We start from the raw sequence: 239,841 nt of genomic DNA, 5'->3' as shown, positions 1-239,841 counted from the left end.
CGCATTTTAGGAAGATGGACCCGTCCTACGCTAGAAGAACATTAGAGGTTGCGCTTCACTTTTCACTCTATCCATTCATCTCAGTGTACCTCTCGTGGTGGAAGAAGAGTGAGGAGAAAGAGTCTGACGTTGGAAGACCATGCCTATTATCCACCTTTATTTCTTGTATTTTTTATTTGTTGGTACCTTATATTTTTTATGATGTGATGGTTGTGTGAGTGGGAATATTCACAGTTTATTCATAATACCGGCCTGCTCCGCCAACCATATTAAGAATCTAATCAAGCATTATAAGGGCAGTGATGAAGGCAAGATAACATCAGGAAACATCTTGCAAGTGCCCACGATATGCGTTAGGCATTATTGGCTGTCTCGAAGGGGCCAGGCGAATGACGTTCCTCCTCTTCGTTTCCCGAACACAAGAGCGATGATTTTTGGACATCTCTTTCCCTTTTCCCAGTTATCCAGTGACCTGTTGACGCACGATAAGAATTAGGTCTAAGGAAACTCTTTGGAATCCTCCTACTCGTGTCTTGCTCCCACACCACCGGTTTCACTCGCCAGGGAATGACTGTCACCGCGGTGCTGTGAATGGATGGAGTTGGCAGAGCGGCTTATCTGCCGAACTCCCGAGTACTTCCCTCGTTTCTGATCATAAGCTGGATGGAGTACATCAACACGTTACACCTAAGAATGCTAGAGAAAGAGGAATACATGTGTAGTATTTCCTAGTATAAGCTTCCAAACTTATGGTGCAGAGAACTCATGGAAACAATCCAATCATCATCCATAAGGCAACAAACTTTGCGCGGTAGGACGGACGAGCTAGTTCGTTCTATAGAACACCCATCACACGACGCATTTGCCAGGACATCATCAGCCATCCGAATCTGTCGAGTTCGTCGCCCACCCACAACCATGGCTATAGGTTACACGGTTCGATTAGAGCAGCAGCTACTTGAGCGTTGCTTGCGGACAACCTAACTATCCTTCCCATGCAGTGGAGAGCAGCTGCTCTCAAGGCCGACCATGGATGGCGATGCCGACAATAAAACCAAGAAACCAATGCCGGTATGCCATAATAAAGCATATCCTTTTTGTCCAACACCTGCCAGCCTCATATGGATTGCTGAACTCCAATAACATCTGCCGATTGGTTTCTCCCAACTCGTGCCATCGCCATACGATCCCACAAACGGGCGCCAATTCACCATGGAGCAGTTGTGAGAGTAGGTATGTCGGTTCACCTCGTGGAGAATTCGTCGACGGTTCGATCGGACCGAATCAGATCGATCTATCGAGGATTGTGTTCAGACCTGTCGTCTCTGGATTTATGCCCCAACATGCTGCCACCTCATCCTCCTACGGTTGCCGATAGCTGGACTCCGAGTTGACCATTTTGGGATGTCCAACTGCCCGCTAATTTCGCAGAGACATAGTCAATCTAAATTTGGCGACAATACAATAGTCGCAGATGAGGCAGCTGAGATCGTCGTCAAAGTATTATACACAATTCCGTCGTTTCCCTATCGACCTAACAAATGATGTGAACATTGAATTCTGTAGATAATAATTACAGCCCGAAGAACGAAAGATATATAGCATGAGTTAGTTAATCCTTCTTTTTTTCCCTAATCGGAACAGAAGATACCTACCATTTGAGGTAAGCTTAATTGGTAACACTCTTATGACCCTTTTGATTAGAGTTCCAAGAAGATAATTTTTTGTTTCTTTTATGCCGGTAATAGTCAGACAATTGATATTAGAATAATTTAAATCAAATCCTGTCTTCGAACGTAATAAAACCACCAATAATTGCTTCTTCGTGCTCGTGATGCACGACGAGAAGGATAAACACGGGAATAAATGTGATCTCTGATCACTGAGAATAATGTTGTAATCCCACGATCGAGACAAAAATCATGTGTCTCAAACCAAGTCGGAGCGAAATGAGAACGGGCGCATGCCGCAAGTTATTATTCTCGGATGTGAGGAAACCCGGGAACTTATTCGCCCGGTCGAGCACGACGTGGACGACTTGCCGCTCTTTTGTTTTAGCCCGCATGGAACATAACACCGACGTGACAGGGTGGGTCGGCTTCTCCACACGTGTATTCTATCACACGGGGAACGTAATATGGCCTAACTTCTGTCCTTAATTAATCATTAGACAATAAAATAGTAACGTTTGCTAAAACTTGTTGTGATGATAAAATGTTAGTCACATTAAAATTTCACCATTATCCACAGGTAGGCCACCTGCGGGACAAGAATGACAGTTGATCTAAAGCTTGATGAATATATAGTTAGGTTACCTAACTTGGGTTTGAAATAGATAATTTTTGCGTCGTCATAAAATTTCAGTTTCCCTTCTCATAAAAAACAAAATTGACTTGACAATGCGACAGCTTTTTGAAAAACGGAGCATATATTCTCTCCATTATTATTAACAGACGCTTCGCTTACCATCGGATGCTAGTGGAGTGATGCCCATCGATGATGGGTGGGCCTCCTCGCTATTTCAAATATCTATGATGGTGTTAGCAGAAGCCTTTAGGGGAGAAAAAAGATCCGATTGGCCGTCAAACTGGTCCCATAATTTTCTGTGTCTTTCCCTTCTTCTCATTGCGACCCGCTCGACGTGCATCGATTCGATTCCCCTGACATCGATCAAGTGTCGTCAGAGCTGTTTCCTTTAGCTGGAGATGGCCTTCGTTCATTGTATTTCCAACAGTAAGGTGCACTGTGGTTTTCTATTTGGGCCGCAAAGTCCAATGGTCCTTTGCTACAACAAATGGCATATGAAACGATATGTGCGGTATATCAATCTGTCTTACGCATATCATTTAATACGATTTATATATATCACCTTAAAATACTATTGGTTTATGTATGTATATACATATAAGACAAGGAAATGATGGTGGGCTCATGCGGTACAGCTCCTTATAAATGGCAGGGAGGAGGAAGAGGAGCAGGAGCAGGAGCAGGAGGTCACGGCATCCGACGACCCACGCCAAAAAAAACAAAACAGAAAACGAGCGGTTAGGAACAGAGAAAGCAGAGGATCCCTTCGCTCCTTCCCTTCCCCTCCACTCCTCGCTCTCCTTAGACCTCGCCTCTCCTCTCCTTCAGGGAGAGATCGAGGGGAACTGCTCAGTCGCTCCGCCATTTGTTCTGTTTCTCTTCCTCAGATCCATATCCCAAGAGTCTGAAGAGAGATATGGGGATTTACAAGCTCATCAAGAGCGATGACGGCGTGGCGGCCGCTCCATCAGCCGAGCCCAACAAGGTCGTCGTCGACGACGTGCTGTTGTCTCAGCACAGGGACATCGAGGCCGGCGGGAAGCACAGCCATGGAGCCCCGCCAGAAAAGGAGGCCTCCGCTTCCGGGAAACGCGGGCAGCGCCTCGTATCGCTTGACGTCTTCCGAGGACTCACCGTCGCGGTAAGTTAGCCGCTCGCTCCGCATTGTTTGGTCTCGTCACTATTTCTTAACGCCTATTTAATCTTTACGTTAATTCCGAATCCTCCTTCCATTTATTGCTCATCAATTAGGTCAAAAAATAACAATTATTGCACGATTCGATTCGGATTCTCAGCTATTTTTCTCCATAAATTTTATTGCGGTTTTCCTGATTGAGTACGTCCCTCCCGCTTCCGTTCTATTTACTAGATTTTATGACACTCATCCTATCAATGCCTAGAATTCTTTCTGTCTCTACAGAGTAATCCCTAAGAATATTTGTGCTTCTCTACTTCCCTTCCGCATTTAGTTTTCCTCACTGTTACTCGGTGCCATTGTTTTCATGGGTACCATAAAATATGGCAACTAATAATTCATGTCATGTCACTTCTCATCGAATCGAATTCCACTCGTGGATAGCATTACATCCCTGGGAATTGTATTCTCCTCCTTTTTCGGCCTCGCGCTCATTGTCCATCAAACCAGGGATATGGGAATTGGGCGCACACAAGAGGAAACTTGTACGTGTTAAAATGCCCGCTCCCTTCTCTTGCGTGGCTTTGAATCCATTGCTTCCTTTCCGCGTCCATGATCCACAAGTGTCGGCTCCCAACCTATTCGGCTTCCAGCTTCGTTGAAGCAACGAGGAGGAGGAGGAGGAGGCGAGAAGTTTCTTGTGTCGTCTCCTATCGTGTTGTTTTGATCTGCCGACACACATCTTGCGTTGTTCCAAGTGGTGTCAATCGGAGGTTTGATCGGAGCCGATCGATCTCTGCGTCTCAGCCGTTGCCCCCATATACGGCGTGGGTCCCACCATAATCTTAGGACACGAACGCGACCCGGTTGATCCATGGTCCCCGTCCGTTTAGGTCGCCTCTCAATTCTGGCCACCTAATGGAGATAACATAAATCATTTCCATTCATCCTTCAATTTACATTCATTGCATGCACTTTAATCTATGCTGTAAGTAGTTAAACTATACATGTCCGTATGTACTTCATAGCGACCTCGAAGAGCCAACCAAGCTCGAATATGACTCGTGTGGACGAATCCATTGGATGTAGACTTGGTCATGTGGTCTAATGTTGTTCTTGCTTTCTCGAATGATTGAAACACTAACTGGGAAGGTGGAAGTCATGCTATTTTTTATAACATAGAACAGTAGCAGTGACGGCATCATACTCAGAAGGCAGAAGCGGCGTGTCTGAGAGTTCATTTCTTTCGGAAGGTAACTACTGACCGCTGCAGCAAGCTTCAAATTCTGGGGCAGACCTCGATTGGATGCGCGGTCATGTCATAGAGGTTGGCACGCAAGTCATCAGTGCCGACCATTGGAAAGGAATCTCGCCAGCACCATATGTCCACTCCAACTAAGAATCGACAGCATCAGAGCTGCCCTTCTCCTGCTCTGGTTTGCTTCCCGACGCCCACCTTCAGTAAATAATCTGTACGTATAGCAGTTGCAGTGCTATATGTTACAGAACTTTCCTTCCATGTACTGTTTCCCACAGTCAACCTGTTCAGGTATCTGGATGCGTGGAGTGCTTGGCACGCTTGTATCATGTTCTGGTTACGGTCGGTGCTTTCCCTACCTAAATCCTCTCGTTCCATAGGACGTATGAGTTCTGGTGTAGAGTTTCGGTAAGGCAGAGGACCACTAGGGCAAGATCCTTTTGTCTGCAGAGGTGGGTAAAGTATATGGCTGCTGCAGACCTGATCTCAACCTTTTCTTCTTCTGGGCGGTGGCTGTGCCCATTAAAAAGTGGAAGCTCCATAAAACAATCACTCTTCGATACCTGGATCAGGATTTGGCTTAAGGGCTCCTGTACCTCCCATCCCTGAACTTTCCGCCGCGTGATCTGATGGATGTTATTGCCTTTACTGTCGTTGCACCGCCAAAACAAAATCCTGGTCCCGAAAATGAATACGAGTTCGTCAGAATTGCTTTTTGAGAAGCCTTTCTGAGAGAGTGGTCCCTGGTCCTTCGGTGAGTTTGAAGCCTCAGTTTGGTGCATTAATTGAGATTTTGACATTTTTCAGGTTTTCTATATTTAAAATAATTAGAAAGCTAGAGAAATAGCGAAAACATTCTCATGCATTGTAGACCTTAAAACACAACCAAATAACTATCAATTAAAAATGAAGTCTATGATACCTATTTTTAGGATTTCTGTGGGGCAATATAAAGTTCATAGACATGAAACTATTTCCTAATCCTACAAACCATGAAAATTAACATGTACTTCGAGCCTTTGATCTTTGTTTCAAGTGGCACTTGATAAAAATCAACATGATGTTGGACAGTGTCCCTTGACCTTTTTTTAGCTGAAGGTGTTCCGTTAATAGCAGAAATTTTGGCTGAAATGATACTATCTATGAACAATGCGGAATGAGCCTCATATAGGGAATACTCCCATTTACTTTTTTATGTCTTATGATATTGTTTCCTGTTTTTCTCTTTTGATGGAAATTGCGATATAATTCTTAGTCACATATTTACTGCAGCTGATGATATTCGTAGACGAAGCTGGATCATTTTTTCCTGCGATCAATCATTCTCCTTGGGATGGTGTGGCCCTTGCTGATTTTGTCATGCCATTTTTCTTGTTTATAGTTGGAGTTGCACTTGCACTTACATACAAGGTAAGCTAATTGCTTGACCAAATGCTTAATCCTATACTGGAAATTCTACATTTTAGTGGATTAAGTAATTTAATTTGGTAGTTAGAAAAGAATGTTAATGGATTATAGTTACAGCATGCATCTTGAGTACAAGAAAGATGCAATTTACACTTAGCTTTGTGCTCAGAGAGTCACAAACCAAGCCGTAGCAACTTGGAAAGCATTACTTCGAGCACTGAAGCTCTTTGTTGTAGGTCTCGTTGTTCAAGGTATACAGCCCTTCCCCTTTACTACTTCAAAATACACTAATATTTCTGTGAACTTATTTGAGGAAATTTGGTTCCTTTTTTGTTTTTGTCACCTTATTGTGTATTTGGTTACTTCCTAAATTCTTATTATTTTCTTAGGTGGCTATTTCCATGGTCTTCACAATTTAACTTATGGAGTTGATATTTTGAGTATGAGATGGATGGGCGTACTACAGGTAGGAGATGCACCCTGATGCTCACAAATAATGTGTTTTACACAGTGCCATTAAGCTTTATGATGATTTGTACACAATCATTGTAGTTTCAATTTTGCTGTCAAAATTAAGCAGTTACGTCGATTTCATCCCAAAAAGCCTTTTTTCTTTTTAAATGGATGAATTTAAGCACATTGTAATAATTTGTATTAGAGATGAACATTTGTTGTGCTCATTAAAATCTTCTTCAGACTCAGCTAGATTGGAGCCACCTATTTGATTTCTCTAAACAAGTGAAATCTAAACAAACAGTGTGAGATGAAATCTCTCTGAACAAGAATTCTCTGTAATCTTTAGAAGCTCCAATTAAACTCCTTAAGAGCCCACAGCCATTGGTCTAATATAAACCTTATAGAGTATATACAAGATATCTGCTGATAAGATGCTAATGATCATATCCACTACGTTGCAAATAGTGAAATTTGTGTTGTCCACTAATTATTAGGCAATCGTTTTATGAATTACTCTTGTCTTTTGTAGAGGTTATCTATTCAACTAAATAATCTTCCTTGCAGAGGATAGCGATGGCCTATCTGTTAGTTGCAATATGCGAAATCTGGCTTAAAAGTGACGATGTTGTTGATTCTGGATATTCCTTGGTCAGGCGATACCGATTGCAATTGTAAGTATGTCAAGTGTGTTTGATCAATCTTTCAAAGTTACTCTCCAGTCAAGCATCATGGTGACTGTATCAACAAAAGTGTTTCAGAAAGCTAAAAGGCTTAAATAAACAAATGAAAAAGAAAGGAACAGATACAGAGAGAGATTATTGGAGAGTCGAACAAAATAGGTAGAGAAGCATTAAAGAAAGCTAGGTAGCTAGACCAGTCTATGATTGTCGCATGTATTAATGATGCTGTAATTCGATTCAATGAAAATTCCTTGTTTCATGTAGGCTGGTGGGTTTGATTCTTACGATCATGTACATGGTTCTTCTCTATGGTTCGTATGTTCCTGATTGGGAGTACCAGATTCCAGGGCCAGGCTCCACGCCAAAGACCTTATCAGTAAGTTGCACACAGTGTTAGATCAATGCCTAGACTTTGTCATTTTGTACCTTGTGATCTCTTCCAATGATGAGTTTCTCCCAGTATATATTCCATTAACATTAATATTTATATTCATAAACTCTAGGTGAAATGCGGAGTGAGAGGTGACACAGGACCTGCCTGCAATGCTGTGGGAATGACTGACCGCCAAATTTTTGGCATCCGACATCTACATAGACGTCCTGTTTATGAAAGGACAAAGGTTTCACATACGCTGCATCTACTTCAGTTGATCAATCCGTGAGGTTTCCCCTCCATAACTTTTTGTTACTCTTTCTTCAGCAATGCAGCATAAACTCACCAGCTAGTGGCCCACTACCACCTGATGCTCCTTCATGGTGCCAAGCTCCTTTTGATCCTGAAGGATTACTTAGGTCAGCTTTTCTTTTGTCTTTCTTGCTGCCAATCTGCAGTTTTGTCTTCGTCTTCTTTTGATGTCATGGCAACTAAAGCAAACAAGTTGATGCTGCAGTTCTGTGATGGCAATCGTGACTTGCTTGATCGGTTTGCAATTCGGACATGTTATCATACATTTTAAGGTGCTGATAGTTGATATTTGTACACTATCTTTGGATCAAGAAATTTTTTGTTGCGGTGAATACTTATCACTGTTGAAACACTGCAGGATCACAAGGACAGAATCGTTCAATGGTTGATTCCTTCCTTTTGTCTGTTGGCCTTGGCCTTCTCATTGGACTTCTTCGGTATCCTCCGGATTACCTTCCTTAACTTCATTTTGGTTGTGATGTGTACAATCAACTAAACTCATCTTTGTTTCAGGAATGCGTATGAACAAGGCTCTGTACACATTAAGTTATACGTGTGCCACTGCTGGAGCTGCTGGGATGCTCTTTACTGGAGTATATGTGCTGGTTGGATATCCAAAACTTTTTTTCTTCTTTCCGAGCACTAATGTTCTCTGCTTGTATCTGAAACGCTGCTTAATCTTTACCATTTTTGATGTCTACAGGTTGATGTCGGTGGCTATAGGAGGCCAACCTCGGCTATGGAATGGTTGGGGATGCATGCGCTTATGATATACATTCTAATTGGCTGCAACGTCTTCCCAGTTCTTATCCAGGGATTCTACTGGAGGGAGCCTCAGAACAATCTTGTGAGTAACCTACTCCGGTAAACTCTTCCCTTCATGCCAGCTTCTGCTTCCCATACGTGCATGCTATAACCACACAAGCAATTGTTTCCATGGTCTATGAACAGTTGAAGGTCATTGGCATTTCCTAGACCTCCTCAATAATTGACGAAGGAATCAGATTGCTGCTACATTCTGTTGAGGATCGTAGTCTGGCTTCTAACCCTCGTCTTCACCAAAGTAAAGCTATCTCGAGCGTCTAATGCTTGGGAGACAAGACTCTAGATGTTGTAGGCTCTGCTGTGATGAACACAGAGGTCCATCCAACAGTGCCCTTTTCTGAGCCTATTATGTGGTGCTTGATAACTCGAGTTGCAGACTACCAAGTTTTGTCATGTAGTACTACCAGTTCTGGCGCTGACCAATTTCATGCAGTGCATGCTGTATACCCAGTAACACCAGATGTTTACTATTGATAGAGATCTACGTGGACGAAATTATTTATGTTACTTGGAGACCAAAATTATCCATGAAATTTTAGCACTTGATGGCAGCAGAATGGTACCACCAGAATAAAAGTTGCATGCTACTGAACAAAAGGAGGGGCAAGTAGGGGAATTAAATAGGGGAAATTAACTCAGTAGACGAATCATCTGGAGCAACAAAGATCAACAGCTGCTTGTTTTTTTCTTTTCTTTTAAACAGAAAACAATTTAATTGAATCAGCGAAAATATCCAGAGTCCCAAATACTCCGGACTTGAACTGGAGAGAACCCCGAGAGAAAGACTTATCTTGAGTAAATATATTCATATTTCTACTAATGTGACAAAAAATTATCATGACCCTTGACATGTCCTTGAGGATCTATTACAAGGACCAAGGAGGATGATGGTTAATATGGTTGATGATTTCTATCTAGCTAGCACATCGGATCGGACGATCACCTTCGTCCAACTAAGGTTTATAAACCTTTAAGCCTGTTAAGCCTGTTAACTAATATCTTAGCTAAAAGTTTATAAACCATATTATACAATACAATCGGCTGATAATCATTGGTGTTAGAACATTTGAGATTTTTTTTAAAAAAAAAATAAAAAATATTATCCCAACTTAAAGAAAAACTAGCTTGATAATGAAATTTGTTAAAAGCTTCAATAATGCTATCCTTGATGATGTCCCAATAAGCTCAAAAGAATTCCATAGTGTTGAACCCGTCACACCCCAAACTCTTGCCGAGACCTAGGGACTAAAAATCTCATCCATGGAAAGTTTTTGGACAAATCCCAATAGACATCATTAGATAAACAGAGAGGAGCATGCAAGTGCTTAGTATCCCAATGGACAAATCCCACCCCTAGAAGTAGCATTATCTCCCAATCGATTCATGTACCAGTCAACAAAACAATTAGATATTTCATCCCCATTCTCTACCTTAAAACCATCATCTCTGGTAAAAAAAGTTGATGTGATTTCTGTAAAAAAATCTAGGGGCAACATCATATGTGCAATGGAACAACATAAAATAAAAATCTTAAATTTTCTAAAAGGTATTTATCGTTCTACAAAGATTTATGTACAAAGACTCATAAAACTGAATATCACATGTGAAATAATTATATTACGTAGAGAGATTATATATCCCTGAATTCTTATATATCTATGAGAGAGAATGAAGGAGATCAAGTATCCTCCTCTCTAGCGATGATCCATATAGTAATAGCTACAAAGATGTTCCTCGAATCGCTATCCAAATCTCTACACTTGCTATCTGAGGAGGAGAATGAGAAAAGAGAATAGAAGATAGCAGTAAAAAAATGTTTAACGTATGGTCCTTTGATTTTCTCCTATAATTAATAAACTCATGAAAAAATTTAGTGTTTAGGTCTCTTTTCATAATCCATTAGGTTTTAGCCTTATTTCGTCATTTATGATGTAGTTGACAATTGAGAGCTAAGACTTTATTATGGAGATAAATTAAGTTAGTTTCCTCCCCCTTATTTAAACACTTTCAATCGGTTTTGTCCTCAAGCTTCTCAATCTCATAACTTATTTCTCTACGCTTCTGCTTAAGACTCTCTTTATACCTCCTCCATCTTATAGTGGAGGCACTCAAACCATTGAGAATATTGTAAACATGGTCTCTATGTTCCTATTCAAATCCAAAAATTTTGCTTTTTTTCTCCTTCTCAACCCTACAAGGAATCTGAACAACTTGGGTAAAACTATAGACATCCAACCAGCTATCATTCATAAAGATCCAATCAAATTTGACAGAAATTGTTACACCATGTAAACCTAAGACCATGAAAGTTGACTTCAATTAACCCAAAAGAAGAGATAAAATTCCTAAAATCCATAATAAAAAGAGAGTAAAAGAAAGGTTTAAACCCCCCCCCCCAGCTTTATCATCATGTGAGGAGATTATATTCATGTCTCCACACAGAATTCATGGCACATTATTAAACTCATAAGAAGCAAGTAAATTCCAATGATTCCTACGATAAAAGAAGGAAAAAAACAGTACTTGCATAAAATTATCGTAAGAATCCAAGAGAACTTACCTGTGTTGTTGAATACTATGCTAATACATTTGTGTTTACTAACCATCTTTGCCTGAAGTCGCTCCTCATCCCATATCATTAGAATCCTTGGCGTAATAAGTGCATAGCAAAGTAAACATAACTAAGTTATACTCTTTTATGAGATATTTAAGATGGGCTACGCAATTTTTCTTGGCCGCACATTTGCAATTCCAAAACAAAAAATTCATTCTTCTTTGACCTATGTTTAAATGAGATTACGAGAGGGTTGATACTTCCTAGAGGGAGTTTTTTTCTAGCTTTCCTTCCTTGACTTCGGGATCATGAATTTGGGTTTCAGCTCTTTAGCTTCATTTGTCACTCTTCGGAAGACTTTAGCTGTCTTTTTTTTATCAATACTAGGAAGGGGATGATGATGATCCTCATCACTAGCTTGGAATTAGTGTCCTCTTGTCTTTTCCATATGCTTCGCTGCTTGGAACCAAAAGTTGTCAGCACCAAGGTTTCTTTCCTTGCTCCATCACTGGGTCAGGATGATGATCCTCATCTCACTCTCCTCGTTTTTTATCTAGAGAGTTGTCTTACTTAGGGATATTCTTCTCGAGCAAGAAAAAATATATTTATTAATTATATCAAGAATGTAGTTTGTCTATATAAATACATGATAATAAAGATAATAAAAAATTGACTTTTGTCAATCCTACCTAATCATGTCATGCACTTTCCTGTCATATATAAATAAGAATTAAATAGAGAAATACTACATCTCGAATGTGATGTGGTAGATTGCATTACATGGGATCACCTGCTCTATCTAATCAACCATCACCGGCTTCTTGCCAAGCCATGCAATTTTTCACTTGCAAGGTACTGAAATCATGAAATTAGTACATATGGTGCCACAAACATTGAAGATTATATGGTAACCAATTTCATAACTATATCTACATCACGAGGACCCGAGTTCTAACCCTTTCACTAATTAATTCATCAGAAGTTTCAAAGCTAAACAGCTAAACTACTCTAGCACTGTAACATTTGCAGCAGGAACCACAGTGACAATGCTCCCACACATTTGTTTACTCTGTTAAAAATTCTCCTGGCAGGGCAGCAAAAATATCCATGTACATATACGATCACATAAAATCACACCATAAGTGTGTTAACGTTCAAGAAAATCGATGAATGCCAATTATTTTTACTAGCAATCACGGAGTGCGATTAGTTGGTCCACGACACTGGGGTCAGCAAGTGTACTGGTATCTCCGAGCTCGTCCAGCTGCCCGGATGCAATTTTTCGTAGAATCCTTCTCATGATCTTTCCACTTCTCGTCTTTGGCAGTCCGGGTGCCCAGTGAATTTTGTCAGGGGCAGCAAATGCACCAATCTGACAGGAAATCCTTTTTGGTTAGTGAATCAACAAAGGAGCTCATTCATGCTTGTGTTAGAGACAATGATCCTAAGTGAAATAAAAAAAATAGTTGTTACCGAGGTGATAAGGTGATACTGTGCATCCATATTCTGAATGTGAAAAAGTGAATAAAGCAATTCTATTGTTGTTCATTAACAGTATGATATATAGGCACAATCTTCTACGAAGTTGTTAGTTGGTGGTAATCAAATAGTTATTGGCCACTTGTATTTTGAGCTCAAGTACATTTTAGATTATCGAAACTATACCTGTAGTTGTACTTTTCTATCAGATCAGTTTTCTTGATTGGTAAGATACAAAGATCTACAAGAAGAGTGCACCTGGTTTCTAACTGCCAAAACAAGGCTTTTCCGGAGCTCTTCACTGTATGGAATGCCCTCCACCAAAGTGACAAAAGCATAAATGCCCTGCCCTTTGATCTGATAACAAGAATGGTTAATGAATCAGAGGATGACATATGAATGATGCTTAATGCTTTCTTTGTTGCAGCCACCACAAAGAAGGTATTATCATACCTCATGTTCAACACCAACTACGGCAGCTTCTGCACACTGGGGATGCGAGACCAGAGCAGATTCTACCTCTGCAGTGCCAATACGGTGTCCACTGAAAAAGAATTCAAACATTATAATCCATCAAGGTCATAAAATACAGCAATAGCGAAATTGTCGAGAAATGCTGTGGCTTGATGAAAATCTGTCTAATTGTAGTGAATATGCTAAGCATGTGTGTACCTCACATTGATGACATCATCAACTCTTCCAGTGAGCCAAAAGTAACCATCCTTGTCTCTACCATAATAATATAATAATGGAACATTATAATAATCAAAACCAAGATTTTTTTCCAAATTAAACTATGCAGAGATCAGCATTCATTAAACATATATTGGTGGAGATGAAAGAGGAGCTTTCGATCAACTGACAGTCTGGGGAAAGTTACCTTCTGCATCCATCGCCAGAAAAATAATAACCAGCAAATGGTTTAAAATATGTGGTTTCATATCTTTCATGGTCACCGTAAAGCGTACGGAATGCACCAGGCCATGACTTCTTGATGCAAAGATATCCACTGCATTCACCTTCTATCTCATTCCCTTTCTCATCAACTATGACTGGCTGCAATAGTATCTCAAACAGTATTGGAAAATTAAAAAAAATATATTTCACATTTAAAACCCTTATTTCCATATGTGAATTACATTAGTACATACCTCGATTCCGAAGAAAGGAAAGGTAGCAGAACCGGGCTTCTGGGGCCAAGCACCAGGTAAAGGCGTAATCTGTACACAAACCATAGAAGTTAAGCCATCGGACTTCGACTGAAGGAAAACAATTAAGTTGTGATTTAAATAAAAATTCACAGAAAAGCATACACATATTACATCAAAACAGCTACTGGCCACCAACAAATACAAGGACAGGAACATTCACTTACCATGAAGCCACCTGTCTCTGTTTGCCACCAGGTATCTGATATAGGGCATCGTGAATCCCCAACAACATTGTAAAACCACCTAGTTTGATGAATATAATACATTTAAGAAATCTTTTAAGCTACAAAAGCAAGACACAGAAAGGTAGTCCAAGGAGTTGGGGCCGAACCTCCATGCACTAGGATTAATTGGCTCGCCTACACTACCAAGAACACGCAGAGACTTCCGGTGGTAGCGAGTGACATACTGCATGAAAGCACGTGCCAGTGGGATCAATAAAAATACATACTCGGATAGTTAAATGGTTGAGGAAATATGTATAAAGAGAGTAAGTATGCTATTCCGCACAAGAAAATTACTTGTACACAATTCTTGTTAGTAGGGTAAATATACCAAAAGAAAGAACATTTACCTTTTTGCTCCAAACAGGAAAACAAATAAATATACAGAAGGTATAGCTATCTCTGTCATTTTCGTAGAATAGGTTATTCTGTTGGAAATGACAAATAACTTGAAAAACATATCCCTTTGACCAGTCAGAACAAGTTCCAAAAAGATAAGGTTATTTGGCAAGTTATTACAGGTTATTCTTATTACAACACGTATTCCACAATCAAACGGCCCCCCTATTGCCTAATAATGGACAGAGACACAAAAGTGTGACTTAAGGGAGCAAATTCAACAAGATGGAGTTTCTTGAATGCAATTTACAATATAAATGCTGGTGAAGTCATGCAAGAATGTTATAAGGAAACACATGCACAGTAGATGGCATGGTTTGTGGTCGAGGAACTTCACAAGAAATTATAAGACGAGAGGAGGGAGGTAACTTATGCAGGAACTTCCAGGGTATTAATGAAATGCTCAAGAACCTACTTTAGTTTATCGGGCATGTAATAAGACACACATTTAGGATACCATTGGACAGACATAGCATTCACTGGAACAGGTGAATGTCGAAACTAAGCAGCTATTAAAGTCTGAAGCAAAATGGACGTAAAAAAGTTGAATATGAAACAAACCAAAAAGTGCAATCATGATAGATGAAGTACACCCCAAGGTTATTACCTCATCACTCTCACGCATTAGCGAACGCACCAGGGTTGGGGCTGTGTAAAATATTGTCACCTTGTACTTATCAACAATGTCCCAACAACGTCCAGAATCGGGATAGTTTGGGGCCTGCAGATATTATTCACAAGGTATTAACAATATCAGAATACCTCATTAACATGAAAAAATAAAAACAGTATTGAGAGCCAAACATCTAGTAAAAGATAAGAAAAAAGGTGAACAAGGTTCTAAATTTGCAAACAGCCGATGAGCTGAATCTAAAATTTTAGGAATCAAAACTGAGGACATTGCATTCAGAAAGGACATCTATTCAACTTCTTTGTCGTTCAAAAGAGGAAAGGACTATTGCAGATAGTTACCCCTTCAAATATCACAACAGTGGCACCATTCAAGAGAGGGCCATATGTAACATAGCTGTGCCCTGTTATCCAACCACAGTCAGCAGTGCACCTGAGTCAGAAGGATAAGAGATAAGAAAGCGTTGCAGAACATATTGCCAAAATTACATTAATAAACATGCTCTGGAACAACCCGTGAACACAAACACCAGCATACCAGTATATATCTGATGGCTTATAGTCGAATGCATACTTGAATGTTGCCGCAGAATACACCATATATCCCCCAGTTGTGTGTAGAACACCCTGCATACGAAAGCATAAATAACCCACATTCAGCATTAAAAAAAAAAAGGCTGAAAACAATTAAGATAAGAAAGCTCTGTAACCTTTGGTTTTCCGGTGCTACCACTCGTGTACAAGAGAAATAGTGGATCTTCTGCATCAACCCATTCCACAGAGCACTTTATTGGAAATTGTGGGACAACATCCTGAATATTGCAATATGGAAGTGAAAAATGGTGTTTCATGTACTAATTGCAAATCAGAGAATGTAATCAAGACGCCAGTTTTGTGCTAAGCATTCAACGGTAACACATTTCATCAAATAACTCAAAGTTCATCTGAATTATGCTGATACTAAGCAACCTATCGGACTGACCTGCCACCATACATCTCTTCCTTCCTGCCACTTGCTGTCTTCTCTCTTCATGGCCGACTTGTTTTCAAAAGTCAAACAGAGGCCTGGTCAACCCAAAAGAAAAAGACACGAGTGTGATCAGTAAAAGGAGAAAAGAAGATCACTCAAAGGTGAATAATGCAAAGTATAGAGAACAAAAGCCGACAACAAAAGAGAATTCAGCTCGAACAGATAAAAAATCTTTCTATCATGTTGCACACAGAACATCGAGATTCCTTATCATAACAGCTTGACGAGACTAGATACACTTAGTTTAATCCCATGGCAATTCCAAAGGACATGTAATAATGTCATTCTCCATCTTTCTTTAAAACTTTGCATTTGATACTCCTTGTATACATCTTAGCCAAAATAGATAAATCAATTTGGTAGTAAATTAAATGGATTATTAAAAAACCCCGAATATGGATGTAAATCAACAAGGATGAGAAAAAACTGTCTATATTCAGAGGCAGACAATTCAATGACCTGCCATGATATACATGTATTACTCCATGACATATTAAAATTACACATTTAAAAAAACTAACATACCTACGGAGACTCCATTTTTGACAGATTCAATTAGAGCACTGTCAACTATCTCTTTGAGGCGAATTGCTTTGGAACCTCTCCTCACAGCATTGCAGGTAATTACAACTTTGGGTTTGCAGTCAATAATCCTTTGTGCAAGGGCCTCCGCAGAGAAGCCAGCGAACACAACCTTAACAGAGTCTCCAGCATGTCACTTTACCAACACAGATCTCAACTCCATTGCTCCGAAGGAAAAATCCATCAGCTTACCGAGTGGACTGCACCAATTCGCGCACATGCTAGCATTGCAATTGGCAACTCCACTAGCATAGGGAGGTAAATTACCACGGCATCTCCTTTCCGAACACCAACATGTTTTAAATAATTGGCAAGCTATCACAGCATACACAGATGATCAATTAAACCCATGGTTCTTTCAATCAAATTTGGAATGGTTCACAGCGTACCTGGCAAACCTTCTCCAAAAGCTCTGCATAGGTCAGCTGCCCATCATCACCTGGTTCATTGCCTTCCCAGTAGATAGCAACTTTTCCACCATTCCCTGCCTCAATGTTCCGATCCAAAGCATTATAACTTATGTTCGTACTGCCTCCTTTGAACCACTGCGATCAGCAACGACAATACCACATGAGGTCTAGTGCAGACGATCATTTCAAATCGGCCAAGCTTAAACATCACACGCTTACCTCGAACTTTACAGTCCCCTTCCTCACATCAATGTTCTCGCTGTAGACCTCCGGATCCCACTTGTTATTCCAATAGAACTGCGAAGCAATCTCCGACCAGAACCCCGCAGGATCCTCTATCGAGCTCTCGTACATTTTTCGGTACTAATAGTTCATGAAATCAATGCAGAGATCATAAGCATGCAGATTAATTGGAGTAGAAAAGATTTGCCAAAATAGAAGATATCATAATCTCTTTGTTCTAAAAAAAAAAGAATATTTTCTTACGGAAGGAAAAAATCTTCATAAAAAAACAGGATCTTTAAGCCAATAACCACCCTTTTCCTCGCGACAGCCCGGATCGAGGGCTTTAAAGGGACGGGACGCACCTGTTCGGGGGAGGAGACGAGGGCCTGGCGGGAGAAGTCGTGGGAGGGGAAGACGAGGTCGTTCTCCTCGGAGGCGAGGGACTCGCCGAGGATGACAGCGTTGAGATGGGAGATCCGTCCGGCGCCGGACGGCAGCTGGGCCATCGACTCCACGTGCCGGAGGCGGTCAAAGGACGCCACGTGCGTAGATGCCGCCTCCGCCTCTGCCTGACGTGCCGTCATCGCGGAACGAAACGGTCACGTCGACCCGCCGCCTCGGCGGAGACCAAGAGACGTACACGGGAAGAGTGAGGAGGAAGGCCCCGACGGAAGGAAGCAATGCCAAGGAGATGCGATGTCCATTCGAAGCAAGAATTATTTATTGCAATCGTGATGCACCATTCCGCAATACAATTCAAATATTGGTAACATTCATTTACCTATTTATCTATGAGATTTACTGGATGGGAGGGGTAGATCAGACAAGACAAAGATTGGGTTGGTAGTTGACTTCACATTGGATCACACCACTTGGTTGGCACCGCAAGAACCGGAAAGTCAAAGAGGATTTAGGTGACGGTCATGGCACGGACTTGAATCATCGTTGGGTAGTGGTAGGAATAATGTGGACATCTTGGATTCCGGTGTCGAACGTTTGGGTAAGCGACGAGCGTCGTAGCGAGGATTTGCTGATGCGAAAGGGAAATTTGCCGTATACTATCTATGTCTGGTATTCATTGATGATTGGTTGGTTGTTTGTTATTTGGGTATATTTCGCGTTGACAGAGGAACTAAAGTTCAAATCTTTCATTTGACTATGTCAAATTTTGTTTTGCGTATGTGAGCCCGAATTTAAGCGTACGGATCGGATGTGTGCATGCTATCTTTCTACTTACCTATTGGCGTTAGGTGGATCCCGAAACCTTCGACTACTCACCACGCAGAATGCCATCATACGAATCCTTATTTTCAAGTGATTGTGTATGGTGTTCTATAGCTGACAAGAAAATAGTTAGTATAATCATGTGATGCCCGAAGTGGTGGGGTTATTGAAGTCTTTGTCACTGGGATCGTTGAAGCTGGTGACATCCAATCATGACATGGACAACGTACAAACACTACATCCAAACATGGCAGAGGAATATGGGCCTTCATTGGGCCGTAAAGAAGGACGTGTTGATTTGGGCCTATTCGAGAACAATGTCTTGAATTCTTACGTCCATAAATCCCGATAGGACGTGACATGCAATCCGACCGTGTCTTGGAGTAAGAACACCAACACATTTTGGGGCTGATTGCATCAGAATCGAGATAAATTTCTTAGGAAGTATTACCATCGATGTTGGTTCAATGGTGCATGGCATGGCATGGATGATCGGGTAAAGCCAGCCTACTGACGAATCTTTGCACAGAAAAAGTTCTGTACAATGTCAGAGATGCACAAAAATCTCCTGCAGGTGCAGGTCATGGCCACACTGGACTCAGTATTCTCTTGCCTCTTGGCAAGGTTGTAAGGCCACTTGGAAGCAATGATAGGATGGCAATTGGATCCGAAAGAGAACCACTAAATATTAGTCACCATCAGGTCTGAGCTGATACTTTTTGTCCTATACGTGCAACCTGTCTGTTGTCTCATTAGCCAGGAAAAAGGTTCGTGTCTGAAGCTACTTATGTAAGTCCATTAGCTCATGTCTTCTACTGTATGGTCGGTCGATTAAGCTGTTGCAGGGGCTGTCAGGAGATCACATCCTTCCTAAACCATGCCATTGACATTTTATGTCTCTTTATCGAGACAGAATAATGTCATTCCCACGTTGATAGAGTCGAAAATAGTACATGAAAGAATAAAGAACGGGCAGTTTATCAAAAGAAAGCCTTTAAGAATGAGTTTTTAATGCATCTGTATTTGATTTTTATCCAGAAGACATTCCTTCTCGAGGTTGAATCTTATCTTCTTACCACCTACGAATGGATTCACAATACATGTTTTAATCATATACGTATAACCATCAGAAAAGTTTTCTTAAGAACAAGAAGGAATCGTGTTATATTGCCCACATTCAATCAACAGTAGTATAATAAGGAAATTTTCTATTCTTCTCACGTAGATCATAGCATTGAGCTGTGCTGGTGCTTTCCCATGTTTCCTTAGTTTTATGGCCATCACATAATTACACCCACTCTTTCTATATAAATGAAGAACAATTAGTGGAATCGAGTGAATATTATTGATCATCCAAGTCCGTAATTATGTCAATTTATAAGCAATCCGAGTCTTACTCCTTACCTGAAACAGTCTGTGAAGGGGAGTCGGCCGGGAATTGACCCGTCGACGGAGTCACGGCCAGAAAAAGTCGCTGAAAGCAATAGCGGATTGCACCCATCGAGGAAGCTTTCGTTACTCTGTCGTATTCGAAACGATACCTTTTATATCTCCTTTCTATTACGCACCAAAAGACAAAAAAGAAAAGCAATCCCATTTCCGATGAACCATGTAACATACGCAAATTATACCTCGAAATGTGTTATATGAAATAGAGTGACTCGATGTTGCATGTTATTCTCTATAATATTATAGTTATATTTAACATCTCGATTTATATATATATTTTTTTTAAATTATATTTGTTATTTCTATATTTATTATAAAAATAAAATATTTAATTATATTTATTTTCACATCATTAATTTTACTGATGAAAATATTATAGGATTTATCACTAGAATGACTCTAACTTGATTTATCATCAAGTATTGTGTACGTGTGATATTTTCTCATGTATGAAAAAAGAAATAATTTATTTTTATAAATATAAAAAATTAAATATAAATGTTAAAAATATAAAAAAATAAATAAATAAATATAAATGTTAAAAATATAAAAGATAATTAGTTGCTGGAGATCATATCTAATTAGCTCGGTTCCGAATCCATGCGTGCACGACGTTCGTGTTGCAGTTACGGTGCGTCACTCTCCTCTGCGTGGGCTATCCTCGGCCAGTCGCGGAGGTCTTCGGGTGGCAGAATTCGCGGCTTGCATGTCGCGGTGTGAGTGAACGCGAAGCGCGCCCCGCCCTCGAGCCTCGCTCTCTCGTCTTCTCTTTGGCCTCCTCTCCCACCACCTGCTCGCCTCACGCAAAAAAGTCCACTTCTTTTTTCTGATTCTGATGGATTCCCGCGGCCCCGCGACTCAATCATTCTGTCCCGACGCCGAGAGCAACCGATGTGTTCGATCCCATAATCTAATCTCAAGTTGATGGGCTTTTTAATCAATCAATATACGCAGTGGAATCCAACACGCATCTTGGGAAGCTGGTCAACCGGTCCTTCTTCTCCTCTATATCTTCCTCCCATCCGTGCCCTCCCAACCACGGACTCAGCCGAAACCTCCTTCAGGCTCCCAGAAACCCTGTAACGCAACTTCAGGTTGGCAGTCCCTGCACAGCGTCTCCTTTTCGTCTGCGCATTTTCCATCATCAGGTGAGTCCCTTGTGAGCCTCTGTACCCTTGCGCTTGATTTCTCTGGATACCTTGTGATTTATAGCGAGATTTGGTTTTGGAAGTTGCTGTATGCCGATAAATTTCTCTGCTTTTTTTTGGAGATTACGTCTCGGAAAGCTAGAATTTTGCTCGCTATGATAAATGTTTCCGACTCAAAATTTCATGTGCCTATAGAAGGAATGGTATTCTGGCAAGGTTTACTTGTATGTCGTATTTCTAGTTATCGGAATCAAGGAAAGCTCCTCCTGGCTACCACTTCGATCTGTTAGAGCGATATACCATGGGGCAAGCAGGGCATCTCCATCGTGTAATGATGCGTGTGATTTGAGTTGATGGAAGCAGTGGTACATGTCTCGAATCTGGTCTCGTTTCCTTTTCGCACCATGTGTTATCGTTTGGCTCTAAAGTCCCTCTCTCGCTTTGATTGCAGAAGGTGTCTCTTAAGAAATCAGGTGTTGGGACTGTTCTTGCTGGATCTTACCCGTGGGTTCATTCGTTAAGCAGAAGACCCCCCTTTAGTTGGCAGGTGATGCCTTTTGCCCCTTATCTGTTCGTGTAATTTCCCGTATGGAGAGGATGGATTTCAGGGAAGCAGAGGTTTTCTTTGAGGATATTGTAAAGGTTTCATCATTACTTTTATGTTACAAAAGATTGAATTTTAAAAAATTAATATACCATTATCCTCATCTAGGAAACATGTGTTTGCAATATAGAGAACAATCTTGCCACTTTCATTGTGATGAATTGCACGATTCATCAAATTTACACATTGGAGGAGTCAGTTTAATTTTATCTCGGACTGAGGGATGCTTTGTTTCATATTACAAGATTGTACAGCGACATATATGTTGGCCTCTTCATCCACTTTCCTACATATTTTCCCTTCCTTTCAATAGCTCGTTGAGGAACATAAAAAACCGATACAGTAAGCTTCCACCAAAAACAAGTTACTTTTGCAGGTTACCTATTGAATCCATATGTTGACATTTTTTTGCAGGTTATGTGTGTTTTTGAGTACAAGTGTAGAAAATTCTGTCATCTCAAGAAAAATGGGAGCAGAAATTTCTCTTGAAGAAAGAGCCAGGCACAACCATCAATGCACGAGAAGCCTCCCATTTCTATGTTCTGAGAAAATGGAGGAATTTGAGAAAAGTCCCAAATCTTCAAGTGACCTCAATGTCAGCTTTGGCTACCAGTGCAGTGCCTATCAAAGCAGTCTTTGTTCTTCTGAAGTTAATTATAAGTTTGAACTCTCTTCTGGTGTTAATATCCAAGAATCTAACATCAACAAGATGCGGAATAGTTCTTTCTCTTGTTTGTCTGGTGCTGCGCTCAGTGCAAATCATACCTTGGCAAACACAAATATATGCAATGGTGTCATTGGAGAGGAGATTTTACCTGAGCTAGATTCACCGCAGTCTTTCAAAAGGGTGTTATCTTCTGCATCTCTTTCAAGGCTGGACTTGCATTCACCATCTTCTCCCTCTGACAGTGGCACACTTGAAGGGGTTCGATCATCGAGCTTTTTAAATGCTATGGATGTACAAATGGCTGGTGGAGCAGCCGGGGAAGACCGCGTACAAGCAGTATGTTCTGAAGAGAATGGATGGCTCTTCTGTGGAGTATATGATGGTTTTAATGGACGGGATGCTGCTGATTTTTTAGCTGGAACACTTTATGAAAACATAGGCTATAACCTATTCCTGTTGGAGTGCAAGATTAATCAACAAAATAATGAGAAAAATGTTCAACATCCATCCGGAGGACGCACCACTAAAAGTGAGCTGTCTTTGGCCATCGAGAGCTTAAACAACAAGTTGAAGCCAAACTTGTCACTGAATTCTACAGAAGAATGCTCAACTGAGTCATTTCGGCTTGGTGTCCTGAATTGCCTTACTAGCGCCTTAGTCCAAGCTGAAAATGATTTCATGTATAGGGTTGAGCAAGAAATGGATGATCGCCCTGATCTAGTTTCTGTTGGCTCTTGTGTCCTAACGGTGCTTCTTCATGGGATGGTCTTGTATGCTATGAATCTAGGAGACAGTAGAGCTGTGTTGGCTACAAGTAGTCTCATTAAAGATGATCCACCTCGAGCTATTCAATTAACTGAAACTCATACACTTGATAATGAGGAGGAATATAGAAGAATTTTAGCTGATCATCCTGATGATCCTTCTCCCGTAACTGGCGGAAGAGTGAAAGGAAAGCTGAAGCTTACTCGTGCATTTGGTGTTGGTTATTTGAAAAAGGTAATTTGGTATTGTTAGCAATTTTTTTGTCAGTTTAGAATTTTGGCCAAACAGATGTATCGGTGTAAATCCTTTTTATGTCTTGTGCAGAGAAATTTAAATGATGCTCTCATGGGAATTCTTCGTGTTCGTGACTTGCGTAGCCCACCATATGTTTATACTCATCCATTCACCACAAGCCACGAGGTTTCGGAGAATGACTTGTTTGTTGTTTTGGGAAGTGATGGATTGTTTGATTTCTACACAAACGATGAAGTTGTGCAACTGGTTCATCAGTTTATAGAGGATCATCCATTTGATGATCCAGCAAAGCATTTGATTGAGCAGCTTTTGCTAAGAGCTGCAGAAAATGCAGGTATTTCACAGTTTATAATGTTCTTTAATTAATGATTCATGTACATATTCATGATATACTAACATATGTTGCAAATCAATAATTATATATACATTATTGTATAATTGATTTGATATCGAACTGAAGAGAACATGCAGCAACAGACACGAGTTTCGATACATGTGCATCAAATTTATGATTTACAGTTTTGTTATTCAACCTAACTTTATAATTTTAAAATTTTAAGCCTAATCATATGGTTTGCAAGCTTCATTATGATGTTAAATTTTAGATTTCCTCTGTCACTAGAAAAATTAGTTTAAGGTACGGGCTTATGTAACTCTGTTATTATTTGTTTTTTCTTTTTCGTCCTTTTCGACCAGCCATATAATCACCTCCTTTGGATAAACCACAACAAAAGCTGCAGCAAGTAATAAAATAATCTTTCAGATTTTCTTTCTAATAAACATGGATTCCTTTCATGTATAATTTTCTTATTTAGGTTTATATTATTATTTCATGTAATTTAGTAACTTCTTTTGGCAAACAGGTCTTACGACTGAAGAACTGATGAACATTCCTCTTGGGAGGAGGAGAAAGTATCATGACGATGTTACTGTCATCGTGATCATTCTAGGTAATAAGCAAAGAACTTCAAAGGCATCCACAGCAATTTAGATGAGCATTTTAGCATGTTAGTGTACGTTACTATTATCCTCGAGACAGTTTGACGGAGAAGCTTTAGCTGATGAATAAATGTTGTCGTTGCGTCTATATCAAGATGTCTGGCGATTAGTGCCCTGTTGCCCTGTTAAATGGTCTCATGCTCGATACATGTTACAAGTATCGCAAGTATTGCTTTGTTTTCCAAGACAAGTTATCCATTGGTATTTAGTCTTTGTTAGTCCATATGTTGATGTAGCGATTGCTCCAGCCAGTGTTTAGTCAAGTGTTACTTGAAAGATTTTGTCTTGATTGTGATGCTGCCAAGGTAAGGGTTGGATAGGAAAGGCAAGTACTCATGGAACGGTTGATGATGATGATGGTAATGTGTGAGTGGCAATCCATAAACAACACTTTCTGGTGCTCAAGCTTAAACCTTCAATAGAAAATCCACAATGGCATGCTCACAACCTGAAACGAAAAATCCAATGAAAACAACTGAGATAGGTAGATCCATGGAGCGGTGGCCACTTTTACACTCTCGCGAGTCTAATGGTTGTTGGCTTCACGATGATATCATTAGAAAAGTGCTGCACGACCTTTCAAGTTGCCCATATATGCGCCACATCGTTGTTGCTACAAAGGCACACAGACAAGCTTTGAGATAAAGGAATCCAGCAAACATTAAATGACAACAGGTACACACTGCCTTTGGGTTAATCATGGACTAGCGCAAGTAGATAATTTAGAACAAGCGTTAGTCTGACATTCTTTTGAAGAAAATAACACCAGATTTGTGTTCGGGTGCTCCATGTTACATAAATGACAGAATTTGCTTCACCATCCAAAATGCGGAAACAACTGCATGAAAGGTAGGAGAACTTTTCCGGAAGCAAATCTCCTCTACGAAGCTTGATTTTCATCAGCAGCTGCTTCAAATGTCTCTCCAGGCACCAGTTCAGGGACATCATCCTCATCATCATCCTGCTTTGCAGCGGGACCTGTACCCGGTGCCTGTTTCTGCAAGTGCTCTGCAAGCCTCTTCAGGTTCTCTAAGTTATCGGGCCCTGAAGAAATTAGAATATTATCATAATGTCATAACATAACAATCTGAGAAAAATGAAATCTTTTGTAAGTGTGAGATAGCAAGTGCAGCAATTTAGACAAGCTGTTCGCCAGTCCCATACAAACAAATGCAAACAAAGTGGAAATAACCACACAAAATAGTTAGTGAACGAGGAAATTTTGCCAGCATTAGCATTCAGCATTTTGAAAAGTAATAAACATAGTAAACATGAAATCAAAACAATGCAGCAAGATCAGACACAAACAGTTCAGCAAGGTCCCTATTTATCAAAGATATATAACTTGAAGCCATGATGCATGTGCATTTGCAAATTAGTAGACTAGCAGAGATGCATAGGTTGTGGTGGAAACCGAACATAAAGTCCAACCCTTTGAAGAAAGAACGGCAAAAACGGGCTGGTGGGAGTAATAGTACCGAGTTGGTTAATGATCCCAGGTAGCAGATCTTGAAGTTCTGTCACCAGAAAATGCCATGTGTAAGTTGTACCCAAGAATTTCAGAAGAAAACATTTCAACAAAAAATAATAATAAATAAATAAAATAAAATTCTGTTAACTATCTGTTAACATAAACCAAAATCAGACTATTACGAGAGATATTTATGTACTTTTTGTCTGAGGAGAGCCACTAACAACCCATGTATTGGCTGCAATAGAAGCTTGCACTGAAAAAGAAATAAAGTAGGAAAAAATCATTAGGTCCTTATCAAATAATTCAGTGTTTTTTTAATGCATACAATGTTCATTACCCTTAGGGTTAACAAACTGAATAACAAGATCATCCTTAAAAATGTTGACTTCTTCTATAGCAGGAATGGCATTTACGCCTATTCTTTTCAATGTGCTCTGTAGCCTCTTATCGTCTGTTGTTGTAGTCTTGTGAACTGCCTTCTTCTTCCTAGTCAAAATGCAGGTAAAAAGAAGACATTTACAGCGTTCTCTAATCAGCCTCTAAAAATAATATTGCAAATTGCAGAGTAAAGAGTTTCAGCCTCCTAACTATACAAAAGTAACTAGTGAAGGTGTTATCATTCCAAAGAAGGTGCCAAAACAATTAAAACCTGCGCATACTGCCCTTTCCACCAGTGCGAACAGCACCGGCCATCTTCATGAGCTTCTCCACATTCATCTGCAAGAAAAAAACATCATATGATGATGGAACTAGAAGGTGATATTGTCAAGCCCTGGTGAAAAGACATATTCCAACTAAAGCTTTCAGCTCTCAAAGCCAGCAAACAAAACCAAGTCCCTTTCGCTGACTGCCTATGATGACCACTAGTATAGGATCAGGACGATCTTTACCAGGAATGAAAAGCCCGAGTAGCAAAAGCAACAATAAGGACTTTCAGATAGGGATTAAACATGACAAGGTGAATGATTGAGAAGTGGTCATCGAGCAGCTATATGAGTTTTTTATTACATTAGTATTTATAGCATCTCCATTTGCTTCAATTTTTTTTCAGAGAAAAAATAACAATGATAACGATCTCTGCTGCTGACTTTTAATTATTATTATACATCACAAAGCTTAAAAATCTTAAGGTATACATATACGCAGCAAGAAGATTAATTTGGTTGACTACAAAGCACTCTACACACTCGAGGGGCGCCTTTTGCCTACGCCTGTGAGATACTAGCCCTTAATGCACCAGCTCAGATAAAATGGATCGTTAAAGAAGCCCGAACCATCTAACATTCAGCATCTCGAACAGAGGTAGGACACATCTATGCATCAAAAAACGACCAAATAAAGATCAACATGCATTCCCCATTCATAAGATGGCATCAAAAGTACTAGCCCTAAGAGAGAGGCTCTGGAAACAAATTCCACAGGCAAGAATGAGATGAGATCAGAATTCAGACACCAAACCTTTTCCAGATGGCTAAATAACCTGCAACATCTAGTGAAACAGCTAAAACCCTGAACCCTAATAAATGAGGAATCAGTCAACCCTTCGAAGCAGTCGTTAACTTAGCGGGACGGGGACATTTGAAGGTGAGATGACAGGAATCACCTTTGCAACGGAGGGAGGGCAAGACGCGAAGGAAGAAGAGGAGGTGGTGTCGCCGGTGGACGCCGACGCCGCAACTGCGCTACAGGAGAAGGGTAGGGCGGACGGAGCATAAATGCTTCGTCACTCGACCAGATTACTGAGGTGCCCCGGTCCTTGATTGGAATTACGAAATTGGTCGATTAATTCATCCAAACCCGACCCGATATATATATATATACATATATATATATATATATATATATATATATATGTATATATATATATACATATATATATATATATACATATATATATATATACATATATATATATATATACATATATATATATATATACATATATATATATATATACATATATATATATATATACATATATATACATATATATACATATATATATATATACATATATATATATATATACATATATATATATATACATATATATATATATATACATATATATATATATATATATATATATATATATATATATATATATAATATTCCTCATCTTATTTATATTCCAGTTAAAAAGGGAGGGAAAACACTTGCGTTGATATAAATCGGTGCCTTCAACATTTATTGGTGACGGGTGATACGTCCAATTGACATATATAACCACATTTCCCTGTGCTTATATAAAAAAATAGTCTTTTATCCTGGGCCGGGTCGAGAAACATCTTTTGCAGACCGGCCCGGTCAAGGTCGGTGCCGTCGCATGGAAACACCTTGGGCCGAGGCGTGGCGCATTCAAATTCTGTAGGTCTTCCAGGTAGTTCATGAGGCCATGCTTCGTCTTGGGGACAGAGCGGGAAATGGCGCTACGGAAAGGTTTCCCTCTTCCCTTCCTCTATTTCTTTTCTCTCCGACGCCGAAGGTTTTTTCCTCTAATTTACTCCACGTTTTTTCTTCTTTTCTTGATCGCTTTATCTCTATCTCTGTTGGTTGTGGTTTATGGATCTCTGTAAATCTATATTGGTTTTGATATGTGAGAAGCCGATGATGACGAACACTGTTGGCGCGCGCGATCTTGGATCAGTCGCCTTTGGTGATGGTGAACTCATGATTCTTATGATTATATATGGCCCTCAACATAGATCTTAAATCAATTGTATCTTCTCTTCGATGTTTCGTTTTCTGGTCGTTATAAGGCGATGGTGGGGCAGCTTGGATGGTCGGCATGGGAACCGCAGCAGCCATGTTTAACTCTTTGGATGGGATTCGGTGGAAGAGAGAAGAAAAAACCAGATCGCTTCTCCTCCGCTGATAAGAGAGGAGAAGATGCAACATCACTTCTCCTCCGCTGAGAAAACGGAGAAATGCAAGATCGTTTGTCCCCGTGATGAACAAGTAGCGAATCTGAACCTTCCCTATTTATTATTATTGTTATTAGATCTAGAGTTATGGCACTTATGTTGGAGTTCAGTCTGCGTCCACTTCCAGCAGCTGCCTTTCTCCAAGCCTAATTTTGGCACCCATGTTGGAGTTTAGTCTATTTGCTCAAGTGATTGTTTAAGGTAGCATTTTGCCCGGGAGCATCAAAAACCCTTCTGTTTTTGCATTTTGTTGAAATAAAGCTTGGGCATGAACCTGGGAGTATCAATTAATGTTGTAGAATTGTTTTTATTTTTCCAAGCTTATTAAGGATTTAATAGGTTTAGACCAGGATTATCCTATCTAAAGTATCCATTTGCTCCAAAGGTTGTTCTATTCATTAGGAGCTGAATCAGATTTATAGGAATCCCTTTTGTTACTCCACTCAATAGTTTAAGTGTAATACTCTGTTAGCAATGGTCGACATGAACCATGTTGATTTAGTTATTATTGCCTAAAACATGTGATGTTTGAAATGGAAGAAATATGTAAGCAATCACCTTTTGTGTCTTCACTCTTAGGCAACAGAGTCTTGATTCTGTAGAAGTATAAAAATTGTGTTGGCTCTGGATGCTGTCACACTGTTTGTTGTCACCCTTAGACTAGCAGAGTCTTTTAGTTTTTCTGCATATATATGATTTTTGCTTGATTCTTAACAAATTTTCTGCATTGATTTCAATTTTTTTTTTAACTCACCACTGCTCCTTATCATGTTGAATTTCTCCATACAAACGATTATTTTAGGCAGCATTTGAATCTGGGAGTGTTAATTGGTCGTTAAGAAGTTAATCCAGCATATTGTGGTAGGGAGGAATTATAAGCCAATCAAAGTTATTAATGATGATAGTTTTAGTTGAAATAATATGCCAAAGTATGGTTGTATTTTTAGCATGTTTAGAAAACACTTCATGTATAATTAGAAGTTTCCTTTGAATCTTGTTGGTGTATACATTCATCGTATTGGAAATTTTTGCTGGCTGTACAGTAGATTGTTGCAATGGTGTGCAACATGTTCAAAAGATTTACTTCCGGTGTCAATTGTAGATCTCTTGCACATAGGATTTGGCATTTCCATGGATAGTATCCAGAGATGTTTTTGTTTGAATAATTATTAATGACATGATTAATGTTTATGTTTATGTATATATCTAATCAGGTGCATATATGGGAATCAACATGTTTGCAAGATGTCACGTTCTTTATTACTGTCGGAGCGATCTCGTCTTAAATTTGCTTTATTGTTTTTACACATGGTGTGTCCTTTGAAATTGTCAATGCGATGATAATGGGTGATACCATGCTTCATGTGTTTGATCCATGTCTGTCCCTCACATTAGGTCTTTGCAAAGATGTTTTGGCAACTAAGACAAAACATGTGTTATCAAAATGTGTCAACACATTTTGATATTGGTTAAGTTTACTTTTTCGTTCCTCCAGTGTATGTATGTCATCACAATTTTTCAGGAAATAGAGCTTTATTCATGATTAAAGTCTAATTATCTTGTGTTGGCCATGCATGCACTTCATCTTTTTTCTAAACAAGTCACTGGCCTCTTTTCAAGTTTAATTCCTGGCACTCATGTCAGACTACTGGCTCTAAAAAGATTAATATATGCATTTGTTGGATCTAGGAGCGTTAATTACTGGGTTAGATATTTGTCTATCATAGAGGTTGCGAGGGATTTGTCAATCGAAGTAACTTGATGAGGATGATTTTGCTTGAGACAATCCATCAGGAAGTGAGGTATTGTTAGTATGTTTACTATGAATTTCTGTCTTCATAAGTTTCTCAATGTTATAGGTATATGTATTCGGTATATATGAAATATTTGCTGGTTGTACATGCTTCTGCAATCAATTTATTCTCTTGCTGAGCAAGATTTTGACGTTTATATGGATAATCTCTTTAAAAGTCATTTGTTTGTATAGTGATACAAGATTAGTGTGAACAGATGCAGAATTTAGTTAAAATAATTATTTTCTTGCTGTTCATTTTCTATGGATAACCTCTAGAAATGTTATTCGTTTATATGTTCATATATAGGATTAGTGGAAGAACATGCACATGTCTAATTTCGATACTTGGCTTCTTTTTCTTTTTATCGCCTCTCTGTTGTAGTTCTAAGAAGAATATGCACTTCATGTTCTGTGGGTAATATTCTCTTGTAGTAATTTCTACAAAGGTTGTTTGTTCGAAGGATCACGTTGGATTGGTGTAAATGTTCTTAATTTAGATATCTAGCAGCTTGCTTTTTCTTTTTTCCCTTCACTTTTGGGGGCAGTTTGTTTGTATATGATGTCTATCAAGGTTTTTACGTACACAATTTTGTCTAAAATATAAGAACTCTTGATCTTAAATTGCACAAGGATGACTTTATGGTAGCAAATTGTTTGGGATTTATATACAGATCTTAAATTGATTGCTTTATGATGAACTGTTAGTAGGGTTTCTTGCTATCTCAAACTTAGTCATTATCATCAGACACGGCATGCCTTTTATATCAAATAATGCAGTGTTAATTGTTGATTCTTGTTTACAGATGTTTCGGCTCATTAGTACCTCAATTCAAACTTCTTTTTCAGCTTTGGTGCATTTTGCATGAACAACACCTATGCGTATTGTGTGATAATATTGGCTCCATATGCTAGCATGAGTTGACGTTTGATATTAGTCTAAATTTAAACAACATTTTAATGAGAATGTGCTGTCACAATGCAGCTTGCATGCTACTTTAGGCCTTAATTTGAAACTTGGCTATAACCATAATTTCGCATGGGATATTACTTGCGTTGGGGAAGCCCAGTCTTTTTGTCAGATTTAACCCCTGTGAAATCATTAGTGCTAGTACGGCTGCCATTGTTTAAAATAATTTTAATTATCTTAATTTAGATAACTAGCAACTTGCTTTTTCAAGGACAAGAGATGGGATTTTGGATTGCCCATCGTGCAACGTAGGGCTGCGAGCCCGCCTCCGCCATCACATCAAGCAGTGTAGGGCTGCAATGCCGACACATCTTGGAGCCTGAAGTATCATTGATTGGTTGTGGTTCACCGCGCCACGTTGGGCTCACATATGTACATCTCTGGCTGTGGTTTTCCGTAGCGAGATGCGAATGACAAGTGCTTTCGAGGGAACAAGACAAATTCTGATGAATCATTAGTACTGATAGGGATAAAAGTGGCCGGATGACGTGCCATGACGACATCCCCCAGGAAAGCAATAACGCTAACTAGACCCACGTTGACAACTCCCACTGTCGTGCGACGACCTCCGACCTCGCACAGTTGACCACGGCAAAGCAGGACAACGACCTGCCCCCGCCCATGCCCTGCTGCAAGCTGCCCCGCCACGCGACCCCAGCGGCCGCGTCAGACGCCATCAGAGGCACCATCTCACTCCAGCAGGTGGCCACGTCAGGTAAACGCTAAACCTATCTATAAATACCCCCGAACTCTCAAGAGAAAGGGGGGGAACTCACTCAGACACAAAACACTCGGAGGCTCTTCTTCTGCCTCATCCACAATCCCCTCCACATCTTTCTCTAACTTGATCGTCGGAGGGGTCGGGCCGAGCTCCCGGCTCGACCTGTGTGCAGGTGCGAGACGGTGTCGCCTCTTCCCGAAGCTGCGGCGGAGCTGCCTCCCGACCCGAGCCGCCGACCCGAACCGCCGACCCGACCTGCCGAACCGACCTCCCGACCCGAACCATCGAGCTCGACCGCCGGGAGACCTCGAGGAGCGCCCCCACGGAGATCACCGCCTTCCGGACCCGAACCAAGCCGCGACGGCCCCGACGCCACGGCTTAAACAGGTGCAGACCGCATCAGAATGGCGCTAGAAGGAGGGCCCGGAATAACGGTACATAAGTCTTCTCCCTGGTTGCTCCACTGCAGTCGACCTGCACCAGCAGCAGCGACTTCTGGGGCTGGTCTCGGCCACTCTGCCTCATGCGCAGCCAACACGCTGCTGCCTCGGCCCCATGCGCGGCAGCAGCCACGCTGCCTCGGCCCCTCGGCCCCGTGCGCAGCCAACACGCTGCCTCGGCCCCGTGCGCAGCAACACGCTGCTACCTCGGCCTCGGCCCCCCGGCCCCGTGCGCAGCAACACGCTGCAGCCAACACGCTGCTGCCTCGGCCCCATGCGCGGCAGCAGCCACGCTGCCTCGGCCCCTCGGCCCCGTGCGCAGCAACACGCTGCAGCCAACACGCTGCTACCTCGGCCTCGGCCCCCCGGCCCCGTGCGCAGCAACACGCTGCAGCCAACACGCTGCACGCTGCCTCGGCTCCTCGGCCCCATGCGCGGCAGCAGCCACGCTGCCTCGGCCACTCGGCCTCATGCGCAGCCAACATGCTGCTACCTCGGCCTCGGCCCCCCGGCCCCGTGCGCAGCAACACGCTGCAGCCAACACGCTGCACGCTGCCTCGGCTCCTCGGCCCCGTGCGCAGCAACACGCTGCAGCCAACACGCTGCACGCTGCCTCGGCTCCTCGGCCCCATGCGCGGCAGCAGCCACGCCGCCTCGGCCCCTCGGCCTCGTGCGCAGCCAGCAAGCAGCCTCGCTGTCTCGGCCTCATGCGCAGCCAGCACGCTGCCTTACTGTCTTGCTGCCTCGGCTCCTCGGCCTCGTGCGCAGCCAGCAAGCAGCCTCGCTGCCTCGGCCACTCGGCCTCGTGCGCAGCCAGCAAGCAACCCGCTGCCTCAGCACCTCCGCCACATCCTGCCGAGCCCCCCCTTAGAGCAGCCTGCCCGCCTGAGCGGCGTCACTCGGCCGCGGCCTGCCTGCGCCGAGCTTCTCGACCATGCACTACCGAGCTCCTCTCAGGGCGGCCTATCCGCCTGCGTCGCGTCACTCGGCCGCATGGCCCTCGCGACCACGCCTGCGCGGTCAGCCCGACGCACGTCGTGCTACTCGGCCGCATGGCCCTTGCGACCACACCTGTGCGGTCAGCCCGACGCACGTCGTGCTACTCGGCCGCATGGCCCTTGCGACCACACCTGCGCGGTCAGCCCGACGCACGTCGTGCTACTCGGCCGCATGGCCCTCGCGACCACACCTGCGCGGTCTGCCCGCCTGCGTCGTGCTCCTCGGCTCTTCGGCTTTACGCCACCCGAGACCACACCTGCGCGGCCCCAGCCCGCCTGCGCCGTGTTCCTTGGCCCCATGTTCCCGAGACAGACCTGCGCGGCCTGCCCGCCTATGTCGTGCTCCTTGGCCCCATGTTCCTGAGACACACCGGCGCGGTCGGCCCTCTTGCGCCGAGCTCCTCGGCCATAGACGGCCGAGCCCACCTCAACGCGGCTTGCCCGCCTGCGTCATACTCCTCGGCAACATGTTGCCCGAGACCACCTCTGATCGGCTTGCCCGACGAAGTTGTGCTCTTCGGCTGCGTGTCGATCGAGACACGCCCATGCGGCCTGCCTGCCTGTCGTGCTCCTCGGTTCATAGCCCGAGTCGCTCCAGTTCGACCACCGACTTGCGACTCCTCGGCTTAGCTCATAGCCCGAGTCGCTCCAGTTCGACCTCCGACTTGCGACTCGTCGGCTCGGCCCGTCACCCGAGACACGCCTACGCAGCATGCTCGCTTGATCGTGCTCCTCGCCCGCACGTTGTCCAAGACCATGACCTCTACTCGGCTTCCCGATTGAGATGTGCTCATCGGTCGCACGTCGCCCATAACACAAGACACGCCTACGCGGCCAGCCCGCCTGCGTCGTGCTCCTCGGCTCTTCGGCTTTACGCCACCCGGGACCACGCCTGCGCGGCCAGTCCGCCCGCGTCATGCTCCTCGGCTCTTCAGCTTTACGCCACCCGAGACCACGCCTGCGCGGCCAGCCAGCCCGCCTGCGTTGTGCTCCTCGGCTCTTCGGCTCTACGCCATCCCGAGACCACACCTGCGCGGTTGCTCCGCCTGCGTTGTGCTCTTCGGCTCTTCGGCTCTACGCCATCCCGAGACCACGCCTGCGCGGCCAGCCAGCCCGCCCGCGTCGTGCTCCTCGGCTCTTCTGCTTTACGCCACCCGTGACACGCCTGCGTGGCCTACCCGCCTGCGTTGTGCTCCTCGGCCCCTCGGCTCCATTCTCCCCGAAACTGCGTTTGTACGGCCAGCCCACCTGAAGACAGAAGCCATGCATCGGACTCCCCTTGCGTGACAACCGACGCATAGCTCCTTTCGGGGGGGGCATATGATAGGGATAAAAGTGGCCGGATGACGCGCCATGACGACATCCCCCCAGGAAAGCAATAACGCTAACTAGACCCACGCTGACAACTCCCACTGTCGTGCGACGACCTCCGACCTCGCACAGTTGACCACGGCAAAGCAGGACAACGACCTGCCCCCGCCCATGCCCTGCTGCAAGCTGCCCCGCCACGCGACCCCAGCGGCCGCGTCAGACGCCATCAGAGGCACCATCTCACTCCAGCAGGTGGCCACGTCAGGTAAACGCTAAACCTATCTATAAATACCCCCGAACTCTCAAGAGAAAGGGGGGGAACTCACTCAGACACAAAACACTCAGAGGCTCTTCTTCTGCCTCATCCACAATCCCCTCCACATCTTTCTCTAACTTGATCGTCGGAGGGGTCGGGCCGAGCTCCCGGCCCGACCTGTGTGCAGGTGCGAGACGGTGTCGCCTCTTCCCGAAGCTGCGGCGGAGCTGCCTCCCGACCCGAGCCGCCGACCCGAACCGCCGACCCGACCTGCCGAACCGACCTCCCAACCCGAACCACCGAGCTCGGCCGCCGGGAGACCTCGAGGAGCGCCCCCACGGAGATCACCGCCTTCCGGACCCGAACCAAGCCGCGACGGCCCCGACGCCACGGCTTAAACAGGTGCAGACCGCATCAAGTACTATTCTGATACATCCACAAAACGACTGAGCCCAATTACTTGACAATTCAAACAATTGCATCAAATTTGTAAGTTATCGATTCGATCAAGATCCTGCGCTCTAAATTTCATAAGATATGATTTGATCCAGCGTCAATAGCAGGGCGATGTACTAATCGTGTTAGGGGCTTGCAGTAGATCGAGTTCAATTGTGATGGGCTACTAAGAATCTAAGAGCACATGTCGGGTCAGGTCCAACCTCATCTGGCGTGCGAGATGAGTCAGGTCAGCTTTGTCAGGGCATGGCTGATCCATGGCTGCCTGTTCGAGCCCCGATTGTATCCTCGACGAGCGAAATGCTTGACCCGAATGGAGAACCCGATTCGCCATAGAATAACTCCACCCCACAACGCAATCGATCGTCCAAAACATGTCCAGGCAAATTCCGCCTGCCAGATTTGCGTTGAGATTCGCGTTCGGGGTCGTCTGCTGCTGACGCTGTTTCCATGTCCTGCATCAGTCGCGATGTCGGTGGCCGAGCGGCTCGATGTATATATAACTCAGAAGGCCGGTCCCTTTCGGGTCCGATCGGTCGTCCATTAGGCGCGCCCAAAACTTCCAAGGTAGCACCTCAACAAAGTCCAGACGAGCGGGAATTAAGGCTCCATCATTCTTTCAATTCCTCCGTTGCTTCGTTCTTTCCTTGCATCAATCCCCTCTCGTTGCTGTCATCCTTGATGCGGTCTGCACTTGTTTAAGCCGTGGCGTCGGGGTCGTCGCGGCTTGGTTCGGGTCCGGAAGGCGGTGATCTCCGTGGGGGCGTTCCTCGGGGTCTCCCGGCGGTCGAGCACGGTGGTTCGGGTCGGGAGGTCGGGTCGGTAGTTCGGGTCGGTGGGTCGGGTCGGGAGGAAGCTCCGTCGCAGCGCCTGGAAGAGTCGACCGTCTGGTACCTGCACAAAGGTCGGGCCGAGGCGCTCGGCCCGACCCCTCCGACGGCTAAGTTAGCGATGTGGAGGGGGTTTTGGAGGAAGAGGTGCCTCCATACAAGTATGGAGTGTGAGTGTGTCCTCTGGCCCCCCTCTCTTTAGCATGCGAGGGTATTTATAGGGGAGTATTCTGCAGTATGTACCTCGGTCAGCGTGTTGGACCTGGCTTTTGCAGGATATTAATGTGCCTTGGTCAGTGTGTTGGACTTGGCTTTTGCAGGACATTAATGTGCCTCGGTCAGCGTTCTGATCAGTTTGACCAAGTGCTGAGGCGTGATGGGACAGGTGACGTCAGCCCGTCTTGTCGCCATTATTTCCCTCATCATATTCCCCCCCCTGAAAGGAGCTATGCGTCGGTTGTCACGCAAGGGGAGTCCGATGCATGGCTCTTGTCTTCAGGTGGGCTGGCCGTGCGGTCGCAATTTTGGGGAGAATGGAGCCGAGGAGCATAAGGCTGTTGGACAGGTTGGGCCGACAAGTCGCAAGTCGGAGATCGAACTGGAGCGACTTGGGCTATGAATTGAGCCGGCGAGTCGCAAGTCGAAGATCGAGCTAGAGCGACTCGGGCTATGGTTTGGGTCGGCGAGTCGCAAGTCGGAGATCGAACTGGAGCGAGCAGACCGCGTAGGCGTGTCTCGGGTTATGGGCCGAGGCGGCGAGTTGCAAGTCGAAGATCGAACTGGAGCGACTCGGGTTATGGTTTGAGCCGGCGAATCGCAAGTCGAAGATCGAACTGGAGCGACTCGTAACATGACTGGATCGCCGAGCCGCGAGTCGGGAAATGAACTGGAGCGGCTCGGGATAGCTTTTGGACTGGCGAGTCGTAAGTCGTGAAGCGAACTGGAGCGACTCGTAATGACTGGATCGCCGAGTCGAGGGTCGGGAACTGGACTGGAGCGATTCGTAATGACTGGCTCGACGAGTCGAGGGTCGGGAACTGGACTGGAGCGATTCGTAATGACTGGCTCGACGAGTCGAGGGTCGGGAACTGGACTGGAGCAGCTCGGGATAGCTTTTGGACTGGCGAGTCGCAAGTCGTGAAGCGAATTGGAGCGACTCGTAACATGACTGGATCGCCGAGCCGCGAGTCGAGAAATGAACTGGAGCGGCTCGGGATAGCTTTTGGACTAGCGAGTCGTAAGTCGTGAAGCGAACTGGAGCGACTCGTAATGACTGGATCGCCGAGCCGCGAGTCGGGAAATGAACTGGAGCGGCTCGGGATATGCACCAAGGAGCACGACGCAGACGGGGAGGCAGCGCGGGTGTCTTGGGTTATGGGCGACGTGCGACCGATGAGCTCATCTCAATCGGGAAGCCGAGCAGAGGTCATGATCTTGGACAACGTGCGGGCGAGGAGCACGATCAAGCGGGCATACCGCGCAGGTCTGTCTCGGGAACATGGGGCCAAGGAACACGGCGCAGGCGGGCTGGGGCCGCGTAGGTGTGGTCTCGGGTGGCGTAAAGTCGAAGAGCCGAGGAGCACGACGCAGGCGGGCAGGCCGCGCGGGTGTCTTGGGTCATTGGCAACGTGCGACTGATGAGCACATCTCAATCGGGAAGCCGAACAGAGGTCGTGGTCTCGGTTGGCGTGCGGTCGAGGAGGACGACCAAGCGGGCGGACCGCATAGGCGTGTCTCGGGTTATGGGCCGGGCCGACGAGTCGCGAGTCGGTGGTCGAACTGGAGCGACTCGGGCTGTGAGCCAAGCCGGCGAGGAGCACGACAGGCGGGCAGGCCGTGTGGGCGTGTCTCGGTCGACACACAGCTGAGGAGCACAACTCCGTCGGGCAAGCCGATCAGAGGTGGTCTCAGGCAACACGTTGCCGAGGGGTATGACGCGGGCGAGCAGGCCGCGCTGAGGTGAACTCGGCGGTGTATGGCCGAGAAGCTCGGCGCAGCCCGCTGCGCCGTCAGCCGAGCTGTTGACACAGGCTGGCCGTGCATGGGGCCGAGTCAGCAAGCTGCGTCGTCAGCAAGCTGTTGATGCGGGCTGGCCGCGCAAGGGGCTGAGGCAGCAAGCTGCGCCGTCAGCCGAGCAAGCTGAGGCAGGCGACCGCGCGTGGGGCCGAGGAGTCGAGACGCGCGGGCAAGCCGCTCTGAGGGGGGCTTGGCGGTGTATGGCCGAGGGGCTCAGCGCAAGAGGGCCGACCGCGCCGGTGTGTCTCGGGAACATGGGGCCAAGGAGCACGACGCAGGCGGGCGGACCGCGCAGGTCTGTCTCGGGAACATGGTGCCAAGGAGCACGACGCAGGCGGGCAGACCATGCAGGTCTGTCTCGGGAACATGGGGCCAAGGAACACGGCGCAGGCGGGCTGGGGCCGCGCAGGTGTGGTCTCGGGTGGCGTAAAGTCGAAGAGCCGAGGAGCACGACGCAGGCGGGCAGACCGCGCAGGCGTGGTCGCGAGGGCCATGCGACCGAGTAGCACGACGTGCGTCGGGCTGACCGTGCAGGTGTGGTCGCAAGGGCCATGCGGCCGAGTAGCACGACGTGCGTCGGGCTGACCGCGCAGGCGTGGTCGCGAGGGCCATGCGACCGAGTGACGCGACGCAGGCGGATAGGCCGCCCTGAGAGGAGCTCGGTAGTGCATGGTCGAGAAGCTCGGCGCAGGCAGGCCGCTCTAAGGGGGGGCTCGGCAAGATGTGGCCGAGGTAGCAGCGTGTTGGCTGCGCATGAGGCCGAGTGGCCGAGGCAGCGTGTTGCTTGCTGGCTGCGCACGAGGCCGAGTGGCCGAGGCAGCGTGTTGGCTGCGCATGAGGTCGAGGTAGCAGCGTGTTGGCTGCGCATGAGGCCGAGTGGCCGAGGCAGCGAGGCTGCTTGCTCGCTGCGCACGAGGCCGAGTGGCCGAGGCAGCGAGGCTGCTTGCTGGCTGCGCGTGAGGCCGAGGAGCCGAGGCAGCGAGGTAGCAAGGCAGCGTGCTACTTGCTGCGCATGAGGCTGAGGAGCCGAGGCAGCGTGTTGCTTGCTGGCTGCGCACGAGGCCGAGTGGCCGAGGCAGCGAGGCTGCTTGCTGGCTGCGCGTGAGGCCGAGGAGCCGAGGCAGCGAGGTAGCAAGGCAGCGTGCTACTTGCTGCGCATGAGGCTGAGGAGCCGAGGCAGCCTGCAGCGTGTTGGCTGCAGCGTGTTGCTGCGCACGGGGCCGAGGTAGCAGCGTGTTGGCTGCGCATGAGGCCGAGTGGCCGAGGCAGCGAGGCTGCTTGCTGGCTGCGCACGAGGCCGAGTGGCCGAGGCAGCGAGGCTGCTTGCTGGCTGCGCGTGAGGCCGAGGAGCCGAGGCAGCGAGGTAGCAAGGCAGCGTGCTACTTGCTGCGCATGAGGCTGAGGAGCCGAGGCAGCCTGCAGCGTGTTGGCTGCAGCGTGTTGCTGCGCACGGGGCCGAGGTAGCAGCATGTTGGCTGCGCATGAGGCCGAGTGGCCGAGGCAGCGAGGCTGCTTGCTGGCTGCGCACGAGGCCGAGTGGCCGAGGCAGCGAGGCTGCTTGCTGGCTGTGCGTGAGGCCGAGGAGCCGAGGCAGCGAGGTAGCAAGGCAGCGTGCTACTTGCTGCGCATGAGGCTGAGGAGCCGAGGCAGCCTGCAGCGTGTTGGCTGCAGCGTGTTGCTGCGCACGGGGCCGAGGTAGCAGCGTGTTGGCTGCGCATGAGGCCGAGTGGCCGAGGCAGCGAGGCTGCTTGCTGGCTGCGCACGAGGCCGAGTGGCCGAGGCAGCGAGGCTGCTTGCTGGCTGCGCACGAGGCCGAGTGGCCGAGGCAGCGTGTTGGCTGCGCATGAGGTCGAGGTAGCAGCGTGTTGGCTGCGCATGAGGCCGAGTGGGCGAGGCTGCTTGCTCGCTGCGCACGAGGCCGAGTGGCCGAGGCAGCGAGGCTGCTTGCTGGCTGCGCACGAGGCCGAGGAGCCGAGGCAGCGAGGCAGCAAGGCAGTAAGGCAGCGAGGCTGCACCGTCAGCCGAGCGGCTGACGCGGGCTGGCCGCGCACGGGGCCGAGGAGCCGAGACCAGCCCCAGAAGTCACTGCTGCTGGTGCAGGTCGGCTGCAGTGGAACAACCAGGGAGAAGGCTTATGTACCGTTATTCCGGGCCCTCCTTCTAGCGCCATTCTGATGCGGTTTGCACTTGTTTAAGCCGTGGCGTCGGGGTCGTCGCGGCTTGGTTCGGGTCCGGAAGGCGGTGATCTCCGTGGGGGCGTTCCTCGGGGTCTCCCGGCGGTCGAGCACGGTGGTTCGGGTCGGGAGGTCGGGTCGGTAGTTCGGGTCGGTGGGTCGGGTCGGGAGGAAGCTCCGTCGCAGCGCCTGGAAGAGTCGACCGTCTGGTACCTGCACAAAGGTCGGGCCGAGGCGCTCGGCCCGACCCCTCCGACGGCTAAGTTAGCGATGTGGAGGGGGTTTTGGAGGAAGAGATGCCTTCATACAAGTGTGGAGTGTGAGTGTGTCCTCTGGCCCCCCTCTCTTTAGCATGCGAGGGTATTTATAGGGGAGTATTTTGCAGTATGTACCTCGGTCAGCGTGTTGGACCTGGCTTTTGCAAGATATTAATGTGCCTTGGTCAGTGTGTTGGACTTGGCTTTTGCAGGACATTAACGTGCCTCGGTCAGCGTTCTGATCAGTTGGACTTGGCTTTTGCAGGACGCGGGCGGTTTGGCCGCGCGTGAGGCGCGCGGGTTGGCCGCGCGTGAGGCGCGCGTGGGACCGAGGTGCCGAGGCGCGCGGGCTGGTCGCGCGCGTGGGACCGAGGAGCCGAGGCGCGCGGGATGGCCGCGCGCGTGGGGCCTAGTGGCCGAGACGCTCGGCGCGGTCGGGCTGGCCGCGCGCATGAGACGCGGGCGGTTTGGCCGCGCGTGAGGCGCGCGTGGGACCGAGGGGCCCAGGCGCGCGGGCTGGTCGCGCGCGTGGGACCGAGGGGCCCACGCGAGGTCGAGGCGCGCGCGTGGGACCGAGGTGCCGAGGCGCGCGGGCTGGTCGCGCGCGTGGGACCGAGGAGCCGAGGTGCGCGGGATGGCCGCGCGCGCGGGGCCGAGTTGCCGAGACGCTCGGCGCGGTCGGACTGGCCGCGCGCGTGGGACGCGGGCGGTTTGGCCGCGCGTGAGGCGCGCGGGTTGGCCGCGCGTGGGACCGAGGTGCCGAGGCGCGCGGGCTGGTCGCACGCGTGGGACCGAGGAGCCGAGGCGCGCGGGATGGCCGCGCGCGTGGGGCCTAGTGGCCGAGACGCTCGGCGCGGTCGGGCTGGCCGCGCGCATGAGACGCTGGCGGTTTGGCCGCGCGTGAGGCGCGCGGGTTGGCCGCGCGTGAGGCGCGCGTGGGACCGAGGGGCCCAGGCGCGCGGGCTGGTCGCGCGCGTGGGACCGAGGAGCCGAGGCGCGCGGGATGGCCGCGCGCGTGGGGCCTAGTGGCCGAGACGGTGTCGCGGCTTGGTTCGGGTCCGGAAGGCGGTGATCTCCGTGGGGGCGCTCCTCGAGGTCTCCCGACGGCCGAGCTCGGTGGTTCGGGTCGGGAGGTCGGGTCGGCGGTTCGGGTCGGCGGCTCGGGTCGGGAGGCAGCTCCGCCGCAGCTTCGGGAAGAGGCGACACCGTCTCGCACCTGCACACAGGTCGGGCCGGGAGCTCGGCCCGACCCCTCCGACGATCAAGTTAGAGGAGGATGTGGAGGGTGTTGGGGATGAGGCAGAAGAAGAGCCTATGAGTGTTTTGTGTCTGAGTGAGTTCCTCTCCCCCCTTCTCTTGAGAGCTCGGGGGTATTTATAGATAGGTTTAGCGTTTACCTGACGTGGCCACCTGCTGGAGTGAGATGGTGCCTCTGATGGCCTCTGACGCGGCCGCTGGGGTCGCGTGGCGGGGCAGCTTGCAGCAGGGTATGGGCGGGGGCAGGTCGTTGTCCTGCTTTGCCGTGGTCAACTGTGCGAGGTCGGAGGTCGTCGCACGACAGTGGGAGTTGTCAGCGTTATTGCTTTCCTGGGGGGATGTCGTCATGGCGCGTCATCCGGCCACTTTTATCCCTATCACCGATGATTCTTGGCGTTCTTTATGCTTCTTTTATTCATTTCTCTCATGGAATGCAGTGAGCGCAACAGCGATCGTGGACCGAAGCGGGAATCCCAACCCTCTCGTTTGGGCTTCGTTCACCTTCAACCCCTCGGGGACCCGCCTGCGATCCGACCGGGTCTACACCGTCGGCCGGAGGCACCGCAATTGCGATCTTGCGCACTAAATTACATAAGATATATCGGGTCGGATCCAACCACGTCTAGGGACATGACGTGACACAGTGCAACTTCGAAGCTTCGTCAGGGTATTTGGCTAATCCATGGCTGCCTGTTCGAGATCCAATTTTATTCGAGGAACCAAACGTTTGACCCGAACGGAGAACCCGATTTGCTGTAATCTGACTCGACCCAAACATCTCCCGGTAGATTTCGCCCGCGTGATTTGCGTTGAGACTAGCTCGAACCATCTGTTGTTGGCGCTGTTTCGATGTCCTGCATTGGTCCCGATGTCGGTGGCGAAGTCGGCTCGACGTTATATAGAATTCATAAGGCCGGTTCCATTCGGGTTCGATCACTCGTCCTCAAGAAATAACTAGACGAGCGGGAATTAAGGTGCCATCATCCTTCCAATTCCTCCATTACTTCGTTCTTTTCTTGCATCAATCCCCTTTCGTTGCTCCCATCATTACATTGAATCCTTCTTTTCTTGGCATTTCTAGTGTTTTTCTTGAGTCAGGGAATTAGGGTTCCATCATTCTTTCAATTCCTTGTCTGCTTCATCGGTTTCTTGTGTCAATCTCCTTCCCTTGCTACCATCCTCGCATTGATTCTTTCTTTTCTTGTAATTTCTAGTGATTTTCTTGTTTCTTTAATCGGTGTCCGTTGCTGTTTCAGTCCTCTTTGATTTTTATTTGTTATTCCGATGATTCTTGGTGTTCTTTATGCTTCTTTGATTCATTTCTCTCATGGAATGCAATGAGCGCAACAGCGATCATGGAGCGACGCGGGAATCCCAACCCTCTAGTTTGGGCTTCGTTCACCTTCGACCCCTCGGGGAACCCGCCGGCGATCTCATGTGCCTGCGATCCGACCGGGTCTACACCGTCGGCCGGGGGCGCCGCTATTGCGATCTTGTCCTCCTCCAACGCTGCATCAGCAACCGTCATTGCCAGATATTTCTGGATGGATCCGATCGTAAACTCCGTTTGATCGATGGCTTCCTTTTTCCCCGTCGTTCCCATATCTGCGAGATCAGTCGAGGCTTTCAAGCCGGAAGGCAGTGCTCGAACGCTAGGGTTTCTCTCAATGGCGTCTTCGTTAATGGTCGCAGGGTCCAGCAAGGCGCGGTAGCAGAATTGTCTGTCGGAGATGAGATATTGTTTTCTTGCAGAAGTGGATCGAGCAATAGTTGTAGAATTAAGCGTGGGTTTGCCGTGGATAAGGTCTTTTTCTCTGAGGTTAAGATTGTTCGTGTGAATCGTTCACTCTCCACGTTGGAACACAGTCCTTTGGCCCCAAGATCATTCATTCTGCAGAGCCAGCTGAAAAGTATACTTGCCAGCTCCGATCCAATATCCTACCTGAGGAATTTTCTTGATTTGCAACAAGAAAAACATGTAACACTTCCATTGGCGTTGGAAATTGGATCCCCTGCTTCTCCGGACTCTGAGGGATGCTGTAAGACAGATGGTTTGCGGATTAATGTTGCTCAAAAGGTGGTCAGTTCCAATCCGAATGTTCTGAGTGATGAGCACAGAAAGTCCTCCGTAAATGCAGTTGAAATCATGGAAGTCGATAATTGTGAACTCCATCCAGATGATGATGGGGTAGTCAGTTATTCAGATGGCAGCACATTCTTTCTGAACCGTCTCAAGCCCACTGGTCCTGGCACATCTGTTCACTGTGATGGAGTCACTCTGCCTGAGCTTTTTCATCCAGTGAAAACACTGCTTCGAGTTTTTATTGCAACATTTACATGTGATGTTTCTTGGTGTGTTATATCTCTCAGCCATTCACAAATATTTTAATATGATCTCGCAATTCTATCATATGATTTCTTTTGTCTCTTGTGCTGATATTTAACAAAAATGAAAGTTTGACAGGTTTTTGTCATGTTGTCGATTACCAAACCACCTGCCAATAACAATTGCATGCCACGACAGTGTAAGATGTTGGAGTGCTTGCCATGATAGTAGGACTTCTGCACCATATATTAATTATCCAAACCTATTGTTGATGTATGTATCTTTCTATGATTACGCTTAGTTAAGTTCATTGCATTTTTTATGAGAAGTATATGTTATTTAGTAGCTCAAATTGATTTTCATGTTTATTGCCTTTTGTTTGCAGTTATCCCCCTTTTCCAGATGTAATAGCCTTTGGAAAAGATCGAAAGAAAAAAGGTGTTGCATGTCATCATCCAAAGCTTATTGTCCTGCAGAGGGATGAAAGTCTTCGAGTTATAGTTACTTCAGCAAATCTAGTTCCAAAACAGGTAAGTATAGATATATTCATGTTTGCTCACTGTCTACTAAAATAAGCATTGCTCTCTGTACATTGTATTATTTGGTTTCATCTTCCCATTCTCACTCATTTTCTATAGGGTACTAGCAAACGTGGTTGCATTGTACTCTTCAATGTGCATGTCAATCATCCACTTGTCCCAGTTCATGTTAATTGACAATAGTGTCTTGTTCTTCCTTCTAGACGGTTGATAAGGTTTAAATTCTAGTGAAGCTTCCTCTGGTAATCACGTTCCGTTTGACTTTGTTGTAAATAGATAGTTATGATCACATTGGTTGGCATTTGTAAATGCATGCCCTAGTACACCATATGAAAGGCAATCTGTAGTGTGCATATGCTATCTTTCTACTTTGGATTTCCTTAAAGGTTCATTGAAAATGGTTTTCCCTTTTTCCCCACTTTTGGCATGCCATTCACCAAACTATGCAGCTTCTTCAGATGTCTTCTCCAGACAACATTGCCCTTTAATTCTTTTTAATATATCTGGTTCTGTATCTAGCTCCTTTATTTCAATGTTGACTAGGAATTTCTTCCTCTAGTTTATTATTGGAATTTGTACTTTTTAATCAGACAAATATTGTTCATCAGTTAAGATCTCCGATTATCATAACTGTGCTATCGTACTTAGAATACCTGCAATCTTGTCCAACTCTAGATGTTTAACCATTTCAGTTATGATGAATTATTTGTATTTTTCCTGTTATCACTATTTGCTGCATTCTTATTTGAACATAGGTGTTTTCTTGACAGTGGGACTATTCAATGAACATTGTTTGGTGACTTATTTGTTTTTTTTCCATTATGATTTCACTATATTCTTATTTGTAAGTAGGTTTTTTCTTGACAGTGGGACTATGTGACGAACACTGTTTGGTGGCAAGATTTTCCTCGTAGAAGTACTCTAGATTATTCAGCTTTTTTTGGATCAATTGAAGATTTAAAATCTGACTTTGCTGCTCAGTTAGCTGGGTTTGTGGCATCACTTATTGTTGACGTGCCCAGCCAAGCGCACTGGGTCAATGAGTTGGCTAAGTATAACTTTGGACAAGCTGCTTGCCACCTTGTTGCTTCATTGCCTGGAGTCCATACACAGAGCTCTTATTATCTTGCGGCTGATTATTGCTTATCAGTGAGTAATTGTAGTACATCCTGATGTAAATTCAATGTCTGGTGAGCTGCAACTTGTTGGAGCATCTTAAAATAACTTTTCAGATATGGATAGTGTTATCTACATTTCATACATCTCAGATATGGCTGTTCAAAGGAAACGTAAGATAGCAATAAAGGATCATTTACCATTTGAAAGTATGAGAAAGAACTTAGATGATAAAGCATTTGGGAAAGTATGAGAGAGAGCTTAGGTGATAAAGCATTTGGAGCAGCCTTTTTGTTTATTTTACAAGGGTGATAAAAGGTATTCCATGAGGTTCATGACAATTTTGGAAGACAGATTCTTAAAATTGCCTGCCATAACTGAGATACTTACACGATACTTCTTAGATAGGTTGAGGTACTTTCTCAAAGTATCTGTTATTAGAAGAAATTAGTAATATTTTTGGATACTTTTAGAATACATTGGAATACTTTTTGGAGAACTTGATTTTAGGCAAAATGGATGTACGATTGGACAACTGTTTAATGTCATTTCTATTGATAATATATTTATGATTAATGATTAAACTAATGAGCCTACACCACTTATCAGAAGTCCTTGTTATTTTACATTTCTTTAAATTCTGTTTGTTGAAATAATTTTTTTCAGTTTGCATGCTAGTTAAGTACCATCGAAGTATATGTTGCTATGTGATTTAAGTATCTTTTCATGCTATATTTTATACTTTTCTTGAATCAAAATTGAATATGTTGGCATGTTCACATTGTTTTATATCTGATCTGATATCCATGTCCATGCATAACAAATAAGTATTAAAGGGTTTAACAAAATGGCTTTAGGTACATTTTTGATATGTAGTTAATATATTTATGCATGTGTTTTACCATGGTAAAAGATTTTTTTTCTTATAAATGAAACGAAGTATCATTTATATGTGTTCAGAAACTGATATCCAAGGTCATTTACATCAGACTATCAGAATAATGTTTTCTGTCTCAATGCATATATCAGTATTAAATTAATACACTTTATGTTTGATGATCACCTCAAGTTGATAGAGTTTGTGTATTTCTTTCTGTCTTTTAAACTAACTAGAATATGCAACATTTGGTTAAATGGGAATTAAAGGTGTTGATGTTAGCTTTCTTGTATCTATTCCTTGGAAAAATATATTAAGTTCAAAAGATGAAATAATTTTGACAATCTTATTGGACTGAAGGAGTGTAATTTCCTCCTCCATTGATTCCCTTGTTCAGGCAAATTATGTTTTCTTATGGATGCTTATACTTTATGGTTTCTTTTATATACAATGACTCCCCATGTATAAAGCCAGTATGCAAGCAGAGCATGTGATTTATCAGTATCTATTCCTTTCTCCTATGTGTTGAGCCTTACAATCCATTTCAGATCACATGAATTTGTCACGAGTGCTTTCTTCAATATGTTTTCCTCCTCTTTACTACATCATCATTCTTAGAATAGTGCTTCTTGAGTTTGATTTGTTCATGCAAGACTTCAATCCAAAATTTACTTCCTATTGCATTTGAAATTTTGATATGCTGTGTCTCAGTTATCTAGTAATCACTTTTTTTTTCCTAACAACCATTGAAATTAGCCTTTGTTGCAGGCTAAACAGATCATGCAATGTAAGACTTCTTCTGGGCATTTTTTTGGTTCAGTTCAAGCGACTGTAGTTGGTTTAAGCCATCGATTTCATGCTTCCCCTGACCCAAATGGTGGTCGATTAAGAGTTCTAGCTTCACTTTTAGGAAAGTGTCGAGAGAACACTAGTGGAATGGTAGAAGTTCTCCTGAAAAGAGCTACAAACATACCAGCAGATACTAACGCTGTGAGTGTGGTTGTTACTGCAGATTTGGATAAATTTTCTGTAGGAGGTAAGCACTTTCAATCTTTTTTACAATCTGGGTAACTTTTCTACTTGGTCATGCAACAAATGTTTACAGAGTCTGAAAAGCATATCCGACTCCAGATGTCACTGTTAGTGTCTGATAGAATTGAAGTGTCTTGTGTATATCAAGCAATCTTCTTGCAATTGATTTATGCCTGCATTTTGAGATCAAACATGTTCTGTCACATCTTCAAGATATAATTACTGACTTCATCTTTACTGCCCCAATAACTCCAAGATTCAACTGTTACCAATTCATTCAACAGATTCTGTGCAACTTGGTTTTCTGCCTAGAGATGTTGCAAAATGGTTGTCTCCTCTCAGTGACATTGGGTTTTTTAGTTTTTCGGCCTTCATCTATGCAAAGGAAGCCCTTGCAGCTGCATTTGGTGGAAGCAGCACTAGAGTACAGCTGTTAGTTTCTGTCTCAAAGGCAAGTTAGTTTAACATTATTTTAGGCATGTCAACATTGATAAGATGCTCTTTGAAACTGAACTGTTTTCATCCTTAATGTGCTTTGACGAAATTCTAGATACCTTCTCTGACTACTACTGTTGTCATGTGATGCAGGGGCCAACATTTTCTGAAATACCAAGATTGATCTGTCCTGAGCATTATGTGTCTTTGTGCTCACTTGTTGCTTCTGTGCAGAGGTGTCTTGGACTTTGGCGTTTAAGAGAGGTACTGATAGTACCTTGAAGCCTTTCATCCTAAATCTATGTGATATCTAGTTCATAGTGTTTGAGTTATGCATAATTGTAGCAAGGAAAGAAAATTAAGTTGCTGCAATGTTGATTTCTGGAAAAATCTTAGTTTTAATAGTTAATTAGGAGGGAATGCATGAGTTGCAATTTTAGAAATGATGTGAACGGAAGAGAACCAGTTAAATTTAGAAAATATCAGATACGAAAACTGTGGACTGATAGATTTTATTTTTAAAATGTTGGATCTAGATGACTATTTGTAGTTTAAAACTATATTGAAATACATGCAGTAGTTATGGAGAAATTAATTATTCAATCTTTCTTTTATATAATATGTTGGTAATAGGAGGAATGGGACAAAGTTATGAAAAAAAAAGTTTATATGGATAGTGGACATTGTAGTATTTTTTGGTGGTTGTTTCTGTTCAAGAGGTTCGTGGTACTGATCTTCATAGGTAGGGGTGGGTAGGAAGGTAGACAAGTTTTCTTTATTCCTCCTTGGCAACCATTTCAGAAGCCCTGGGAGTGGCATGTGCCCCGCATCTCAGGTTTCCTCTGGCCTTGATCACTATATTGAAGACCTACAGCTGTTGGGTAGATAATTGATGATTGTTAAAATTCAGCAGGTCATGAATAGTAGATCTATCTGAAGTTTATCCTAACATTTGTAGATTTTCAGTCTCCAGCTGATTGCTAGTTGATTATCTCTGCCCTTACAGATGATAGGCAATTAACACCACCGTTGGCAGACTATTGTTGATTGACTCTTTTTTTGCAAACTGAGATGATCAACAAACCGCTAGGTTGATTATCAGTAGTTAATAAACCTGGGCACTGTCCAAGTGGTCGCCACAGCCTGCTGCCGTTTGGCTGCATGCAGCCACATTCTACTTTGGATGACTCTAAATTCTCCATTTAGGAATTTTGAATGGAAGTGACCTTTAAGTTGACTTGCATATGGTCTTTTGTCAAAACTAATGGTTTTACTTTTCTTATTTTATTAAAGTATACAATCATCATATACAGTCACCATGAGCAGAATTATCATGTGTGTTTTACACCCGTACTTCTTCCTTAGGCTTGGGTAGAATAGCAGAGCAAATACATTTATTAGTAATATGACAAATGTGTTTTGTGTTATTGATGTTTGCTGACCAATGACCACATGCTCTTAGATGTTATTGGAGAAGTTGCAGTGGTTGAATTAACCAGTGTGGAAAGTTAGTATTGGAGAAAATGGTTTTCAATTAAGTGTTGTCAACTTGCATGCATGTTGAACAAATGAATCTCTAGTTGAAATAATAGCTGATTGATCAGCCTTCTCTTTGCAAGTATATATGTTGTTGCACCGGCAAACACAATTGACAACACTTATCTTTTATGCTGAGACAAGATTCATGTTGACAAGGATTTTTCCTCTTTTCTGTTCCCATCTGCTGCAAATTTTTTGTAGTTATCCATGAACTTTCTATCAGTTGGATTCTCACCAGCTTTTGGAGCTCTTTGACATTTCTCCTTTTTCTGGACAATTTATGAGAGTATATGGTGTGATCAGATAAGCAATGTAACTCTTATATTTGTTTTGCTTCACTGTAGGTCTTGTCGCGACACAAGTGGCCTGAATCACTAGAGGTTGATTTTGTGTATGGTGAGATCAGATAAGCAATGTAACTCTTCTTTGCTCAAGTAAATAATAAACAGTGCCTCATCTTACTAGTGTGTTTTTGTAATGTAAAGGTTCATCCTCCATTGGAACTTCAGTCAATTTGCAATTTTTTTCTGCTTTCTCAGCTGCAGCTGGGAAAAAGTCGTGTCAGTATCCTGATTCTAACGAGTCTGACCCAGCGGTAATGTACCCTTAGTTCTTCTGTTGTGATCTGGTTCTTGTTGTTCTGCGACCACTTATAAGCAGTTTTTTCAGTGGGGTTGCTGGACTTCTGCTGATGAGCTAAATAGACCATCAATTAAGATCTTATTCCCCACCATTGAACGAGTGAAAAATGGACGGCGTGGCATTTGGGATTCTAGGCACTTACTTTCTCTGTCAGAGGTAAAAGTCTTTTTCTTTATCTATTTGTCTGCCAAAGTACATGTTGATTTTCTTCAAGGAACTCAATTTGCTGCCAAATAGTTGTTGACATGATGAATTTCTAGGTAACTATGTTTTTCTTGCTAGGGCTTCAGAAATGTCGTCCTCTCATGTTATGGTCATGAAAGAAGAGCCACTTATTCTAGAAATAGTTAATAATGCTACGTTTCTCAAGATAACCTGATCTGTTACGCAGAGAACCTGGCAAAGGTTGACAACTACTGGTGTATTTCATGATGCCATTCCTTATCCATGTGAAAGGCTAGGATACCCAATGCATGTCAAGGTATCTTTTCCACATCATGAGTTGACTTCTGATTTCTGTAGTGTTACATTATCTGTGAGCCTGTGATTGAGGTATTTTTTATTAGGTAGCTCAGAGACGTTTCCAATCTGGAAATGGTATGTTCTCATTTGGTTGGATATATATTGGGTCACACAATTTCAGTCCTGCTGCTTGGGGAAACACATTGCTTTCTTCGTCAGAATCAAAGGCTCCAAAACTGCATATTTGTAACTATGAGCTTGGTATCGTCTTGATTGTGCCCCCGCCAGATCTTTCGGATACAGATGGTAGAAACAGATTTAATCTTGATGATTTCGTTCTGCCATTTGTTATGCCTGCACCAGAGTACCAAGATGGTGATAGACCAGCTACAGCACAGGCCATGCGAGAGGCCTGTGTTGAAGTCACTTCATCAAAGTTATTCTTGTCAGAAGATGCAACGGAAGAACTGAACGAGGATATCCTAGATGAAGAAGTAACTTTTGAGGAATCTGACTTTTCCATCCAGGAGAGTGAAGAAGAGAAAATTTATGCTGAGATGCTTTGGGGTCAAGTGGACTCCGCTGGAATCTCTTTGTGAAGTAATGCAGTTTCTAAATGTAGAGATCTGTGCAACTTATTCTGATATACATAGACAAAAAAACACACATATACTGTATGTTTGTCTATATATATATATATATATATACAAAAATACATATACTGTGTGTATATATATGTATATATTTGTATATGTGTATATACATAGACAAAAACATATATATATGTGTGTATATGTGTATATGTGTACATATATGTATATTCGTGTGTTTATATATATATATATATATATATATATATATTTGTGTATATATATATATATATATATATATATTTGTGTATATATATATATATATATATATATTTGTGTATATATATATATATATATATATGTGTATATATATATATATATATATATTTGTGTATATATATATATATATATATATATATATATATATATATGTATATATGTGTGTATATGTATATATTTGTACGTGTATATATTTATATATGTACATATATGTAGTTTTAATTCATATAGACCATGCTCATTATTTAGTCTATATATATAAATATTTTTTTTTTTAATCTCATATTTTAATCTGTGTTTTGAGTGACGCAGGATGCTTCGATCAGGATGAGATAATTAAAGTAGGAAAAATCATGTTGGGTCGGAGGAACATGTCAGAAGATTGGATGTCGGGCCGATGAATTGGTCGACGTATCGATAGAAGGTTTCGAGTCGTGGATTCGGGTATCGGGCCAAGAAGAGCGGAAATTACGCCAAGGATATCGGAGTTACGGAGTCAATTGGTCGATTGGGCAATAGGTCGCAAGAGAGGACGATGCGTCGAAGAATCGGACGAAGCCTCGAGAGACCAATGACATGTCGAAAAACTTAATTAATGCTTAGTATTAATTGTCTAGATCGAAGTTTGTTTAGCAAGGCATGAAGCAAAATGAAGTCCCGGAGTTAAGGACGCGATCACGTTGGGAGCTCGAGAGTTCGTCGGAAGTTCTAAAGGAACCAACCGAGAAGTCTCGGAGCTTGCCAAAGAAACTCGTTAAAACTCACCAAGAAGATCGTCGTGAAGTCCAGGAGTTTACCGGGGAGTCCACCGGAACATTGCCGAGAGATCGTTGGAAGTTCGTCGGAAGCTCGTTGGAAGAATAGACTTACGGACTTTGTTTAGCTTAGAATATGTCTTAGGAATCGTAGTTAGCACGGGCTTGGATTAGGCTAACCCAATAAGGGTTGTCTCCTAAACCCGTGAAAAGGAGAAGAGGGGTGTAAGGAGTTGGTCTTCGCCTACTGAAGGAAGACTTTCAGTGGACGACGGTGACCTCGTCGGAGGAGGAAGCCAAAAGTGGATGTAGGTCAAGATTGACCGAACCACTCTAAATCTTGGTTTGCATTTACATTCTGCGCTTTATCTTATCTGCATACTGCCTCCTTTTGATCTTAAGTTAAAGTTCTTTACGAAACAACTTTTACGTCGGAATCGGTTTTCAATGTACGAGAGATTTAACGAAGTTGACGTTTTTATCCATCGCACTAATTCACCCTAATCCTAACAATTGGTATTAGAGTCACGATTTTCTAATTTGGTTTAACACCGAAATAGAAATGGCTCTTTTCAGCTTTTAAGAGGATCACTCTCACATTCGTCCTCCGTTTTTCAATGAGACGGGCTATACTTATTGGAAAACTCGAATGATAGTTTTCTTGCTTTCGATTGATTTGAATTTATGGCACACAGTCGAAATCGGATTTGAAATGTCTTTTCTTCCAATGAACCATTGGAATGATTCGGAGAAGAAGACGTTTTCTCTAAATGCAAAGGCTATGAATGTCTTATTTTGTGTCTTAGACAAAAATAAATTTAATCGGATTTCTTTGTGCGAAACGGCTTTTGATATTTGATGCACTCTCTAAATGCAAAGGCTATGAATGTCTTATTTTGTGTCTTAGACAAAAATAAATTTAATCGGATTTCTTTGTGCGAAACGGCTTTTGATATTTGATGCACTCTTGAAATCACACAGGTACAAGTAGTGTAAAAGATTCTAAAAGGAACTTTTTAATGCACGATTTTGAACTTTTTTAATGCTCTTGACAAATGATTTTCGGATTTTGAACTCGTAAACAAGATTTTGTGTTCTCTTAATAAGAGGAAAATTTTGAACAATTTTCCTCTCGAAAAACTTATCGGGTCCTTGATGACCTATGAAATGATGTGCAATGCACGTAAAGAACTTAAGAACCACCTTCCAAAGACATGAAGGATTTGGGACATAGAACATTTGAAGACCACTCGAGCATAAGCTCAAGTGATGGTGAACTTAAACTCACAAAGAAACTTAAAAAGTTCATGAAACAAAAATTAAAGAACAAAAAGAACGGAACTACTTGCTTTGAACACAAGAAAAAGAACACAAATTGGGATGAATCGAACTCCTCTGAAGACGAGGAGAAAATCAGCAAAGGCGAGATGGCAAACTATGCCTTAACGGCATTCGACGATGAGGTAATCGAAATCCCCCGAATTTACTTCGAAATTACATGATGCTTTTCATGATGTATTTTTTTTGTAATTTAGTTTTGAATTAATTTTTTTGAAAATTAAATGTTTAAAAATAAAAATACAAAAATATGATCATGCTCGTAAGTTTGAAAATGATAATGAAAATTATATATTTTATGTTAATGTAATAAAATGTTAAATATAAATCTAATGATTGTACACTTAATAAGATTAATCTTATGTATGTTCTTTAGAAGCAAAAATGAGATTAATGAGTTTGATGATTTGAATTTAAAATGAGTTTTATCAAAATCATGATATTGATTTCTTGAAATAACATTAGATTACCTTTGATGATCATTTTGATTATTTTGATTCATAGAATTTTGGATTTATGACTTGGTCTTACATTTGTTTATAACCTTGTACCTTTGAATTATTCCCTTCTCATTTCAATTTTTCAATTTATGCATATTATATGTCAAACATTTGGAATCATGCATATCTAAAAAATGTTGATTTGATAAATTGAATGAGTTAAAAATGAATAATAATTTTTCTCTTGAATATAACTTGTGATATTTTTTATATAAATCATCATCTTGATTTCTCGATATTCGATACATGAAATTTTTCTATGAATCAAGATTCTTTCATGATATGATTCTTCTTGGTACTCGACATCTTGATAAATGATTTGAATTTTATTATGTAAAATTCCTTGCATTCATGAAATGTGTATCTCATCACCAAAATTCTCTTGATATTTTGAATGTGATGAAATGAAATTATGCATGAAATCCAAATGAGAAGTTAATGATCATGCATGATAAGATGTAATGAATTTTGACATTTAGATACCATCATTTGAATAGCTATGATCATATTGCCAAAATGATATATCATGAATGCTTGAATATCATGTATGATATGCTCATAATATTGATTGATTTTTCGATATCGTGCATGAAAAATAAAATGTAAGGTTTTAAAATTGTGCATGTCTTAATTTGAAAATATAATGATGCACAAATAAGATTAATACTTACCTTTGTCATGATTTAGATATTGACGTAAAAGTCTTCTCTTCTTTTTGCCAATGACAAAGGGGGAGAAAGAACTGCTAATGTGCACATCTCAAAACAAAAATTACTAACTTGCGCATTGCAAAGAAAGCAAAAATAGCACTTCTCAAAACAAAAATTACTAACTTGCTATATTGAATGAACATCACCAAAATTACTATCTTGCCTATCTCAAGAAACAAAATATGATAAAGGGGGAGAAAGAGTTGCTTTCTTGAACTTCTCTAATTTGTTAGCTAGCATGATGTAGAACTTATTATCTTGAACATTATAAAGAAATGCTATCTTGGAAAGAAAAGCAAATATGCTAACTTGCACTTGCTAACTTACTACCTTGCATATCTACAACTTGATAGCTTGAATGTTTTAAGCATGACGTAACACTTGCCAAATTTTCTAACTTACAAATTGCATGATGATAAAACTTCATGTTTTTCATGCAACGATTTGAATTTATGTTTAAACACATGAGAATTGTACTTCTCCTTTTTGTTGATGATAAAACTCGATATTATGTTTTTCATGCAATGAGTTGAACTTATATTCCAAACACATGAATAATTGGACTTCTCTTTTTTGTTGACGACAAAGGGGGGAAAGTATGTTGATTTCATGCATGATTTGATCATGACATATTTACTTAGATTTTTAAATCCAAGAGTTTCTATCAATAAAGCATATTGATAGGGGGAGTTTGGTTAAACTCCGAGAGTTAAGTTTAACTCTGTCATTAATTGGTTGTCATCATCAAAAAGGGGGAGATTGTTGAATCTCGTATTTTGATGATGAAACCAATTGATAATTGTGTTAATGTTTTAATCTGTGTTTTGAGTGACGCAGGATGCTTCGATCAGGATGAGACAATTAAAGCAGGAAAATTCATGTTGGGCCAGAGGAACATGTCAGAAGATTGGACGTCGGGCCGATGGATCGGTCGACGTATCGACAGAAGGCTTCGGGCTATGGATTCGGGCATCGGGCCAAGAAGAATGGAAATTATGCCAAGGATATCGAAGTTGCAGAGTCAACTGGCCGATTGGGCAATAGGCCGCAAGAGAGGACGATGCGCCGAAGAATCGGACGAAGCGTCGAGAGACCAATGACATGTCGGACAACTTGATTAATGCTTAGTATTAATTGTCTAGATCGAAGTTTGTTTTACATGTGCAAGATTAACTACGATAGCAAGGCATGAAGTAAAATGAAGTCCCGGAGTCAAGGACGCGATCACGTTGGGAGTTCGAGAGTTCGTCGGAAGTCCGAACGTTCGTCGGAAGTTCTGGAGGAACCAACCGAGAAGTCTCGGAGCTTGCCAGAGAAGCTCATCGGAACTCGCCAAGAAGATCATCGTGAAGTCCAGGAGCTTGCCGAGAGTCCGTCGGAACATTGCCGAGAGATCGTCGGAAGTTCGTCGGAAGATCACCGGAAGCTCGTCGAAAGAATAGACTTACGGACTTTGTTTAGCTTAGAATATGTCTTAGGAATCGTAGTTAGCACGTAATTGGGCTTGGATTGGGCCAACATAATTACGGGCCAACTAGACCCATGTAAGAACTATGTTGGGCCTAATAAGAAGCCCAAACAATGCCCCAAGAAACTTCATCGTCATGGCATAGTCTTCGAGACTGTGTTAGGCGATGGTACCACCAGTCTAGGCGATGGTATCGCTAGTCTAGGCGATGGTACCACCCAGCACTGGCCCCCAAGCGGTGGTACCGCCAAACCTAGGCGGTGGTACCGCCCAAGGCAGTGTCAGCGTCAAACTGACACTGGGCGATGGTACCGCCCATGCTTGGGGAACCCGGGATGAGATGTTTTTAGGCTCCAAGTTTGAATCAACTTGAAGCCTATAAATATCCCCTCTCATCCCTGGTTAAAGCACACAAACACAGAGAGCAAAAAAGGAAAGAAACATTGTAGAAATCACTTTAGAAATTCCCTCCTCCATTCTAAGTTTAGAATTCTGTAAGAGGAGTGTGAGTGCTTGTTAGTGTTGTCTCCTAAACCCCTATTAAAATGAGAAGAGAGGTGTAAGAAGGAATTAGTCTTCGCCTATTGAAGGAAGACCTCTAGTGGACGATGGTGACCTCGTCGAAGGAGGAAGCCAAAAGTGGATGTAGATCGAGATTGATCGAACCACTCTAAATCTCGATTTGCATTTACATTCTGCTCTTTATCTTATCTGCAAACTGCATTCATTGCTTTACACCAACTATACTTCTGTTTTGATCTTAAGTTAAAGTTCTTTACGAAACTTGTATATGTGTGTGTGTTTGTATACATATATATACGTTTGATCTTAAGTTAAAGATCATCTCAGTTTGCAAAAAAAAAGTCCATCAATAGTCTGCCAACAGTGGTGTTAATTGCCTATCATCCGTGAGGGCAGAGATAATCAACTAGCAATCAGCTGGAGACTGAAAATCTACCAATATTATGATGAACTTCAGATAGATCTACTAGTCATGACCTGCTGAATTTTAACAATCATCAATTATCTACCCAAAAAGCTGTTGACACCAATCTAGTGATCAAGGTCAGAAGGAAGCGAGATGGGGGGCACTTGCCACTCCCGGGGCCTCTGAAATGGCCAAAACATACCACAAACCTCTTGAACAGAAACAACCACCAAAACATACTACAATGTCCACTATCAGTATAAATTTTTTTGTTCATAACTTTGTCCTGTTCCTCCTATCAACAACATTATTATATAAAAGAAAAAGTTGAATAATTCATTTCTCCAAAACTACTGCACGTATTCCAAAATGGTTGTAATCTTCAAATAGTCATCGAGATCTAACATCTTAAAAATAAAATCTATTAGTCCACAGTTTTCATATCTGATATTTTCTAAATTTAATTGGTTCTCTTCCATTTACATCATTTCTAAAATTGCAACACATCCGTTCCCTCCTAATAAACTAAGATTTTTCCAGAAATCATCATTGCAGCAACTTATTTTTCTTTCCTTGCTACATATACTATGAACCAGATATCACATAGATTTAAGATGAAAGGCTTAAAGGTCCTATCCGTACCTCTCTTAAATGCCAAAGTCCAAGACATCTCAGCACAGAAGCAACAAGCGAGCACAAAGAGATGGGATGCACAGGATCGATCAATCTTGGTATTTCAGAAATGTTGACTCCTGTATCACATGACATACGTAGCAGTCAGAGAAAGTAGCTAGAATCACGTCAAAGCGGATTATGGATGAAAACTGTTCCAGTTTCAAAGAGCATCTTATCAATGTTGACATGCCTAAAATTATGTTAAACTAACTTGCCTCTGAGATGGAAACTAACAGTTGTACTCTAGTGCTGCTTCCACCAAATGCAGCTGCAAGGGTTTCCTTCACATTGATGAAGTCTTGCATTAACAAAATTTCAATGTGAAGTCGTGGATTGAAGTAAGCACCATTCTCAGAATGATGATCATGTAGTAAAGAGGAGGAAAGCATACTGGAGAAAGCATTCATGACAAATTCATGTGATCTGATATGGATTGTAAAGGCTCAACACATAGAAGAAAGGAATGGATGCTGACAAATCATATACTCTGCTTGCATACTGGCTTATACATGGGGAGTCATTGTATATGCAAGGAACCACAAAGTATAAGCATCCATAAGAAAACATAATTTGTCTGAACAAGGGAATCAATGAAAGAGGAAATTACAATCCTTCACTCCAATAAGATTGTCAAAATTATTTCATTTTTTCAGCTTAATATATTTTGCCAAGGAATAGATACAAGAAAGCTAACGTCAACACCGTTTCTTCCCATTTAACCAAATGTTGCATATTCTAGTTAGTTTAAAAGACAGAAATACACAAACTCTAACAACTTGAGGTGATCATATGCATTGAGACAGAAAACAATATTCTGATAGTCTGATGTATACGACCTTGAATATCAGTTTCTGACCACATATCAATCATACTTCCTTTCAAAAGAATGTCAACATTCACACTTTGTCCCATTTATAAGAAAAAAATTCTTTTACAAAGGTAAAGCACTTGCATAAATATATTAACTCCATATCAGAATTGTACCTAGAGCCATTTTGTTAAACCTTTTAAGACTCATTTGTGATGCATAGACATGGGTATCAGATCAGATATAAAAACAATGTGAACATGCCAATATATTCAATTTTGAATCAAGAAAAGTATAAAATATACCATGGAAGTAAAAGATACTTCAAACACATAGCAACATATACTTCAATGGTACTTAACTAGCATGCAAACCGAAAAAATTTATTTCAACAAACAGAATTTAGAGAAATGTAAAATAACAAGGACTTCTGATAATTGATGTTAATGATTATCAATAGAAATGACATTAAACAGTTGTCCAATCATATATCCATCTTGCCTAAAATCAAGTTCTCCAAAAAGTATCGCAATGTATTCTAAAAGTATCCAACAATATTACTAATTTCTTCCAAAAACAGATACTCTGAGAAAGTGCCTCTACCTATCTAAGAAGTATCAAGTATCTCAGTTATGGCAAGCAATTTTAAGAATCTGTATTTCATAATTGTCATGAACCTCATGGAATACCTTTTATCACCCTTGTAAAATTAACAAAAAGGCTCCTCCAAATGCTTTATCACCTACGTTCACTCTCATACTTTCCCAAATGCTTTATCACCTAAGTTCTTTCTCATACTTTCAAATGATATATAATCCTTTATTGCTATCTTACATTTCCTTTTAACATCGTTTACATTACCTGATATGAAATGTAGATAATGCTGGTCATATCTGAAAAGTTATTTTAAGATACTCCACCAAGTTGCAGTTCACCAGACACTGAATTTACATCAGGATGTAAGACAATTACTCACTGATAAGCAATAATCAGCCTCAAGATTATTAGAGTTCTGTGTATGGAATCCAGGCAATCAAGCAACAGGTGGCAAGCAGCTTGTCCAAAGTCATACTTAGCCAACTCATTAATCCAGTGCGCCCTTGGCTGGGCACATCAACAATAAGTGATGCCACAAACCCAGCTAACTGAGAGGCAAAATTAGATTTTAGATCTTCAATTGATCCCAAAAAAAGCTGAATAATCTGGTGTAGTTCTATGAGGAAAATCTTGCGACCAAACAGTGTTCGTTACATAGTCCCACTGTCAAGAAAAAACCTACATTCGTATAAGAATACAGTGAATAGTGATAACGAGAAAATACAAATAATTCATCATAACTGAAATGGTTAAACATCTAGAGTTGGACAAGATTGCAGGTATTTGAAGTACGAAAGCACAGTTATGATAATCGGAGCTCTTAACTGATGAAGAATATTTGTCTAATTAAAAAGTACAAATTCCAATAATAAACTAGAGGAAGAAATTCCTAGTCAACATTGAAATTAAAGGAGCTAGATACAAAACCAGATATATTAAAAAGAGAAGTGATATGTGGATTCAAAGTATAATGAGACTAAAAAGAATTAAAGGTTGGGGTCAACTAGAGAAGACTTCTGCGGAAGCTGCATAGTATGGTGAACGGCAAGCTAAAAGTGGGGGAAAAGGGAAAACCATTTTCAATGAACCTTTAAGGAAATCCAAAGTAGAAAGATAGCATATGTAACCGACAGATTGCCTTTCATGTGGTGTACTAGGGCAAGCATTTACAAATGCCAACCAATGTGATCATAATTATCTAGTTGCAACAAAGTCAAAAGGAACATGATTACCAGATAAAGCTTCACTAGAATTTGAACCTTACCAATCGTCCGGAAGGAAGTACAAGACACTATTGTCAATGAACACAAACTGGGACAAGAGGATGATTGACATGCAAATTGAAGAGTGCAATGTGTATGTCTATGAAGATGAGAAAACAGGATATAAATTACTTGAGTTCACCTATTCTGCAACCATGTTTGCTAATACCTTACAAAAAATGAGTAAAAAATGGGAAGAAGAGGGAACCAAAGAAGACAATGTACAGAGAGCAATGCTTATATTAGTAGATGGTGAGCAAACATGAATATATCTATACTTACATGTTTTTGAACTAGATTTGCTGAAGTAACTGTAACCCAAAGACTTTCATCCGTCTGCAAGACAATAAGCTTTGGATGATAACATGCAACACCTTTTCTGTTTCGATCTTTTCCAAAGGCTATTACATCTGGGAAAGGGGGATAACTGCAAACAAAAAGAAATAAACATGAAAACCAATTCGAGCTACTAAATAGATATATACTTTTCATCATAAATGAAATGAACTTAACTAAGCATAGTCATAGAAAGATACATACACCAACAATAGGTTTGGATAATTAAAAAATGGTGCTGGAGTCCTCCTGTCATGGCAAGCACTCCAACATCTTTCTCATATTTTCAAATGGTAAATGATCCTTTATTGCTATCTTACATTTCCTTTGAGCATCCTCTACATTACCTGATAGAATTGCGAGATCATATTAAAATATTTGTGAATGGCTGAGAGATATAACACACCAAGAAACATCACATGTAAATGTTGCAATAAAAACTCGAAGCAGTGTTTTCACTGGATGAAAAAGCTCAGGCAGAGTGACTCCATCACAGTGAACAGATGTGCCAGGACCAATGGGCTTGAGACGGTTCAGAAAGAATGTGCTGCCATCTGAATAACTGACTACCCCGTCATCATCTGGATGGAGTTCACAATTATGAACTTCCATGATTTCAACTGCATTTATGGAGGAGTTTTTGTGCTCAGCACTCAGAACATTTGCATTAGAACTAACCACCTTTAGTGTAATATTAATCCGCCAATCATCTGTCTTACAGCATCCCTCAGAATCCGGAGAAGCAGGGGATCCAATTTCCAAGGCTAATGGAAGTGTTACATGTTTTTCTTGTTGCAAATCAAGAAAATTCCTCAGGTAGGATACTGGATCGGAGCTGGCAAGTATACTTCTCAGCTAGTTCACCAGAATGAAATGATCTTGGGGCCAAAGGACCGTGCTCCAACGTGGAGAGTGAATGATTCTCACGAACAGCCTTGACCCCAGAGAAAAAGACCCTATTCACGGGAAACCCACGCTTAATTCTACAACTATGACTTGATCCACTTATGCAAGAAAACAACATCTCATCCCCGACTGACAATTCTGCTACCGGGCCTTGCTGGACCCTGCGACCATTAATTTAGACGCCATTGAGAAAAACCCTAGCGTTCGAGCACTGCCTTACGGCTTGAAAGCCTCGCCTGATCTCGCGGATATGGGAACGACGGGGAAAAAGGAAGCCATCGATCAAACGGAGTTTACGATCGGATCCATCAAGAAATATCTGGCAATGACGGTTGCTGATGCAGCGGTGGAGGAGGACGAGATCGCAATGGCGGCGCCGCCGGCCGACGGTGTAGACCCGGTCGGATCGCAGGCAGATGAGATCGCCGGCGGATGAGATCGCTGGCGGGTTCCCCGAGGGGTCGAAGGTGAACGAAGCCCAAACTAGAAGATTGGGATTCGTGCTACGCTCCACAATCGCTGTTGCGCTCATTGCATTCCATGAGAGAAATGAATCAAAGAAGCATAAAGAACGCCAAGAATCATCAGAATAACGAACAGGAATCAAAGAGGACTGAAACAGCAACGGACACCGATTAAAGAAACAAGAAAATCACCAGAAACTACAAGAAAAGAAAGAATCAATGCGAGGATGGTAGGAAGGCGAGGGGATTGACACGAGAAACCGATGAAGCAGACAAGGAATTGAAAGAATGATGGAACCCTAATTCCCCAAATCAAGAAAGGCACTAGAAATTCCAAGAAAAGAAATATTCAATGTGAGGATGACAGCAACGAGAGGGGATTGATGCATGAAAAGAACGAAGCAATGGAGGAATTGAAAGAATGATGGAGCCTTAATTCCCGCTCGTCTGGTCTTTGTTGAGGTGCTATCTTGGAAGTTTTGGGCGCGCCTAATGGACGACCAATCGGACCCGAAAGGGACCGGCCTTCTGAGTTATATATACATCGAGCCGCTCGACCACCGACATCGCGACTGTTGCAGGACATGGAAACAGCGTCAGCAGCAGACGCCCCCGAGCCCGAATCTCAACGCAAATCTGGCAGGCGGAATCTTCCTGGACATGTTTTGGACGATCGATTGCGTTGTCGGGTGGAGTTATTCTATGGCGAGTCGGGTTCTCCATTCGGGTCAAGCATTTCGCTCCTCGAGGATACAATCGGGGCTCGAACAGGCAACCATGGATCAGCCATGCCCTGACAAAGCTGACCTGACTCATCTCGCACGCCAGATGAGGTTGGACCTGACCCGACATGTGCTCTTGGACTCTTAGTAGCTCATCACAATCGAACTCGATCTACTGCAAGTCCCTAACACGATTAGTGCATCGCCCTGCTATTAACTCGATCTACTGTCGGAATCGTGTGTAAACATCAACGGAAGAAACATTTTTCACCATCACGGAGCCAAACTAACTTACAAATTTGATGCAATTGTTTGTATTGTCAAGTAATTGGGCTCAATCGTTTTGTGGATATATCAGATTAGTACTAATGATTTATCAGAATTTGCCTTGTTCCCTCAAAGTCACTTGTCGCTCGCATCTCGCTGCGGAAAACCACAGCCAGAGATGTAATATGTGAGCCCACAGTGGCAAGGCGAACCGCGACCAATCAATGATACTTCAGGCTCCAAGCTGTGTTGTCATTGCAGCCCTACACTTGATGATGTGATGGAGGAGGCGAGCTCGCAGCCATACGTTGCAGGATGGGCTATCCAAAATCTCATCTCTTCTCCTCCTCCGCTCGATCACCCACTGCGTCCACGCACCACAAACTTCCCTCCTCTTATCTTCCCCTTCTTATAAGCTCCCCTGTTTCACTTCTGCTGCTGCCGCTTCCCATCCTCTCACCGGCATGGCCTCGGCGACGCTCACGGCGGCCAATGCCTGTCTTCAGGTTCTCCTTTCCTACTGCTCTCACTTAAAAGAATTCAAATTGCAGATTAGTTCCAGCTTCTGAGAGCTCTTACATGTTGCATCTGTGGCGGCAGGGCAAGGGATTCTCGGACTTCTCGGGACTAAGGAGTGCTTCCTCTTCGATTCCCTTGAGAAGGATCAACTCCTCCGATGACTTCCTTTCCGTCGTCGCTTTTAGAACCTCAGCGGTGAGCTATTTTTCTCTTGCACTTCCTCGTATGTTTCCTGCACGGCTTAACTACTACTTCTTAGTGTTCAACATATCGTCCAGTGAATTCAATTTGAAGTGACGATTGCCATGGTGGATAGTAAAATCGTCAGTATCACCGATTGTTCTAATGAGTTTCTACCTCACTGTATATCTCATGTAAGAAGATGCAACCTTTAGGGAATGCTGTGTTAAGGTATCGAACATAGGTGGGGGGCGTAAGAGCGATGCTTCACGTACAGAACTGTAGGTCCCAATTAGAGGATGTGGGGCATGTCACCCGGGCACGACCGGGTTTGGAGTTGGAGAATTTGCACTACTTGGGACCCGAATCCGAAATCGAGTCAGTACAAGAAAGCATTGCTCAGACAAGTAGTATATATATAATATATAATAATTATGGCGTACGATTGTATCTTAGTGTTAATTTATGCAGTGTTATAGGATATGTCGATGATTGTAGGATATGGAATAATTTATTAGTAATTGCCACATAATTTATACATTTGGTCCAAATCTTTGGCTACTTCAGTCGTTTAATTTGTTCTTCTTTCCCGGCGGGAAGCCTGACGAAATGATTATGGGTTTCTCTGGTGGTGGTGGTGGTGGTGGCGGCGCCGCAGGTGGGCAGCAGCGGAGGGTACCGGAAGGGCGCGGCGGAGGCGAAGGTAAAGGTGGCCATCAACGGGTTCGGCCGCATCGGGCGCAACTTCCTGCGGTGCTGGCACGGGCGCAAGGACTCGCCCCTGGACGTGGTGGCCATCAACGACACCGGAGGCGTCAAGCAGGCCTCCCACCTCCTCAAGTACGACTCCACCCTCGGCATCTTCGAAGCCAACGTCAAGCCCGAGGGTGACTCCGCCATCTCGGTCGACGGCAAGGTCATCAAGGTCGTCTCCAACCGCAACCCCGCCAACCTTCCGTGGGGGTATGTTCACGTCCCTTCCTCTCACTGCGTGCATGCTCATTCGTAGATGGTTGCAGTCAGTCAATACTGTTGGCGTTGTCTCTGTCTCTCCTGTGTGTGCAGTGAGTTAGGAATAGATTTGGTGATCGAAGGGACGGGGGTGTTCGTGGACAGGGAGGGAGCAGGGAAGCACATCCAGGCCGGCGCCAAGAAGGTGCTCATCACCGCCCCGGGCAAAGGTGACATCCCCACCTACGTGGTGGGCGTCAACGAGGATGCGTACAACCCCGATGAGCCCATCATCAGCAACGCCTCCTGCACCACCAACTGCCTCGCCCCCTTCGTCAAGATCCTCGACCAGAAGTTTGGTGAGCCTTTCATCTTTGCTCTGCTAGCCTGCTATTACGAGATGTCATGACCTCTGTTTACAGTTGCATCATGTCTTTGTTTACAGTTGGATCCGAGGTTGAAACTATAAGAGGTCTTTTTAGTTTCTTCGAGTAGTATAATAATGACAGAAAACTTCCATTAATTCATTTCTATCATGAAAGGTGTCCTGTTCGTGTTTAAAGCATAGCCTGCTTTTGCTGCTTCTAAGAAACCTGCTCGTCATTCCGCTACATACCTTTCTTTATGATGAGATGCAACCTGTGGTCCAAGAATTAGAAGCTCTGTAGTTATATTTCTACCGATTTGTTCCTTTAGAGAGGTTATGTGCTTTTGAATCCATTGGATGTATGCTTCTTGAAGATATTGCGTATTTGTGTCTTCTGCATTGCTCTGCACCTTCTGCTGTCACACTCACATTCCCACAAAAGATGATACAGGGGATGGACACAAGAAATTTGAACTCTTCAAATTTTGAGTGTACAGAGGAACTTCTCAAAACATTCTTTCGGGAGCATTAAATTCATTGCATCACATGAAACCATAAATCCCATATTAGATTAACTGATGAACTACAATTACTTAATGTCACTACTGTTTTTGGGGCCCCTTTTCTTTGGGCAGGTGAGCTACTGTTTCCTCTGAAGACACTCCTAAATTTTCTGTATAGATTAGGAATGGATTTCTTAGTTGTGATGTTAGGAAAGGATGGAGATAGGTCTGCTCACTAGGGGATAAATGAAATGGCTCATTTCCAGTGGGCAATGGTCTCATCAGTTAAAGACAATATGACAAAAAAAGACATTGTGATATCTCCATAACGAATCTTAAAGCTGTCAAAGACAAACACAATCAAGCATCTTGCAGAACATGTTCTGATTACTTACTACATTTCTGTTGTTATCAAGTTAAACTTGACCCTTTGCAGCTCGCTGAACATTGGAATGGAGAAGAGATGTCAAATAACTATGTTTATAGCTTATAAAACTTTGTTCTATTCTGCATGAGCATCAGGTAAGCTTCCATTAATGTCACTACACCAAGCATAGGACGATGCTAGTTGTACAAGACTCATGGTTCATATTTCTTGTCTATCAGAAATGTCATATAGGAAATTCTTCATGCCCTCTAAGCTCTTAATAGAAGAAGATAGGTAATCGTCACTCGACGAATTCATGCAGTAGTGCATTTGAGATTGACAGATACAGTATTGATCGACTCTCATGGTCTACTCATGCTTGTGCTAATTATATTGGGCTTCGTGTTTTGTGATCTTCATAGGGTATATTATGTGGTTTCAAATGTGTGATTCATGATTGCTGTTTTGAGTTTTCATGATGATATATAATAGCTAACTTATGAGATGTGCTATCGTTAGCTTTTCTTGTTGCATGGGAACGTAACATGGTTTCTGCCATCCAAACCCATGACAGGAATCATCAAGGGAACCATGACCACCACTCACTCCTACACCGGGGACCAAAGGCTGCTTGATGCGAGCCACCGCGACCTCCGTCGTGCGCGAGCCGCTGCGCTCAACATAGTCCCCACCTCCACCGGCGCCGCGAAGGCCGTCGCCCTGGTTCTCCCCTCCCTCAAGGGCAAACTCAACGGAATCGCCCTCCGTGTGCCCACCCCTAACGTCTCGGTCGTCGACCTTGTTGTGCAAGTATCCAAGAAGACCTTCGCCGAGGAGGTCAATGCCGCGTTCCGAGATGCTGCCGACAAAGAACTGAAGGGCATCCTCTCCGTCTGCGACGAGCCTCTTGTCTCCGTGGACTTCCGCTGCAGCGATGTGTCGTCGACCGTCGATTCGTCGCTGACCATGGTGATGGGCGACGACATGGTCAAGGTGATTGCTTGGTATGACAACGAGTGGGGCTACTCGCAGAGGGTTGTAGATTTGGCTGACATCGTAGCCAACCAGTGGAAATGATCGGGGCGCATGAGAATGGACGATTAAGTTGCCAGCTTTTTGCTTCTACTAGATTTCCTGCTTTCCCAAACACTGTGATGAGAAAGAAATCCATCTCTTTTCGTTCTTTCAGTATATTATCCTTGTACAACTCCACCTCCGCTCTCAGTAATCTGTATCACATAAACTCATCACCCATCATGGAACTGTAATGGGCTATCTCGGCTTTGAAAGTCCATGTCATGTTCTATGTGCTGCATTCAGTTTTATCTTTTATAGCTTGTTTCTCAGTCTCTTACAGGATCGATTTCGAAGTAGACTTTCTTCGATTACCAAAAGGAACCTAATGATTCTCTACAAAAACTTCCTCCTAAAATGTCCTCTATATATACATTTGGGGGTATAGATGCCATGATTCGACATCGATAAGTATAGAGTTCAATGTTGATGTTAGATGATTGCTTTTGATTTGATTAGGGAGATTATCCTACATGCAGCCGATCCCATCATAATCATCTTTGTCGTCAAATGCATGCATCCACAGGTTTACCAGATCGTGTGGAATGAACCAAACGAATACAGACTTGCTTGATGCTACCAGCATTTTCTGACACAAGGCCACATATCACCTAACATTGAGCGAAGTCAGAAGCAGGAACCTAACATTCCTCTGAATCAGATAGCAGTTTGAGATAGGTCAAAGCCAACCATGTAGTTAATGGGTGGACGAGCTGACTTGATCCTTTCTTACTGGCAACAATGGTCAGGCATTGCGGCATCACAAAGACTCAAAGTGAGGCAAAATTTTCAGCCTGTCTGACTTCCCAGCTCCTTGGGTCTCACTAGTGTTCTCTTCTGACTCTTTCCACTGGTCTTCTGCCTAGTTTCAGAGCTGCGGCTCTTGCCGCTACATTGCCTCTCCTCTGGAAACACTCCGTTCCTGGTCCATCATAAAGATTCACGAATCTCGACGATTAGCATTACCTAGCAATTCAAAGGTCAACGTTCAAGCTTCCTTGTGTTTCTCCTGCTCTGTCATACCATATATACAAATCACTATCAATTTCTGAAAGGTAGCAGTAGGCATGCAGTCTTATAGGACTTTTCACAGGTATTGGCTGGATTTCTCACAGGAATGGAACAATAAATGGCCTTCCTTTACTGCTTCAACGTTGCCAAGATTACGACACCTTGCGACTCAAATCTGTTCAGAACGCGTCATGTACAAATGGTTTGCATCTGGAAAAACATGGGGTCTCAGATTGCAGTCAGTGCCGTGGTTTCTATGTTGGTTAACAAACTGTACAAGTAAGAGAGATGTAATAATCAGTTCTACAAACTTTCTGCATCAGATGGTGCACTGATTCAGAAACGTCTTCTTTCTACCGTAACCTCAATCAGAGGGATCATAAACTGGTGAAAGTTGACTCCTATCCATCTCCGGGTAAAACTAGAATTCATAGCAAAAGGAAACATATCACATTCAGCGAAATAATTTGCTGTTGACTATGCACTGCATAACTCCATTTCTGTTTGCATCCGGCACCGGGAACCCACCCCACTGTACACCATTGACACCTCTGCATCACTGGAATTTATTGTAGGAGCCACCATGGACCATCTCGTCCTACACATACATCCACCCTCCTCAGGTCCTGTCTACAATGGTGACCTCGGAGGTGGTCCTTGGCATCAGCCTTTCATGAAGGCAGCCTATTTATTGCAGTCTAATCGACAGCACGTCTGCGCATCTTTCCAACTGTTGTGGGCTGTGGCGGTCCTCTCCGCTCTCTCAGACGTCCGTCCAACTCCTCCAACGCTGCAGCTTCCGCCCCTGGCTATCGTCCAAATGACCCTCTATAGGTAGCACGTCTCTACCGGGACGAGTTTGCATGCCATCATATTTTAATCCAGTGACCAGTCTCCATCAGTGTTTTCTCCCTTGCTCACTGGCCTTGTATGAAGTTTACCACTGCCTTCCATTCTCCTCTTGTGATGATATGACGAAGTTTCACAAGATTAAGGGTCAATGAGAAGTACTCGTGTATAGGAATTACAATTTGCAGGATGGAACACGGGATAGGACGTAGTTTGGTCCCGACTGTGATGCATTTATTCTCTGGAGAAAAAGTAAATGTCCATGAGAAAGAACACATCGATGAGGCCAGAAGTCCGGCTGATTGAACGCTCAGAAACTCAAGGACATATGACTTCTGCTGCATGATAATTATTCATGAGGGAGACGGGTGTGTTTGATACGTATGCACACTGTTCTCACTACAGCCACGTAATAGAAAAAAAGAGTACGAAAAGGCTCTATCACATGCATGCATTGAATCCCATAGCAATCAAAAACAGCCCGCCCATCTTTTTGTTTCTTTTTCTCTCTCTTCTTTAGCGAAAGATGGAAACGATGAGCAGAAAAGAATATTTATGTCATGGATTTTCTCAACCTAGTCCCCCTCTCACTACAGTTGATGTCATCTTCCACATTCCCATGCACCGTCCATGGCTTCGTATTAAACCCCAGTTGGTGTCACACTGCATCAACCAACTGCTAAGAGTAGATAGACTCCAGGAAACATAGATATTCCCTCTCTCTCTCTTGTTAGAAGATTTTCCATCACATAAAGTCTAGTTTGGGTGCTGCAAGAACTTTTAAAAGAGCCCTGTAATGCCCGTAAAGGAAGCTGCCTTGAAGAGACGAAACAGAGCAAGCTTGCCTCCCCAAACAAGTGTCTGCTCTTAAAATAATAGGAGAAAGGACGTCCCACGCACCAAGGCAAGTAAACACTCACAGACTTTGGGAGGGGAAGAAAAGGTGGACCTTTTTCTATTGACAAGGTTGTGAGATTCGAGGGAGACCTCTTGCATTAGTTTTTGGAGGCTTCTTGGTAGCGGATAGCGGTACCCAACTGTAGCGAAGGGGAGGCGATAAAGAAACCCAGCAGCACTCCGGCCTAAGCTTCAATGGCCAGAAACCTGAGGCAAAGCTACAGGACATAGAGCTGGACAGGTCAACTGATATCCACGTTCAAACAACCTCAGCCGAACCCCCGTGGACCCCCACCACCATGCTTGAACACCACAGGAAGCCAAGGGTTTCGATGAGCATTCAGTACCCCCACCCACTGAGTGCAGGAAAACCTGTTCATCTGTCTTCTTCTCAAGGCGTTTTCCATTCCCCATGCAACTTAGGGCTCCATTCACTCGCTCAGCGTGGGTCAATTACCACCACCTGTTAAGCCAAGGAAACGGCCAGAAGAGTGTCGGACGAAAGCAAAGTGCTGCTTTAATATATTGTCACGAGGACACCGAGATATGGGTGACAACCATATATGCCTTTTCCCTTCATCTTCTCCACCGAACCCAAGACCGAGAGGACGAAGAGTTGGTGGGCTTAATGGGATGGAGTGGGTTTTAGCTTTCACCACTTCACATGCCATGGGGCATTACTCTAGTGGAAAATGACATAATGCATGCATATGGTTGGGCGAAAGAAACATGTATCGGTAGTCTAAAGCAAGGCATGTGAGAGCTTTGCCGGTGGCATCTGATGCCATAAATGTGATGCACATCACTTTTCCTTTTGTCCTGCTCCATAGCCTTCAAGCTTAGCCGAGAAAAAAAAAATTAGAAGGAACAAAGAAGAGACGAGCAAAAGAAAAAGAAAATGTTCCAAGCCATGGAAGGTTTCCACAGACGCTTTATTATCTCTCTGCTCTGCACCCTCTGCGGCCACTTTGATACAGTGTTTCAAAAATGGTTCTGTAGGGCGATTGCCTGCAACTTTACGTCGAACTTTTCTCAGTGCTCAGAACAAGGTTGAATGATACAGTCCAAAACTATCCAATATCGGCACCACTGCATACAACTTCTGAGGCGCTGATTGAACCCCATGTAGTACTAATTGCCAACACGATTCAGGACCTCTGTACGTCGGTAAACGTAGACGAGGACAATCGACCTGTGAGTTCAAGCATGTACGAAATTTTCACGTCCAGTACATGGTATTAATTGTGCTTGGAAGAAGGCAATCGCACATGGCGCGTGAAGAACAACCAGCCCAAGTTGCGTACCCCATCATGTCACATGCATCTCCCGCGGTTGCTTTTATTTCCGCTGCTTCATGCACCAGTAGCTACTAATGGTAACTGTTCATGTCGACCACTGCTTCTCATCCGGATGAATAGAGATCGTTCCCAGGGTTAGACGATGAACAGTGTGGTCTCGCAGTAAAACTCCGGGGGGTAGGAGATCAAGGTGAATCGATCCTACAACTCGGATGCAGGAGACGAACTCGTACCCACATGCTGCACAGTTAAATACTTCGAATATGGTGTCTCTACGATGGTATATTCATATATATGTAATCATCTAGCTTTGACCAGATTCATCGCAATCAAATGCGCTTCCCGATGAATATGTATGAAGCGTTAGCAACGAGCGGAAACGTCATTGAAGCTCCTGCAGATGTCGCAGGCATCAAACCTCGGGGCTCATTCTGGATTTGTAAGTCAAATATATCTATGTATGTATAATATTATATATATCCTATAGAATGACTCAAGATTACCATGGAGAATTCATGAGACCTCTTCCACCAAACAAACAATCCGATCACCAAATTCATGAGATCCTCCCTCCACCAAATGCCCCCACCCGAAACCTAAAAGCAAAAGAGGAAGTGATAATGGCACCACGGTGCGGAAATAATGGATGGCATGAGATAAAAGGAAGTCTCCCCATGAAACACCACCCAACACCTTCTTCCTTGGTTGTCTCAAACAAAATTAGTGGCGGAGTGCAGTGCATCCCATCTGTCGGCCTGCACGGCTTAGCCATGACACTAAGCATCCATTAACTCCTGACCAAATCACATGAGGCGGCATCATATAATACAACCAGAATACTGCCACTTTTGGTGTTTCCCCCCATGTCATTATTCTCTGCTATAAAGCCTATATAATAATGGAGCATATCCTGAACCCACCATCCATTACTTGTCTATAGTACACAGTCCGTGACGGGCCCCACGAGATCTTTCCCTTTCCCTTGTGTGCCCTGCCTCACCCCCGTGGCCCTCTTTATTAGGGTCATCTAAACGACAATAATAATTATCGACATATAATAATCATGCTGCAGTCTTCAAATAATTCTCCATACAAACACCGTAATCGGATACCCAACAGCTGGAGAGGCTAAAAGAATCCTCCTACAGCAAAGAAAGGGTTCGCTCGGAAGAGATCCCTTCAAATCCCAAATTTGAAGGCAGAGACACAAATGCATCGTGAGCTAATTTTGTGATAAGAAAACCACAGAACATAAATGCTTTAAATCTAGAAAATCTTTAGCAAGAAATAAATGTGCAGGTCTTACAAAGAGAAGTCCATACATAACAGGACTCATAAAAGGGACAGAAACGGACGGCCGAGATTTTCACGACATCGCGATCTGAAGGCACGCGTTCTTAGCGGAACCACACGCTGGACACGCGTCAATCATTGATTCGCAGATCTTGCATAAGCAAAGGTGCCTGCAGGGGAGCAGCAGAACGCACACGTCCCTTTCGCCGCACGACCTGCACGCCGCCCTCGGCCGCCGGCGGACCTCCTCCGCCTCCGTCGCCGGCGACGAAGCGTGCCTCCTATCCGCCACCGCCGAACGGCATGACTGGGCATCGTCGTCGGTGTCGCCGTAGCCCTCCTTGACCTGGGCGGCCGCGGCGTTGTGGAGGAGGACCTGCTCGAGATTAGCCCGCAGGCTGGCGGCGACGGACTCGTTGTTTTTGGCAACACCGAACCACAGCTCTGTCTCCGCGGTCAGCTGGCGCACCGTCTCCTCCAGCTCCGCGTTCAACCGCCGCGCATTCTCCAGCTCCGCCTCCTTCTCCCTCAGCCTCTTCGCCACCCGCTGCTCCACGCACCATAGCAGCGCCTTACAATGCCTATTCCGCACCTCCTCCAGCCCACTCCGCAGTCGTTCCCTCTTCAAACGGATATAGATATTGATGATTTTGGCACCGTAAAAGACAAAGAACAAACAAAAGTACTTGCAGAGACGGAAAATAAGAGGATAAGATAGTCGTAATACCTGAAGGCGGATGAGTTCATCGATCTCGGCATTCTGGTAAGAGAGATGGGAGACGAGATCTTGGGTGAGAGGGGACGCGGGCCGACCGCTGGTGGAGGTACCGCCGGAATCGAGCAGGCGGGTCTGATGACAGCCGGGGGCGGATAAGGCGGCAGCAACAGCCCTCTCCGGGACAGCTGTTACCGTCGCGAGGTTAGGGTAGCAGAACGGCGGCAAGACGGACTCGAGGTTAGATTGCAGCACCACCGCGGGCGGCTCTTCCCGCGCCCGCTTCCTCGTCCCGGAGGCAAAGCATGTAAGCTCGCTCTGGGGATCACTGAACACGGTGGCATTGTTAACGCCACCGAGGTGGGTGCTGTACCGGCCCAACATATCGTGATGTTCCAGCAGCATCTGGAGGTCTTCCATTACATTGTTCCCGGCCCTGCATATATATTGAAGCAAGGAACCAAGGTAAGTAATAGTACGGAGAAAAGAAACTGAAACCGAAACGCTTGGAATTATATGATCGACGCAATTACGTAATAAGCCTTCCTAAACTGAGCAGAGGTACACAGGATGCAGGATATGGAATCCCATGCGACAAGGAATGAATCGCTCGATAGCAAGTAAAAGTGGGAAGGCAAGGTTGGCTCACCGGCCGCGGAAATCCGGGGAGAAAGCAAAATTGGAGGGATACTGCGCTTGCACGGCCATGATCTTTTCTGTACGTGGTCGATCCAAATCAGGCTCCCACCACCACCACTAGGTTATGCCTCGCCGCTGCTATAAGCTGTAGATAGCGGAGGAGGAGGACAGATTCATTCGCGAGCGAGAGAGAGAGAGAGCGAGAGAGAGAGAGAAGGGGGGGAGGGTGAAGGAAAAGTATGAGATGGGAGATGGACGAAATGGCGTAAGGAAGGCGTGGTGGTGCACTATTTATACACTCACGAGACGAGAGAAAACGGGCAGAGTAATTGTTTACTGATAAACCATGTAAAGAAAATGAGGTTACGAGTTACTATTTTGATTATGAATTTTCCTCGGAGTTTGGGTACTGACAGTCGCACGTTGCGGACATCAATGAAGACGCCGGAGAGAGGCGGTCAAGCCAACAGCGAAGAGACGATGCACAGGAGATACGGAGTTGGGGGGTCGCCCTATCTCCCACACCTTTCAGCCATTGCTTTTTCCGTATCCGGTCGATTAGAACGATGAATCCTATCCTTGCCGCCGAGAAGAAAAGGCGGATTGTTAGGAGAGGGATCGCAGTCCATTATTATAATTCATGCTGCCCGTTTTTGTCAGCTTCGTGCAGGTAATACTGGGCATCTATTTTTCAGCTTTGTCTGCCGGAGAGAAGTGCCTGAATGGATGGGAATTCCCAGACGAGCTGTGTCGTTTTCTACTGAAGTTGATTGGCGTTCTGTCTCATTACAAATGTAAAAGACAGATTGTAATATAGAATACATGTTTGTTTGGATCGCTGGGACAAGTAAATCCGTGGATGCTTTCCATCGCAAGTTATCACAAGTCACAGGGACGATCATTTTAATTACCGGATTATGCGGAATAATCGAGAGTTTAAATCACAAAATCATATTACACATATTAAATGGAGAGTTTTAAGCTCTCCATTTAAGACAAAGATCATGATTTTTTATGTGATTGAGTTCGTTGATGAAACAAAATAATCAAGATTTAGAAAGCGTTTAATTATTGATTCGGTGCACGAAATCCACAGGCTATCGGATTGGATGCCTTCTGTAACCTTTCGTACTGAAATTTGTCTGTAATCGGATCCACACACCAATTCTAAATTTTCATACGTGTCTGTTCGATCAATATATTAGGTTTATTTTTTGAATAAAAATAAAAAAAAAGTATAAAATATGATGTCAGCAGAACAGAGGGTCTGACTTGATGCAGTGTATGAAGAAATTCAAATCAAATCAAATAAATTATCATTTGGGAACTTAACCAAAAGAAGCCAAATCAAGCGAACGTAAGATATTATGATTTGGTCTGATTTATATAGTAGAAGAATAAAGTCGAAAGGTTGTGTTTTGATAAAAAAAAGGAAAGAAAAAAATGGAACGCAGGTTGTCGCAGGACAGCAATTACAGAGTTCCCGCAAACTCAGTCGGTACGGGCAAAAGCTAATTGAAGTCCGTGCAGGAACCCAACCGAGCCACGTCCACATCACGTCGCCGGCGGGGACGTGTCCGTGCCTTGGCCACCACGGAAGCGTGGCGGTGCTGGGGGTCCGCCATCCCCAGTAAGTGGTGGTCTCAAGGAAGGAAGGAAGGATGGATGGATGGAGGATGATGATGATGCGGTGGTCGCTGCACTGATCGCTCGCCCTTTTAATGCTCCCCTCTCTTTTCCTTTTTCTTTTCTCTCTCTCTCTCTCTCTCTCTCGTTGACACCGCTGAATAGTCTTGTAATGATGATTCGTATGCTTCTGCTACCCACTGACCACCATTTGTACGGACGCCAAGACCAGGAAATGCAGCAGAGAAAGCTACAAAGTTGTGTCCAGAGAGAGAGAGAGAGAGAGAGAGAGGGGCATCTGCCATCACTGTTCTTGAGCTCCTGCTCTGTTTGTGTCTGCTGCTGTACATAGTTTATCTGTCCATGAATAGTATTAACCATTGCCATCGATTCATCTGCGGGCATACCAAGTGGGTGCTTTTGTTCTTACGTTAGAACTGCATCTGGAACGGCAACTCCGGCAGAGAGCCGTGAGGAAGGAAGGTGGGTACTGTTCCCGAGTCCTTTCACCTGTTTCCCTTTGCTTTAACTGCACACCTGCTCTCCTCGGGACTCGTAAAATTCCGTGCCTCCAGCAGCATCAGCCCTTCTTTTTTTTTTCTTCGTCTTCTTCGGCTTGCATGCAGTAAAAGACTTTGGAAAGGAGGGATAAAAGAAAGTATTCATTCATGTGCATGCATGCATGCATAGGATGAAAAAGCACAGTGGACCAGGATTCATCAAACGCAATGGAGACCTGTCCTTCACGCTGTATATGCTCAACGAAGAAGCCTCAGCCACGACAATGCAGTGCAACGCAATGCAAATGAAGGATCATGAAGTTTCACCGAATTGTCATGTTCTCCCTCGCCAGTTTCTGGTGACACAGCATCAATACTTTTCTTCCGGGAGACAACCTCTCACGTCTCGCCGGTGAACCCAGCAATGGATTGGAAGGGAGGGCTCGGTTTGGGTTGGCGTGGCTTAGCGAGCAATGGCTTTTGTCGCCACCGCCCACGTTGCATTCTATTAGAAATCTACTTGTCTCCTTTCCCCTAGTGTATTCTTTCGCTATCGCTCCATCACATGCGAGGCATGGTCTCCAAGGCGTCACATGTACGTCCATGCCGGAGCCAACCAAAGAGGACAACGTATCTCTTCACCTCACCTGTCTCTTTCCGGTCTTACATATCATCTAATCCAATCTACTTGACACTGCTCATCCTTGCCAACTCCGCAAGCCTTCCTCCTTCAACCAACTCTACTACGTGGGAGTTGAACCTTTGTGGTCTGACACTGGCCCTTTCCCCGACCTAACACCGAACGAGAAACACGATGATGCATAGACCTAATGGATGAAGGAAAGAACAAGCAGGTGATATATCATTTAACTCTTTGGAGATTAGGATGCCACGAGCTCCCCTCATCCACACGGCCTTGTATTCGATGGGACGGTCAGTGACATCAACGGGAATGGGAATCTGGAGCCAAGTATATGTCAGCTTCCATGGTCCGATGCCTTGAGTGAAGGGGCAATGGAGGATGGACTTGGGTAGAAGAAGCATAGTTGTTCAAGCAATTAAGAAGGATTAATTGTGATGGATCCCGTAACATCTTCCTAGGGGAAGAGTATATATAACCTTAATACTCGTGATAATGGTAGCCTGATCTACTGCTAATCACAACTTATTGCAAGGAAATATATTTATTCTTCTCGGCCATTGACTATAATTTTCTTTAGATATAAAACATCTTTTAACAATGCATGCTAGCTTAAACTATGATCGAGCACGTTGATGACGATTCGATTGAGATGTTTTGTACGATTGTATAATCCACTGACGTGGGGCCCATAAGGTGGGTTTGGGGTCAATTAGCAATGAAATAGAAAGGGGTGGGATGCAATGAACAAATATAGCCTTCAATGGGGCTGCAATCTTATAGCGAGTGATCGCAGCCTCCATGTGAAATATCTGCGAAGCAGAGGATAAGGAGAGAGAGAAGATTGATGAGCGCAGGGGCCACATAAATTGAAGGGGATTGATGACCTGCTTCACCACGCGAAATCGTACATATCCATCTAATGTCTCTCACTGAGTGGTGCTTTTGCCTCCAAATGTCATCAAGATCTCTCAATCCGGCACTTGCCATGCTGTTCCTGCTCTCGATTGAGTTTGACTTCCTTTCCAGGCAAGACAAGAAAGGTATACAAAGTATAGTGACTTCAGAATCAGGCAATATAAATCTACCCTACAATAATGAAAGTGCCATAATGGACTATCAATATAACAAACAATAAACAAAGGTACCGATTCCTTGGTAACCCAAGAGTCAATCAATCTGTCATCTCGTCCAGCCTCATCACAACCACTGGATTGATTCATCGAGCGAGCAGACCAAATAAATATCGAAATACGCGATGAAGATAAATAATGATATGCGGTTTCCTATTCTTGGATAATCAAATCTTGGGTAGAAAATTGACTTCAAACTATGTGGTTGGTCATTGCTGGTTATATGGTATATGCGTCACGTTGAATTATAATCTACGCTAAGATCCAATCGGAAACACTGTCCAAAATTAGGCCTAACTTGCCGACCAGACTAAGAACTGCATCTGGAAATAAAATTCAACCTTCAATTTATACTATCTATAATTTAGTCAAATATGCATACTATCGATCTTACGTTATATAAGAACAAAAACAAGATTGTCGTAATAGAATTAGCTGCTGGATCGGAATCTTATCATGCATGACTGTACTTCTTCTTGGAATTGATTGTGTATCTTATTCACTTTATTTTAAATCTGTGCTTATTCTTTGTCTTATTTCGTCGTCAAATTAGCTATGATGATAGCTTTTATGACATCCTTTTGACTAAAATAAGCTAATTTTATCTTAAATCGAATCCTGGTGGCATTTTCTATATAGCGGTTAAATTTCTCTGATGATCTTTTGAGTTGATACGATAATTATGTTATTTACTTGCATATACATATCTGGAAGGAATAGTCTATTGCAACAAAGGGAAAATTTCTTTCTTGTCATGATTAAAGAGATCATTAGATGAAGGAAAATTATGCCCTACTTCAGAATGGAAATTCCTACCTGGAAAGATCAAATTTTGATTCCAATCTCAAGTGGAATTATAATAAGGTTCGATTGTTCCGTCCGTAGTACCACATATTTGTTGTCTCGGTTGGAATTATCATACACTCATATATATATATATATATATATATATATATATATATATATATATAAAACCAGGTCAGGTCATTGTGTGGTAACTTTAGAAATCTTCATGCGGACTTGTCCCTCTCAAGCCATTCTGCGTTAGCTGTTCACATGAAGACCGGGCAAAGCAGTGGCCGCCTGTGGTTGGCTTTTGGGTAGTGGATTGATGGCTTCCTTCCATGTATTGGTTTGCCCAAAAGGTGACATCCCCAGAGAGAGAGAGAGAGAGAGAGAGAGAGAGAGAGGTTTGCTTTAAATTTATGTATCGCACCACCCATCACGTCACGTAGGGCCGGACATGACCGCCTCCTCTCTCTGTCTCGCTCTCTATACAAACACAGAGACGGCATGGGAGAACAGAAAGGGATGGCCATGGCTGTCTGCTTTGTCCTGTGGTGGTGACGGAGTTCTCCCCCGGCATGCACTTGCAGTGGTCCTCTCTCTCTTCCAACTTTGATCAAAAGTGACAACATCTCCGTCGGTTTCCTCGTGGATTCCGTCCTTGGGAAACCCATCGAGAGGGCTCCTTTACCATCCGGACTTTTCCTTTCGACCTGATGTGTATACCCTGCGGCCTTGCTCGGAACGGACCCTTGGGTGGCCACAGACGCCGAGTCCAAGACGTAGAAATAATCCATGGTAGATAAATGTCTTTGTTCTCTCGTGATGTACACATCAAAGAAACTAATGCTAGCAAAGATGTTGGATGCGTTGACAACTCCACATTGGCTTCCACGGCACGCATGTCATTGACCTTCTCGCTTGCTGTATGTATATCTCCAAACGTCAGCAGGGAATTAGCAGAAAGATTAGGGTTAGGAGTAACTGATAGGGAAAAGAACAAAGACTCATGCAACCTTCGTTTTTGACTGAAACAAAAAACAATCCATCTCCATCGTCCTGCCTTGAAACGGTAGTAGACTTCTTTGGTGGACTTGACTAATGATTTTTCAGCAAGTTGATGATAACATCATGGATTAGTTGTCTGCTCCAACCACAGCTCATGGCATTCAAACCCTGCGTCTTCCTCGCCGTTGATCGTGCCACTTTCCATACCAATTTGGCAGCCCATAGGAAATAATGACAAACCTCATCTGTAATCTCCACCGAGGAAGAAGAGTACAAGCGTGCAAGAATGCTTGATTCCGTTTATATTGCTTCCACCATATCCATAATGAATCCGACCATGAGAACAGCAAAAGGATAAAGAGGAACACGCAGCGTCCCTTCCTCCCTCCCTGGGTCTAAAATGGATGACTTAGAATTAGCATGCTTAATCTCGCTAGATCTTTCAGATCCAACATGCGAATCCATCATGTCACACCAGGAGGATGGGCCATCGTGGTTCGCAATCACCGCACGTCAATCGGCACGATCGCCATCCTTGTCTTGATCAGCTTTGGACCAAAGCACGAGAGTAGGTTTGGACCTGCGAAGGCTATCGGTTTCCTTCTTAACTTATTGTGGTCTCTCGAGATATATTGTATGAAAATAATACACATAGCCTCCGCATCGGTTTGGTTTTCCGATTGAGGTGTAATGTTGTTTTCAGTTCACAAACTTTGACCACTGTAGTGGGCTGCATCGACTTCCGAATGAGACCATTGAGAATATGGTTCTAATCAATGAAGGAAATTTCGTAAATCCTTCTCGGCTGGCCTTCATCAACAATGTTATGATTGTTAACACGAATAATATGTGGTATGATTTCCAGCCGCCTGCCTGCCACAATCATATAACACTATTCTTGTTGCTCGTCATCAATACAGCAAATATGTCGAAAGATATGCAGGTAATGGCCTCCTGTTATTTCATCTTGGTGCATGCTTCTCTAGCATAGGGTTGGTTGCCACGGTGCAATCGTAGTCTTCTCGACCAAAATACGATTCTTCTTATCATGTTTGCAAGTATATCTCCTTCATGACGTAATGCATATTTTTTTCTTTCAAATAATTTAAAATATTGCATAAACATAAATAAATTAATATGCATGCTAAAAGAGTATGCACAAGTCGCATGGCTGTTATATTCCCCTCCTGTATATACGTGCACGACGCATGCAACGCCATCGTAAATGTGCAGGATATGCGCCGTGAACATATGCGACATCACCTAAGCCAACCCCTTCCTATTGATCTTAACACTGTTTGGTAGAACATCGACCATCGAGAGGAACCCTAGATGTTAAAAACAAGACAAGCAACGAGAAGGGAACATAACGAAGCCATCAGTGCAAGAAGTCATTAGGTAATCGCCAAACAAAAGATACAAGATCGAGGATTGATGAAACGATGAATCGTAAGAAGGGAGGCGGCGACCACGACCTTAATGGATCGGGACAACGAATGACGGCAAATCGTAGATAATTCCAATGGCAAGGTGCCTCGCAAGAACAGTATACAATGATCTAACACGCTGCCTAATCCATTATGTCACGTATCTTATTAGTCATAACGACGTCTGGGATTTGCTAAGCAAAGATCCTCGTCTGAGAAGATTAATTCAAGCTTCTCGCTTACTAAGTTTGGTAGAATGAATCGGTGGTTGAGGTAAGAACGGGTTGCATCTTAATCAAATGACGAACGCATCCTCATCAAACAAATATTTTGAGGATTGCATCAGTGAGAAGGAACTAAACTAAGCCTTACAACAAAAGTCACGAGAAGGAACTGGGCCCTACAACAGAGGTCACACGAGGCTAAAGAACAAGTAAAAGAAGAGGAACGGAATAGTCAACACCGCCGCCTTTGTTGTATTTTGCTGTATGTAATGGCAGTTCTGGTGGTTCACCTAAATGTCGTCTTCCAATCCTTCTCGTCTCGTTCTGCAATTTTTCAGGTTGTGTACAAGAAGGAAAAAGAAAGGAGACAAACCATGCTGGGAATTCCTCGAGTTTTACTATGATGGAGGGGAAGTGTTTTTTAGGCTCGAAAAGAACGGAAGAAAGGAAAAGCATATAAAGACACTTCCATCCCTTTCTCCACCCAACCCCACATCACTCGCAACATTTCACATTTCCGTCGCTTTCCACAGCAAACGTCTCTGCCTCACAACTGGCCACCACACCAAATTCAAGGAGCCATCAATTACTCGTGAGAAAGAAAGAACAAGAGAGAACGATGTGCATATATATATATATATATATATATATATATATATATATATATATATATATATGATTTATCTTCCATGGAAGTTAGCTGGAAGAGGGGAAGTTCATCCTTCTCCCATCCGAATCTTCTTTGAATGAATGATACGTATCTGTTTCTTTATCGCTCGATTAATCTAGTCTCATCTCGATGGATATGTATAAAGATCGACCTTTCATCAGTGCACATAAAATAATAGAGTGGAAGAGCTTTTGTGGTGGCGGGCATCACAAGGAGTACTCTTGGTCGAATCTTATGACTTGCAGAAACAAGCACAAACGTGGAATGATGCTCCATGACTTTCTATTATTGTTTTTGATCGTAGCCTGAATAGGTCAGCCCCATTATTCTGACTGCCATTTCATATGATGACTTGCACAGGTCGCCCCTACTGTTTAATGGATCGATGGGCATGTGTTTGTCACATCTTGGCGTTTTGAATGCTAAACAAGACGTGATGCATCAACTAGTGATTCTTGCAGGAGGCAAAGCAGAACCAAACAAGTATTAGTCGAACAGAAACAGGTGGCCATGTTTGCCATCCTTTCAGCCTCCGGTCCTTCCACACCAAATCCAACACAATCGTGATGGATTCTAGAATTCATATCATATAGCATACGTGTCATGGATCGATCTTTTAGATTCCACCTCCACATCATGGATCGCAGAATGAAATCAGATCAAAAATTCCATCCATAAAGCTTCAGACACACAAGTCAACGACCGGGCCGAGGGATTCCCACCACCACCTCCGCTTTTCAGCTCTCCTCCGCCTTTGGCAGCAGAGGATGTATCCTTCTTTTCCTTTTCCCTTCCGACCATTATGACGCTTTGGATGGATGACTACAAAAGATTTGTTCGCTTCGGATGCTTCTGATGGCTAATGGTGGTCGTATAATCTGGTTGAGTTGGACACACCACCAACGGAAAGCATTATTATCAGTGCTCCTAATCGTGCTTTGTGGATTAGAGACCAGCGGTCAGCACATCTCCAGTGATTGTTCACATCATGTTCGTAGCTTAAGTTGCACTAGGCATAAAGCCGATCTCCCACAAACCGACAGCGATGACAGAATCGCAGTGTTGAGGAAGAATGGGCCCAAAAGATTACGCCCAAAGAAATCAAATGAAGGTGGTGGAGAGGTATCTTTTTTGACTTGGACTCGTGGTTCCTTCGAAAGGAACGGATCCAAGGAGTTGGTGGCAAGCAAAGCTTTTGGTTTCACAAATCTAATGTCATCTTCATTGTAGTCTCTGCATCTCTCAACCAAGTTTAGATATGGCCTCTGCATGTGCTGCTTATACGACGAGGTTAACTACGGGCCACCACTGTGATGATTAACGCGTGGTGTTCCGCACTTGCTGTGGTGGTCGGAAAGAGCGCGAAACACGGAGCTTCTTTGTGTGGAGGTCAAAAACAGACGATGGGAGAAGGACATCAGTAAAAAGTGGTGGTCATTGTGATTCCCCATCGCGTGGTTTTCAGTAGGCACTGATGACCGAGTGCACTCCTACTTCCCATGATCATGCCGTGTGGGTGGCGGCGCATGGTAACTACGAATGCGTGATGCCGTGGTGTGTTGAATGAAGTCAACATGCTTACACTTATTAGCAGGATGGGCTGTAACGCCACAGCCATGTAGAAACATCACATGCTGTACATATGTAAAGCAATTACCGACCGTACAAGCTTATAGCCAAGATGAAGCTACACATAAGCAGTCTTCTCACAGTGAATTATGTATACAGATGATATACGTACGTGCATCTACAGGGATCGAAGACCCTCTACTCTACATACAATAGCCAGCCGATGCTTCTTTCAAAGGACTCACATCCGGCCTTTATCGAACAAATGCACCTCGGCCTTATCTGATCCAAGCATGGATCCATAGGCCCAGAAAAAAGTCCAAGCCCAGGCCTGCGAAGAATCTCTCTCTCTCTCTCTCTCTGCAACTATAGATTGAAGTGGGCCATGGAATTGTGAGGTCAAGCATTCGTAAACATTGCATAAATATCCAGACAAAAATGATGATAAAGCGTTGGATTCAGAGGACAGTGTTTCATGTCTTTTGTCGCCGATGCATGACCTTTGCAGTGACAATGATCCGTCGGGACAGGCTTTTGCCCGTTTCGTCGCGACTCGGTGATCCATTACTCGAGAATTTTTAGGGACACAATAGCGTGTAGCGAGGAAATCGGATTTGTCGTGGCGACATTGCTCGAAGGTTTTCCGTGTTGAACGGGATTCTGGAGTGATGTTGAGAGGATTCGTCTTCATTTGTTGTGTTGGGATTTTTGGTCCAAGTGAATTAAATATGAAGAAAACTTATAGCCGTTCATATATAAATAAATAAAATTAATATAAGAATAATAAAATGATTGACACTTCAACATCATATGATCAATATAATCGACATCATATGATCGATATCTTGATGTCATGAAATCGATTACTTCCAACACCTTGGTTGCTGGTTGCATCATACCCTCTAAATTTAAGATGATATGATTACTTTTGAAACTAAATAAAATATTTAAATATTTGACATTAATTTATTTCTTAACTTTTATTCTCAATTAAGCTTTGATATCTACTAACGAATATCAAACACAGAAATAATTTTCGGAAGAGCTCTATTGAATATGCTTTTGACATAGTTCATGTAAGGTTCTACCGATCCAAATCGAATAGATTTGATAATTTCGGTCTCTAAGTTGAGACAAATACATAATAAAACTTTGATTGATTTCGAATTAACATCTCATTTGAATAAAAAAATTTTATAAAAAAAATATAATTACTGGCATCTCATTGTTATATTTAATAAATAAAATAAAATTGATATCACAATAATATGGTTGCCACCACATCACGTGAGTAACTTGTCATTGTTACTTTCGACACTTTAGTTGCTGGTGGCATTATACTTTTTTAGATTTAATATGGTATTTTTGATAAAGAATACGTATAAATATGTGACATTAAGTCATTTCTTAACTTCTTAGACTTTTTCACCTTTGATACATTCAATATTAGAAGCTTTGATATCCAACCAATACCTTACACTCAAAACTAATTTTCATAAGGGCTCTATCATATGTGCTTTTGACATAATTCTTGTAAGATTAACACATTCGAATCGAGTATATTCGATATTTTCCGTCTCTAAAGTTGAGATAAACTTAGAATAAAATTTTGTTTGATTCCGAATTAACATCAATTGAATAAATAATTTTTTTTTATAATAGTACAATTCTTACTCTTATAATTATTCTAAATACATCAGGTCAAAGGCTAGACGAATGAATCATTCGATAGAACTTGCGCTCAAAAATCAAAGTTTGAACATCTCATGTCTCTCGTCTCTCCATTAATGCACTATTGACTTCGTTCGAGAGCTTATCTCTTACTATTCTAATTTTTCTTTGTCTTGACATCCTTTACTATAGTAGATACATATCAAGACCTTTCATTTATCCACTTTTTATAGTAAAGTATGTTAAGAATACAAATTTATATATTGTGTCTCATCCTCATCTATAAAATTAAGTTTCTAGGTGCAACGTATTAAATGATATTAGAGCACAAGTCACGTATAAATATATAAATATATATAATATAAAAGAGGCTCTAATTAAAAGTAATGACATTGATGTATAACATTTCATAATACGTTTCTCCCGAGTATCTTCTTTTTCATGAGGACCCATGATTTGATGTCCATACGAGCAAGAAAATTATTTAGGTCGACTTCATTCTGACTCGACAACACCATTAGAGCTGAATATGCATTTTAAAGTGACTCAAAAAAGAAAAGATTTGATTCTTAATTCATCTCCGTGGAAGGTGAGAACCATGGAGGATCGATCTCCTTACACGACACCAATGAGTGCAAGCATGCAAGTCCACCTCCTTCACCACGTGTGTTTCTTCACCTAATCCTTCGAAAGCCAACCAATGTGATCAAACCCCCTTTGCGAGAGTTTGATCCTTCCAACGCATCTTCTTCCTCAGAAGGTATGACATCTCACCAACCATTGACTAGTGAGAGGGCCGTCGCTTTTGCGTCATGAAAGTGCCCATCGTTTACTGATCGTAGATTACGCTCTAATGTCGCCACAGCAGGACACCGGTAGCAGCAACATCATCATATAGACGTCAAAGACAATTAAGGCTCAGTTGTAATGGAAATTTCCTATAGTATCATCCGCCGTGTGCAGCTCTCGCAAACGAGGTATCAATACACAGATAGAAACTAAAATGCAGTATTCCATTAATTTTAGATCACTCTCTATCTACCGACTTTTCAGGCATATGTGTTTTGGTGCGGTAGCCATTTACTCTGCAGTCAACTCGAGCATCGAAGCAGGTAGCCATTCAACATGTCGAATGGAATGTCACACACACACGCATTTTGATGGGACAACTTTGGTCATCTCTTGCTACAACCCCAAGAGAACATAATTTCCCTGCGTAGGGAACCGAACGACGCGAATGGTGTCTCTCAAAGTACATGATATGTTTTGTGAGCACACTCCATTGCTTCCTCTCTTTGTTTTCGTGGACAAGCAAACTAGTCAAAGTTGATCGATATGGACTAATCGAAGGTGTCCTTTTCTATCCTATGACTATATAATAATAATACGAAACAAATGGTTTATCCATAATGAGCGACGACGGCGACGATGACGATGATGATGATGATGGTGGAAAGGTCTTTGTCAACGAAATAAAATTAATGCTACCACGTCTGATTCAATAAAAAAACTGAAGCTAAGTTTGAAGGGATTACCTCCGAAATTAATGATTGTATACATCTAAAAGGTTGCTTGTCTAACCTTCCATTTACTTTCTCCTTGAAGCAGGTAAGGGACTTGGCGATGGCTTTCATCTTTGACTTGTTAGAGTAAAGAAAGTAATCGAATCTAGCGATTATTCTTAGTTGATAGTGATTCCTTCAGGCTTCGAGATCAGTATTTAAAGAGTAGTATTACATCCTTTTATTTTTGAAATATTATTGTTCTTTTAGTTGGCTTATTAGCTTTGGCAGATTACATTAGAAAATATTTCTTTTGCAAAAATAATCGCAAGTGTTCAATTTAGAAGTCACACATGCTTAGATTTTTTTCTATATATTTTAATGCTACAAATGCGTAGGTGGAGAGATTAAAGTGACTTTCTTCAAGTTTAGTTTATTGTATGATTGTTCCGATGCTTGTCCCAAAGGTATTTCCAACATAAAACTTAGAGTGGTCAACGAGTTATAATCGACCTTTGGATCCTCTCATAAATCATCCTGTCCACATATCGGTCCACAGCCTTTCTTTTCTATGGACCTACCGATCCCGACCTTAAAAAACCCGAATTAATGACATGAGACTTGCACAAAACGATTACTTCTTTTGTATGTAAGCTCGTGGTCATGATTCTTCCGTTCCAACACAACCCGAATACGTGCAAAACGAAGCAAGAAGAGAGGAGAGAAAGAGCAGCGTCCTAATATATTTTTTCATTATTTTTATATAATTTTTTTATTATTTTGGATTAGATCGCCGAGATGATATACATTCCAATACGATATTGATTAGATATCGATTCAATTCAAAAACTTAAAATTTTAGATTATAGATCTAAGCTAATATATATAAATTACTCTTTTAATTCTTTAAGGCATATTTCATATTTTGACTACGTCATGATTCACGTCACGATCCATCTCTGGCATTAGCACAAACACGGGTTCTCGGGACATGGACCGGATGCCACGTCGGATACACCCCTACAAATTCAACGTAAGAGCCACCTTCACCTTGCATGAAGCTGAAGCTCGTACGGGGAGGCGTCTCCTCGGCAAGCCCCGTTTCGAAAAACTTGGGACGACGTTGCATGGCGTCGTCCCGTGCATACCGGAAGACAGCTACACGAAGGTACATACTTGTCACTCGAGGGTTTGACCGTCATGCCAAATTCGCATACGATCAACTCTCGGGCACCAGTATAAAAGCTCTTGACCAGCATCTAGCTAGGAGAGAAAAAAAGAGAGAGACAAGAGACAAATCACTGACTTAATCTATGAGGGGCCTAAGTTGGGAATCCCCCGACCCAGGTCTGTGCTCAGGGATGCGACCACTCCCAAACCAACTCAATCTCGCGCGCTGGAGATGCAACCACCCCGACTTTTGGTCTAGCTCGGTCTCGGAACCGCCTCCGATCGACTGAGAGACACGCTCAAGAGCATTGACAACATCGGACATCGACCCATAGTCCTCGATCACGACACATGAATTCACTAAAACATACCAATTATCCTTTTAGGTATATATATATATATATAATATACATATGTATATATATACATGTATATATATATATATGTATATATATGTATATATGTATATATATATGTATATATACATGTATATATATATATATGTATATATATATATGTATATATATATATATATATATGTATATATATATATATATATGTATATATATATATATGTATATATATATGTATATGTATATATATATATATATATATATATATATATATATATATATATATGTATATATATATGTATATGTATATATGTATATATATATATATATGTATATATGTATATATATATATATATGTATATATATATATATATATATATATATATATATATATGTATATATATATATATATATATATATGTATATATATATATATATATATATATATATGTATATATATATATATGTATATATATATATATATATATATATATATATATATATATATATATGTATGTATATATATATATATATGTATATATATATATATATATATATATATGTATATATATATATATGTATATATATATATATATATATATATATATGTATATATATATATGTATATATATATATATATATGTATATATATATATATGTATATATATGTATATATATATATATGTATATATATATATATATATATATATATATATATATATATATATATATATATATATATATATATATATATATATATATATATATATATATATATATATATATATATATATATATATATATATATATATATATATATATATATATATATATATATATATATATATATATATATATATATATATATATATATATATATATATATATATATATATATATATATATATATATATATATATATCGAGTGGGCGCTCGTCAGATCAGTGAAGGTCAGTGTTAGGAGGCTATCGACATCAGCAAGGACGCGACGAACAAAAGGCCGAGTGCATGCATTACCGATCAAACAGTGTTGGAGAGAAGTTCTGTCGATACAAGTGAGGGTTTCCTCCTCGTGAAAACTCAACATCGCATTGACTTATGGTGCTGAGAAAGCAACGCGTGTTGTGCATGATCTTCCCGCACCTTCCACGACTTGCAGAAACGAGCAGTCTTGCTTGCTCGATTCATCAATTAGATGCGGGTAAGATTTCTCTTTTGAGAACGGCAGTCTAATCCGGTAAAAGTTGACTAAGAGAACTTCAAGTGTCTCACGTACGCTGCAAGAACATGAGATGAGTCAAGAAGAAGACAACCCAAGTGCTATTGCGCTGACTGAAACAAGAATCGGGGTGGTCCGATTCACACATAAGAACGTGTTACAACCTCTCTCGTGATGATGTGCGTGTGGGATCATCGTGGAATTGTCGTCGAAGAAGTGACCCAAAGCTCCACAGTTCCAAGTCTCTTATCTCACGTTTTGGTTCATAGCACATAGATTATGGATAGAGTCCGAGGTTGTTTTCCCTCCAACATCGCAACAGGTCATCACACAGGAGACATGAACATAGATGAACGTGATCATAAGAGAATCGTGATTGGACATTCTGTTCGATATGTGTGGCTTTCACATCACAAGCCGCCCCTCCAATGATTTTGTATTTATCCCTCTAGCAATCAATATATATATCCAAATAACAATTATATTAGATATTTTGTAACTTTAATTGACATCAGTATCATTTTGAAATTCTTTAAAATGTTAAAATTAATATTTAAAATATTATAGAAAATTTAATTTTCTGAAATATTTTCAACTCGACTTCAATATAATTTTTTTTATATATTTTCAACTCAACTTCAATTTATCTTGATTTTTGGAGGGACGTATAATATTACTCCAAATTTTGTAATGATATTTTCGTTAAACCTTCTGAGAAATTATTTCTTTCTTTCTTTGTTTTGTTAAGCAAATACATGATGGTTTTTTTGGGCTTACCAATTCGTATTTCATTATACAATAATAGTACACTAAGTTATTGAATTTGGTAAACACTTTGCAAGTTTCTTAATGTATGTATGGCATCAAATGTAGCATGGATTAGTTATAAACTTTAATACATAATAACTTTAAAACACTAGTTTTGCACAACAAATTATAATCGACTCTGATGATCACATGAAATATGTATTATAAGATATTCATAAATATATTAAACAAATATATATGATAATTGACTAATAATACTTTATGGATATAAGTATGGAACAACTAAGAAAAAATATATGCAAGAAGTTTATGTGATTGAGATGAGAATATTGAAATAGATGCGTGAAGTTATCAAGAAAGATATGAAAAAAATATTTTTATTTGTGACGAACTAGGTATCACTTCGATAGAGAAAAAAATTATTTAAGATGATATAGACATATACAAAAGAGACTTCCGGATGAGACAGTCAAAGTGGATGAAATAATTAATAGAAACTATTAATTATTTTAGTGACATTATGGTAGGTAGAGAAAGACCTTAAATTTTTTTTAATAGAAACTATAAATAAATTTAATTAGATAGATAATTTTTTATAGATCTTAATGATGATAACGGATGTCGATCTCAAATAATTAAGAATTACTATTATATTATTATTATTATGGTAATAAAAATGTCAAGTGATCTAAAACTAAAAGTGAGTCAATTTGAAGACGTGGAGGAAGTTAACCACATACGAGCCAACACGTAGAAACACAAGTGATGTGGAAATTGAGTTGTCTCACGATTACTATACGAGAAGATAGGAGAATGCGATGATTGAAATATGAGAGAAATACTTTAGTTTAGTCTATCCATCTAAGAGGAGACAAGTGTTAGGCCATAGTCCAAAGGTGCAGAAAATAATATATTCTGAATCAACCGATGTTGTCCGATAGATTCGAGTAGGCCTTCGCAGGGGATCCAATCGTCCAATCCTCTTCCATCGTGCTCGCATGGATACACACATTCGAGCATGAGTTGTGAGTCACTATGAGCGGCTGCGGATCAAAGCATCGATCACATCACGCGCAATTGCAAGCCACCGGACCACCACCCCAGCTGTTATCCCACAAGCACCGCAGTAATCGTAATCCCATTTTATCGCCTCCAATCCCCGTTGGCTCGCCTACCCGACGTACATGCTAGATTGGTGGGCCCTATCAACCTCACGAAGGATAAGAGATCGACATCGAGGCTAATGCCACCTAAGACATTCCTCATGTTTGGTAAGCGGTCCACGAACCGAACCACACTCCTTTTTCCAATTAAGACTGGAAAGCGCGATTGATCGATCATACAGTCAGTAACAGTGACCTAGCCATCGAGCCGTTCCGTAGCGTAAAGCACCCCATTAATATCGCTGACATCGTAAGACGGTATGAATTATCTTCGAGCAACATACGATCCGATCGTGCGGTCTAAAACCATCATGATTCCACGCGAAGCAAATAGCGGCTGTCTCGACCGCGAGGAAGTAAGCCTGAACCGGTCGTCGGTCAGCACCCTCCAACTTTGATCCTTGACACATCGAGGAATAACAAATCGAACGCTACATTTCGATACCCGCATGTTTCCGTCCGCACCCCCACCCAGCTGCGGGACCCGTTACCGGGGGCCCATTGCCTTCTTCCCTCCTCTCCGATCACCTCTCCGCACTGCACGTGGGTGGGTCGCGCGGTCGTCCTGTAAAATCGTTGCTCTTTGAAATTTTATTTTATATTTTAAACGTATTTTAGAGTTTTATAAATAATAGATAAAAACTATAATTTAAATGTGCTAATATTTTTTTTATATTTATTTAAAGAATATATATTTTTATATAAATAAATGTAATCTTATAAAAAAATTTCATATGACCCAAATATATAATATAATTTTAGATAAAATCATATGATAATTTTATAATTTTGAAAATTATGAGAGCATCTTGTAAATTATGAAATATATTATAATATTTAAATTAGATATAATTTTATTTTATAAACAAATATTAAAGATTAAATTATATTTAAAATATATTTTGAGCACACAATTCATATCTCAACTATGTTCTTATCGCACTCTGTGACCCGTCTGATGGTTGTAGCAGGCGAGTGGCGAAGATAAGCTTGCACCGGGAAAGGTCATATCGCTATGGGTCCCAACTATCGTGGTTTGTTTCGACGGATGGGGTTCACATGGAGCTGAGAATTACATCGGAAAGGGAACGGTGGAACATACACACACACACACACACACCCCATCGAGGATGATTGCCGTCACCAACCGCCGACTCTCTCTCTCTCCGCTTTCCCAACCATAGAGGCGTAAAAGCTCCGTCGCTTACTCTTTCCAATCTACAGCTATTTATTTACAGAAAAAAGTGGGATGAGCAGCCATTCCCTCCTTCCTTCCCGTAACTATAAACCCAAGGCGGGAGGATAAACCATGATTTAGCTGCTCCTCCACTTCTTCCCCGCCCTCTTCTTGTCTGTTCTCTGTAAATTTGAACGCCATACTTCGTTTGTGTAATCCGTCAGTGGGATTCTTCTATTTTTGGTTTTTGTCGAAGTCGGATTGGAGATTTTGGGGCTCGCAGATCTCTGATCGGGGATGAAGAAGATGGGCCCGACCGAAGAGGGGAGAGGGGGCGAAAGCCCGACGGATGCGATCGAGGTGGAGAGTACCGGCGGCCGCATCTCCTTTAGTGGCCCCTTGAGCGGGCCTCTCAACAAGAGGGGGGAGAAGAGCGGCGCCCGGGTTAGCTTCCCGGGCTCGCCTTCGTCTGTGGGGTCGGTTAAGGGGAAGGAGCAGGAGGAGGAGGACGACGATGACACGTACGTGGAGATCACCCTGGACGTGCGCGACGACACGGTGGCGGTGCACAGCGTGAAGGCGGCGGGGGCCGGCGGGGACGCCGCCGGGGACCCGGAGGTGGCGGCGCTCGCGCGGGAGCTGGAGAGGCGGTCGGCGTTCGGGGCGTCGGTGATGCGCACGGCGTCGTGGAGGTTCCGGCAGGTGTCACAGGAGCTGCGGCGGCTGGCGTCGTTCGGGCGGCGTCCCGGGGCGGGGAAGTTCGACCGGAGCAGGTCCGCCGCCGCGCAAGCCCTCAAGGGCCTCAAGTTCATCAGCAAGGCCGACGGCGCCGCCGGATGGGCTGCCGTCGAGCGCCGCTTCGATGAGCTCGCCGTCGATGGCACCCTCGACCGCTCAAAGTTCGCTCAGTGCATCGGTCCGTTCCCCTATCACTCCGATCGTTTCCCCTCTTCAACCGCCTTCACATCTATTTCCGTTTATTGTTTCCTTTCTTTTCCTCCAAAGCAAAAATCGTATTGTTTTCTATGCTTTTACAATCTAAAAAAATTGTAAGTTGGGATCGATAGGAATGAAAGAGTCGAAGGAGTTCGCAGGCGAGCTGTTCGATGCGTTGGCGAGGAGGAGACAGATCAAAGGGGATACTATCACAAAGGCGGAGTTGCGAGAGTTTTGGGATCAGATATCCGAACAGAGCTTCGATTCCAGGCTCCAAACCTTCTTCGATATGTAACGATTCAAACTAGTCCTCAGTTCTATAGAGATTACAAACAGAATAAATCATGCCATCATTGATTTGGCGTCCAATGCACAGGGTGGATAAGAACGCGGATGGAAGAATCACGGAAGAGGAAGTCAGAGAGGTGATTCAGCTAAAGTCCCTGTAGCCTTCTGATGAAGACAAGCAGATTGCGTATCACTTATTACTTAATTCTGGCACCATTATACTATTGAATTATAATAGTTTTTAGTCTTAGCATATACGTGGTTGGCAAACAGATCATCTCGCTGAGCGCTTCAGCCAACAATCTCTCCAAGATTCAAGATCAGGCGGAGGAGTATGCGGCGCTCATCATGGAGGAACTGGACCCCGACAGTCTTGGCTACATTGAGGTAAAGGATTCGGGCGGGGCACCGGAGAAATGCTCGGGTAGATTGGGTTATGTTGGCTCGATGATCTGGGGAACAAACTGACGGTGATCATGGCCTCAGATATACAACCTGGAGATGCTCCTGCTGGAGGCGCCCGGCTACTCGGCGCAGCTCGGCACCACCAACAGCCGAAACCTGAGTCAGATGCTGAGCCAGAAGCTGAGGCCGACCCGTGAGCCAAACCCGCTGGTCCGGTGGTACCACGAGGGGCGCTACTTCCTGGAGGACCACTGGAAGCGGGTGTGGGTGATGGTGCTGTGGCTGTGCGTCTGCGCCGGCCTCTTCGCGTGGAAGTTCGTCCAGTACCGGCGGCGCGCGGTGTTTCATGTCATGGGTTATTGCGTCTGCGTCGCCAAGGGCGGCGCGGAGACCCTTAAGTTCAACATGGCCCTCATCCTCCTCCCGGTCTGCCGCAACACCATCACCTGGCTCCGCACCAAGACCAAGCTCGGCAAGGTCCTGCCCTTCGACGACAACCTCAATTTCCACAAGGTACGACGACGACCCCCCTCGGAATTGCTCTACGGCCTCTTGTGCTCCTGAATGCAAAATGAATAGGACTGGGATTCGTGTCGTTGGCTGCGTGATGCAGGTGATCGCGGTGGGCGTGGCGATCGGTGTCGGGCTTCATGCGATCTCGCACTTGACGTGCGACTTCCCACGCCTCCTGCACGCGACGGACCAAGAGTACGATCCCATGAAGCACTTCTTCGGGGACACCCGGCCCAACAACTACTGGTGGTTCGTGAAGGGCACGGAGGGGTGGACGGGGGTGGTGATGGTGGTCCTTATGGCCATCGCCTTCACTCTCGCCACCCCGTGGTTCCGCCGCAACCGGCTCAACCTGCCCTGGCCCTTGAAACGCCTCACCGGGTTCAACGCCTTCTGGTACTCTCACCACCTGTTCGTCATCGTCTACGTTCTCCTCATCATCCACGGCACCTTCCTCTACCTCTCGAAGAAATGGTACAAGAAGACGGTTCGTGATCCACTGACACGCTCAGAGTTCAGCTTCCTCGAGCGACGATCCACTGACACTGTCTCTCTATGTTAATACGTTTGCAGACATGGATGTATTTGGCGATTCCGCTCATCCTCTACGCTAGCGAACGGTTGATCAGAGCGCTCCGATCGAGCGTGAGGGCGGTCAAGATATTGAAAGTGGCGGTGTACCCTGGCAACGTCCTGACTCTTCAAATGTCGAAGCCACAGGGCTTCAAGTACCGAAGCGGTCAATACATATTTGTCAATTGCGCAGCGGTCTCCCCGTTCCAGTGGTAAACACCGCACACTAAATTTTCCATACCGTACCTGTCAAATTTAACAGCGACTTCTTTCGTATGAGCTTAATCAAGTCTGTTGTTTGATTGTTTGTTTTTTCCAAACGACAACAGGCACCCATTCTCCATCACGTCAGCCCCGCAGGACGACTACATCAGTGTTCACATACGGACCCTGGGGGACTGGACCAGGCAGCTCAAAGCTGTTTTCTCTGAGGTATACTGTGCTGCCTTTTGTCTGCGCTATGCCGGTAGAGTTTTAGTAGACATGGCAGGATTAAGCGCTTTATTTAGTGATCTGCGAGCGAATGTTTCGCGAACTAGGTATTCTATTTGTTCTTTCTTTTGGGGGGCGCGAAGATGAAGTGGGTTTGGATTTGGTGTTTGTAGGTGTGTCAACCACCAACAAGTGGCCAAAGCGGTCTTCTTAGATCAGACTACGACAGCAACAACAACCTCATGTAAGTTACTTGCTCGCCTCTTCTGGCTCTCTTTTTGCCACCATGAACTGTGCTTGTCGTCCTTTAGCCTGGTCTATTGTAGGTAGCAGTAACTAATTGATCCTTAACGTTGTTCAGTATCCCAAACTATTACTGTAATAATCATTACAATGATGCTTGTAATGATAATCACAGAAACTAGCACATGGTACTCGTGCTACCACATGTACCAAAAGTCGTTATCTGTCAGCCTCGCATCGCGAACCTAAGAGGGGCCTCCTGCGATGAGAAAATTACTGGAAGAAGCTCTTATACGGAGCATTATTCTGCGTTGCTGTCCATGTTTGATGTTTTTTCATATTATGTTGTCATCCATTGTATGTTGATTAATTTACTAAAATTTCAAAGTGGGTTCTCATGAATTATTAGACCCATTTACGAATTGTTACATCCGTTTAATATGCTTGAGAAAAAGATATTAGGAGGTACCTAACGAATAATTGGATATGCAGCTTTCCAAAGGTGCTGATTGATGGGCCGTATGGAGCACCAGCCCAAGAGTACAAGAAGTACGACGTCGTACTGCTGGTGGGGCTGGGAATCGGCGCCACCCCTTTCATCAGCATCGTCAAGGACATCGTCAACAACATGAAGCAATGGGACCCCGAAGAGTCGTCCGACGGCGACGACGTTCGCGACGCGTCGGAGGGCGGCGGCGGCGGCGGCCACAGTAGCAACCACCGGAGGACGGTGACGTCGTCGACGTCGTCGTTCAAGACGAGGAGGGCCTACTTCTACTGGGTGACGCGGGAGCAGGGATCGTTCGAGTGGTTCCGGGGGGTGATGAACGAGGTGGCGGAGACGGACAAGAAGGGGGTGATCGAGCTGCACAACTTCTGCACCAGCGTGTACGAGGAGGGCGACGCCCGGTCCGCCCTTATCGTGATGCTACAGTCCCTCAACCACGCCAAGCACGGGGTGGACATCGTGTCGGGCACTCGGGTCAAGTCCCACTTCGCCCGCCCCAACTGGCGCAACGTCTACAAACGCATCGCCCTCAACCACCGCGATCAACGAATCGGTACGCTTCCTTCTCGACCTCCACCGCATGGAAACCCACAACATTGCTTTAAATTAATTCCTCCCGGCTTTCATCCTCCACGCGCTTACACATTTTTTTAATCCTCAAGTACACAAACGGTAACGCAATCACCACAATTTGAGACTATTAACCATCCAAAAAGAACAGATCCTGACAAGAGTCGAAGGTTTTGGTCTTGTATTTTAAGTTTTTAGACGAATCGAGTCTAATAGTTAATTCCATTGAGGTGAATTGACGATTCCTTCACATGGTACACCACAGATATAGTATCATGCAAGTCCTAATACGTTTCTGATATTTGCAGTTAGGTGGTACTCAACGATTTCTCCACCAACTCTCATCTCCATAAAATAAGCCTAATAAAACAAGGAACTTATTCCATTTTCTACTCCCAATTATGACTATGCCATGTGGACCAAATCACGTAATAATGGTCCTATGGTTGCATCTTGTGTAATATAAAGCTAGAATCCTGATAAACATACACATTAGTGCCTACCTGTGTTATTGTCCAAGTGGCTCACGCGCATGTACATTTTTTTCTGCTGCTTCTCGTTATAAAATATCTGGTAGAGAGAATCTTGTCCTGGGGTCAACCAGATATCCTAGTCATATTGGTTTATTGCCACTAATAATACCTGTTCTCATCTTTAAACAGGTGTATTCTACTGTGGAGCCCCGACCCTGACGAAGGAGCTGCGCCAGCTAGCCACGGATTTCTCAAGGAAGACCAGCACCAAGTTCGACTTCCACAAGGAGAACTTTTGAAACCATTCGATGCCATCACACAGTCACTTTCTCCTCCTTGTATAGATATTTACCTGTTGGTTTCTCCTTTAACATCTGAGGGCAGTGGCTGCGTAGTTGAACACAACCGCAGACACTGGAGAGTATGTAGGGTAGGATAGTATTTGCCAGCCCCATTGGGTCTACTTTCTTGTTGTTTCCATTATTTTTTTAAATTATTTTGGCCCCTGTTGTATTACTAGCTATTGTTGTGTTGTATAACAAGACATGTCCTACGCTTTTTTTTCAATCTCTAATAATGGGAGATATTCTAAGTTGTTGTTCGATGATACGGAAAATAATTCACGCGCACAGCAGAAGTAAGCAGGAGAAAGGAAAATTTGGCTGGCAAAAGATACTTTTGGACAATGTGTTCACAGTTTCAATCGGTATTCAAAGGCTAAAGGTGACTGACTACATAACGGTGAATTGTATCTATTCATCTCCTTCAAAGAACGGAAAGAGATGTGCACATTCAAAGAAAATCCAATGGGTGCTTCAAGGGAACATGGCAATTGTCTATGGCCCATTGAAAGAATGCAACATGTGAAGGAACAATATTCCCCAACTTTTCCACAGACTCGAAGGAGCACTACATGTCAAAGAATGGCTTAGTTAACGCCTTACTGGCTATAATCTATTAATCTAAAGGAAGTTGACGTCATGATTGGGCTGTATGTGATCACCCGACTTCACGCGTTAGGTTGAGCACGATGTACTACTCAACTCAGTCAATAATTTAAACTGACTCGCTAAGGCAACTAGGTTATAGTACTGTTCTACTTTGGCATGACAAAACCTAGTTTAACTCTGTTTACATAGTTTTCAAAATCATAACCTTATCCAGCATCAACTTATGAAATGACAAGATTCACCTTAAGCTCAGTTCAGTGGTTTCCTAACTGAAGCTGGAACCAACGACAATGACAGGCCCACCGGGTGCCGAGAAATAATAACTTATGTCGAGGTCAAAGCGCAAACCAGTGACCATCAAGTGGCTCTAAAAATACAACGGAGTTAGGAAGCATATTATGACCTGCTCCACATGTAGTAGTGCATCCTAACCTGGAGCCAGATCATGCACTCAATCTGCGTCATACAAGACCTACAGCGATACTGCTCCACGACGGTGACAGCCCCAATGGACCAAGCACCGCGTGAATAAGAGCACTAAGAGCAGACAATGAAATCGTTATAAAAAGATCACGGCTGATGCTAACACGCACTGCCCGTAGCAACAATTGCAGAACGCAAAAAGTAACCATGATCACCAGGATGTATCAGGTCATATAACTATGCTTTTTTAATCATTTTTTGATGTTGAATCCTAGGATTTGTTATCATGGATGGATGGATATGAAGCAGGTAAGATATGGCCCGACATCTTTGTCAAGCAAAAGAAAATTAATTTACCTGAATCTTGAACTCCAGTAAATTGATGTCAAGCTGCTTTCCATAAAGCTTCAAATCATCTCTTGGAGATAAGTGGAGGGCCAAAACCTACGTGAATAATGGATTGCTTTAGACCAAATAACAAAGGGGGTAAATTAACTAACTCCAGGCTCACCTTCCTGGGTAATCTCCAAGTGGACCAGGTGCCTTGTAGCAACAAAGAAAAGTAGAATTAGTGAATATTGTTATTTTTTAAAGAAGAACAGCAATCTAAGGGAGAAGTCCACAATCAAAATTTGAAAACATCATTTGTGGTGAGGAAACATTCTGCCCATTTTGGAAGCCATGTAGTTTCTAGGAACCGCTCACCCAATGTGGCGAACACATGAGATTGGAATCTGCACCAAGATCACCAACCCTTGTGGATACTACTTTTTGAATGCCCCACTGTTAGACATCAAGCTGCAATGAGAAGCGCAGGCATAACTGCTTAGCATGTTCGATGAAATAGACTGTAAAAACTCATTCCTAATCTACTCCAAGTTCTGGTGGACATTAGGACCAGCTTGTATAAGCATAAACATTACATAAACTAACGATTCCATAATTCATATTCAGCTCCTCTCAAAGTGGCATGTAGCTGAAATTTTAACCTTTGGACTTAGTGGCTGACCAAAGCTTGAGTTGAAATAATGTTATGTTTTTATATAATTAAGAACAGAACAAAAGAAATAGAAAGTTTGGTTCATCTAATGAACAATATTGATGCCTCTTACACCAATAGCTGTTCCTTTCTAATAAAGGGACTCCATGGAGGTGAATCCCTTCAGATGAAGAAGCCCCATAAAGGAAGTATATTGTTGGGCACACCAATGAATAACTACAAATAGCCTATTAAGCCACTGGTGTGAAAAATAATTTTTTCTTTATGAATCTACAATCTTTATGCTGTTTTTCTTCATTCTGTACTAATTTTGGTTTACAAATAAGGTTGAATTGAAGATATTATTACTTCACATGTTAGACAAGCATTCTGAAGATAAAATTTTCCCGTAATCATCTCCAAAGATAATTTTCTAGAATCATTTTGTCTAACACTTCTAATAATTTTATTTTTCTTCTCTAATTCTTAAAAATCGATATTGATTTTCGTTGTTTTTATTGTTCATAAATTCTGCATAACAGATACAATACATTTATAATAGAAAATACAGCATTTATAGAATAGAAAAGTTTAACCACAACAAGTAGTACAATAGCTTATTTTATCTTCACACTTGAGAAGTTGCTCGATTAGATTGTGGCACTTTTTGTATGTTTTTGTTGCTTCAGAGCTTCCAACATCTAGAAAAATCTTGACTTTTCAAATATGGAGATCAGTCTGATCTGACAAATTTGAAGTTTGAATATTAGACTTTGAAGTGCATCATTTGTCTTCATCTTTAAGGATAAACTATACTTGGACACGGACATAAGAATCAGATTATGACATGATATGCATCCAAGCTTTCAGCATATGGATTACAGCACATTAAGGACATTTGTCTTCAGTGGACCAAGAGGGCCAAAATGAAAATTTGAAAAATAAGAAAGAAACAAAATTTCTATAGATTACAGCACATTAAAATCAATGTCAGGGGAGTCAAGATTTCAGCGTATGGATCCATAGGGGACCTTGAAGGGTGAAGAGAAGTCACTCATTTGATAATAGAAGATATATAACCAAAGATTTAAAAAATTGTCCAACTCAGGAATATATACATGCACTCATATATATACAGATATATAGACATCAATGCAAAATGCCATATAATTATAGTTTCTTCCACACCATGATGCAAAAAAAATTCTTTTCTGATACTGAGTTGACTGTGATCATGGAAGATCATATAGTTGGACTGGGTATCCCACAAACCAGCTTATATGCATGTTCTATCATCCGACAAATCAGTTAAATAGCCTAAGATGCCTTTAACACCAAAATTTGAATTCCAAGAAGAGGTAAAAGGGTTTATTTATTGGCCTCAGACACCAGACGATTCGTAATGTCTAAGATGTTCCAGTGATGAACCACTTTGACTTGTAGAAGTATGACACGTACCTTGTTGAGTGTTGTAATCCCTTGGCCAACTCGAAGCAATCAGGCAAGTTTTAAATCAAGAAGAAAGAGCAAAATGTAACCAATGAATAATTTTGACATTCGAGAAATAGTTGTGAAACAGAACTATTAGTTGGATTAACGATGCAAAATAGTATCCACCATTAGTTGGACACTTTACAACTAATGCAACTAATATCTGATATAGTGCCTCCATATTGCACAAGTTAAGCTTTCAATATTAACGATTCTCTTAAACTTGCTCTTTCCTCTTTAAGAAGTTCTTCCTTCTCCTAAGTATATAGATGGGTTTGTACTGTTTAATTTTTACATATATGAAAACACATTGGATATTCAAAATAACAAAGGCACTTTAGGCCATGCTCTCTGTTTCTCTTTGGATTAAAAATTAAGGGCACCTTGACAGATCCAAGTGTTAAGAGAAAATGAATGAGTTTAGCCCTTTGCATCAGCTAATTAATTTTCCAACACCATGTATCCTATTAAAATCAGACTGCACAGTCGATCAATCAATGACGTAAGTTCCCTTTTGTCCCCGAACACGTCCTCGATAGACTGATTACAAATGTAAGAATCCGAAGATTCATATGAATCAGGATGACGATCTCACTCTACAATGACCTCGATATAGCCAGCAACACTCGATCGTACATTCTCGCCTTCCGCTCAATATCCTATAAAGCAACTAGTGTATCGAGTCTTTATATTTCAGTTTTCTCTTCAAGAACCAAACTCATGTCCGATGATCTTACGAAATAGAGATCATGACATTGTTCAACTAGTTGCATACTGACAATATGTAGTTTTGATTGAGATTACAGACGCATGGAAACAGAAAAAAAATGATAGGCAATACACAATTTTTTTCTAAGATACAAGAAGCCAAACCGTAGTATACCTCCATAAAAGATTCGGTCACGGGAATCCATGGCAAGAATCGGAAGTAGGAAGCCTTACAGCATCGACGGCATCGAAGATCACTCTGAGTAGGGGGAAGATCGTAAAATCTGATCGGAGAGATGGAACGAAACGATCAAATGTTCGTAGCGAGATAGGTCGGATTACCTGCTTCGATCGCGGAGCAGCGGAGGGCATACGGCTACAGAACGGCGAAAGAAGGGGCGAAGCGCCATGGATTCCTTTACTCGCAAGCCTCGACCGCGAGATTCAACTTTCGAATTCGATCGGTCTGTCTATTTATATAGCACCTGCCGCCTCGCCTTGAGATTCGTTTACATTGCGTTTGACACAGGCCCGAGAGATACAATCTGTCGGCCCATTGGTCCAAATTCGAAAAGAGTAGCCCATTCGTTGGGATAGAAATTTTATTTTGGGCACAGACAAGACCTCAAGATTAGAAATCTTCAAGCAACTGTATCTCCATCATGATGACGCAAACACAAAAGAAGCCACGTTCCTCTTCAGCTCCTGTTCTACGTGAACAAAAACTCACACCAAATCAATCAGAACACAAAGAAATCCTAAATACTTTCAGCTAACATTTCTCTACTATTTAGCTGGAGATACAATTGCAAAGCATCCTTCACAGTAATGACTAGCTTGCAAGGGAAGACGAAATCAGATTGGAAAAAAAAAAGGCTCAATAAAAGCATGAAAACTGCCCTTGATGGCTCAATTAATTGATAACTTTTGTTCTTAAGTCCAGACACTGAATATTATGAGCTCTGGATGATTGCAGAAAATGTGAAAATGAAAATAAAATTAATTCATTTTCTTCTTCTTCTTGGTTTTTCAGTAGCCTCATTGGATGATGACTGCACAGAATTGATCCCTCCTCCGTCGGAGCTCTTAGCCGATACAGGTTGGTTAAATTCTTCGGCAAACCCAGATGAGTACTTCTTTATCCTCAAGGATATGAGAATACTGGAAGCAATTCCAAGCAACGGAAAAATGTATGAGTAGACCTGAGACTTAGAGCCAGTTGTTGAGGCTACAGCAGCACCAGCAAGGCTGCCAAGAGATGTGTTCTGGAGGATCATGGGCAAACAACCGGTAACAGTAGGAAGAAGGAAGTCAACAAGAAAACCAACTTCTGTGGCGGCCAAACCATAATTGATGACATAGGATGGCAAGGGAGAAAACCGGGCAAGAAGCACAAATTTCCAACCGTCGCGTTCAACTCCTCTAGCGAGGAGATGGAAGTATCTGCTGCTATGTGCCCATTCTGTTGCTGATTTTGAGCTCCTAAAAATTGCCCTGGACAACAATTAAAGAAACCTCACCATTAGGATATGAAGGCCATTACTGTAGATATCGTGTGATCTAAAATGGGAAATTGGAATTTTTACTTAAGCGGTATATCAGGTTCAATCCATTCAGCGATATCATTCACAAATGCAGACTCAATGTTAAAAATCATCTGATGGGCTTCTTTATCAGGCACTTTCTAAGTCCAGCAGAACCCTCAATGATTGGCTCATCAGGGTCTATTGGCACCAGTCCATGTCAGGAATTGTAATGATTACAGTGGAAAGATAAACAGTATATAGATTAATGCAAGAAAAAGATACATAAAAAAAGAAACTGAATGCACAATATAACAATGAAAAATCTGATTAGGATCAAGAATTTTAGACATTTAAAGACAGATGGTACATAAGCTATCGACAGGGACTAATAAAAAATAGGACCTAACCATCAAAAATATCATTTTTTAAGATTATAAATAACAAATTATTAAAGGCTCTTTCACCAGCTCAACAGGATTAAAAGTTCAAAACTTGAATACTTAGCAGAACAGTGATCCATCAAAATTGCATCCTCCGCTTCTCAATGCCTTAAGATAGGATGATAAAAATATTCAAATACGCATCTGAAAGCTAATAAAATTTCTCATGCTGCAAGGATGGTATCAAAGAAAGCAACCAACAAAAGAAAACAAACTTTTACCAAATCTTTTCTTATGAAGAAAATTAGACTAAAAAATGTAATACAAGGCATACCGAGAACTTCCATTTGCCAATGACCAATTAACTGTGATCATGCCATCACCTGACACTTTGTCTGCATATTGAGTATCAAATCACCGAGGATCAGACCCAGGCAGAGGACATATTCTGCCACTGCAATTACTGAATTCTAGAGATCTTAGGTACAGGAATCAGAATGATTTTAAATTCCTATCTGGCATTCCATTAGAAGCTACCTAGACCTAAGTATTCATGCACAACTAAGAATACTGCACCATCATGAAAAATATCCAACTAATGAGAACAAACTCTACCAAGTAACAGATCTTCAAAAGTTGCCATCCCTGAAATCTAGTTTTTGGTACACTCTTCAGATGTGTTTTTGCATAGTGTAGCATACTTTTCTGACCTTATATTGGCTCACATATCTTATGATCACCCAGCAGATTTACCATGTCACAAAGTAGGCCGCCTATGATCATTTTGCATATCACTTTAAAAGAATTCAGGGATATTAGTGATCTAATCCACATTATAGAGGAGAAGAGGACCTTCAACATATTCTCTGTGAAAAGACGAGTAACAGTGTGATTGCTTCAATTCTTTCTAAACAAGCAGTCATTGTGCCACAGTTCGGAAGGTAACATATGCACATGGACAAACTCCTCGAGGGCAAATCTTGGAATGAATAGCTTTGATTGAATAAACCAATGACCAAAACATATTTTATATATCAGGAAAATTATTCAAACCACCAAGTTAGGTCACCTTTGTTCCCTCTTGTTCAGCAAAAAACAGGTTCAAGATTCTACAATGAGGCGGTAATTTCTCTTGATGAGTTGTGCAAGCATAATGTCCCACTAAACCCTTATAATTTCAATATAAGAGAGGCCTATTGCACACAAGAAGAATAGTAAGTTTGGTCACCGAACAAGGAAGCTTCATTCTTTTCTTATCAGTCGCATCGAACCAAAGAAAAAGATTAAGAGAGCGCTAAGAAAGAATACCAACCAAATCAAATCACGGATACCAACCAAATCACGGATCAAGACAAAGAAGGCAAAGAAAGAATGAAACAAAGGGGGCTTGATGACAAACCGTCCGATCCAGAAAGATAAGGAGGCGCCGAGGACTTTGGCGGAAAAGACGCAGAGGACGGCGGGAAGGAAACCGAAGAGGAGGGAAGCGCCGGCCTCGAAGAAGACGGCGTAGGGGAGGCAAAGCGCAAGGGTGAGGGTGTGGGCCGCCACGTACACCGGGATGGCCCACATCCCGAGCCGCTCCTCCAACTGCCGGAACGGCCGGAGCGCCGCCTCCGCGTCGAGCCCGTACCGCTGGCCCGCTCCCACCAGTAACGCCACGGCTCCCACCGCCACCCCCAGCCGGATCCACCCCTTCCCCATACCCCTCTACTTTCCTCCCTTCCCTTCGATCTCCTCCGGCCGCTATTCCTCACGCGCGATAGCCGTGCGAAGTTCCCCGTCTCTTCTCCTCCTGCCGCTGCCTCTTAACTTGCATAAGAAAATAATGTTTCCCGTTCCGGTGAAAGGTACACCATTTATCTCCATGGTTCTGATTGGACGAGATCAATGGGACCCGACAAAGGCGTCATTTCATCCAATGAAAAAGCAAGTGGAACCAGTGGAGATTTTATCCGGGTACGAAAGGGTATTTCCTCATCACCGCCGCGGACCTATGTACACGCATATCGAGTGAAGGGGACAATAGAAGGGCAACACGTAATTGAGGTCATGTCAAATGACTACTTTACCCCCTGTGATTAATTCTACCCGTTGCCAGTTTCGATAGAGTTTAGGCTTAACCACTGACATTGGCGTGGCAAACGGTGCTCATTGGTTGGTCCACCGTTTTGATCGTGCTCAGGACATCGATAACTTTGTGAAACGAGCCGGATAGACGGTCGAGCGAACTCCACCCGTAAACATATGATTAGGTCAGGTCAGGTCAGTTCAGGTATTCATACTCCCACCGCACACACACCCCGACGCACCACAATACGTCAGTTCAGGTCACCATACGTCCTTCCGGACACCCCAACTCTTGTTCTTTCTTATCTCCGGTCCATCCGTCCAGAGATCATTCTTCCAGCTTCTATTTCATTTTTGGAAGTCGTAAGGACTGTATCTCAAGTGGAATGACGAAAACAGAAGGTTGGATATCGCAAGCCACTTTAAGCTGTGGCATCGGGTTCACACGATTGGGTTCGGATCCGAATGATTGGGGATCTTCATGAGCGACCTTTGGGACTGATTAGTCCCACATCGAAAGTGGACATGATTAAAATTAACTTATAAAAGTTCGATGAGTGTATAATTATCAACTTCAGCTTAAACATTTTGGTTAGTGATTTAGACCAAACGAAGTTGATAGACTAGTTAACCCATCGAACTGCTTCCCTTTGCAGGAAGCAATATCATACACCGTCGCAGATGCCGTTGAGACTCACCTGCCTCCAAAACTATCTGTATCATCCATCTTGTCTTGTCATTTTAATTTTTTTAATAATAATAATAAAAATAATTAAACGAACGGTTCAGATTAGAAGGGGGAATGGATGGACGTTTTGGATATTTTAAACGTTTTTATAGTGCACGATTCAAAATATTTAAAGCTATACTAATAATTATAAATGCATCTCAACTGTTAACTCACTTCTGACAATTAGCATAGACTGCAAATATTTTAGAGTTGCAGGAACATATAAGGATGATTTTTTGAAGGAATTATGCATGCATGTTGGTTTTTTATTTTTATTTTTATTCAGACAATTAACATAGATTGCTTGCTTTCTATGATCTTACCATCAACAAATTAGACTGTTTTTACCAGCTTCAAAATTTATTCGATTATATTTTGAATGTTAAATATTTGGGAAGTAAATTTAGTACATTATAAATATTCTAAATTGACAAATACTAACCCCCAAGATTATTTGATTAAATTTTTCATGAGAATATCATTTTGATTGGTTCCATTACAATAGTTGTCTACGTGCGCATAATATGTGTATATATATATATATATGTATATATATATATATATATATATATGTATATATATATATATATACATATATATGTATACATATATATATATACATATATATGTATACATATATATATACATATATATACATATATATATATACGTATATATACATATATATATATATACATATACATACATATATATATATATACATATATATATATACATATACATATATATATATACATATACATATATATATATATATATGTATATATATATATATATGTATATATATATATATATACATATATATATATATATATATATATATATATATAGTGCAAAACATACGTCATTTAAAACTGAAAATTGGGAGATTCATCCGATCTTTTGAGAGGAATATAAATGCCATTTGCGAATTTGGGTAAATATATATACACAAAATTTTCCGGGCCATCGTTCGTTCGCATCTTCGTCGCGGCGGAGTTCCCAGCGAGACCATCCCAAGGATCATTAGCATTCCTATCGGGCTCTTCCGATCCGTCGGAGACCTGCCCTCTGTCGAGATCGGATCGAGGTAAGCCTCCTCTCTGGATCTTATCGATTGTTACGAAATGGACGGCGTTTCCCTTCCGGAAAAGACTAACTTTTTTTTTTTCCTTTGATCGCGAATAGATTTCTTCTTTCTCCGAGGGGATGACAGGATTTACGTTTCTTGCGATTCTTCTTCTTTTTGTTTGCGCTGTTTTGCTTCCACTGGTGCCCATCTGCTGCTTCACTGCTGGTTTCTATTTTTGTTCGTTTTGATATCCCTTTCAAGGGTCCATGGATGGTTATTTTTTTCGATGTTATGGAGATCTGATGCGATTCTGTATCATATCGATTGAAATGTCATTGTCTTCTCCAGATCTGTGAAAAGATCATAACTTTATGCGCGTCTCATGCTCCTATGAAGATGTTATTGCTAGACGTTGGACACGAAAAGGAGATCTTTTTGAAATACACGAGAGCTAGTTACTTAATTAAGTATTATCTCCAGCAACACTACATTTTGGTTGACTTAGCATGATTTCCCTGTCTTCTCTTCCCTTCTTTGGCCTATAATTACAGCAGATGAGTTGTTGGTGCTATCTTTTGGTGGTTGTTTGCTTAACAAGAGAATTTTATGCCGGGTTATGATTGCATGATTGAAACAAGAATTGTGTTATGAATAAAGAGGCTTGTCGGTCGTTCTTGGATCATATTCTACTTTCCTTGTCGTGAAACTGTGTATATTGATTCTAGGGCTTAGCTCTCGACATGGCGTCCACAGTAGGAGCAACAGGATGGCTGAGAGGAAAAGTCAAGGCCGTTCCTTCAGGGGATTCTCTGCTTATCATGGGAAGCACAAAAGCAGAGATCCCTCCCGAAAAGACCGTCACTTTGTCTTCTCTGATCGCCCCTAGACTGGTATGAGTGTACAGTATGGATATGATTGTTCTCTGACCATTAATTATGAGGACAAATAGACCAATCTGTGATTTGTTTGGTTCTCAGCGCATCCTGATTATGGTAACATACATTTCAGAGGAAAATTTTCAGTAATTATCTTACAAAGAGTTTTGATTCTTTAAATCAATGCCTGAACATGTCATAGTTTTCTTTTTTTTAACCCTTAATATGGAGAAGTACTACTTCTGCCTAATGCAATATTGGATTGTGAATTAGGCTCGTCGGGGTGGTGTGGATGAACCGTTTGCATGGGAGAGCAGGGAGTTTCTGAGAAAACACTGCATTGGAAAGGTCCTTGATTGGAATCTTCCTTGATTTCCGAGTATCTTATATATTCTTCAGAAGTAAACATACACCTCATAGTCTTGATTTCTTCAGGATGTCACTTTCAAGGTGGACTACACAGTTCCATCTATTGGGAGAGAGTTTGGCACTGTTTTTCTTGGAGATAAGAATGTCGCCTACTTAGTTGTTTCTGAAGGATGGGCAAAGGTACTAGTAACTTACACTCTTTGTTCTTTGCTTTATATGCTGTTCCAACAATTTCACTGCTGATATCTTATCTGTATTTTTTTCATCAGGTTAGGGAACAAGGCCAGCAGAAAGGTGAAGCAAGCCCATATTTGACAGAGCTACTGCATTTGGAGGAGCAAGCCAAGCAACAGGGCTTAGGTCGCTGGAGCAAGGTTATCTTGCTTTTTATCTGGTTCTATTTGTTATTTCTTTTGACTGTTTCCTGTAAAGAATAGCATCGTTTTCTCTTCTCACAAAATACGTGTTTGCATCCTTTGTCTTGTTTATCCTATATGCAAAACCACGAGACCATCTAAGTTTGGGCTTGCTGTGGATATTAATGTCTCTTGAAATTCAAACCTTAAGGGTCTGCTTTTTTATTGAAGTTTAGTTTGTGTTTATAAGATATATGACAACAACCAACAAGCATTAAAACATGTGCATGATAATTAAAGATTGGAGGAGTATCACACGTTTTTTATTGATCAACTTTTTTAGGTACCTGGTGCTACCGAGTCAGCTGTAAGAAACTTACCACCTTCAGCCATTGGTGATCCTAGTAATTTCGATGCAATGGGGCTGCTAGCTGCAAACAAGGGCAGACCCATGCAGGGCATTGTTGAGCAAGTCCGTGATGGCAGCACTCTTCGTGTCTACCTCCTTCCTGAGTTCCATTTTGTTCAAGTTTTTGTTGCAGGAGTTCAGGTATGTTTTAAAACATGACCAAGAATATTTTATTTTAAATGTGATTTTCTGAACAAAACTGTGGAATAAATGTTTACTTTTTGCCCTTCTTTTACTTATGTGGCAAAATTGTTTTTCTTAATTATAGGCTCCTTCAATGGGAAGAAGGCCCACTAATGACACAATTCTCGTGACTGAGGTGTCTACTGATGATACAAATGGAGAAATTTCAGGTGAATCTCAGCAGCCACTAACATCGGCCCAGAGGCTTGCTGCTTCTTCGCTGTCAATAACTGAAGTTTCACCAGATCCATTTGGGAGGGAAGCCAAACACTTTACAGAAATCCGTGTTTTGAGCAGAGATGTAGGTTCTTTTTGTGTTTTTAGCTACGTCTTAGTACCAAAAGTTCTATTCAATTTTTTCTTCATTTGTTTTCTATGATCTATATCCACTGAATTTCGAACTGTGCAGGTCAGGATCGTGCTAGAAGGTGTAGACAAATACAGCAATTTAATTGGCTCAGTTTATTATCCTGATGGTGATACTGCAAAAGATCTTGCTCTTGATCTTGTGCAAAATGTATGTAAGGTTATGCAATCATATAGCAAGCAATAATTACTGCTTATGTGAGAACACTGAAACATTGTGGCACAAATTTGACTTTTCTAGTGATAATATTACTAGGGATGGAAATGGATCAGATTCTGGAAAGGCCAGTTCTTTATTTTCTTGTAATTACCAAATGCTAATTTGGATATGAATTTTAGACAGACACTACATAATCAGTAATCATGTTTGCTTAAAATGCATATGGTAGATATGAATAACACGTGACATTTATGGATTTAACGTGAATGTTATATAATCAGCCACAATATCAACAAATAGTTAAGAAAATCACTTGAATATATTTTTCATATTGTCTGGATAGGATACATATATGAACAGAAAAAATAAGAATGAAAAAAGAGAATACACTGAATGAAAGAACAAATCAATTAATGTCTTTTGTGGATTAATATAGGTAAATTCAACAGCTTGAGATATATTTGGATATCAAATATGATAATTTAAATATGCATGTGAATATGTCATACACATTTATGCAATCACATAGTGAACAATTGTGAACGTATATTATCCCACCTACTTTTACCCAAGATATTATACATTTTTAATGTTGTGTTGTTTTAATTCTCTTCATTGACTAATTTTCTTTTAAATATCCTTGTTATTTAAGTGCATCCTCCCTATGGTCTCTAGTTAAACTTGTATGGTACCATGGAGTAATAAGGCATCTATGGTAGTTTCTAAACCTGTATGTTAACATTTTTTGTTCATGAAATAATAATAAGGATATCTGCAGCATTAGATGCTAGATTGTTAGCTCAGAATACAGATATAGAAAAAAATCCGTCTCTTTTTTCCTTCTTTTGTGTGGGTTTGTTGCGAAGGAGGGGGCATTGAAAACTTATAAGTTGTTTTCTGTTATGATACTTAGATTGCTAATTATGGGGCTTGACTTTCTGATGACCTGTAGCCTAGTCAATTCCACTGTTGATATTATCAACCCTCGCCAGTGATATCATACCGGGCCAAATAATCTTCCCAGATGATTTCAAGCTCGGAATTGAGGCCTCTAGAGGCAACGGAGTGTGCATACCCATTTACACTTCTTGGAATTTCCTATACTTAACAGAAATTTAATAATAATACAAAGACTAGTCTCATCACCTGAATGACATTCATTTTAGGCAGCTTATTCTTATACAAGGTTTATGCCTTGTTTTCTGTCTGAGTGCTTTTGTTTAGGTGATAAGCCATTGTGCTTTGCTATGCATTTAACTACACTTGGTATGCATACTTCTTTGCATTTTGCAAGAACCTGTTGTTGAAGCAGTAAATAAAAGATGATACCATGATCATATCAGTTTTTCTATGCATTGTCTTGTTTTTTTAATCTTGTCATTCTGTGGAGTGATGCTTTGGGCATTTCCTTTAAAGTCTGGTTAGGAAGGTAACTGTTGTTTGCGTATGAATTTTCTAGTTCTGCGTTAATATATTTACTCATACATCTGAACATTTTGATAACAGTTACTTCTATGCTCGTTATATAATACAAGCTATGTCCTGAATGCTAACATTGTTTTCCTTCCTACAAAGGGTTTTGCTAGATTTCTGGAATGGAGTGCAAACATGATGGAGGATGAGGCCAAACGAAAATTGAAGGCTGCTGAGCTTCAGGCGAAGAAGGATCGCCTTAGAATTTGGACAAACTATGTGCCTCCAGCTTCAAATTCGAAGGCAATTCACGACCAAAATTTTACAGGAAAAGTATGCGTTTTTTTACCCAGGTCTTCTTGAAGCCAATTACATATCATTCTTGTGCTTGAAGTCTGCAATTGATTTGTCAACTTTAGGTAGTAGAGGTTGTGAGTGGAGACTGCATAATTGTTGCTGACGATGCTGTTCCCTACGGCAGCCCCTTAGCTGAGCGTAGAGTTAATCTTTCAAGCATCAGAGCACCAAAGATGGGAAATCCTCGGCGAGATGAAAAGCCAGTGCCCTATGCCCGTGAGGCCAGGGAATTCTTACGTACACGTCTTATTGGCCACCAAGTATGCTTATTTGCTTGATGTATTGGATGGAGAAGATGTATAAAGTTAGTAGTCTCATAATGCATTTGTTGCCAGGTAAATGTGTCAATGGAATATTCTAGGAAGGTTGGTGTGGCTGATGGACCTAGTACAGTAGTATCTAGTTCAGCTGATTCTAGAGTCATGGATTTTGGGTCAGTCTTCCTTGTGAAGAGTGAGAATGATGAAACCTCTTCTCCATCTGTTAACCAACCAGGAGTAACAAATGTTGCCGAGATGGTTGTCTCACGGGGTTTTGCCACTCTAGTCAGACATCGAGATTTTGAAGAAAGGTCAAATCATTATGATGCTTTACTGGCTGCTGAATCTCGTGCGATTAATTCAAGGAAAGGGATTCATTCTGCCAAGGATCCTCCAGTTATGCATATAACTGATTTGACAATGGTCAGAAATGGAATAATTGTTTATTACATGACACAATCTTTGTTTGTCATGGTATGTAATAGAAGTTTCATGTTATCTGCACAGGCATCTGCAAAAAAGGCACGAGATTTCTTTCCTTTTCTGCAACGGAGTAGGAGGCATGCTTCTGTTGTTGAATATGTCCTCAGTGGTCATCGATTTAAGTTACTGATTCCTAAAGAAACATGCACTATTGCATTTTCATTTTCTGGTGTTCGGTGTCCTGGTCGGGAGGAGCCTTTTTCAGATGAAGCTATTGCTTTGATGAGAAGGAAGATATTGCAACGGGATGTTGAGGTGCCAATTGTCCATTTATTTAGCTTGAGGCATACCATTTTCATTACTAAGATAGATCTCATGGCTATGTTGGACAGATTGAGGTGGAAACAGTTGATAGGGCTGGGACATTCTTAGGCTCCTTATGGGAATCAAGGACCAATATGGCTGTTATCCTCTTGGAAGCTGGATTGGCTAAACTTCAAACCTCCTTTGGCTCTGACAAGATTCCAGATGCTCACCTCCTGGCACAGGCTGAACAGTCTGCAAAGCACCAGAAGCTAAAAGTAAGTTACGGTTGCTGAGTTATTTGTTATTGAAGCTTTGTATATCATGGTATATAACTTTTATCTTTCCTTTGCAAGATCTGGGAAAATTATGTTGAAGGACAAGAAGTTTCAAATGGTTCCTCTACTGAAGCAAAACAGAAAGAAATGCTCAAGGTGATCTTCAAGAAAGAGTATCTAACTTGCTTGCTATTCTGACACCTAACCTATAAGATGAACATCTTTCCTTGTTGATCAATGCAGGTCGTAGTTACAGAAGTCCTTGGTGGTGGAAAATTTTATGTCCAACCTGTTGGTGATCAAAAGGTGGCTGCCATTCAACAGCAGCTTGCTGCATTAAACATTAAAGAGGCTCCAGTAATTGGTTCTTTTAATCCTGCAAAGGGTGATATAGTTCTGGCTCAGTTCAGTGTAGACAATTCCTGGAATAGAGCCATGGTACGTCCTAAGTATTGCTATGATTTCTTTCATCTATTTGTTAGTCGGACTTAATTGTCGTGGTAGTGTTATTTAAGATTGTTTTAAGTGAAATATTGTTGTCATCTTTGCTAAGATTGGTCAATCACATTTTTATTATCTTGTAGCGACAAAAAGGTTCTAGGGTCAAGATACAGGACAGGGTGGCAATACAAAATAGCAAGATGACAGGACAGTGTGAAATTTGCATAGGTCATCCTATAACCTGTATCCATCGATGAAAAAGATAAGACAAGCGTACCTGTGATGCTAGATACAAAACCCCATGTAACTTAGGTTTTTTTATCCTGGCTCAGCCTCTGTAGAACCTGAGATCAGAGGGAAATCCTGATTTTCAAATTTGTTGTGCACTTCAGAAAAGGTTCCCTGAGACCCATGGCCGATTTGGGGTATCAAGATAAGAATTGTCATATGCTAACCCCTCATTGACCTCTATGATGAGGCCATCAAAGAGGACCTGTCCTCGAGCACTGTAGTGTACAACATTGGTCAGTGTATGTAATGGCATTGCCACAACTATTAAACATTACATTGTTCCATTTCGTTAGCAAACTAACCAGCAAGTTACAGGTAGACATTAAATGGAAGCTACATCAAGAGCATGCTCCTTTGTAAAGGTAAAAAATGAGTTTAGTTTATTAATTAAGTGCTTCAGTTCTATGTAAGAGTACGGGCACTTGTCAGTTCTTGCAGTTCTATCTTTTTGGCTCTTCTGATGGTAAATACTCTTGTTTTGCAGTTTGCAATATTGATTGTTCAACATTAAGCTTTTATTTTAGAAACATGTGCCACACCCTGTATTCTAGTCCTCGACTGTATGTGAATGAAAATTGTGCTTCATTAGAATTTTTTAATTGGTTTCTTGATGTCTGCCTCTGTAATTACTTCAACGCATGCAGATTGTAAATGGACCACGAGGGGCCGTGAAATCACATAATGACATATTTGAAGTCTTCTATATTGATTTTGGAAACCAAGAAATTGTCCCATATAGTCTCCTACGACCTCTCGATTCTTCAATACCATCAGCACCTGGTTTGGCTCAACTTTGCAGCCTTGCATACATAAAAGTGCCTAATTTGGAGGACGATTTTGGTCAAGAAGCTGCAGAGTATTTGAGCGAATGTACATTGAACAATACAAAAGAGTTTAGCGCTATGATTGAGGAAAGAGATGCCTCAGGAGGGAAAGCAAGAGGACAAGGAACTGGAACGGTGTTGGTGGTGACTCTCGTTGATGTTGGATCTGAAGTTAGTATTAATGCTGCCATGCTACAGGTTTGAGCATCTGATCTTATCTGAATATATTTTTTTCATTAACTTGATTTTTAGTCATCTTATTAATTAACTCCAGTAGAAATCGAAACTAGTTCAACCTTTAATAAGTCTGTAGGTTAATAATTTAACTTGATCTGTTGGTGTCAATCATGGATTGGATCTTGTACTTATCTGATGCTGTCTACAGAAGAACATTTATTTGATATGTTTGGTCTGGTAGCAACTGAAATTGCAAATTCCTTGGAGTTCTTTGCGGTTCTGTATGACAATGTACAATTGATCTATGGGAATGTTATCTTCTTGGATTTTAATTTGTACCACGAATTACTTCCTTTTCTAGAGAATAATGGACTGGATGGTCCCATGTCTAAAAAAATACTTGGGCGCCATCACCTCCACAAGCATAGAATCTCTTCAAGATGATACAAACCAACCAGTATGCCAAGGCCTGGTCGGCGGTGCTATGTCGCTAACCAAGTTTCTACAGCAGAAGCAACAAATGACTAGAAATGCAATTTGCATTTGCACTCCCCCTCTTCTAGATATATAAATTCTCCTACTTGACTCCAAAAGACATCCATGTTTATTTATTGCTTTTTACAAATTGAAACCGAACATATAGGACTTTATCTCATCCTACTGGCTTGTTCTGATCCGATGATCCTTGTTTGTGCTTGATATTCGACCTGTTTGTTCTTGATTACTCCAAAATTCTATTATATCATGCACATTCAGCTCGAGTTTTGTTAGTATCCTGTTTCTGATCTGTTGAATTGTACGAACACAGGAAGGGCTTGCTAGACTAGACCGAAAGAAGAAATGGGACACTAGAGAACGCAAGGTAGCTCTTGATGGTTTGGAAGAGTTTCAAGCTAAAGCAAAACGAGAGAGGCTGAAGATTTGGCAATATGGTGATGTCCAATCTGATGACGAGGAGTTAGCTCCACCACCTCCAAGGAAAGCTGGAGGCCGTCGATGAGAGAACTGATGCGAGCAAGGGTAAAAATAAGGTTCCGAGATATAGGGAGAGAGTTTGTAGTTCATAGTTCGCTTTGAGTAGCCATTTATACCTCTATATTTCTCACTTTGGATTTTGTTTTCCTTTTTATCCCAAGACTTGAAGAAGTCATTTTTTCCCCCCTAGCTTTAAATAAGGTATCACCCATAACTTATCTCTATTTGGAAACCAAGCTTGTATGTGCCCGTAGATTTAATTAAAACTCACCTTATCTTGTTTTCATTTTACTTTGTGGAAAGCAGGAACTTTCGTTCGATCTATATTCGTGACTTTTCATGTCAACCTTGTTCATGTTCTTTACGATTACGACTGCCGCCGGGAATAATTTCTCTGGAGCTACAGAAAGCTTCTTGTTTGAAATCTTCAATGTTGTATAATGTCATGTTTGTTTTACGACGATGCAGATTCCCTTGTCTTGCATATTACTTGAACATTTTTGTCCAGTAGAAAAACTATATTACTATTTGGCGTTGTAATACATAGAACAAGCACTGATTCATGATGGTTTCATAAATTGGTATTGTCTGATTCTTCTCTTTTTGGCAACTCGGATAATATGCACTCTGATCAATGATCAGGTCAGGTCTCATGTATGTAAACCCAAAATAAGAGGAACATTTAGATTATTTAAAATTAACAAGTCAGTCCAAAATAATGATCTGAGAATATTACAAAAATGATGAGACAAAGACAGTAGAATATTTTGTTTATATCATAGAATATTTTTCCCAACTAACCCATTATACTTTGATTTGATATAATAATTGAGATCAATTATTGTTTATTAAAATTATGTTATATCTGTCGGTTACTAACTTAAGCATCGATCTTGATCTTCGTACATGTTCATCATTAAAAATCGAATAATCGAAACCATATTAATTTTAGATGATTATGGTTCTGATTATGAAATTGCCGATTAAGGTTTCAAATCGACACTGTCATTTTTTTAAAGATTTTTTTTATTAATATTTAATTTTAATTTTTAATTTTAGTCTATAATGAGTTGAATCGAACCAAAACCGTGAAATCATTGATCGGTTCTGATTTCAATTTTTGACCGATTCGATTCCGATGTCGTTGGTGGTTGGAAGCGCCATTAGTTTAATGTGCAGGTACAGCAGAAGAATGAAGCGACGTGTGTGCAGTCCACGACCAAGCGAGCGAGTCCGGTCGGCTGCAAAGATTCGCAACTTCGCACGTACTCCCCCGCACGTATACGAGTCCCAGGAGTACATTCCTGCAACTCCTCCACACCACGCACCCTCGCCCCCTCTCTTTTCTGCCCCTCTTTGCGTGCCTGTTTCACCCATACCAATGCATGCATGGGTAAGGGTGCGACGCAGAGACCTGCCGTGGTTGCCACCCTCCCATCGGACCAAAGCAGGCACAAAAGACTATTCAAGTGGAGAGACCGGGAATGGGTTCCCCAAAGATGCCGTTTGCCTCTGAAGCTTTGAACGCTTCGGGGTTTTGGGACTTTGTGTCGATGTGTCGTGGTAATTTTCTTTCCAAGGCTTCTCCTCTGGGAATTATTCTATCTTGGACTTTGGGCGATGTGATGATAACCAGTCAAATCCCGCTTTCTGAATCCAACCATCGTCTTCATCTGATCCTCCATTAAGAATCGACAGCTCCAAGCTGCACCGAACTCGTGGTCAGACGGTGTGTGCCATTCGGACGTGCAAGTGGACCAAACACACCATAAATATATAATCACATTCAGTCTAAGAAAATAAAAATGATACCAATGGATTTGAATTAAAATTAAATTAAGTTAAAATAAAAATAAAAAATCAATCGATTCGCTAATTCTAAATTGAATCGTAATCGGACCTAGATGGTTCGATTATGATTTTTGATTTTTGAGAATCGAAATCGACGATTACTGAACCGATGATTCATAATTAAAAATATATATGATTTTTTATATATTTTTTTATTTAGATATAAAAATTTCTATGATCGAAATCGACGATACTGAAACCAAACTTGTGGTCAAATGTTATACCTACGTAAGCGGACAAAAGATATCTATCACAAAACGAAAATAATGTACATAAATATTTGTATTAATCGAGTTAGAACCAAAACCAAGTCAAAATTAAAATCGAAATCGAATTGTTCAGATGATTCACTAATTCTAAACCGAATCAGAATTTTTGCTAATTCTAAATTGAATCGAAATCGAACCTAGATGGTTTGATTATGATTCTTGATTTTTAAAAATCAAAATCGAAATTGATGACTGATGATTATATATATATATATATATATATATATATATGATTTTAAATTTAAATTATTTTTAATTTTAAAATAATAAAAAAATCGGTGGATTGGAATCGACCATTCCATTCGGAAACGTGAGTCTAAGTCTACTCGCATGGTTTGACACGGCCAAACCAAATTCGAGAGACAACAGCGGAGTCTCTATCACTCTCACGTTGACCGAGTCCATTCTCCTCTGACCACGCAGTCTTCGGCACGTGGATAGAGACAGTGGAGTCGCAACTACTAAATTCCCGGCCTCAACCGGCGTCATAGAAAAAGTAAAAGAGAGAGAGAGAGAGTGTGTGTGTGTGTGTGTGTGATGGGTTTCTAGAGATTCACATCCTGTCTCATCCAACGATGTGTCCCAGATAAAAGATCACAAATCGAACGGCGGAGGTAGAAAGAGGAGAGAGAGAGAGAGAGAAGTCAGTCAAAGTGTCAACCTGCCACCAAACCAGAACGAGAGGTCCTACAGAACAAAAAACTACTGTACAAAAGAGAAGAGGAACAGGAAAAAGAGAGAGAGAGAGAGAGAGAGAGAGAGAGAGAGAGATGGCTCAATAGTTGGACAGAGATGCCAGTCTTCTGCTGCTGGACATAAAATAAAAGAGCTCTTCCCACATCTCACGCTTCTCCTCTCATCCCCAGCAGCCCAAACAAAAAAGAAAAACCAAAGATGCCAATGCCTCACAGACTATTCTGCCATCGCCAGAGTACAGCCTTCGCTTTTTGTTTGAACCCTACGCTGGTCATACTCGCATCCATTATATAAATCCTCCCCCCCACACATGCCTTCTCTCCTCTGATCTCATCCTTATCACCCTCTTTCGACTCCACCCATCACGCCTTTCTCTCACTCTCGAGTGCTTCTCTTACGCACCTTTTGTTCTCCGACTCCGTCGAGCATAGACGAGTCGTGCGTGCGGTGTACATATGAGGAGTGGGATCGTCGCAGCATAGATGGGACTCGAGTCTCTCGGTCTGCAGATGATTCCATGGTGCTTCCACGTGGTGGCCGGCAGTCGGACCAGCCCGTCCCCTGCGGCGCAGGCAACGGGGATCAGGCTCATCGGCTGCGACGGCCGGGTCAGGGTGTACCACCGGCCAGTTGCGGCGGCAGAGCTCATGAAGGAGCACCCCTGCCACCTCGTCTGCCGCTCCGACGCCTTCTTCATCGGTCAGAAGGTCCCACCGCTGGCCGCCGGCGACCAGCTCCAGCCTGGCCACTCCTACTTCCTCCTCCCCGCCCACTTCTTCCGCTCCGTCCTCTCCTTCGTCACCCTCGCCACCTCCCTCATCGGCCCCAACGCCGGCGTCGCGGCGAGGAAGACCGCCCTCCTCAGGCCGTTCGACATCCACAAGACGGCCTCGGGGACGCTTCAGATCAGGGTCTCCGACGAGTTCCTCAGAGAGAGAGTCCGGGAGGAAGAGATCTGCCGCGGTAGCAGCAAAGTTGTCTCCACGGAGGCGTTGGAGAAGGAGTACAGGACGTTGGTGAGGTGCAGGTCGAGGCGGTGGAGGCCGAAGCTGGAGACGATAACGGAGTCGGAGAGGCGGAGAGTAGTCGGGCCATTCGGTGGCTTCAGGAGGAGAAAGACGACGACGACGACGACGAAGAAGAAGAAGGAAGAGATCCAATTAGTTCGGTAGTAGAGCAGCAATCTCTTCTCTCTTGTACATTGTAAATTAAGATGAATGGTGTCCTAAGCCCGCCCTAACTATATATTATTAGGATCGAAAGAATCTTTATCCTCGAAAGAAAGCTCTTCCGTGCTGGTCGGTTGGATGTTTTCACCGTTGGATTTGATGTTCGAAGTTTCTCGCTTAGCCGTTCAACCTATCATCCAACTATGCTTCAGCCCAATGAATTCCTTAGCGGGCTTATGGGCCACAACTAAAGGCATTTAATCTATCACACATCATCAAATCAAACTGCAGAGACACATTTGGCAGTATGAGAGACACACTTGCTGATTTCTGGACTCCTGCATCAGTGCATTATTCTTCCAGCACAGTTTCATTTGTGGAATAGATGCCATATATATGTTATATTTTAATTATGTGGAAAAATGAGTGCCACCTGGCATATAATATTAGAGCTTATTAGGTCCGATGTAAGTGACCGAAGGATGATGCCACCCATATGGTAATGGCCGAGCATTATTTTCGACACTCGATAGGATGAGCAGAACCACGAGCCATTATGATTGATTGATACCTTTGTCTGTGGCTCCTACACGCTCCTCAGCAGCATCTCTTGATACCTTTTGAAGGATTCCAGCTTCTGCAACCTCATCTGCCTGTGAAACCTCTTGATGAATACGTCTGCTGCGTGGTCGATCTCGTCCTCCAGCCTGAACTCAGAACCATCCTCCTTGGAGTTCTTGACGAGATCAATGACGGATCCGGTGGTGTTCCCAAGCTCGTCATCATCTTCTTCTTCTTCTTCCAAGTCAAAGAGTGAGTGCCTCAGATCTGGATAGTCGTCGTCGTCATAACAGTACATCGGTTCCTTGTCGGTTGGGTTCGTCAGGGCTGCATTCTTCGCAGCATCGTAGAGCACGATCGCCTTGTCGTGATCATCGGCAGAATGGGCACCTCCTTCACCTTTCTCTTGGCCCATCAGCGCATGGATCTTGTGGTTGATTGCCTTCATGAGGAGCTTCTTGTTCTGAAGGAGCCTCAGGACCAGGAGCCTGGTCCTCAAGGCACTAGTTTTGCTCTTCACCGCCATCGACTTGGCCTTCACCATGGCCACAACCGCGGAGCACATCTGCTTCAAAAAGGAGGAAGAAGCCCGGAACTTCATCTTTGAGGTGGTAAAGAACTGAAGATAGTCGCGGATCAAAGAACAGTTGGGAAGTGCATGAAATGCTGATCAAGAGAGAGAGAGGGGGAAAGAGATCTGGAAGGAAATGAAGTGCTGAACGTTGTGTTTGTAAACGGATCAGAATAAGTGGAAGATGTGGGGAGGAAGAAGAGAGTAGTAGTAGCGTTTGGAATAAGAACCAAGAGAAGGAAACATCGGAGAGTGTCGCAAGTGACTGTTTTTGCATGGGCTTTGTCTCGAGGGATGACATGGGTTTTTATAGAGGATTGAGGCAACGTTTATGCACTTGACTGAGACTAAAGAAAGAAAACTTAATGGCTAAGTAGTGAAGTGAGCAACCAGGAAAGTGAAAGCTCAAAAAAGCAGGAAAAAAAGTGGAAGAAAGCAACCATGGCATGTGAAAGAAACCAAGGCGTGGAGGAGTCGTCGTCGTTTGCCGCAAAGGACAGTTGTAATAGTAGGTTCTTTTGAATTATTTGGTTGCTTTGGTGGTCATCCACAGACCGAAATATCTGCTGATCCATCTTTTTCTTTTGCAACGTTTCTTTGCGCTCTTTGAGTGCACTGATGATTGTAATGTCTCTGAGGTAGCCTTTATTGCTATTGCTTTTTCTCTATGCCTTTTATCTGATGATAAATATCTGCCTATATCGTCCATAATTTTCTTAAATCTCCGCATTATGTATGATAGTAAATATTAGTTTAAATTTTCTTACTGGATTCTTCATATTTCTCATGGAATATTAATCTTATGATATACAGTAATTTTGGCTACTTGTTGACATGCCATCTCTAACGATCAAGCACTTGGAGATAGAGATTAAGCAAAATCACATATAGCGCCTGCATAGTTACGTACATAGCAACCATGAAGTATATTAGTACAAACGAAGGTTCGCCATACCGTACCGTACCGGCGTTTCGACCCGGGCTCGGTACCGATACGGTACGATATACCGCTCGGTACACCCAGGTGTACCGAGCGATACACTCACGTGTATCGAGTACTGTACACTACTACAGTGCTACTGTATATTGCTACAGTGTTACTGTACACTGCTACAGTACTCGGTACGGTACGAGACGATCCACGTACCGCTGGCCTGTCGAACCGGTACGTACCGGGGCAGTACAGTCCGGTACGACAAATCCAAACAATACAGAATAAAAGAAGCACACGAGTAATTCTAACCGTAGTGGTATGGCGCTTAAAGAATAAATTTCGATGGTGCTCGAAGTCCATAAGTTACGTGCTCAACCTCATCTGACCAATCTATCGATTTGACTTTTTAGGCGTATAGTTCAGAGAAGAAAAGCCACAGTTCTGTTAAATTAGCATATGAATCCGATTGCCAAATTGGGCACAACACATTTTGAAACAGTATCCAACCACAGATCATTCTCGTTACACACTAGACAGTTAAAAGGGGGAAGATTAATATATCTATACATTCATGTTACAAGGAGATAATAAAAGAAACATTTGAAGGAACAACAAGATTCGCTTCCACCGGTCCCCCCACACCGGCAAAATTAAGGCAGCAAAGTCCTCGTGTCCCTCGTTTCTGGATCGTTATCATCTATTGAAGGTTTACCCCATTCTGTGTTTCTAAGAGGAATGAACTTTGCTCGATCATAATTAGTTCCTCTGAAACCTGTTGTTCTTGAAGACACCATAGGCATTACAAGTACCGAAGAAGCGCTAATTGACTCATCACCAAGACCGAGTGAGAGAGAACCAGCTGCCTGCAAGAGGAACATTAGAAAATGCTAACAAAATATCTTATATAGTTATAATACCGTCTCATTGTTTTCTCAAAAGAATTTACAAAGCCAAAGTACCTTTGCCTTCAACAGAATAAACTTCACTTTAGTAAGCACTGCTTGTGCAAGTGACCTCACATCACTTATTTCAGGATCTTCTAATGGTAGTAGCATGGAGCCCCTGCAGTTCCAATTATCAACATTATATATCAGCTAGAGTAGATTATATACATCACCATAATTGCTTAATAACTTCAAATGGAAATCATCTCAATATATGAAACGTGTGAATCGGCCGCAGAGAAAGCCAACATGTAATTTGAAGTAATGTACAAATTAATATTTAATATCATACAGTTAATGGAACATCAATTTTATGACAAGCAACAAGATAGAGAGGGGATGGCAAGTACCTGTTCATATCAGTTGGAAGGTCTTGAGCTGAAGAAGGCAAAGAAGAATCCTTTGTTTCACTTCCTAAAAGTTGTTGGCAAAATTACTTTAGTTAACACTAATGATGCATAAAAAGAAGAACCATTAACGATCTGTAGGTACCTTTAGAATCATCAGGTGCTAATAAAGAAATGCCAATAAATACAAATGTCATCCCCACTACAAACATAGTTATTCTTAATGTGTTAAATACCTGTTAAAGCACTTAAGTTAGCTTCATCTAATGAAAAAAAAAAATATATATATATATATATATATATATATATATATATATATATATATATATATATATATATATATATATATATATATATATATATATATACACACATAGATTTCTATGGATAAGGCTCACTTGATATTCTTGAAAATAAACAAATCCTGTAAAGATAGAGAAGAAGGTCCATGCAATCTGAAACATGGGAACAATGAGGATTGCATCGAAAAGAGACAACCCTTCATTCAGTCTTGCCATCTGGAATTTAAGAAAAGCTATATCAGACATCTCAGAGTAAGGAAGTCTCAAGGTACAGTTTACTTGGGGCTTTGTTGACATCATTACCCAAAATCCTGCCGTGCTAAAGAACAACAACAGCATACAATATGTAAACCAGCTATGGAACTGATAGTTGCTGCTCATGGTCAGTCTTAGCATATTAGACCTGGAAAGTGTACACATCAAATATATAAATAGAAGAAATCAAAAGTATGCATAGAGATCAATTAAAAAATATTGCAGCTTATCTTGCAGAAACAAGGAATGAAATTCTTAAGACGCCAACTTACAAGGATTTTGCAAATAACACTGAGCAAGAACCCACAGCACCAGAAACAGTGGCATAAGAAAATGGAAGCAAAGTCCGCCAATAGGAACTCTCTGGATCAGAAACTGAAAGATATGCTTCTCCTGTCCTGATTGTTATAGTAATTAGGATAACTATAATTTGTAGCACAGGGATTGGATGATAAGGATAAGACAAACAAGGAGGCTGGCTTCTAACACCCAAAAATAAGCTGGCTCGACGTGCTAACAATTTTAGAAACTATTAGTCTGCTCACCTGTAAAAGTACTGGTTGACACCAACTATCAATAACAAAGTCAAGCAATAGAGAAGAAAAACCATGCTGCTGTATTTTGCAATCAACTCCTCTGGTGTATATACTGCAAAGAAAAAAGAAGAAATATCATTTAGTTGATTATTAACTATTCCTTCCCTCTATTAGGTTGATGTTAATACCAGGTGACTGGTGGTTTCCAAAAGACACTAAGAAAATGTTGCCAAAAACAATAAAAGTTGTTGCTACCATGACCCTGCAAAACAAGTTGTCATATGAAATCATATTTCTGCATTAAGCATATGTCCGTTTTAAAACAATGTCAATTCTGAAATGACTTACTTGACTGACACTGTCTTACTGAGCACAAAGTAAGCAAATGCAATATTAGATATGAACTGAATTGATCCCAATGCTGCAAGAAGTGACTGCAATCGCAAAACACAAAATAGCCTAGTCAGGGAAAAAAATAATCGAACTGGTCATGATTATACAATCCTCAAAAATAAAAACCAAATTTTAAAAGCATTTCCCACCCTGTGAACCATCCTTAAATTTTGGACCGTAAATTACCCACAAATTTCTTAAAACGATGGTGATATGTAAAGCCTTAAGAACTTAAACTTCGATCTAATAGGTAGGTAGTCATTGACTAGCCAATCAAGAGCATCTTAATGCCCTGAATCATTGTGAACATAGCCAATACATTAAGAATCAAAGAATTCTTGAAGAGATAAATGGATTAATCAAAGAATACATTCAAATCCTGGGTGACACAAATTTCTACTTCCCATCACTATCATCGTGGACAAAATGCCAACAAAAAAATAGTGTACATCACATTTACAACAGTAACATACATGTTTGTGAATAATGCTCTTGCTGAACCCAGATTTGAGTAGTGAAAGCCCAAGAAAGGCACATTATATCAAGATTAACATTTTATACTAGATGATATATTTCATCAGTAACTCATGAACAAAACCAAAATATTTAACTTGACCTGTGCAGCATATGCAAAGGAAACAAAGTTGAGGCAGTTCCCGAAAACAAACAAAAGAATGCCTGCATTAGAAGGTGCACCATTAGATCAGCTAAAATATATATTTTTCAAAATAGAAGATATCACAATGTAAAGTATCACCAATTCTCCAGGTCTGGAAATGTATAATAGATTTCACATTAACTTTGATATTGGTTCCATCACAGCTAGGCATATAATGCTTCTCTCGCTGCAAACACAGAGACACACACCATGGGAAGAAAATTGGCATGTTAGTACATGAAGTAACAGTGTATGTAGTACAGTATTTATTCGCAACAAGCTATGACAGGAGAAAAAGACCGCAGATTTTCACACTGGAGCAAACAATAACAGGAAATGGTAAAGTTACAGGAAAGCATGAACATGTAACACAAAAATACCTGATCATGACCCAATTTTAGAAGGTTAGTCCCAAAGTTTATAGTAATACTCCCAATTATATTAATAAATGCTCCAATAATCCACTCCCCCATGGATCAATGATGATGAGGAGCTCTTCTATAGTGAGATAAATCAGTTCAAGACTTTTTTGAAGGTCGACTCTTGCACATCATTGTTTTAGTCATTGGCGTTCAGGTCTTCTCGATCTGTAGGCAAATCCCATAGTGCATATGCAGACTCTTTATACAGTAGAAATGATTGAATCAAGTTCTGCACTCCTGAAAATATCAAAGTTATCCACGAATGCAGTGCGTATAAGTTGATCACTAGAAGGGTCAAGGATAACGTCAGATTATTAGATTAGCCAGAGAATAATAACAAAGACATCCAATGATTGGAAAGAACAAATAATGTGAAAAGATAACAACATGTGATGGCAATATCAAGGTTCTTGCTTAAACATGCTATGCCACTCCACAACCTGCATAACATTTAATATTTATCTTAAGAAAATTTGCCAAATACATAATCCATAACAAATTTATGGACAGTATCGACTTGAACATTTCAGCTTATGATATCAACAATTCAGGTTGAAAGAAGTAACTAAGAAAAAGAACAAAAAGACTACAAAGTAAATTAGTTTATGATTTACTGGAATCTTATTTATCTTAGAAAAAGCCGCCATATCTTCCATACTTCAGTAACAACAAATGACATACAAAAGATATAGAATAAGTTCAACTTAGAAACATATGGCTAGGTTCAACAGCTTGTTCCCAAAGGCAATGTTGAAATGTTTCCTATAATATTTAAATGCCTTAATCCTGCTATCCAAAGACTCCTTTCTATTCATTAAAATCCCCAGGGAGTGATTAGCATTAAAGCCACATAACTCTTTAGCAATCATTCTCTTGTTTAGATAAATATGGCAATTTTTGAATGCTCAGCTTGCCACGTAGCAATTGCTCTCCAGCTTGTTAAAACAACTCTCTCCATAAAATATCAGAACTGTGAAAATTGATATTGAAAAGATAGAAATTAAGGGCATGGCTCAGATAATAACTTTGATTCAGATAAAGTGTTGTTTGCTCCATCTTATTGAAAATCCAGCAAAAATACTTCCAAGTAATGCCTTCATGCGGTATGTGGTCAAGAAAAGCTCCGAGAACTTCGCTGGTCAATCAAAAATGAAGTTTTCTAAGTGTTCCAAGAAGTCTATGTGGTTCCCGATGGTACAGTAGGTCTGCCTATATCTAAGACAAATGACCATACTTCAAAAACTCACCAATTCCATTCCATAGAAGAAAAAAAACCCACACCTGCCGTACATTGTTCTTCCATAACTAGCCTTTTAATGTATGACTGCTGTACATTATGAATCACGCCTTGTAAGCCAGTGACTTCGATAAAAATTCTGATATGCCTTGGTAGCAATATCTCCAATAAAAAAGGCAATAGGTGCATGATGCTACTGCCAATATGATATAGGGAGGGTTACGAGGAGGAACAATGCAGGCAGCCCATATACTATTGAATTCCCCTTCAGCAAACAATTGCAAGCTTTTGTTAAATGAAATTCTCTAAACTCTGAATAAGCGACATATTTTAGATGTTAATCCTCATGGTAGGTACACACCAACAGTTTCTTTTTCCAGCTTCCTCTTTGTCTTCTATACCATAATTCCCTTGAAAGAAGGCACAAAGTCCACGACATCTGTCTTGTCCAACTATCAAGCCTAAATTCACGCGATTGGATGACGGAGCTGCGATTAGCGATCATCCGATAGGACGGAGAGTAGAAAACCCATCGCAAATCTAATTGCCAGCATAAATAAGCTCCAAATTATAATGATAAGATACAGATAGTGTTGAGAAAATTCATGGGCTAAGAAGAAACAAAAACACATTATATTCCCAAAGAGATTCTTTAACAAAATAAAAGAAAAAGAGAAAGAAAAGGAAAATCGTTCAAGAACCTTATTTGCTGTCACGTAATCTTCCAGCTCAAGATACGATCACGAGCACCAGATCTGACAGACAAACAAACGCATGAATTGACGATAAATTAGGATCCTATCTACCTCATCCGCACCGAAGCGGAAATGCTTAGTAGCCAGATCCATAATCTAGAGTCAGCGATTGAAACAAGAATGTATAGATCACACCGGATCTTGAAGCATTGACCAAGGAAGAGTCATTTTCCGGGGGCTTTACCTCGCGGGAATGGTCGCGGAATCCCCCTCCGGCCGTAGCCGAGGCCCAAGAAGAACGAATCGATCGATTCGAGACGAACAGGAGAAGAAGATGAACCCTTGAAACTTTTCTTGCGACGGAGGAGGACGAGGAAAAGGCGAGAAGATCTGCAAAATTAGGGGCGCAGATCACCGATCGCTTTTCCCCCCGTAGTCGAACGTCACAAAAATAACAAAGAATAAGAAGTCATTCACCGAGGCTACTTTTTATATTGGCGAATTCGTGAGTTCCCCGAGCCCTTTCCCGCCTGGTGAGGATCTTCTGTTATGGCACAACGACAAGAACCAATATTTCCCAATCATGCAACTGAAGGGACCCACTGATGGAAAGAGATCGCACGCTGATTCTATTTTTCTGGTGGATAAAAATGCTGAACTCTGTCTCGGATATAACAACTGTTAAGCCATTGTTCGATTAGTACTTTTTTCGCTTTAGTATCATTACAACTTTTATTTATTTCGAAGAATGACAAATAAGGCGTTAGGATCCCAAAAAGACGAAAGCCACGACTGAACGCTTTCACAGCCGTGGCTGATGACCTCATCAGCATCGGTGTCTTTCTCTCGGGTGTTTTCTCGGGGGAGACTCCTGAGAGTGTCTTTAAGGCGTATCTCGTCGTCTTAATCTCTGAATGGTCTTCGTTCGGTCCCACCGGTCCACGTTGGTGGTACAAAGTTTCGCGTTCCTTTTTCTTCGGCACCCACAACTTTCTCGCCCATACACCCAGTGACACGTAAGGCCACAGAAGCGGTGGACCCCGCAAAGCATCTCTGCATGCGGGGAGGAACCAAGGTTTGGGGACGATTGTCGGGCGGAGTCGCTTACTTTAACACCTTCATACGCGTTACGGTCACCTAAACCGTACGATCGGCGTTCACCACCATCTCACGTGGCTCTTTAAGACGGGGGAAATCACACCTGGCCCCACCATCCTCAATCACCATTACGTTCGTTACAGCAAATTTAGATGGATTCCATTCGATGAAGAGTAATTGTTCATCCTAGTGACTGATACAATCCAATCTTATCTATCCTGTTCCTTTTTTTGTGACCTTGTTTTGCAATGGTACAAAGAATAGTGAGTGCATTGTAATCATGACAATGGAAATGACAGTATCAATGGTGACCATGACAGCCCTCTTCATATCTGCTACCATATGTGGCCACAAGTTGAAGGATGGCAAAGCTGCAAAAGCAGCATTAAGACCTTTATTGTTCTGCAGTCCCTATCATCAGATCATAAGTTTACCAGTTCAGGACACAACAACTAATCATTCATTAAGAATCACAGAAGTTTGTTCAGGAGAAGAATTATCGATTGACTTCGTAAGATTCACACTCGGATAATATAAGAAGGTTTACTTACAACTTTGGATCTGACACCAGCATCCAAGATACTACTTTTAACGTCGGAAATATACACAGAAACCTCAGGTATGTACAGGACCAAAACTCTCCTTGAGACTGATGATTAAGCAGGGTCAATACATTATCACAGACAGCGAGATCGGGTTGAGTTGTGAAGAGGTCAAGCAAGAGCAGGGACAGCACAGTGGGATTCTGAGTTGCCACAAGCAAAGCCTTCAATTCTTACTTCCGGGGAAGAACCACAGCTTGGAGACCCTTTTTCGACTCTCCCTGCCTGCTTCATGCTGAGGGAGACTCCAATTGGGGAAGGTAAGAACTGGCTATGTTTGCCAAACTCTGCATCTCGGACTACGGGATTGTTAGTGCGCGCAGGAGGTGATCCACACAAAAGGCCCACCTGGCTGCCGAAGTCTCCATCACCCTCAGGGCATTCCTAATAAGCAACAAACTTGTCACTAGGACCATAAAAGAGGATCAATGAAAAACAAACTTTCTCCCAAAATACGTATTCACATTGCAAATGTAAATCATTACCCTTCTTTGGAGAAGATCAAGAGTTTCAGAAGCATAATCCACTCTATGAATTTGCAGAATGCTGGAAAACAATGATAATTCGGAGTAAGTGATAAAGTGATGCCATAAAGAAAAATAATTGATGATTTTAAACATTTCCGCTGCAGAGATAATAACAGTGGTTAAAAAGGTTCATTATTGCATGAGAAAATGGGCACCAAACTATCCATCTTATGCTACCAAAATGCTGTTAAACTCCAGACGCAAAGCATATAATTGACTGACACAGAACTGGAAGCATATTGTCATCCAAAAAGAATTTGCTTGTTGGATGTCATTACCAAACTAACATGTCCTATGGGGCTATCAGTGAGGAACTTGGTTAACTTGCTACAGGTAAGAAAATGAAAGGAATTAATGTTTCTAAATAATTAGAAAAAAAAACATACCCTTTTGGATTGGGACCGACTCTATTGCAATATTCCATGAAATAAGGAACCCTAGTTACCCAACGAGGTTGAGGACAGATAACTTCAGATCTAGGAAATGGTTGGTCATTGATTTGCCAAAACCTCGACTTCTTTTCAGACATAGGATCTTGACATAATTGGTTTGTTGTATTAAGTCTCATTGGGCACTTTTCCATTTCGACAGTCTCCTGGATCATCAAAAGAAAACAAATTAAGAAGCAAGCAAAATGAGAGGGATCTAGAAAGTAGTTCTACAAGACTAGTCTAGGCATAGTTATATAGAACAATGTTAGAATAGAACCACCAATCACAAGCATTTGTAGTTCTGTGAAAAGTAAACAAATTTTGACTCATAATCAGGGGGACAACAGGTGATGAAGTGATTTAGCATTCTGAATGGTGAAGGCTGAAAAAATTGTCTGGTTAACTTAGCTTTCTGAAAAATCCAAAAGAAATGTAAGAAGGTCAATAGCACCAATGAACTAAAATGTAAAAGAATAAACAATTATATCCTATGATGTTAAATTTAAGAAAATATAGCAAATATTTAAGGACCACCGGATACTTTATGAAAATGAAGTTAAAAGCAGACCTATTAGAAAAACATAATTTTGACAAAACCAAAAACTAAGGCCGAATGTACTGGCACAAGTAAGAAAAGTAAAGGTTATTGGTGCAGCAGCAATGTATCATCTATCTTAAAGATTCTAACATTGTAATTTTGAAGCAAGAAACTGTCAGAATGACAGTAGGCAACTACAAGCCTTCATCACGCAAGCAGTGACTATTTTATAGGTTAAAATGACTAAACAATAGCACACCAGTGCGGTACAAAGCTCCGCAATAGTAAAGAAAATAATGAAACTTCTGAAGCTAAACATAATCTTTAAAAGGCATGCAATCACAGCAAGCAAAACTGCCTTCATCTCGGAAGATTGGCATGTACATCTATCATGGGTTCATGAAACAGATGCATAAGTATGATAATTTTCAGGCATCACTGCGACAGTAGCAGCATATGCAACATACATCAGAATAACTAGAACCAAAGTCTTGATTTCACATATACATTTACTTGAAATCCCCTTAGCTGAGTCCAGAACTGATTCTTTCCGACCGGTTTTGCAGTTCAGTTCAGGACACTCTTCACTTTTGTTTAGGAAGTGGAGGGACGGCAGAAACCTTACTTTTTACAAGAACTGGAAGTAGCTCCAAAAATGAGCAGAAAGCATTCGACGCGACGATCTTTTGCGAATCCAAATTTGTGCTACAGCATGAAATAAAATAGTTCGGTCAAAATATTAAAACCCAAAGGGTATTCTCTCTTCCGTAGTGTGAGAGAAAAGGAACAATTAGGTTGGCTTAGAGCCATAAGAAGGCAGAGGAACCAGCAATGTCGGATTAGCAAGCCGAAGGTCGAAACTTTCGGCGATCAAACTCGCCAATCCCCATGTCTAGATCTCAATTCGACCCCGCAGGTTCCCAATTACAAACTATATCAGAAACAACATCATGGTCCAACCCATACCTCACAACAGGGAAGACAGAAGTATTTTTGCAGCTAAAAACACACAAATCCAAGGTAAAAGCTCATTCACCAGACTCTGTATCCATACCATCTGGAAACGGGCGGATCCGACGCGACAGCTCTAGACCACCTCCGAGCCGCCAGATCTAGCTCGTCATCACGGCCTACGAGATCCCCCTCATGATCGAAGCCACGGATAAAACGCAGCAGGCCAAGATCCCACCATTATATGCTGCTGCGGAAGAAGGGAAGCAAGAGAACCAAGGCGCGAGAGAGATCTTTACAACTCGCGTCCACCCTCCTCCCCTTCTCTTCTTCCCGCACGGCCTTTTAACGCGGAGCGGGGAGGATGGTGGTGAAGCGAAGCCGAGGCCCCGCGGTTAGGTTAAAATCCCAAGCCTAATCCGGAGGTTACGCCACGTTATTAATCTCATTAAGACTCCATTAATTTTGTTCCTTTCTCCAATTAATACACTTTAAGAAGTAGCAAATAAAATCGAGAACAAAATATGATTTAAAAATATATTTTTTTGTTATAAAGATGTGCTATTTTTTATTTTTTAAAAATAATCTTAATTTTTAAGAGGGCAATTTATTTAAATTCAGGTAAATTAAAATTAATTTATTTTATAAAAGAATATTACGCGGAAATTGTCGTTCGCAGACGGTGTTGTTCGTCGACAGTGATGGCGTGCGAAACGATCGGTAATTGGGAACTCTGTGGCGACACGTGTCGAGCGGATGGTGGCCCTGAGGAGTCAGCGCTTGGTCAGCATACTAAGAGGGCGAGGTTAAGCTTATCAGCTGCTACCGCACTCGTGACGTACGGTGTCGACATGTGGATCATACGAAACCCTCGACCGCTGATTTCATGGAGATGATGTGGCGTCAAAACTAGAATTAGTAATTGCACTATTCAGTAAAAATAATAAAAGTATTTTGGAATTCTCATAACAAAGGAAGAGAAAAATACGTGGTCGGCAGGATTCGAACCTGCGCGGGCAGAGCCCACATGATTTCTAGTCATGCCCGATAACCACTCCGGCACGACCACTTGGTTGTGGAATTGGGAAACTAATAAAATGATATGAAAGATAAAATGTCCTGCTTATAATACATGCACAGTACAGAAATTGCTGCTCGGAAACTAATCAGACATGTCTACATAATGCTGAACGATTAGAAGTCTGTAAGTTGTTAGCTTCTGCTGTATCAAGTTTGGATAAGATGCTTCACCAACCTTCGTACATGGTGGGTAATAACACATATATAGTTGCATGTCTTTATTGGTTTAGGCTCATAAGCAATTTCCTACCTTATCCAATCATACACCCACACCACCTTGTTTCTGATATCTAATTAATCGTCACTCGTCTTGCTTTCTAAAAGCATCCCACCTCGCGTTGTCCTCCAAAACCTGCACTTTGTGACTCGAATGATCTTTAGCTTTTGGTTATGGGAGCCATGTGTGCTGCTTCGATGGTCTCCATCGCAGCTCCCCGTGCTAAGTAAACAAAACTTGACCATGTTTTCAGCGTCGCATCGTCATCCATTATCCAAGATCAAGTGGGTGACGAGATCCACGAATCCACGGCTGTAAAGTAGTTGATATCCATCGTTTTATGATGCGAAGAAGTATAAGGAGTGTGTGGAGGATGTAGAATTCATGACGAAGAAGAGAGAGAGAGAAGGAATGGGAACTTGAGCTCGACTGGTTCCTGTTTTGACTTCGTCCTCTCTAAAGATGCGGAGGAAGAGGAAGAAACTGATCCATAAGGAGCTTGTCATCCTCTAGCTCCCCAGAGAAAGAGGAGGAAGACATGAACTGAAGCTACAGAGGCAAGTCATATAGGCAAAAGGGAGGCTAAGCCTCTCTCTCTCTCTCTCTCTCTGTCTCTCTCTGCTGTTGATGTTATGGTGCTATAGGATTTCAGTAAAGACGGTCCCTGAGACTTGTAAAGAGCTCTGTTCTTGTTGGGACATGGTGATGCGGTAGAAGCATCAAACATGTTACAAAGTCTCATTCTATTGTATCAATAATGCAACTTTGTTTGTACTTCGTGCTTGAGATATGGTACTACTATGTTCCTATTGTATCAATAATTAATGTGCTCGATGTGTTTGTTGGTTGTTCTCTTCCTTTCCTCTGTTCCTTTCTAATCTTCCAAACTACAGATTTATTTGGATGAAGTAAAATTTTGACGGATACTGAGACTTCAGATAGATTGTGATATCATTTATGTGAGGTGTTGCACTAGGAAGAGGGCTATGTAGAAGAAGACTAGTATGTGCTCTGTAAATAGGTTTTGGATATGTTCTATATGCAGTAGAAATCAATCTCTTCTTATGGATCATATCTTTGTTTTTGTTGATAAAACTGCAATTTTTAGCTGCACACCAAAGCAAGTCAATGCTCTATGGAATTCGAGCAAATTCTAGGCAATAATATTGGATTTATGTCAAGGAGGGTTGATGTGCTTTAAATATTTAAGAAGCACAAACAATTACTGATTGCCAATAAGCACATGCGCTGGCATCGCTCTCTACAATATAATAATATCATGAAGAACAAGTAAATAAAAGAAACTCTTTCCACAAATAATGTGTTAGTGCAGGAATAAAAAAATTAATATTCGATTAGGAAAAAATAAGTAAAAATATAAGATACATTAAATAGGGAGCTAGAAATCAAATATGAGGACACATGATCGTTAATTACTGATTGTCCTTAGTGTATTCCCTCATCGTTAATTCTCCACATACATGCACGTAGAAGAATCAACACAAATGTAATCCCAATCAGTTTCCTCAAGGGGTACCAGCAAGAGACCGAGTGAATCAACCAACTCCTTAATTAATTTATCTCACACTTTTAATCAATTTCGTTCTAATCAAATGCTAATTTTTTTTTATCACTACTAACACAATGTACTCAGCTCAGTGTAGCAAAATTCATAATGCTAAACAAGTATGACAGTAGAAGAAAAAGAGGTAAAAGTGTTAGCATAAAATTTGTAGTTATACTATCTATAATGCGGAAAAACTTTTATGTCAAGATTGAAATTAAATAAATTGAATCTAACAATATTACGATGCATACATTTTCTTGTTGTTCAGAAAAATAAACCTTATCTACTCTTCCTACCTTTTTACAGGACCACCAAAATCACCCAAGAATGAACTCCCCAACAAAATCACCCAAGAATTACAAACTATTACCCTATGTATATACCAATATGTGCACGTATAAAGAAGTCCTACAAGTATTAACATAGAATATTCAGGTTCAACTAATTATTCTTGTGAAAAGCATATTGTTTTACCATATACATCATCAACTGAGACTTTATGGTTATTGTTATCTCATCCGTGATATAATTTGTTCTGCATACTCTATTAGTAAAGGGCAGGTTCAAATTACATTACGAATTCTACACGAACTGCCAACTCTAGTAAAAAGCATCATTTGTGTTACGTCTTCTCGTTACTGACAACTAAAACAGCACCGAATTAAAACTCACGTATAAATTTGATTCCAAGCTTCTTAAAGATTTACCAGGAGAAAGGATGAAAAGCGCAGAGAGAGGCTCAATCGCCTTTTCGTCGGAAAGAGCAGCCCTCGGTGAGCCTTGCACGCACGCCAGTCGGCTGGCACAGAACGGTCTGGCAGTTTCCGCAAACCACAACAGTCTGCGAGTGGCTAAACACCGTAGTCCTGCGGCATCCAATCAATGATAGCTTCAAGAACCATAAAAAATTACGAACAACACGAGATCATCATTAAATGCAGTGATCAACAGCAGAACTTACACGCTGAAGCATCCTTGACATTTCACATCCTCCTACAACATAGACCAGAAGAAAGAAACATCAATCACAACCGAAAATTACGCGGGAGTGAGGAAAACTAAAGAACTTGATGAAACGAATCGGGGATCACCATGAAGAAGGAGCTGGGAGATTGAACGAGACGCTTGAGTTTGTGCCTCCTCTTCTCAAGCTCCGCTGGGGGATTGAGTAGATCAATATCATTCGGTAGAACCTAATCATCCACAACACCACCGGAAAAAGAAAATAAACAGTAACAATAACCAGACTCAGCATGTTCGAAAGGGACATATCGAGATCGGCGAGCGTACCAGCTCGTCTAAGCCTCCGGCGGCGATGGAAATCGGTTATCGCGGGGTTAAGAGCGGCAACGCAAGATGGATCCCCAAATTGAATGGAATTTATATGGAACATGTTTGTATTTCAGCCGTAGGATCGGGCTACGAGCGATCACACGCGTTAATCGGACTTCATCAAGAGTATGGAAAACATGTGGGCTCTTCCCCGGATCACAGCACAGGTTGACACGTGCTGTGCACGGCCTGTGACGCGCTTCGGGGCCGGCGCACTCCAGCCTGTGTCGGCTCGTTGTGAAGCTTACTTATGTTAAAAGCATCTCTTTTTCTCTAAAGCAAAATTAATCTTAATTTTGTAATGTCTTCTAAAGTTCTATGAAAAATACGTGTAATTTTAAAAATATATGTTTTATGTTTAAATCATGATAATTGTATCATGTTGGAATTTCTAATTAACATTTTTTCTCATTTCAAAAAATTCAATGATATGCAATGTTCAACAAAAAAACAATACTTTTCGCGAGTACACAAACAGTTAAAATGGTTCCGACCAAATCTCTTGAAATAAAAAAAAAAATCTCATAGTACACAAAGGTGGAAGAACAGTAAATCAAATTATAATATTATTTATGAACGAATGCGACACCAATTGTGATGAAATAAAAGATAGGTAGCAAAATTAGCGACGGCGGACCAGTTGTTATAGTTAATTAGGTAGCTTCCCTTTTTCATTAATGGGTGGCTAAAGTTCTGGCTCCTGTCGGGTCTCCCACATTCTTCATCAAAAGCACCTGGCAACCACCTGACACTTCCAACGTCATGAATTATCTGGCCTTGGGCAGTCATGGGTGATTTGGCGTCCAAGGCGGATTAACCAAGTATGCGTCGTCCAAGTCATTTGACTAAGTGGATGCGGAGGATTTATTTCAGGGCCCACTTAGCAGATTTTACGTATGAACGACGGACGCGACGCACACCGGTGGAAGGGAGGCGAAGTGCCTTCCCCTTGCGCGGTGTCACTGCTTCTCGAGTCTCGATCCGACCCTTCACGGCGAAGTGCATCTTCCAAGATCAGAGAAAGAGGGGCTCTTCCTCTACCCGTTGACGAGGGGCTCGATCGCCTTCTGGTCTGCGACAACCAGAAGGCCACGAGGTGTGCGCGCGGCAGATGAGAGATGAATAAATGCATGGAGTCGGAGTTTACAGGTTAAGTTTTCAGCTGACGGAAAGAGGAGGTGGTCACCCGCATGGTGGTCACTGTGCCTAGCCTCCCACCAATCATTCTCTGCTTCTCGTCGCTTCCCATCTGCTCGTCCGTTCAACCCAACCAGCCACCGCTATATATCTCCCGCCTCCTCATCTCCAGACCGAACCATCAACTCTTCGATCGACCTAGTACTTGGTCCTGCTCCCACTTCTAGCTCATGGCCAAGTTGGCGGAGATCAGGCAATCGCAGAGGGCAGAGGGTTCGGCGATGGTGCTTGCCATCGGCACCGCCACCCCTGTCAACGTCATGTACCAGGCCGACTACCCGGACTACTATTTTCGCATCACCAAGAGCGAGCACCTCACTAAACTCAAGGAAAAGTTCAAGAGAATGTGTACGTGCCGTTTCTTTAATCTAAAGTGTCATTCATTTCTTAGGTTCCCTCTTCCCTAACAAATAAATTCGACCTGCGCCTTTATATGTGTTACCAGAGAGACGAAAAAGAAAAGGCATCCTCTGACTGGTTTAGTTGTTCCTGCGATAATTACAACTGTTCAATAAATAAAAGAATAAAACATGAACATGATACGTGAATTCGCATGACATAGTTAATAAAAGAGACGAAGTTGTTCTTGTGTAATCGTGGTCTTTGCACTGCATGCTGGTTCAAGGGACAAGTGTGTGATCCAAAGACGAAGTCCTAGTTTTGATCCCTGTACTGCATGCTTGTTCAGGTGACACGTCGATGATCCGCAAACGTTACCTGCACCTCAACGAGGAGATCCTGAAGGAGAACCCTAACATCTGCGCGTACATGGCGCCGTCGCTGGACGCTCGGCAGGACATCGTGGTGGTGGAGGTGCCGAAGCTAGGCAACGAGGCGGCGGTCAAGGCCATCAAGGAGTGGGGGCAGCCCAAGTCCAAGATCACCCATCTCGTCTTCTGCACCACCAGCGGCGTCGACATGCCTGGCGCCGACTACCAGCTTACCAAACTCCTTGGCCTCCGACCCTCCGTCAACCGGTTCATGATGTACCAGCAGGGCTGCTTCGGGGGCGGCACGGCGCTCCGCATGGCCAAGGACCTGGCCGAGAATAACCGCGGCGCCTGGGTGCTCGTGGTTTGCTCCGAGATCAACGCTCTCAGCTTCCACGGGCCCTCGGAGTCCCACCTCGACAACCTTGTCGGGCAGGCCCTGTTCGGCGACGGCGCCGCCGCCATAATCGTCGGCGCCGACCCCGACCCCGCAACGGAGCAGCCGATTTTCCAGCTCGTCTCCGCCAGCCAGACCATCCTCCCCGACTCCGAGGGCGCCGTCGACGGCCACCTGCGGGAGGTCGGCCTCATCTTCCATCTGCTCAAGGAGGTGCCGGCCCTCATCTCCAAGAACATCGAGCGGAGCCTGGTGGAGGCATTCAAGCCGCTGGGGATCAGCGACTGGAACTCCATATTCTGGATTGCGCACCCCGGAGGGCCCGCGATCCTCGACCAGGTGGAGGCCAAGCTCGGCTTGGAGAAGGAGAAGATGAAGGCAACGCGGGAGGTGCTGAAAGAGTACGGGAACATGGCGAGCGGCAGCGTGCTGTTCATCCTGGACGAGATGAGGAAACGGTCGGCCGAGGACGGAAAGGCGACCACCGGCGAGGGGCTGGAGTGGGGCGTCCTCTTCGGGTTCGGTCCCGGGCTCACGGTGGAGACTGTGGTCTTGCACAGCATCCCCATCGCTGCCTAGTGACGCAAGCTTTTCCTACTGTCACGTGAATCTCCCTGTAACTGGTTGTGTGGCTACTGCCATTGATATCCGTCGTTGTGGATTTATTTGGCTATGAAGTTGTCTGTAACTACGACATCAAACCCTACTATTTATCGTGCTGAAGGCGTGGGAGAAAACGTCATGTAGTGTTATGTTCCATGGTGCTTAATAAACTCTCTTTCGTCAAACACGTTAATGTCGTACTTCCTCAGTGTGCATGTCTATGTGGGTCCCATAGGTCAGGCCTACAAGGGAGCCACGAAGGACGAGGAAGTCTGTGGGTTAGGGAACCTCCGTAAGTGTTTTTGAACCAAATATATATACTCAGTTTAATTTTGACGTAAAGTTTGTGGTTAATTATATATTAGTTACATTTAAAGTTAAGGTTTCTTTAATTAAAAATTGAAATATATAACTTCGTTTCTCTTCACGTTCAGTGGTTAAGGTGAGATGACTTTAAGTTTCGTTGATTTATTACGTGATCATTATATTGAAAAAGATGGAAGTCACACTATTTTCTTCACTCAAGAATAGATCTCTATGTCAAGTGTTTTGTCCGTGACTTTAGGGGGTATTCATGTTTGGCACATGACTGCTTTGACCGAAATCTTTGTGGATAATTCCTACTACAATTTGACAAAGGAACTTTAGGACACCCCGGAGGAAATACACATGGTGCAGTAGCTAATAGGATGGCTTTAGAAATGTGTGTATAAGCTCGTAACGAGGGACGTGATGTTGCTCTATTATTTGTTATTGGATCCATAGGATTGGAGAATTATGGATCCTTAGGATTGGTGGACTTTTCTATATCTCCTGATTTCAAGTCATAGATCAAGATCAAGCCCGAAAGGCTCTATTATCCATCCTATATATTGTTTTTTTCATTCCATGTTAAAATAAAATTTTAATTATTTGATTATATGAGAATAAATTCTTTATTTTTTATTTATAGAAATAAACAACTATCACTATTTTTTATAAAAAAAAATTCTATCAATATATATTGAAGTGATACCTTGACTTCCCACAAGAAAGAATCATTTCTTTCGATACTTACTCATTATTAATTAATAATCCTAAAGATTAGGATTAGATTCGTATGCTTAATTATGTAGAAAGACTCTATGGGAAAATGATGGTTCGATTCAATGTTGTCTAACTAGAAGTTAATAACATATTCTAAATGAGACAAGAAAAAGATTCTTAGTTAGAATCATAATGGTAATTATAGTTTCACTAATATTGAAATCAAAGATATTTGGAGTTTGATCTTTGGTGATACCATTATGACAGTTACTTTATATATTTTAATATTGAAAATTAGATTTTTGAGGTTGACAATGATAGTTCTTTGATAGTGAACTAGAAAAAAATACTTTCTAGTTATTTGAGTAGGGGGTCTAACAAAAAGAATCACTACTATTATCATTATATTATATGTATGATACTCAATTTAGTTGGAATAATCATATTAATAGTTGCATTGATAGTTATATTCGTTTTGAAGTCAGCATTAATAGTTCTATTTCGGGTGGTGCCAACAATTACTTACTTTTATAACTTTATTTATACTAAAAATAAAAAAAGTAGTGAGAGTGGTAGGTTTAGTAAAAGAACTAAATTTTTTTTTAATGATTTTCACGAAGAAGTAGAATCTGATTTCCGTAGAATCCAATAACTAAGATATAAATAAAAATATAGACATTTATGGGTTCAATGCAAAAAATTGTTATGAATTAAATTATAAAAAAAAATTAGCCAAAAATGAATATTTGTGAACAGTGTGGATATCATTTGAAAATGAACAGTTCAAATACAATTGAACTTTCGATTGATCCCACAACTTAGATCCTTTGGATAAAGATATGATATCTATAGACCCATTCATTTTCATTCAAAAGAGGAATCTTAGTGAGATGATATCGATTTTTAATCAAAGGAGGACAGCTAATGCTATTCAAACTAGCATATGTCAAGTAAATGATATTCCCATAGCAATTGGTGTTATGGATTTTCAATTTATGGGAGGTAGTACGGGATTTGCAGTAGGCGAGGAAATTACTCATTTGATGAGTATGCTACTAATCGATCTCTACCTATCATTATTGTGTGTGCTTAAGGAGGAGCACACATGCAAGAAGAAAGTTTGAGCTTGATGCAAATGGCTAAAATATCTTCTGTTTCATTTAATTGTTAATCAGATAAAAAGTTATTATATGTATCAATTCTTACATCTATAACCGGTGAACAATCAATTTTGATATGTTTGGGGATATCATTATTGATGAACGTACCGTCTATATTACATTTGTGGATAAAAAGAGTAATTGAACAAACATTAAAAAAGATAATACATGAAGGTTCAAAGTATTTATTTCAAAAAAGATTTTTTTTACCCAATAGTACCACATAATCTTGAATTTTGAAAAATATAAAGTATAACACTAGATTCAATTATTTTATTTGTAGCAAACAAGTATTTAATTCATCGTAATAAGGTGTTTTCTTTGGTGACATAAGTTCTCCTTATAATAAGAGTCAAAGGTTTCGGATAATTTTTATTTTATATTTTATTATTCTTTATTTATATTATTTTTTATAATTTATATTATTTATAATTATGATAAAAATATAATATATATAATATAATATATAATTTTTTTAGAATATTTTAGAATATAGAATATATAGTTTCTATCTAATCATATAGAATTATAGTTGATATTACTTATTACTTATGAATAAATAATATTTTTATATTTTTATAATATATTTATAATATAATAATGGCTTGATATTACTTATAGTAGATTTATCATAAGTAATAGATATATCATAAGAAAATATCTTTCTAATAGATAGAAATGTTAAAACGGATAGAAATATTAAATTGAGGCACAAATTAAGATCATAACTTAACCTCTATTTTTATGCTTTTAGTGGGCTTAGTATTTGCAACAATTGTAATGATTTTTTTTATTTCTTCGTGTAAAAAAAAAAAAAGATTGTCTAGACCCAGTGTGACTTACTCTTATCAATTTATTTCAACATTGGATGATAATATAGATATTTATCTCGTATAATATGGTTTGATACGTGGCTTTTCCAAACACACATATATGTCGATATAGTTGATTCAAAATAGATTAGTGAATATTTTAAATATAAAATTACTGTATCTAACTAATTACTCCTAATGTTTCATAATAGTGCTAGTTGATGAAAGTTACTTTCGGATCAAGAAAGTTAAAGTCCAAATTTATTTTAGTTATTCGCTTTAATTTTATTGACGAAAAATACTATTCATACTATCATAAAAATAATATTAAAAATAAAAAAATAATTTATATGATTAAATAATATTAAAAATTAATAGACGATGGAAGGATTGATTCATGGATGTGGTGGACGTGCGTTCATTACTTCCTCCCTATCATCACTTTGGCATGGACTAGGCTGACTTGATCTGTTTTGGCCGGGGAGGATGTGCTCTGTTTTGACATAGTCCAAACTAGCCAAAGTGATGATTAGAAGTAACGAAGCTAGTTTTGGCATGGGAGTGATGACCAGATGATTTACCCAGTGGAATGAGCTCCCTCAACCCTCCTTGCTTCGTCCACTAGCCACCGGCTCGGTAGAATCAGAAAGGTCACTGTGACTCATATTGCAACTTTCTCTATGTGCCTCGCGGGGTCTCTTTCGTAGTGTCACGGACTTAGCTGATTTTGCCTAAGTCGTGTGACACCATTGCGTATCCGTCCGTAAATGTCAGCCTCCTATGATCTCTTAGGATCCACAAAAGAGAGAACGGGATAGAGAAAACGCCTCACTCGGGATCCACAAACAAACATCTCCAAAAAAACACTTCATAGACAATGCAAATTACAAACAGATTTTAGAACAGTTGCACAACAAAAGGTAAAATGGTCCATTACAAACCAAAAATCTCTCGCACATGTCCACATGACACAACCTTTATTTACAAGCCTAAAGCGACCACCAACCTAACTAAAATGAGTCTATTAAGCCTTTGACCGTCCCTCTACATGTTGTGCAAAGCATGAACATACCAAAAGACACGGACATACATAAGCATTACATCAAACATCTTGTTTAGAAGTTTGTCCGTAACATTCTCCCCCACTTATTCCTTCGACGTCCTCGTCGAAACCTTTGTCGACACTGCAACTCCTCGCTTTTGCTCGGTTTTCAATCTTCTGCTCCAACTGCAATGCGCCTCTTGGCTCCCAATTGCTCTCCGCTACTGTTTTTGAGTAGTCAAACATTTGATCCGTCATGCTGCTTCAACTCGCCAATGACTCTGACTCTACTGTGGGGTTGGCTAAGTTGTGTTGATCCCTGTTGGTTCATACAGATCCTCCAGATGAAGGAAAAGACTATCCTTACTGTGCTAGTCTCTCAAATGCCTCATACTGCTTGAACTGGGTGGATGCTTGTTAGAGCTTTAACGAGCATCATCTCGCAAACTTCTGAAGTTTTGGGTCCTTCCTCCATAAAATTTGCTCATTGACTCTTCTTTCACTTAGTTGTCACATCCAAGTAGATTCGTATCACTTCCGCTTTCAATTGGCATTTCGTTGGGAAATGAAACGGACAATCTACTTCTCAGTAACACTGATCACCATTGATGAAGATTTAACAACTATTGTCTTCCATTATCTTTGAAGGGTCTTTGAACATATGCAGAGCTCCTCTGCTGGATAGATAAGAGAATTGGGGTACTCGGTTTCACCCATTCTCTTACGAGTTGAGAAGGCAAAGGCTTCTTGACTTCGCCCGCCTCCTCAATGTTGTACTCCATGCATCGAGCTGGTTACTGGCCTTCGCCTGCTCTTTGCTCACACTTCTGAAGCACTTGAAGTGTTTGCACTCATTGCGTTAAGTAAGTTACTGTGATTCACCTTCTCAATGTCATCGAACTTCTGGAATGCAGGAAGTTTTCACCCCAACTTGGAGTAATTCTCTCATAGGTTTGGTCGCCTCTAGGATTGTACCGTCTTCTCCATCAACCCTACCGCCTACTCCACTGAGTAGCAAAGGTACATCACCGCGTACTGCCTATTTCGTTCCTTGGTCATGCACTCTTGCTTGACCCGAAGTCCTTCACTTTCGGCTATCTTGATGAGAAGCTCGTTGACACCGGTTTTACGAAGTTCCTTGGCCTATGCCCTTCAACCTTATCTCGGTACTTGGAGTTTGCATCTACATGCTCCATCTCCTTGGCCCCTTTCATGACCAAGCGCTCTCCCTCCATGAGAGCAAGAGATCAATGACTTTCACGGAAGTCCCGCCTCTGCGGTACCATGACGCTGCCATGCCCATGGCACTACTATTCGTCGTCTCGCATCTGCATCCATTTTCTTCATAATCAGTAGATATGCCTCTATGGTACTCCTCTGAGTCCACCTCCATTCTAACTGATGCTTGATTTTGGGTAGCTAAGTCCCTCTGGACTCATCGTCGCTTCCTCGCCCCTTTTGACCTCCTGCTTCAACACCTCTGTGTTCTCCAAGCAGCTCCCTTTGGTCGATGGAAAGACAGACTGCAACTCCCATGCATGGCCTCTGCCATCACATTATAGGGTTTGCACCGATTCTATTCTCCTTAGCTTCCTTAGTAGCAACGTTCGCTTACTCGACCTTGTCCTCTGACTTGTCGGGCTCCCTTAAGCGAATATGAGCTCTGGAGCAGTCCAACTCTCCAGCTGCTTTGATCATACCGCTGCATGATCAAGTCCCTCCTATGGGACTCATTGGTACTTGCATTCGAACTTTTCCCTTGGTGGAACACAACCCCCATATGCTGATGACCAAGGCTTTCATCCGATGCAAAATTCGATGCACGCACGGAAGACCCGCCTCTGCAGTGCCATGGCCTTCACTCCTTGAATACATAGCCCTTCTTGTCGTCGTGTTGTTCACCGAAGTGGAGCTTCTAGTAGCTCCCGATCATACCTCCGTTTGATCTAGTCTCTCACGGGGCTAGATTGTGTGTATCGCATTGCCACGAACTGTTCCACCATGATCCGCTGCACCATGTCGCCTCCTGGTGACATCTCCATTGCATTCTGATTCTTATAAGATGAACTCGAATTGTGGTCCCTCCATATGTGGCCTCTGCCAATACATCGCAAGGTCTCTTCCACCTTCGATTTTGTTCGCTCCTTTGGTAATCAACCTTCATCCACCCACTCTTAGGTCACACCTAGATGAAGCACCGCTCTAGGAAGTGTTTACCCTTTGTTGTGCAATTGTTCAGAGCTTGTAAAGTCTGTTTGTAATTTGCATTGTCTATGAAGTATTTTTCGGAGATGTTTGCTTGTGGATTCCGAGTGAGGCGTTTTCTTTACCCCGTTCTCTCTTTTGTGGGTCCTAAAGGACCATGGGAGGCTTCGAGGAGGCTGAACTTTGCGGACGGACACGCAAAGGTATCGCATGACTTAGGTAAAACCAGCTAAGTCCATGACAATGGAGGTTCCGCTTCAGGTAGGAAAGGATAGCTTCTTCAAATGCTTAATGAAGAAGCTACTGCGGATCAATGTCAAATTTGTAGTTAGTGATTGGAACCGTAGGTTTTGGATACAACAATGTGGACGGCAGATATTTTTAGGTTGGTTTGCAAATATGCGACCTTTTAGTCCATCGGTTCATATAGCAGATCGGTCATGTCAGAAACAGCAGTCAAAATTCCTTCACCTTTTTTTTCTCTAATTTGTCTAAATCGATTATTTATTCTATTAAAAGATGTGGATATATCCATGAAATTTGAGAAATTATTATAAATATTTTAGAGGCTTTGCAGAGCAACACATGAAGTGTGCGCATCCGAAACCTACAGATGGTCTATTGGGCCATGCGGATCATGTGAATTTAGCCCTCCGGTTCAATTCAACCTAAGCCCGGCCCGTTTCCGACTCAATCCGGTCGTCATGCTTATGGCACGTGACCGTCACCCCCCTGTCTCGGCGATAAAACCCTCGTCCAAGCCCCCCTCGCCGCTCCACTCCATTCTCCAGCTGAGATTTCTAGGTTTTCCGGCGATGTCGGGGCGAACGTTCATCTTGAGGCTTCACTCCATGTCCCTTTCCCCTCTTCTCTCCTCTCGAGCTCTCGCGCTCCCACCCGCCCGCTCTTCCCCTTTGCTCCGTCTCCGCCCCCTCCTCGCCGCCGCCAGTTACCCGCTCCGCCTCAGCGCATCAGGCCTCGGGACCCGATGCTTCTCCACCAGGCCCACCACATCGTCGCTTAATGATCCGTCGCCGAACTGGAGCAACCGTCCCCCTAAGGAGACCATCCTCCTCGACGGCTGCGACTTCGAGCACTGGCTCGTCGTCGTGGAGCCTCCGGATCCTTCCCTTACCCGGGATGAGATCATCGACAGTTACATCAAGACCCTGGCCGAGGTCCTCGGAAGGTAAGCTTTCTCCCCCCCCGCCTTTTTTTTCCCTTTCTTTTCCGCTTTAGTTCCTATTACTCTTTCTATTAGTACTGTAAAGATCAATTCTTGGCGTTAGTTTGAGGTTTTTGCTCTTTTATCTTTCAGATTAATGTGGGGATAATAGATAAAAGTGGTTAAGGGCAATAATATTGGATTTATGTCAACAGTTTGAAGGGTCTAAGTTTAGCTTCAACTTCAGCTTCTCTTAATTGTGCGGATTGAGTTCTTAATGACTTGCATAAGTCACTTTTGTTAATGAATTGTCACTTTTGTTAATGAATTGTGCGGTTAAGGTCTATGTTTTTCTCTGGACAATACTTGCATAAATCACTTTTTAGTTGGATTAAGTATATCTATAGCATTTGAATCACTGTTTTATTTGTTGGTTTCTTGGCTCTTCTGCTGGTCCGATAATTGGCATCGTGTTACAGTGAAGAGGAAGCAAGGATGTCAATATATTCAGTGTCAACAAAGCACTACTTCGCTTTTGGGTGTAAGGTTTCTGAAGAGATCTCGTACAAGATCAAGCGTATGTCCGATCTATTTAGTTGTTCTTATATATGTGTATTTAAATATTTATTCGTTCCACTTATTTCTGCTCATAATGCAGCTTTGCCAAAGGTGCGCTGGGTTCTCCCTGATTCATATTTGGATGTAAAGAACAAAGATTATGGTGGTAAGGGCCAAAAAAACCTGTTTCACTCTTTGCCCTTTTCTTTCACGTCTCCCTTCTTCCCTCTCTTTTCTTTGAAGAACCTAAAGTTATAAAGTGTATATTAACATGCGGTCTCTCATAGTAGATTAACATGCAGTCTCTCAGCTTGTGACTATGATATGATTGGATATTGTATCTCAATTCTCCATTTGTTTATTCTGGAGTGTGGGACATGGTTTTTAACTTTCCTTTTTGGCTAGTATCTTTTCTGGACATCTGTGCTCTTGCATTGCATTCCCTCAATCTGTTCAGTATGACATTTAAGCATGGATGGGCATGTAATAGAACTGATAGGAATAAGAAGGTAATGTGGTTAATGAAAGCCACGGTTAACATTTTTATGTAATGTCAGATTGGACCCTCACCTCGTTAATGACAAACTCGGGGGGCTGATATGGGTTGGTCTAATTAGATCATTGGATGAGAACTGATCAGGGTTTGGCCCAGGAATGGTGAGGAAGAATGGGATGAGTTGACATTATTTAATTTGGTTGAGTTTGCTTTGAACTTAACAATTTGGTTTGAAGCATTGCCAGTCTGTTGGAGTTAGCTAACTGTTAGTCATATTTGGTCCAATTCAGTGGGTTTTGTAAGCTTTTGTAGGGATGAATAGGTTTTTGTAAAAGAAGATTATATGATTCAAATTTAAAGGATAAAATTAGCAGGGAAATGAGCACAAATTGTATTTGCTTACTTCAGAATATTTGGCTTTTTACCAGATATAGTCTTGAGCCCATAATTCTTTTCACATAACGAAGTGAAAAGTTCTTATGCCTCTACAATCTAAGGTTTTCAGGTTTGCCAATTTCAATCAAAGATAACAACAAGATGCCAGGTTGTTGGTGATCTTAATTGTTCATCTTGTTCTGCATTAGTTCTTTTTCTGAATGATGGACATTGTTTCTTAGAGTAAAAACAGAGAACGATGACTTGCTTACACTTTTATTGTCAATGTTTTGCTTTAGCTGATCCTTTTACATGCAAATCCTGGAAATGCATTACTATTTAAGGCTAGTAACTTTGACACATTTTTTTTGGTGAAAATAACAGGAGAACCATTCATAGATGGTAAAGCTGTTCCTTATGACCCTAAATACCACGAGGAATGGGTCAGAAATAATGCACGTGCACAGGAGAGATCGAGGCGGAATGACAGGCCTCGCAACTTTGATCGGTCAAGGAACTTTGAGAGGAGAAGGGAAAACATGCAAAACTTCCAGAATAGGCCTCCACCAATGGCAAACCAGGATTCTCAGAATCATAATGCACAGAACGCCATGCCACCAAATGCGCAGAATCCTATGCCTCCTAGAGATGCTCCTCCGATGCCTAATCATGATTACAATGCTACACCACCTACCGCAGGTGGTATGATGAACTACCAGAATCAAACGCCTAACCCGCAGAACACCTATGTGCCAAATGCTGGTCCTAGCCATCAAGGAAGTGTTCAAGGCTATCAAGGATACCAGGGTGGCAGTCCTGGGGGTAATATGCCAGGTTATGTGCCAAATGCTAGTCCTAGCCATCAAGGAGGTGTTCAAGGCTATCAAGGACACCAGGGTGGCAGTCCTGGGGGTAATATGCCAGGTTATGTGCCAAATGCTGGTCCTAGCCATCAAGGAGGTGTTCAAGGCTATCAAGGATACCAGGGTGGCAGTCCTGGGGGTAATATGCCTGGTCGAGTTGGTTATCAAGGCAGTGACGCAGGTTACCATGGAGGTGGCTCTGCATATCGAGGTAGCCCTGGTCATCACGGAGGTAATCCACCTTATCAAGGTGGCTTCTCCGGTTATCAGCCAGGCAGCTCTACTTACCAAGGTGGCAATCCAAACTATCAACAAGGCGGAAGCAATTATCAAGGAGGTGCTCCTGCTTATCGAGGAAGAGACGTGTCTGGAAGAGATGAGTAGAGTACCATAATCTGTTTCATTACAATGAGGCTCTTAGAGACCCAGATTATATTTTCATCAATATCACCTAGTGTTTTATTTAATGATTTCTATGGTATTTTTAGGCTGCTGGAACACAAGTATAAGAATTTACTTAGAATTGTGATCCACTGCTATTCCTCGTGGTGGACTGCTCCCCAAAGTATTTCAAGTATTTCTGAAAATTGCCTGATGTAATGTTTCTGAAATTTCTTGTTAGAATCTGCTCTATTTGTGGAAGAGTTCATGGAACTGTTGAAAGGTGTATTAAGGTTGTAGTGTAGATTTAGATGCAGCTCTCTTTGACTATATATATATATATATATATATATATATATATATATATAGTTTTAATTCATAATGGCTAAAAGTTTACTTTTGTTTTTTTTGGTCAACGTTTCCTGAACAAAGAAGCCCACCCAAACCCTCGCCTGTTTCACCTATGAAGTCATTATCTCTTTGTGCTCTGCATAATTTACTTGCCCTACTAAAGCCAAGAATGAAACTCGATTGAATATGATGCACCTTGCAGCATACATATAAGATATTGCTAGACAATTTGACATCCATTTCAGGAACAACAGAGTCACAATGCAATCAGTAACATGGATAACTGAGTGACCAAACTTACCTAAAAATTGGCTTGGATTCTCAATCACAGCCATTGGTTGTTCCAAGTTTTGTCAGGGGCAGACCTATAGCTTACATGCCCGGACTCACCTGGAAGGTCTTAACATTGGCAACTTAAAGATATGCCTGTGATTGAGACTGCCACAGAAAGTACTTCACAAAATTACATGTGTTATTCAAATCCTACCGTCTGCTGATTTAGCTTGAATGGACGAGGAACCATCAGCAGAGTGCTATGGCATGATCAGCTGCAGTAGGCTTTACGATGCAGAAGCTTGACGACACCGATAAGTCGGGAACAGTAGATACAAGTTTTTCTGTCAGAAGGTTTTTTAACGAATCAAGAGCTTCACGCATCCAATCGTAACGACAAAGTTCATAGGCTTCTCCCAAAGGCACCTATTTCGGGTAAAGCAAGAACAAAAACGTATATAGTTTCTCAAATGATGAAGTCGATACGCATCTTTATTAATGTGGAGTAGATTATACACTAACCCATTTCCTATCGCGGTTATCCTTCTCCGGATAGCAGTCTAACTCCTCGGTGACCTCCAAGGCAAACATGTAACCCTTGCAAGTTCCTTCCATGGTACAACTATTCTGTCTGCTCTTGCTTCTAAATTCCCAAACACCTAAGTCTGTATCCTGGAAAGACAAAACAAAGAAAAACACCAATGAAGATTGCATAATGATCATGAAGCAATAACCATGAAGACCAAGGACACACTTCTGGGGGTCGAAAAAAAGTGTTTAACAAGATAGTTTTATGTAATTTAAATAAGATTAATGCAAAAAAGACCTTCACTCGAAAATTCGTGATATAGCTATCTCGAAAGTTAGGTCTTCATTTGTTTCGGTTATAAAATGGAGAAAATCACGAATTTCTAGTTCACAAAAGAAAAAACATGGTAAATGATCTCTCTCTTCTCTCCTAATTTAATTCTGTAGAAATTCAACTTTAAAAAAATGCTACCTCCATGTACATCGGCATACATAAACTTCCTTAACAATGCTATCAAAAAATTGCAGACGGTCGTAAACTTGACCCACTTGGTATTTAGTACATATGCTATATAACTCCAATGTAATTATGTTACCCAGGAAGTGATTATATTTAATATAAGACTAAAAACCATTCTACTGTCCCACTAGAAAAAAAAAAAAGAAAAAGGAAAATTACTTGTTCAAGTGGTTTAGATTCTCATCACCGACTTATCGGAACAGCAGGAGTTAGGCAGACAAGAAACACATCACATGCGTGTTAGTTGGATAGAGCAGAACTTTAATCTTACTAGAATCCAATTGATGTGAGGGTCCAGAAAGATTTCAGGAGTAAAATATTTTCCATGATGTAACATGTATCAGATATGAGAAATGGAATTGCAAGGCCCACAAGAATGGTAAATTTATTGGTGTTTTGAATGAAATCATAATCCTCTACTGAAAGTACACTTAAAGGAGAACTCTTGTTCTTCTCTAGTCGTAAATCACTCATGATTTCGGAGTTTCGACGAATTTTCTCATGAAAAAGATGTTAGATGAATAGAACAGTAGGTATGTTCATCAGACAAGCTTCATCTCATCCAACAAAAAGTTTGAAATGCTTACATTCAAAATTCCCTTCACTCCTGCTTCTTCCATAGCTTCGCGGCATGCCGCTTCGCCTGCAGTCTCATCGATCTCCCATCCACCCTGTCGCAGCAGATGAATCAAACACATATTTCAAGCCAAAAATAGCTTCTTGCTCGGCTAAATCCAAAAGAACAAGGAATTCTATTTCTCACCTTCGGGAAGACAAGATCAAGTCGACCTGGAGAAGTGATCATAAGGACTTCCACTCTGCCGAGCAGATCACTAGATCGGTTACCGTCATCTGCTTTTACCTTGTAGGGTATACATCTGCCCCAAAAGGAACACACACGAGAAATCAAGCACTAATCCACTATGCTGGTTGATAATTTATGCTATTTTGGTTTCGAAAACACATAGATCAACTATACTTTTGGCACACAACCTTGGCAAATATTTTAGATGAAGCAGAATCCATACCAGAACATCACATAAATGCAATATCTGATGGGTCTGGAGCATCCATATTGCCACAACTACTTCAGACATTGTCACTCTCAATCAAACAACAATTTTACTTTTTAACTTCATGGAATTAGATTCTAGCACAAGCATTATGGCTTCCACTGTCAACTTTGTGCACTATGGATGCCTTATTTTCCAGCTTCATCTGCTTTTTTGCTTTAAAGAATACCATAACACAACCAGCTAAGAGCGGTTGAGAGAAATGATTCTTCTTTCTCATTGGAGCATTGCTACAGTAACTTTGAAGTCATCCAATCCAAAACAACATGTAATATAAGTTAAAAGTGAGATCTAAAACTGTGAGCTTTGGAAGTACCCTGCGACAAGCCGGAGCTGGTTGTCATAACGCTGTTGGTGGCGGCCCTTGCGAGCGAGCAGAGGAGACGACATACTTCGACGACAAAAGAAGGAGCTCCTAACTTTAACCAACAAAACAGGACCAGACAGATCACAGGAGATCAGTAAAGGCTACAAGACACCAACTTGTTGGGAGAAATTAGCCCGAAGCAACATGCTACGCCTTCCATCTCACCTGAGACAACCACCGACTCTCTCAATCGGCGAGCAGGACACCACCCTCATAACCCTCTCCCAACTGCGTCTTTTCCCCGGAAAGATCACACCTTTCTTATCCTAAACCTGCACGCTTGCTCTCCCAACCTTCCTCGCCGCTGCATTCGAGGTTCTCGAAGCCCAACGCCGTATTCAAAAGCTAGGGAGACGGGGAACAGAGAAACGACAGTCGTATGGAGGCGAGGAGGTGCTGCTGCCTCCTATTCCCGCCGCCGAATATAATGCCTCTGGGGTCAACCCAACCGCCCGAGCCTCGACTAATTTACGCCTTAAACAACGCAGCTTTAATTAAGTCCTGCAAACCCTCGAGCGCAACACCGACGAGGGGATAATACTACGGGAGCAGAGCCCGCGCGCCCAGAAACTAGGACTTTGTTAACCATCTACGATCGCAGCCACTACCAGAAAGCGGAGAGGTTGGGATCCTTCAGCGAAGCAACGCACCCCGTGCACCGAAGCTGTGAGCCAGAGACCTAAGATTCGAGGGAAATTTCCGGCGCGACCAAATCAACTGCAGTCGTAGATAGTGATCTACAAAAGTAGCTTTTTTATTGATGGATTCAACAACAAACGATAGGAAGGTACGAAGAGAGAGAGAGATCAGCTGATGATGTTCTTTCTTCTACTGCAATTATTGGACTAGTGCGTGATGTTTTCACGTTGTGTCTTGACGCTGCTGTTGATAGAAACAGGACACAGAGATGCTTGTTTTCTACGTGTTGTTTCTTTGGGAAATAGATGAACTGTTTTCTTCTAATATTTTAATGTTTTTATGTACATCTCATCAATCTTGTTGTGTACTTGTCTTCAAATACAATAAAGAAAAGGGTACTCTTCCTGTGAACGAGGTTCTTTCTAGGAGAGGCTCCCCTTGAAATCATCCTCGTCATATTTGCGAGGTTCGCGGAATGTGTCGAAGATTAATGGCTTATATCGAGTCCTCTCGAGCTGCATCCACTGAACCACTGGGAATTGGGAGTGCAATTGGTAGTCATGCATGCATGCATGCATGCATGCATGCACGCATATGGCGGGCGAATCTACGAACATTACGAAGCACCAAATTGTGTCTTTGGTTCCGCTGAGATACGACAAGGCTGGGGAAAAGTTGCACCCACGGGGATTAGTTTGTTCGTTTGCGCGATTAGACTTCACCGTGCGAAACATTCTTTCATGTGGATTATTTGAGTGGATTTCTGACTCGACTGACCACTGCTGTCTTCCTCGGGGAGAAAGGTCGTAAACAAGCCAAACCCGTTTCTGAGGCGATGTCCGTGTGCAGGCGAGGCTGTCTTGGAGCATATGGGCTCCATATCCATACGCGGACCATTCAAATACCAAGAGAAAGAAAATAACAGTCAGTCGTAAACACGAAAGAGAACTAGACTCGTCTTCTCATTTCTTTTTATTGTTCGTAACACATATCTATAATCTTTTTACTTATATCACATATCCACATATTCATTTATTATATATATAGTCATCGTGTCTAATTGTTGCTAGGCAAATTCGTGTTCATCTTCTCTTGCTCGTTGGTGGAGGCAAATTTGTGTTTTACATGGAAACAATCATACGAATAATTAATTGAATCGCTTTTGAAAGACCTGACAATGGTATAAGCTTTAACGCTCCAACTAATCATCATAAGCAGACAATTAAGCCGCTCATTTACTTTAAGACGGTCGCTTAGCTTACTCGAACAACCACACGAACCACAAGTTGATATTAATTAGCGATGGGCTTCTCCTCAACGTCAACATGCAGCAGCAGCGCCGCAAAAGATGCCGCTATCGATGACGTGAGAAAATGGATAACCATGGTCTTCAAAGTCTTTCTCAATGCCACGTGATGTCACATTTGTCCCTTTGTATTTATTTATTTTATTTGGAAGAATTAATTAGTGATTTGTATGAAACATTTACCATGAAAAGTCCTACCGACGGTGACAATTTTGTATTAATAAAAGGGGTTGTGATGATGAAATATCGAATGGTTGGAGATTTATAATTCCCGTTCATTGGGCGCTGTTACATGCAACTAAACCTATTGGCCGGTCGTGGTGGCACCCCACCTTTTGTGTGCCGACGTAGGCGATGCGAGGGGCCCTTTTAAATTGCATCACAACTTGGTCCATATCTATACTACACGGTGGAGTTGATAGTGTCGTGAGATGTGTTTTCAAGGCTGGGAAATTTTCGATGTTATCTTTATCAATATAATTGAGTAAAAAAGGCTGAGAAGATAGCAAGAAGAGTTAATACAAATCTGACATTTTTACGAGAGGGTTAATAAAAAGCGTTTGATGAATGATTAGGGACACATGGTTGGTTAGATGAGGGAGGGATATGGTGGCGACGCTTACCCAACATTTCTTCTTGTTGTTTTTATTGGTATGGAAGGATCGCACCGCCATGATGCCATGTTACCTGTCGAACATGGGGAGGAATGGCAGGGTTGCAATGCGGTGAGGGAAGGCTGCCTCAGCAATCCGCCAGCCACTTGATGCGATGATTTCGGCAGCGGACCGGGAAATCGGCCGGTTTGACGATAGGTCCGACTAATCTAATTTTGCTGCTATTTCCAGGATAATAATAATAATAATAATAATAATAATAATAATAATAATATTGCCCAACTGGCGACCGCCATCCGATGCATCGTGGCTTAGGTTAATTCAGCATTTCTAAATGATTGCTGATTGAAATTACCATAACTTAGGTGGCATCTTGAGGTTAGATCTAGCCAAACCGAGGAGACAAATGAGCCTTATTATATGTTTTATATCCACGGTGTGCCAACTATGTTTCTCGAGCATTATATATTAGAGGATAATTGTACCTATCATGTCATTTTCTTATTTAATTAAAAAATTAACTCGGATGATTGTGATTTAGAATCAAAGATGATCTCGAGCACTCGTTCCGACGCGTGGCTGATCTGTCACCGTCGGATGGTCTTGGAGTGTTCTCGACCATTCTCCGTCCACCCATCCATCGACGGTTGAGTCCACTACCCCCGCTTTTGTGGAGTTTTAGCAAGCATGAGAGAGGAGCCATAGCAAACTGTATCCTTCAACTCACAGAGACGTCTCCTTTAATGCCGTTCCTTATCTGCATCACCATCGTTTTGTCGTTTCACTTCTTGTCGCCTAATGAAGAGTCGTCATCGTAGGGGCTTAGGGATCGGTGTTTCTCGTCGTCTAATGAAGGGCCTTATGGAAGCTTTGGAGGAGCAGGTGCCTCGTCCTATTCACGTACACAGTAATAAACGTTTACATCACCGTCTTTGTCTCGCCTTTGAAATACTGACGTGTACCGGGTCCGGGAGTCCAACCACGTGAAAGCTTGCGGGCCCCCTGTTGCGTTCGATCTCCCACAACCCATTTGTCGTCGAGCGGCAAGAAACAAAATTGCAGTTCGTGAGCACGCGGGTCCCGTTGCGGCGATCGTTGTCGCTGCGGCCAAATATAGGGAGTGTCAGGATGAGAGCGTGGTGAGCCCGACGGGAGTCGCCACGTTTGTGCCGTCGTGCTCTGTCTGTATCGAGATGTATCCAAATGAAAAATAAAATGACGCTGCCACGTCGAACCATAAAAACAAACGAAAGACGCGCTGCAAAGAGACGATCTCCAACGTCTCTGATGTGGTTAATCGTTCGCTCAAATAGAAGCAGTGATTAGTCTATTCTTTGTTACCTTCGTCCAACGTCTCCTTTCTTTGATCTGCCAACTAATCAGCTCCATGGGCCCCATATGTCGCGTCGGCCCAGGCACTTTATTTCGCTAATTAAACTGTCTTTGCATGATTGAATTGGGCAGATACCGAGTTGGCAACCTCCAAAATGCCACATAATGTTTCTCGACTAAGTCAGGTACTCATCCGGTAAAGTCACGAAGTTAACTAAAATTACCTAAGTCGTGAAACACTCTTAAAACTTAGCTCGAATTGCCTAAGTCATAAGACACCCTTGCAACATATGCATCTGCAAATGGTCAACCTAGTTGCAACCTCGTATAGGTCCCGAAAAATCTATAAAATAGAAAGTTTATTAGATTGAAAACAAGCGACGGATAAGTCATGACATCTCGAACATAGAAGCTTTACTAACAATTCAACAAGCACTTTGAGTGCAAAAGAAAAAAAAGAGAATGGAGAAAAGAAGGACTTTAGCTGTTTTGCGACGTTGAACACAGGAAGCAACAATCGAGAACAATAAAATGAACTGTAAATCTTTATATATTTCAAATGTTATGAACTATAAATTTATATATTTTTGAAAATTATAATTTTTGAAAGTTTACTTAATTAATTCATCTCACACTTGTAAATATTTTTGTTACAATCGAATGTAAATTTTTTATTCCTACTAACACAATGCACTCAGCTCAGTGTAGCAAAATCCATTATGCTAAACAAGTATAACACTAAAAGAAAAAGAGGTAAAAGGTGATAGGGATATAAATAAGAATAACCTTTATATATGAACAAATACTAGAACACCAAGATATACGTGGAAAACCCCTTCAATGTGAATGATAAAAATCACGGGGCAAACTAGAGATAATCACTATGAGAATAATGAATATATAAATCTTAATCTCTTACCCTAAACCCTAGCAATAATCACAAGAGAATAACTGAGATACAAAGATCACGTCACTGCCTACAATATCTAAAACCTCCTCAAGTAATCACAGCAAGAGTCTACTGTAGATTTGATCTAACTTGAGATGAGAACACTACTAAATGATTGAGAACAACCTCTCTGCGTTGTCCTTGTCTTCCCTTTCTTTCTATTCCTTTTCTGTCTTGTTTTCTTCATTTTCTTTGGAATCCCGTGGATGTATCCTTCTCCCACGTTGTTGTCCTATTTATACCTTTTTCTGCCTCCAAAACGTAACAACCATACCCCCTAATGTTAATTAGGATTAGGTTAAGAGGGGGTGAGCTGTGGGCTGTCCAAACCCACTATGGGCTGAATTTGTGGACTGTCAGCCCAACAAAAGGAACAACAAGGAACTCCCCAACAAAATCACCCACAAGCATATTCCATCAAACAAATGAATTAGAAATTATTACCTTATGTATATACTAATATGTGCACGTACAAACATGTCCTAGAAGTATTAACATAGAACATTCAGGTTCAACTAATTATTCTTGAGAAATGCATATTGTTTTACCATATACATCATCAACTGAGACCGACGGTTATTGTTATCTTATCCGCTAGTATATCATATGACATTTTTGTGCATCTTCTATTATAGTAATGGGCAGGTAGAGATTTCATTACGAATTATACATGAACTGCCAACCCCAGTAAAAAGCATAATATGTGTTACATCTTCTCGTTACTGACAATTAAAACAGCATCGTGTTAAAACTCGCATATAAATTTGATTCCAAGCTTCTCAAAGATTTATCAAGAGAAAGGAAGAAAAGCGCACAGATAGGCTCAATCGCCTTTTCGTTGGAAAGAGCAGCCCTCGGTGAGCCTTGCACGCCCGCCAGTCGGCTGGCACAGAACGGTCGGGCAGTTTCCGCAAACCACAACAGTCTGCGAGTGGCTAAACACCGTAGTTCTGCGGAATCCAAGCAATGATAGCTTCAAGAACTATCCAAAATTGTTAAGAACACGCGATCATCATTAAATGCAGTTATCAACAGCAGAACTTACATGTTGAAGCATCCTTGACATTTCACATCCTTCAACAACATAGAACAGAAGAAAGAAACATGAATCAGAACCGAAAATTACGCGCGAGAGAGGAAAACTAAAGAACTTGATGAAACGAATCGGGGATCACCGTGAAGGAGTTGGGAGATTGAACGAGACGCTTGAGTTTGTGCCTTCTCTTCTCAAGCTCCGCTGGGGGATCGAGGAGATCAATATCATTCGGTAGAACCTAATCATCCAAAACACCACCGGAAAAAAGAAAATAAATAGTAACAATAACTGGACACAGCATGTTCGCGAGGGATATATCGAAGTCGGCGAGCTTACCATCTCGTCTAAGCCTTCGGCGGCGATGGAAACCCTAGATATGGCTTCGCACCGTTATCGCGGGGTTACCCGCGGCAACGAGAGACGGATTTCGAAACCCCGAAATTGAAAGGAATTTATAGGGAACATAAACGCATTTCAACCGTAGGATCGGGCTACGAGCGATCACACACGTTAATCGGACTTCATCAACAGTATGGAAAACATCAACCGTAGGATCGCAGCGCAGCTTGACACGTGCTCTGCACGAGCCAGCGGCCTGTGACGTGCTTTGGGGTATTAGGTTGGGCCGGGGCACTCCAGCCTGTGTCGGCTCTTTGTGAAGGTTACATATATTAAAAGCATCTTTTTTGCTCTAAAGCAAAATTCATCTCAATTTTGTAATGTCTTTTAAAGTTCAATGAAAAATACTTGTAATTTCAAAAAATATATGTTTTATGTTTAAATTATGATGATTGTATCACGTTGTAATTTTTATTTAATTTTTTTTTCTCATTTCAAAAAATTCAATAATATATAATGTTCGACAAAAAACAATACTTTTCACACAAACAATTAAAATGGTTCCAACCAAATCTCTTGAAATTAAAACAAAAATTCAGTACACAAACAGTGGCTGAACAGTAATCCAATTTATATTATTATTTATGAACGAATGCGACACCAATTTGTGATGAAATAAAAGGTAGGTAGCAAAAAATTAGCTACGGAGGACCAGTTGTTATCGTTAATTAGGTAGTTTCCCACGTTTCTCGTTGGTTGTAGCTAAAGTTGTGGCCCCTGTCGAGTCTCCCGTATACATCAACAGAAGCACGTGGCAACCACCTGACACGTCCAACGTCATGGATTCTGCGGCCTTGGGCATTCATGGGTCTTTTGGTGTCCATGGCGGACGAACCAAGTAGTCGTTGTCGACGTCATTTGACAAAGTAGATGAGGAGGATTTATTTCAGGGCCCACTTAAGCAGCGATTTTACGTACGAACGACGGACGCGACGCACACCGGTGGACGGGAGGCGAAGTGCCTTCCCCTTGCGCGGTGTCACTGCTTCTCGAGTCTCGATCCGACCCTTCACGGCGAAGTGCATCTTCCAAGATCAGACAAAGCGGGGCTCTTCCTCTACCCGTTGACGGGACGCTCGATCGCCTTTTGGTCTGCGACAACCAGAAGGCCACGAGGTGTGCGCGCGGCAGATGAGAGATGAATAAATGCATGGAGTCGGAGTTTACAGGTTAAGTTTTTAGCTTACGGAAGGAGGAAGCTGGTGACCCGCGTGGCGTTCACTGTGCCTAGCCTCCCACCAAACCTTCTCTGCTCCTCGTGGCTTCACATCTGTCCGTCCGTTCAACCTAACCAGCCACCGTTATATATCTCCCGCCTCCACCCCCTCTGCCTCCTCATCTCCGGACCGAACCACCAACTCTTCGATCGACCTAGTACTTGGTCCTACTCCCACTTCTAGCTCATGGCCAAGTTGGCGGAGATCAGGCAATCGCAGAGGGCAGAGGGTTCGGCGACGGTGCTCGCCATCGGCACCGCCACCCCTGTCAACGTCTTGTACCAGGCCGACTACCCAGACTACTACTTCCGCATCACCAAGAGCGAGCACCTCACTGAACTCAAGGAAAAGTTCAAGAGAATGTGTACGTGCCGTTTCTTTAATCTAAAGTGTCATTCATTTCTTTAGGTTCCTTCTTCTCTAACAAATAAATGGGACCTCCGCCTTTATCTATGTTAGCACAGAGACGAAAAAGAAAAGGTCTCCTCTGACTGGTTTAGTTGTACCTGCGATGATCACAACTGTTCAATAAATAAAAAGTATAAAACATGAACATGATACGTGAATTCACATGACATAGTTAATAAAAAAGACGATGTTGTAGTTGTGTAATCGTGATCTTTGCACTACATGCTGGTTCAAGGGACAAGTGTGTGATCCAAAGATGAAGTCTTAGTTGTGCAGTTGTGATCCCTGTACTGCATGCTTGTTCAGGTGACAAGTCGATGATCCACAAACGTTACATGCACATCAACGAGGAGATCCTGAAGGAGAACCCTAACGTCTGCGCGTACATGGCGCCGTCGCTGGACGCTCGGCAGGATATCGTGGTGGTGGAGGTGCCGAAGCTAGGCAAGGAGGCGGCTGTCAAGGCCATCAAGGAATGGGGGCAGCCCAAGTCCAAGATCACCCATCTCGTCTTCTGCACCACCAGCGGCGTCGACATGCCTGGCGCCGACTACCAGCTTACCAAACTGCTTGGCCTCCGACCCTCCGTCAACCGGTTCATGATGTACCAGCAGGGCTGCTTCGCGGGCGGCACGGTGCTCCGCATGGCCAAGGACCTGGCCGAGAATAACCGCGGCGCCCGGGTGCTCGTGGTCTGTTCCGAGATCACCGCTGTCACCTTCCGCGGGCCCTCGGAGTCCCACCTCGACAGCCTTGTCGGGCAGGCCCTGTTCGGCGACGGCGCCGCGGCCATCATCGTCGGCGCTGACCCCGACCCCGCCACAGAGCAGCCGATTTTCCAGCTCGTCTCCGCCAGCCAGACCATCCTCCCCGACTCCGAGGGCGCCATCGACGGCCACCTACGGGAGGTCGGCCTCACCTTCCATCTGCTCAAGGACGTGCCGGGCCTCATCTCCAAGAACATCGAGCGGAGCCTGGCGGAGGCGTTCAAGCCGCTGGGGATCAGCGACTGGAACTCCATATTCTGGATCGCGCACCCCGGCGGGCCGGCGATCCTCGACCAGGTGGAGGCCAAGCTCGGCTTGGAGAAGGAAAAGATGAAGGCAACGCGGGAGGTGCTGAAAGAGTACGGGAACATGTCGAGCGCCTGCGTGCTGTTCATCCTGGACGAGATGAGGAAGCGGTCGGCCGAGGACGGGAAGGCGACCACCGGCGAGGGGCTTGAGTGGGGCGTCCTCTTCGGGTTCGGTCCCGGCCTCACGGTGGAGACCGTGGTCTTGCACAGCATCCCCATCGCTGCTCACTGACGCAAGCTTTTCCTTCCATCACGTGAATCTCCCTGTAACTGGTTGTGTGGCTACTGCTATTGATATCCGTCGGTGTGGATTTATTTGGCTATGAAGTTGTCTGTAACTCCTCCATCAAACCCTCGTATTTATCGTGCTGAAGGCGTCGGAGAAAACGTTATCTAGTGTTATGTTCTATGGTGCTTAATAAACTCCGTTTCCTCAGACACGTTGTTCTCCTACTTCCTCAGTGTACATTTCTATGTGGGTCCCATAGTTCAAGCCGACAAGAGACCCACGAAGGACGAGGAAGTCTCTGGGTGGCGTAACCTCGGTACGTGTATTTGAACCAAATATATATTTTCCGTATAACTTTCACGTAAAGTTTGCACTCAAAATTAACGGTGGACGCCGTTACGGCGGTGGGAGAGACGTTTACGTAAGTCGTATTCTGGCCAAGTAAATTGCGCCGTGAAATAAAATAGATTTAATGCACGCCCATTACAACCACTACGACTCGAGTCGGAGGACGATAAGGTGAGATAGCATGCACGTGCTCCCATTAATAGGACGAGGAAAAATGCTTCTTCGCTATATAGTCAACTCTTCAACGACTTCGTTACATGAGACTAATCACAAGCATCGACTTCATCAATAAAATTCATATGAAAAAAAGAATTATCATAAATCACGATAAAATCTCATCGTTTTCATCTCATCATGACCATCTTCGTCTCACTAACATATCAGAAGAGAAAGAGAGGTGCCAATAAACGTTTAGGATATTAGATAAAAATAGATCCATCAAATAGAAAAAATAAAAATATTATCCAGAAAAGCTCAAAAATAAAATTTTCAGATAAATCATCCTAAAATTAATATGAAAAAAATAAATAAACTGAAGGAGAAAAGAGTATTTGGGCGTCTTGAATGTTGCATGTGTGGCCACCTAACTTCCTAATATGAGAGAAAACCACCGGACCATCGGCCAACTAGCTAATTAGCAGCAATGGCTCAACCAAGGATTTTGCAAGGCATTAATTCTATCTGATCACAAGGAAATGACAGAATAACATGGAGCAGGTTGGACAACGCTTGCATGGGAGGTACAAGTCGACCACCCGATAAATCGATCGCTATTAACCGATCACGCACAACTGATATTCGTTCACAAGTATAAAAGCCTATCTCCTGACCAGCATCAAGAGAGACACTTCGAACATTTAACTCCTTTTTTCCATATAACACTAACTTAAATTCAGAGGGGTTGAGTCGAGAAATCTCTCTCCCGACCTTGGCCTGTGTATAGAAGCCTAATGACGAAGAAGCAGACCACTCGTCAAGAAAAAAGATCACATTCAAGAGAGGAGTCTCAAACTCAACCCGACTCAACACTCGCTTCGACCACCCAAACTTTCGAGTGAACAATCTTGCGCATTCGGGATTGGACTGAGTCATACCGACACCTCGGTCATGACGTAAAAATTTATTAACAAATATGATGACTAGTATGTGAAGATTGGTTAGGCGTATGACAACTTATTATATATATGGAATCAATTATAAAAATAGTTATGAAATTATGAAATATATATAGTGTTATATGATTATTAATTATCTGTTTAGTTTTGATTAACCTATAACAATTATGCCTAACTTAATACTCGCATTAATTATTGCTTCTTCGGGTACGATTCGATCCAATTTGTTGAACATAAATAATACACTATATAAAGATTTAATATTGAAATAATAGAATATCAAGAAGCTGTTGCTATTGACACGTGTCCGGGGAGACGGATATCAATATATGTTGTTTTGTTGGCAGCAATTGTTGGGAGCAGCGCTCGATGGCACCTCCCGACTCTCACGTGCTACTCATTGCTTCCTTCATCCTGTTATTTCCCATCTCCTCCACTGGTTCTTCGCCACCGACCACGACAATACCAGCAGCAGGAAGGAGCGGAGAGGGCGCGTCTCCTACCCCGACGCCATGGCCGCCGCTGTTCCACTCCCTCCTCTACACCAATTATAGCGGCGCCCTCTCGTTCGTCGACCTCTGGTACGACTGGCCCAACTCCCGCAACTTCAACATCATCCAGCACCAGCTGGGCGAGCTGCTGTACGACCTCGAGTGGGGAAATGGCACCTCCTTCTACTACACCCTCGACGGCAATCGCCGCTGCCGCACCGTCCACTTCGACGTCGGGATACTCCGCCCGGACTGGCTCGACGGCGCTACCTACCTCGGCAGGGAGGCCGTTGACGGCTTTATCTGTGATGTGTGGGAAAAGGCTCAGTTCATTTGGTATTATGAGGACGTCGAAACCAGGCGGCCTGTGCATTGGCTGTTCTACACCGGTCGGTTCGATGAGTGTGCATTACCTGTTCGATGAAAATCCTCAACCACTGGATTCGTGCTTCGGAAACCGAAAAAATCCAATACTTTTGTCACACGATATCCAAAATCGTATCTTTGGAGGCGCCGAAAATTTTGATTTCGTGGTTTTTCTGATCTCTGATACAATTTTTTTCATACAAAATCTTTCTTTTTCTTTCCCCTTGAATGCCTCTGTGAAGTTGATTGGATGCTTTGGAATTCGTATTCGTGTAAGAGTCTCTTTTTTCTGAATTCTTAGATGTATGTTTAAGTACTTACGATTTTGCTATTTCCTAATTTTTAATTGCTTTTGGAGTCATGGTCTTTGAGTCTCTGCGTAAATATACTGTTTTATTACAAGTATTTTGATGTATATTATTGTGTGATGAGCTGCAGGGAGATCTGCTCATGTGATGACATTTGAAGTGGGAGCAGCACTCGAGGATGCAAAATGGCAAGCCCCTGCTTACTGCTTTGACAAAGACGAGGAAGAAGACCTAGAGTACCAATCTGGTCTGAGCCAAATGCTTGCAAGATCGCTGAAAGGACTATCCCAGTATGATATGTAACGATGCTATGTGCTAGTAAGTCAGTAACTTTAGTCCTACCTCAAGGAAAGATCCATTTCAATAAGATGACTGCCTCTTTCTCATTTGCCTTGCTATTGTTTGTGATATATATGCAATGCATGACAGACTCGTAATGCTGCCTCTTTAGTTTCCCTGAACCATTTTATGCTGCAAATTTGAATGAAGATGTTAAGAAACATAATTACATTCATACTCTGTAGTTTTTGGATAGAAATGATAAGAAACATCAACTGGAAAAATGTTTATGGAAACAAGTCTTTCCTCAGTGATGATATAGAAGTATTAGAATACAATTGTGGTATTTGCATCTGTACTCGATATTCCTCTGCATATCAAAAGTCACTACACATGAAGAGTATGAAGAGCGATCCATGAACTTGAAACAAATAGATCAGCTGATTAGATGACATCATTTATTTGCATTATGTAAGCAATGAGAATTTTTCTTCAACTATATATTCCTAATGTTCAAGGATATGTTCATCGACTGTGAACTGAAGGGATAAGGATCTTTGAGCATTTCTCTCTGCAATTTCCTTCCCTTAGACACCCAAAAAGCTGCTAGGAAATCTTTCTGTCACTTGCAACATTTTTGTGCAAGGATTAGATGGCAACTCAAATTTTGCAGACATAAACTGATTTCTAATCTGTCTTAGACATATACATAGATACATATACACAATCATACTTCATCATGCTGTTGCTACAGCTGTTGATTTTTGATCCATCTCCAGCTTATGTGGTCACTATTCTTCTACAAGCAAGGATGTATATAATCATGCATCTCCATTATTTTTGTACCAATCTAAATGGGGATGGATCTGCCTTATTCCAAACTGGTTGAAGTTGAACTCATGAACTCAAGTAGCTTCTTCGTGCATTGTACATTTATGCTACTGAACTAGTAAGGAGTGGAACAAAAGTTCTTTTGATCCTTGTTACCATCTGTTTGATTCAGCTCATTTCCACAATTTTTATGCTCCTAAGCAAGTTTTAAGTGGCTCTTTTTCAGGTTAAAACAAGTTATGTCTGTTTATCTCAGAGCTTCTGTCTTTTTACAGCATGTTGCTGTTGAATCTTGATGTTACATCTAATATCGAGCTTCTTTTTAACTACAGTGACCGCTACATGTATCTACCATTTCATGTTCAAAAGGATGAAGTATGATGCCCATCTATAATTCCAGGGGAAGGCATCTTTTTTGCTATATCACTGGATGGAACCAAAAAGTTGGAGAGCTCCTTACCACATCATCAAATAATGTGGCTTCATATCATTGTTTCCAGAATGCTGCAAGTAGTCTGAAAATTGTCGAAATAAAGTTGTGGCTACCTTCTAATTTGATGCGATAATGTACTCGTTTATGGTTGTATCTGAATGGTTTTGAGAACTGGCGTTTACTTATCTCACTGTTTGACAAACAAAATCTGACACTGGAAGCAGAATTCTTATAGTTACAGAAACATAGGAACCTTCGATTGAACCAAGAAAAAGAGCTTTGAAAGTTATGCAGTGTATTGCTTCTTGCCCAAGCCATGCTTGTGTTTGAACAGACTAGTAGACATTGTTGAGGTAGAAATAAAGGCCAGCCAACCCTGCAACTCCGAGCGCTATAGCGACAGGTAATGCTCGCCTGCAGAACACATGAATGCATCTGAGCAACCAATCTCACCCATCTAATTATGTTCAGTGGGATCAGTTTACGATCGTAGGAGTTACCCGATGGCTTCATCTTTTTTGATCTGTGCCTTCCTTGCCTTACGGACGTCGGTGTCATTAGCGTTCTTGGCTACTGCCGGTTCGTAAGCCCTGAATCTCCTTTTAGGAGCACCACAAACTGCAAGGAATAGAAATATCCTTGAATCAGCTTTTTCATGTCCAAATAAACTTGGAAGGAACAGAGAGTTGTTATTAGATTCGAACTCAAGGAGATTGACCGCACCGGGGCAGAAATACTTGTCAGCCAGCTTCTCAAATGGAGTCCTATCGTTGTAGATATAGCTGCAAGTACAGTATCAAGGAAAACACAGTGAGCGAGGTCGATGAGGGTCGAGTCACAGCAGGGAATCATGGAGAAGGAAGAGAAACCCGCAGTCGCGGCAGATGTAGGCCTGCTTGGACACCACGCGCATGGAGAACCGCGGCGCCGCGGCGGGGCCTCGGCTCGGCGCCGACAGCAGGAGTTGTAAGGAGGGAGAGAAGAATGCGGAGCGGAGGGCGTAGCGGTCTGAAGGGCCGCGCAGGCCTGCGTGGCTGGGAGGTGCCGACAACAGTGGCGGTGGAATGCTCGTCCGAGAGAGCGCGACGGTGGATCTCAGTCCCGCCGGTGCTTGAAGCGCCATATCCTTCTCTCTTTCCCTCTTCGCTATCTGCTCCGCTTCCGTTCTCGGTCTCTCGTTAGAAGAGGCGAAGGGATAAGAGAGGAGCGAAAAGGTTGGTGTGGGTCATTGGCATCGTTGTCAACTTGCCATTGGCGTCTCTCTCTTTTCGAGGACGACCTGCGTCCAGCAATAAGGAAACGTGGAAGCTTGGCTGCCATGTTAGTCTCTATTACATGCTCGGTTTTCAGCCTTTGACTCGACCCGAACTCGATTTAGTCCGAGCCAGACTTCACCCGCACATAGGTCTAAAAAGGCTTATTAATTTCTCGACATATTAAGGTGTAATACGCAAAATATTTCTACAGGAGAAGTCCTCTGCGACGTGCCCTTCTCCCGTTCATATGCTCGTCCGTGAAGGACGCTTATGAAATAAGAATTCCGAACGAGGGGCTTAATTGAAAGAACCTCGATTATTCCTCTATTTTACCGCTATCGATTTCTCTATCCATTGGCAGTACCGGTAGCGGTGGCAATGGCAGCAGCCAAGCCTTTCCTCCCTTCGTCTCTTCTCCCGGCCCCTCCTCGCCGGACCGAGCCGCGCCGATGTAGATGTCTGGGCGTTCCGGTGGGACCCCGCCGGCCGCGGCGGCAGGGGCGGGGGGCCTTGGCGGCGGTGGCTCGCCTGTCGCTCTTCCCTGACCCGCTGTTCCTCCTCGACGTCTCGGCGGCGGCGGGCGACGTGGGGTACTCCCAGGCGAGCTACTACACGTCGCTGGGGCTGTTCGTGATCTCGGTTCCTGGTCTCTGGTCCCTCATCAAACGCTCCGTCAAGTCCAAGGTCCCTTCTTCCTCGACTAACGCCTCATTCTTGGATTTTCGTCGATCATCCTTGAACTTTTGACTCAAAGTCTGGATTTTTTCCATGGTAGATGTTGGAATTAGTTTCATAATTCTAGGAAATTTTGGCCTAAAGGTGCTTTTGGGAATTTGCAAGAACAGATAGTGCAGAAGACGTTTGTAAGGGAAGAGGGAGCGGCGGTGACCCCGAACCAGGTGGCTGGAGAGATCTTATCCTTCTTCACTCGCAACAACTTCGCCGTCTCCGACCGCGGCGAAACCATCACGTAAATCCACCTCGCTTCTTTGTTTTGGGAAATTTTGTACCTTTGAAGCTTGATTATGTCTTGAACATTGAACATTCATCTATTGTGAGAAATCAGCAAGCTAGCACAGAATCCAACACAGTCAGGCTGTGACTATAAAGGCTGCTATCAAATTGGTGATTAGTAGTCAGGATAAACAAATTCGAGCTATTTACTCTCGGAAGCTCAATTACATTCTCCACAGCATATGTTCATCTTGTCATTGTGAGAAATGATGAAACTAATATAAAAAATCGAATTGGTTAGGGAAAACAGTTTCAAGATTTGATGTCAATTGGTAAGCTATTATTCAGACAGGTTATTTAAGCTATATACTCTGTGAAGTTCAGTTAGTTTTTTGGATATTCATCTTGTTGTTGACAATGATGTCGAAGCTAACAAAGTACTTCAAATGCTTAATGAAGATGCTACGTCGGATCAATGTCAAATTTGTAGTTAGTGATTGGAAATTTGGAACCATAGTTTTCGGATACAACAATGTGGACTGCAGATATTTTTATGTTGGTTTGCAATTATGTGACCTTTTAGAGTGACTTGGGTTGGTGTGTGCAATTTTTATACATTGCAGAGCATTATTATTATGTGGCGACCTAGACTCTTTTTTTAGATCTTTGTTCTTCTTTTTGAAATGAAAAGGATTCGATGATGACAATCTTGGGAGGCTACAAATTATACGGCTTAAATCGGTTGTTCCATGTTTCTGTTGTCTGCAACCATAAACTTTTGGTTAGGTTCAATTCTCTCTGCAATTTGTAGATAATTTGGGCCTTAATTAAGAGCTTTAATGACCAAAACCTTTTTTTTTTTCTCTTTTTATAAATGAAAAGAAAGAGAAGGTGAAACTGTGACATGGCACAATTAAGTTTTTTTTTCTTCCTTGGATTTCTTTGGATTTTCTGCAAATTTTCGTATGACAAGAGGCTTTTTGATGTTCTCTCAACTTTGCACATTAGAGATTTAGTTGATAATTAGGCATAGAGCCATCAAGATGGTGTCGAATCACCCACATTATGTCTTGCTTGGAATCCAACTATCGTAAATTCCTTTTCTTTGTCTGATGTTTTGTGGCATTTATGTTCTTTTGATACCATAGAGCGATGCTGATCTATAAAACTAACGAGTGCACTGTTCAAAAGATTTGAAGGCATGATGGTTCCAAGCAGAGGGCAAGCAGCACTACTGACCTTCTGCACCTGCATTAGTCTAGCAAGCGTTGGCCTTGTCCTGTCGATTGCAGTTCCAGAAGGAGGCAATAACTGGTTTTGGCTAACAATTCTAAGCCCACTGGCGTAAGTTTGTGAACAAATGTTCCATAGTATTTGCGGGCAATACATGTAAAATGATACAATCTGTTGCAATGATGTTTTAGGGGATTGTATTACTGGAAACGGGCATCACGTAAGGAAGAGATCCAGGTGAAGATGATAGTTGGTGATAACGGAAGCATTTCGGAGATCGTTGTTCGTGGAGATGACCAGCAAGTGGAGCAGATGAGGAAAGATCTCCGTCTAAGCGAGAAAGGAATGGTTTATGTCAAAGGCATCTTTGAGAGATAGAGATCGGAACTGTTCTTCAATATGTAAAAATCACAAAACCGAGGAAGAAAGAGATGTTCCTTTGTTTCCAATATCAATTTTGTAGCATAATTATCTGCATAAGAATGAGAAGTTATTCTTGAGATGTGAATATGAGCTCAATGAAATCTGAAGATCTTGCATCAGTGTCAGCAGTTACGACATTGTTGTTCTGTTCATCTCCGAAGTATTTGATCTCCACATATACTATCACTTTCATTCATAGCAGCAACTGGTTCTTAGATTTAGCAGCGAGTTATTGTTGGATTGAGACACCCATTCAAGATTGAGATGAGACTGCTTTTAATCCCATTATATGGGACGTGGATTTGAATTCCATAGCTCTCCATCGAGCAACAGACGGCTTCTAATAAGATCCGATTCCTCAGAAATCTCCAAGAAAGGTCAAAGACTCGACTCATCCATCACTTGTCCTCAGGACTCGGTCTTCTTAATATTTCAGAGGCAGGACGAGAAACAAGGAAACAGTTGCACACCACGAAACTTGGTCAACTAAACCTCTTCATTCCTAATCTCCATCACGCCTAGCTTACTCCTTAAATAGGTCGCAGGATGCACCATCAAAGGCCAGGCCACTCTCCTGCATCCATTGCCTTGCTCTTTCTCCTCGTTGCTTTCTGGCTCTGTAAAGTTTCTACACGCATTGGTTGAGAGCGAGGGGAAAGACCAATGGCCAAGCTCCAGCTTCTACCTGTCGTTGCCGCTCTCTGCTTCACCCTCGCCGGCGTCGCCCTTGCTACTCCAAACTTCAGAATTCAAGGCCGTGTTTACTGCGACAAATGCCGTGCCGGCTTCGAAACCAGCGCCACCGACTACATTGAAGGTAGCCTCCTCCCATATACAACGAGAATGCTATGAAACTATACATGCCTGGGCTACTGTTATTGTTATGTTCGCCTCCTGACGCCAAGGATTTGAAGGGAGTAGTAATTAGATGATGGCTTTGACGTGCAGGTGCCAAGGTAAAACTGGAGTGCAGGCAATACGACACTGGTGTTGTGGAGCAGACCGCCACGGCCGTGACGGACGCCAGCGGCACCTACACACTCGAGGTGGAGGACAACCACGAGGAGGAGATCTGCGAGGTGGTGCTGGTGGAGAGCCCACGCCCAGGCTGCTCCGAGATCATGACCGGCAGGGACCGCGCTCGCGTCCTCATCAGCGCCGAGAGCGGCCTGACTACCAGCGTCCGCTACGCCAACTCCCTTGGCTTCCTCAACGCGGCGCCCCTACCAGAGTGTGGGCTTTTGCTCCAGAAATATGCTCTAGGAGTCGACGGCTGAGAGACCGAGCATTGACAGAGGAGAGAGACGTTTCTTCCGGTGATGTATGGCCCCAATTATCCGCCAATAAATTATATCATAATAATTATTAATTGCCACAAGTTATTAATGAAGCCGTCTTAGCTCAGCCGGTAGAGCGCATGGCTTTTAACCATGTGGTCGTGGGTTCGATTCCCACAGACGGCGTTTCTTTTATTTTATATTGATTTTTTTATAATTAAGATAAATTAAATCTAGCTTTAGCTTTATGTGATAATTTTACCGAAGTCTTTTTTGGTCCTCCACAAGTTGGATGACGTGATGAACATTTTGATTTCTGAACAGATATAATCCACTGTATTATGCATATCAAAGAAATGGTGAGAGGATCCAATCGAACCAACATAAACACTGTGGTCGAACTCCCTTTTCATTCCCACTTGTATCACACCATATGTTATCAGAGAAGGATCAGCAATGAATACAGGTATTATCTTTCTATGAAACAGACCAGCATTTCCAAGTAAGTCCCATCCCTCAAACACAAGATTGGTCATTGTCAGGGAGGTCGACTGCTGTCTTTATCCTTGTGATCTCCATAAACCCATGAACCAGAAGAAGAAGAAGAAGAACTGTACGGCGAGTGAGACGAGAAGCCCAAGAACTGCGGTAGAGATCCCGACGTAGAAGATGGCGGGGCCTGAGAGGGCGCCGACGTGAAGGCGCTTCCGACGTAGAGGCCCGAGGCTACGCTCTGCAGGTTGTCGTCTCCACTCTGGAGGAGCTGAGCGTATCGAAACAAGTCTGGATATGAAGACGCCGGCGGCCGCGTCGGTGGCTGTGGTTGCCTTCTGGGGATCCCCGGGCTGGCGAGGAAGCTGAGCTCCGCCCGGCCTTGGACTCGCTGGGGGAAGTTGAGCTTGGCCTTGCTGCCTTTGAACCTCAATGCTGCCTCATCGTAAGCGACGGCCGCGTCCTCGGCGGTGTCGAAGGTCCCCAGCCACACACGTGCAGCCTTCTTGGGATCCCTTATTTCTGCTGCCCATTTGCCCCATGGCCTTTGCCTCACCCCCCTGTAGTGTCTTCTCACATTCCCTTCATTATACCGCGTATGAAAGAGAAGGAAGTATGGAGGTCAATATGGAGCATCAGAATCATCAATCCCCATGCAAAATAAAAAGATATAAGATGAAGATTCTTATATATACCCAAAGCTGCGTAAGTGCCCAACATAGATCACAATGACTCCATGGAGGATGCCACGGAATTCTCAAGAAGTGACAAAAAATTACCAGTTATTTTAGTAATTAAAACCTACATGATATATCTATCCATCATATATACAGACATGACTCTATTCTGTTCTAGATATTACAAGTGTTGCAACTAAAATCTTGTGTTCCGATCAATCTATTTGTGAGAGATCTCGTGATACAACCAAGAATCTTGATAGTCGCCTAAATTTTGATTACCAAAAGTCTCCTAGAAAGGCTATAAATATAGAGAGGAATTGGTGCAGGATGCTAAGCTCATACCTTGCTCTTCTGAGATCTGGATGGCTTGTTTCTCCCCAGGATCAGCGCCCTCCAGTTTAATCCCTTGTTGGTTCACCGTCGGCTCCCCGGCTGAGGCGTCGATGACCGACGAGCTCGAGCTGATCACGCAAGAGAGAGCAGAGACCATGGCCGACGCATCCTGGTCGGCGCGCACTGAGGTGTACTGCGACCACACGTGCTGATCTCCTTCCTTCTCCTCCGGCTCATCAGGAGGAAGGGGCCTTTTCCCATGCCGTCGATCCACCTTAAAGGTCCCTTAACCCTCCTTTTCTCTTCCTTCGCTCTCTCGCATACAAATTCCAGTGGACAACAAAAGATCTCACGATATATGTTGTGGTGATGCTGGTGACGATAACAAGAAGTAGGAAGAAGCAGGAGAAGCAAAGAAAGGATGGGTGGAGATTGCGATAAGAACAGCCTACTTTGTAAGGTTCCTCTGCTATTGGGTAAGGGCTTTATAGCTGTTGTCCTATTTCGGCTTGTTATATATTATACTAACATCTCTTAGGCCTTTGACTACGTATAGATAGAATCACAGAGTTTACAGGTAGATTTAACCATTGAGAGAGACTGAAAAAAGCAGTCAAATGCATGCCATGATCGCAGGTGATTAATGTTTAGGTAGAAGAACACTAAGATGGCCAAAGCTCACCAGGATCAGATCAAATCCAAAGAAGAGAAGTTTGGGAAGTGTCATTTGTTTCTAACATGTCAGCTTGAATAAATCATCCCAAGAAATCTCCATCAGGCATTTGACTGGGTAAACTAAAAAGCTTTGGAGCAAATCTAAAAGAAGAGGGAAATGACAAACTTGGATGCTTGTGGCACCTTACCAACTTTGCTTTTATCCAAAGTATATACATGTATGCATTATATATGTTTGGCTTTGAATGCCAAACTTGCCTCGTGCCGTGTCTGTCTTTGTTTCTTTCGGCTTTTGTTGGGTTTCCTTTGCGTCCGGAGAATGCTTTCCGCCACAAAACTATACCATTGATTTGGTCTTTTCCCACTCTCTTCTCTTCCTCTTGCTGTGTCGGAGGTTCCATCGCTTGATTTCTTGGCTCCTATAAACGTTTGATATGAATCCTATGCTTCCACTTTTCCTTCTTCCCAGAAGACACGTAGCCTAAACCCCAAGTCCCATGCATGGGTTTTTGGCTTCCTCCCCTGTGAGACAAAAAAGAGTTCCATCCCAGCCGAACTCCTCTTGGAAATAACTTCTTGGATATTGAACATCTTTTCAAGCAAAGATATCTTTGGACTCGTACAAGTTTCGACTATGTGTTGCTCGGGAAAGTGAGATAAATAGTTTGTGTTCCTTTTCTGTAGTCAAATGTTGAGCTATTTTTTGTCTTTGCCTAAGTTTGGCATGATCTATTCCAAGATGGTTTTCAAGATGACATCATTCACCCGAAATCAACAGCTATGCCATGCTTCATGTCTTGTTTCAGAAACTTTGACCAGATTCTTGACTCTCGGGACACATGACAGATGCATGAAGCATGGGCACGAAGCTTGAATTATGATGGTCCATACTTCTGACCTTATCACCGGTCTTTGGAACCATGCGCTGGAGATGGAAGGATCACATCCATTGGACTCCTATGCACCTTCCTGTTCCTCCCACCTTGGGATGGCCCTTTGTATGCTGTCACTTCTCTCTCTCATGACTCATCTTCGCACTGTGAAAGTTGGCATGGGTCTTGTTTCAACTACAGTTACTTAATCTTTGCTTGTGGACAAGTCGATAGATATCCTCTGCAACTCCACAGTTCTGCACTGTACATGATAACATGGTTAGAATGTCTTTTCTTAATTGAGACCCGCACTTGACGCATGCAACATGTCGACATACATGCATCTTCATGCATGCCCCTTATTAAGGCATACTTGAAGGAAGTGGTCGGTGACTTTGTGTTCTATATTCTTAGTTATTATAACCACAGGCAAAGAGAACGGGTGACGGTGAACCCATAAATCACATCAAAAACGTCGAAGACAAGACGTTAAGCAAGACGACATTGATATGCTGCAAAATAGAGCCAAGTTGTTGTATTAGCTGTAAACATTTTCTCGTTGAATATTTCTGATGTGCGACTTATACACAATACGTTTAACTGTAGAATAAGAAGTTGTGCTTCTTTACGAGTTCATGCCGTCTTTGTCCAAGCCCGGTTCATCTGATCCGAACCGGTTCGAGCTAAGTGCGGCCGAGTCGGCGAGCGGGCCGGTTTGGACTTGGTCTGCTTCATCATTGGTCGATAAAGTACGGTCGATTAGATTAGAGGAATATTTGGAAACGAGGCGATGACGGAGTTATCGCCGTCGGAGATCGAGTACGTGAGATATGGTGGTGAGCACCACCTGCCGCTCATCATGGGACTCGTCGACCGCGAGCTCAGCGAGCCCTACTCCATCTTCACCTACCGCTACTTCGTCTACCTCTGGCCCAACCTCACCTTCCTCGTACTTGCGAAAATCTGTCTTTCTTTTGCTTGTCGTTAGGGTTTCTCCGCCGTTTTTTGCGACGAATTAGGGATGATTTTTATTTTTGGTTTTACGGCGAAATGCAGGCGTTCCACGAGGAGAAGTGCGTCGGGACGGTGGTGTGCAAGATGGGGCATCATCGGAACATCTCACGGGGATACATCGGGATGCTGGTCGTCATCGAGCCCTACAGGGGCAGGGGCATCGGTAAAACAACCATAAACTGACACTTTTCAGATGTTTAGTAACGTTTTGCTATTGATTATGGCCTGATTTAGATGAAAAAGGTGCAAACTCTGGTGAATATATTTAGGTTGTTCATTTGGTGTCTGCTACTGTATAGCGAAAACCAATCGTAGACATTGATTTTAAGAAACTTTGATGTGTTTCTTGGTTGGTGATGGAAAGGGGACGCACTCTCATGTTATGATATGGCATCAGAGTGCTTGAAGGCATCATTAATGAAATTAAGAGCCTAAGACATCCTAAACTGCACTTCTCTGGTTTGAGGAACAGAAGAAGCCATCTCGAGATTAATCTAACTTAAGTTATGGATTTATTGCTGAAATAATTTGTTGGAAAATATAGGACAAGTTCTAAAGATGTTATTTAGTAGTCTTAGAATCCCTTTTATATAGACTTCTATCGCCTAAATATCATCACTGTAGTCTGATAAGACCAAATGGTCCTGAAATAATGTTACTGTCAACCCAATTTTTGCCCTGGCGGAACACCCAAGAGTTTTCAGCCTGTTTGGCTTCTCCTAAAGCTAGGATGCCTAGATATGAGCCTGCCACTTTCCCCTAGATCAAACATGGAACTCATATCTAATATGATTGACATTTTGACCCATCCCGCTGCAATTCGGACTACTCCTAAAGAGTTGCCATGTACCTCATCATCCTTGAAGGACCGAACCACATCATCTCCACCATTGAAAATTTTGGTTAAGTGCGTTCCCCGAGTGCATCACTGGCATGCTTAGTCATTTAGTTAGAAAGCTGGTAGTGCAGTTTTGGTTCCTTGGTATTGTCATGCAATTGAAGAACTGATCGGCTCTGAAAAGCCAATTTGTCAGGGTCACCACTGCTAAACCTCAGAGAAATTCATCATTAGCCTGCCTGTTTTCTGTGCTGACATTTTGTTGTGGTGCTTGACATGCATATTTCCTGCTGTTCCTGTTGGTAACTACACTAAGCTTATTGGTGCGGCAGCCTGTTAGTTAGCATCAGATAATGTTGTTGGCTGTGGCTGGTGCCCATATGGATCATACTAGCTAATGTTGCCTTGGCATGTTTAAAGGTGCTTGTGGAAGAAGATGGTGATAGGGTTATACCAAAAGCATTGTAGGAGCATGCTAGTCACCCTAGGAGTCAATGTGTCTTGAATATACAGTTTCCTATTTCATCTTAAGTTCTATAAAGCATGCATATGATTTGACCTTTGAGGAATCAGATGATTTTCTCCTTTGGATCTTGTAAAGTTGAATGACCAGATGATGTTATCCTTCATTCTTTGAAACTGACACTAGTCTTGCTTACTTAACAATATTTTCTGTCTGTTTTTGTTGTCTACGTTACCATCCTTTGGTGAATATGTTATGCTGCAACTTATTATACAAATTTTGACACCGCAGCAACAGAACTTGTTACTAGATCTATCCGGGTGATGATGGAATCCGGATGTCAAGAGGTAAATTGCTTTAACCATGATAGAAACAGTATGTTATGAAATTCTATAAAAAAATTGGAATGTGTTTTGACTACCTTATATTATGTGTGATAGTTCTGCGCCACTTCGATTTCATGCTGCAAAATATTTATGTGCATTACTCTTTTGTTCTCAAGATCTTTTTCTTGGGTTTTAAGTAATACACCTGATGTTTTAATGACTCTTTGTGTTGGAGTAATTTCTTTGGTGACAAGACTGTTGAATGCTTAGAAGATTGTAAGTAAGCCTGCATTGATCAACCACATTTTATACTGTAAGAGGTTGTGCGATCCAGCACTACAGCTAGAATTCATTTTTGCGTGGCTCGCTTTACTAGGAAGCATAGGTTCTGCCCTTGTCTAATTGTCACCCAAATTCGGAACTCTTTTATTTGCATCTTCAAGTAAGCTTGTTGAAAATACTGTTATTATTCATGTAAAATTGTTTAAATAGATGAATGCTGCACATCAGCTGCAGCACAATTTTCAGATATTTGCTTCTAGAAGCTATTCTCTGTAAAGTAATAGATCGAATAAGGTATGCTGTTATTGTTATTATGGCCCAAAACTTGCTTTAATGTGCTTTCTGCTCTAGTTTATGACTTTTAATCTTTTCAATTCTTGTTGTGTAAAAATCAATATTCTGATGTATTTCTACTTCTGGCGGAAGTGGATGAATTAATCTTTATACTCAGCTGTGTTTTCTGCACCGGGGAGCATCATCAGGCTGACATGTGAATAATGTACGATCATGTGCAGGTAACACTGGAAGCCGAAGTGACAAACAAGGGAGCCCTTGCATTATATGGCCGCCTAGGGTTTATCAGGGCGAAAAGGCTGTTCAGATACTATTTGAATGGCGTCGATGCTTTTCGCCTAAAGCTATTATTCCCCAAATGCAACCCCATGTTGCTAGCTACATCAAATAAAAATGGAGGCGATGACCAACCTGTTAATCGCTTATAGATGTCTCGGGATTTCTAGCCCATTTAACGATCTTGAGCATGATCTTTCTATTGAAGCGTTTTGTGATAACAGCTTCTGAAAATTTTTATCGGTCTCCATTTGGAGCTGCAAAGCATTTGGCTGCAGAGACCACATCGGTGATATTTTGTTGTTCCGTTGATATAGTCAGTGTTTCCTAATTGGGGCACGGGAAAATATTGAAGAATATTGTGACATCTTGTGTTATATTAATGAATATGCTCTCAATTACGGTACTCGGAAAGATGTTTCTGCAAGTCATGTATTCAATGTTTGGACCTAATTTATAATTTTATACTACGATCTCTTTCACAATAACCCTAGAGATCTTGACAGAAGGTTATATGTTCATCTCAAATCAATGCGAAGAAATCGTTACGTCTAAGTTCATCAGCCACAAGCATTATAAACAAACACTCAAAAAGAAATCGTTACGTCTAAGTTCATCAACCACAAGCATTATAAACAAACACTCAAAAAGAAAACGGAGTCTCAGAAGCAATTGTAATAGACAACAAAAATCAGATCACTTCAAAATTCATGCCACACGGTTGTTTATAGCAGGCATACAGACTCGATATCATGACAGGCAGAGCTCCCGTGAATCATTCGACCAGCCCAGCTTCAAAAATAACAGAACAGAAGAACCCAAACCAAAAGAGGGTGTCTCCAAACTCGGACAAGCACAAGAAAACCAGAGGAAGAAAAGGCCAGGAGATGAAACGCAGAGAAGACCTTCTCGAACCGCATCGCACAAAGTCATGTTATCCTGTCACTCTGGAGCTTCTGTACATTGTTTGCTCCTCTCGCGGCCATCCAAAATCTTAAAGTTCTCCCTGCGCAGTTGACCTTTGCGACTTCAGTTACTGCTTACATGAACCAGGAAAACTAGAAGCACTCTCACTCAGTGACACAGACGCAAAACTAAGGGCTGGAAATCAAAGTTATGGTTGCAGACTCTCTATTTATCAGCAGTATGAAGAAAAGTAAGGAAGGGGAGCAGAAGATGAGGTTGTGTTATGTGTCTGCTCCTCATAGTTAGTGCACCAGGATAAGTAGTATGGGTCACTCCAAGTCCTTTATAGAACCTGGAGGAGAGCCAGCTGCGTCGCGAGAAGCTTCTACATTTGCAGAAGTGGATGGACTTCCTTGGTGGTTCTCTTCGCTGCCACTCACAATCCTTGATCTGCCAGACCTGGACCTGATGTTAACCCCCATAGGAAAGGGCTCCTGTCGAAGAAGATCCAGTAAATATGTTAAGTACTCAAACAAAAATCCTGTCCCAAGAAAATGACCCAGCAAAAGATTCTAGTTCACAATAATGCAGAAACCAGAATGATCAGTATAGAGATCCAATGATGCAATAGTGAAGAAACAATCCATAAATGTCATGACTATATCAAGCAAAGAATCTTGAATCATTACATTTGGATGAAACCCTGATATACAAAACATGGAACAAGAATTTACTTGTTACTGTGGCTAGGCTGGTTGGTACATGTTTATAGTATGATTTACTAGGTAGCCACAGAGAACCCACTTGGTCTTTCATGGCTTGTGAACCAAGTTGAGCACTTTGCAATCAATGGTTAATTCAAACAAGTATAACATGCAATTCTTAGATGACCATATAAACTGAAGATCACTTGCTATAAGCAACATGGTCAAGAGGTTGTACTGAATACTGATGATCCACATGCATTATCAACTAAAGTCGGAAGAACATCAATCATGATAGCACTTGAGCTAGGTGAGAAACAAAATTTTGCAGAAGTATGAATAACGAAAAAAATTTCAGGATACTTTGAAGCTCAAGGCAACTATACCAAACTTGAAGCTTTCTTGGAAACATACATGATAAATCACCATGAAAAACTGAACTTAATGAAAAGGAAAATAAAAGACTTTGATCTCGTCGTACCTGATCCCCTGCATTCGGTCCATCTGAATGGAAAAGGATAGGACGGCAGCGTTTATCTTCATTCATCAGACTAGAATTCTGGAAATGTGCGATAAGAGCAGCTTTCCCCTGGATTCTAGCATATGCAAGCGAAGCAACTTTTTCACTGTTAAATTTCTCCCATTTCTTGCCATTAAATGACTGCAGAGAATCACACTTCCTATCTTTAGCATCTTTATCATGGAATAAAAAGAAACTGAATTGATAGTGTTACAATAAATCTAAACTAACACTGACATCAGTAAACAATAAATATCATGCAAATAAAAAATATATGTCAAGAATGCACTGGTATCCAATAGGAAGCACCAGAAACATGAGATTCAACAAATAGTTCTCTACGTTAAAATTTATCTGAGGTGATCGACCAACCTGATAGAATGGAATGATATGCTGAGGTTTGGTCATGTTTATAAATGCATAGCCGACATTACACTTGTTCTGAGAAAAGAGAAGAAGAACACATCCAATTAAGTGAACCAATAAGAGGAGTGAAAATCCACAAGAGTGACAATTTACAAGGGGTCGTGCGATTACCTTAAAATCAATGGGCAAATAGATGAAATCATAAGTTCCTCGATGATTTTCATCAATTGCAGCCAGCAGCATCTTTGACGTGTACCTGTAAACCAGGTTAAATTTGTTCACTTTGTATTCATATTGGTAATGAGGACTGCTTTGGTAGGAATTATAAGTCTTTAGGTCTAACAAACTTACTTGTTAGGGATGTTTTTAATCATAAGTGTTGTACGAGAGTCTTCCCCACGTATAATGCGTTCAATATCAAGTTCATACAGCTTTTTGTTATCAGCCTGACCAGAATTTGCATCATTTCTTCGGCTCTTCATCCGATCATTAGGACCATCGAGTGCACCAGGCATGGTAATAATAGGGTTCCTACCATTGAATATCTGGCACCTTTGCTGAGGTGAAGGAATCCCAACATGTGCAGGAGAAACAGAAGGGCCTATACAGTTTCCACTAGCACGAGGGAAGATGCCACGAGAAGCAAGTTCTAGTGGGTGCAACTGAGGGCTGTCGGAAAAGCTCATGCTTCCAACAGATCCTGGATGAAAAGCATGTGGATCTGTAAAATCACCAGCATAGCCATGTCGCCTGTCCCAAAGTGATGGATTGACTTGAGGTGCTGAACCAACATGGTGTAGAGGTAGAACTGTATTCAGCATATGAGATGGTGCTCTTGAAAGTCCATTCATCTGAGATGGAGCATGAGCAGGAATATTGTTCATGAATGACGACAAACTTGACCACAACATGTGTCTAGGAGGCTCCTGGTGGAATGAATTTGAATTATTCCATATATATGAATGTCCATGAAGAGGGCAGCTTCCATTTCCAGGAACTCCAATAGCTGTAAGCAGGTCATGTGTTAGAAAGACCAAGGAAAAGGTAAAAGGAAATAGATCATGAAAAACCTAAGTTTAGGAAAGAAATCACAAACATAAAATTCAACAATTTGATAGCTTGCTACTATCAGAACACTACCAGATTAAATGTCATTTTACACCTAAATCACTGCTAACTAAAGCCAACAGCACTCCTATACAAAATTCACATTTGCAATTGAGAAAGAATAACTGCATTAAGAAAAAAAAAAATTGTTCTATCGCACTTACAACCTTCGCTGTTGTCAAAATAATGGCTGTTAAAGCTACCAGAGTCTACTTTGTGAAGATGCCTGTTATCTGTTCCTTCAGCAGGTCTGGAGTTGATTTTGGTACCCATAGCTGATACTGGGTTTGATGATTTGTAAGGAAGGCCGCTCGTGACTCCATTTTGAAAATCTGGAAGTGAGTGAGGATGGAAACTAGGCATGCCTTGGAATCCAAAATTCATCTGGTTTAGAGAATTGCTAAGATCAGCATGGGCAGCTTGATTACTGTGACTTCCTACCGATGCAACTCTCACAGCAGATGATAAATTCTGAGGCACACTGGAAGAGATTCCATGGTGTGTGGTCTCCATAAATGGGTTATTTGTTGTACAGACAGCTGCATGTAGGCTCTGGATTCCTCCATTTTCAAGGCCATTGGGTGTAATTGCTCCAAGAGAGGCAGATCCTTAAAAAAAAGGGGAAAAAAGAAGACACTTGTTCAGGCAATGCAAGCCATAGGCATAAGATGACCCGAGAAATGCAAAGAAAATATCATGGTTATCTGAAATAAGAAAAGGCACAAAGAAGAGTACCAAAACATCCAGATGGAGAGTGACTGGGGCTGTGCTTCCATCCATTTGATTCTTCCAGCTCCAACTCGGGAGAAAACTGCTGCATCAAGCTGCTGGTTCAAGAAATATGTCACCCATGGATAATCCACAAAGGAAAACAAAATTTACCTAGGTAAACATAAAAAGAACTAATAAAAGATGAAAGACAACCAATACAGAAGCATAAAAGGAAAACACATATGACTTAAACATATTTATGCATATAAACAAGCATTAGGAATGTCTTCTTAGTTTTTGCCAAAAAACTTAATGTACTGATGCGGTTTGTTGGACCAACCCAATTTACTTTCAGTTAAATTCATCTAGTACAATGAAGACCAACTAAAACTAAATTCTTGCATGATCCGTCTTGACTGAGTATATTGGATACACCTATTCTGATCAATATGATCAATTCAACTTCAACAACATCAAATTCAAACACTGAACTTATCAAATTAAATCATGCCAAGGTCCACCACAACTTATGCCACAAGAACTAACTGGGGATCTTAAGTTCCGGGAACTTGACTTCCAGGTGAACAGACACTTGTGTGGAACTCAAGTTCAAAAAGAAATTTGAGTTCTAAGAATTCAAAATCAGGGATGATTTGTTACGGATTACTGAAGTTGTGATTTCATTGCAATGAGACAATTATTTTCTTTAATAACCAAATATAGTATATGCTAAGCTCTGATATATGGCTTGCAGAGCTGCCATAACCACACAAGCTAAACCAAAGAAAAGCCCATGAAGCAGAGTTACCACTGATGATAACAGTCTGCATGGAAATCCTGAAGCAGATGATGACTCTGGACATTTGCATCTTTTTCCATCTCAGGCTTCTCATCCATAATCATATAAGTAGATAACTCATCTAACAGCTTGGCAAATTAATTCCGTTAAGCTGCAACGTAGTACCAAAACCATGCAGATTTATCCTTTTTTTTCAATCACACAAAGAATATCAAAGTTAAAGAAGTTGATGGCATGGTGTCAAAACCTTAGCTCAAATCCAAACATGAAACCATGAATATTACTTCATTCGTTAAAAAGGGTATAGTACCAACTGAAATATAAAGACCAAGGCCTTCGTTTTTTTATTATTTGCATTTGGTGTAGCAAATAAATGACAGTATACAATCAAAATTCTTATCAGTATCTTCTAATGATAACATATCTACAGTAAATCCGATTCAGCTAGTAGTTATATGGACCCAATGTGACAAATATTTTTTTTGTTTTCTGGATGTTAGGCTCTCTTACAAACCAATTTTGTTTATTCCGCACACAAAACTCACACAAACTAAACAGATATAGCTTTAAGCTCAAGAAGAAAATATATATACCACATTATAAATATATTTGTCACAGAACTTGATGAGACTATTGCTTTAAGCTGCTAGAGGATTGTATATGAAAAGATTAGAAAAATGGGTTTGCTTGGATAGTACCCACCGTCTTGCACCTCCAGGACGGCTAGGCTCAAGCTTAATTTTCTTGCCTGCAATATCGCTCCTGTTTAAAGCACGAAGAGCAGCTTCGGCAGCTCTAACATCATAGAACTCAATAAATTTATGATGGCGCCTATGAGGAGTCTCACGTATCTGGGAGTTAAAACTCATGTTTAGCATCAATATATTTCAGTATAACATTAAAAATACATGAAAGAAGCATAAAACTGTCACCTCTTTTATTTCACCATAAGGGCCAAAAATCTGACGAAGATCATCATTTGAAACAGACAAATCAAGGTTGAATACCACAAGTGTCCCCTGGTTTATGTCTTTCTCTGATGGATTGTCCTAATAAACAGAATTGTGAACAAATAAACAAGAATATCAAGTCCATAGACATGTTGTAGACAGTTGATATGAATGAATAATTGTTCTAACAAATATGGAACAAAGCTTCAGTAAGATAGGATAGTCACGTCACTGCTTCTGTAACAACTTTCGAAGAATAGCAGATGAACATGTAAGTATCCAAATAAATGCATTGTGCATTTGTCCATGTAAGCCAGAAAAGAAAATGCTCATATTAAGAACAGGTATGCATATATTCTTCATGAGCAGTCACATGGTAGGCATCCATCAAAGTCGATTATTAAATTAACAAATAAATGCATAAAGTTAAGCTCAAATTTTACCAATTTGAAAGCAGCAGATATCAAAACTGTCATTGTCATCATCTGCTACCAATATTGTTGGCCATAGTATATTCAGGGTTCTCCTAATTCTTTCCGGATATGTCAGAACTTATAATCAACTGGGCTTGAAGAAGATTGTGGTGGAGCAACTATCATTCTGTAACATTCTTTTCTAATTTCTATATTGCTTCTAAAACACATTGAAATTGACACCACCTACTTGCGTGCCTTGTGACACATCCCCATTACTTCCAAGTATTCAGAAAAAGTTTCTTCCGATAGTTACATTGAATCCGCCTAAGAGGTATCCAATTTATATTACTCAAGAGACAATTTGCTTAAACAAGCAACAAAACAATTGCTTTATTTATATTACTCTCAATCAATACTGCTACCACTACAACAATAACAAACTAAATAGTGCATGATTACCTTTGGAATTGAAAAGTGGATATCCAGCTTCCGACGCCTCAATGGCTTGTTTTGAAGTGCTTTCATTGCATTTCGTGCCGCTCTTATGTCATAATAAGATATCATAACAAAACCTCGATGTTTGCAGGCAGTATATATTGTCCTTATGTCACCATATTGCTGCACATTTCCAGAAGAATACAATCAGGACTTGCTAGATTCATGACTGCACATATTCATTACATACTTAGAACTGCTTAAAGGTTTTGCCCAACAAAAATAAAACAATTGTCAACATCAAAATAAAAATCATAAGGTTTAAGTACCTCAAAAAGGACCCTTAACTCAGCATCCTCAACATTGCTATTAATGTTTCTAACAAAAAGCGTTCTTGAAGGATGTTCGCCAAAAGGGTGTTCACCGGCAATTGTGCCATTCGGTCCCACTTGCTGACCATTAGATGCTCCTCCACCAACAAATTCTAGACCTTTGCTCACATTAGTATCATCATCGGGCTCCAGTTCCATACCTCCCCCACTGTAGAATATGTCATCATCAATTTCATCTCCACTATTTGGTCGAGCAACAAATCCAAGATCATCAATAACACCAGATAGCAAGTCATCATCATCAGGGAGAAGATTTCCAATTGTCTGAGCTTCAATTTCCTCCATTGATTCAAAAGGCTCATCTTCCCCTAAGTTAAAGTGATTTTCATCGACAGACGTACAGAAAACAACATTACTTGATGACAATCTCACTGCCCCATCAAAATGATAAGAAAGTTAACTTTTTGAGTACGATAAGCAAGCAAAAATTCTGTAAGAGCAAACAGTCATATGTGAAGTGCAATGTCAAGAATCTATGAGAAATTAGTCCTCTTAGAAAAGAATAGTTTATGAAACATAAGAGTGAAAGAAGAAAACATACATTTTTTTGCAAATATATCTGATAAAGTGCTTGAGAAAAGACCATTCTCATAAAGGCATCCACTTTGATCTTTTGATTCCATAATTGAAGAAGCAGATTGACTTAACAGATCAGATCGGAAAGTAGAATCATGGTCATCGGCCTTCCACAAAGTTGTTGACATGCCAGTTATCGTCTCTGGCTCCAGCTGATGTTCAAGATTAAACTTATCTTTCTGCTCCTTGACCATGTGGGACTCCCACTGTCCCAGACCTTCCGCAGAGTCTGCTCCCGGCATATGAAACTTATTAAGTGGAGAAGAAGAAACTGACTGATTTCTTGACACCAACGTCAATTCCTGCGTTCCTGCAGAGGATAAACACCAACACACTAAAGCCCTTGACTGCCCAAGATGACAAAGGGGAGCAAATATATTCCTCCATTAAGATTGAACAGAATTCAGGAACAACCTAGCAACACACAGACACTGTTCATGAACTTATGAATTACCAACTCAGCCTGCTGATTTCATGCAAATGCCTTTCAATAAAGTTTTTCTATTATGAAAGCTTCCTAAGCGACAATTATCGTTTATCATCTAATTCTAACCAACCCAGATGAGTAGAATACCCAGTCTAAACGGACCCAACAGTTCAAATTCCCATTAGTAGCTCACAGTTGAACTTTTGTTTAACTGAAGAAAAGGAGCAAAGCCGACTAAAACCATTGGCGATCAATGAACTATGCAGGATTTAGCTTCTTACAGGTGGATACATTCTCCATCAACATAAATAAGTCCCTGCTCACTTTAAGAATTATCTTTGTAGAGATGTAATAACAACTTTCCAAAATGTACATTGAGCCCAACAAATTAAGAATGTTTGGAGGTTCGTTGCATAGGGTCACATAAAAACTCCAAGTTTGACAAAAGCAAAGAATGGTAGTAATATCAAACAAAAAAATCCCAGGCTCCACCAAAATGTTATGCTCACCATGGTGATCAGGCACTGACTCAGGTTTCCAAAATCCAACTTGCCTCTGTAATCAAGAAAAGATTAGCAAAAAGACATGCATTAGATATTATTTTGGTTTCGCCTGAGAATAATGTTCTTTCAGATGAAAAATACTTAGAGCAAAAGGTAGGAGGTGCCATCAGCATCACTTACAAAAAGAGCTTATTAACAACAAGAACCAAGAATTTAACAAAATAGAGAATAAGAGAGTACAGTGACTGATAAAAAACGAACTTCTTTTCTCAAAGAGCGAGGTCCATTGACACCCTGGAAAGCTAAAAATCTTACCTCCGTAGGAAAGCGTAGCTCCTCGGAGAAGAAGGAAGAGGCCTCCGAATTCCGGACGAATGGGGACAGGCGACTCTGATCCATTATTCTGGTCGGCATCTTGCAGCACCCGAACAAAGACTAAACTTTACTCCAGCAACAAACTTCCAATGACGCTAGCTACCCTCAGTCAAAGGAAACTCTCCTCCGCTGCGCAAAGACAAAACAAGATCAAGCGACCATTGGGTAATGAAGGCTTTAAAGAGAAACCAAATGTAAAGAAGAGAGGAAAACAAAAAGGGGAAATTATCATGACTCAAATTCTTCTGCTATTTCTGCAGACATTTTTAAGAAATAAAAGTTGTACTCGAGAATCGAAGAAAGAAGGGTCAAACTTTGTTTTTTTAAGTTTTTGGCGCTGAAAAGATCTGAAAGCAAAAAAGAAGACGATAATAGTAGTAATAAAATTCAAAATAATATATTCGGTCACGAGATCACTGAGAAACCAAACTGTAAGAACTAAGTCCGAAACGTCAAAAAGAATAGGAGATCATCGGTAATTAAGAAAGATCCGGTCGAATTCAAGTAGACCGAAATCAAGCCTGGATCCCATCCCTGACCTCAACATCCAACGTTTCCACAGCGATCACAACCAAATCGTAGATTAACACCAGAATTCCGACCAAAACCCAGAAGAAGGTACGAAAATACATGGCTAAGTCAAGGAAACCTCACCGGATCGACGTCCTTTCCCCCTCCCGTTCACCGACAGCCTGCGGAGAAGGCACAAGATGAGCTGGAGCGAGCCGTAATTTAAAAGAAGCAACCCGCGGAGGAATGGATTACGCCATAAGGCAAGAAGGAGGAGGAGGAGGAGGTGGCGATCGAAGAAGGAAGAGAATTCCGCGAAGGGATCCCCTCGGAATCCGTGCCGTGCGCGAGCGTCCAACCCCCACCCATGGATGCCCCTACCTTTCCCCAACCTCCACCCTTTCCCCTCCAATGCAAGCAAAACGAGAGCTCCGTCTCACCACCGCCGCATTCGAATATTATTTTACCCCAGGCTCACTCCCTCCCTCCCCTCTCCTTCTCCTCTGTGTCGCCTTGTTAAGAATTTGGCTCGCCGATCCCGAGCACGCCGAGCTCTCGGCGGTTTCCGGAAGCAGGCGCCGGTGTCGGCGGCGATCCGCCGCTGCCTCCGCCGGCGACGGAGGAAGGAGGCGTCGAAGAGAAACCCGAGGAAGAGGAGAACAAAAAATAACACGAGGAAAGGCTTCGCTAATGTAGGGTTAACGAGACAGAGCAGGGCGAGGCGGAGATTGAGGCGGTAGGGAGAGAGGGCGGAGGACCGGACCGCGGTGGCGAGGGGTTCGGCGGAATTTGGAGTTGGTGGGGATAAGAAAAAATGAGAGACAGAGACAGACGGAGACGAGACGGCGATGCTGCGCCGTTATCGTCTCACACGGAAGATATGCCACGGTGTCCCACCGATTCTTTCGGCGTCCCATGGACGCCTCCATCGAACGAACCATCAGGACCGTCCACTGAACGATCACGTGTACAACGGACGCTCAAGATTACCTATCACAGGACAGCGTTGCTATTACTTATTGACCAAACCGCCCTAGTACTCCCCCTCTATTTTCATGCAATCGCCATGATGGCAGTCGCCCGCAACAGGGAGGTGTCCCCACCCTACTCCCCGGAAACCCCGGTACTTACCCCAATCCCACAGGGCATTATAGTCATTTAGGTGATGTCACGTTAAGCTTGCGGAAAGGCGAGGCTTCGCGCCCGCAAGCTTGCGTGCACCTTCCGCCACGTGGCTGTCTCCGATGCGGTGATTCGAAGAGATAAAATCCCGCCACGGATAAACACGACCAAAAGATTGTTTCCCGACACCCCTTAGTCTCGGCTACCTGTTTTGTAACCGGACGCACTCACGTCCGGGAATAGGGGCCCACCTCCAATCACAAGAAGCCAAGTCAGGCGGGTAGCGACCGCGTTGTTGGTTAAAGAAAGCAAACGTGATGGCTATTTACTACTGTTCACGGGTAAGATATCGGAGATATTCCGAGGTATCCGAAAAAAAGATGCCGTAATAATACCACCTGTTTTCTAAAAATTACACGTCATAAATTAACCCAAATCCTCTGTTATACGCGACATTAATTCGATTGGATTATCGCGAAGTTGAATCAGGTGGGGTCCACCAGTCGAGCTGCTGTTTCGTGTCTGAGGCCAACGACGGGATCCAGCGGGGGTAGCGTGTGCGTGCTCTACACGGATTCAGATGTGTGTGTGTGTGTGTGTGTGTGATGCACTACGATCTTTTATTATGGCATGACAATGACGCAAGCCGGAGGATAAGGCAGAGGAGACGGAAGGCATTTCGAAGAGAGAGATAATTGATTTGGTAAATAGAAAAAAAAGAAAGAGAGAGAGAGAGAGAAATGGGACCAGCCTGCAATTTCTATGGACCTTCTGATTGGGATTGGAGGGACCAGATGGAACGGGATTGATGGAAGATGGGCTGACGCGACGGTGCGTACCTTGGTTTTGGGGGACCAGCCATCAGCATGAGCATGTGCATGTGCATGTGCATGTGCATGTGCATGGATGGCTCATTAATGTCACCATAGCCGGCCCAAACTTTAATATACGAGCTCGTCTCAAACCTAACGAGATGTTTATTTTTTTTTTCCCTCATTAATAGATATTTTAATGCGACTTTAGCGGATTACACTGATGCTATTGTCTATGAAATATAATAGAGAGAGAATGCTGAATTTAATATAATTGTACTAATTATTTAAATTCTCAAACACATTTTATTTCATGAATATTATAGACTATTGAGTTCCATGTGACTATAAATCTTAGAAAATATTTTTAAGCTATTTATGATTAAAAAAAAGAGTCTTTAATCATAATCAATGATATCTCTAACTGTAAAAGTGGTCTTTTCTAATATTAGCTTCTCACTCTTCTAATTTTAGATCATTTCTATTTTAAAAATTAACTTTTAAGCATTTACTCAATTAGGTTTCAGAGTTATTTTTAGGTGATCTTGAATATTGAGCTTTTTTTTATTTTTTATTTGTATGTAAATAAGAGATGTTAAAGATGATATTCGAGTCTAAGATCTTATGATAATCTATCAAGTTCTTTATGAACTAAACTAGTTAATGTGCCATGATTCATCTAAAATTTACAATATGCCAGGTTATAGTTTTTATATTATATCATCATTATAAATCTAATTCTAAGTACAATGAGACTTAAAAAATAAATAAATTTAAATTAATTATAGCATATCAAATTAACGATCAAATTCGATGTAATAGTATCGTGGATTCGACTCAAGTATCCATATTTATATTTATAATTATTCCAAACCCAAAAACTAAGCATGCATTCTCACTAGAGTGATCAAATCTCAAAATCAAGAATCGATAGATCATCAATAATTTTATTCCCTCGTATGAGTTTCATATACATATGAGACGGTAATATGAGATGGGAGCATAATCTTTTATAGTCTTCATCATGGGTTATTAATTTTCAATGATATCAATTTGATCAGTCTAATTATACTTGAAAGGATAAAATTATATAACCCTTTTATCTTTCAGATAAAAAATTATAATCAAGTTAGATGACTACAGTATATTGAGCTGCAAGCTAACAAAACCTACCACATACATGATTCATATTTGTTTTTTGTTATATAATTGCTTGCCTGAAATAAAATCAAATTATAGAAGCCATCTACTTAATGTAATATCTGTTAAAAGAGCACATAAATGAACATGTTATCCTTCTTGGTCTGATGGCCACAATAAGAACCATCATGGATCAATTGATCGGTGACTTTAACCTTTGTCTATTGGTTTTTTTTTTCCCTGCGCCTTTCTCTCTCTTTCTCTTCTCGTGCCTCGATCAAAATACTACAAGAAACTATATCCAAAAGGTGTTGAAGAAGATCACCACCTATCGATGAACTCTCTCTCTCTCTCTCTCTCTCGTAGAATCAAAACGGGAGAGTAAAATGATGGGTTAAGCATAAATCCATATACTGTTTGTGGGCACAGGACGGTGAAGCCTCGCTGCTTCTCCTCCCTCCGACCAAAGTTTTTACTCTCAGCTCAACAGTGCCACTCTCTCTAAGCTCTCCTCTCTTTCTCTCTCTCAGCTCATTCAGCTTTTATTCCGTTGAATGAGTTGGAGATTTCTAACGCCACACACACATATATAAATATAGTGTCTTTGACGACGTAAACAGAAAATTTTACCATTGTCATCTTCAAAAATTTCTACCCCAGTCCAAATTGTGCCTCCACCCTATCAACAACCCCCTTTCCTAACGATAAGTCACTATCTTTTTCCTCACCTATGATTGACGATGATGATAAGACATAAAAAGACTATGTGATAAGAAAGGGGCACAAAGAGATTCTATGGTCTCCCATCAAATCTAATTGGACCATCAACTCTCATTGTCATCGTTAATCTAAGAAACGTTATATAATGTCGATTATGCTCTTACTCGTGTGAGGATGGCAAGGATTGCCTCTGCCCTTACTTCCACAAGGATGATGAGAGTTATCGTTAGCCGTAGAGGTATTGTGTAACATCATCTGTATTTACTTCCGTGAGGGTGGCAAGGATTACCCAATCATAATAATGGCCAAAGGTTACAACGATCATTTTGATTTAAAAAAAGGACAGTGAAAAATTTTCAAACTTAAGATGTTATTTGAGAAATTTTAAAACTTAATTTTTTTAAAAATATATATATATATATACACGAAGAATTAATTATTTTTTTATTTCATGAAAACCGTTGGCTTCACTTGTAATGAATGCCTACCGATCTATAGGCGTCCGGATCCCAACTCGTGCGTAGTCCTCGTGGTCTCGGCGTGGGACCCCACTCGCGGCGCTCGTCCCATTGGCTCAGGCGCCCACCGGATCCCGCATGACAGTTTAGATAGAGTTCGATTCGAGACCGCTTTACCATGTGCTCTGATCCTTGGTTGGATGACAAACCAAATTGTTCTCCGCCACTTGGTTGATTGGGGCCCAGTCACTTGTCACCGCACCATCGTCAACTAATACCACCCCACCGCCTCACTGGGACCCAGCCACCATCTCCAGCACTGGGCATAGTTAGGTAACTCCAAGGTTTAAATAAAATAAAATAAAATAAAAATACAAAAGAAAAATTAAAAAATACGCACCTCGGAAATCGTGCGATTTTGTTCATGCCGCCATCGTGTCCGTCCACCGGACGCTTCAGATTAATGGATCCTTCAATGTACTTCGCGGCCGCAACCCGTGAGTATGGACAACGAGGGGGCACGGCCGACCACCCGAAGTGGGCCCCGACCTGCCCCGTAACGGCTAAATGGCCGCTTCCCGTTAGGTGACGGCGAGGGGACGGCCGACGTGACCTCTTTGCGTCCATCGACTTCGATATACCGGTGCTCACTCTGTTGCTGGCGGTAACCACGGTAGGCGGTGACTGTAGTCACGGTCTTATTTTTATTTGATCGCCTTCTTTCAACGGCTACGAGCTGTTGCTTGATGTGGGCCCGCCCCCGTTTCGTGATGGTGGTGGATTTGGATGCGCGCTGACGTGTTTAATACCTTTTTTTAATATGTGTATATAAATATCGCCACATACGCTTCAAAATTGAAAGCAATGTCTTCCACCGTCATGAATGTTGCCGGTGTTTGTGTGGATAACGTCGGTTGACCGAGTCGATTCGTCAATTTACGAGTCAACCAAGTTAGGATGGACGAAGTCAAATCTGTGTTCGACATAGCTTCTTTTGCTTGGAAACTTATATTGATGGGAGAGCACAAACGTTTCTTAGTCCAAGTTTGCATCCCCACACGCAACCTTACCATGAAACGTGTCCGCGTCTTCCAATAAACGCAAACAATTCAGATGTCAAGCTTATCCAAATTCCACACGCTCAGTTGACTCTTTGACAAGCCAGTAAGGCTTATATGCTTAGTTATATATCGCAGCAAATTCTTCAGCCTCACCACATCATGTCAACACCAATTTGATCACTCGATCATGTTCATGAGATCTTGCGTTTATTATTTCTTGGACCACAAAGTGGGTATGTTATTAATCTATCACCATTAGAAAGATTCTTGCAGGTCTCATCCCTGCCAAATGCACTTGCAACACCTTTTCTCCAAAGGCTATAGTTTTAACATACACTTTTGATTTTGGGAACCATAAGACGAGTATTTTGGTGAACTCTTCCATCACAAATCTCTCTCTCTCTCTCTCTCTCTCTCTCTCTCTCTCTCTCTCTCTTGCATGTTTTATGAGTAAATTTGGTGGGCAGAGACAAGATTCCCTTGCCATCACAGCCACACTTGAAGCAATCATTTATGGCACCCAAAACTAGCCAACAACATATTTCTGTTTTTTCCCTTCACTTGAAACCAAGAACCCACAACCACAGAGTACCTGCCCCAGCTACTCACTCCATCATCACTGGTAGGGAAGCTATGAGAATGGAGGAGGAGATGCAGATAAAACTAACAAGGATGGGACAACAATCTACTGGTGGGTCTTGTAGCTGATAAAGGGGCAAAGGCATCATGAATCTTGAAACCCATAGGAAACTTCACAAGGCAACCCACCAATCCACTCAGGTCAGCAGAACTTGCAACAGGATGAGATGGAGCTGTTCTGGCAATCAATGATGCAGAAAAAGGTAGGGATGAGAGTGACGGACTGGCCCCCAATGGACATGTAGAATTTTGTTCCAATAAAGAATTCTGGATCATCTATCTGCCACTGACTGGTCCAGTGTTGGTGGGCACACCCATTTCTTGTCCCATGTAAGCCTTACCCTCTTCAGGAACAGTGGCTGTTCAACACTACTCCACTCCACGGTCACTGATCCCTGAAACCTCTTCCATTCCGAACCACAGACGCCACAGTTCATTCCTGACATTCTCTGCGTTAGCAACATGGGTTTAGGATTCTAACCACTGTGATTCTTCAGGATCAAAAATGCACTTGGCATATGCTGCACTGCTAAATCATGGCTCCGGAGGCCCTGTTGGAGTCAAATGCCATCCAGCTCAGGGTGCAGTGAGTGTTGGGCAACTTCACTGGCGGGTGGTGTTCATCATGTCAGGGTTTGGACTGGTCGATGACATGGTGATTTGAAATGAGAGGAGCAGAACCCCAGCAGGACCTTAGTTTCTGTTCCATTTTGTACTGAAATCACCACTGATTTGGATGCTTCTGCTGCAATTTCTTCTGATGCTCAACTATTGTACAGTTTACCCTTTTGCTTCTCTTTCTACTCTCCTGTACCAAAGCTACTGTCCAATTATCAATGTTTGCAGCCAAGGTTATAGCTTGGAAGTTCTCTTCAAGATTGACACACAAGACCAGTGAAGAGGAATATTCATGGCATACTGCCAAAAAAACAAGACTAATTTGGCTTTTCGTTTACAACTTGAATGGATATTGTTCTCTCTCTTTCTCCTCCCCTCCATCAAGGTGCTGTACATAAAACAATTATTCCAGTCAGTGTTAACTTGGAAGTGAGAACAGTATACCAATGAAAAGGAATGCTCATGTCATACTGCCAAAGAAACTAACTTGGCTTTTGGTTCACAACTTGAACATTATTCTCCTTCTGCTCCCCTGCATTAAAGTGCTGTACATGAAATGATAATTCCAATCAATACTAACTTGGAGGTTTTTTAGGACCAAAGAAGAATACACCAATGAGAAGTAATACTCATCTCATACTGCCACAGAAACTAGTTTGGCCTGTAGTTTCAAACATTAATTGCCATCAACCACCCCAACTTGGAAGAAAGAGAATTGGTGGTTTCAGTGAGACTGATGGATCATGTGACCCTGAAAGCAAGCATTTCCTCACAAGGTGGGGTCCACTTCAGGATGTGATGGTAACAAAACAAAGGAAAAGAGATAAATTTGGTCTCCCCAACCTTCCCTTGCCACCTCAAGAAATGACCCAACACCAATCAAATCAAATGATGAATGCATTGCTCTGAGTCCTGTGTTTCAGTGGAACCATTCGCAAGAGAAAAGAAATACTCCAAAGCAGTTCCTGCTTGTGCACCAGTTCTGCTTATTATCTTGGTGAAGTTGATCCACCAATTCATGAACATGAGTTATGGCAAATTTAACACCCTCTGAAAGTTCATGGATAGAATAACAATTCTTCATATTATTCTTTCAACTGTCCACTTGCTATATCAAGGATTTGATGTGAAGGAAGAAAAGTAGGATAACATCTTAAACCACCACTTGGGTTTGACCACCCTTTCAGAAATAAGTTTGAATCAGAGATCATTCCCTTTCTTCTCATTTAACTTCTTTTCTGAACTCTTCATTGGATCATTTCTACAGGGGGGAAGAACAAGTTGAAACAAAGTAGCTTGTTAGAAAGTTGGGGTGAGGACCAGCCTAAAAACACCTTCTTCTTTTGGCTCTTAATGATGGAGAAGAGTGGCGAATGTTATATTCCCCTCCCCTCCCCTCCTCCACACAGCTGGACTCAGCCCCTCCTTTTCTTCTTTAGATGCCTCAACCTATAATGAATGCAGGCAGCTTAAACTAGTAACAACTACTGTGGACACCACTCAACAAGAAAGCATGAACTGCTCTGAGCCCCGTGAATTCATGTTCCTTTCTGGTTTCATCACCAGCTCAGAGCTTAAAGCATCCACTGACATCATTTGTTTAGTCCCAAAACAATCATTGATTGGGTGCAGATAAATAAAACATATTGGTGGTGTGACTTTGTCATGATAACAGGAATCTCCCTATAAAATAAAAGCCATAATTAAGCTGTTTGTTCGCATCTCAATGTGCCATAGTGCAAGAAAAAAACATCGACAACGATTTGAACTTGGTATCTCTATAAAGACATGGATGCGAATTCTATTATGCTGTGTGAGAGTTGACTGTGTCAAAAGAAAACAAATAAGGAGACTTGCATTGTTTGGCACAATACTATTGTGACATGTCTGGGGTTGCAGGTGTCATACCTTCTGTGATGCAGTCACTGTCGTGAAATAATGCTCCACCTAATCACAATCAAAGATTGAATGAATGGTTGCTGTGGTAATGATGTATCAAATGATCAGAACAAACCCATATAGTGGATAATCTAATAGCTGAGTATCAACTTTTAAAACCTTTCTTTTACAAATATCCTTAGATTAAAAAAAAAAACTAGTTGTAACCCCAACTTTGCTATTGATAATTTTTTTTATTTCATATAATCATCTTAAAATAATAGTAAAATATAATTTTACTAAACACAATCCCTCAATTACCAATCATACCTTTATTTTTTACATACGATCATCCCCTTGAGTGATAGCATCAAAATCATGGTTACATTACATACGATCATGTCTGACAATCACGAGAAGGATAAGAAGAAAGGAGAAGAAGGTAAAGAAAAAAAACTGTTTGGAATAGAACCGGGAAAGTATTAGAATTAAATGATAAGTTAAGAGTTTTACGATCAAAAGAATATCTTACAAATATTCAAAGTTCTTCAAATGAGGTTATAAATAATAAAATTAGATTGCCAATATAAATTTCTTCGATAAAAATAGGACTATCACAAATATTAATTTTGGATGATCTTTGAATAATATTAATTATTTTGATAATTACATCAAATATTAAAAAGAATTTGAAACTCAGAGCTAATCAAATCATATCACAAAAGAGGGTCGAAGCTTTACCCAACAATTGGAATCTCAATATCATTATAATAAACAATAATTAATCTGTAAAATGTTCACTTTTATAAGAATACTTGTAGTGAAAAACTAAGTTGGAAGGGCCAATAGATTTGGAGAAATACTTCAAGAGTATGAATAACTTTTTGAAGGCCAAAAAAAACATTCAATTGGAGGTAAGCATCAAGAACAAAATATCTGTGGTTATGTGGTGCTCATCTGCCTAGATCCGGCAAGAATCCATTGGAGTGATGGAAAGGTCAAGCAAGGGAATGATGCACTGGTGGCTGCAGGACTTGGGTGTTCAGAAAAGAGAAAGGTCCAGTTTTGGGTGTCAAAGATTTGGGCTGAGAAGAGGACAAACGACAACAGGCACCAACCACCATTCCGAGTTCTCCATGAGTGCCACACCTTTCTCGTTGCAAGATTTCCTTCTCTTGTCTGTCACATCACTTGTACCGTACTCGGTTTTGTGTGCCACATCCAGTTCTTGACAGCATCCCGTCCTTCGCTGAAGGAAAGAGAGAGTGAGAGCCCCATCCAATGTGATGTTTTAGAGAGGATTAGGTGTCCAGTCTCCCATCTTTTGCAGCGGAAATTAACTATAATTTTAACATTAAAAAAAAAATCCCAAATCCTAAAGCAGTAATGGAAATTACCTAATGACTTGTGGTCTTTGCTCACCGAGGGACCTTTTTTGTTTCACTGCAGCTCACTGCGAATGCACGGAGAGACAATTCTTGTCATCAGAAGCCATTACTGCATCAAAGAAGCCCACCACAGATCCTAATGGGATCCAAAGCCCAGAACTTCACAGGATTTTATGCATCTCTATTTCCACGCTCCTCGGCTGCACCATCAAGCTGCTGCAATGGCCATCCACAAAAGTCCTGATTGGCAACTGAAGGTATTAGACTGCCTACCTTATATAATTCTCCCTGATAAGTTGTCACGGACAAGTTCATGAGGCTCAATGATCTCATCTTGGACATGCAGGAGCACCTGAAGGATTGCTCATTGAAAGGTCAGGAGACTCTGTCCCAAGGAATCAATGCCTTCTTGGATCCTTACAGTGAAACAGAGCCATCCTACTAAGATGCCAGAGTAGTCCACAAGGTCCAGCACCTGAAGAGATGTAAGCTTCCCCATATCTGCAGGCATCTTGCAGACAGTAAGTCACGAACATGCCATTTCAAATCCAAAAGCCAAGTCGGAATGTGGTTGAGATCACAGTATGGGCTAAATGAATGGTCGACAAGTGTTTGGTTGCGTGTCCAAGCAGGCAAAAGTTTAGGACAGATTACAAGAACCCATAGTAAAAAGAAGGCACTAAAATGAAGAAGACGATCCTCTGAAAGAATCAAGTTCGAGGATAACTCATGTATGCGTAAACATGTCAAAGCTTGTGAGGTTGGAGGAGTGGGCTTTAGTCAAGTTGCCTGCAAAGAGTTCAAGGAGAGGCTAAAATCCTGGAGCCCAACAGATGCAGGCTTCAGGGGACTGCCCCGCACAACATCGTTAACACTCATATTATCAATCGACTACATCCGTCGGCCCTCCACCAATACCAATTGGGATTTGGAATAACGCGGAAGGTAAATTATATTGCAGATCAGCAAGGTTTTTGATGCTTCACAGTATGCGTTCCATGATATAGGTATCGTTGAATTAACCATGAGATTGAAGTTAAACATGATCCATCCAAGATTATCTCTTCAGGAAAGATCTGAAAGCATGGAAATCTACAGGTAAGACAGATAATGATTACAAATAAATCTTTCGTCTTACATAGTGCGCAGTACCCCTGAGTCTCGATCCACAGCTTTCTAGTCAATTAAAGTAATCTCTTAAGCAAAATTTGTGATCTCAGTCTTACCCATTTCAATCTCAAGTTACCAAAATGGAATTTTGATCATCCTTGATCTACTCATTTCGACTCAAGCATCGAGCAATCAAATTGAGTTCAGAAAAGAAAATTTCTTATCCATATGACCGATGCAAAATATGGAAACAAGTTAGGGCTTAGCACCGATTCGTAGAGAAGAAAGGGCAGCGGAGGAAGGACCAAGCCCTCGGCGTCGGAGACAGAGACCGCGGAGAGGCGGAAGAGGTGCTCCTCCGTCCTCTCCGGCGACCATCTTGCTCGCTCGTCCGATAGCGGCCTCCGTTTGGCGCGGGAGATTTTGGGGATCACATGTTACTATTAGTGGGCGAATTTATTCCTACTTATTGGACGGTCGAGATTTTTTCTTGATCGAAGGCCACTGATCTGTGAACGGGTTCGGGTTGGGTGAGGCTTCGATCGATTGCAATAAGATTCTAAATCGGGTTCGGATTGGGTGAGGCTTCGATCGATTTCAATAAGATTCTAAACCTTTACACTTGAGGTGGTGTCATCCTTTGTCTCCCATTATCTAATAACATTATATTCCTACCATCATCAAATCCATGAAAGTAAATCTTGCACTCATGCAAGAAAAAGGACATTGTCATCCAATTTGAATATTTAAAGTGGATGATATGCTTCTCTCTGCATCAGAAATATATATCTTATTTCATTGGCCATTGTGATTGGCCTTCCTGGGATCCATGTTTCCAATTCCTCAGGCAACAGATGTAGTTTAGTGGAGTAGAGTAATCAAGCATGGCCACCGAGATCACAGTAGGGGGGAAGGGGTATTTGGCATCAAATGAGTAGGGAATCATATCTTACGACTGAACTGCCTTCAAACATAGCATCATATCATAGGGTAATTGCTGTGTGGATATCCAAAGGTCAACCCCTATCAGTCTTTCTTCGGTAGTCAAACCATGTATGGATTGAGCTTTACAGTGCTTTTGAGAATTCAAGTAATTGGGCTGCATCATTATTGCGTATCTTTTGAAATGAACAGCATCTTTATCATATTCCTTTCCCCTAAAAACAAGAAAAGACTGCCATTAGTGACACTGAGTTGATCTGACATAGATGGCCCTTTTGGCCATCACAAGATGCAAGTGGGTCAGTAAACCTTTAATCGATTAGTGATGATAATAATAGAAATATTGATAACAATCATTGAAAAAAATTTATCGAAGAAGTAAAAAAGTTTAAATACATTAACATGTACCTCTCCTATTTATACAGATTAGGAGGAAGAATTTTCCTCAACAGAATAGAAAAATTTCCTCGTATAGTTGGAGAAAATTTATCTTCTATCATGCCTCCGCAAGATGGTGCTCCTGTCAATTATACCAATCTTGAATCGATGCAAAGAATGGTTTACGAACGAAAGTCGTGAGTAGAGCAAGAGCAGATCGCTACTGCTATTGCGATTGCTGTTGCTGAGGGCATAGGCATTCCTTTCATTCTCCTCAAGTCGGTCCTTCGTTCTTCTTAAGTCCATCGATTGTTGGCAGATCAACGAAGACTATCACGGTAAGGAAGATAAGGATTGACCGTGAAGCCTTTTAGGAATTTAGCTACATCGGCGTTGGTTGCTGGCCGAAGATAGCTTCGCTTTTCTCATTGTTCTGATATCATAATGATAATAATAAAAGATAAAAATAATTATTGAAGAAACTTTATTAAAGAAGTAAAAAATCTTAAATATATTAATATATCCCTCTCCTATTTATACGAGGAAATATTTTCATTAACAAAATAAAATGATTTCCTCATATAATTAAGAAAATCTTATCTTCTATAATCGAAACCTCAAATAAACTATTGCCTAGACTCACTTATCACCAACGATATGTTCGGGTCGAGCCATCATCAAGTCATGCATGCTCTTCCACCTCACGTCGTAACCCGGTGGTGGGTAGGAAATCACAAGCAATTTGCTGACACTTATGAATCGGAAAGGCGGTCCCATGAAGGGGATGACTTCTTTCCATCCCCACAATCGAAGGCGTTGTGGAAGACCCAAGATGCCATCGACATCCATTAAGGCTCCATCTTACCTTCCGGTGGCCGAAAGGGTCACCTCCTCCATGGAGCCATGGAGAGAGAGAGAGAGAGAAAGGGTGTCATTAGAGAAACGGACATGAAAACAACATTTAATGATAAAAAGTAATTGGGGTCGATTCCGACGTCAATGGAATGGTGCGTGTCGCCACGTGTCGGCCGGAAGTGTCGTTCGGCCAGAGGGCATCTCTCGGTCCCCCCTCCCATGACAAGGAGACCATGTCTACCCTAATGATTCCAAAGCCAATGGCCTCACCAAGCAAGTGCATTCTTCTAACGAGTTCAGTGTAGCCATTTCCTAGGGACGAGAGGCATTCACAATCGAAAGAGATGTTGTTGTTGTTGTTCATCATCGCCCTCGTCAACAAAGCTAATCATAGGCAAATATATGCTCTTGTTTGTGGCCTATCTTAAACGTTTCCGCAATGCTTATCCTTGACATTTTCTCCGAATCAGCATCGATAATTAGTTCAGCATACAAAGTTCACCGTTTAGCTTCAGAAAAAGTCAACAGCTCAAGTTGAGTGTGCCATCACTTTTTTTTTTTTTTCTTCATCTTTCTCGCACAAATCATTTCTTTTTTTTTTCCTATCCGTTTAGACAATTAATTTACCCAAATGCTTTCAATAATATCAATATTTTTCAAGCATATAAGCCAATCGTAATTGTTGATCGACTCTGATCTTCTATCGAAATCCTAAAAATGATGAATTATACTTGAGCGAGACGAAATCATTGAAAATTTTAATTGACTTGCCCAATAAATTTAATTTATTAAGAATTATCATATATTTTTTCCTTCCTTAATAATAGGCTAACTCACATATACTTAAAAAAATAATTAATCATTTCTTATTATTTTCTAAACTTTTTATGGTAATTATAATTTTTATTTCACTATAACACTCAAGCTTATAGATTAATTTTTTTTTAAAAAAAGAAGAGAAGAAAATGACATAATCTTAAGATACACAATTAAACTGATTGTAGCGTAAAAGACGAATACATTAAGTATGACTACACACCAAAACATCTCCTACAAAACGATTCGAATAAAGGAGACGGTCACGTTACGAGAAGGAAACACAAGAGGGTGGTGGTGATGGTGCCTTATCAACGTCCAAACAGGAAAAAAGATATCCCCTTAGCTTTCATGTATTTAATCTTGTATGGACTATCCCCACAATATCTTGACCATCCTATTTTAGTGGCAAAGATATCACTTTATGGTGTGGATTTATTTACACACACCCGCAATGATATTAGAATATCATTCATTAATTTAATGGCACCTATAGATATAGATAGGGATTATGAGGGGCCACGTTTAATTAGGACCTAATCAAGTCCTCCCCTCCTCCCTTCTCCCTATTCCACTCCTTTCCTTTTTGTTTCCTCTCTCTCCTTCGACTCCCTCCCTTCCTTCCTCCCCTTCTTAAGGGTATACATGCCATGGACGCCTAAAGGAGCCTCCATAACGGCGCCCTCCCAATTCCGTTAACTCTCCGTTAAACATTTACGTGGGTTTTACGACGACGTTGTGATCTCCTGCGGCTTTTGGCCATTCTTAATGGCCAACGCCGTCGACACGGCGGGTTCCAACGGCGACGACGGCGCAGGAGGAGGAGGAGGAGGAGGGGCGCGGCCTCCCCGTCTGCCGCGGTGGACGAGGCAGGAGATACTGGTGCTGATACAGGGGAAGAGGGTGGTGGAGAGCCGGGGCAGAGGGCGTGGAGCCGGGCGGGGCGGCGGCGGAAGCGGGGAGATGGGGGCGGCGGCGTCGCCGGTGGAACCCAAGTGGGCGTCGGTGTCGTCGTACTGCCGCCGGCATGGGGTCGACCGGGGGCCGGTACAGTGCCGGAAGCGGTGGAGCAACCTCGCCGGCGACTTTAAGAAGATAAAGGAGTGGGAGGCGAAGGGAAAGGAGTCGTTTTGGACGATGAGGAATGATCTCAGGAGGGAGAGGAGGCTGCCGGGGTTCTTTGACCGGGAGGTGTACGACATCCTCGACGGTGTAGCGGTCGCGGAAGTGGAGGCGGAGCCCGCCGCGGAGGAAGAGGAGGAGGGGAAGAAGGGGCTTGGGCGGACAGCGGCGGCGGGGGGCGAGGAGGAAGAGGCGGTCTTTGATAGCGGGCGGACCGCAGCGGAGGATGGACTGTTCTCGGACTTCGAGGAGGAGAAGGAGGCGGAGGACGAGGACGAGGATACGGCGCCGCCACCACAGCCGGTGGCGGCCGTGCCGATATCGGGTAATGGTTCTTTAGATGGATTAGTATTGTTCTGCCTAACCTTGTTGTTTAATCGACAAAGATTTAAGCTTTTCTTTTCATTGACATGCAGAAAAGAAGTGCGAATCATCTCAACATTGGAGGTCTGATGAAGGTAATGGCTGTTGCTCTCTCTTTTCCTGTGCAGTTCTACAAGCTTTTGTCACTCCTCTCAATCATTTGTAGACACTTGAATGCTAATTCTTTACGTTATTGCACATTTCATGCTCTGTGAAATGTATTCGATGGAACAATTTAGAGTTCTATCTGTTAGCTCTGTCTCGGTAAAGTAGTATACTATTTTGCTCGGTGTTGTATGTGCTTTTCTCTTGTTTCCTAAGCACCATAGGAAAACTATCAGGCAAACAGAGTGCAGAAGGGTAACCAAAGAAAGAATTAAGATTGTGAACCTCTGCAATTGTTTTGGCAGAAAAACTACCATAGATTCATAGTAAAGAACTCCAATTTTTTATGGGAAGAGATAGATGTTAGAAGAACCATTGAATACTCTGTTATACTCTGTCCTGACATTACAATTCAAGATTTGTTTCTTTTATGAAAAATGTTCAACATATATGTGTTATTTTAGTGTTGTCATGATTATTCACTTTGTCTATCGATTGCCATGCAAGATAAAGATAGATCTATCATAGTAATTTCATGAGATATCAAAAGCTTGCTGTGGCTAAGAATCTGTACTCGAGATGAGATGGGAAATGAATGCTATGCTCATACATAAATACATCTGTAAACTAATTGTTAGTGGTTTCCCTCTAAGCTTCCTGCTTAGATGGATTTCAAATGTTCTATTCTTAGCTTATAATATTTAGGTAATCTCCGTTGTACATCGGATCTTCAAGGAGAAAATCTAAACCAAGTCTAACAATCTTGGATGGGCCTCATTAATCAATCATTCAAGTTTCCAATGAGCACTAAGCTTTAAGAATTGGCTCGGAGTGTTATGTTATGGGTTTTGGAATTTACTTGATTGGCTTTAATCGTGCAGCTACGGCAAAAGATAAACCACAAGCTGAGAACCCCGGGAAGAGCTCTCCATCGCGAGGAGGACAGAAGAGAAGACGAACATCACCAGATGAAGCTGAAGACAGCGATCTACAAAGTAGACTGATTGAAGTCTTAGAGAGGAACAGCAGAATGCTGACGGCCCAACTAGAAGCTCAAAACATGAACTGCCAATTGGACAGAGACCAGAGGAAGGACCAAGCTAATGGCTTGCTCGCCGTTCTCGGCAAACTCGCAGACGCTCTCGGCAGAATAGCTGACAAGTTGTAGCAAATCTCCGTCCCAAGATCATCGGAGGAAACTTTGTCGATCTTGATGGAGGTGGGTTGAGAATGCGTCTAGTTGGTGTCTCAGAAAAACCAGCTTGTGAATTGGCTCCGGGAATGTAAAGCTCTGCTCCTCTTTCTTTGGAAGTGATAGGGTCGATAGGGTGATTACTTACAGAGAAATGAGAATTTTGGCAGCTCTGCGGTTGCTGTCTTGTGATCGGAAACTGCTGTCGACAGGAACACAGGCTGTGTCAAATTGATTTCTTCAAGTTCTTGTATAAACTTAGTGGAAGTTGAAATTGTAGCGAGATGACAGATAAAACAGTTAGAGCAGTTTATTATTTCGGCAATCAATGATTTCTCCTATATTTTGGGTATTAATTGTTGCTTTGAATTCAGATCAGTTCTGCTTAATGGCTAAACCAAATTATATACCGTCTGTATTGTGTCTCGTAAGCTTCCGCGTTGAGGCATCGATCGGTATGGATTCGGATCCTCTCCAACCTCCAAACCGATGGATTTGATCACGAAAACGAACGGCTGAGATGTGAGAACAGGGGAATGAAGGACGGAGATATGACGGTTGAAGGAGTGACCGGATCCGCATGAATTGGAGAGGATCCGAAACATCAAAGCCCTCACCCGAATTGCCGTCGCTGCAACGGCACAAGGCTCTCCCGTAGGTCGGGATCGCTTAGAGATGAAACGGGTCTTCGGCGCCAAGAAGAATAAGGAGCCGCCGCCGACGATCCAGGACGCGACCGACAAGGTCCGACCTCTTTTTAACCCTTCCTCTTCTTCCGGCTCTTGAAAGAACTCTGCTTTACCGATTTCTTTGTGACGCCCCTTGTGATATTATAAGGTCTTCTGCTAAATTCCGTGACCTTCATGATCGTAAGTCGATGTTCTTCTGTTTGATGCATACCCATTTCGATTCGTCCCCTCTTCCATGTTGTCCCCACCCAATCATCACAATCGGAAACAAAGGTGTCGCAGGTGTGATAATTTGAATGGTAACATGTAACTACTTGTTCTTTTTATACTTATTTTACACATCCTTCATAATCCAGCATTATAGTTAGTACTAAATCTTACTTTTCGTTCTGGAAGTCCTTGAATATGAACTTAATCAACTGTAGCCTGCTATATATCTAGTTCATGCTGAATGGAGACTTGGGACATGTTGTTTCTTGTGCTTCATTGTATGATTCACTAATAATATGGTTGTTTTTGTTTTCTGATTAATAGAAGGGGTGTCACAGTGGATGAGAAAATCAAGAAACTTGATGCTGAATTAGCTAGATACAAGGAGCAGATTAAGAAGGCTCGACCTGATCCAGCTCAAGAAGCTGTTAAAGCTCGAGCGATGAGGGTCCTTAAGCGAAGGAGAATGTAGGTTACCTCTGCCTTCTTAGTTTTCACATAAATAGGTAGCTTGTTTGACCGAATTGTCTGCTTGCAGTTCTAATATTCTGATAATATTGTTCATGTTCATAATTGTGGATGGTTCTATCCCCAAAACACATTCATGGGATGTACTTAATTGTCAATCCTATATGAGTTCTAGGTATATAGATAACATGTAATTGCATATTTAATAGATTAATTTGGAAACTATAATTTGATCGTAGATGTAGCATGGTCTTGACTGGAGGCAAAGAAAGGGCTTTATCGTGGGAACTTGGCCTCCTTATATTTAAGGTTTCCTTCGAGGGCTCTGCTGGGTTTGAGCTTTTCTTGTAGCTCCTGCTTTGCACTGTTGAGATAGAATGAGTTAAATAATTTGCATTATCTTACAAAGTAAAAAATATATGCTGGTGATATTTCTGTGCATCACTATCTTTTGACCTGTTGCATGAATATGCACAAATATATTCACTGACTGCAAATTTCACTTCCTTTTTCCTAGGTATGAGGGATAGCCTGACATGCTGCATAACCAGACATTCAACCTCGATCAAGTTGCCTTTGCCACAGAGGGAATTAAGGATGCTGAACAGACTGTCTGTTTTACAAGCTTTTACCACAATTTTATTGTCTGAAGAGTGTTCCCTTTGCTGATACACCAACATACCATTGACTTCTACAGATGTCAGCACTGAAGTCTGCTAACAAGGAGTTGAAAGGGATGATGAAAATTGTGAATACCTCAGACATAGATGTATGTAGGTTATATTTTCGTATGGTATGCTAGTATGTGCTAAAAGATTTTATGCCATTTCTACTTTGAACCAAGTTTTGTCCAAGACTATGAAAATGCAGTATTTGGTACTACAATTGGTGTCTGAATTCATTTTTGGAATACACAGAGTATGCAAGACAAGATGATGGATTTGAGTACAGAAATCCAAGAATCTTTGGGAAGAAGCTACAATGTTGCCAATGACATTGATGAGGAAGAACTAATGGGAGGCATGGTACCATGATAATGTTACATTACTTGTCTAAGTTTGTCGTTTTTATTAGGCGTTGATGCGTTGTGTCATTTTGCATAGGCTAGAGTTTATTTCAGCATGATATTTGTGCAATTCATTGTATCCAGTTTTATTTTTTGGTTTGGATAAGCATGATATTTGTGTAATTCATTGTATCCAGTTTTATTTGTTGGTTTGGATAATCAATGCAGAGCTAGATGCGCTGGAATCAGACATGGTTGCAAAGATGGAATCTGATGCAATTCCATCCTATCTTCAACCTGATACGGAAACGGATCTGGATGCAAAACTCAACTTACCTGCAGCTCCAACAAGCAATGCTGCGGCAATGCCCAACAGAGCGAGGCAGCAGGTATATCCATCACTTGGTGATAGTGAAATCATGGAACAAAATACATGAGCATTGGACAAAGATGATTTCTGCCAGGAACATGTGGAAAATTACTTGCCTTTTAACAATTTACATGCCATTGAATACCAGATAAATCTGTTAATTTTATAGTCTCCAAGAAATCTGTTGATGTTATCCTTGAAAGATGATTTTGGTTTGCATTAATTGCGTTGTTCTGATGCATAGAAATCTGTTAATGAGCATTCCATCCATCATGGATTTGTGGCATGCTGAAACTTTTCGTTTGTTCTGATGCAGACCGAGGATGAACTAGGTTTACCTGCTGTACCCCAAAGCTTCTATACTCAGTTAAAAGAACACTGTTCACAGAATGGCAAAGCTCATATTCATGACAGCCACAATGTTCTTCATATTTACAGGTAAATCTACCCATTTCATGTGCTACTTCTGGTGGTGCAACATAGTCAAGAGTATGATGATCATTTGGAGCTGAATTCAACATTTTTTTTTTGACTGGAAATTGTAGTTAACTTAAAGTTAGGAAATTAATAGAATGTTTCTTTCTTTTCAAAAGATAATAAAAGAAAGTAAATCTTCATGTGATGCTTGCTGGAGAACACATCCCACTTTGAATTGTTACCTGAAGCTAACTGATTCAATCATTCTGTGATTTTTCTCATGTTCTATTTTGATCCTATCCACAAGCTAGTGTGTTTTTGTATCCAATGAAATATGATGAATTGGGAATCATGACACTTGCATGGTTGTCAACACTTTCCTATTTATTATCTGATAGACACCTTAATGAAATGTTACGATGTAAGCTTAAGGCTAGAGACTCTGAATTGAAATGTTATGTCAAAATTATGTTGTGTGAAGGTATATATCAAGTTTCTTTTAATATTTAAGTTGATAGAAGTTGAAGGTGAGAATGAAAAGATTGAAAAAGTCTGAAGAAGATTTTCGAAGAAACAACCCCACGACCTTAATAATAAGCAATCAAAAAAATATTTTTAAATTATTTCGTGTTAGAATTCATGTTATTGTGACAAGATTCATGCAATTTTGATCTTGTTCTGTTTGTCAAGTTTTGATTGTTGATGAATATTCGCTATATCAATCGATAAATTTGTTTTCAATGTAAGATAGAGACTGAGATGCATCTTAGTTGATTTAAGAATTTAAATATTTCTGATATGTTTTTTGTTGTCACTTAGTGAGTGCATTACGGGTATATGGACACACATATACTTAATACTAAATTGACTGGATAATTGCCTTCTAAATGACTAAGGATGGAAATATCATCATAGAAATGTACAGAACGACTGAGCTTAATTTCTAACCCTTTTTTTTTGGCTTAATCATTAGTAGGACATACATTATGGGTATATGGACATACATATACTCCCCGATACCGTTCAGGAAAGACGAAGGAGAATCCTACCGTCACATCTCCGTCAGGACCGACGGCACCTCCTCCGCCTCCTCCAGTCGAAGATGGCGGCAAGCAGACAGGGCCCTCGCGGAGCCCCGTGATCCCGCAGGAGATTCGACAACCGGGCGCGGAAGCGGTCTTCGCCGCGTCCCCCGAAACCCCCCCGGCCGGCCGGCGTTCGTGCCGAGGCTGATGGGGCTCGAGGACCTGTCGGCCCTCACGGTTGCTGTGACACCGGAAGCGGCGGGAGCTGCAGCGGGCTCTGGAGAAGTGCGACGAGGACCTCAGTACCCTGAGGCGGATCATCGAGGCCGTCCGCTTGGGGGAGATCCACGCTAAGGCGGTCTCCTCCTCCGTCGGTTCGGGAGGGCCGATCAAATCGGACGGCCTGGATGCATGGGAGGAGTGCGACGGCGAGCAGCCGAGTCCCCCGTCTCGGTCCTCGACGCGATATCGTCGCCTCGGTATCGGTCAAAAAGACGCCCAATTGGTAAGCATCAACCCAACCTTTTTACCGGCTACAGAAACGTGCGTTACGTTACATGGCACCAATCTCGATGTAGAGACCAAGGATACTACAGCCGTCGGATCCAGGATGGTGAAGCCATCACGTCTGGGCTTTCTCTTCGTGGGTGAGCAAATCCAAAGACGGCAAAAGCCAATAATGCACCGAACGACTGTGCAGGAGAGAGTTACAATAATGCACCGAACGCTGCCAAGTTGATCGAAGCGATGCCGTTGGTGGTCGAGCCGACGGGACGAGAGATCATGACGATGGTCGAAGGCGTTCGGCAACAGTGCTGGAGGAGGAGGAGGAGAACAAGCCGGACGATGGCGGAGTCCGTGGAGGAGGTGTGGGAGGTGGCGAGGGTAGGGGTGTGGATGGAGTGTGTAATCTTGAGGGAGTTGGTGGTGGAGTTGTTGGGGTGGTGTTGCAGGTTGGGACTTGTAGGAAGAGATTATACTTTGACTTGCATGTTTGATTGATCCATGAGGCTCAAAAAATATGTATCATTAGGTGATTGGCATCAGACCTGTTTCTGCATTACCTTTGCAATGAAGCACCATTTGCAACCCTCAAACAAGTGGAAACTCCTAAAACCCACTCGCATAACCGAGCCAAAAAAGGAGAAGGAAGGGACGACTTGAAAGTCCTCACCCCCAGCTCGATCCTCGGAGCTTAGACAGACAAAGTCCAACCAAGAAAGAAAAAAAGAACCGGTTCTTGATCGGAACCCCCTTGTTGGTGTAAATAACTTTAAGTCGTGGCCTCGGGGTCGACGCGGCTCGGTTCGGGTCCGCGGCTCGGTTCGGGTCCGGATGACGGGGATCTCCCTGGGACGTTTTTCGAGACTGCTGAGGCTCTCGAGACTACTGAGACGACCGGCTGCGGTGGTCCGATCAGGACGGAGTCGTTGTTTCCTCCGGACAGGAACTCCTCGCCTGCACGTCCAGTGAGGACCTTCGGCTTTGCACATGCACAAAGGTCGGGTCGAGGTGCTCGGCCCGACCCCTCCGATGATCAAGTCAATGATGTGGATTGGTGCGGTGTTTTCCTGTGTCTCTTTCCCCTTTTCTCCCTTTCTTCCCCCGGCACTTAGAACGCGAGGGTATTTATAGGGAAGTTTAGTGTTACCCGATGTGCCTGTCCGCAGGGAGCAGGATCGTACCTCTGATGGTGTCTGACATCACTATTGACGTGGCATGAGAGATCGAGCTTGAGCGGTCGTTAATGGGTCTCAGCCTATGTTCTGATTCGTTTGTCCAGGCTCTGTCAGGTTGATCGAGGCGTGAGCTTGGTCTGGATCAGCTAACGTTAGCCGAGTCTTGTCGCCATTTATTACCCTCATCACCCTTAAGAATGAGAATGAAACGGACGGAGAAGGAGAAGGGACGACCTCGGGGTAAAAGAGCAGGTTAGGGCGGGAGCGAAGGGGGAGAAGGAGAGAGAGGAAGGGGCTTGAGAGAAAGAGGAGAAGAGGCGGCGGACGAAGAGGACGCGGAGATGGGGAGGTAAAGCCGGCCGCAGAAGCGCCATCGGCGGTCGTGGCCTTCAGCTGCTCGACGCAATGTTTCCCCCGCCCCATGCTTTTCGGGTTTTGCGCTCTCTTTTCTCAAGTGCAAGTCCAGAAAAGAGGACAGTGACCGCCACTCCTGGTTCCTACGCTCTGCTGTGTTCACTCTGGGTGGTCCATGTGTATGGTGCAGTGATGAGACTGTTCGTTTGCTTTCAGTTCGAGTTGCCCAAGAATCGAAGTTTGATGAGACTCTCGACTCTCGACCAAAGGTGTTGGAGAGCTGCCGCCGTGATGATGATTGGGCTGGTCATGAGGATGTAATATTCTTGTGGTAGGACTGGAACTGCTTCGCTGCATAATAATGGCTGTCCTTCAATTTGGGTACAGTGGCGGTAGAGTTCCCTGATTCCTGGGATTGGGTTCTGAGCAGGAACAGTTCTCTTACCACATTCATCACGTCTGCATTGTTGTACTGTAACTTAATCTTTTGTGCTACCTTTTTAACGAGTCTGCTTCCATCAGTCCAAGCTTTTAAGAATAGAAGACTAACCAATGCACTCACTTTCTTGCCCACTATAAACTCCTCATGACAGTCGTAGAAGGGTGCGGTAATTGGGTTTGTCGGACACTCGGTGGTACTAGTATGCAGTTACCCTCTGTTTTGGATCTTTCCGGCAGTGGTTTTCCGGCCAAAGATTGGATTTTGGTGAAGCGTCGGAGCTTCCGAGGATAAGGCGAATTTGAGGTAATTCTTGGTAAGCGTAGCTGTGCTTGTTTAGGTAATTCCTCCTTTGCACTTATTCACCATGTTGATATTGTGGCAAAGTTCTTCCTTTGGAGTTGAAACCCAGTGATGCTGGAATGGAAGATGGTGTCTTCTTAAAGTGGACAGCGGAGTTTGGAAGCACACTTCAGAACTGCGCGATCTTGGGTGGAACGAGGATGGAACGCAGGCCTGCTTCAGCCAATCTAAAGGGTCAGTAGAAGACAATGGGAGCATACCAGAATGGGAGACGTGCCAAACACTTGAAATCAGATAAGTAGAACATTAAGACCACAAACGATGCATACGTTTTCTTAGAACGAAGAAAGAACTACAGCAGAGATACCCGCGAATAAAAACCAGGACAAATCCAAACGAGGTAAACTGCGGGCGGCCGTCAGTTGTCGACGGACAGCTTCCGCCGCTTGTATCGCACCATCACTTCCCCTTTGACCCCGACGACCATGGCCTTCCAGTTGTTCTCGGGGAAGGGAGATATCAACTCGAACTCGAAGTTCCTCAGCAGGTGGCTCCATATCGCCTTGATCTGCAAGTAAGCAAAAGGCTCCCCCAGGCATCCATGTCGCCCGCCCCCAAAGGAAATGTAGGAGAAGGCTCCCGCAGCCTTGTCTTCCTCCCTCCCGGCCGCAAACCTGTCAGGATCGTACGTATCCGGGTCCTTGTAGATGTGGGGAAGCCGGTTGGCGAAAGCTGGGGATGTCGCTACGATGTGGCCCTTGGGGATGTCGTACTCTTTCCCTTCTTTCGTCGTGACGGTGAAGTCGTCGTGGGAGTAGCGCAGCAGCATTATCAACGGAGGATGAAGCCTCAGAGCTTCCTTGATGCAGCGGTAGAGGACGTCCATCTCGGACAGGATGTCATGGTCCAACTTATTCCCGTGCCTCGCCATGATCTCCTTCTGCTCCTCGATGGCGGCCGAGAAGAACTGCTTGTGCCGGAGCATGTAAGCCCCGGTCCAGGTGGAAGTGATGGAGCTGGTGTGCTGCCCCGCGAAGAGTGCGGCAATGAGCAGCCCTGTGATCTCGCCTTCCGTGGTGGAGCGGCCGTCCTTGTACTTTGAGTCGATGAAGCACTGCAACATGTCGTCCTCTGATTTGCCGGAGCTCTTGCGTGACCTGATGATGGTGGAGAAGATCTCGGCGATCCTGGCACGGGCACGATCGCGTCTGCGGTGGGCGGGGATAGGGAGGTAGGGGAAGATGACGCTGATGGGGCGCATGCCATTGTCGAGGTCGTGGAAGAGGGCAGAGACATCATCGAAGAGCTTGTCCCTGACCTCCCTCCCCAACAGGCACCGGCTTGCCGTCAGTATGATGAGATGCTCGAGCTCGTACTTCAAGTCCACCGTGCCGCTGTCTCCCCATTTGGAGAAGTAGCCCTGCAGAGAGCACCGCCAAGCATTACCGATCACATAGTTCATGCTAATAACAACAATCTGGACTCCAGCAAAATCTTGTTCTTTCGATCAGATCAAAATGTGAGTGTCGATCGAATCGACCATTAGAGACAAAAGGATTACCTCGGCCTCGACGACCATCTGGTCCACATAGCTGCGCAGCTTGGTCACCCGGAGCGCCTCCGTGAAGAACCGGAACTGCTCCTGCCGCACCGAGTAGTCCACGTCGAAGACCACGCCGGGGCCGAAGGTGGGCACGTTGAACTGGTACACCTCCTGCTGGCTGAGCTGTGCCTCCGGCGCCTTGAAGAAGTGCCCGGACACCTCGGGCCCGATGAAGAAGCTGATCTTGCGATTGAGGATGTTGAGCGTGAACACGCCGCCAAGCTTCGCGTACTCCTCCCGGATCATGGGGATCGGGCCCCTCATGAACCGCAGCAGCCCGCCGACGACCGGCGGAGCCGAGACCGTCGGCGGCAGGCGCTTCCCAGACCTGGGCGCCAGGACAGAGGCGACGAGCTTCGCCAGGACCAGGGTCGCCGCCAAGAGCAGCCCCGCGGCGAAGAGCTTGTGCTCCGCAAGATCCATGGCGCCCAAAACTACAATCTGAAGCAAGATTCGACCTTTAGCCCAAAAACCTTGGGATCTTTGTAGAATAAGCAGAGATTTAGATCATTGTCAAGAACTTGAGATTAACTGAACAAAGACGAGGGTGTTGCAGAGAAAAAGAACTCAAGAAATCAGAGTTCAAATGCAGGATTACCTGTGATCGGGAAGGGGGGAAGGGGTTGGAGAAACAGCGAGATATGGGTAGGTAGAGAGAGATCAGAGAGGCTTTAAATAGCAGCTGAGGCCGCTCAGATCTGGGAGAAAACGACAGAGGAGAAGAGGAGGGAGAGGAGGGATTAGGGAAAGAAGGAACAGGGGGCGCAAAACCGCAGTCCGAAGGTGGTGGCTTTGCTTTCTCTCATATGAATGAATAATATTTATGAATGGTATTTTGGTTGTGTTTTAATGAAATTTGTTGGACTAATGTAAATGGCAATTTGATATCAATATAACTTATAAGGTTAAGTTGTTTAATTATACATCAAATCCATTATGTGCCACTTTTATTTTTCTAATAATATATATATATATATATATATATATATATATATATATTCATGTCATGTTTCCGGTAACTCTATTATCGACTCATAATATCATGATCTTCGATCGTCTTGATCAATGATGTTGAGTATTATGACTAAGTATATTTCTCTATGAATTAGAATTTTTGAGGTTTTTTTTGGTAGATAATTATATATTTTAATTTAATGATTCATCAATAAAAAATTAATTTGTGAGTTGAAAGGATTCTCGTGAAGAATAATCCTTTGTTAATTTTATAGCTCAAGCTCATACATCTTTTTTTTTATAGACACTAATGTTAAGAAGTTAAAATATATTTTAAATTATTTTTATAAATTAATATTTTATTTTTTTAAATAAGATTTAATAGAATTATAGTTTAAAAATTAAAACATAGTTTGAAAGATCTAAAATATGTCTTACCTTTTAAATACAATTAAATGAAGTTATAGATATTAAGGACTCTTGTATTTTACATCTATAAATTATTTTGTGCTATCAGATTCACAAATCAATTATTTTACAAGGTGATAATCAAAGCATCTTAAAATTAGCTATAAAATCTAATTTGTCATGAAGATGAAATGTAAATACAATATAGTATATTTTTCCAAATGACTATTTGAATATCTTTGAATCATGTCACTTATTTCTAAAAATATACTTTAAGGAGGTGTTAATATCTTATCTTTTAAATAAGATTAGATAGAGTTACAAGGATAATAAATTATTAGTTTAAAAATTAAAATATATTTTGAAATATCTCAATTTTATGTCTTATCTTTTGAATAAGATTAAATAGAATTATAGAGATTAAAGACTCTTATATTTTACATATATATATATATATATATATATATATATATATATATATATATATATATATATATATATATATATTCAAGCCTCAAATATTAAAGTCTATATGGTTAAAGTCTAAAATCATTTAAAATTTATAACTATATTATCTTGGGCTAGTAATAACTTGTTACTATTATTTGAAAAAGGATTGTACTCGTATCTAATCCCTCTATTTCTTCGTATTAGAACCCGTAGTAGTACGCTACACAATGGGATGTGATCGAATTCATTTTATCGAGCACAAGCAGACAATTGAAAATAACATTAATACTCTTAAATCATAAATTTTAATTTAATATTCTAATTTCATCCGGGGTTACTTCTAAATTATCCTATCGCTAATTGCATCAGTTGAGGAAAAATAAAAGAAGAAATATCCTGTTCTAGGAAGAAATATTGGGGTTCAAATTGGAAACGGCTGTCACTCAATGGCATAGTCTTCTTCTAAATATTGTGGCTTACAGAGCATGTCGAGCACTGTCTCCTACTTTCATTTAGATAGAGTCCTTTTTACTTATTGAAAAGGTCAATTTAAAATGACATTAACTATATTGAAAAGGTATTTATTATTTTAATCGTGCTCATCCCAAATCAAATTAATTGTTTTCTTAATTCGATTTAAATGGATTGGGTATACGAAAGAAATACAAACACTCTTTTTTTTTTTTTTTTGAAACAAGTATTAGTTGAAAGCCAAAATTTTCAGATATGATTAGAATGCTCCGTGTAATTAAATTTTTTCTTTATTTTAATTCATTTAAGCACGAATCGAAGTTCAAATTAGGTACATATTTTTAAAATAGAAGTTAAACACATAATTGAAAATGATATAATTATTGTAATTTTTAAGTATAAGATTGAAATCGGTTTGACCTCCAACAATTTCAATTTGGAGGCCTTTTATTTTCTTCAAATATTACACATAAAAAGTCATGTCCTGATTTATAATAAAAAAACTTTTTTAAATGGACAACCATTTTCCTTTGGATTAAAAAAACTTTTATCATATTATTCTCTCTTTTATTTTAATTTATTAAACTAATTCACTAAAATGATTCTCGTTTCTCTCCTCATATTATAAGAGTGACAACAAACGCGTACTGAAACTATCGATACTTTCTCGAACGATCCCAGAATTGCTATTGTGACTTCAATCCAAAAAACTCTCTCGGAGCCCCACGAGTAATGACAAAGATAAATGAGTGAAAGAAGAAAAAAAAAAATGAAGAAGATCGAATCAGTTTGATCATATAATAAATCGAATGATTATTATTTTATATAAAAATAAAATAAAACTATATACATGGATTTATTTTGAAACAATTAAATCGTTCCGACAATTATTACATACTCACTGGATAGGGGATAAAGTCGTTCAAGCATGCATACGGGATAAGGATGGATGGATGGATGATCCCCCAAACGTGTGAAGCATTACTATTACTGTATCGGCCTCCTCCTACTAAACAACAACAACAACACACAAACACACCACAAAGGCAGGAGGGCAGTACGCCCACAGACTTGGTTTTGCAGTGAGGTTGAGTGGGTAGGTAGGGATGGGGATTGGGATCTCCCTGCAAAGATGCCCTCCTCGGATGCAATGAAATATACATAGATTCCTCCTGCTCGACTGTCGTCCATCCATGTGATTACATGTGCAAGTTTTCTCTCTCTAAGAAATATATATATTATTATGAACATAAAATTTTAAAGGAGAAATAGATAGATAGAGAGAGAGAGAGAGGATATATTTATGGTCTTTCCACATGCACGTGCCAAGTGGAAGTGTTGCGAAGATCGTGTCCTTATCACATGCTTTTGTCTTCGTTATTTATTTTTTTATAAAAAAATAAATATTTAAAATTTTATCTAATTGATTTTGAATCTCATGTGTTTGATCTATTTAAAGGGAATTCATGAAAGTATTGAAAAATAATAATAATAATAATAATTGATTAAGCTTATTTGAATAATAATAATAATAATATTTTTTTTTCTTTCGTCAATACGATGGATTTTTTATTTATTAATCATGATAATTACTCGAATAGAGGGTGATAGATTATCATCGAAGATGAATAAACAATGAGCACATATAATCGCATCCCCTTGTCGACTCAAATCTAAATAGATATTACTATACTAACCCGGTTGAATGAATTAAAAGATGTATGGATTAATTTTATTTTTTGGTATGATTTTTCTGCAAGTATTTAAGTATTTACGTAAGACGACTATTGTTTTTGTTAGTAGATTGTTTAGATTTTTCTTTAGCTATGATGGAATTCCAAGTTGACTTTCATTCTTCTCTTTTATGTCAAATAAAAATTTTGAAGTATAATTCTGTAAGGGATCGAATACATTCGTTGCCATTGACAATTAAGAGAACATGTAGAATTCTCCTTTCTTAATCATCTATGTGACACCCATATGACATATCAATCGACAATTAAACTCTCAATATCTTGGATTCAAACTAATCGTAGTGGGCTATCGACGACATGATTCATAGCCCCATGGGCCAATAAAGGAATGTCTTTTAGTCAAAGAAAAAGAATTCAACCTTCTTCTCGTGAAAGCTTTTTGTTCGATAATGGAAAATGAATTTTTGTTGAATATAACAATAGAATAAAATTTATTTTAGTACTTACCCATAAAAATGCAAATTATCAGAGATATTCATGTATTAAAAATATAATTCTTAAAATAGATTTTTAGTTGTTTAACGTGTCGAGTCACGAGTCCAACCTCGAGAGATAAATGGGTTCAACTATATCATAATAAACTTAAATTGGTCTATCTATGTTAGTGGTAATATAGGACTTGAGTGGTTCAACGAGCTCTGAGCGAGTTAATATATCGACAGCCTTTTATAGAATACATTGAGAATTAGATGAGAGAGAGAGAGAACTAACCCATAGGAATGATTTTATAGGATTATTATCCATTGATTAAATATGAAGAGTTGTTCCAACTATAGTAGATGTTGAGCTGATAATGACATGATATTAATACGCCTATGTGTTAAATTTTTTATTTTTTATTCCATTTCAATTTGCTTTACTATATGTATTTCCAATACAAGTAAACTTCGTCCAACTCGATCCCCTTAGTAACATTGTTTTAAATAAAAATTCATACAAGTAGGATACGAGGATATTTTCCTATATTGTATATAAAACCTTATGTTCGTGAAAAGATAGTTCCGTTGATTTTATATTCTTAATAGGTTTCATAAAAATTATTCATTCTAATAAATTTATGACCCATCTAATTTGATCATATGATTGAAATGAGCTATTAAATATAGTATATTTTTGGAATAATATAGATTCATTGATTCTATATTCTTAACAAGCTTTATAAAATTCATCCATTCTAACAAGTCTATTATCTATCTAAGTAATAGTAGTTATGTGAGGATATTTTCATATTTTTTTTCCATTTCAATTTGCTTTACTCTATGTATTTCCAATACAAGTAAACTTCGTCCAACTCGATCCCCCTTAGTAACATTGTTTAAACAAAAATTCATAGGATGTGAGGATATTTTCTTATGTTATATATAAAAGCTTATAATCATGAAAAGATAGATAGTTTTGTTGATTTTATATTCTTAATAGGTTTCATAAAATTTATCCATTCTAATAAATTTATGACCCATCTAATTTGATCGTATGATTAAAATGAGCTATAAAATATAGATTCATTGATTCTATATTCTTAATAAGCTATTTCATTGTATAATCGGAATAAAATTATTGGTTCAAAGTAATAATAGTTATGACTCTTCCAATCATATGTTCATTAACCTCTATATAGAGTTAATCGGGGGACCCGAGAGGTGATGGTTTACCCTATGATATGGGAGCCCGTCAATCTAGTGATACTATTTATTCATGAATGTGAATAAGACCGTATTGTCTAATAACACATTAGGTTAGGATAACATAATAGCCTTAGCTTAATGACAATATCGAAACGAGGAAAGGCTTCCGGTTGGATCTCACGTTCAAATCTAAATGCATTCCGACATTCGAATTCATATTCCACTAGATTCAATGTACCGCCCGGGAATTCTCTGCAAACTCCAAGTAGTCTTTTTCCACGAGATAGAAAGCCAAAGCATGATAACATGTTTTTGGTAGAAGACAAGTCTCTCGGAATCATTCACTCCGAGCTGATTCTTTTTTATCTCTTGGAAACATGCATTGAACCGAAGCTTCCTCGAAGAAACAAGATCATGATCTTACCATCAACTCACCCAAAGCAAATTGGCTTACATGCATGCATCGTGCTCGGCCACCACCACTCGCATGCACGTCTCCACAATCGTTTGCTTGGTTCAATGAACATTAGATGCGTCATCGATCATACATGCGTTGATGGAACAACGCAGAGGATACAGACACCATTCTCATGTGTTCCTTTCATGAGCCAATCGATAATAGTTGAACTCCAAAAGGTAGGATGATAGCCATAATAGTTTCTCCGTGTCTTGTTGCTTTCCTTGATGACTTGCTTTATGTCCACTACGAAGAGGAAGGATTTGATTCCACAAGAATAGGCACCCCTCATGCTGTGGAGACCGTATTTATTATCATTCCTAATATATAGGAAGATATTTCACATACGCAATAAGGCATTATTAATCTTTTCTAGTTTTTCTCATGTTTTCATTTCCTAATTAATACATAGGAAGATGTCAACTCATAATAGAAATATGATTTTAATAAGGGTTAGTAAAAAAAAAATGATTTTTAATCTTTTGACGATGAGATCTAACATGAGATATAGATCTTCGGTTCCACGTGGAACCAGGAATCCGCTGTGGATCTTGTCGAGCTCTGGTTGGGCTATTTCATGGGCCCCCTATCTTGTCAAGTACCTACAGCACGACTTACGCTCGAACTGCGATTTGACGCGTCGTACGGTAACGTTAGCCGGATCGATCATTAGGAGCGTATCTTCGAGCCGTAATCGAGTTCGACCATCAGCCTCGTCGGCGGCTCGCACGAATTCCAAAGTCGATTTGTCTGTATCAACCTTGTGTTCCACACCGAAACAAGTCACGAGAACCGTAACTGCTGCTCCACCTGTTCCGTTGTCACGGCGCCTCGGTCATCGTGGGCGAGCACGAATCTAGTGACTTGCCCGAATCGTAAAGCGGGTAGTGCTGGATTTCTCGTGCTCCTCGGACCCACTCAGCCGTTTCCATCGTTCCTTTGTTTTTGTTGGAGCCGATTAGATGCGAATGCACTGCATGTGTGTCCGACTTCCTATGGATGTTTGATCACGATCTGTGTGCCAACTACCATCTCCAGATCTTTTATGTCTCCATCATGCATCATCCATCAACGGCACCATATGCCATCAGGATTGCATACTTTTGTTTTGGGAAAGAGAAGCAAGGCATCGTTTCCTTATCCCCCTTGAAGGCGATGATCCACTGGCTGACAAGAACTCAGGCATCAGCTCATGCTTTACCTGTTCGTCTAATTTCCTTTTCAGAGGAACCATAGATGTTGGAGGAAGAAACAACATTATATACATATAGAGAGAGAGAGAGAGAGAGAGAGAGGGGCCGGTGGTTTCATTAGTGCTCTGAGGAGCTCACAATGGTGGTCTCGGCAGAGGGTTGAATGATCCATGTACGGGGAAGCAGCGCCATCGCAGGGGCACCTGCGGCGTCTGCCCCCCGCAACGTGGGCTCGTCACCCACAGCAGCAGAGGCGGCAGCGGCAGCAGGAGGTGGAAGAGGGAAGAGGATGAGGAGGAGCAGCGTCCGGTGTGGCCAAGCGGGGCCCGGCACTTGAATCCAACCAGGTGCGGCTGTTGGTGGTCCTCCACTCACGCCAGCAACCCCCACTTGGGTCTTCCTCATCCTTATCGTCCTCTTGGCGTACCTGCCCAAGCTCACCTCCGTCCTCCTCGCCATCACCCACTGTCTTGTCTCGCCACCAAGCAAACCTCAGTCACTTCCTCCTCCCCCGGGGACGTGGTTGTCTCACAACCACCAAATCCCCCCTCGCCACCACATTGGTCAAATCATGTCCCGCTGGGATAAGTGTGAATTACCCGAACCAAGGGGGTCAACCACGGTCCGGGCATATCCGTGCGAATATTTCAAGCTACCAACCGGGAAAGAAGGCCTGCTCACCGGTCTACTCTCACCCGCTCTAGACTTCGACCAGCCGGCCTTGTTGACTAATTTGCTCATCCATCTTCTTTGACTAATCATCTACGCTCATGCACAGGTTTACTTCGTATGTACGTATCGACGGGTGTATGCAACACCAGTTGTCGTGGTACAGCAGTATGACGACAGACACACGATGTATCGATTGATCATGCCAAATAGTACTATTAGATTCGCACAAGAAGGCTGCCATGTACGCATACGGCACGTAGCAAACGGCCGAAACCGGATCCACGTTGGTTCAGCGCGTGGCCCCGAGAAGCTGCCGCATCATCGTGATGCGTGCCCGTCCTCGATGTGGCTTCTCTGTGCGCCATTCGCGTGCACGTGAAACCGTCGTCCTTTCTCTCCAGCCCATCCAACCAAAAGCCGGACTCATAATCGCGCAATCACAATTATTACGGTTTGACCAGTCGTACGACCATCGCGTCGTTTTAAGGACGTGTGTTTATTTATAATAAGTCGGTCAAATCATGCACTCGTGTCTTACACACACCATTAAAATAATCGGCCCAAGATACATGACGCTGACGTGGCCACATGAATCAACCTCTCCGAGATTTTTTCTTTTTGTACACCTCGCGACACACCGCAAAGAAAATAAATCTACATTAGCTTGCGAACAAAGAATGTATACTTCATCACACCGCCTACTCCAATTGGACGGTTGAGGTAAGGGCAGCGGGTCCCGCTTTGCCAGGCCAAGCGCGCAAGAGCTTGTCGGCTCAGGCACGGGCACGGTCGGGACCCACCCTCCTTGGTCTGATGTTCCTCCCGCCACGGATCCCTTTGGGGCCCGCACCCACGCCAACCCACCCGTTTTTCCTTCCCTCGCCAAAAGTATTCCCACGCGACCGGTCCTCGTGACGTGTCGTAAGCCACGCGTCACATGCTACAGCCCGTGTAGCCCGTCGCCGCGACCTACTCCTCCACGCATCCGCCCTCGGAGCTAACTATCGATCAGCTGCATCAACATAACAGCAATCAGCGATCGCAACGAGCTGTTACGCTTGGTCGTGGGCAACCAAAACGCGACATGTGATTAGTTTGGTCGGTTGCTCGCCGGTTCGAGACAGCCAAAGCCCCGGCCCGGGGGAGGGAGGGGGGATACCTCGGACGAGTAAGGCATTGAAACGTGGCGGAGGAGGCGTTACGGCACATCATGAGGTCGCTGGAGGTGTTACGGTCACCTCCCCGGTGCCGACACCCCTCAATTATGAGACCCTTCGCGGCTCCACCATCGCCCGGTAGTTTCTCGAAACGTGTCCTCCTCCGATGCGGGGACCACGGGAGCACATCCAGCGACTAAAAATAGACGTAAATATATCAAATTTAATATACATGTATATATACATAACCAGCAAGGGAGGGAAAGGTGATAATATTTTATTAATATCGGGAGACTGTCCGTTAATAGCACGACATGGGCGCTCTCCGGGGACGAAACGGGCAGGCGCGGACGCCGTCAAGTCGTTTCCGTTGCCTTGGAGGGGTCATCTAACGGCACCTTGACGGAGTTCGGTTGACCCCGGGCCTGGTTGGGGGATCGACCGTGGTTGAAATGATTGTCCCGGGATTTTGACCCGAGTTAAGCGTCCCTTGATGATCCCGCACGGAGCTTACCTTCCTTTGAACATTTTCCAATTCTGCTCGTGGCCCTTCGTTCTCGTAGGTCTCACCCTAAGTGCGTTCGTCAAACTGAGAAGGACCGTTGATTGTACTGTATGTTTTGGATAGGATCCGGGTATGCCATGGTCGAGGACAGTACGAAGTCTCTCTCCTCTCTTCTGTGCTCTTTCTTCTCTTTGCTGAAAAGAAAAGAAGGGAAGATGTAGAGAGACAGAGCCGACTAGATTGGGGAGAAGCGATAGGAGGAGGGGGTAGCGGAGACGGGCGATTGTGTAGGGTCTACTGGGCATATGCAGAGGCCTTTTCTTGCTTGTTGATTTCGACTACTGCGTTGGATCTCGATCGCTTTGAGGTACCGGGAGGTGTTTGGGAGCTTCAATTTAGGGTTTATGATGGGTTCTTTTGGTTGAATCGGTGGTGGATGTGGAAATTGAGGTTTCGAGGTGGATTTTGGTGGCCTTGGAAAGGAAGTTGATGGCGTCATCGGAGGTGTCGGTGAAGGGGAGCAGCGTAGGGCGAGGGCAGAGCTTGTCGTCGGGGTGCAGCGAGCCGCACGAGGGCGCGCCGGTGAGGGGGGGCGATGCCGAGGGAAGCATGGAGTACTCCGGCGGCGCTGTCAGCGGGAAAGGTGGGTTTCATCCCCGATCGCCGGTGGTGGTGGTGTGTGTTGCTGTTGCTGTCGATGCAAGGTTTTGATTTTGATTTTTGGCGTGGCTTTTGTTTCAGATTCCGAGGATGCGTTGTACACGGAGCTCTGGCTGGCTTGCGCTGGTCCTCTGGTGACAATTCCCAGATTTGGGGAGAGGGTCTTCTACTTCCCACAGGGGCATATAGAGCAGGTGCGACATGGGAATTCTCATAAAATCCAATTTTCGCTTGAATTACCTCCAAAGTTTCGGATTCATGGGGTTTCACTTACCATTCTTAGGACTTCTCTATGTTTGTTCGCCTTCTCCTTACCTCCCAACTATTGCTGGTTGTTTTAGGTTGAAGCGTCCACTAATCAGGTGGCGGACCAGCAGATGCCGGTTTACAACATTCCATGGAAGATCCCTTGTCGCGTTATGGATGTCCGACTGAAGGTGCTGTCATGAAACCCCTAGAAATAAGGAATTCTCCTCATTTTTTCGGTTTTATCATTAAAAAATGATTCGTTTGTTGATAGGCTGAGCCGGACACTGATGAGGTATTTGCCCAGGTGACTTTGATCCCTGATTCGAAGGTATCTCTTCAAAACCTAATCATTTTGTATACTTTTGGGTTGTTTACTATGAACTTTTTGTTGAGCTATGAAGAGAAGTTAAAGAGTTTTCTTTTGGATTTTAACGAAGTTGCTGTTAGTCCAGCAAGATGACACAGTGGAGAAGGAGATGCTTCCGCCTCCACCACCACGGCCTCATGTGTATTCTTTCTGCAAGACACTGACTGCATCTGATACAAGCACACATGGTGGATTCTCGGTGCTAAGACGGCATGCTGATGAGTGCCTACCTCCGCTGGTATAGAATTCAAATCTGTTTTTCTCTCGCCCGGTGGATTCTCTGTGTAAGATTTTGCTTTTTGTTGATTATTTGGTTGGTGATCAGGATATGAGCAGGCAGCCGCCAAGTCAAGAACTGGTGGCTAAGGATTTGCACGGAGTAGAATGGCGCTTCCGCCACATCTTTCGGGGTATTATAAGTTTATTGCCTATACCATTTGTCCTAGGTGTGGTCTGATTGTGGGCTTTGGATCCTCTAAGATTTGGTAAATAGTCATAAGAATGGCACTACCTGTCTCTTTTTTACCAAATGATCGTGGTCTTTATGTGAGAAACATATGCCCATATCTTTGATAATGTGCAGACTATAAAGTTGGCATCTCGAAGTTGGCTTGTCATAATACATTGTTTTCTTTTTCATTAATCTTTTGTAGACAAGTAGTTTAGTATCTCTGACTATTGTACTTTGCAGGTTGAAGTTGTGATCATAATGACATGATTCTATCGTTAACCTTCATATGCTTAAACTGAAATCTAGTTAGATATGTACTGTGCTTTTGACTTTGTCCACCTGATCTAAAGTTATTGTAGTTGTGGGCCTTATTATTTGCTCTGTTGTCTTTAAACTAGGTCAACCACGAAGACACCTACTTCAAAGCGGTTGGAGTGTCTTTGTTAGTTCTAAGAGGCTCGTTGCCGGTGATGCCTTTATATTTCTAAGGTCTGTTAATGTCCATGCTCACCTGACATACATAAATTTTAGTATTATATTCTAAGTGGTTGCTACACGGCTGGCAGAGGGGAGAATGGCGAACTCCGTGTTGGAGTGAGACGTGCAATGAGACAGCAGAATAATGTTCCATCTTCGGTTATATCCAGTCATAGTATGCACCTGGGTGTCCTTGCCACAGCATGGCATGCTGTCAACACTGGAACCATGTTTACAGTTTACTACAAACCACGGTATGCGGGCTTTGCTTTGAATTCCATGCATCATATCACACATAATAAGGCAAATGGTATTTCGTCATTGATTTTAATTAATGGTCAAGAGAAATTTTACAAAGACTAGAATGTTCTCATTACTTTCCAAGCCACTGCTGGTGATTGTTATACAAACCGATCTTACACATCATTCATCTACCTTGTCTGTTTGGTTGTTCCGACAGGACTAGCCCATCAGAGTTCATTGTGCCTTTTGATCAATATGTGGAGTCTATCAAGAGGAACCATTCTGTAGGGATGAGGTTCAAAATGAGATTTGAAGGCGAAGAGGCCCCAGAACAGAGGTATAAGCTTTTTTTATTTCACTTCACTCTATGCATCAGGTCACTTTAGCAGCACTTCAAGTTCGGTAGAATATTTTCTGACTACAAAACTATTTATGCTTAAAGGTTCACCGGAACCATTGTTGGCATAGGAGATTCTGACTCTAGCAGGTGGCCTGGATCAAAATGGAAATGTCTCAAGGTAACTTATCCTGATTTGTTGATAATATTCCTTGAATTAAATTGAGTAGCACTATGTTTTAACTTTTAGGTACGGTGGGATGAGACATCTTCAATTCCTCGTCCGGACAGGGTTTCACCATGGAAAATTGAGCCTGCTCTGACACCTCCTCCTCTCAATCCCCTTTTGATGCCTAGGCCAAAAAAGCCTCGAACAGCTGCATTTTCTTATTCCCCCGACTCATCTATTCTAAGAAAAGAAGGTAAAGTATCATTTTCATGGCCCTAATATTGCACTTGTCGTGATGCATTTTAAAGATAAAATTGACCATTGTGACATGCTACTCAGCTGCTCCGAAAGTCATTGCAGACCCTTCCCAATCACATGGAAGCCCTAGGGTCTTGCAAGGTCAAGAAATCATGACCTTGAGAAGTGCTTTTGCTGATAGTAATGAGTCAGGTGCTGCTAAAAAATCGATCATGTGGTCGACAAATGCTGAAGAGAAAAACGATGTTTCTTCTCAGAGACGATTTGGATCAGATAGCTGGATGCACACAAAGAGGCATGAGCAAACCTGTGCTGAGATATTGTCAGGATTCCGGGCTCCTGATTCTAGTGGGTTTCGCTCACCACTCCTTGAGCATAATTCAGGTGACAAAAGCCTTTCAAAGCCTCACCTCCAAGATCAAGAGTCCAGACATAACTATTCTCCTGGCTCATGGTCGCTGATGCCTCCACATTCAGATTTTAGCATGGGTGAATGCAACTTGAAGACATCCTCGCAAGTTGGTGAGATTTCTCATCTAAAAGCTGAAAGATATAGATGTGGCATGCAGGGTGGTCTTTCTGAGTTTCAGGGTTTAGGAGGTGATCAAACTTCACTGAATTGGTTAGAGCATATGATGCCAGAGTCTCGAAAAGATAACCAGCCACAACCAAAGGTCATCAAACCCCAGCCGCTGGTGCCATCCCAAATTGATGTGGCAAAGCCAAAAGCAAGTAGTGGTTATAAGCTATTTGGGTTTCATATAAATAGCAGCCCGATGATCTCTGAATCAGCTGTGCCGCAGAGCAACTCAGCGGATATTTTGATATCACATAGCTGTCAAACTTCAACATTGCCTCAACCACTTGGCTTGGAGGCTGACAAACATTCTGAGTCGTCCATAGTTGCAAAATTAGTTGGTACAACACCAACAAATGGTGATGCAGAAAAACTTATTCAGGCTTGTCCACAAGCACCTAAAGAAGGCCAGAGCAAGCTGCAAGGTGGTCCAATTAGGAGTTGCACAAAGGTAACCTCTGTTTCAATTTTTACTTCTTGTATCATTGTTGGACATGCTTCTAACAAATCTGAGTTTGGCATCATATGGTACAATTGCTAAGGTGAGTTCTGTCTTGCAATGTAATTATTTACTAGATTACAGATTTAAGTGGCTGGGTTCTGAAATATGTTTTCTATGTCATGTTTTATGCAGGTATCAGTTAATCATATATGTCAATTTAGGTTTTCCCCATTCGATGTACAATAGAGAAGCTTGAAGGAGAACTTATAAATTTGGTTTAAGTAATAAACAGCCAAAATAATTTGGTTTCTTATATAACATACAAAACTTCTCTGGGGTTGCTTGTGAAAATCCACAGTAGGAGTCCTGTTGAATTCATGCTTTAATGAGAAGGTCCATAGCTGGATGAATGCCAACTGAGACCAAACTTACATAAAAAAGTTTCTATTTGTAAATATTGAAAGCTCAATTGCTTCTTGCTATAGAGTAATTTGCAGATTTGTGGCTAGCCATTTATATTGTGAGAATATGGTAGAGTATATGGAGCGATCATTATCCATTACTTTGATTTAGCCTCTGACCTGAGTGTACACATTTCAGGTGCATAAGCAAGGTATTGCTCTTGGTAGATCTGTTGACCTTACCAAGTTCAATGGTTATGATGAACTGATTGCTGAACTAGATCAAATGTTTGAATTTGAGGGTGCGCTGGTGGCTCCCAACAAAAATTGGTTGGTTGTGTACACTGACAATGAAGGTGATATGATGCTTGTTGGAGATGATCCCTGGAAGTAAGTGCTTGGTTTAGGTCCTTTTTTCTACTCCATCATTTTGGTAGTTACTATTTAGGCTGACCTGCTGCTGATTGCAGTGAATTCTGTAACATGGTTCATAAGATATACATCTACACTCGAGAGGAGGTCCACCGGATGAACCCAGGAACTCTAAATTCTAGAGTTGAAGAGAGTCCAGCTGCTTCAGATGAAAAAATAGCTGGCAAAGAAACAAATGGCCCTGTGCCTACTCCTGACCCTGACAATTCCGAGGGCTGTCCAGGTGTTGACGCGGTATGCAGATTTTGCTGTGCTTAGTGTGATGGAAAAGCATGTTACTTAATGAATGTGTCTTTTGTGCAAACCATATGTCTATGCCTACCTTTTGTTTGTTCATGCTATTAATTTAGTGCCATTAAATATTTACACAGTTACATCAAAGGTGCAGAGGAGTTTTTTATGCCCCTTGAGCTTTTATTTTTATACCAAAATGACCGGCCCATAGACCAATTATCAAAATATACTCGTAGAAAAACTTGTGCTCCAATTTGGAGCATCCTTTTTTGTTTTCAGATGATCAAAACTGAAAAGGACTCATCTTTCTTGTCTGTCTGTTGCCTTGTGCAGGCTTTTTAAAGATGTCGAGAAAAGAAAAAAACAATGTGGAAAGTAGCTTTTTTGTGGTGGGTCTAACTTTTGAGATACTTTGTGCTTGCTGGTAAGCCCCATCTTGTCCTCCGTATGCCTGCTGCTGGCCCTAGGCTGGGGCATGGAACCTTTCTTATTTCCTGCAGTTTTGGTGGTATTGTAATTTTGCTTACAAGGCCCCTTTTGGTATATATATACCGGATAGGTAAGGTAGGTCTTAATCCTTTGCACCTACCATGTAAATAGCTTATCCGTCTATTATATATTTATAACTCACATTCCCTATCGTTTTTGTCACTCGTGTGTCATGATACATTTTCTTGGAATGAACCTTAGAGCTTGTTTATAGGCTTTGGTTTGATCAAATTATACGTCTAATGAAATAGCTATTGTAGATTTTATCTTCACTTCTTTCTCTGTGTGAGCTCTAAATTCTGTGTGCTTATTGCCCCACTGGTTCCGCAAGAAGTTAAAAAAGCCTAATATCGACAGTGTGTCTTTGGAGCTACTTGGTTGATGCTTGATCCGACTCCAGCTGACAATATACAGGCTTTCCCTGTAACAAGTTGAACCAACCTTGGATGCAGCTCAAATGTGTTTGTGTTGTGGATAACGTTAGAGCGGAATCATGATCCCATCTTTTCTGCTTCTTTCTGGCTCTGTGAAAGGGACATGGGTTTGTTGAGCACATCTAATTTCCAGAATTTGGTTCCACGAAAGAGACATTTGGTTAGTGGGCAGGTAGCATCGCCACAGGGCTGGCTGGCTGGCCTCTGTATCATCTCGAGCTTGTGGTGGTAGCTGTGAAGTCGACTGCCTCCTACAGCTCAAACATGGACGCACGCTTGTCGACATTCAAATTTTGGATCACATTCAAATTTTGTTAGCGTGATGAGCCCGTGGTTATCAGCTTTGTTTCGTCTGGAATCCAGTCTGTAACCAACGCATGTTATTCTTGAGTTTTATTTGAGGAGCCTTTTTCGGAGAAATGCTAGCGATCGGACATGTGTTCACCTTTTCCCCATAGTTGGCATAGTTGGTTGGTGATCGCATCCTACAGAGACAGCACAACACGGCTTCTCTAGACCATGGAACTTGCATGGTCTGAAGGGAGGAAGATAGCAATAAGTCCTCCAAAAGGAACTGCACCAAGAAGCAGAGCATCTCTGTTTCAAGGCCAAGCTACAACGACGGGCAGAGAAAACGCGGACATGGTGATCGTGATCGCTCCTTTTCCTTGTGCTTTGCTCGACAGGATTCTGCAAGCCTACGGATGCTGCTGCCACCATTTTGTGGGCGTAATACGCTACTATTGCCGTTAATGCTGGTGACTACCAGGAAACATTGCAGCCACTTGGGATCGATTCGCGGTCCATTCTCTCTCTCTCTCTCTCTCTCTCTCTCTCTCTCTCTCTCTCATCTTTGAAGCCCACTATGAATCGACGACATCTTATCCAAATATACCATGTTAATCCACAACTGGCTCATACGATACTCCATGCGAGTCGGCTAGTGTTTTCGGGCACCGACGTACGTTGACTATCTATATCCACTTCATCATCGATATGCAACCGCTGGCTGAGATCCTGAGACAGAGAAACGTTCCCTTCGCTTAATCTCTTCGATTATGTTTGTCAGCTTTGCCATACAAACCTCTTCACCATATTCACCCAAACTTTTAGCTGTTGCCTATCGAAACTCTAAAGCATACGATTTGCTAAAGGCAGAATAACAAAATAGGAATTAGCTTCACCTTTTCAGATCCCACCGAGGGGCTGTTGCCAGTTCAAATGAGACACCCCTTATCAAGTGTCATCATCCCATTCAAACAACAAGTACACACGCAATTCTTCGAGAGAGACAAGGCCCCGAGAAAGTTCCAACAAAGAGAGTCCTACATTTATCATTATGAGTATTTTAGATGACCAAATACTGTGTGAAGGACTGATGCATGTGTACCTGCTGATCTAGATGCCATTCTTCTTCATGATGGATAAATACCATGGATCTCAGTTCCTAGTACCTGTCAAAGTATCTCGATGCTGCTGCTTTGGAGGAACCAACCCATGATAAAGCTCGTTTCACTGTTCACCGGTCTAGCTTCTGGTTTGAATACTTCCAAGCAGAAGAAGCCAATCAAGCAGCCTTTTAGTTGTCACTGTTGCCTCTGAGGACTTCTGAAAGCTTTTGGGGACATCCATGTGGCAGCAGAAACTAGATAGTGTCATCATCCGCTTGCAGTTCGAGTCATGGGGATCACACCAGAGATTTGATAGCAATGCGAAGATGCGCCGCAACCTGATGACACAAAATGACTGAGAAATCGATACTGTGCAGACCCAGAAAACAGTTCATTTCTGAACAAGGTTGCCACTCTTTTATCTCCAGGGTAATGGCTCCAGCTATGGTTTGTCTTGATGGCAGTATGGGGGATGAATGACCCGAGAATGTGACAGAAACAACAGTAACAACAAAGAGGTCAGTGAGCTGGTGACGGTCGAGGATCTTGTCAGTGATGACACTGGCCAGTGAGCTGGTGATGTGCAGTGGAAGCTGAGAGGACGATGGCACCAACACGATATAAATGAATGAATTTAATGAGGGTGCATCCATTTGCTGGACCAAAGATAAGGGAGATGAGGTCCAGACCTGTCAGGCCACACAGATTCAATCCACATCATCCGATGGCATCTCTCTTCAGAACACGGATGAGAAGCCATGACGGATAGCAATTAAAGAACATGAAAGAACAGATCAGCTGCAGAGACTTGCAACTCTTTCAGCACTTCAACCTTGTTCCATGCAATTACTCAGCAGTCCTTTCCATTGGTTTCAGAATAACTGGACAGATCAGATTTCAACCTCATCAGATAAAGCTTGTTGTTCATGTCAATTGCATGCCATTGTTAGTAAACAAAAAGCAAATACTTGGGTTTAATTAGTTTCTGAAAGGGAAGTTTAACTACAAGGGAGAAGGGAAAAGTTACTGAGCGCTAGCACACATTCAACATGAAATTACATCCGAAAGAGGTCGTAGAAGAGCAAGACAGGCTTCCACTAATCCAATTCACCATGATACTATGCGAAACTGAAGTCGAACAAATTAGTCATGTCGGATGATACAAATATTCCACGGTAAACTCTTATTCCATGATGAAAGAGTAACAAACTGTTCATTGGCTACAGAACTAGCTTAGTGATGTGTGACATCGACACCTTCCTTAAGATATGAAACACAAAATGCTAAGAAATTGCTGAAATGCTCACATGACCTCTTCATTACTGCTTTTAAAACGATATATAAAATGGCTAGAACTTAGAAGCACCCTCTGAGCACCATTAAAATCAATGCAATTTCTGATTCTCCTTGATTTCTCATGACACTGTATTATCGAAGCCGGCAGAGTTTAAGAGCACCGCCTTGATATCTTCTGGCAGAACACCAGGACCTTCCTTGGATTGCTGATAAGGGAACAAGAAAAAAGATTACCATCCTTGGCAAGTAAACAATGAGGCAAACCCAGCTAAAAGATGAGAGGATGTAATGAATTTTGTTAATATAAGGATACGATGAGACCAAAGCTTACCTCAGCTCGGAAAACATCCATGGCAAACCCATTGAAACAGCTGATGACAGCCTGCTGGATGTCAATTCCAAGGCCATCGAGTGCCCTCATAGTGGAGAGCAATAGGCCAGGTCTTCGGGCACAAAACATATGAATGTTAACTGCTCGGCCTTCTCTTACCCTGACCTCAACCTATAAAATAAGCAGTGTAGATCAGTTTGTCACATAGCAGCAAAAAAGTAGAAACCTTGAAGACCCAGTCCAGTAAAATTGGCAACCATGCTTTTTATAGTCTATTCTGATCTTACGTTCCTGGGATGACAAGGATTGTTTGTCAAGAAGTTTAAGATCAAACAAAGTGAATGCAAGCAGCCATCTAATTTTCTGAGGACAATAATTTAGATGAATATATGAAAAATCAAAAGATTGTTCCGCGGTTGTGAGGTTCAAGTAATAAGGTAAATATTTGTATATGGCATTTGGGCCTTTATGTCTTGCGACAAATGGCTAGCATACATTTGCATCGATTAGCAATTGTAGTTTGTGAGGATTACATCAGATTGACCAGTTATCAAATTTACAAAAAACATAACGAAGTCTACTTGATCAACAAAAGCTGCATCTTTCAGTGCTCACTACATTTTAGAAAAGGAAGAGTTCATTCAGTTAAGTTGCTACTCCTGGAAATTAGCATAAGAGATGGCAATATTTTATATTGGCAGTAAATGAAAAAAACAAGAGGCTCATGCATAGATACTCACTCTTGCTGGCTGAGCATTTGGGCTTGGTACAGAACTTGGGCAGAGCTCCTCCTTCACACGGCATGATAAAGTGGGTAGTGTTGGCGTCAACGGGTGAAAGCTTGTTGCACTTGTAACAGGCACCGAAGAACTGGAAGGTGTCGATTCGAGTTCATTGTGAAGGTCGTTGATCCTTCGCAAAAGCTCTTTCAGGTACTCAATTGCATCACCAAGAATGGATGCTCTGTCCATCTAACAAGACCAGATTGATTAGTTGTACCGAACTCGGAAAAAACACAAATAAAAAGATAGGATCTTCATTGACTGAATCAGGAAAATATCCCTGTAAAAAATGTAATGATTTCTGTATAATAAATATCTAACATGTGCAGACAACAATGTGCGTGCGAGTGAGGATATCCAAAATCACCTTTGATGCTGAGCTCAGAAAGAACACAAATAAAATGATAAGATCTTCCTGGAATATGTCCTATGAAAATGTAATGATTTGTGTTCAATGAAGATCTAAAATGTGCAGATAACAATGTGTGTGTGAGGATATCCAAATTCACATTCAAATAGTAGATAAAACAAATTGTATGTTTCGTTCGACGCAGCATAGGAGCGCTATCAATAATTTATTACTAAACAATGCGTAAATAGGATTACTGATAAGTTGTTATTTGCAAAGGACTCGAGTCCATTTAATCATAGCAATGCAGAACTCTCCAATAGCTAGAGATAGTAAGTCACTAGAAATCTTGCAGCTAAAAACCAAATGGAATCTATGTGTTGTTGTATAAATTTTACGTGTGCAGATTACAATCTATGTTGAATCCTACAATTTTACACTGTAAAGAAGAAGTGGAGGATACAAGTCTTTACCTTGCTGATCTTGGGAACAACAGACCTAAGCATGTAAAGCCGGTCATTGAGCTTCTTCCTTCTCCTCCTCTCGGCCATCAAGTTCTTCGCAGGCAGGCCCTTCTTCTTCCCTTTCTGATCTCCACCTCCGGTCACCGTGCTGTTGGCATAAGAGTTGCTACCTCCACAACCGCCGCCGCCATTTGCGTTCTCCTCACCTATGACATTCTCCGCTGCAGCATCATCCGTGTCATAATTCAATCCCGATGCGTCGATGCTCCCGTCGTCCATCTCATCCTCCTCATTCCCCTTCCTCCTCTTGTTGCTCTCTTCTTCCAACTCAGTCTTCCCACGGTTCCCCGGCACCACCCCTTCCCACTCCCAAAGCCCCAAGAGACCACCTTTTTCGCCGGAAACTGATGAATTCTGCCGAAGAGCGGCGGCCGCCCGCTTCTGGAACAGAGTGGGCTGCGCACCCACGGGCGGGAAGATCTCCAGAGGCCTCAACACCTTGGGCCGGTTGAGAAATGGAGAACTCTCGAAGCCGTCGAAGCCCATGGGGCCGAAGGCGGCACCGGAGCTGGAACCAGAACAGTGCCCGGACGAGGGCAGCAGATGGTCACCAGAGAATGCGGCTCCGGAGCTCAGATCGGGACAACCAAGCTGCTCGCCCGCCCCCATTCCTGCAAAACCAAGGACTCCTCCCCCGCCACAACCTCTGTTCATCATGACCGGGAAATTGGACACTTGGGAAGCCTGGAGAAACCCCGGGGCGTCGCAGCCGACACCAAACCCGGTGTCGAAGGGGTTGGAGCTAACCGAGACGAAGAGAGAGGAAAGGGCTGATTTTGCAGTGAAAAATGGCTGGTTTTGATCGAGGTTGACGACGGGTGGGAGCATCAGGGCCTCGTGCGGCGAAACATTCGAGGGAAAGGCCACGTCCGTGAGCTCCTGATGTGTCTGGAACGCCTGAAAGGAATGGTGGGAGGCGGCAGGCGGCACGGGGTTGGAGGCAGCGGCGCTGCCCAGGTACCAGTCGTTGTCGTCGTCGTCGTCCAGCATGGACTTGAAGCTGAGGAGGCCGAGCTCGTCCCTGCGCCCTCCCATCACCCCGCTACTGGCGTTGGACGCGTTCGCTCTCGTCCACGACGCGGCGTCGTCCTCGTCGCCTCCTCCTTCCGTCCACACCCCGCCATTGATCCCCGAGAGCATGGCCGCTCCTGTCCTCTCTCCGCGTTACAGAAGAAGACAGAAGACGGTGTGGGGTTGGGTATTAAGGCCTTTTAACCTTTTCTCTACCGTTTCAGAGCTCGCAGCACTCCGCCTGCGAGGGGATGCATTCAAACCATTGCGTTTCACGAAGGGAGAGCAGCAGACGTGTGGCGTGGTGGCCTTCCGCTCCTTTCCTGTCACTTCCTATTATTGCCATGTCGGAATCCCCAATATGCCCACGAGCAAAGGCTCTGCTCATCATCACCGGCAGAGTCCACAGACCATTGACAGGCGGTGAACAATGCTCATGTCTTCATACAATTAATCTCTGTAGGTCTCACAGTACAATTCACATCAGTTTGGCCAAGAATTCCAGCATTGTTTGCTGTTGGAAGCTGCTGTGATCTGCTAGCTTTTCATCTACTACAAACCTTGTCATTTGCTGCAGTAACTTTAGTTGTGTGCGGAACAAAACATTACTCATCTACAGATCGATGAGTGGTCCAAGTGGTATCGGTAGTCAACAAATGAGGCCAGCCATATCCATGTGAAGGACATAAAGCTTTGTTTTGTGTTGGATGATGGAGCGAGAAGGGAACACAGACATGGGGAAGTCCTTTTCGACAGTGCCGAGGGAGCTTAGTCCAGTAACCTCTTGATGCCAACACTTCGAGGAGCAGAACAGATGCTCTTTTGTTGTGAGGTAGAATGATACAGCAGGTAAGGGATATTGTAGCCTGCAACCTCATGTAGAAACACCATGCATTCCATATCTTATCTCATGCATCATTGTCCAAACTACAGAAGAACATGATTCTGATTGCAGCTGTAGAAAAGGAAGGTAAAAAAAATGAGTAGGGAGAAGGAGAGGCTTTCTTTTAAGGTATTGAAGGACAGTAATGTCATGATGAATGCATCTCTAAGGACCACATCTGTTATTCTTCCAAGGGAAGTGGTAATAACTCGAGAAAGAGATGGAGGTCTGCAGTATTCCCTGGTAAATTGGGCAATCACCAACTGAGGTAGACGGAGAGGTGGGGCTGTGCTTTAACGGCCGGAAGAGGTCCCAGGCACAGCGTTATTTATGGTAGAGGAGACAAACAGGGATACGAGAGAGAGAGAGAGAGAGATGCAAGGTGGGAATAAAGTGGAGAGAGAAGAGGATGGGAGGGGAAGCCAAGTATCTCGTGATTGCTTCTATTCAACTCGGATGGGTTTCCTCAGCTTTCATGCATCTCGCACTGATGGTTACTGCCAAACCTGGTTTGTCGTTGTCCACAGACTGCAACCCAAACAGTTCATCGTGTGTGTTCTTTGACCAAGAAAATTAGCACCACTGCAGCAAAAGACAGCGAGACAAGACTGAGAGTGAGAAGAAGGATTTATGATGCATCACCTGCTGAATTAAAGCTGTGCGACTCTAATAATCTCAAAATATAAAACCAACAAGAGAAGAAGAACTTCTCAAAATGTTATCTACACAATTAGCATATGTATCTCTTTCAATTAAAATTAATTATCCAATAAAATACATTAATATATATATATATATATAAATTTTGATTTTAAGAAAAATAAGCATAGAACCACCCAACCCCATCATTGGACCAAGTTATCAGAGCCCAGATTTGTCTTGGGCCACTTCATCTTGGGCCTATTCATTCTTATAGCCATCTACTTAACCCAATTCTGGGCTCTTGGGCTCTAATAAATTGGTCTATTCATTAGGCAGTGGTTTTATGCTTATTTTCCTTTATATATATATATATATATATATTCACTGGATTAATTGCATAAATGTGTTGGTAATGTGATATAGTTCTATTGATGGAAGCATGGTGGGCAAAGGTAGAAACATTGTGATTCGAGGACCAACATCTCACATGGCTGTCATCAATAAGCACTAATTCCAGATGCCACTGATGGCAATGCAGGCAGACCGCCGGTTGCGCAGTTCCTATCCAAGCCAGGTAGATGAAGCTTATGTTAGTCATGGAGGAAATGGTTGCTCTCTTCCTCTTCCGGCCTCGGCATGATCTTCTAGAGTTGAACTGTCCGCTGTAGTTAGGATGCACAGAAAACAAGCAAAACACAGGTTGCAGCAAACTATATCCTGACATGTACTTTGCGCCAAAGGAGCAGGAAACAAAGACAACTATAGCTCGAGCCTGTCGGGCGTCGGCAGATTTAGCTGCTTGTAGCTTGTGAATCCCCCGTCGAGCACCAGGTTATGACCTGTGATGTACTTGGAATCGTCCGACGCCAGGTAAACGGCTGCCTTGGCGACGTCGATCTCCTCACACTTTGCTCCGTTCAACTCGCTCAAACCATCCACTATCTCCATTATCTTTTGCCTTCCCACGTCGCCGTATATCTGAGCCAACTGATCCACCACCAGCCGCGTCGGGATCACGAATGGCGAGATGCAGTTGACTCGGACCCCGCGGCGGCACAGTTCGCCGGCGACCGACTTCACGATCCCGGTCACCGCAAACTTGGAGATGGTGTATGGGTGCGTGCCGAGCCCTCCCATGAGCCCGCTGACGCTTGAGATACAGATGATGGAGCCCGAGCCGGTTGGGGCCATGACGCGGGCCGCGTGCTTGATTCCGGCCAGGGTTCCGCGGACGTTGACGCCCATGACGTGGTCGAAGTCAGCCAGGTCGAGGCGGGCGACGTCGGGGGCCATCGGCGGGCCAGCGATGCCGGCGCTGTTGTGCATGATGTGCAGGCGGCCGTGGCGGGCCACGGCGAAGTCGACAGCTTCGGCCACTTGTTGCTCGACGGTCACGTCGCACTCCACGAACTGGGCGTGCGGGCCGAGCTGTTGGGCGGCTTGCTCGCCCAGTAACGCGTCGACGTCAGCGAGGACGACGGTGGCGCCCTCTTCGATGAACTCACGTGCCGCGGCCTTGCCCAGCCCACCTGCTCCTCCGGTGATCAGAGCCACCTTCCCCTCCAACCTGCAACCATGCATTTCGCAGAGGGAAACAGACGCTCATCCATAGAGATTTACCGACGAGACATCAAGAAGCTCATAATTTAGATGCTACAAGTTAACCTATCAATCATTGCCATATCAGTTAACTGTAGACGACAGGAACGAGTTTGCCACCTCAACGCATAGCAGACTCACCTGCCTCTCTGCCTCGCCGACGAGAACTTGACCTGTTTTCGCCATGAACTCTCCTTCGTTCCGGCCACGGCCACTCTCCTGCTTAATTTCCGAGCCAGTGTAATCACAAATCGAGAAGAATAGACACCATCGTCAGCTTAAATACTCAGTCTCCACAAGTTTGAGAGGACAAAGGCGGAGGACGTACCGGGAGACAAGGCGGAGCATCCTGGCGGCGGAGAAGAAGAGCGGATGGTCTCTCAATATCTCGATGGCCTTCTCTTGTCCGTTGGGGCTGCTCTCTTTCTTCCACGACTATATAACGACGACGAGCTCGCTTCCCATGCAACCCGTTTTCCCATATAAATCTGTATTACTAGTATATCTCTGTTTGGATCAGAAAAGGCCGATATAGTATGGACAAAGTTGGTGGAATTTGAAGGGGAAAGCGTAACACAAACAAGGAAAAAAAGGAAGCGAAGCCTGTGACTCCCCACACTAACATCGCACGGGAGAACAGGCGAAGCCTGCGACGCACCCTGTGAGAGAGAGTACAGTCAACGACTGCTTTCTTGACGCGTGTCCCGCCTCAGGTGTCTGGCCGTACGTTGGAGCTGCGTGTGGCTGTATGGTGGACCGCGTGTCAGCAGCAGCTCACGGCTTGCTTTGATATCCGTGTTGGCGCCCGTCGCGGAGTTTATCTTCTTCTTCCTCCAGCCTGCCTGCGAAGGTTGCAGTGTGAGTCATCCACATGAAAGAAGCGTTCGTATACATTTCATCAAACATTCTGTCAAATATGTAGGATTGGAATTCTTTTGGGATACATATACGTAGGTTAGAGATGATGTCTTTACTTGTAAATTCTCTAAACAAAAGAAAGGTTCTCAGCATCATATCCTTTCTGCCTAATGGTGTAATAGTTATCGCACCAAACAATACGAGGGCATCATTTTATTAGCAGAGCATTGGGTGAATTATTTGCAGCAGACGTAGAAAAGTAAGTCCGAAATCAGGTGAAGCATCACATCTTGGGCTACTAAAAGACAACAAGCGTGACAACATTCTAGTTACGAGTCACCTTCGTTTGCTTAATCAAAGTCATAAGAGTACACAGAGAACATGAAACAGGCAGGAAGCTGGCATGATAGCCACAGGTGGCTTACCTTCTTCAAAGGAGCAAGAGAAAAGCTGCATTGGGTTTGGTTTGGCGTCAGCTAAATGCAGGAAATATGTATGTCCCAAAGGGCTCAAACAACCCACTGCATTTGTTGGCAGTGGATGAGGCTGTGCTTTTGACCCCCTGCAGTGGATGAAGCAGAGCATCCGCAGAGTTATGCCGCCACATATATCCAAAGAGCAGCCCCCATCAACTTCATCTTTCTTTTATCCCCTCATGTAGGTTTGTGTGGTGCTCCATGAAATCATGGATGCAGTTCCCAGGTTGCCTTCTTCGTCAGGGTGGGGAAACAACACCGGGACAGCTTTGGTTTCTCCCAGCTGGCGTCGCTTGTTGTTTTAGACGTAATGGTGGCTTTGTTTACGAGTGCGCGTTCCCATCGATCATTACTTTTGCCATGCATGATTACAGCCTGGTCGAGCCGCACGATCGCGATCCGACGGTCCTTGATAAACTAGAATGCCTTTTGTCGGAGACACTGTCAGCG

General features: G+C 42.4%; 33 protein-coding genes, 2 long non-coding RNA genes, 2 other non-coding genes and 1 pseudogene across 67 annotated transcripts; 19 read left to right on the top strand and 19 right to left on the bottom strand.

Annotated features, from left to right (window-relative positions):
* Positions 1–2,971: 2,971 nt before the first annotated feature.
* LOC135586647 (uncharacterized) lies at positions 2,972–9,260 on the top strand. Of its 5 annotated transcripts, XM_065086651.1 has the most exons (14): positions 4,409–4,878; positions 4,992–5,042; positions 5,973–6,110; positions 6,277–6,358; positions 6,497–6,573; positions 7,128–7,234; positions 7,508–7,619; positions 7,747–7,863; positions 7,944–8,035; positions 8,134–8,200; positions 8,287–8,365; positions 8,442–8,533; positions 8,632–8,775; positions 8,880–9,260. In XM_065086651.1, exons 1-14 carry the CDS (start codon positions 4,825–4,827, stop codon positions 8,901–8,903), a joined length of 1,236 nt encoding a protein of 411 aa, XP_064942723.1. In that variant the 5' UTR covers positions 4,409–4,824; the 3' UTR covers positions 8,904–9,260. The 5 variants fall into 5 exon arrangements, with proteins under 5 accessions (XP_064942721.1, XP_064942723.1, XP_064942725.1 ...); XM_065086649.1 differs by lacking the exons at positions 4,409–4,878; positions 4,992–5,042 and adding an exon at positions 2,972–3,448; XM_065086653.1 differs by lacking the exon at positions 4,992–5,042 and having other exon boundaries at positions 4,418–4,914.
* Positions 9,261–12,207: 2,947 nt separating this feature from the next.
* Positions 12,208–18,205, bottom strand: LOC135595562 (acetyl-coenzyme A synthetase, chloroplastic/glyoxysomal-like). 2 transcript variants are annotated; one of them, XM_065086647.1, is made up of 18 exons: positions 17,860–18,205; positions 17,492–17,635; positions 17,252–17,407; positions 17,055–17,177; positions 16,806–16,974; positions 16,233–16,315; positions 15,961–16,062; positions 15,789–15,877; positions 15,593–15,683; positions 15,228–15,341; positions 14,329–14,405; positions 14,162–14,240; positions 13,938–14,006; positions 13,667–13,842; positions 13,459–13,515; positions 13,240–13,330; positions 13,045–13,143; positions 12,208–12,679 (listed from the first exon to the last, which is right to left on the bottom strand). In XM_065086647.1, the coding sequence occupies exons 1-18, from the start codon at positions 18,079–18,081 to the stop codon at positions 12,494–12,496; spliced, it is 2,127 nt and encodes a 708-aa protein (XP_064942719.1). In that variant the 5' UTR covers positions 18,082–18,205; the 3' UTR covers positions 12,208–12,493. The 2 variants fall into 2 exon arrangements, with proteins under 2 accessions (XP_064942719.1, XP_064942720.1); XM_065086648.1 differs by having other exon boundaries at positions 12,546–12,679; positions 12,973–13,143.
* Positions 18,206–20,821: 2,616 nt separating this feature from the next.
* On the top strand, positions 20,822–24,831 carry LOC135583092 (probable protein phosphatase 2C 39). 3 transcript variants are annotated; one of them, XM_065086644.1, is made up of 6 exons: positions 20,822–21,318; positions 21,560–21,683; positions 21,770–21,865; positions 22,337–23,588; positions 23,679–23,943; positions 24,473–24,831. In XM_065086644.1, exons 4-6 carry the CDS (start codon positions 22,389–22,391, stop codon positions 24,598–24,600), a joined length of 1,593 nt encoding a protein of 530 aa, XP_064942716.1. In that variant the 5' UTR covers positions 20,822–21,318; positions 21,560–21,683; positions 21,770–21,865; positions 22,337–22,388; the 3' UTR covers positions 24,601–24,831. The 3 variants fall into 3 exon arrangements, with proteins under 3 accessions (XP_064942716.1, XP_064942718.1, XP_064942717.1); XM_065086646.1 differs by having other exon boundaries at positions 21,514–21,683; XM_065086645.1 differs by having other exon boundaries at positions 21,441–21,683.
* Positions 24,832–25,250: 419 nt separating this feature from the next.
* On the bottom strand, positions 25,251–27,833 carry LOC104000633 (nascent polypeptide-associated complex subunit beta). Its single transcript, XM_009422722.3, has 6 exons — positions 27,686–27,833; positions 26,732–26,799; positions 26,420–26,568; positions 26,279–26,335; positions 26,087–26,125; positions 25,251–25,652 (listed from the first exon to the last, which is right to left on the bottom strand). Exons 2-6 carry the CDS (start codon positions 26,797–26,799, stop codon positions 25,489–25,491), a joined length of 477 nt encoding a protein of 158 aa, XP_009420997.1. The 5' UTR covers positions 27,686–27,833; the 3' UTR covers positions 25,251–25,488.
* A 487-nt stretch (positions 27,834–28,320) lies between these two features.
* LOC135594994 (uncharacterized) lies at positions 28,321–29,489 on the top strand. Of its 2 annotated transcripts, none has more exons than XR_010480256.1 (3): positions 28,321–28,521; positions 28,687–28,744; positions 28,842–29,489. It is a non-coding gene; the product is annotated as an uncharacterized LOC135594994 (long non-coding RNA). The 2 variants fall into 2 exon arrangements; XR_010480255.1 differs by having other exon boundaries at positions 28,321–28,567.
* Positions 29,490–43,315: 13,826 nt separating this feature from the next.
* Positions 43,316–52,122, top strand: LOC104000772 (uncharacterized). Of its 7 annotated transcripts, XM_065086639.1 has the most exons (13): positions 43,316–43,458; positions 43,835–44,836; positions 44,949–45,083; positions 45,196–45,340; positions 46,217–46,498; positions 48,099–48,378; positions 48,659–48,825; positions 48,963–49,073; positions 50,693–50,744; positions 50,834–50,943; positions 51,018–51,146; positions 51,382–51,471; positions 51,557–52,122. In XM_065086639.1, exons 2-13 carry the CDS (start codon positions 43,920–43,922, stop codon positions 52,049–52,051), a joined length of 2,913 nt encoding a protein of 970 aa, XP_064942711.1. In that variant the 5' UTR covers positions 43,316–43,458; positions 43,835–43,919; the 3' UTR covers positions 52,052–52,122. The 7 variants fall into 7 exon arrangements, with proteins under 7 accessions (XP_064942711.1, XP_064942715.1, XP_064942710.1 ...); XM_065086638.1 differs by having other exon boundaries at positions 43,397–44,836; positions 48,111–48,378; XM_065086637.1 differs by having other exon boundaries at positions 43,397–44,836.
* Positions 52,123–58,444: 6,322 nt separating this feature from the next.
* Positions 58,445–63,560, bottom strand: LOC135594769 (uncharacterized; annotated as a pseudogene).
* Positions 63,561–64,406: 846 nt separating this feature from the next.
* LOC135595561 (glyceraldehyde-3-phosphate dehydrogenase A, chloroplastic) lies at positions 64,407–68,263 on the top strand. The gene is made up of 5 exons (XM_065086636.1): positions 64,407–64,563; positions 64,658–64,771; positions 65,415–65,719; positions 65,822–66,066; positions 67,519–68,263. Exons 1-5 carry the CDS (start codon positions 64,522–64,524, stop codon positions 68,019–68,021), a joined length of 1,209 nt encoding a protein of 402 aa, XP_064942708.1. The 5' UTR covers positions 64,407–64,521; the 3' UTR covers positions 68,022–68,263.
* A 5,057-nt stretch (positions 68,264–73,320) lies between these two features.
* Positions 73,321–75,246, bottom strand: LOC135595560 (probable BOI-related E3 ubiquitin-protein ligase 2). The gene is made up of 3 exons (XM_065086635.1): positions 74,731–75,246; positions 74,094–74,517; positions 73,321–73,988 (listed from the first exon to the last, which is right to left on the bottom strand). The coding sequence occupies exons 1-3, from the start codon at positions 74,787–74,789 to the stop codon at positions 73,440–73,442; spliced, it is 1,032 nt and encodes a 343-aa protein (XP_064942707.1). The 5' UTR covers positions 74,790–75,246; the 3' UTR covers positions 73,321–73,439.
* A 17,997-nt stretch (positions 75,247–93,243) lies between these two features.
* On the top strand, positions 93,244–98,871 carry LOC135595559 (respiratory burst oxidase homolog protein B-like). Its single transcript, XM_065086634.1, has 11 exons — positions 93,244–94,242; positions 94,394–94,553; positions 94,639–94,687; positions 94,824–94,937; positions 95,037–95,468; positions 95,569–95,955; positions 96,042–96,253; positions 96,371–96,473; positions 96,647–96,717; positions 97,209–97,777; positions 98,457–98,871. Exons 1-11 carry the CDS (start codon positions 93,624–93,626, stop codon positions 98,564–98,566), a joined length of 2,826 nt encoding a protein of 941 aa, XP_064942706.1. The 5' UTR covers positions 93,244–93,623; the 3' UTR covers positions 98,567–98,871.
* A 4,828-nt stretch (positions 98,872–103,699) lies between these two features.
* LOC104000639 (uncharacterized) lies at positions 103,700–106,488 on the bottom strand. The gene is made up of 2 exons (XM_009422727.3): positions 106,124–106,488; positions 103,700–104,312 (listed from the first exon to the last, which is right to left on the bottom strand). Exons 1-2 carry the CDS (start codon positions 106,426–106,428, stop codon positions 103,823–103,825), a joined length of 795 nt encoding a protein of 264 aa, XP_009421002.2. The 5' UTR covers positions 106,429–106,488; the 3' UTR covers positions 103,700–103,822.
* A 1,969-nt stretch (positions 106,489–108,457) lies between these two features.
* On the top strand, positions 108,458–117,342 carry LOC135595558 (ribonuclease TUDOR 1-like). The gene is made up of 17 exons (XM_065086633.1): positions 108,458–108,614; positions 109,322–109,486; positions 109,745–109,819; positions 109,907–110,020; positions 110,110–110,214; positions 110,540–110,746; positions 110,874–111,089; positions 111,198–111,305; positions 112,890–113,060; positions 113,147–113,344; positions 113,420–113,767; positions 113,852–114,082; positions 114,160–114,348; positions 114,427–114,504; positions 114,592–114,786; positions 115,725–116,102; positions 116,890–117,342. Exons 2-17 carry the CDS (start codon positions 109,337–109,339, stop codon positions 117,079–117,081), a joined length of 2,955 nt encoding a protein of 984 aa, XP_064942705.1. The 5' UTR covers positions 108,458–108,614; positions 109,322–109,336; the 3' UTR covers positions 117,082–117,342.
* A 2,773-nt stretch (positions 117,343–120,115) lies between these two features.
* On the top strand, positions 120,116–121,156 carry LOC104000641 (uncharacterized). Its single transcript, XM_009422729.3, has one exon. The coding sequence runs from the start codon at positions 120,355–120,357 to the stop codon at positions 121,042–121,044; it is 690 nt and encodes a 229-aa protein (XP_009421004.2). The 5' UTR covers positions 120,116–120,354; the 3' UTR covers positions 121,045–121,156.
* A 267-nt stretch (positions 121,157–121,423) lies between these two features.
* Positions 121,424–122,466, bottom strand: LOC135595557 (uncharacterized). Its single transcript, XM_065086632.1, has one exon. It carries the CDS (start codon positions 122,201–122,203, stop codon positions 121,628–121,630), a length of 576 nt encoding a protein of 191 aa, XP_064942704.1. The 5' UTR covers positions 122,204–122,466; the 3' UTR covers positions 121,424–121,627.
* A 1,080-nt stretch (positions 122,467–123,546) lies between these two features.
* On the bottom strand, positions 123,547–129,365 carry LOC104000643 (probable magnesium transporter NIPA8). 7 transcript variants are annotated; one of them, XM_065086631.1, is made up of 16 exons: positions 129,141–129,365; positions 128,903–128,956; positions 128,563–128,811; positions 128,212–128,466; positions 126,923–127,201; positions 126,642–126,729; positions 126,501–126,562; positions 125,840–125,925; positions 125,680–125,753; positions 125,501–125,603; positions 125,228–125,353; positions 124,797–125,103; positions 124,544–124,634; positions 124,402–124,465; positions 124,067–124,169; positions 123,547–123,970 (listed from the first exon to the last, which is right to left on the bottom strand). In XM_065086631.1, exons 5-16 carry the CDS (start codon positions 127,013–127,015, stop codon positions 123,758–123,760), a joined length of 1,410 nt encoding a protein of 469 aa, XP_064942703.1. In that variant the 5' UTR covers positions 127,016–127,201; positions 128,212–128,466; positions 128,563–128,811; positions 128,903–128,956; positions 129,141–129,365; the 3' UTR covers positions 123,547–123,757. The 7 variants fall into 7 exon arrangements, with proteins under 7 accessions (XP_064942703.1, XP_064942701.1, XP_064942702.1 ...); XM_065086629.1 differs by having other exon boundaries at positions 128,563–128,741; XM_065086630.1 differs by lacking the exon at positions 128,212–128,466 and having other exon boundaries at positions 128,563–128,741.
* Positions 129,366–130,473: 1,108 nt separating this feature from the next.
* LOC135583070 (uncharacterized) lies at positions 130,474–133,423 on the bottom strand. The gene is made up of 4 exons (XM_065086628.1): positions 133,147–133,423; positions 131,510–131,718; positions 131,082–131,142; positions 130,474–130,980 (listed from the first exon to the last, which is right to left on the bottom strand). The coding sequence occupies exons 1-4, from the start codon at positions 133,147–133,149 to the stop codon at positions 130,708–130,710; spliced, it is 546 nt and encodes a 181-aa protein (XP_064942700.1). The 5' UTR covers positions 133,150–133,423; the 3' UTR covers positions 130,474–130,707.
* A 607-nt stretch (positions 133,424–134,030) lies between these two features.
* Positions 134,031–134,112, bottom strand: TRNAS-AGA (transfer RNA serine (anticodon AGA)). Its single transcript has one exon. It is a non-coding gene; the product is annotated as a tRNA-Ser (tRNA).
* Positions 134,113–135,491: 1,379 nt separating this feature from the next.
* Positions 135,492–138,244, bottom strand: LOC135594767 (small ribosomal subunit protein eS27y-like). Its single transcript, XM_065085276.1, has 4 exons — positions 138,134–138,244; positions 136,999–137,100; positions 136,869–136,897; positions 135,492–136,773 (listed from the first exon to the last, which is right to left on the bottom strand). Exons 1-4 carry the CDS (start codon positions 138,242–138,244, stop codon positions 136,647–136,649), a joined length of 369 nt encoding a protein of 122 aa, XP_064941348.1. The 3' UTR covers positions 135,492–136,646.
* Positions 138,245–138,556: 312 nt separating this feature from the next.
* LOC135595554 (chalcone synthase 2-like) lies at positions 138,557–140,331 on the top strand. The gene is made up of 2 exons (XM_065086625.1): positions 138,557–138,784; positions 139,125–140,331. The coding sequence occupies exons 1-2, from the start codon at positions 138,607–138,609 to the stop codon at positions 140,120–140,122; spliced, it is 1,176 nt and encodes a 391-aa protein (XP_064942697.1). The 5' UTR covers positions 138,557–138,606; the 3' UTR covers positions 140,123–140,331.
* A 6,828-nt stretch (positions 140,332–147,159) lies between these two features.
* On the top strand, positions 147,160–150,502 carry LOC135595553 (multiple organellar RNA editing factor 8, chloroplastic/mitochondrial-like). The gene is made up of 4 exons (XM_065086624.1): positions 147,160–147,580; positions 148,036–148,133; positions 148,215–148,280; positions 149,370–150,502. The coding sequence occupies exons 1-4, from the start codon at positions 147,207–147,209 to the stop codon at positions 150,230–150,232; spliced, it is 1,401 nt and encodes a 466-aa protein (XP_064942696.1). The 5' UTR covers positions 147,160–147,206; the 3' UTR covers positions 150,233–150,502.
* A 282-nt stretch (positions 150,503–150,784) lies between these two features.
* Positions 150,785–154,121, bottom strand: LOC135595555 (nudix hydrolase 13, mitochondrial-like). Its single transcript, XM_065086626.1, has 6 exons — positions 153,507–154,121; positions 153,291–153,393; positions 152,665–152,779; positions 152,489–152,572; positions 151,376–151,525; positions 150,785–151,279 (listed from the first exon to the last, which is right to left on the bottom strand). The coding sequence occupies exons 2-6, from the start codon at positions 153,362–153,364 to the stop codon at positions 151,103–151,105; spliced, it is 600 nt and encodes a 199-aa protein (XP_064942698.1). The 5' UTR covers positions 153,365–153,393; positions 153,507–154,121; the 3' UTR covers positions 150,785–151,102.
* Positions 154,122–158,845: 4,724 nt separating this feature from the next.
* On the bottom strand, positions 158,846–159,644 carry LOC135595556 (small ribosomal subunit protein eS27y-like). Its single transcript, XM_065086627.1, has 4 exons — positions 159,554–159,644; positions 159,357–159,455; positions 159,227–159,255; positions 158,846–159,131 (listed from the first exon to the last, which is right to left on the bottom strand). The coding sequence occupies exons 1-4, from the start codon at positions 159,554–159,556 to the stop codon at positions 159,005–159,007; spliced, it is 258 nt and encodes an 85-aa protein (XP_064942699.1). The 5' UTR covers positions 159,557–159,644; the 3' UTR covers positions 158,846–159,004.
* Positions 159,645–160,944: 1,300 nt separating this feature from the next.
* LOC104000649 (chalcone synthase 2) lies at positions 160,945–162,752 on the top strand. Its single transcript, XM_009422743.3, has 2 exons — positions 160,945–161,197; positions 161,548–162,752. Exons 1-2 carry the CDS (start codon positions 161,020–161,022, stop codon positions 162,546–162,548), a joined length of 1,179 nt encoding a protein of 392 aa, XP_009421018.2. The 5' UTR covers positions 160,945–161,019; the 3' UTR covers positions 162,549–162,752.
* Positions 162,753–164,350: 1,598 nt separating this feature from the next.
* On the top strand, positions 164,351–166,901 carry LOC135595550 (uncharacterized protein At4g14100-like). Its single transcript, XM_065086622.1, has 3 exons — positions 164,351–164,888; positions 165,304–165,491; positions 166,616–166,901. The coding sequence occupies exons 1-2, from the start codon at positions 164,378–164,380 to the stop codon at positions 165,474–165,476; spliced, it is 684 nt and encodes a 227-aa protein (XP_064942694.1). The 5' UTR covers positions 164,351–164,377; the 3' UTR covers positions 165,477–165,491; positions 166,616–166,901.
* LOC135595552 (uncharacterized) lies at positions 166,865–167,918 on the bottom strand. Its single transcript, XM_065086623.1, has 4 exons — positions 167,586–167,918; positions 167,440–167,498; positions 167,217–167,334; positions 166,865–167,130 (listed from the first exon to the last, which is right to left on the bottom strand). The coding sequence occupies exons 1-4, from the start codon at positions 167,837–167,839 to the stop codon at positions 167,052–167,054; spliced, it is 510 nt and encodes a 169-aa protein (XP_064942695.1). The 5' UTR covers positions 167,840–167,918; the 3' UTR covers positions 166,865–167,051.
* Positions 167,919–168,324: 406 nt separating this feature from the next.
* Positions 168,325–170,667, top strand: LOC104000652 (protein COFACTOR ASSEMBLY OF COMPLEX C SUBUNIT B CCB1, chloroplastic). Its single transcript, XM_009422746.3, has 4 exons — positions 168,325–168,656; positions 168,818–168,942; positions 170,118–170,270; positions 170,351–170,667. The coding sequence occupies exons 1-4, from the start codon at positions 168,351–168,353 to the stop codon at positions 170,535–170,537; spliced, it is 771 nt and encodes a 256-aa protein (XP_009421021.2). The 5' UTR covers positions 168,325–168,350; the 3' UTR covers positions 170,538–170,667.
* Positions 170,668–171,130: 463 nt separating this feature from the next.
* Positions 171,131–171,918, top strand: LOC104000774 (pollen-specific protein C13-like). The gene is made up of 2 exons (XM_009422908.3): positions 171,131–171,399; positions 171,531–171,918. The coding sequence occupies exons 1-2, from the start codon at positions 171,246–171,248 to the stop codon at positions 171,857–171,859; spliced, it is 483 nt and encodes a 160-aa protein (XP_009421183.2). The 5' UTR covers positions 171,131–171,245; the 3' UTR covers positions 171,860–171,918.
* Positions 171,919–171,972: 54 nt separating this feature from the next.
* Positions 171,973–172,045, top strand: TRNAK-UUU (transfer RNA lysine (anticodon UUU)). The gene has a single exon. It is a non-coding gene; the product is annotated as a tRNA-Lys (tRNA).
* A 205-nt stretch (positions 172,046–172,250) lies between these two features.
* On the bottom strand, positions 172,251–173,773 carry LOC135595549 (ethylene-responsive transcription factor ERF113-like). Its single transcript, XM_065086621.1, has 2 exons — positions 173,374–173,773; positions 172,251–172,933 (listed from the first exon to the last, which is right to left on the bottom strand). Exons 1-2 carry the CDS (start codon positions 173,519–173,521, stop codon positions 172,398–172,400), a joined length of 684 nt encoding a protein of 227 aa, XP_064942693.1. The 5' UTR covers positions 173,522–173,773; the 3' UTR covers positions 172,251–172,397.
* Positions 173,774–175,672: 1,899 nt separating this feature from the next.
* LOC104000655 (N-alpha-acetyltransferase MAK3-like) lies at positions 175,673–178,810 on the top strand. Its single transcript, XM_065086620.1, has 4 exons — positions 175,673–175,860; positions 175,968–176,088; positions 177,518–177,573; positions 178,350–178,810. Exons 1-4 carry the CDS (start codon positions 175,702–175,704, stop codon positions 178,554–178,556), a joined length of 543 nt encoding a protein of 180 aa, XP_064942692.1. The 5' UTR covers positions 175,673–175,701; the 3' UTR covers positions 178,557–178,810.
* A 272-nt stretch (positions 178,811–179,082) lies between these two features.
* On the bottom strand, positions 179,083–188,936 carry LOC135583049 (protein MEI2-like 4). Of its 7 annotated transcripts, none has more exons than XM_065086614.1 (15): positions 188,246–188,936; positions 187,532–187,720; positions 187,223–187,268; positions 186,252–186,620; positions 185,648–186,081; positions 185,343–185,501; positions 184,450–184,566; positions 184,220–184,368; positions 182,743–182,834; positions 182,172–182,615; positions 181,252–181,906; positions 181,072–181,156; positions 180,907–180,975; positions 180,496–180,675; positions 179,083–179,804 (listed from the first exon to the last, which is right to left on the bottom strand). In XM_065086614.1, exons 2-15 carry the CDS (start codon positions 187,628–187,630, stop codon positions 179,640–179,642), a joined length of 3,063 nt encoding a protein of 1,020 aa, XP_064942686.1. In that variant the 5' UTR covers positions 187,631–187,720; positions 188,246–188,936; the 3' UTR covers positions 179,083–179,639. The 7 variants fall into 7 exon arrangements, with proteins under 7 accessions (XP_064942686.1, XP_064942688.1, XP_064942690.1 ...); XM_065086616.1 differs by having other exon boundaries at positions 182,175–182,615; XM_065086618.1 differs by having other exon boundaries at positions 185,648–186,018.
* Positions 188,937–197,294: 8,358 nt separating this feature from the next.
* On the bottom strand, positions 197,295–199,470 carry LOC135594993 (uncharacterized). Its single transcript, XR_010480254.1, has 2 exons — positions 197,947–199,470; positions 197,295–197,798 (listed from the first exon to the last, which is right to left on the bottom strand). It is a non-coding gene; the product is annotated as an uncharacterized LOC135594993 (long non-coding RNA).
* Positions 199,471–202,572: 3,102 nt separating this feature from the next.
* Positions 202,573–205,161, top strand: LOC135595548 (trihelix transcription factor ASR3-like). The gene is made up of 3 exons (XM_065086611.1): positions 202,573–203,485; positions 203,577–203,618; positions 204,510–205,161. Exons 1-3 carry the CDS (start codon positions 202,807–202,809, stop codon positions 204,794–204,796), a joined length of 1,008 nt encoding a protein of 335 aa, XP_064942683.1. The 5' UTR covers positions 202,573–202,806; the 3' UTR covers positions 204,797–205,161.
* A 144-nt stretch (positions 205,162–205,305) lies between these two features.
* Positions 205,306–210,051, top strand: LOC135583040 (uncharacterized). Of its 2 annotated transcripts, none has more exons than XM_065086613.1 (9): positions 205,306–205,564; positions 206,044–206,187; positions 206,705–206,798; positions 206,885–206,956; positions 207,105–207,212; positions 207,422–207,582; positions 207,880–208,001; positions 208,957–209,510; positions 209,584–210,051. In XM_065086613.1, exons 6-8 carry the CDS (start codon positions 207,445–207,447, stop codon positions 209,357–209,359), a joined length of 663 nt encoding a protein of 220 aa, XP_064942685.1. In that variant the 5' UTR covers positions 205,306–205,564; positions 206,044–206,187; positions 206,705–206,798; positions 206,885–206,956; positions 207,105–207,212; positions 207,422–207,444; the 3' UTR covers positions 209,360–209,510; positions 209,584–210,051. The 2 variants fall into 2 exon arrangements, with proteins under 2 accessions (XP_064942685.1, XP_064942684.1); XM_065086612.1 differs by having other exon boundaries at positions 208,954–209,510.
* Positions 210,052–212,079: 2,028 nt separating this feature from the next.
* Positions 212,080–214,140, bottom strand: LOC135595547 (obtusifoliol 14-alpha demethylase-like). The gene is made up of 3 exons (XM_065086610.1): positions 213,982–214,140; positions 213,342–213,824; positions 212,080–213,200 (listed from the first exon to the last, which is right to left on the bottom strand). Exons 2-3 carry the CDS (start codon positions 213,804–213,806, stop codon positions 212,199–212,201), a joined length of 1,467 nt encoding a protein of 488 aa, XP_064942682.1. The 5' UTR covers positions 213,807–213,824; positions 213,982–214,140; the 3' UTR covers positions 212,080–212,198.
* Positions 214,141–223,215: 9,075 nt separating this feature from the next.
* On the top strand, positions 223,216–229,087 carry LOC135595546 (auxin response factor 24-like). Of its 2 annotated transcripts, none has more exons than XM_065086609.1 (15): positions 223,216–223,672; positions 223,771–223,883; positions 224,031–224,126; positions 224,210–224,266; positions 224,391–224,543; positions 224,631–224,715; positions 225,155–225,245; positions 225,323–225,487; positions 225,694–225,813; positions 225,919–225,994; positions 226,064–226,235; positions 226,322–227,268; positions 227,860–228,050; positions 228,131–228,326; positions 228,660–229,087. In XM_065086609.1, exons 1-15 carry the CDS (start codon positions 223,519–223,521, stop codon positions 228,666–228,668), a joined length of 2,625 nt encoding a protein of 874 aa, XP_064942681.1. In that variant the 5' UTR covers positions 223,216–223,518; the 3' UTR covers positions 228,669–229,087. The 2 variants fall into 2 exon arrangements, with proteins under 2 accessions (XP_064942681.1, XP_064942680.1); XM_065086608.1 differs by having other exon boundaries at positions 224,376–224,543.
* Positions 229,088–231,797: 2,710 nt separating this feature from the next.
* On the bottom strand, positions 231,798–235,209 carry LOC104000661 (transcription factor ICE1). The gene is made up of 4 exons (XM_009422758.3): positions 233,872–235,209; positions 233,008–233,238; positions 232,268–232,438; positions 231,798–232,142 (listed from the first exon to the last, which is right to left on the bottom strand). Exons 1-4 carry the CDS (start codon positions 235,060–235,062, stop codon positions 232,056–232,058), a joined length of 1,680 nt encoding a protein of 559 aa, XP_009421033.2. The 5' UTR covers positions 235,063–235,209; the 3' UTR covers positions 231,798–232,055.
* A 1,891-nt stretch (positions 235,210–237,100) lies between these two features.
* On the bottom strand, positions 237,101–239,464 carry LOC104000662 (zerumbone synthase-like). Of its 3 annotated transcripts, XM_065086607.1 has the most exons (5): positions 239,341–239,464; positions 238,716–238,899; positions 238,386–238,564; positions 238,199–238,276; positions 237,101–238,025 (listed from the first exon to the last, which is right to left on the bottom strand). In XM_065086607.1, the coding sequence occupies exons 3-5, from the start codon at positions 238,403–238,405 to the stop codon at positions 237,218–237,220; spliced, it is 906 nt and encodes a 301-aa protein (XP_064942679.1). In that variant the 5' UTR covers positions 238,406–238,564; positions 238,716–238,899; positions 239,341–239,464; the 3' UTR covers positions 237,101–237,217. The 3 variants fall into 3 exon arrangements, with proteins under 3 accessions (XP_064942679.1, XP_009421037.2, XP_018674646.2); XM_009422762.3 differs by lacking the exons at positions 238,716–238,899; positions 239,341–239,464 and having other exon boundaries at positions 238,386–238,655; XM_018819101.2 differs by lacking the exons at positions 238,199–238,276; positions 238,386–238,564; positions 238,716–238,899; positions 239,341–239,464 and adding an exon at positions 238,124–238,155.
* Between the last annotated feature and the right edge of the window lie 377 nt (positions 239,465–239,841).

Source organism: Musa acuminata, chromosome BXJ1-10 (assembly GCF_036884655.1).
Source record: "Musa acuminata AAA Group cultivar baxijiao chromosome BXJ1-10, Cavendish_Baxijiao_AAA, whole genome shotgun sequence".
NCBI classification, from domain to species: Eukaryota; Viridiplantae; Streptophyta; class Magnoliopsida; order Zingiberales; family Musaceae; genus Musa; species Musa acuminata.
Note: the sequence above shows the minus strand (reverse complement) of the source record. Positions and strands in the feature narration are given on the sequence as shown.

Bases quoted from the DNA above. Each gene is read 5' to 3' on its own strand.
- LOC104000649 (XM_009422743.3), top strand. From the start codon at position 161,020: ATGGCCAAGTTGGCGGAGATCAGGCAATCGCAGAGGGCAGAGGGTTCG. The intron at 161,198-161,547 runs GTACGTGCCGTT...ATGCTTGTTCAG, and splicing joins GGAAAAGTTCAAGAGAATGT to GTGACAAGTCGATGATCCAC.
- LOC135595547 (XM_065086610.1), bottom strand. From the start codon at position 213,806: ATGGATCTTGCGGAGCACAAGCTCTTCGCCGCGGGGCTGCTCTTGGCG. The intron at 213,201-213,341 runs GTAATCCTTTTG...TGCTCTCTGCAG, and splicing joins AGATGGTCGTCGAGGCCGAG to GGCTACTTCTCCAAATGGGG.
- LOC104000639 (XM_009422727.3), bottom strand. From the start codon at position 106,428: ATGGGGAAGGGGTGGATCCGGCTGGGGGTGGCGGTGGGAGCCGTGGCG. The intron at 104,313-106,123 runs GTTTGTCATCAA...ATTGTTGTCCAG, and splicing joins TTATCTTTCTGGATCGGACG to GGCAATTTTTAGGAGCTCAA.
- LOC135595560 (XM_065086635.1), bottom strand. From the start codon at position 74,789: ATGGCCGTGCAAGCGCAGTATCCCTCCAATTTTGCTTTCTCCCCGGAT. The intron at 74,518-74,730 runs GTGAGCCAACCT...ATATATATGCAG, and splicing joins TCCCCGGATTTCCGCGGCCG to GGCCGGGAACAATGTAATGG. The intron at 73,989-74,093 runs GTATTACGACTA...ATCCGTTTGAAG, and splicing joins ATGAACTCATCCGCCTTCAG to AGGGAACGACTGCGGAGTGG.
- LOC135595561 (XM_065086636.1), top strand. From the start codon at position 64,522: ATGGCCTCGGCGACGCTCACGGCGGCCAATGCCTGTCTTCAG. The intron at 64,564-64,657 runs GTTCTCCTTTCC...CTGTGGCGGCAG, and splicing joins CGGCCAATGCCTGTCTTCAG to GGCAAGGGATTCTCGGACTT. The intron at 64,772-65,414 runs GTGAGCTATTTT...GCGGCGCCGCAG, and splicing joins TCGCTTTTAGAACCTCAGCG to GTGGGCAGCAGCGGAGGGTA.
- LOC135595554 (XM_065086625.1), top strand. From the start codon at position 138,607: ATGGCCAAGTTGGCGGAGATCAGGCAATCGCAGAGGGCAGAGGGTTCG. The intron at 138,785-139,124 runs GTACGTGCCGTT...ATGCTTGTTCAG, and splicing joins GGAAAAGTTCAAGAGAATGT to GTGACACGTCGATGATCCGC.
- LOC135595553 (XM_065086624.1), top strand. From the start codon at position 147,207: ATGTCGGGGCGAACGTTCATCTTGAGGCTTCACTCCATGTCCCTTTCC. The intron at 147,581-148,035 runs GTAAGCTTTCTC...ATCGTGTTACAG, and splicing joins CTGGCCGAGGTCCTCGGAAG to TGAAGAGGAAGCAAGGATGT. The intron at 148,134-148,214 runs GTATGTCCGATC...CTCATAATGCAG, and splicing joins GATCTCGTACAAGATCAAGC to CTTTGCCAAAGGTGCGCTGG.
- LOC104000641 (XM_009422729.3), top strand. From the start codon at position 120,355: ATGGGACTCGAGTCTCTCGGTCTGCAGATGATTCCATGGTGCTTCCAC.
- LOC135595556 (XM_065086627.1), bottom strand. The intron at 159,256-159,356 runs GTGATCCCCGAT...ATGTTGTTGAAG, and splicing joins AATCTCCCAACTCCTTCACG to GATGTGAAATGTCAAGGATG. The intron at 159,132-159,226 runs GTAAGTTCTGCT...TGGATTCCGCAG, and splicing joins TGTCAAGGATGCTTCAACAT to AACTACGGTGTTTAGCCACT.
- LOC135595555 (XM_065086626.1), bottom strand. From the start codon at position 153,364: ATGTCGTCTCCTCTGCTCGCTCGCAAGGGCCGCCACCAACAGCGTTAT. The intron at 152,573-152,664 runs GTGAGAAATAGA...CTGCTGCGACAG, and splicing joins TTGATCTTGTCTTCCCGAAG to GGTGGATGGGAGATCGATGA. The intron at 151,280-151,375 runs GTTAGTGTATAA...TACCCGAAATAG, and splicing joins ATAACCGCGATAGGAAATGG to GTGCCTTTGGGAGAAGCCTA.
- LOC135595552 (XM_065086623.1), bottom strand. From the start codon at position 167,839: ATGGCGCTTCAAGCACCGGCGGGACTGAGATCCACCGTCGCGCTCTCT. The intron at 167,499-167,585 runs GTTTCTCTTCCT...CTGTACTTGCAG, and splicing joins TACATCTGCCGCGACTGCGG to CTATATCTACAACGATAGGA. The intron at 167,131-167,216 runs GTAACTCCTACG...TGTGTTCTGCAG, and splicing joins AAAAAAGATGAAGCCATCGG to GCGAGCATTACCTGTCGCTA.
- LOC104000662 (XM_065086607.1), bottom strand. From the start codon at position 238,405: ATGCTCCGCCTTGTCTCCCG. The intron at 238,277-238,385 runs GTACGTCCTCCG...GAAATTAAGCAG, and splicing joins ATGCTCCGCCTTGTCTCCCG to GAGAGTGGCCGTGGCCGGAA. The intron at 238,026-238,198 runs GTGAGTCTGCTA...GCATGGTTGCAG, and splicing joins TCGGCGAGGCAGAGAGGCAG to GTTGGAGGGGAAGGTGGCTC.
- LOC104000774 (XM_009422908.3), top strand. From the start codon at position 171,246: ATGGCCAAGCTCCAGCTTCTACCTGTCGTTGCCGCTCTCTGCTTCACC. The intron at 171,400-171,530 runs GTAGCCTCCTCC...TTTGACGTGCAG, and splicing joins CGCCACCGACTACATTGAAG to GTGCCAAGGTAAAACTGGAG.
- LOC135583040 (XM_065086612.1), top strand. From the start codon at position 207,445: ATGGTTGCAAAGATGGAATCTGATGCAATTCCATCCTATCTTCAACCT. The intron at 207,583-207,879 runs GTATATCCATCA...GTTCTGATGCAG, and splicing joins CCAACAGAGCGAGGCAGCAG to ACCGAGGATGAACTAGGTTT. The intron at 208,002-208,953 runs GTAAATCTACCC...CTTAATCATTAG, and splicing joins AATGTTCTTCATATTTACAG to TAGGACATACATTATGGGTA.
- LOC135595548 (XM_065086611.1), top strand. From the start codon at position 202,807: ATGGCCAACGCCGTCGACACGGCGGGTTCCAACGGCGACGACGGCGCA. The intron at 203,486-203,576 runs GTAATGGTTCTT...ATTGACATGCAG, and splicing joins GGCGGCCGTGCCGATATCGG to AAAAGAAGTGCGAATCATCT. The intron at 203,619-204,509 runs GTAATGGCTGTT...TTAATCGTGCAG, and splicing joins ACATTGGAGGTCTGATGAAG to CTACGGCAAAAGATAAACCA.
- LOC135583070 (XM_065086628.1), bottom strand. The intron at 131,143-131,509 runs GTATGTTTTTTT...ATTGTTTTCCAG, and splicing joins GTCGGTCCCAATCCAAAAGG to CATTCTGCAAATTCATAGAG. The intron at 130,981-131,081 runs GTAATGATTTAC...GTTGCTTATTAG, and splicing joins TTGATCTTCTCCAAAGAAGG to GAATGCCCTGAGGGTGATGG.
- LOC135595557 (XM_065086632.1), bottom strand. From the start codon at position 122,203: ATGAAGTTCCGGGCTTCTTCCTCCTTTTTGAAGCAGATGTGCTCCGCG.
- LOC135594767 (XM_065085276.1), bottom strand. From the start codon at position 138,244: ATGCACTTCGCCGTGAAGGGTCGGATCGAGACTCGAGAAGCAGTGACA. The intron at 137,101-138,133 runs GTAAAATCTGCT...GTGGATGATTAG, and splicing joins GTCGCGTCCGTCGTTCATAC to GTTCTACCGAATGATATTGA. The intron at 136,898-136,998 runs GTGATCCCCGAT...ATGTTGTAGGAG, and splicing joins CTCCCAGCTCCTTCTTCATG to GATGTGAAATGTCAAGGATG.
- LOC104000655 (XM_065086620.1), top strand. From the start codon at position 175,702: ATGACGGAGTTATCGCCGTCGGAGATCGAGTACGTGAGATATGGTGGT. The intron at 175,861-175,967 runs GTACTTGCGAAA...GGCGAAATGCAG, and splicing joins GGCCCAACCTCACCTTCCTC to GCGTTCCACGAGGAGAAGTG. The intron at 177,574-178,349 runs GTAAATTGCTTT...GATCATGTGCAG, and splicing joins TGGAATCCGGATGTCAAGAG to GTAACACTGGAAGCCGAAGT.
- LOC104000772 (XM_065086637.1), top strand. From the start codon at position 43,812: ATGGAATGCAATGAGCGCAACAGCGATCATGGAGCGACGCGGGAATCC. The intron at 48,826-48,962 runs GCAAGTTAGTTT...CATGTGATGCAG, and splicing joins TGTTAGTTTCTGTCTCAAAG to GGGCCAACATTTTCTGAAAT. The intron at 49,074-50,692 runs GTACTGATAGTA...GCTTCACTGTAG, and splicing joins GACTTTGGCGTTTAAGAGAG to GTCTTGTCGCGACACAAGTG.
- LOC135595558 (XM_065086633.1), top strand. From the start codon at position 109,337: ATGGCGTCCACAGTAGGAGCAACAGGATGGCTGAGAGGAAAAGTCAAG. The intron at 110,215-110,539 runs GTTATCTTGCTT...CAACTTTTTTAG, and splicing joins GCTTAGGTCGCTGGAGCAAG to GTACCTGGTGCTACCGAGTC. The intron at 113,345-113,419 runs GTATGCTTATTT...ATTTGTTGCCAG, and splicing joins CACGTCTTATTGGCCACCAA to GTAAATGTGTCAATGGAATA.
- LOC135595559 (XM_065086634.1), top strand. From the start codon at position 93,624: ATGAAGAAGATGGGCCCGACCGAAGAGGGGAGAGGGGGCGAAAGCCCG. The intron at 94,243-94,393 runs GTCCGTTCCCCT...TGGGATCGATAG, and splicing joins AAAGTTCGCTCAGTGCATCG to GAATGAAAGAGTCGAAGGAG. The intron at 96,718-97,208 runs GTAAGTTACTTG...TTGGATATGCAG, and splicing joins GACAGCAACAACAACCTCAT to CTTTCCAAAGGTGCTGATTG.
- LOC135595546 (XM_065086608.1), top strand. From the start codon at position 223,519: ATGGCGTCATCGGAGGTGTCGGTGAAGGGGAGCAGCGTAGGGCGAGGG. The intron at 223,884-224,030 runs GTGCGACATGGG...TGGTTGTTTTAG, and splicing joins CACAGGGGCATATAGAGCAG to GTTGAAGCGTCCACTAATCA. The intron at 224,544-224,630 runs GTATAGAATTCA...GTTGGTGATCAG, and splicing joins ATGAGTGCCTACCTCCGCTG to GATATGAGCAGGCAGCCGCC.
- LOC104000643 (XM_065086631.1), bottom strand. From the start codon at position 127,015: ATGGGGGAGTGGATTATTGGAGCATTTATTAATATAATTGGGAGTATT. The intron at 125,604-125,679 runs GTATTAACATCA...TTTTCTTTGCAG, and splicing joins TGGAAACCACCAGTCACCTG to TATATACACCAGAGGAGTTG. The intron at 125,104-125,227 runs GTAAGTTGGCGT...TACACTTTCCAG, and splicing joins GTGTTATTTGCAAAATCCTT to GTCTAATATGCTAAGACTGA.
- LOC135595550 (XM_065086622.1), top strand. From the start codon at position 164,378: ATGGCACCTCCCGACTCTCACGTGCTACTCATTGCTTCCTTCATCCTG. The intron at 164,889-165,303 runs GTCGGTTCGATG...GATGAGCTGCAG, and splicing joins GCATTGGCTGTTCTACACCG to GGAGATCTGCTCATGTGATG.
- LOC135586647 (XM_065086649.1), top strand. From the start codon at position 3,224: ATGGGGATTTACAAGCTCATCAAGAGCGATGACGGCGTGGCGGCCGCT. The intron at 6,574-7,127 runs GTAGGAGATGCA...TCTTCCTTGCAG, and splicing joins GATGGATGGGCGTACTACAG to AGGATAGCGATGGCCTATCT. The intron at 8,366-8,441 runs GTATCCTCCGGA...TCTTTGTTTCAG, and splicing joins CTTCTCATTGGACTTCTTCG to GAATGCGTATGAACAAGGCT.
- LOC104000652 (XM_009422746.3), top strand. From the start codon at position 168,351: ATGGCAGCAGCCAAGCCTTTCCTCCCTTCGTCTCTTCTCCCGGCCCCT. The intron at 168,657-168,817 runs GTCCCTTCTTCC...TTGCAAGAACAG, and splicing joins AACGCTCCGTCAAGTCCAAG to ATAGTGCAGAAGACGTTTGT. The intron at 168,943-170,117 runs GTAAATCCACCT...ACTGTTCAAAAG, and splicing joins GACCGCGGCGAAACCATCAC to ATTTGAAGGCATGATGGTTC.
- LOC104000633 (XM_009422722.3), bottom strand. From the start codon at position 26,799: ATGAATGTGGAGAAGCTCATGAAGATGGCCGGTGCTGTTCGCACTGGT. The intron at 26,336-26,419 runs GTAATGAACATT...TTTCTTTTTCAG, and splicing joins TCAGTTTGTTAACCCTAAGG to TGCAAGCTTCTATTGCAGCC. The intron at 25,653-26,086 runs GTACTATTACTC...TAATTTCTTCAG, and splicing joins TGGGATCATTAACCAACTCG to GGCCCGATAACTTAGAGAAC.
- LOC135595562 (XM_065086647.1), bottom strand. From the start codon at position 18,081: ATGACGGCACGTCAGGCAGAGGCGGAGGCGGCATCTACGCACGTGGCG. The intron at 16,063-16,232 runs GTCAGTCCGATA...TGCAATATTCAG, and splicing joins GAAGAGATGTATGGTGGCAG to GATGTTGTCCCACAATTTCC. The intron at 13,144-13,239 runs GTATGATAATAC...TCTTGTTATCAG, and splicing joins TAGTTGGTGTTGAACATGAG to ATCAAAGGGCAGGGCATTTA.
- LOC135583049 (XM_065086614.1), bottom strand. From the start codon at position 187,630: ATGCCGACCAGAATAATGGATCAGAGTCGCCTGTCCCCATTCGTCCGG. The intron at 185,502-185,647 runs GTACTTAAACCT...GGAAATGTGCAG, and splicing joins AGTTAAGGGTCCTTTTTGAG to CAATATGGTGACATAAGGAC. The intron at 182,835-184,219 runs GTGGGTACTATC...TTCTTGAACCAG, and splicing joins CGTCCTGGAGGTGCAAGACG to CAGCTTGATGCAGCAGTTTT.
- LOC104000661 (XM_009422758.3), bottom strand. From the start codon at position 235,062: ATGCTCTCGGGGATCAATGGCGGGGTGTGGACGGAAGGAGGAGGCGAC. The intron at 233,239-233,871 runs GTAAAGACTTGT...TGGTCTTGTTAG, and splicing joins TTGTTCCCAAGATCAGCAAG to ATGGACAGAGCATCCATTCT. The intron at 232,143-232,267 runs GTAAGCTTTGGT...TTCCCTTATCAG, and splicing joins TGGATGTTTTCCGAGCTGAG to CAATCCAAGGAAGGTCCTGG.
- LOC135595549 (XM_065086621.1), bottom strand. From the start codon at position 173,521: ATGGTCTCTGCTCTCTCTTGCGTGATCAGCTCGAGCTCGTCGGTCATC. The intron at 172,934-173,373 runs GTATGAGCTTAG...GGTATAATGAAG, and splicing joins CCAGATCTCAGAAGAGCAAG to GGAATGTGAGAAGACACTAC.
- LOC135583092 (XM_065086644.1), top strand. From the start codon at position 22,389: ATGGGAGCAGAAATTTCTCTTGAAGAAAGAGCCAGGCACAACCATCAA. The intron at 23,589-23,678 runs GTAATTTGGTAT...TGTCTTGTGCAG, and splicing joins GTGTTGGTTATTTGAAAAAG to AGAAATTTAAATGATGCTCT. The intron at 23,944-24,472 runs GTATTTCACAGT...TTTGGCAAACAG, and splicing joins AAGAGCTGCAGAAAATGCAG to GTCTTACGACTGAAGAACTG.